Here is a 250727-nt window from a genome sequence, read left to right on the forward strand (position 1 = left end):
TAAAAATCAGAAAGTCACAATGCAGCTGAGAATGTCAAAAAGAGATGATGTTACATTCAATGTTTACCCAAAGTGCACAAGCTAGAATCAATGTGTGTTTCAGTTTTTAAAGTGAAGATTTACATGATTATAAATCCTGTAGGTCTGGAGTTTGGAGACTCAGAAAACCAGAACATTACAGAGGAATTTAAAAGCCTATTTCACTAAACATTTCCGCCATAAATATCCAAAATTGGAGACGTTGACACCCTACACAGTGGTGAGCTTTCAAAAACAAAGCCAGCTGTAAGAGTTAACAGGAAGTGTTAGCTTTGGACATAAAATCTGCTGGAAATACTCTGTTCTTTTCAAAACGATTATGGCGAATTAACGAAGGGCAGCAAATCTGTCATTGGGAGTAAATCCTTTCAAATTTAAACGATTTATCTCAACTTAAAATTCTTGCTGGAAGTTATTCCTGAGTCTTCTTAGTTCTTTGTGATCCTGCCACTGATTTGCTGCACAAATCAAATGTATTTTGGCCTTTTGCACATCACCTGATGGATGGCTGTGAATACTTTGCTTGCAGAATCAGTAGCACCGATCAATATGCAAACAAAAACATGCCTGTCTCAATATTACTCATGCCTACAAGTAGCCACACATCCATTCAATACATTGTCATTATTTTTGTTCTGTTTTAGTCCATTCTGTGACTGATGTGAGAGCAGCCCATATATATTCACATTGTTATTTGTTTTAAATATTGCAAATGTAAAAGTTGTTTTGTTTTTGTTTTTCAAGCTTAAGTTGAATTGCTTCATGTTTTTCCATGCAGACAGAAATTAATTCACCAGCAGACAATAACAGGAATTTGAAATCTATCAAAACATTTGGTAAAATTCCTGGAAGTATTTTAACTTCTTTCAAAAAATAAAATAGTTGTGATTGAAATTTTTTTTAAAGATCTCTGCTCTAAAATGGATTGAAACTAACAACATTGATTTCTGTTTATTTATTTTTTTTAGCATTCTTTATTTAAGAATATTATGAAACCAACATATATGGATATGTATATTTATACATGCACTTACATAGTGCAACAGAAAAGAGAGAAAAAAGGGCTCAGCAAACATTTAAATCCATTTCAGCAATTGACATTTCTTAGAAAGATCCTCATGGGCTCACATGAAAGTGAAGTGCACAAATCCAGTGTCTTCTGTTAAGAGAGAGAGACATACAAAGGGAACTAACACAACTTTTTATAACCCATAGCATCTTTATCTGTGTGGCCATCCAAAGTGGGAAATAGCTGGGGTCCATCCACTCAGAAAAATGTTTATTTTTACATGAAGTTTTGCTGTTATCTTTGATTTCTGTTTTTGTAGAGATCGAGTCATGAAACAAAATGGAGTGAGAGCGCCCTCTGCAGACAAGCTGAAGAACTGCATTTGGCAGATGACAGATCCTCCTGTTATTTGCATAGTGGAGGTCACGCGTGTTTTTTTTCCCCCACTGCTTTATTGCTCCCATGTTGGAGCAGCTAATTAATACAGAAAATCTCTTTGAACTCCACTTCTGACTGTTGGTATAATACCAATTATAAAAGTAACAATAGATCAAAGATGTAACAGATGTGGTGAAACAATCAGTTTATTATTCTGAAGATAAATAATCATTATGTCACCAAGATGCAGAATTATAATGTCATAAAACAGTGAACCCTTACAAAGGTATTTTTGTAATAATAATAATAATAATAAAAGCAGCACAACTCTTTGAAACAAAAGCTATTTACTTGCTATGGAAAGTTTAGATTTTTAAATTGAAGAACTATAGTTTTAGATTCCATACAATTTTTGTCAAAAATGACATCAAAAAGCCCATAGTTTGCAACCTACTGATAAATAGCTTCATAAAAAGCTTCATAATAAGAATATTTTGTTTATGTTTCATCTTTAGGTGAAAACACCAAGGTAAAACTGCAATAGCTGGCATTTTAAAATTAACTTTTAATTTACAACATTGGTCAGTTCTTAAGCATATTGGCCAAAGCTATGAAAATTCACAGTTGAGGGTTAGAGAGCCACGGGCAAATTGATGCAAGCTGGGGGATAAAAATTCAAACAAAAAACAGACAAACTGCCTCATAACACCTTGTGGTTAATGTATTTACTCTATTCGGTTTTTATTTTATGTTTTAAATGAATGTAATAATAAATTGTTGCAAAAGATATGAGGAAGGAGCCCGTTAATGGCTTTTAGCTTGGAACTCCATGTCATACCACTCCGGTACAGAAGGTGGCGGTGAACATCAGTGCTTCCTTTTGCGTTACGAGGTTATGGTTAAAAAGAAGAGCGTTGCAGTTTGGTAATATTTACACTGAGATCAGAGGACAGAAACCGGTGAGTGTCGGGAATTTTAAATATTCACTTTTAACATATTAAAATGTCACAAAGGTTTTAAAGTAAGGAGAACTTGCTACAGTTATTTATAAAGACGACGTATAGACGACATTTAAGCTCATCAGCTTAAATGAGTGCTTAATCGATAAATTGTTTTAGTGTCACTGTTTATTGTCATACGTGTTTCCATTGCACAATGGTCAAATATAAGAGCTAAAGTTTATAGTTTTCATATTATATTTAAAGGTGTACTACGTCTTTATATTTGCATCTTACATTAACATTCAGGTGTGTAGAGCACTAGGTAGCTCAGTTTTATAGTAAGTGCATCAAATTCAGAGGCTACGATCCTCAGCGCAACTGTCTCGGGTTCGATTCCCGGCTCCGGTCTGTCTACTGGCCTGCTTCTCGTTGAACTATTAATGAATAAAGGCCACTTCAACTACAAAAATATTGTAAAAATGCTGCTGACACAGTCACACAGGGCAATAGACGGCATTGTACGTTTCCGTCACGTGTCTTGTGTAACGAGTTTTTCTGTTTCAAAGGTTTTAGGTCAAAGTGTCGTGATGCTGTAGTTCTAGCAGCACCAGGCTCTTCTGTTTCACAATGGGTACTACATGACCATTCGCCTGTTTGTAAACCATAAAAAAAAAACTGAACACAAACAATGATGTATTTCAAGTGTTTTAAGGATTCTGGTGTACAAATAATTTATTTTTTAAGAAAACTGGAATATTTGGTTCTGGGGTGGCTGAACAGAAGGAATCCAACAGTTGAGCCCATGTCCTGGACACGTCTGCATGTGTTTTATTCTGCATGTGTTTTATTCTGCATGTGATTTTATTTTTTGAATAGAGATTATCGAGGCTGTGGCTATCACTCTTGCTTCTGCACCTTTTTCCTTCCACTAAACCTTCCATTATGGTTTGATAAAGTTCTTTTTAAAAAGTTAACTCCTTTAGTAAAGAACTTCAACAGTCTTCCTCATGATTGTCTCAGCCAAAACAGAACATTTCTGCTTATACGTTTTATTGGTTTGATGTAATAATCTAAATATGAGAGACTAAACTTATAGTTTTATAGCTGTATAAGGTTATAGTAATTTATTTTTAAGAAAACTGGAATATTTGGTTCTGGGGTGGCTGAACAGAAGGAATCCAACAGTTGAGCCCATGTCCTGGACACGTCTGCACGTGTTTTATTCTGCATGTGTTTTATTCTGCATGTGATTTTATTTTTTGAATAGAGATTATCGAGGCTGTGGCTATCACTCTTGCTTCTGCACCTTTTTCCTTCCACTAAACCTTCCATTATGGTTTGATAAAGTTCTTTTTAAAAAGTTAACTCCTTTAGTAAAGAACTTCAACATTCTCAGACCTTTCTTTTTGATGTAATAATCTAAATATGAGAGACTAAACTTTGGTTTTATGACAGCTGTAAGACATAATCTTTGTAATTAATAGAAATACATGGAACATTTCTTATAGTGAAATTTATCTTTACACTGTAACAGACTCAATTTATTGAGACTTAATTGTTTGGATGTTTGAATTTAATCAGAAATGTTCTCATCAGATTATCTTTAGATTGAACATAATAAACTTATTAAACTTCTTCTTGTTTCAGGTTGCAGGTAGAGATCAGAGTTTTTCCACCATGGAGGCTGCTGGTGACCTCCTGAATGTCTTCAACATGGAGGCCAGCAGAATGTCAGTGACAGTTGGACTGTTCCTCGTTTTTCTGTGTCTCCTTTACTGGTAAGGAAGTTCTAGTTTAACGTCACAGTAAAAAGAAAGTACATCCTTTCTTAAATTCTCAGACCTTTTCTTTCTATCTTGGATGTTTTGTGTGAACTTAATTTTGATTTGATATTAGTTCAATAAATAATGGCATGCAGTGTTTGTTTATTTTCCCTTTCATGTGAATGCAAGTATAAATAATTGTAATTGAATAGAAATATGATGTTATACTGGAAGTTTTTATTGTACTTCAATTTCTGCTTTGATTAAAAATATCTTCCTCTCATCTTGTGCAGGTATTCAGTCTATCCGTTCTCAGTCCTCGCTCGGTGTGGAATCAAACATCCCAAACCAGTGCCTTTTTTTGGCAACATATTCTATTTCCGTGAGGTAAGATAACCTGCTATAAAAAATATAAACATTTTTTAGGGTGCACAATATTAAGAAAGATGGGTGATAATATTGAGGGATGTTGGGAGAACAACAAAACACAGGATGAATAAAGGAAAAATGTATTTCTGCTTTGGGTTTATTGCAAACCTACACATTGTAAAATGAGTCGCCCATCCAGCCACTTGAAATAAAATCCATATTTCCATCTAAGCAACTAGATTTTATTAAAAAAGTTTCTTCTGGCTGGTATCTCATGTCTTCATATTTCTGATGTTCCAAAATCTCTTCCAGGGTTTCTTCAGACCTCTCACTGAACTTATAAAAGAACATGGCAGAGTGTGTGGGTAAATTATTTATTTATCTACGTATTTATTGGAATTCCCTCACATTACTGCGTTACGGCGGTGTATTAGGGCCGTTGTAGATTAAAAACGGATTACGTTTCTGCATAAAAAAACATTCAGAAAAATGTGCTTGAAAATTTTTAAGATTAGTCTCTAGAAATTTTCTAGAAAAAAAACATGGAAATTTCTTGGTTTCCAAACTGAAAATTTTTGCAGTTTGCAACTCAGAAAATTCCCAAAGGTCAGAAAATTTTGACTTCATTCATTCAAAATGTATATATATATATATATATATATATATATATATATATATATATATATATATATATATATATACTTTTCCAACAAATTTTCATGTTTTTCTAGAAAGTCTCTGAGATTAATCTAAAAATGTCGTAGTTTGTAATAATACTAGTACGCCATTGTAGAGCATGGAATTAAAACGCAACTTAAAGTTTTTCATGTGGGTTGGTTGATCTGGAGCCTCAGTGAGGAGATGTTGTTGTTGTGGTCCAGGTATTATTTGGGCCGCCGACCCGTGGTGGTGGTGGCCGACCCCGACATGCTCAGATCAGTGATGGTCAGGGAATTCAACAACTTCCCTAACAGAATGGTGAGAACTTCGGTCACTGCAGGCGGTGTGACTTCAAAATAAGTGAAATGATTCAATAAACTTATTATAACTCCTGTATTTTTTTATTTTATTTTTCTGTTCAGCAATTTCGATTTGCCACCAAGCCCATGACGGACTGCCTGCTCATGCTGAGGAACGAACGGTGGAAAAGGGTCCGGAGTATTTTGACCCCGTCCTTCAGTGCTGCCAAGATGAAAGAAGTGAGAAAATAATGACTGAATGCTTTCATACTGCAGCCACCAACTTTAGTGCACTTATAATGGGATGTCAAGTAATAAACCTACATGCACAGTGAATATTTTAGTGTGGAATGTAGTTTATTTACCTTTTTTGTAGAGTTGCATATCTGAAAAGTTCGGCTTGTATTTGTATTCAGATTACATTCTATTTCATAGTTTTGCTTAAAATCCCAATAAAATACATTAAAGTTGTGGTTGCAACTTGACAAGATGCGATGAAATTCAGTATATATTTTATACAGAGACTGATTTTTCTTCTCACTCTGCTTTTTTGTCACACTGACATGTTTCAGATCAATAAACTAATTTTAATATCAGGCAATTTTAACCTGAGTAAATTCATTTCTTTTTGTTTCCATAATTTATTTGCACCATAACTTATTTTTTCTAACTTTTAATTTAAGTTTTATTCACATTCTTATGTTTTACTTGCTTTTATTAACAACATTTTAAAAATTTTCTGTTAGATTTGAGGAAATCTGGATTTTCTCAGGTTGATGGTTCATCACATCGTTTCTTTCTCATCAGTTTTTGTAAAGTACTTCCATCCCCTCAAAGTATTTACTGACAGTTTGGTCCAGAACAGCCTCCTTCCAGGATGTGGTTTCTGGTTCCCATCCAGGTTCTGCTCTGACCCGGTTCTGTGTAAATTTATTTAATTTTTTTGCTGCAGATGGTTCCGCTCATCAACACGGCTGCTGATGCTCTGATGAAGAACCTGAAGGTTCATGCTGACTCAGGGAAAGCCTTTGACATCCACAAGTAATCAGAGCAAACAAAACTGAACATTAACAATAATTTTATTTTATATTTTTAATTAATTTGTTCTTTTTCCTGCTGCAGGTGTTTTGGCTGTTTTACTATGGATGTTATCGCCAGCGTGGCGTTTGGCACTCAGGTCGACTCTCAGAACAACCCAGACGATCCGTTTGTCCGCCACGCTCAGCTGTTCTTCTCCTTCTCTTTCTTCAGGCCTCTCATGTTGTTTTTCAGTATGTTTTATAACTTTATCACATTTTAATTTATTTATAGTAGCATCATTTTCATGGCGGATATCTTCCCCTTTTTTACCACAGTTGCTTTTCCCAACATCATGGCTCCCATTGCCAGATTTATCCCAAACAAAAGGCGAGACCAGATGAACGGCTTCTTCATCAGCATCATTCAGAAGATCATCCAGCAGAGAGAAGAGCAGCCTCCCAGTCAGGTGGGCGTTTCATGCTGTGCAACAAACGGAGGCTTGGGAAATATTCATGGAGTTTTCCTGCCTCATCAGCCACATTTAGGATTTGTTTTTGTGGAAGACGAAATAAATTAGTGCAGGTTTCTGTTGGAAATGAGAAGGAAATATTTTCTTTACTTTTAAAAAGCAGAAATACCCCTAAAATATACCTTTGTTACCCCTAAATTCAGCAGAGTTTGGACTCTTAGTGCAGCTAAATTAGTCGCTTGGAGTCACAAAAACATCTGAATTCTGAGAAAAAAATATAGAAAGCAGAGAAAAAAAGTCAGAATTCCAATAATTTTTTTTTTTTGTCAATTCTCTCCCGTATAAAATGCCTTCCACACTTTTCAAAATCTGAAAAACAATACATAGTTTTTCTTTCATAATTTTTTAAAATCCCAGTGATATTTGGGGTTTGAGAATCTGAATGTGAGAAGTTCTGGTGGTGTGATTAACGTTTTTACAGCTTCCTGTTCTCCTGCTTTTCCTGATATCCTGAGGATTATGAGGCCTGTTTTCCTGCAGCGGCGTCGAGATTTCCTCCAGCTGATGCTGGACGCTCGAACCGGCAAAGAGAGCGTCTCTTTGGAGCACTTCGACACAGCGAACCCCTCGGAGGAGCTGGCATCCTGCTCGGATCAGGAAAACGGGTCGGCTCACCAGCAGGAGTCGCCCGCCAGGCGTCCGCTGAGGAAGATGATGACGGAGGACGAGGTGGTTGGCCAGGCCTTCGTCTTCCTCCTGGCGGGATACGAGACCAGCAGCAACACGCTGGGCTTCACCTGCTACCTGCTGGCCATCAACCCCGACTGCCAGCGCAGAGTTCAGGACGAGGTCGACGAATTCTTCACCAGACATGTAAGCCTGTCCTGGTCCGGTTTGGGAATTAGTTTTGTTTTATTTCAAGTTTACTAAGATATTTGCATTAAAAACTAAACCAAATTACTTGGTAATATTTTGTTTTTGCAGTGTAGACTTATCAAGAATTGTCACGACCATCTCAGTCTGTGAAGTAAAACTTCACAAGATGCTCAACATTCCTCATATTTATTCTTTATTGTTTGTGAAGGACTTCTCATAATATTACTATTTCATTCTCTGAATTTTACAACTTTATTCTAGTAATTTAAAACAACATTATAGCCTGGCAATAAGATTAAAGGTCCAAACAAAGGGAAGCTGTAAAACATGACGGCAGCTCTGCCCGTAGTGACATAACTTAAAAGTGATGTGATAATATCGACACAAAAACCTTAATTTTTGTGTGATAATATGGAAACAGCCCAGAACCACTCCTGGTTCTGGTCCGATCAGAACTTCCTCCTTCTGCTCTGGTTTCAATGAATCTGTTTTCTAGGATTCGCCGGATTACTCAAACGTCCAGGAGCTGAAGTACCTGGACATGGTCGTGTGTGAAGCTCTGCGGCTCTACCCGCCTGGCTTCAGGTGATCCGTTCCTGATGCTCCCGGATATTTACAGGCTTTTGGTTGTTTATTTAAAAACAGAACGTTGTTGGGAAAAAAGGCAAAATGATCCAGATTCATAAAATCTAAAAGTCTTTTTTTTCTCTTCAAGGTTTGCTCGAGAAGTCGACCATGACTGTGTGGTGAACGGCCAGATTCTCCCCAAAGGAGCGACTCTGGAGATCCCAGCAGGATTCCTGCACTACGACCCGGATCACTGGACCGAGCCGGACCGGTTCATCCCCGAAAGGTACCTCAGAGTTACTGGTTTTCATAAGCAAAAGTAACCAACATTTTGATGTGTAGGTGACGGCACTGGAAAATTGTAATGCATCAGTTGTTGATTTTTGTTTTTTATGATGTAAAGCACTTTGAGCTGCCTTGTTGCTGAAATGTGCAACACAAATAAAATTTGACTTTTTTATTTATTTTAATTTGATTTATTATCTCAACTCTCATCACTTTAATCTGACTCTTGTCAAGTGAAACCTGTCTAAGGTTTGAACAGGATTAGTTCAAATTCACGTTTCACATTTTTGAAATTCCATTTGGGTCTCGACTGTTTGTAAAAACAGCCAAAACATATTTATTGGTATCTGCAAGAAGAACCGTTTAAAAAGTCTTCAGAATGTTACATTACAAATCCGCAGGCATGGCCCGTTACCTAGCAACCCAAACAAAGTTTCGCCCATTACCTAGCAACACAAGCAAAGTTTCGCCCGTTACCTAGCAACCCAAGCAAAGTTTCGCCCGTTACCTAGCAACCCAAGCAAAGTTTCGCCCGTTACCTAGCAACACAAGCAAAGTTTCGCCCGTTACCTAGCAACACAAGCAATGTTTCGCCCGTTACCTAGCAACACAAGCAATGTTTCACCCGTTACCTAGCAACACAAGCAAAGTTTCGCCCGTTACCTAGCAACACAAGCAGTGCTCCAGCTGGTTTGGTCAGCTGGTTTCTCCTATGTATGTGCTGCACAGTGGCTGCTGGAAAACAACAGTATTTTGTTGTTGACTTTCCATCCAGAAACCAGTCGCTGCATTCTTGTTGGTTGTGCAGGAGGCTCCACCTCTGCTTCTCTAAAATGTTCTATAATTAGTAGAATTAGTGTAACTGGTCTTCCCCGTCTCCAGGTTTACACCGGAAGCGAAGGCGAGTCGTCACCCCTTCGTCTACCTGCCGTTCGGTGCCGGGCCGCGGAACTGTGTGGGGATGAGGCTGGCCCAGCTGGAGATCCGGATGGCTTTGGTCCATTTGTTCCACAGGTTCAACGTCGAGGCCTGCTCCGAGACCAAGGTGGGTGGGAAAACGTTTGACTGAAAATGAAAAACATGTTTTTTTTCAAAAGTTTCCAGTATATTCCTGTGATATTTGCATTGAATTCCCACAAGAAATGACACTAAAAGTGCTAGTAACCTGCTTTCAGATCTGTTCTTCTTGTCATTAGTCGGTCTGTCACTGTAGCTCGTTTTGATGGGCAAAAATTGTCCCACAAGTTATTGAAATAAACAATAATATTGTTGTTTTGAGACCATCTTCAAGTAACAGAATGCTAAACAATAAACTTTAAATTCTAATGAACATTTAACACTGAAACTGGAAGAGATTTTAAATATGCTAAATAAATAAAACAGAAACAATAAATAAAATAAATTATGAAGTTTCTGCAAACAAAACTGTCCCTCAAAAAAGGGCTAGTAGAGACAAATGAAGGTTAATTTTGGTTGGAAGAGAAAAAAAAAACAAATCATGCAAATGGAAATTATTGAGCTTTTAATTTATCATGCAGTTAATTGATTTATTGCTTAGCCGTTGCATACGCCATATTCTGTCCTACAGAAAAACAATCCTAGTTTTTTTTATGTTTCTTTATTTTAAATCCAAAGAATAGAAATAAAATTGTTGTCTTTTTTTCTTTTTAAGTGACTACATTTATCTAAAATTATATGTTGTCACTTGTGTGACATTTAAAGGAGTTTCATTTGACTGACCTGACAGTAAGAATGGTGTCAGATTATTCTGTTTAAAACTACTTTGTGACTGAATGAAATTTAAATAAACATTCTAAATTGATGAAAAAAATTGCCAGTTACTAATTTTCTTGCTCCACGTTTGTGTTTCAGGTTCCTCTTGACCTGAAATCCTCCAGCACTCTGGGACCCAAAGATGGCATTTATGTGAAAATAACTCACAGAAACAGAGGAGAAGCACAAAAAGACTCTCTGTCAGATGATTCGAAGCTCAGCTGTGATCCTTCTGCACGGTAGAAATGTGACAAATAATAACAGACTGACATTTTACCTATTACATTTACAATTGTGTCAGCAGTTTATAAAACTTTAAGTTCAATGGTTACTGAATGTTTGCAAACCTGGGCTCAGATGTAGCTGATGTAAGTAAAATGAACCTGTGTTCAACAACTCGTCACATCTAATCAACCTTCTGATGGATCCACAATTGAAAGATTCTGCTTTAGAATTAATTCTAGTATTAATTCCATAATTATTTTAAATAACATGAAATATTAAAGTGGAGTCCTTTTAAAGGTGCCTTTATAGATGGTTTCAAGGTTTCTTGGTCCTGAAGAGGTAAAAGACAATGAAACCTGCTGAGTTACTGACAACAAATTCACAAAAGAATCAGATCTTAACCTTTAGGAACATTAGCAAATATATGAAACAAAGTTTTTTTCTGTTTTTTTTTTTAGCACTTTATTGTATTTTGTTGCAAAATGTGCATCTGATGCATTTAATTTTTGTTTTTAATAGATACTGTGATTTAAAAATATGTATATTATTATAGATTTACATAGAATTTTTTCTGTTGATCAGAAATTGTGTAGGATAAATAAATATGAACTTTGAAGGTGAAAATAGAAATCATGTTAAGTTGTCAAATTTTGAAAGAATGTTTATACTGTTTCCTTAACTTTGTACATTTACAAAGTTCTGCTTGCTAGCAAACACACTTCCTGCTCTCACTGAAAAACACGTGCAGATCTCAAACATGGCAGATCATAACGATGAGTTACTGATGACATACAAGCTTTTCTTGATGTAAGAAATATTTCAGATCTACTTGTAAATAAATGTTGGAATTGAAACCTTTGGTGACCTCTATGTGAAGTTTATCATCTTAAAAGGAAAACATTTGCACAATAGGAGGGATTTACTTTTGATTCATTAAAATGTTCTTGGTAAACAACAAGATTTACTGGAAAGAAATTACTCCTTGCAGTATTTGCATCACTTTATAAATAAAAAGATGATTTACCTGATGGTGTTTTGTTATTTCTGTGATACCTGTGCTTGTCCTCAATTTATTTTTTACTCTTATTAAAGCAAGACATTAATTCAGAGTTTACTGACAATGCTCATGAGTAAAGAGTAATGAGCTTCTGTAAAAATTGTTTCTATTTGTGAACTTATTTTAGACTTTACCACCAGATGGCGCCAGATTATCACAGAACTGCAGCAGCTGAAAATGTAACAAATTTTGCAATTTGGTTCCCAAATGAACCGAGTCTACCTGGAACACTGAGTTTAACATGAATTTCTTCAGGCAGGCTTTTAATACCTTGACATTGTTTCCTATTTCTACTGCGGATTTTTCGTTTTCTTGTGATTTTTACTGGAGAGGCTTCGATCACCCCGGTTGTTGCTGAGCGCTACATAAATCAATCAACCAATTAATCAAAATGTTTGTGGTCATAAACTTGATGTTCAAGGGGAATGAATACTTTTGAAAAGTCTTGCAAATAAAGATTTAAAGCCCCTTTTTCACCTGCTAGAGGATGTTGGAACCAGAAGGGAAAAAAAAATACATTTTTGCTAAAGAATTTACTTTACGACTCTGAAAGTTCGTTTTTTCCGAGAAAATTTAGCTTAATCTTAAAATTTCAGAGTTTTTTTTTCTTGCAATTTTTCATTTTTCATTGTATTTATTTTGGATGAAATTTACTCCTGCTGTTTCTCAATCGCCCTGCGACAGACTGGCGACCTGTCCAGGGTGAACCCCGCCTCTCGCCCGGGACGCAGCTGGAGATAGACACCAGCAACCCTCCCGACCCCATTAGGGAAGAAGGGTGTAAAGAAGATGGATGGATGGATGGATGTTTATTAGATCTTCCTCTCACATGGCAGCTTGGATCTGCTGCCTGGTTTTCTCCACATGGTGTCACTGTGAGCATTAACATCCCACCGAGTCCGACTCCAAACTGTAAGGCAACTTTTTTACAAGCCGCCCTGTTTCTCTTCTGGTTCCCTCTGCGCTGGGAAGACTCACATTTTGATTCACACTGCCTGTTTTATGAACCAGCTGATAAAAGATACATGTGCTTGACCTCAGTATCGATGTGTTAGTCGGCATCAGAGTGGCTGCAGGCTGACCAGGACCGGTACAGCCTGTGCAGAAAGCTGCACACAAGTTCTGCCAGAAGCATTAAAGGGGAGCATTAGTAATGGGAAGACAAATGTTCCAGAAAGAGACGGTAAAATTCATCTTATGATGCCAATAAAGCTCCTCAAATTGGATTGAGGGGGTGAAAATGAGTGGAGGGGGGTGGAGGAAGACAACGGATGACAGATGGTGGGTAGCAGACAGAGATATAGGAAGAAAGGAGAGGGAGGGAAGGGCAGAGAGATGGAGCTACAGACAGTAATCAAAATGGAAAGAGGGTGATCCAGTGCAGGAAGGGATGAGAGGAAGAGGGGATAAAAGCGAAGGAGGATTGTCTCGGAGGAGCAGAGCTGCTCCTTCTGCAGTGCAGCTCAGGTCAGGGCCTCTCGGCTGCATCAACTCCCCCATGATTGATCGCTGCTTTGTCTCTCTGATTAAGATGCTTTGTCTGCTTTTATTGATATCTCGTGTTTTCCTCTGCAGTCCACTCTCCTCTCTCTCGATTAAAATTCTCACTTCCTTTTTACTTTCTTCAAAGGTCAATATCATCTATTAGATGTAAATTTGCTGACTCTGGTATTATTTTCCTAAAATGAGGAGAAAGCTCAACTTGCTTTGTGTCGGTCTGCATCAGAGAGAGTCGGCTTTTTGGGTTGTGTGGAGAAGATTTGAGCAGTCATCTGCTTACTTGCAGATACTTGGAGACATCTCAAGCTGTGTTTGAGCGAGACACAAATCAGATTTCTCAGCAAGAACCTGAACGGATCAATTCAGATCTTTTCTCCTGCCAAAAATTTTAATTTGTGTCACTTCTATACGCTGAATTACATCTGTTTTCATGCTACATTTTATTATAATTTAGCACCAGGTTTCACAGTATCGCATATTTCATCAAAAGTTGAGTTTGACATTCAAACGTGTTGAATTTGTTGATCTTCTGTAAAATGGCCGACTACAATTTCCCCAAAACGCTGCAAACGTTTGTCGCTCTAAAACCTCTGCTTTTTCGCTGACCTTAAAATTGCACAAATTGAAATTACAAAAATAAATTTGCTTAATGAAAACACATCAAGTTTACTCAAAAACTTTTGTTTTTCACTAAAAATGTTTTGCTCTAGGATGAAGTGGACTTTCTGCTGTATATTGATTAGAGCATGGAAATGTGATCAACAACTGGGTGTTACTGCTGGCGGAGAAGACGAAGGAAGTGGTAGGAGGATAATGGCGTGTTGTTTTTTAATGATTCGTGTGAAAAAACTTATTCACGTGTGAATTTGAACAGAATTTCTTATGTAACAGAAACAATTCCAAAAATGTGTTTCTTTAAGATTAATGTATAATCATCAAAGTTTTGCACACATTTGTAGCTTAAATCGTATCTCGTGTTTACATCTGTTGCTGCCATAATGTTTAATTTTCATGAATAAACTTATTCAAGTGTGATTTTAATTAGATTTCTTGTTTAATGGAATAGCTTGATTGCAAATTCTTTTTTTGACATTCACAGAATATCAAAAAGGTTTTTGTACACATTGAAAATGAAAACAGCTACTGACTATCTATTTCTACTCCTCACAACCCCATCTAAAAATAAAACCAGTGTGTTTGTTTTAACTTCATGTATGTGATGAATGTTTCTGGGTATTTCTGCACCCTGACGTCGTCCTGCAGAGAACTCGTCTGTCAGAGCTGCACGCCGTCTGTACTTCCATGTCACAGTAAACTCTCTATTGATTACTACAGAGGCATAATTCTCCTTGTGAGGTTTGTATGAATACTATACTGACACCATAGGAGATAAAAAAAATAAAAAATCATAAAGTAAAATATGAACCTTGTTAGGATATTATTTACAACTGAAGACAAGGAATTACTTTCTCAGGGGCTATTTTTATGATATTATAGAGGATTTTCTGGTCCTGTTGAAGCAAAATGTGATTTTTTTTCCCTTTGATTGTTGGAGTTATATGTCTGCATGCCCTCAGGTAGCCTGCAACCTTTTCTGTATGCAGGCCGACTGCCAGGTGGCTTCTCTGGGGATAAAGTCCCCAATTTTACGATTAATGCTACAATAGAAATACACTCCTGGTCAAATTTTTAGGACCAGTTGAAAAATAGCAAGAATTTACATTTTGCACCGTTGGATCTTAAGTTTCTAAGAAGAGCTTCAAAATGCACAAAGAAAGAAAAAATCTGAGCAAGCATTTTAATGCAAACAACCATTAAACTGAAACAAGCTGATCGAAAGTTTAAGACCCTAAAATAAAAATAAAAGTTTTTTAAAAATGACTGTAATGCTGCGCCGTTCATGTTAACCGCCTTAAAAATGCATTTTTTATGAATTTCATGTTTGGTGTCAATGTTTGCAGGAAGCTGAAGGAGATGTTGCTCCAGGTGAAACGATGGTTTCATGGAGGGCGTCTGTCCATGTAAACAACCCAAAATGTTCTCAAGTTTAACCAACTTAAATTTAAGACAATTTAAGAACAAAATGGAAGAACTGACACAAATGTACAAAAGAAAATAGTCGATACACATCTACATAGCATCCTAAAGGTTGGCAACAGATGGAAACCAGCAATCCATTTGCACTTTCCTAGGATAGACACACAAAGCGAGGTAGCTGTTCCACGAGAAAAAAACAAACTACTTCAAACACAAGGGATTAAATAGTTCTGCCATGACAACATTTAAGACCTGTGATTAATGTTATTTTATGATGAATTTAAGACAGCCTTAATTTTATATACATGACTTTTGAAGATATTTTAAGGATGTGCAGATCATTTATTTAGATCAAAAGAACGTGCAAAGTGATCAAAGAGAGGGATGTTTCCGTGGAAACAGTCCTGCAGCAGTGAAAAACCCAGACATCACCACACAGATGACATCCTTCAGTAATGAGGGACGCACTGCAACGTCATCACATAGCCAGCTGCTGTTCGATGCCGCTCCATTTTTCCACTGAAGAAAAAAGAGCCCAGATCATGATGACACCGCCTCTACTGTGAGTAGAAAACATTTCAGCTGAGATCTACTTGTCACCCCTGTAACGTTGGAAGAAGGAAGACAATTAAAATTTAACCAGATTAAAATCAATTTAACCTCCGCGTAGACCTGTTGTAATTTGGCTGCGCTGATGGTCATCTTTAAGTGGAGTCAGTTGATACAGAAATAAAGCTGGCGGGTTCATACCAGAACAGGAAAGAGAAACGTTCCAAACGGAATCCGGTGTTGGATGGAAAACACACTTCATGCTGTTCTGTTTAGAAATATAAACTTTTGGGAAAAAGAAACATTACAGTGAAAGATTATTTTTCATCAGTTTTCTTCATTATTTTTATCATAAAATGTTTAATTAGTTATTATATCAAGAGAATCACAGTAACTTATGCATTTTATACTTATTTCAATCAAAATGTTTTATGAACTGTTTTAGAACAGTTTTACAGTCAGACCCAATACATTACGGTAATAAAAATATATTAAACCCACATTTATGTATTGAAAATGTCATTTAGTTGAAATAATGTAAGCAAAAAAGTATCTTAATTAACAGAAATAAATGTTTACAAACATCCTTCTGTGTGAATGAATCTAAATACTGAAAACATAGCAAAGCTTTCTGATAATAATCCAGATTATTGGAAAGCTCTGACATGTTTATATCGAACTGCAAGTTCAGTCTGCTCAAAAATGTACTTTTATTTATGGAGAAAAATAAACAAAATGTAAAAAACAGCAAAAAAAAAAAATCTCTGGCAAATAGTCTGACCGTGAACTTCAGTATAAGTTATTAAAGATGCTACATTACAGTTTTCCTACAAGCTGTAGGGAAACCCTAACCCTAGAAATGCAGATATAAACCAGAACCGAAGCTGATAAAGAAGAGAAGAGTAATTTCAGCCTTTTACGACGCGCTCCATGTTTTTCTGTTCTCCTGAAAGCGGCACAAGGCCAGAGAGACCAACACAACCCTGCAACAGCAAAAAGAAACATTAAAACGAGACACAAGACAACGCTGCACACTCACACCCAAAGGCAATCCAGAGAGATGGAAATATTCACTCATTTTAAAACATTTTAGCAACTGCTGGACTACTGTTCTCATCATCTGACCTGCAGAATAATCGGATATTAGTTTGACAGATCAAATTAAATCATTTCAGTCATTTAACCTGAATTCAGACCTCTGAATTTCTTTTAATTTTTTTATTACTGAAAAATTCCAAACACATAAAAAAGCATATGAAAACAAAACCCTAAAACTTTCTTTTAATCAATCTCCCATCTAATTTACTTTCCTCAACCTTCAGATTTTTCTGACTTTTTCTCCTTCAAATGTTTTTTTTTCTTCGGAAGAGATTAAAGATTTTAGAAATAGGCACCAAGAAAGAGAAATGAATACGTTTTAATGTTCAGAGGAGAAAATTGCTTTGATTTTCAGTGACATTACCTTGAACTCTTGAAAACATTCGGAACAGGAAATCAGAAAGTAATCAGTGAAGGTTTTTGTTGTGCATCACAAAAAGAAGGAAATGACATTTCCTTCTTTTTATTGAGCAAATTTCATCTTTTCAGATCTAAAGTCCTGCTGATCTAAATCTATACTGGATTGAAAGTTAACAGACTATTTAATATTCAACTTTCTGTTGGGATCAGAGGTTTATACAAACATAAAACTTAATTTTAGCAACAAACATATTTTTTGTTATTAATCTGTTATTTAAGTTTTTTCAAACATCAGGTTGGTGTAAAGTGCTTTCAAATGTTTCAGGAACGTCTGAGTCAATATTTAGAAAAGAAATATCAGCATTAGCTGCTACATGGTTAGCATTAAGATGCTATTTCAAGCTAAAATAGCTTCGCTGATATGCTAACTACTTTAAGCACAACTTGAACACAACATTAGTCTTTTCCAGCATCACATCAGAAATGAACCCCCAGTGGGTTGAGAGAACCGTTGCTGTTGCTAATGAAAGTTGCTCATGCACCAGATTCACTAGAAATGCACAAATACTAAAGATGCAGCTGGAAGCCTTGTGTATTTTAAAAAACAAAACAGAAACAATTAAGTGTGTTGACATCTTTAAGTGTAAAAATTAGTGTAATTAATTAATTGAAATTAATGCGTTAAAGGCCTGGCTTTACTGCAAAACACAAAACCTTACCAAGAAGTCCTGGTCTAGTTTCTACTGCACCGGAAACAAGACAAAAGTAACTTTTCAGCAACATGTGAGAGTTTGTTTTGTGTCTATAGTTTCTTTATAACAGCAGATTGTTTAATTTATAACATGTGAAAAATATTGTTGTAAGTGAAATAATCTTCCAGTGGAACTAGTATTTTATCATTAATGTTAAGAAATTATTTAGTTAAAACAAACTCAAACTCTTGTATGTGAGTTTTATTTTATTTCAAATGTACTATGATATTTGCACTAAAACTTGGGCCAATAACATTTGGTAAGATTTTGTGTTTTTTACACATACACACCATTTTAATCCACCGTTGTGCACACAAACCCAACCAGTAAAGCTTTAGCATCTGCTAACTCTGACCTGCAGTAGGACTTGTCATCAACAAAACTGGGTGTTTTCAAGACTGCCCAGAAAAAAACAACAAAGAATCAAATAAAAGCCCCAAATTAATGTAAAGGTTTGATCCAAGGTGAGTGGATGTAAACTTGGTATGGACAGATAAACACAGATTAGATACTCTGTTCAAAGTCCCACTTCTTTAAATGTACGCTGCATCTTAAAGATGAATAAAACTACAAATGAATCTATGAGCAGATCTAAAGTAAAATTCTGAAAACGTATTCAAGGTTGGAGTGAAGGATAGAAGATGGAGAGCAGAAAGAAGGTGAAGGTCGGCCTAATGAATGAAAACAAAGGAATGATGGAGCAGCAGAGGGGAGCTGGTGAGGTGGGATGTTTATAAAAAGGGAAGTTTGTTGATAATTACGAAGAGAATTTGTGAGTAAAAGAGAGACCTTGAGCAGATAAATCAAGGCGGAAAACATCCTCATGAACACACATATTCCGTGTCAAGATGATTTAATGGAATGGTAAACTGCCTGTGAGGCTCATTAAACATGAGGAGCATCGATCCAGCGTTCAGAGCAGCAATCAGATAATCAGCAGGGGGCGAGAGGCTGCGCATGTTGGCTTCCTCAGCTGGAAAAGTGTCGCCAGAGTTCAGTTCATCAGCCGCCGCTGAATCGGCTCGGTGTGTTGGAGTGGAGCGATGATGTAATGTGTGTTTTTCCCGCTGACAGTGGCCTTGGTGGCCCAGCTGTGACCTAACCTTTTCTCTAATTAACTCTAATCAATCGAGCCTGAGGGGGGGCTCTGCTGCTTACACGCCGAATGCTGCAATCAGGGATTTATCTCACCATAAAACAACTTGGTTCGTCAATTTTGGGAAGTTTTCTGCACAGAAATATTACTTCTGTTGGGAAAAAAGGATGTTTATTGTGTATTTTCTAGAAATTTCACTTGTTTTCTTACTACCGCCTTGTGTTGGATTTAAATTTCCAAATTCAGCAAAAATATTTAGGAAGGAAGAAAAATATTTAAACAGCTTTAGTTTCAATATCTGCAGTAAGTTTTTTCAAAAGATTTGGTTGGTTTTGAATTAGTGCCGTCTACCGGACTGTCAGGTGTGAAAACAACCTGACATAACCAGCCAAGAAATAATCTCACTTGCTCCAAAGATATCCCCTGAATTGGGATCTATTATGTGGAGCTGGACGTGTTTACAAGCAGACGGATGTCTGCGATTTTGGTCTTAAATAAGAGGAAAATATGGGATTCACTGCAAAAACACATAATCTTACTTAGTACTTTGGTCTGGTTGAAATAGTCGTCCAGTTTAGTAGGACATTTTTCACTTATTGTAAATTAAGATATCTTATTCTGCTGACAGATTATTTCACTTCCAGAACTTTTCAGAAATATTAAGTCTTTAACCCTCAACCCCGGAATAAACTATGGAGAAACGGCACACAGCTGTTCTGTTGACTTAAAATAAGATCATGTTTTGCTGTAAAGTTATTTGTAAGTTAGTTTAGTTTTATTTCAGGTGAAATTTGGAGTAAGAACTAGACAAAAATACTTGGTAAGATTTTGTGTTTTTGCAGCGTGGATGGATGGATAAGACCTTTCAATGTGACATTAACAATCTTTACTGTAGCGATCACAGAGGGAGCCTCTCGATCTCTGATCAATGCTCTCTCTCTCTTACACACACACGAACACACACACACACACTTACAGCTCATTCTCTCTCTGCTGCATCCAGCTGTAATGTTTTTTTCTATTTCTCCTTCATTTTCACATCATCATGCAGATAATAAGCAGATTAGCACTTTTCTCCTTTCACCTCTGCAGATGGAAACTAAGACATAAACCTCTGTAACTGTATCTCACACACATCTCTACGCATTTAGTCTGATTCCAAGTCCTGCAGCAGATTTTCCTACAAAACGTCACAAAGTCCGCTGCAGTCCAGGTACGATGCCATGTGGGACGCCCTGGTGTGTGCTTCTCACGATCGAATATGCAAAACAAGTAGAAAAGGAGTGCAGGCATGTGTGTAACATTTTACAGAGTGGAATCTAATTGTGCATTTGGAAAAAAATAAATAAGAAAGGTTGAGAGTCTCCTTGGTGTTTGTACAAGTGTGTCTGTGTATGTGTGTTACAAAAAGACGACTGTGATTAATTTCCCCTCTGTAGCTGCGGCTCTAATTCCCGCTTGAAGTGGGAATGGTCCCTGAAAGACTCCCAGTGGAAATCACAGTCAGCAGACAGCAGCTCTAAGGAATGCTGATGAATTATCCATAAACAAGTGGGAGAAGAGGGAGAAGAAGGTGTTATATCAGGAGAAAATGAATGCAGGAATGAGGAGGAGAGGTAAGAGGAAGGGAAATGAGCAACAGAGTGACGGGAAAACTGAGAGCCACCCTGGATAAAATCACACCTGGTGCTCATCTGATCCAGATGTTTTTCCTCACTGTTGGATCACAGTTGGGCTTTTTCTAACATCTAAAAGTGGAAATGTCTGTAACATTCTTACTTTTTAAAAATAATCTACATAAACATTCATGTTTTTATGTATTCATGTAAATATTTTAGTTAAATTGAAATAATTGTGTAAAAGTGTTTTACTTTTCTTTTTAATTCCAACTGTACATCGGTTTTCCAGCATCAGACGACCTGCAGGATTCCTACAGTATTCCAGATCTGGTTGTGATAATGTTGTTAATTTAGTCACATTTGGCTTAGAATGAAGGTAAACATTTAGTCATAAAGCACTTTGTACTGCCATGTTGATGGAAATGTGCTATATAAATAAAATTACCTTTAATAGAAGAAAAAAATAATTAACAAATTTGCTCTAATCTAAACATTTAGCTTGAAGCTAAAGATTTAGTACTAAACTACTAAATCTTTAGCCCCAGACTAAATGTTTATCCACATAAGCTAAATGTTGAGGTTGAAAGTCTAATATTTAGTCTAAGATTTAGCTTGAAGTTACTTATGTTTATGAACTAAATTTGTAGTTAGTTATCTAAATATTTAGGTTATAAACTAAATATTAACTTATTTAGCTTGTGATGATCATGGTGAAACATGAGGGCTGTGTTATTTCTGACTGATTCTGCAGCATGGTTGATATTTCTTTCCTTTAGGACTCATTGAACTTTAGGACATTATGCTGCATGTCAGTAATGTAATTAAAGCTTGTGGCTGGCTGCAGCGTGAGTAACGTTTCACCAAGTAGTTTTTGTCTCTGCGCTGTTTGACCTGGAGTCCTTGCTTTCACTCTGCAGTACTTCATTATGATTAGATTTTAAAGTTATATACAATCTGTCTTCTCTGAATAAATTATGAATCTGTAATTTGGGGTGTATCCCGCTCAGTGTCCTCGCAGCCCCGAGCTTTTAGACATCGTGCAAATTGCACAGAAGGTTATTATCTCAAGATAATTTTGCCTGTAATGAACTCATAAGCTGCTTTTAATGTCTAACGACTAGTGCTTAGCAAGGAGGGTCATGGGGAATGAGCAGAATACAGCAGATGACGTATGATCCTCTTGCATAAGCGCTGCAGAAGTGACAGGAGGAATCTGTACAGTTTGCTGCAGGGAAGTTTTTAAAATTAGCCCAGAAGTTGAAGGAAGTGCTGAGCTTTGGTTGCCAGCACACCTCTGACACTAATGTGTCAGTAACTTTACCTCTGGTATCGTCTTGCTAGGCTTTATCAGCGGCTACAAGCCCAGAGGTCACTGGTTTTCTTTTCTTGGATTAGTTTAGGGAAATCCTGATTTTTGCTGACCATAACAACAATGCTTCATCTGGTGTTAAAAGATGGATCCGGACACAACGGACTGACGTTTGGTATATTTCTGTTCTGGGGATATCTTGAGATCTCCCTCTAGCTCTTGTGTGTGTTGTAGATTTTTCTGTGGAACGTAACTCCAAATTATTCATGGATCATCCTCTAATTTGCTAGCCTGGTAAAAACCGTCCTGTTGTTCTACGCTTAACTTCGTCCATTGCAGCAAAGCGTAGAGCTCTTGGCCTGCTTGGTGGATCCTGTTGAAGTTTTCAACGATTGGATCTGAGCTTATCCAATCACTAACGTTTAGCCATTACATATGTAATGCGCTAGCTCGACGCGATGAAGCTTACCGGAAATTGTGAAAACAACAACCATCCCCCTTGTGCAAAGAGAGAAGAGCTGGGCTGACCGACATTTTTAAGAATAAAATGTCTTAAACGTTCCTCTCACTCCAACTTTAATTGCTCAATATTTGCAGCTAATTTTGCTGCATTTCCATTAACCATAAAAATGTGCAAATTGAAATTACAGAAATAAGTTTCCTTAATGAAAACATACCAATTAGGGGACAAAAGATCAAAAATGATCTTACAAAAATGATGTTACTGCTGGCAAAAACCACAAAAAAGACAACAGGAAGTGGTAGGAGGATGATGTTTGTTTTGTTGTTTTTCAGATAATGTGCAGCTGGCTCCACCAGAGCTCTCACTCTTTTACACAGTTCATTAAACCACCAGGTTGGCAGATTTTTAGAATCTGACGCCATAAAGAAAAACCCGTTTTAGATCACAATTCTGATCAAATATACAGCAGGAACTGGGATTCACAGAGTTTAGAGAACAGTCAACTGCAAATATCTGAAATACACAAATATCTAAAACCACTCCCACAAAAATGCTTAGAAATGTTTATTTTAATAGTTGAAACACAGAAGATACTTTAATATGCATTAACAGAAAGAGTGTAAATCATCTTAGCACTACTGCAGAAGGTGACTTTGATCTTCATCTCTGCCTGTACGGGTACAGCCAATCAGCACCAAGGAAAAGACATGGCTCTCCAGGATTGGCTGCTTCATGTCACGTGGCATTGCACCTTGGTATTACACCAGCATTTTATTTTGAATATTTTAGATAGACTTATGATACAATAATGATATAAAGTTGTCACTTCAGTCGATATAGATAATAAATTATTTGTTTTTTGTTTTAAATATTGCCAAACTAGTGACCTGACCAGAGACGTAACCTTTTCTGTTTTGTTCCTCCAGAGATACTCTACTCACTTTCTCCTCTCATTCCACGCTGATTTTTAGAAATTATTTTTAATTTAAAAAGTTATGAGGCACAGTGGCGAAACTTTAATCTGCTGCTGTCCAAGTTACACAACTGGTTGTTGCTAGGTAACCAAAGAGTAAGATTTTTATAATCTGACACCATTTTTCTCTATTTAAACTTTTGTCATAAACAACTGTGTGTAATTTTCAGAAGGGAGTTTTTTAATGCCTGACTCCCACTGAAGTTTTATCATTATTTAGAAATAACACTGTGTACTCGCCGGCTTCTTCTCTCTTTATCAGGATGAACTCTGATCAGACCACAGAACATTTCCGTTGTTCTATTCAAACTGTGAGCCGTTCCTGAATAAATGAGACTTTAATGCTCTAGTCTAACACCAAGATCTCCGCTTCTGATTAGCTTCTCTCCCCAAGTTCAGGAACTTCTTCAACCTGTTAGATTGATTCTTTACACACATTCAAATAAAAGCATCTGGCTTCTCTCTGTGACCTTCAGAATCCCATTTGACTCGTTTCCAACCTTCTTCCCGTCTCTAAGACACAAATAAGCATATTTTTCATATTTGATGGCATGTTGTTGAATAAAGATCTTTTAATTTGTATGATTTGAAAGCACAATAATCACTCATTAGAGAAAGTTCATGCAGACATATGAATCTGTTAATGTGATGTTCTTCAGATTTAATCTTGTTTTCTTTTCAAAAATTATTTCTCTTTTCCTGAGAGGTAAGCGGCCGATATCTGAGCGATGACCACTAAATGGATCCTCAAAGTGCTTCAGTACTTTCTAATCACTATCATTAAACAATACATTGATCTGTCATCCACTAAAGGAAAAGAGAGAATACTAACTAATCATTCCTGCTGAATGATCGGCGCCTGGCCTGTAATGAAAATATGTTTGTTTACTCATCCGTCTGCCGTTAAACTCTTACACTGCTGCGTATTGTGGATTTGTATGCTCACTGCGCACATTGTACGTTTTTCATGTTTCCCTTTAGCCACTTGAATTTCAGGATTACAGACATTTTTCAAGATGGCTGCCCTTTTTGAGTCTTTTGTTGCCACAGAATGGTGCCCATTTTATGATTTGGAGGAACTTTGTTTTTGGACTTTGGCTATCCAACTCATGCAACTTTAAAATACAATATTTACAAAAATCAAATGCCAAAACTAAAACTGAGGACTCAGCAGTTTTCTGTTGGAAGGAGATGAAGCAGTGAGACAAAGACAGTAGCTGCGTTTCCATTACAAATGTCAATATTCTGCTAATGTTAAAGAAAATAATTCTGCATTTCCAGTGTTTTCATTAAATAAGAAATTAAATTATGAAATACACCAATTTCAATATGGTTAGTTGTCCCCACTATTAGCAACAGCTACCAGTTTGTGTCCAGGATGTGTGTGGTTTGCAATCCATTTTCCTGACCCCATACCAGTACCGGTCATAGATGGAGGGAAGGTTAACACTGTTAGCCTCGCTAACATAGAAAATATGAGGAAACAACTGAGATGGGATTTTTTAATGATTGTTATTATTATTAATTTAACTTTAAAACAAAGAAGGAAATTCATCTGTTAACAAATGTTGAGTGTTTCTGGCTCCTGAACTGCTGAATTGGAGCTTCATGCACCACTTATTGCAGACAAGAACTAATCGATAGACTTTCACAGCTCATCAGGTTTCTGGAAAACTGATATGCAAAGTGTTAATTGATCCTGAATAACTGAACTGACTGGTTCTTGTGACAAAATGTGATTTTTATGAGACAAATTTATCTCAACAATCATCTGCTGCTCTTTGTTTGCATTCCTTCTGTATTTGTTAGTTTCCTGTGTTCACATATTGTTATTTATGTGGAATCAGAGAAAAGGATTTGTGTCTGAAAAGTTTTTTCAGTTTCAAAAACTCTTCTTCAGTTTCAAATCTTTACTTTTACAGCTTCACTGATTGATTTAAAATTGAACTGACTAATTATTTTTTATATTCTTTTTGTTCAAATAATAATATTTTAGGCAGATAAACCTCAGAAGAACAGCAGGCAGCTCCAGATAAACGCTCCTGATGTGTGTGCAGGGTTTACCCATCGGGTAGCACTAAAATTAAACAGATTATGAAACTGAATAAATAAAAATCTGTCTTTATTAAAAAGCAGATGAGACATGGAGTTGCACCCTGGAGGCTTCCCACAGTTTTGTGGCTCATTCTCGTCTCAGCTGGGAAATGTGGAAAAATTAGACTTGACATCTTAATTCATTTAAATGTGCACCTATGCACACAACATGTTGGAATGTAGTCCGTTCAAATTAATTTATCTGTTTTCTCACTTCAGTTGGTGGAAATTTATGTCTAAAAGGTGGAAAAGTTCAACAATTTTCAGATTTTACTTGTAAAAATATCTAAAAACTTTTCCTTCCATTTCAAAAACTCAGTGAAGTTTGTAGCTGCAAAGTTTAAAGGGTGTGAATACTTTTTGAAATGGACTGTATGCCAAAACCAGGGCCAGTCTAAGACTTTTTAGAGCCCTGAGCAGATTTTCCTTTGGGGCCCCCATACCAACATGGCAACACCAGATAGTCAATCATTTCAAAGCTCTTGTGAGGTTTTGGGATTCTGTGTGTTTATTTAGGTTTCTGTGTTCAGTTGAGTCTCCGTGTTTCCCGTCTGACCTTTGATTGATCCCAGCTCTGTCCTGTTTCCTTGATTTCTCCCTCGTGTATTTAATCCCACCTGTGTCTGTGTTTCCTCATCGGTTCCTCGTCTATCGTGGTGTCACACGTCTTTTCCTTCATGCCAGTTGCTACCAGTGTGAGAGTCATTGCTGTTGTGCTGCCTGGATTGTGTTATATGTGACTCATCATTAAATCATTTCTCTCACTTCAACCTGGATCCACAGCGTCTACCGAACTTCACGACAGCTATTCTCTGTGTGTACCACACACTTACTATAATTAGCGTTGTTTGTAATTAGCTTACATCGTACTAATGTTCTGTTTTAACTTTACAGGAATAGAGATCGAAAAATGAATAATATATTAAAGTACTGAGTGGTACTTATGTGTGCTTATTATTATAACTATTTGAAAGTAACATCCGCTGATAAACACTAAATTTACAGTAATCAAGTTTTATATGTTAAATTTCCCCAGCAGTTACAGCTAGGCCTGTCACAATAACCAATAAATTAATTAATCACACGATAAATTAAAGTGAGGTCAATCATTTCCATTTGCATAATTGATCATTTTTTTCTTTTCTCTCTTTCTACCAAAAATTTTAATCTTCATTCTGGTGTTTTGGTCTCAATTAGCCTATTTTTTGAAGAACAGTTTTGTTTACAGAGATATCATAATTCCTTTTATTTGTTGTTTCTGTTGTTTTGTTTATTTCTTTATTTGAAATGTCTCCTAGTTCCTGTGTTAAACTTTTATTAGAATTTAAAGTTTATTGATCTTTAGAGATTTGTTGAGCTCAGCTCCACTCCTAATCCATTAAATAATTAAAACCGGCGACAGTGCAGAACGCCACACCTGATGTTGCCGTGTTTCTACATTTTGCTTTACGTGAGAGCAGATTTCAAGAGTTGCCCAAATGAATAAATGAGGAACTTTGACAGATTTTTCTCTGCAGGATAAATCTTTTCTATAATTGAGGCTGCTGCAGGTTGGCTGCTCCCTGGAAGCTGGTGAAAGGAAGATGACCTTTGAAGCATTCTGCTGAGTCTGTAGCATCACTCCAACATCTTCACACTCAAGCAGGGAGCAGATGCTCCGCTGGAGTGGGTAGGCGTTCATGTTATACTGTCCCGGACCGGTCCCAGTGTGTGTTTACACATGCTTGTTCACTCAGTGTGTAAATTTGAGGAGCAGCAGGGCTCCTCGCCTCCTCTCCATTAAATGCTGCTTATGTTTGCCAAGGCATCCGGTGGTAATGAAATATTCATCCAGAAAAAAGTAAACATCCAAATAACTTGGAGCAGCTCCTGCCTGATGTAAAGATGCCTCAACCTGAAGTTCCTTCATCCCGTCTGCAGAACGCCTCTATAATTGATCAGGATGAAGGTGGGAGTTGAGTTTTATTAGTTATTTGCTGCTTTGCAGTAGTTAGCTTTGCTAACAGTAAAGTGCTAATCATAAACATTAATTCCACTAATGCTACATTCGCCTAAGTTGATACCCACCATGTGTCAAAAGACTCAATTCAACTATTCAAATTTTTGTGTGAATTTGTTTAAAAGTGATCAGCTATGCTTCCTTTAACAGGCTAGAAAGGTCTGTGGCCTATACAAAACATGTTTATTACACAAAATTATTCTTGACAATGAGTTTTTATTCTGCTCAGATATGCCTATTTTGAGCTCCTTTCAAAACAAATGTAAAATTATACAAGTGCATGTTTTTCAAAAGCAGAAGTGAAGCCTCCTGCACAAAAAACAAGAATGCAGCAAATGGTTTCTGGATGGTAAGTCAACTACAAAACACTTCTTTTCCAGTAGCCATTGTGCAGCACATTCTGGGGGAAACCAGCTGTAAAAAATATGCTGGAGCCCCACTACGGTTGCTAGGTAATGGGTGGAACTCTGTTAGGGTTGCTAGGTAACAGGGCAGAACTCTGTTAGGGTTGCTAGGTAACAGGGCAGAACTCTGCTGGGGTTGCTAGGTAGCTGATTTTTTTGGAAGGTTTTTGAAATGGCTCATTTTCCAAATACAAAAAAATATATTCAAGATCTATTAGCTTGAATAATTTGTTTTTAGCTAAATATTTGGCTTGCTAACTAAAAGTTTGAAGCTAAATGTTTAGCTTGAAACTAAATATTTAGTTTGAAACTAAATAATAATTTTTCTAACTAAATGTTTGGTGCTAAATATTTACTTTGAAGCTAAACTAATTGGAGCTAAAGAACCCTCTGTGGTTCTTTTCTCCCCCATATTTTGTTCAGCACTGAATAGTAAAAATTTCCTTTTTATTTTTATAAAACCACCAAAACTTTTTATTCCAAGTTTAGGTGGTTTTGCCCTTTTTCTCGCCTGCCAGTGGTGGAAATGCTACCAAACAACTGGTTGGTGTATTGATAACGTTTATAATGGTCGCCTACGCCTTTTAAATATTCCCCTGAATGTACGTCAGGCATGGAACGATTTTCTTATATTCATTTCCTGATTTATATATATATTATAGATATTATTTGGAGAAAATTTAACCAGAACCTATTTTGAAGGGAGAGCAGCCGGTTTATTCAGTCTGTCGCCTCAGGTTTTCACTGTAACCAACTCGTGCTTGTTTATGCAGCACATGACTGTGAATATATTATTCTTGTGAATTATTATTTTATGATGTTTTTTTTTTATTATTATTTTTCCTGTGCTTCAGTGAATGTAAATAGAGGAAAAATACGCTGTTAGAATTAAAGAAAACTTTTTCAACACGCGTTAAGCCTCCATTTTACAGATTTCAATCTTTTTATTGTTGCTCAAGTTTTTATTTAGGCAATTATTTCTGTTCTAATTTATTATATTTTGTCTGTGCATCACTGGCCATGTGTTGAACAGCTCTCCACTTTAAGGACAAATAAATATGTGTTACCTCTACTGCAAGGACTCCAAAATACTCCAGCTGCAGATCCTCAGGACGTTTTGTTCAGCACGGCTGCGTTGGTTATCAATGTTGCCACAAACAGGAGATTCACTGATGTTTTTCCTTCGCCAATGTTTTTTATTCGACAAAACAGAGTTTAAAATTAGAACGTAACAAGGACACAATCAGTTTATCAGTCAGCACTGGTTTCTTGATTTTCTACAAACGTGGTAAAACTGTCTGCATGATGAAGTAAGGCCCAGAAGAGGAATCTGTAGGAGGAGGAGAATAATGGGATGTACATACAGAAAAGAGCAAAAAGTGAAGCAGTAAAGGGACAGAGAGTTGGAAACAAAGAGACAAATCCAAAGACAGCCAAGGACAATGTTTCCTGTGGGAGTCAAAATGCTGAGTGTGCTGGATCTGAGAGGAGTCATGGCTGGTCTGATGCAGTACAGATAGTTAGCCTACAGCAGTGTTTCTCCATTCCGGTCCTCACGCCCCCCTGCCCTGCATGTATTAGGTGTTTCCCTTCTGCCACACACCTGCATTGAATATGTGGGTGATTAACAGGCTTCTGCAGCACTTGATGGTCATGCAATCATTTGAATCAGCTGCTCTGGAGTAGAGGTGCATCTAAAACATGCAGAGCAGGGGGGCATGGGGAGAAGCTCTGACTACAGTAACCATATTAAAGCAGAGCGCTTGATGCGAGCAACAGAGCTTTGGACATAGAAAGTTCCTATTTCTTAATGAGAGGATATTCCACTTTCTGTTTCCAACATTAAATCTGGGTTTGTAAAATTGCAAATTAACAGCAAACTCATATCTAGGACCTGCCAGAGCAATGCATGGAAGGCACTCAGGCAATCAGCACTTCAGATATTGTCTGTACAATTCACGTCTCCAGCCTGACAATAGCCACTGATTTTGATACTTTCTTCCAGTGTTTTTGGCTCTTCTCTAAAACCACCTTTGTCGCCTTGGAGTGAAGAAACCTACAAGTGTTCTCACTGTACATTTCTGTATCAGTGTTGCCACAAAACGAGTCGAGCCAGTAAATCTGATACCTCAGTCTTTTCCAAAACACTGTGACGGGTCTCTCTCTCTCTCTCTCCATTGGGGAGAAGTATTTCCCTGGATGGTGAACTGCTGTGTGTATAAGACTTTCACAACACGGGACAGATGATGCCTCTATAAATGCACCTTCAGGTCACTCTCAGGTTGAGAATACTTTGAATACTGGCATTCTGTTGGAGAACTTACAGATCTTATTCCCTGTCTTTTTCCTGTGTCATTTTTTCTGTCCTTGCAACATCTGGGTTTTCAGAGCCAACCTTCTGTTCCTCAAAACCCCTCTGTTCCTTTCGCTGTGGTTTCAGCTTTTGCTGTGAGTCCAGCCTAAGAAAAAACGTCCCCAGCCGAGTCAGTTTTATTAGTATTAGTATTGGAAAATTGCTGGAAATTGTTGACTATGCAACTCAAAAACAGCAGCAATCTTTAACAGTTTAGAAACATTTTTTATTGATAAAATATTTAAATTTTAGGTTCACGTTGGTCACAGTATCTCAGGCAGTTCTGATTCTTCTCTTCTGGGGTCCAACATACTGAAAAGATGGCCGCTGTATATATATAAAAAAAGTGTTTTGCAGATCCTTTCACAGGTGCAACACAATATGTGACCAGGTTTTAATTTACTCCTGCACAAGTCAACATAAATAATACATTAGGTATGTTCTCCTCTTTCCCTTATCCACTATATTCCATGTGTGTGCTCAAGGCCATTCTGCATTTTTCCTGAAACAATCAGAAACGTGGAAAGTTTGGTAAAGATTTTTAGCTTTCCCACAGTTTGTGGCACTACTTCAACTATTAGAGATAGTTACAAATTACAACTCATAATAATTTCAAACATTTTCTGACTCCTTAGAGCAGGAGCCTCAAACTCCAGTCCTCCAGTCGCTGTCCTGCAGGTTTTAGATGTGCCACAGGTACAAATCACTGGAATCAAATGGCTTAATTACGTCTTCTTGTGTAGATCAGTTCTCCAGAGCCTTAATGACCTCATTATTCTATTCAGGTGGTGCAGCAAAGGCACTTCTAAAAGTTGCAGGACAACGGCCCTGGAGGACTGGAGTTTCACACCCCTGCCTTAGTGTCTGTTAAGTATTTCAGTTGTTAACTCTTGAGTCCCTGATGTGCCTGGATGCCACTGGGATAAAAGAAATGTATCTAGTTTGATCAAAGCGTGTGGAAAAATGTGTATTATTTTGGTTTAATGAGCTCTAGTGGCCTCTGTGTTGGTCAGAGAGACTCAAAACCTGGTTTAAATGAAAGCCAAGAGTGTCCCCTTTCCGATGGTACCAAACACCATAATACCGACCTTTGACCCATGAGCCTAAACCAGACATATACCAGTCTCAAACAACAGAATTTTTCCAAAGGGGTTGTTTACTTCATGAGTTGATAATTATGACTCAGCTACCATTTTAAAGGAGTTTTGTCAGTTTCTACCTTTTGATATTGATTTAGGACTCAGGAGAGCAAAACTATAGAAGCTGTCATTGTCAAAACAAAATGAAAAGTACAAAATGAGCAAATGAGCTCCAAAAAAGGGAAGCTAAACCCAGAAGTCAATAGTTCAACGTCCCAAAATTACCCATTTATGAAGCAATTATAGTGTTTTTTTTACAGAGGCTAGACTTTAGTTTTCTTTTTCCTCAGATCTTACAAACATCCAAACACAGCGATACGAAACACAGGTGTGTCTACCAAGAAGGAAAACTATACGTTTTTACATATTTCTTGATATAAAATAAATATTAAAATCAATGCTGCTAGCTTGAGCCAAAATGCACAACTTTAATATAAGAGACTTAACAATTATGATTTTGATCCATTTTCAGTAAGATAAGCATTTTGATTTCTAATGAAATTAGGAAATGCACATACAAACACTATCTTAAAACAATAATGGATTTAAAAAAAAAATTTGATCTTACCTCATGAATTTCCTATACTTTGTAAAAGGTATAGAAAAAACTTTTTCTTAAAAATGATGATGGCAGTAATTGAGTTTCCATTACAAATGTCCACAAAAGCTTTTTCTGTAAAAGTTGAAATAAGACAATAACACAGTTGTGGTGTTTCTATAAATAAGAAATGCAAATAAAATCATATGTGAATAAGTTTGTTCACTGATGTATCATTAAAACACAGGCCTCACCAGGATCCTCCAACCACGTCTTGTCATTGTCTTCTTTGTCGTTTCCACCAGTAGTAACATCCAGTTGTTGATCATGTGATGTGAAAAAAAGTGTTTTATGAAAAAAAAAAAAAACACAATTTCAAAACAGCATAGAAAACCGCCATGTTCAAGTGCCAAAACATTTTTATCAAAAATTAAGACATTTTTAAAATTACTGTGTTTTGATTAAGCAAATTTATTTTCAAAATGTCAAATTACACAAACTTATGGTCAACGGAAACACAGCTACTGCAAAGTGGAATATTCCTGCTGATTTTTCACTGGGATTTTGTTTAATTTAACATAAAAACTCAGTGGGCTGCTGGTAGACTTCAACATTGTGTGTAAATATTTCCTGTAATGCATTTTTAGATTGACTTCAGTGAAATATGTCAACCTCACCCTGCTGTGCACTGATTTGGAAGCTGTTCCTGCTCTGGAAACTTTTTTTTATTCTGAATGCAAATAATTTTTAGAATTGTTTTTCCAGGTTGTTAGATCAGAAAACTGATTTAATTAGATTAAAATTGTGAGAGGATTTTTTTTCTACTGATGTAAGTTTATTTTTAGAAGCCTAGATGATCTGAACAAAAGAACATATTTGTTTTTCTCAGTTGCGAAAGTGTTGCAGAGTGAAGCAACAAACAGTTTCATATGTAGTCCAATTGTCCGCAGTCATAACTCAGATTACATCGCCCCCCTGATGGGACAGTGACTGATGCACTAACGCGATGTAGAGTCTCAAATGGAGCGCTGGAAAATAATTCCTCCCTCTCTTCTGGCCAACGATGTTACCGAAAACTGCTGCAAAGCAAAATCAGATCTTTTCCCAAAGAACACATCATCTCATAACAGACTTCATGAGATTTCTCTTACAGCAGAAAATCTCATCGGAGCGAGTTGTATTCCCACAAAACACCTCTGGTTTATGATGATTAAGACCACAGCTCAGTCCACCCAGATCCATACAAACACACTCAGCCGATTCGCAGAGTTTAGCCTCACATATGTGACTTACACACATTTAGCCTGCAGTTACAACATCTTATCTGAGCTCTCAAATTGCCTTTCCTTGGCGAGTCGGCCACTCAGGCCTCTAATTGCTAATTCTGTCAGTTTAATTAAAGTTCAAAAATACAGGAGCCTCTTTAAGCCAACCGAGTATATCTGTGGGTGAGGGGAAAAAAATCAAAACTAAATCTGTGGGCTGCCTCCAGTTTCTTTCTGCTTTAGTCTTGAATTTACCCTCAGTGTTTTGCTGCACCTTAGGCTGCTCAGTGTTTTAAAATCCGGGTCAAAATGTGAAAGTTCTGGGTTTCTGTTCCTCCTGAGCTTCTGCAGGACATGAAAAGAAAAGCTCGCAGCATTTTTCTGTTAAATGAAAACCTGTTCGGCATTTTTAACGAACTTGCCATTGGCAAGGTAGATGACTTCTCTAGATTTATTTCCTTAATCGTAATTTATTTATTTCCACTTTTGCCATAAGTTCTTTTTCTTTTTCTATAAGTCTTTGTATAACTCTTTAAAGTCCTCCTGGCTTTGATTATTTGTCTAGAGAGGAAAGTAAACCTACAACCTAAAGCCCCAAGTGTAAAACCCACTTGCTGAAAGAACGAAGAGTGGATTCAATCTTCAAATAAGCTGAACGCTGTTTGCTTTCCAAATGTGCTCATCTCTCTGTCTTCCTCTAATCTGAAAGTATTTCTGATCCTCAGAATAAGCTTTCAGGGTCCAGATTTCCCTCCTGAAGCAGAAAATTCACCCGGCATGTGAGCTAGTTGAGGTTCTGACCGGAGAACATACGCAGGGCTGCAGTGCAGAGAAACCTTCCAGGATCTAAATAAAAAAAAGAAAAAAGCAGCTGCAGTGAGCTTTGACTTCAGTACAAATAGTTCCCTGCAAAAGTTTACAAGCCCTTCACCTTTTTTCTTTTTGTTTATTTTATTTTATTTTTTACAGTTATTTTACTTTACATCTCCAAACCTAGTTCAAGGTTCTGCAACCTTTACAATCCTAAAAGCAATTTCTGCCCTCAGTTCACCGACAAAGCGCAGCTTAGAGCCACTAAAAACACAGTTTGATTTCTTTTAAAGTTTTTAAAATAAAATAAGAAAACATAAACCCTTTGGGAAAAAAAGATGGATACATTTTCTCACATGGGATAATTATATTTATGAAAAACGAACTAAAAATACACTATTTGTATTGATTAGTCAAACTGGAAATTTTATGCAATTAACTCCATGAAAAACGGCAAAAATCTGATTTTGTCTTCATATCAGTTTAAAAAATATTACAATGGACTTTCTGTAGTTAAAGTTGGAGAAAGCAAAATAGTTTTTTACATATTTGTTAAAACTATCATTAGGTTGTGACAGAATATAACACCGATAATCTGTGAAAAAGTTTTTATCTCCTCTGCCTTTTCCCAGTTCTCCCAGTACAAAATGCAGAACACAGCACTTAGTTAGAAACAACCAATCAGAGCCAGAAGGCGGGTTTTAGCGCTGTCAATCACTCTCATGCTAAATTGATGATGGTGGATAAACGGTTTTTCTGTTATAAGTTGTTTTTCTCCATTAACACATTGAGCAGCATTGATTGGCAGCGCTAAGCCCCGCCTCCTGGCTGTAATTGGTTGTGTTTGGTGCATTTCTTCAGGGAGGAGCAGATTGATCTTTCCACAGATTACCCATGATGCCATCTGGTCAGGACAAGTTGACAGTTTTAGCAAATATGTAATGAACTTTTTTTTTTTTTTTTGGCGAAAGTTACATACCATAGCTAAAACCAAGCACAAATAATTTACAAAAACATAAGAGAAACCTTTAGAAATGGTTGCAACTGCCTGTTTTAGGAGCTTAAACACCAAATGAAATGTAACTAAACCTTTTGTTTAGTTGCATTTCATCAAAATTTAGATGCAGGCAGGAATCCACTGATTCTGTATCTCTGAATGTTTCTGTTGAACTCCAAACACAAAAAAAGTCTTTCATTGAGCAAATCTGACATATTCAAAATAAATGCACCTCCTGAAGTTAAAGAACAATGTTACTTTACGTGCTATTGGTTGGCATTTCCAAAGCAACCAATCCAGAAGTGAATTTACCTTCCTGGCCGCTGATTGGTTGAATCCTGAAGAGCATAAAATTATCTTCTGTTTTATTGCTCAGAAAGCTTCCACTCTGCACTTCGATGCATATCTGTTTATATTTGCATTCAGATTTGTTTAAAACACAGTTTGAAAATAACCAAACACACTTTTCATTACGTTCCTGAATTAAATATTTTATTTTATTGGCCTGACCTTAATTGTTGCTTTTGTTCCCTGTAAGAATAAAATCATAGTAATTAACAGAAATCACTTGATGACAAAAATTTATTTGAACTTTTTACGCCAAATCCTAAATTTGAACGAAAACTGGTGAAAGGTGAGTTTCATCCTGTTGATTTTTTCACTCCACTGTCGCCACATGCATGCTCAGCTTGAGCAATTACTGTTAAATCAATCACACATTGTAGACAGTTGTAAAACTTGAGTAGATTTTCAGCCAGAACTTTTACCATCTGCCCTTCAAAATATAAATTTTTTATTTATTTTTGTAAATTTGAGCAGAAATAGTTTCCTGTTCCCCAGTCAGAAAGTTTGTGCCGCCAGTTGTTTATTTCAAATAACCAACTTTTTATTTAAACTGTGGTTGGACACATATTTCTGTCGTTTGTTTTAAACTTTGGTGAAAAACAGTGATCGTCAATGCAATCAGTGTTTGGAGCTCAGAAAATAAACCTTTAAAGAAACACAAATTTCTCCTAAACTCTTGATAAGCAAGTGAATGCATCATAAATCCTAATAGTATTGCTTGTGATTTTGTTGTTACTTTTTCTGTTTTCACAGTTAGGAACCTGAAGTCTTCCTGGAATCATCACATGAAAACCTATGACTGCATTTTGAAAGTGTGAGGGCATAAAGACAGACACGTGGCTCCACTGTGTGTCTCTAAAACTGTGTTTGCAGAAGTACAGAACATATTTCCAACAGAAACACTCATTAAGCGGCAGAGAATATTCATGAAACGGAACCGAAGTTCAGAAATGCGTTATCAAAAGGACCGTGGAACCATCTCAGCATGCAATTAGAAATATGCAACCCCTGGCAGAGCAGAGGAAGAAGCAGAGGAAAGACTATGGACTTGGGGGAAAAGAATATTACACAAAGTTTTATCTATTTACAGTAGTCACATTTCTTCAGGGTGGCTATTTCCAAAGGAGCAGCAGTAGGAGAGGAGCCAGAAGCAGCAGAGGACGAATGCAGCCTGCCGGATGATCCGCGCGTCCTCGTAGAGACTCCTGGTTGATCTCCTCCTGGCTCAGGGAGCCGTGGGGGGAGATGGAGTCTGCCGGGTGGCTGTTCCGGTTGGAGCACATGTCGTAAAGGTTCCCAGAGAACTGCATCTTCTTGGATTCCTGGCGAAGAGACTCCCAAACGGCCGCCGCTTCCTCCGGACAGCCAGCCATCGCCACGTTAGCGCAGTCATGAAACGCATCCCAAGACCTGCAGACAGGAAGTAGACAAAGGTTAAAGGTGAATTTCATCTGGTATTTATCACTGATATACAAAACATGTCAAAGATTTTAAATCTCAGTTCGGACAGAGCAACTGTCTCTCAGTGAACGACGGCATAGAAAGACAAGCTGTGAATTATTTCTGTCCGATTAATCAAGTTAAACTCTTTTTTTATAATTAGCATTACCTCAGTTGTCTGTCTTTGTTGAATGACAGAACCATGAGTGAAACCTTTTTGGGGGAAGAATATTTTAATGACATTCTCCAGCTTTCAGATCATGCAGCAGGGATTGTGGAAGCAAAGGGGCGTGGCTTACAACATGCCACCAAGAAAAACCTTGGCTGAATTATTATTGCCATTACAGCCTTTGTTCATGCTGTCTAAATAATCACATTTAATTTTCTATGTTTTATGTTATTTAAGAAAAGGATATACTAAATAAATGTTTTGGGAGAATATTAAAGTTACTTTCTCCAGCTTTCAGATCATGCAGCAGGGATTGTTTAATGAAGAGATTTGAAACTAAACCAGAGAATCAGGCTGAGGAACCTGAGAAGAGCTGAATATTTTGGTTCGTATTCTGACTGTTGAAATAAAACAACTGTAAAATTTGTTTCTGTATGAGTGGCAATCTGACAAAATCTGCACTGACTCTTTCTGTTATCTCTGTGTTTATTTATCTTCAAAACACAAACAAAAAATAGAAAGGTGAGACTTTTTACAGGAAACAATGCAGGAGCTAATCAAACCGCTTATGATTTGTTTAGTCGGGGAGAACAAAAGATTATATTTTCTGTTCTGCTGACCTCAAAGCTTCACATCTGCAGCGAGGGATATCTGACTATAATTGGCTGCTAATTCTTCCCCTCGTCATGAAAGTGTTGGATAAACTGTCTCTGAGGAGAGTTAACGTGCAGAGCAGGAAAGCAGAAACAATCTGTCACAGGGAAATAGTTTAGTACTACAAAAGCTTTTTAAGTTGGGCTTTGACTAACAGCAACAACACACATAAGAAATCCACTTAAGAATGATTTACACACATACAAAATGAATGAAATACAGAAAAGAAGGTGAGTTTTGACTAATTCCAGGTTCTTAGCTGGTTCTGAATGGAGAAAAGGAGTTTATTGGGGAGTGTGGACAGTGAAGCACATTCAGCAGATAATTCAAAGTTTAGGCAAAAATCTTTCACATGTGGCCACAAAATACAGATACAGATGTTCCCAGGGGCTTACTTTATATATATATATATATATATATATATATATATATATATATATATATATATATATATAGCCAATTATGTTTTTCAGAGATTTATACACATAAATTCCTGAAAAACAGAGCACTATAATTGTATTTTCTTATTGGGGCCTGCCATGCAACGCAATGGCAGGAACCTGTTGTTATGCACCTATTACCATTAATGCGGCTCAAACCGCTGAATGCACCCCTACAAAAGTGGTATCAAAACGTGCGGCTTGATCATCACGACATTGGAGCTTTTACTTCTGGTGGGATTCTGAGTTAACATGGCGACAAAAAAGCAAAAAACGATTTTTGCACTAAGGACCTCACCAGCTGCTCCATTGTTGTGTATGGGGACAGACTGGATGAGTTATCACAGCTGCCAGTTGATGGCGGACAATTAATTACCATAGCAACAGAATCAGCAGCAGCAACAGCTCAGACAGTCCATCCGGTGTGTGACTCGTAATTGGTTGAGAGAGGAGGAGGAAGGACAGCAGAACTGTGATGGTAGAGTAGGGTGACCATATTTTCATTTGAGAAAACCGGGACAGCTTTGGGGGGTGGGGGACCGGGGGGTGGGTCGGGGAGACACCACAAAAATATTTCCTCACTTTCTAAAAATATCCCGGGACACCCGGGACAGAACGTGAAATACGGACATGTCCCAGGAAATACGGACGTTTGGTCACCCTATGGTAGAGAAGAAGTGAAGAAAACACTCAAAGGAGTTAAAAACTGGACAAAAGTACGAAGGAGGAGGAGATTCAGGAGACTTGGAGGAGCTTTGTCGCCGCGACGGGACCAGAGGAGCTAGACGCAAGTAGTCCTGACGAGTTTTGACCTAAGCTAAGTGAGCTAGCCGCTTCAGCACCACGTGTTGAGCTGCGTTCAACGGAGGACCAGTGAACTGCAACGCTCTCCATGTTTCTCAGTCTGTGAGGGGTGAGGTGGAGCACAAAGCCCAAATCTGATTGGTCAGTTTACTTTTGTTTATTTCACATTTTGGCGTTTTTCTGTAATATAAACATGAATGAGTGGAGTTTGAACCTCCAGTAGTCCTAAGATCCCACCTGAGCTTTTTACAGTGCGCGGTTCTGGCGGGTCGCCGGTTTATTAGCCTTTCTGTGGTTTCACAAACTGAACAGCTGACGGGTCACCGCTGGCTGACACCAGCAGATGTCGAAAAATAATAAAAAGGTCCAACTGATCAGAGGGTAGCACAAAACTGTCACTGCACCTGACCTGCAAGAGCACAACCACCTCCCCACTGCGCAGAAATCAGGACCAACCTAAACCACAAGAGCAGCGGACATTGTATTATTTTTTCAGCCGATGCTAAATAATAGAGATATGAAAGCAGAGCCTATATACCCTTGTGGTTCACGGAAAGAGAAGCGTATTGATCACAGGTTCAGGTGGTGTCAGACGTCCAGAGGACGAGAAGGTGAAGCAACAATGTTTGATTAATTTCTACTCTATTTTGGATAGATTAAATTAAACTAGATTAAATTGTTTCTCCCGCAGTCTTAGCGCGACGCTCAGGAAGAGCAGCAGATGTCAGCCGACAGGTGACCCATCAGCTCTCCAGTTCAGGAAACATCAAAAAAGCTCCTAAACCAACAACCCACCAGAACCGACCCGGTAAAAAGCTCCACCAGGATCCAAACGACGCTCTGAGAACTACAGGAGGTTCAAACTCCTGTCATTCATTTTTATCAGAAAAAGCACCAAGCCAGCAAATAAACAAAAGTAAAGTGACCAATAAGATTTGGGCTCTGGGTGCTCACCCTCACGCTTGTACGTAGCGCATCTTGTGCTGTTGTGACGTTTTGGCACAAAAGATTTTTTTTTCTCCATAATTTTGTTAATAGTAAAGAAGATTAAATAATAAAAACTCCAGAAATTATTCTTTTCATTTTTTACTTAAAGGAAGATCTCGAGGTTCACAGATTCTGTGCAGCCGTACAGCTGCAGGCGCTGCTGCCCTCCGATAAAATCCTGCAGGCGTCTGCGCAGTTCTGAACTTTAATGGAAAGAGTTTTACACAAAAAGCAATTTATTTCAAAAGTTTTTATTATTTCCTTTTTTCAAACTCTAGATATAAACAAATGTTACTACTTCAATGTAAAAAGATTAAATTAAATAGTTTCTTTGGCAGTGCTCCCTAATGACAATGGCTATTTTTAGAACTCGCTCCAACTGACAAGGTCCCCTCGGGCCACCAGGGGCCCGCGGGCCCCGTGTTGGTGACCCTGTTTTACAGTGCAGACACAGAGCCACGCTGGGCAGCGTGTTCAGAGGGAAATGTCACATAATTCTTGGTTCACCAAGAGAAATCCTTCTCACCGCTCACTCAGCGCTCCTCTTCGAGCACAACTACATGTTATACCTGCAGTTCACATGGAGCTGCACAGCAGAGCAACATGGTGGGTTTAATCTGGACTCCTACCTCCATGTAGGAGGTTTAATCTGGACTCCTGCCTCCATGTAGGAGGTTTAATCTGGACTCCTGCCTCCATGTAGGAGGTTTAATCTGGACTCCTGCCTCCATGTAGGAGGTTTAATCTGGACTCCTGCCTCCATGTAGGAGGTTTAATCTGGACTCCTGCCTCCATGTAGGAGGTTTAATCTGGACTCCTGCCTCCATGTAGGAGGTCAGGGGGATTATAATGCGCTGGGGAAACCCTGGATAAATGTATCAACATCAGTGACTCCTGGATTTCTCTAAGGAGCCCAGAGACCCTGCAGAGAAAAACCCTCCAGTATAACAAGGCAGTTCCCAGGAGGGGGATTCTCCAGTACCCCCTCCAAGGACGTAAAAAGGCTGGGTAGACAGTCAGAACCCGACCCAAACCCGTCGGTAGAGGGAGAGGCTCCTCTTGTTCACCCCAACATACAGGCACCAAGACGGGGGGCAACAAGTCAGCCCACTCCTGCCCAGCGCCTCTCACAAGGGGCAACTCCAGGGTGGGAGAACATCCAACCCCTTTCAAGGACCCTTACAAAAAAATCCCATGAAAATCACATGTGAATTCATGTGTTCACACAAAGTTTACATGTGAATGATGTGAATCACATGTGAAAGCACATGAATACGTGTGATTTTGGAACATTCCGTGGTAAAATCACATGTGATTCACACATTTCCACATGTGATTTTCATGGGATTTTTTTGTAAGGGGAGACTGGCTCCAGAACCAGAGCCATGCATTGCAGTGAGTCCGACTCTTTCTAGCCAGAACCCATCGGCTCTTTTCGTGCTCTGTGGGTTAAACCCCGGCCACCAGGGGCTCCCCAACGTGCCACACTCAAAGAGCTTCACACTACAGTCACATTCACACACATTTACACACACATGCAGGTCGGGGGGCAACTTGCCACTAAGTGCCCTGGGGCAGGTCAACATGTGGCTGAGGAAGCTGGAATCGAACTTGCAACCTTCTGGTCACAAGACGACCACTCTACCCGCTGAGCCACAGTCACACTAAAACAGCCACTGCATGATCCTTTTTATAATCTTTTTAAAATACAGGTTTAAACAGTTTAATGAGCTACAATTCAGTGCAATTTAATATAAAAAGTGTGTAGAAAAGGTCAACTAAAGGTCAAACCATTAAAAGCACAAAGTACAGTGAAAATAAACAGAAATCATTATTATTATTAAATTAAAACATTTTAACTCTTAAATCAATACGTTGCTATAAAATTGAGCCCAGTGTTGTTGTGGCTCTAAACCAGTGAAGGGAAAAGGGCAAAACGTAACATTTGGCTAATTCAGTTAATCTGACCAGTTAATCTGACCAGTTTAACAATAAAACTGAACTTTATGGTTTGGAGTTTCTGAAAGTGTTTTGGGTCGATTTGCAGCGACCAACTGACCTGACCGACATGTTTTAGGAGATGTGGGGGGAAACCGGAGCACCCGGAGAAAACCCACGCAAACACGGGGAGAACATGCAAACTCCACACAGATGGTCTCTGTGAAGACGCAGCGCTACCCGCTGCACCACCGTGCTGCCCACGTTTTTTCCAATTGGAAGGGAAAGGATCTATTTTCTAGGGATCTATTTTCTAGGGATCTATTTTCTAGGGATCTATTTTCTAGTTTGTCAACAGGGGGAAAACTTTTTAAATTTGGTCTTGATGGAGCGTCATGGCGCCCCGTTCATGGAGGCTACAACCTCCACACGTTCGATTCCAGTCCTCGGTTCGACTCCTGCATGTCTTTCTCCTCCTCTAAATATCACAATCCAGAACTTTAGGCTTGTTCTGGATGTTCTTCACTGTTCTGGATGTTCTTCACTGTTCTGTTTGTTTTTTGGCTTCTTCCACCGCAGAGCGTTTTGGATCTTTTTCCAGAAGGAAATTTTGGATTTCTTCTTTTTGCGGTCCTCCAGGATTTTGACCAACAAATCCCGGAGGATTTGTTGGTCCCGGAGGTTTTGTTGGTCCAAATTCTCCTGAACAGTTTCTCCAGAGACCTTGGTCTCTTCTGAGGTTTCTGGATCGGTGGAACAACCAGATAAATGTTCTCCTGAGAGTTCCTCCTCAGAAGAAACCTCTGAACTCGACACTTTGACCAGTTCTTCTTGGTTCTGATGGTCTTTCTCCATCTTTTGGGAAGCTGTGAGATGTTTCTGGTGGAAATCTTCTTCCTGAGCTCTCAGACTGTCAGCCAGCAGTAAATCATTTCTTGCTGTTTCCAGGTCATTTTGGACACGTCTGATCTCCTCCTTGTATTGATCTGCCTGATGTTTTAATGCCGTTAATTCGGTTTCGTACCGACAGTTCAGCTCTTGGTACAAACCGTTTACCTCCTCCAGCTCAGCCTGGATGATCCTTTCTTTGTCCTGCAGGAATTTGATTTCTGTTGTCTTGTTTTCCTGGAGGATGGCATATTCAGCTGTCAGATTATCCAGAACCATCTTGTCCTCCACTGTTTTATCCAGGTGAGCTTTTCTTTCCTGCTCGATCTGCTGCTTGTAAGTTTCGACCTCCTGCTGTAAATCCATAAGGTCTTTTTTGTATCTACATTGTAGCTCCTGGTAGAAAACATGAATCTGATCCATTTCATGGACCATCTGCTTCTCCATCGTTTGCTTGATTCTAATTTCTTCTGACATTTTCTGGAGGAGCTCCTCCTTCTCTGCTCTCATGGTGTCCAGAATTACTTTGTCCTCCTCTATTTTCTCCATGTGAGCTTTTCTCTCCTCCTTCATCTGTTGTTGTATGTCCATGATGTCTTGTTCAAATCTACATTTTAGCTCCTGGTTTGAAAGGTGAACCTGATCCAGTTCTTGGAGCATCTGTTTCTCCCTCTTCTGTCGGATGGTGATTTCTTCTGACATGTTTAGGGAGAGCTCCGCCTTCTCTGCTCTCAGATCGTTGATGAGCTGCAGATTTTCCTTCTCTCTTTTAATGTTGGCGTGTTTCTCCTGTCTCAGCTCCTCCTGATATCTTTCAGCGTCTTGCTTTAGTATCGAAACGTCGTTTTCATATCGACAGTTCAGTTCACTGTATGAATATCTGAGCTGAGTCAGTTCTTCTTGCAGAAGTTGCTCGCTGTTTTGCAGGAACTCGATCTTTAGGGACATTTCCAGAAACATTTGGTCTTTTTCGACTCTCAGGTTTTCCAGCAGTTGTTGTTCCTCACGAAGCCTCGCTTCATGAATCTTTTCTCTCTCTGCCTCCTCCCTCAGCAGAGCATCATCAGCTTCATGCTTGGAGCTCAGCTCCTCGAAGGAAGTCTGGAGTTGGTCCAGTTGTTCTTGGAGCGCCGCACTTTTCTTTCTCTCAGCCTGAATTTCAGCTACAAAAGCTTCCCGGCTGAGGAGGTGGGCCACCTTCAACTCCTCAAAGTCTTGCTGTAAGGACTTCTTCGTCATGTACTTCACGTCACTGTGAACCTTGGAAGCAATGACCACAGCGTTAAGGACTGCTGGGTCACTGAACTTCTCTAATCTCTCAAGTTCCCTCTTTGCCTCTTTGGCCTGGTTGATGAAAGTTTCCTTGAGATCTTTCTGTTTCTTTAACTGGAGTTTTGTCTCTTCCAGTTCGGCCTCCAGGTGGGACAGTTTTTGGTCCCTTCCAGCTCTCTCCATTTCCAGGAGGTAGTTGAGTCGCTGGATTTCCCCGTGGAAGACAGTCGGGTGTGCAGGAGGGAACCTGCCTGGGGGGTTTTGCTGGCCTCCCCGTCTCCAGTGGGATCCCATCGATCCACTGTTGAATCTCGGTGAATGATGAGACATTTTCTAATTCAATCACTACAATCGTCGATCTGTAAACTTCTCTAAAGGGCTTTGCGAACGTCTGAACTGGTCAGTGTTACTGCGAGCAATGAAAAATATGCAGAATTGTGTTGCATACATTCTGCAGTTGATGACATCGCAGCCTGTGACGGTGACATCACAGAGTCTTCCATTGCTGGTGGTGTGACATCATTCCTCCACCAAATATCTCACTCTTTATTCTTGTTTACATTCAAAATAGTCCAGGATTCACTCGTTTTTATCCCAGATATCAGGGCATCAAACTCATTTCCATTTTGACCAGATCAAAACCCTGAATGTTCATAAAGGGCCTGTTGCTCCAGATCGTACTGATAAAAAAACAATCCAGTTGTTAAAATATCAATATATAGGTGTTTCAGCATTCAATAATTCTTAAAATAACATAATATTGAACATCTTTTCACACTAATCAGTCCGTCCAGGATTGTTTTTGTGGTTTTCTGCAAACATCACAGATTTTGTGATGCTAATTTAGAAATATTTGTAAGGAATTTTTACAATATTTGATCTAATAAATGATGTTAAATGTGATCTTTTATTAATCACTCTATCGGTCATGCACTGTAACTTGACATCAAGTGAGGCTGAGACAGCGGTCACCAAATGTTTTTGGAGAATTTTGAGAAAAAAATTTGGTAAACTCAGAAAAAATGAGGGGATTTGTTGATTTTTTGGGGTTATTTATTTACAACAACATGAAAAAGTAAAAGATAAAAACTATAACTATTGATTTCTAAATCTTGTTGAAACTTGGGTCGGACTGATTAAACCTTGTTTTTTGTAGACTCGGCTGCAAAGATTTGTTTAGAAAAATTCTTCTGTTTTGATTTTGATAATATTGTATAAACTTTAGGTCAGGGGTCACCGACCTTTTTCAGACTGGGAGCTGCTTCACGGTCCAGAGCAACACGAAGGGCTGCTGGTTTGATACAGAGATAAATATTCTTGGCTCAGACTTTATAACAATCATAAATATGATTACATGCTGCCTGATAATATTAATGTTAGGGACAACTGACAATATTTATCAATAATAATTTACCATGGCAGATATGGTTAATTGTTATAATGTGATCAGAAGTTCTTAGTTCAGAGTTTTAAGTTTGATTCCCTTTTGGAGATTTTCTGTCTGGTTCTAAATTTCCCACAAGTGACTGAGAGTCTGGATTGTTGCAGCTGCAGCATAACAGCTGTGAGATTTTCCTTATAATAAATAAAAAAAGATAAGTTATTGTGTTTTTTTTATCATCCAACCCTCTTTACTATTAACAAAATTGTGGAGAAATGAAAAAGTTCTTTTGTGCCAGAACATCTTGTATGTAGGACATCATTGTGAGTCTGTGGGGGTCAAAGGGCAGCCAAAGCCTAAATCTTATTGGTCAGTTTGATTTTTCTGTAGGTACAAAACTATCACTGCACCTGACCTGCAAGAGCACAACCAGCTCTCCAACGCGCATCATGTGAGCATCACACAAAACCAGCACAAACCTAAACCATTAAAGCAGCGCACACTTTTTTTCTTTTTTCTTTTTTTTTTACACAATTGATGCTAAATAATAAAGACATGGAAGCGAAGCCGACCGGTAGATCCACGGAAAGAGGAGGATGTAGATTCCAGGTTCAGGTGGTGTCAGACGTCCAAAGGAGGAGGTGAAGCAACAATGTTTGATTAATTGGGGAAAGTTTTGACTAGATTAAATTGTTTAATCCACAGTCTTAGTGCGAGGAAGAACAGCAGATGTCAGCCGACAGGTGACCCATCAGCTCTCCAGTTCAGGAAACATCAAAGAAGCTCATAAACCGACGACCCACCAGAACCGCACTGGGTAAAAAGCTCCACCAGGATCCAAACGACGCTCTTAGAACTACGGGAGGTTCAAACTCCTGTCATTCATTTTTAGCTTACAGAAAAAGCGCCAAGCCAGCAAATAAACAAAAGCAAACTGACCAATAAGATTTAAGCTTCGGCTGCTCACCCCCACAGACTCAGATATGTGCTACTACAAGATGTTTTGAGACATAAGATTTTTTTTTTCTCCATAATTTTGTTAATTGTAAAGAGGGTTCGATAATAAAAATTTCAGAAATTTTTCTTTTCTTTTTTTACTTCAAGGTAAATCTTAAGTTAGACAGAGTGTGTGCAGCCGTACAGCTGCAGGAGCTGCTGCTGTCTGCGCAGTTCTGAACTTTAACCATAGAAAAGAGTTTTAGCCATAAAGCAATTTATTTTAAACATCTTAATCATTTCCTTTTTTCAAACTCTAAATATAAACAAATGTTATTACTTCAATGTAAAAAGATTAAATTAAATAATTTCTTTGTCAGTGCTCCCTAATGACAATGGCTATTTTTACAACTCGCTCCGCAAACAATGGACAAGGTCCCCTCGGTGGACCGGGGCCCGCGGGCCCCATGTTGGTGACCCCTGCACTTTTGACTACTATTTAGCGAAGCTTACGCAGTTCGCTAGCATTAGCCTGTTAGCTTAAATAAGCTATTACCTGTTTTTCTGACTTATTAGCCATGTTTAGTATACTGAATGGAGTAAGTGAATTACAGACAACCTGCTGGTGATGCCTCACAGGCTACTGACAGCATTCATGCTAACATTAGCATTTTAGCTCATACACTCATTTTAACACTCTGATTATTATTTTGACGAATTGACTCAAATTCTTATTAATAAATTACCTCTTAATGCAAAAAAGCTTCCTGTTGATTTTTATTCCACAGTAATTCAAGTGGATTAAATTGATGAGTAAATTTCACCTGCAGGACTTTGGTTTATCACCACAGCCCAGAATGAAACTGAAAATGAAATCCGTAGCTGAAGTGACGAGCAGAAACCAAAATCTTTCAGCAGCTCCACTTTGTGCTGGACATCTGTGTGTGATCAAACAGCGCTCAGAAACGCACACAAACATTTACCTGACAGACTTTACCTCACATCTGTTCTCCCTGCAGTCATCCCTTTTTAAGCTCACATACCTGCGCCTCTGCACAAGCGTCTTTACACAATTTAACAGCCTGAGCGCTCCCAATACGGCTGCATGGTGGCTTTCATCCAAGACTTAGACACTCCTGAGGTCCAGCTCCTGCTGCAGCTGGAGGGCAACTGTTTACCCGAGCCGAGTGAGGAGGCATCTGGCTTTAGTCTGTGCAGCCATCAGGGTGCAGACAGTGTTTGCAGGGGGAAACGTGATGGAATCCCATTCAGTAGGGGATATGTTTTCGTGTCTGCGGGTCTGAGATGTTTCCTCAGACGGACACAGGTGGTGCAGAGACAGCAGAAACTCAGTGAGGACACTGACAGACAAGCAGCTGCTTTCACAGTAATAAAACCTCCTGAGAGAACGTCTGTTCCGCCGCGAACGTCCTGCTGCTGCTGCTGCTGACATCCAAAAAATGCTCAAAGTCTCAGCTCACTCTGTCTTCTAATGGAGTTTTTTTTAGATCACCTCTAGCTTTCGCTGCTCAGTGTCACAGCGTAGCATTAAAGTATGTTACACATCCAGATACATGATGCTGTAATGACATGGTAGGGACGCAGAAGAAGAATCAGACAACAGAATGTTCTGCTCTGCAGAGACGATCTGAACCCTGACAGTCGGCTTCATGTGAGACGGATAAACCACAGCGCAGAATCTGACAGTTTTACTTGCTTTAAAATTGAGGTTTACGACAAAACTGACACCGGCGCAGCATTTTTCCTGATGTGGACAAGTTGCTCATTTGAAACTATCAAGGTGCTAAAAAGTTTCTCTTGGCTCTGATGGATAAAAAAAAAATTATACAAATGATAGAGAAACCGCAAACTGGTCAAACATTAATTTGCCTGCCTGAAACATCGACTGACACACTTGTTGCCATGCACTGCTGCTCAGCTGGCTGAAAGAAGGCTAAAACAGTATTAGCTTGGTTAGAATAAAAAATTAATGCAGCATTTTTGCATGCCTCTGATGTCACGGAATTCAGGGAAATTAAGTTGTTTTTCCTGGTCGATTGGGATCAAAGTTGCAACATTTGTTCCGTTTCCAACCAAAACCTTTGAGCAATCAGTTCCCCTCTTCACCTGAGGGGGCGCTGCACCAAGAACCACTAAAGGAAACAACAATAAATCCTCTTAAAAAGACATAAGCATAACTTTATTCTTCATGAAATGAAAACAAAAATAGAGCGGCGACCATTTTTTTTCAGTGGTTGGAGGATTTTTCTTTTGCCTTTGGCTAAAGACCTCGAGCCATTTGTCCTGCTAGCAGCAATGTTGTAGTCAAGACCACCCAACCAGAGACCAAGACAAGACCAAGACTTTTAGGGTCCGAGTCCGAGTCAAGACCAAGACAGCACCCCGCGCTACATGACACAATAAAATGTGAAATATGATCAAAATTGCTAATCACATTGATCTGAAAGATTCACATTCCCATAAAAACACCTAGATATTAAATACTTTGAGCTGAAATAAATGTAACCAATATTAAAAACAGAACAAACTCTTTGTTCTGCTAATCTAAAAAGATAACGCCCTGGGCATTTGCCCATATCATTTATGTCAGAAATCATCACTGTTTACACCATTAAACATAACAACTGAGGAAATGCCCTGAGGTAAACAACGCTCAACTATGAACACTGACCACAGAGAAACAAGCAAGAAGTAACAGAGCACAAGGCGTCACCTTGACTGTTCTCATCCTCTCTCTCCCTCTGCATGAAGCCAGGCAGCTCAACGCTGAAATGTCGGCCATCATGGCCATCATGGCCGACATTTCAGCTGCCATTTTGAACAAAAACAATCAAAGAGCAATGAGCATGCTCTGCGTGCTCTTTCGTTCTAATTATTTGCTAATTAAATAAATATCAATGTACATAATTGAATAAAACAATGATAGCTACTGCAGTTTATGCAGAGCATTACAAGAACTAAGATCGGCTCTCAGTGAGGCTCCGGTTCTGTATTCTTAGTAAAGAGACGTTCAGAAGAGTCGGATCGTTCCTGAATGTCACATCACTATATTGCAGACTCTTGGACACAGTGTTGTCCCATACATGCAGTGATGCACCCTGTGGATGAAATCTGTTCTGAAACTGATGTATATAATATATATTTTAAATGACATGGCGGAGATATTCATTTTTATAAAGACCCAGCTGTATGTGTGCAATGCCTAATTTTCATAAATCGATTTTATTGATATGAAAACACATTTTTGTGTGAATGAAAGGCCAAAATGCATAAAGAATTTGTTTTCCTGGACATCCGGCTGGCTAGGTGTCTGAGGTTGCCATTTATTGTGGCATTTGTGATTATAACAATTATTTTTATTGAAAAATGTTAAGCTAAGTAAATGTACTCATAAAGGTTGAGTTTATCTCAGTTTGTGCACTGAAAGATTTGTATTTTAAGGTTTTTAACAACTGTTTCCCAGGGGAGTCAAGAGGTGGGAGCTGCTGTAATTCTGTTTTTATATATATTCATCACAGAAACCACATAAAGTGGAGTAATTATTCCACTCAAGGTTGATGAATTAAGGAAAACTAAAATAAATAAAAGATAAAACAACCTTTGGGCCCCAGAGCGCAGCGTGAATTGAGAGAGGAGGAGGGATGAAAAGAATGCAGCTATTCTTGGTAAAGAGTTTGCAAAGCTTTCATGTTGAAACCAACACTTGAGCTCCTGTGGCCTTCGTAGAGGTAACAGGGTTGTCATACTTTAAGGTAAAATACTAAATTCTCTAGTTTTTGCAATTCAAATAAAACATCTGTTCTACATTTTCCACTGAAGCACTAAAGGTTTAGGTTTTAAATGTCTCTGCATGCTGGTAGAAGCCCTGTAGATTCATAATCACAGTTTTGTTTTGTTTTGTTTTTTATTGGCGAGTTACTTTAGAATAAAAGCTGTGAAAAATATGTCTAAATAAATCGATGCGATAAGTAGTGATGGATGCTGAACTTTCAAATGTTTTGGCCTCTTTATCTGGCTCCAGTTTAAACTGTTGCATCCCCGAAGAGTTGTGAACCTGAAAGGGACTTTAAACTGCGGCAGGAATTGAAATGGAGAGCAGCGCGGTGAGGAGCAACAAAAGCATGAATGGCTTTATCGAAATCTGCAGAGAATAGCAACATAAAAGCAAGCAGAGGGAGAAGATGGAGAAAAAGAAAACTCAACCTTGTATGGGAGGTTTTCTGATTACACCCAGACTTCTGCCTTTATTTGTGTGGCCGTAGCCAAGGAAACAAAAGTTACATTTCCAGCTTTTCGGCTGTTAATACTTTACAAATACTTTGACTGAAAAGTTATTAGTTTTCTCCATTTGGCATCCTGACATTTTAATAAGAAATTTTTAAGACTTTTTATTATAACTACTACATCAAATTGTTTCAGAACGTTCTTTGATGGACTGCATAGTTCTTATAAGATAATTTGATATTTATCCATCAAAGATTAAAAGAAGTCTTTGCTCCTCAGTAATGATGAGAAGGTCATTTGGACTCCAAGATTGATCATCTGTATTTAAAATGAGCAGATTTTAATGACGGGTGAAGATAGTTACTTGGTTTTATGGAATGGACTCAGGAGCTTTAGGCTGTTTTATATCATTTTTATCCAACAAATTTCACTGCATGTTGCTGGTAAATCTTCCTTGAATGTTTGTTTGTAATGGAGTCCCACAGGGCTGAGTGCTTGGACCACTTCTATTTACATTTTCATGCTAGTGATGCTCAGTTATATGTATCCAAACTGAAACCAGCAACACCAGAAGCATGTTTTGAACATTTAAAGTCCAAATGGTCTTCTTAAAACTCATCTTTTTGCCCAGCAAACATCCCCGAAAATCTAAGTGAGATTTTAAATGTTTTGTTGCCATTTATTAATCTGATTCTCCTTTAATTGCTCATAATTTATGTCATTATTTATCTATTTTATGTCTTTTTGATCTGTTTTTGTATATTTTTTAGGATTTTCTTGTCTGTACAGCATTTTGGTCCTCTGTGGTTTTTTAAAGTACTTTATAAATAAATCTGGATTGGATTTAATGACTTTTTGAATCAAAGCATGAGGAATGCACTTAACTAAATGCAATGTTTTTCATAGTTGCTGCCTGTTTGTTGTGTTTATGATATTGTTTTCATGTTTTTATGATGTAAAGAACTTTGAACTGTCTTGTTGACAGACTGAGAATCTGTAATCAAACTGATTTGGACCAAAAAAGCGAACTCAACTGAACTCTGGTCGGTTCGAATGCATATGTGAACGCCAAGCAGAGCAGAGAGCGCTCCAACAGCAGGAAGAGGACTAAAGCACAAGGCATTCTGGGTATAAACAACCAAAAGAAACGCTTCGCAAATTGACCAGACTTTCTAGGCAAACTGGAATTTGATTAAAGCAGAGAAGATTTGACTTAGAGTAAGTTAGATCTAGTTTACAAAAGCAGAAAGTTGAGAAGCTGAATAGTTGAGGCGGATCCAAACCAACAGAAAACAACAACTGTAGTTATTTTGCATTATCTCTGAAGCCATGCCGTTTATAACAGCAGGATAATAGATCGGGTAAAACCTGGAAGGGTAGCAGAATGCAGAAAACATAAAGTGGTTTCTATTCTTTCCTTTTAAAGTTCCTCCTTAGGATTCAGCGAAAGGTTACTGTTTAATTCTGCCTCATCTTTTCTTCCCTCTCAGTATGTTTAGCCTGAAATATTTCCCTTTCACCTCAGCAGATCAACGGTGAACGATTGCAGCTGCATAATTCCTATTGTGAGCATAAGGAATAAAAGCAGCGCTGCACTCCTGGGACGACTCTGACAATGAAGCAGCCTTGGCCTAGATGCAAATCACAGACTCTTATTCACTGCGCTTTTTGTGCACGAGTACCAAGAAAATGGATGGAGCGTGAGCAACGATTGTGGATCTTTAGAGAGGAGCTACGTTCTCATTAGGTGGCTCTGATAGAAGTGCTAAAGCCATGTTCCTGAGAGGAAAGAAGACAGGATGAGAAACATGGAGGGGTGGAAGAGAATGAGAGAGAAACTAAGACAAGGACACAGTGTGTATGCAGACATGAGAATTTATTGCTTGTGTGTTACACGCCTGCACATTGGGCAACTCACACTGAGGTGGCTGGGCTGCAGGATTAGTTTAATTGGTACCTCAAGGAATAGAGGAGACTTAACAACAGTGGAGTGGTAGCAGGACGCGGCTGCAGGGCCATGGTGACAGAGACACACAGTTACACAAGTTGTTATTGTGAGGAAAGTGTCTTTAACCAGCGCTGTACTCCCAGCTTTAATCAGGTGTCACCATTAAACCGAGCGCTGCTTCTAGAGTGGTGACAGAAAGAGAGTTTTTAAAGCTCACTAATCCACACAGAGATAATTCAGGGATAAAAGCTAACAAGCGCAGCTGCTTTCTGTCCACAACAGCCAGGAGTTTTTTCCGGCTCCAGAGCCTCGTCATGCGTGAAGCATGATGAGACGCGTCACAATAACCGCCTTCAATAATAATAATGTAAAAAATATGAGTGGAATCGAAGTTTTACACGTCAGAGGTCAGACGAACTCTAATGTTTGTAAAGTTAGTCAAAACTTAACAGCAATAATTTTGGTTATTTAGAACATCAGCTTGTTCATATAACTGTAATCTACAAACAAAACATTTTGTTAGCAGGCTAAATATTTTAGAAACTAAACTTTTAACTCCAAACTAAATATTTAATTTGAAGCTACATATTTAATGAGCAAGCTAAGTATCTAGTTTAAAAACTAAATATTTAACTACAAAATAACTATTTAGTTGTCAAGCTAATTTGAGAAGCTAAATATTTTTTCTACACACTAAACATTTATTTACCTCCAAACTGAATAGCAAGTCATTAAATATTTAGTTGACAAACTATAGATTCAGCTCCAAATTAAATATTTTGTTTTCAAAGGAAATTACACAAAACTAATGAATCAGTTGCATCAGTAGGAAGGTTCATAAGACTCAGCTTTTATTTTGATACTAACCACGTGTATGTAAACTTTTAAATTCAAAGAAAGTTATAAAAATAAATCTCTATGAAAGGTTTTCAGTAAATCTTCTGGCATTTTGAAACAGAAATAATTTTGTTGATTCTAACTAACCTGAAACAACAGATGTTTGTTTCTGATTTAACTTTATACAATAAGAACAAAATGAGGTGGATATGTCGTTTATGTAAACTTCTGTTTTCAACTGTATGTGCAGCTATTTCTTTTGAAAGAACTGAATATTTAATGGGATGTCCTAATTTTCTGAAATATGACTGTATTTTCATTTTGGACTGGGAATAAATGTGATCCCTCATGAAGAGCCGAGTGCTGCTGGGGGAAAGGTTCACCAGGATTTCCTTCCTGGATCTATTCCCACTGCAGCCTGGTCTTCTATAGGTAACACAAAAAAAAACAACTATGGATTGAACTAGATAGTTTCAAAGCTCTGCATGATAATTATCGGTTTGCCCAAGCATGTTTCTACTTGAATGCCAACTAAATATTCCCAGGAGTGAGGATCCCAGTTACCTGAAGCAAAACCCGAGAGGAGTTTATAATTCAGCTTCCTGGATAATGAATGTCTCTGCAAAACTTCTAATTTCAGTCGAATCAAAAAGATAAATGGAAGCAACAAAAAAGCAAAAATAATTCCTGTGAAAACAAACCGCCACAGAAAACTCAAATTCATTATGTTTCCCTTAACATAATGAATTGTTAAGGGAAAATCTGAATTAGCATCTGTTTGTCAGAAAAAATGAGAATCCTTCCAGGAGTCAATGACACACAGTGAGCAACAAAAACTCTCTGTGAATTATTATATAACTGTAATCTCTTCATGGAGCGTGCATGAGTCACAATTTCCCTTTTAGTTTTGTTACGGCTCATTCATAATGCAGCGGGAAAGAACGCTGGTCACAATTCCTGTTACGCTTCGCTGAATAAGAAGTCAACCTGTCAGCTTTGCAGCGTATGCGCTTTATCAGAGCGCAACTGCAGCTTCACGCTTCCGGCTGCTGCATCCGCTCAGTTGGGATGATTAGAAACAATAACTAATATTTGGTTTGGGTAAAAAGTTTTCCACTGACAGAAACTTTCAAGTTGTTAATATCTCCATCAGAGCACTTCTTTAGAAGATGGATGACAAAGGTGTGTGTAAATATAGCGGCGAGCCGAGGTGACAGAGAGCAAGGGACGAATGATGGATGGAAAAAGGAGATGAAGAGCTGAAATACAGGGAGAATAAATGGGAGGCAAGAGAAAATGAAAGTATGTTTAACTGACTCCAGCAGACTTCCAGTTTTAACCTCCAGACAGAGAGCAGGAGGTCAGATTAACAGATTATTTCTATAATTTCATTCCTGGAGCAATTTGCTATCATGTTCTTCATCTTTTTTTTATTAAAGGGGAAATATTGTCTATTTTACAGGCATATGGAATCAGCAGATTGAAGTAACAATGTTAACATCATTTATTAAAAAATGCAATGTATCAAATATGCCTTAAAAGAAATGTTACTTTGTAATTTAACGCCTTGAAATTGGGCCTCTGTCCCTTTAAAAGCTCATGTTCTTTCTGAAGCTCCGCCTTCAGGAAGTCATCACAGCATCACTCCTCTGTTAACTCTTTAGCAACGATTTTACCAGCAGTGCTCTATAATGAGCTCAGCAGTTCATTCAGGTGTTTGCTAATTGCTGCTGGCTAGTCTGAAGGAGCAGAGTGGGGGAGGCCTGCAGAAACTGACTGTCTGAGGAGGAGCTGCGCCTTGAAGGCAGGGCTAGGCCCACCCAGGCATTTTGCATAGCTGGATGGTTGCCATGGAGACTAAAGGATTTCTAAACTGCAGGAAAGAATCAAAGTATATTTTATGAGGTAATAACGTTATAACATGTTTGTAACTAGATGGTTTAAAAGGTTTTTCTTTAAAATAAGAAACCTTCAATACAGAAAATGTTTTGATTTTTAGAAATAGTTCAAAACATTTATAACTCTTTTCTTTGAAATAATATAAAAGAAAAATAAAATCGATATTTGAGTTTCTTGGTTTTGAGAATAAAGGAACAATAATCTTGTAAATAATTGCAGCTCCTGCAAAGGTTTTTGAGTGTCTAAAGCTTTAATTAGACCTTGTTTACGCGATGTTTCAATTTATCTCTTGGAGGTGAATTCCTGCCATTTTACTACACAAAACGTTTAAATAGCAACAAAAACAGCACTTGTGCAGAGTCCTTGAAATCTCTCAAGGATTTTTCTGAACCTGAAAACTGAATAAGATCCTTTCTGTTTCACTGACAGAAGGTTTGTGCTTCGGTTAAAACGTTTAACAGCCTTTATGTGTTTGCAGTCGTGTTAATCTGGCATTACGAGGAAAGAAGGATCAAAGCTTTCTGTAGGGGAGGAGATGATTTTGGGCTGTTGCTCCATAAAACTGGACAAATTAAGAAAACAATATGACTCTCAGATTAATTGTGCAAAACACATACTTTGTTCTCATTTATATAGAAACTGAGAAATATTTATTATTAAAACCTTTTGCGTACACAGAATAAAAGCGCAGTAGTTCATTGTCTTAAACTTTGTCTTGATTTTATCATGTCAAAAACCTTAAACGTCTCAGCAGTTCCATTTTGTCAATAATATGCTGCTTTTTTCACAATATGGTAAAGTTGATGCTAAAAATTCTTGTAGCTGTTCAGAAAACTGCAGCATGGATCCAAAGAGGCAACATGTTGACTTGCAGTGTAAGACAGGTTTGAATCAATGTGCTGTGTTGACATCAGATATGAAACGTTTAGGGCCAGTTAGGAGAAAAGGAAGAGGAACCAACAATGACATTTCAGAGCTCTTCTTTTTAATTCAGAAATATTCTAAATTTTTCTAGAAAAAATCTGAAAATAATCTCAATTCATTTTTTTAGAAAATTTTCAACTTTTGAAACTCAGAAATTTCCCAGGTTTTTCTGTAAAGTTTCTGCCATAATCTCAAACTTTTTGAGGGTATTTTTTAGCACATTTTCTACCTTCATAACCCAGAAATGTCCATTTTGTTCTGGCAAATTTCCTACTTTAGCAACTCAGAAATTTTCAAGATTTTCTAGAACATTTCTGAGATTAATCTAAAACGTTTTTTTTTTTATCTACAATGGCCCTGAAATGCTGTTGTAGTTAGCGACTGACTGTGAATTTGTCAAACCTTAAACTTTTCTTTGCAGGCTCATCTCCAACATTCGGTAATGTCTACAAACACAGATTAAGAATAATCTGAGTTTTCTCTGTAATTCATGCTTGTTTCTGAGTGTTGACCTGCAGATGGAGTGGATCTCGTGGGTTTCCTCCTCCTTGCGGGCGTTGTCGGTCAAACTGTCGCCCAGAGCCATCAGACAGCGAGCAAAGCCTTTGTAGATGGACTGACACTTTGTGGTTGAGGCGGCAGCAACTGGACACGGACTCAACACTGGAAGACACAAAGACAAAAAAAACACAAGTCGGGTTATTTTATGCATTAAACCAAACAGAAAATCAATCTGAAGCGAGACAAAGTCTGATGTTTATCGAGGTGAAATGGACTTAATTGATGTTATTCAAAAGCACAATAAAGATATTAAAGGGCACGTATGCAAAATTCACATTTTGCACATTTTTGTACTTCCATTTGGTTCTGCTTTGCTTCTAAAAAACAAAGCACTTAAAAAACAACACCCATACAGTTTTTGGTTATAAATTAATGTTTTTTAGTGTCTGGAAAATGAGCCATTTCAAAAACCTGCAGAATGCAACGTCAAAAATCAGCAGGCACTGCCTGTAATGGTCAGAACTCTTACCGTTACCTAGCAACCAAAGCTGAGCTCCAGCACATTTGGTCGGCTGGTTTTAGTGCTATACGTGCTGTACAATGGCTGCTGGAAAAGGGTTAGAGTTTTGTTGTTGACTAACCATTCAGAAACCACTTCCTGCATTCTTGTTAGTTGCATTTTAGCCAACAAAATTAAATTATTTAAAAAATAATTTAATTATTTATTTAATTGTATCTTTTAATATATTTCTATTATTGTATAGAAAAAGTTTAGGTGGTTAAATAAAAATCTGTATTTTTTATCCAATTAATTGACAGTATAATCCACATTTACAGCCCTAAGAAGACAAATCCAGCAGCAGAGGTTAAGCCAGCCAGATGTAGCAAAGTCAACAAGTTGTGTAATTATTGCTTGTTTGTCCACAACTCCTCTGACGGCGCTGGTTTCCCCACGACAGTACTCATTAATTAATCTCTAAATTTGCTCAGCACTACAGCTTAATGACAATGTTCAGAAGGTAACATTTATTTTCTAATTTTCTAGCTTTCCATGACATTGAGGAACTCCGCCTGAGTTCTGCCTCTTTCATTTTGTGCAGCTATTACCAGAGTCTCTCTGAAGCCCAGAGCTGTTTGTTAAACCGCACACGAGACGGGGAAATTCTCACATAACTCTCAGATGAATATTTGAGATAATAATTCAGATTTTGTTCAAGTGTTTTTTATGCCACGGTGTGATTTGCACATGCCTTCACAGACGGCAGGTAATCAGAGCTGCTTGAGAGTGTAGGCAGTGCCGCTTGATTAACCCGGTCTCATCGTTTAAGAAGCAGCAAATGAATCCAAATCAGATCCCCGAGACGACGCTAAGAGCCGCTAAAGTGTAGTGGAAGCAGCAAACTGAATCATTATTACAGATTTTACCTTTTAAAGCCCAAATCCTCCCAACATGTCGGGCTGAGCTGCTTGGATTAAATCAGAAGAAACTGAAGATAGGAATGCTTAATTTTTAAAAACATTTATTTTTCAGTACATATAGGGAGAATTTTGTAGATTTTAGAATAGGGGTGTTCAAAGTGCGGCTCGGGGGCCATTTGTGGCCCTTGGACTGGTAATTTTGTGGGTCAAGAATGATAGAAATTTGTTTCTTGGACTTATTTTTGCTAATCAGAATTATTACCAACATAATTTTCCTGCACTGGAAAGTATTCGTCTAAAAGCCGTTCATTTAATTTATTAAACATGGCTAAATATAGCAAATATTTTGGAAGAAAGTGACTCAAATCCTTTTCTAAAACTGAAAATATACGAGTTCTACCAAAGAATTTAAAAACCATGTCTTTCTTTTCATACAGCAAACATACAAAATCCTTTTAAACTTTTTATTTTCAAAATAAATAACACCTCGCCCTGCAACAGACTGGCGACCTGCCCAGGGTGACCCCATGACCCCGCCTCTCGCCCAGAACGGAGCTGGAGAGGAACCAGCAACCCTCCCCACCCCATGAGGGACAAGGGTGAACAGAAAATGGATGGATGGATGGATGGATGGATGGATGGACGGACGGACGGACGGACGGACGGACGGACGGACGGACGGATGGATGGAGGGACGGATGGACGGACGGACGGACGGACGGATGGATGGATGGATGATGGATGGACGGACGGACGGACGGACGGACGGACGGACGGATGGATGGATGGATGGATGGACGGACGGACGGACGGACGGACGGACGGACGGACGGACGGACGGACGGACGGATGGATGGATGGATGGATGATGCCTCCTAAACAAAAAAAATCTGGCGACTTTATTTGTGGTTTTAGTAACTGCAACAGCAGCTTTGGACCAACATAAGGAGCCGATTTATTGGTTTTATTGATGATGGCCGAACTGATCGGACAGAGTAATCGACTCAAAACGTTTCTCTTTCTTCTATTTATTCTAAAAACCATCAATGTGTTCAAAACCATTTTTAAAAGACACAACTAAAGCCAATAATAACATTCATTATTCCTTTCGTAGTTTCTGTTGTTTAAATCTTTTTTTATGTCTGAATTTTATAATTTAACTAATTAAAATGGCAGGAGATTTGTTGATTCATCTTTCATTTTATGTAAAGAAAATGTCTTTGGGGTGAATTCATACACCAGCCTAAAACAGAAATCACAGGTTGCACACAGTCCTATTAGGTAGTTAGTGATTTAAGAGTTTTATCCTCCTTTGGTTTGTTTTTCTAATAAAAAGAAAATCAGCTCAGATTCCTTTTCAACCAGATTTGTTGTCCAAACAGAGAAACACATCTGCCATGTGGAAGCTATTTGTAGGAAATAAAATCCTTCTCTGAACAGAAATGAGCTCACATTACCTGCATGTCAAACTGAAAAATATCCAACATTCTTATTTTTATTTTTTTTAATGGTGGAGTACGTGTGCATCGGCGGCGATTACGATCCGGAGAAGAGATGATGCCTCAGATGGAGGACAGACGTGATTGATAAATAAATCATCAGGGCGTCTGACACAACAAAATCAGCTGTCACAGGCTGGGAGTGACACTTTGAAACGGAAACACAAATGTGTGTGACTGACACAAACTTTTTGGGATTATTTCCGTCTGTTCTGCCGCCGCCACCTCCGCCATCTGATGGAGGAGAAAGTGGAAACAAGAGAAGATGCCTTGGAAAAAAAAGAAAAGAAAAGTTTCTGGCGTCTTCTTTCTTTCCGCCATCTGTTGCTGGCTCCTGCCTTTGTTTGAATTCATCTCTTTACTCTTTCATCTCAAAGCTCCAGCCTGTGAGACGCAGCCATACAGGTGACTGCCTGCTTTAATCAATTATAGTGTGTGGATAGCTGCTGCTGCAGGCGGCCTGCGGCTCAGACTCATCGCTTAAACCACCATTTGAGCAGAGATCTAAAAAGTTAACGTACCCTTGTAAATGCCAGATTTCTGAAACGAGGTCTTGATTTTTAGAACTTTTTCCACCTAAACGGTGAAAAATGTCCTGATTGTTCACATGCTTTAGGTATCTTCAATTTAAAATGAAAGGATTAAAATTACAAGATAAGAAAATTTCCACAATCATCTATTATATTCACAGACCTTGTGAATGTTTTATGGTCAGATGGTCCATTAAAACATGGCAGTGGCAGCAGCATGCTGTGGTGTTTCTTTACATCACCTTCAGTTATTAAAGCTAGAAACTAGAGATCAGGCCTGATGCCTGGGTGTGGTGACAGACTCTGACCTGAACCTTCAGAGACAAATAAAGGCAGTTACAAAGCCAGCCTTCTATCGCCTGAAGAACATTTCCATGGAGAAGCAACCTCCAGAAAACTGTAAAACAGCTGAAACACTGACTTTTTTAAATCTAGACCAAAAACCCAGCTGTTTAGAGTTGCTTTAGAACAAAACATTGACCAACATGTTTGATGAGTATTGATAGTTTTGATGATGGCATTCATCAAAATGTAGTGTTTGTTTCTGGTTTTATCAGTTGTTAACTGTTTAGTGTCTTTAATGACTTTGAGTTTTGGTGTTTTTCTGATGTAAAGCATTTTGACCTGCTTTGTTGCTGAAATGTGTTTCACAAATAAACTTGATTGATTTCTGGGATTAAAGGACTGAAAAACGGACAGAAACTCATCCATGAGTTTATCTTCAGTTGCAACTATTACTGCAACAATAATCAATGCAACAGTTGCAACAGTTAGTTAAGAAGTCAATCTGCTGCCATCATGCCCACCTTGTTCTGCTTTGCTCTGCATCCCTAGAACCAGAACCAGAAGCAGAAGCAGCATTCAGTTTTTATGCTCATCTAAACGTCCAGAATACTGCAAAACCGCCAAAAACAAACAAACAAACAAACAGTGTTTCCATTACAGTTTTGCTGAATAAATCTATTTCCACATGGCTGAAAAAACACTTAGTGCAGAAATCTTTTACCAAAGAATGTGAGGGTTTTTGTTTGTTTGTTTGTTTGTTTGTTTTTTATATTGCTATTTTTCCATTTAGCAAATTAATTTTCGTAATTCCAATTTGCGCAATGAAAACGCAGTGAGTAAAGTGGCGACAGGAAAGACTGGGAGAAAACACTGAAGAGTCTCTCCTGCTTTTGGAGTTGGTTGCTCTCGTCTGTGATGTGACGGCCTCAGATGGATCATGTCATGATTAGAGAACACGGCGGCTGGGATTAACGCCTCTAAAATGTGCGACTGTGGCGGCGAGAGCTCGAGTCTGACCGGAACCTCACAGGTGAACAGCTGATGCTAACTGGGTCAGACGCTGCACCGCCGCGGCTCCCCGGGGACCTGCTGGTTAATATTTCATAAAGTCATCTTCTGTCTTTGTGTTTTGCTTCGGGAACACCATTGATCCCAGAGCAGGAGGTTATTTCTTCAACCTCCAATAAATCTTCTTGGAGGTTGAAGATGTATTGGCTTCACTCATGTACATCAAGATTTAACGAAGAGCGGAGGAGAAAATGACCGCTGGAGGAGGGAGAAGCTTCAGCAGGTTTGGGCCAGTGAAGGTTGAAGAAAGGAGAAAATTTTCTCCAAAAACTCAGAAATTATGAGAGAAATATCAGAATTTATTTTGGAAAAAAACAAGAACATTTCTGTAGCAAATCTTTTCAATTTGTTAAAAAATTTATTTTGAGATTAATCTCTTATTTTAAAAAAAAACTTTCAAATTTATGAGCATACAAAACATTTACAGTCAAAAGTGTGCTAGAAAATATCTTACAATTTTAAGATTAAGCTCAGAAATTTCTAGAAAAAAATTGTTTTCTGACATGAAACAGTCAAAAATTTGCAAAATTTTCACTTTTGAAGCTCAGAAATGTGTAAGTTTTTGTCAAGAAAAATTCTTTGTAGCACGTGTTTAAATTTTCAAGGTCAAAGATTTCTTTGTGTTTTTCTAGAGAACTTCTGAGATTAATCTCATAATTTCTGAGTTTTTCTAGCAGACGTAACTCAGAGCTCAGAGTTTATTGTTTTCTCAAACATTTCTGATATTAATATAAACTTTTTTAACTTTTCAAGCTAAAAAAGTCACTTTTCATTCTAAAAAACTTCTGAGATTAATCTCAACATTTCTGATTCAGATGGTAGAGAGTAACTTGAAGTAAAACTGAAAAGAAAAACGAAAAGTTGAGATAAAATGGTTAAAGAACCACAAAAGGAAAGAAAAAATGTTTGACCATGAAGTAAAAATCTGAAGGACAGTTAAGAATTGTGACAGAGCCATATTAGAAAACTAAAATAAAACTCTTTGTGTTCTCAGAATAGCTAGTTGTGTTATTTCTGAAAGAAAATGCCAATTTTTTTATTTTAGTGGGGAAGGTTACATATTTCTACAACTGTGTATTCTCTGTGTTTATATGTATCCAGTTTAAAATAGTTTTTTTGCTTTAATATTCCTATGCAGACATTCACAAGGTGAAAATACTTTTCATTCAGATAACTCAAAGTATTATCATGAAACAAGCAAACTTTTGAAATTCACTACATCCCATAAAAAAGGAAAAATACAACATCAACGTGAAAATGAGAAACGTAGAGAAACAGCAGGTGACGCTGGTGAAACACATTATTCATTCTTCAGTCTCTACAAGCAGGTAAAAATTCAAAATAATAAAACTTCTTCATAACATAAATTTAAAGCACAAATAAATTGATAAACGGACATCAGACAGACATGAATTTCACACATTAATGCTTATTTTTGGATTTGATTTCCACTGATGTCGTTTCTTTGAGGGGATTTTTTGTTTTGATAAAGAAATAAGTGCTGCAATTTATGTGATCGCACAAATATATAGGTATGAAAAGTCTTCTTTTCAATTCTATTTGTTCTACAAACTGAATACAATTATAAATCCATTAATTTTTCCAGTTTGCTGCAGAAACAGGTGTGTTGATACAATGTCAGGGTGGAAAGAACCCAGCAAGGTACAGGGAGTCGTTTCTAACGTAACAGAGTAAAAATATTTAGCTACAAACTCAGAATCTAATTAACAAGCTAAACATTTATTTTCAGACTAAAGAGTTGGCCAAATATTTAGTTAGCTACAAACTAAATATCTAGTTACCCAGCTAAATATTTATCTACAAACTAAATTTATTCAAGACAGAATAAGACTGTGAAAAAATGTATAAATATTTTTTTCTCTTTGTTTGCTGTTCATAATTTCTCTCAGTGGAAAGTATATTTTTTTGTTTTATTCTTATATTTTGTGTGAAATGTTGCTTTGATTCCTCTAATTCCAACCACAAGTGAAGTTTCTTGATTGTTTTGGTATTTATTGTGTAGCAGAAACTTTTATAGACTCAATTTCTTCATGTCTTGATTGAAGTACAAAATGAAAAGGCTGTTAACATCACAATATCAAGTTTTGAAAATGCCAAACGTGGACCCTGAAGACTGATTCATGTGAAAGGGTTTTTAAATACATGTCACTGAATTAAGATCCAGTAAGCCTGTGTAAATCCGTTAAATTGAGGAAATGCAAATCCAATGGAAACCTGGTAATCCCGCAGTGAGTTGATCTGAACTTCGGTTTAAACATCCTCTTCAGGAAAGAGCCGTGTGATTAGCTGCACCAGTCGGTTTTTGTTTTTTTCCAGCCTCGGTTTTCAGAGTGCAACTGGGAAATCTGAGCTGGCAGAAACATCTGTTTAGTTGTTTCTGGACTGGCTCGGATCAGTTTGCAGGAGCTTTTCCATCTCACAGAGGTCGCTGGGGAGTTTAACTTGGAGCGTTTGCTGCTTTAAGATTACGCCCCCGCTGAATATCCTGGAAACGCTGCAGGACTGCAAACTAGCTCTGTCTTTGTGTTTATACTGTAAAACTACTTTCTGATCGAAACGAAGTTGGAAAATTCTACCAAATGTTTCTGTTGGTGTCAGTGAGGAGATAAAACATCAAACTTTAATCATTTTTTAAAATGATTAATTCATCAAAAATCATCTCTCATTCATTTATTCAGCAGAGCTTTCCAACCATACAGGCAGACCTGGGTTTAAAGAGGAGCAGCAAAAGCAAATGAGATGGATTAGCAGAGCTTCCCGATGGTTTAATCTACTGTGAAATATTCTCTCTGCTGTTTGTCTCATGCAAACTGCAGAGACACTGTCATAAACAACACTGTCTTCAGTCAGAGGCATTTTCAGATTCGTTGCAAGACTGACTGCTACTGGAGCTCCTTCCTGCATCACCGTCCAAGACGACTGTGACGATACTTGGATGATGTGAGATAAATTTGATTTCCCTTTGGGATTAAGAGCAACTCTTTCAAAAGGGATTTTCATTCTAACTTTATTGGGAGGCTAAAGAGCAATTAGAAGATTAATTTATAAGTTGAAATGTGTAAATCTATCAAATTAATTTTTTTAGTAATTAGTATTTTCTACACCTTCCTAAGTTTCCTTATTTGATCCACGTCCTGTCTGATGAGTGATAAATTACAGAGATAGACTACTTTGATATCATGCTATATGTTGAGTCTTTGAAGAGCCACTCAGAGTCCAGACACTTTAAAGCTGCTCTAACCATGCATATTAATTAAAAACCAAAACTTCATCCAGACGTTCCTGCAGCTGGAGATGAAGTTCAGCCAAAACATCCTGGGGTCACAGAGCCGTTTTTCATACCTCCTGGAGCCAGAGCTCCTGCGGATGCTGCGACATCTACCTTCCCTTTTAGAGGGATTAAAAGGTGAAAAAAATAAATCATTAAATGAGTGCAAGACATCGGCAAGTCTGCATTTAAATCATCTGAGAGCCCCATTGAGAATTATTAAAGCTTTTTCGAGGCTTTCCCATTAGGCAGGAGCCAGAATCTGCCAAGGTTAGTGCAGCTGGATGTTCACTGGCCTGAATTTGAATTAACGTCATTAACGCTTAAAGAATCTCTTAAGTTTTATAAAATGATTCAGTGAGGAGAAACTCTGTCCTGTTGAACTGAAATAAAATAAAAAGGAAAAACAACATTTCAAAGTTTAGAATGGCTGAAGACAAAGAAAAAAGTTGATGGATAGAGTGACAGAGAGGAACAGACAGACAAGTTAGAAAATGTAAGGGTGGTGCTGCAACATGTCATTATTATTATCATTATTATTATTATTATTATCATTATTATTATTATTATTATCATTATTATTATCATTATTATTATTACCCCTCCAGGGGGTCTTTTGTGGGCTCTAGTGTCCCTTATATGAAAGTAGTCTGACAGGAAAGGGGGGAAGACATGCGGCAAACATCGCCGGGTCCGGGAGTCGAACCCGAGTCGAGAACTCAAGGCCTCCAAACATGGATCACTCTGTCCCCACAGCACGACCAACAGGTCATTATTATTAGGAATATTTCACTAAGATTGTTAACATGACACCAACTCCTCTGCTTGAGACTAAGATTGACCTTTGACCTGGAAGGAGCACATCCTGATGCAAGAAAGGCGAACACTTTATTCATTTTGGGGTCAATTGAACAAAACTGAAAAGCTGTTGTCTATTCTGAGCAATAACGACATGGTTTAGATCACTCTTTATTTGAGAACGTTTTGGTGTATTTAGCTAAGTTTTACTAATTAAAATCTTTAGATGTTGATGCTTACGGACCAGTGGATAGCTGTGGCCGTATTTACCTTGAAATTAAAGGAAAAGAGGAAGTTTGGTTATTAAAATATGAATACTCAGCGATTTACGGAACATTTTAGTTTGTGTGTCATAGTTTTGTCCTAAATGAAAAAAAGTCTCATTTGCATCAACCATCAAAGTGTTTTTCTTTCAGGGGCCGCGCAAAATCAACCCAGGGCCTGAAAATGGTCCCCAGGCCGCAGTTTGGATACCCACTGTGTTACATGAAATTATTTTAAGTTTTGTTTGATTTCCATGACAAATGGAGTCCACAGTTACTTTAAAATATGCTGAAAATGCATTGAAATCCATCCTGATCATTAGCAGTCTTGGATTTTCGAAGACCTTTTAAAATTATTTTCATTTTATTTTATTGCTTTTTTCCTGCGTTTAGAGTCGAGTCCTTCATGACTGCATGATAAACCGCAGCAGAGGAACAAATTCTGAAAAGATGCATCATCCTTCAGTATATTTAGTTTCTGTAGCAGGTTTAGTTTATTCCCCTGCATTTTCCTGTTGTGTTTAGGGGTTAGGGTTAGGTCTGTCATTCCCTTCAGATTATTGTATCTCCCTGGATTATCTCCACAGCTGCAGCCCAGTTTATAATCCCATATCTGCTCCCTGGTTAGTAATCAGCTCTCCAGGGTAATTAACTCTCAGTTCAGTCCAACAGGTTTTCCTGCCTGCTATGTTCCTTAGTTCTTGTCTTACCTTGCATTAGGGTTAGATAGAAAAATGAGGATTAAATTTCTGCCAAAAATTCAGAAAATTGGAGATCAGTCTCAAAATTTGTTTAGGAATTTTTTAGACAAAATTTCTTCCTTTTTTTTCTAGCAAAGTTTTGACCTTTCAACCTCAAAGGTTGGCTACTTGGAAGAAAACTAGTGGATCCCCGCCGCTTTACAGATTCGTTTGTGAATTTATTTTCTAAAATATCCATAAGAAAATGGAGGTTGGGAAGCTGAAATACCTAAAGGCTACAATGCTACTGAATTGTACTGGGTATTTGCAAACCAGCCAATCCAGAAGCTCCATATATTTTGCTTCACACTGATTGGCTGACCTCCAAAGAGCCAAAATAAGGACTGTTATCTCCTACAATTGTACCAGAACTGTTTCCACTGTGTGTATTCATACATCTTTAGATATATTTGGTGTTTGAACTATTAAAATAGGCAGTTATAAAAACGTTTGCGTATTAGCCAATTTAAGATACTCAGAGCCTAAAGTTCTTCTTTTAAAGTTTTCTGTGATGAAAGTTGAGTTGAGAGTAAAAAGTGCCTTTCTGGATGCGTTTGGTAATGAAGGTTGTTAATTCTGACATAAACTACATTGAATAAAAAAAACCACGTGTTTAACACAGACTGACCTCAAGAAACACAAAGAACATTTCCAGACGTTCCCTTTTGGAGGTTTCAGTTAACCTTAAACTCCCTGAAATGACGATGGAGGGAAGGTCATCTGGTTTGAACTCTGTCATTCACGTTTGTGCAGAGAGGAACAGCTTCCAGGCGTAATAACATCTTGTGAGCATTGTGGAAAGAAAATGAGAAGACGCCCAGAGGTCAGTGTTCATACACCTTAAAAATCAAGTTACATCGATCAGACCTGAGAAATCAATAGAAAGAGATACAGTGTAGATTGAAGATGTAAGACATTCGATGATGCTTTCAAAAAGTTCAAAGAGATTCTGACGGCCTTTTATTTGTTGTCTTGGAGAAAGTCATGCAGTTCGACTTTAACTCTTTACAAATGATCCAACATCCTAGAGAAGCCATTTGCACAGAATCTGTTTTCTTGGTGAATAGCAGGAACCACCCAGCTGTATGAAATATAGAATGTGCTGCTGGGAAATGGGAAGGGACTAAAAGCTTCTCAACTTTTAGTCACAACTCACTTTCAAACTCGAGTCTCTCCTCTTTTTTTCTTTTCTTTTTTTGGGGTGTTGACATTTGAAAAGAAATATTAATAATGAAAACAGTTGTCATATTTTATTGCGTTTTTAAGTTGAAGTGTTTGGTGGTGTAGATTTTTTGTAGCAGAGTGCTTCTGCATGTCAATGTATCGTTTGGTGGTTTCAGAAACCTACTGTAACGTTCTGTAAAAGTACTCAGTATTTTCAAATGTAAGCACTTCTGTACTTTAGTTTTTGATCGAGCAACTTTTACTTGTAGTTGAGTAAGATTTGACCATCGATATCTTTACTCAAGTACTGAAGCTGAATACTTTGTCAACCTCTGTTGAACTCTGATGGGGACCAAAAAAATCTAACTCTGGTCCGTCTACTTGGTTTCAGTTTGGTTAAAGTGAAATCTGGTCCAATTCGAATGCATATGTGAACGCCAAGTGACCTCTCCAAAAGCATCAAGTGGACCACATTGCAGGGAATTCTGGGTAAATGTAACCAAATCAAATGCTACTGAGCTAGCGCTAGTGGCAGAAAGGGCTTGTTGTCTTTTACCAAAGACAAAAGAAAAATCCTCTGACTGATAAAATCTGACGCCACTTCATTTTTGGTTACAGTTTATGAATAATGAAGTTGTGTTCAGTGTCTTATGCAGAGAATTTTGTGCCGTTTCCTTCAGTAGTTCTTGGTGCAGAGCCCCACAGTTGAAGGGGGGAACAGGTTTTTTCAAAGGTTTGGCTGGTTTGACTCTGCAGTGAGAAAGAAAACGGCAGCAACTGAAAATAAATCCTAGAAATATGTCAGTGTTTGATTATCTATTAAAGTGTGACATAGATACAGATATGATTGAGGAACCAGAAGTATATCTAGACTTAATAATAATGAAAAAAACTAGCGCAGTTTCTGCTGCTGCCTTCAGTCACACATCATATAGTTGACCAAAGTCTGGAACTGCAGCAACAACTCATGGATAAGTGATCAAATATGTTGGGTACTTTCTTTTCTCAAAGTCCGAGGACCAATGGAGAAACTGCATGTTCACCTGCTGACCGAGAGAAGTTCGGATAACCAAGCTGAGATTGTTAACGTTAGCCTAGCTGCAGCTAGATGAGGCAGAATGTTAGCTAGCATGGATGTTAGTGTTTTGTAAGATCAACCTTCTGTGTATGGCTTTACATTCATGCCACCAACCTGTCTGCTTTAAATGAGCCACACCACCAGCCAATCACAGGCAGGTCTTTTTTCATCCAATCAGATTATTTCTTGCAAATACTGCTTAGATAAACAACAACCAATAACAACCAGTAAATCCAGAAACTGCACCAAATACCAGGTGATACTATACAAAACGGTAGGATTTATATTTAACATAACAAAACTTAAAACAATAAATAGTTGAATTGTGGAATATTTAGGTAAATTTATCATTAATTTATTTTATTTTGAAATCTGACCAGTAGTACATGGCTTGTTTTAAGATCCACGGGATGGCTGAAGTGCAAAAAATTTATATTTATTTTTATCTTTTATTTTTTGCACACAACTAACAGCATACAATTAAACCAGCATTAACATGCAGAATTTCTTATTTCCCAGTACTGAATTCAATGTGTTTATTACCCAACTGACATGTATTATTTACAACATGTTTTTCTTTTTTTAACATTTATTTTATCAAAGACAACAAACAAAGCAACGACTCAGAGGAGGTTGTTGTCTCTGAGCAGAGGAAGTTTCTTCACCGTCTTTGGAGGAAGCGGATCGCCTACGGAGCTCCCAGCTTGTTAAACATGGAAGCTAGCAGGAGATCTGTCACCTTCAAGGATCAGAGTGTGTCACTTTTGTTTTGGGAATTATACTTCCAACACCGAGTAAATAATTAATCTTTATTCTGTTGAAGCGTTCAGAATTACCCACCACTTTTTTAGGTGGCTAGTGCCAAGTTGGACCTTATTTTGCCTTCAGAACAGAGAAAGATCTCATGAACATTGCTAAAAGGTTTTGGTTCATCAGGTGGAATCTGCGTTTCAAATTTCTTTGTGGAATCGCAAAAAACTGGCGGGACTGTTTGGTGTAATTTGGCCCCCACACCACCAGGGGCCACCCAAGAGCAAAAACATAGCATGACAAACTAACATTAAATAATACAAATTAAATAGTAGGAAAACCATTTGTATGTTATTTTTATAGTTGGTAACATAAGTTAATATCTGCCACTGTTAGGGGAAACATAAGATTAAAAAAGTTGTTGACTTGTTTACTGTAAATCTAGTGTTTGTCTGCTGACATTACTTTCTAATAGTTAAATAATTACACACTTAAATACCACTCTGCATCTCAAAGTGTGTTTTTTTTAAGTTTGCTACTCCTGCATGGTTAAAATCAATAGTATTATGCTAACATACAAATGATGCTAACAATAGCGTTAGCATGTCCTATGTTGCCTAGGAACGATGAAGCATCTGATGTTGATCTGGTGGTATGGGCCCCAAAATGGCTTGGACTGACCCTGGTCAGTATATCGATAAAAACTACTTTGATTTTATTGATAAAATATTATTTAAGCTCAAAACCGATATCTTGAGGGCCCATAAAAAGTTACGTTGGTCCAGATTTGGTTCTCAAACCTTGAGTTTGACACCTGTGATGTAAAAAAAGGAGGTAAAAACTCAGAACTCCTCACGTTTCTGCATGCTTTTCTGCATGCTTGTGTTTTGGAGCCTCTGGTTCTCCTTCACCTCTGCCGGTGTTTGTGTGACAGTTTGTCTAGGATCAAGCGTGTTTGTTTGTGAGTGGGTTTGAAAATACATCAAAGTTCTTCGTCTGCCCCCCCGCCTGGTCTTCAAAGTGCAGCGCTGACCCCCCACCGGCTGCACCGTGTTCAGGAGGCAGAGCGCTGCCGCCGTTTTACATGAAACGGACTCGCAGTCGCCCTGCTGTCCTCAGGGAAAACAACATGGATGGCATCCAGAGCATAAACACACACACATTAACACAGTACTGATCTATTCAAGAGTCTAGTTGAGATGGGGCTGGCAAGATCACTGCTGACTGGACTGAAATGCTGCTGATGCCTGCTGCTACTCACAACACACACACACACACACACACACACACACGCATGCCCACACGCAGACACACACACTCCGCTGGGGAAAACATTCACATTGATTATACCTGCAGCTATTTTTCTTCAGGTGTCAGTTCATGCATGAATGATGCACATGGCTTCTCATGAACCCTCCCCCACCTATTTCCTCCACACACACTCTCTCAAACACCCCCACAAACTGCATTATGCAGCGAGTGTTTTCAATGCGACACTACGGCAACTTTCACTATGGAGACTTTGACGCAGGTCTTCATTACAACATACATGCAGAAACTAACGATGGGACTCTGTGGGAAGCCTCATCGCGTGAGACGCAGCCGCCCATTGAGACCGTGGAGCTGTTTATATCTAGACTTATGGATGCACTCTATGTATGTATTTATGTGCATATATATGCTATAAGGTCATGGAAAAGGAAAGCAGCATGAAAACAACTTCCACCCTTTGGGATGGCATTTCTCAAGTTACACCTGTCAGTAACACCAAACCCAAGGCAGAAAAGAATCTTATTTCTAAGAGTCAAATTTTCCGCTTGTTTTTCATTCATTTATAAAAGTCACAGTTAGAAAGCTAAATATTTATTTGTAATCTACATATTTATTTGTAACCAGCTTTCAAACAACTATTAGTAATTTCTATCTACTATTTAATTAGCAAGCTAAACATTTAGCTTTCTGCTAAATATTTAGCTTCCAAACAACTATCAGTAGTTGTCAGTTACTATTAAGCTAGCAATCTAAATATCTAGCTAGGAAGCTAAATATTTAGTTAGCAATCTAAACTTTTGGCTAGCAAATATTTAGTTGGCAAATAACTAAATATTTACTAAATTAGTTGGCAAGATAAATGTTTAGAATCAAACTAAGTATTTGTTAGTGAGCTAAATACCTAGATTGCTAGCTAAATGTGTAGGAAGCTAAATACTTAACTCCAAACTAAACATTTAGGTAGGAAGCTAAATAGTAACTTATAAACTAAATATTTATTTGTAAACTAAACAATTAACTTCAGCTAATATTCAGTTTGAATCTAAAAAATTAAGCTTGTGACCTAGGTATGTAGATTGAAAGAAAATATTTTTCTAGAAAGCTAAATATTTAGCTCTAAACTAAATATTTAGTTACACAGTAAAATATTTACATATCTGTCTTACACATCTAAAACTAGTTTTCAAGCCATCGAAGGGAACCTTATAGTTAATTGGTACCAAATTATCTCCTGATAAATAAAACTACAGCGACTTAATAATTACCTGAACAATAAATATGTCAGTTCTACATCAGCGTGTTTAGTTTTCTTGGGTTCAAAAGTGAACAACAACACCTTATAATTATCCCGGTCCGGTTTAAGCGGCTCCGCGGTGAAACCGGCCAACCGGTTCTACAGTACGTTTCCATTAACACCTCAGTGTGAGCTTTCCCTGTGCCTGTTATCTCTGTGGGGGGGCGGGGGGTCTCAGAATCGAGGGCAAATGAAAGCAAAAGGGGAATAAAGGAAAGAAAGGCGTCAAATCAGCAGGTCGGTCATTAATGAAAGGCTTCAGGTGAGGAGAGTCTAACCTGAGGGAGGCGGCTGAGATGCTCAGAGAGCTTTTGTGTGAAACTTCAGCGCTTGTTAACATGAAAGAAAGAGACGAAGGGGGAGTTTTGGTTTTGGTAAACTTAATTCTTTGCTCGTTTGAAGTTTCATTCTGAAGTGTTGAAGTTTCTCCCACGCAGGACTCTTTCCCTCCTCCTCACATGACAACTGTTTAAATTAAGGCTCATGTTTTATCCACACAGGCTTAAAATGAACGTGTTATTCAGATCAACTCCGCCGGCCTCAGAGGAGGCACGATGACGTCACCGCGCCACAACGCCCGCTGCACCAAACGTTGGAGGTTTTGCTGCTCTGCATTCATCTTGCACTCAAAAAACAGGATTTATTTTTCATCTCTGAGTTACATTTAGTGTTTAGCCTTTTATATCATTATACGAAAACCTTTTATAATGCTCCAGAAGAGTTACAAATCTACCTGCATTCTGTTCGGTGGGCTCTTAGTGCTGAAACTAAAGATTATTTTAGTAATCGACTATTCTGACGATTAATCGGACTTAAAATGGCCGCATTGTGCAGATTTTTCATTTAAACTCTTAAGCCTTTTTATACAAAATTAGAATTACATTAAAAGATGCAAATAAACAAATATGTCATGAAGTGGTGATGGAAGATGGTGAGGAAAATGAAGTGCGAAATAATGATTTTAATAATGAAAAAACACAATCCAAAGTCCAAAATCCTGGCAGCACAGCAGAGCGGAAGGCAAAGGCTTCAGCACTGGTAGCAACAAGGTTTACAAGGTTTACAATGGACAGCTGGACACACACACGACACACACACCACACACACACCACACACACGACACATTTTAAGTCTGTGTGTCCTAGTCGTAGGAACACAGGTGGGGTTAAATACACAGAGGATAATCACCTGGGAATGATCAAGAGCTGACAGGACAACATGGAGGCTCCGAAGACACAGGAACACAAGATAAACACAGCAAAACTCAAATCCTCACAAATTAATTACATTTCTTTCTTAAATAAGAAGCTCATTAGCAGCATAGTGTACACTTGATCAGCTAAAAATACTTCTACGTTTACATAAATAAGGGTTCATGACTGATCTGCAGATTTTTCTTTTTGGATTAATCGATTTCTAATTGAAAAGTAAAACTGCGATTAGTAGAATAATGTTTACAGGATTTGAACCAGATGAAACTAAAGCTGCCACTTGAAGAGTTCAGGATAGAACATATTTACAGAAAGGTTTTTTATACGCATCTTAAATGCTAAATGTTTTTGTTTTTTGACCCGTTTTGGCTTCATTGCTGCTCTGAGTGGGTTGTTCTGTTAGCAAATGACCTTCTTACAGTCTTTATCTTCCAGTTAACAATTATTTATTGTTTATTATTAGCTGGCCTTTACACCCAGCTTCTCTTCCTGGTGTCCATCATTAAAACACACATATACAGTAGAAATCATTCAAATATATCACAGATGACAGATTTAACATACATAACAATAAAAAGGAAAGTCCAGAAATCTTATTCTGGTAAAACTAGCGATACTTCATAATGTCAAAGTATTTTGTCTTATCTCTATACATTTTTTCCCCCAATAATTCCGTTTTTTTACCTTTTCGACGTGTTGGGCTGCATTAATTTTAAAGTTTTGATTATGCTTATTTTGCTAATGATTTGTATTAAGTACTCTAGAAATACAGATTAATATTGATTAATTGAGCTGCTTCTTAACTCATTATTGACAGTTTTTTTGTATTTATTCCCATAAACCAAATGGATCTGTTCACAGGAACCCCGGTTAATCAGATGGAGGAAGCTGAAGCCGCGCTCAGTGTGAATAATCGATGCCGGACTCCAGAGGGTTTGATTTGCCTCAGGCAAGGCCTCAAACCACGACTCCATGTGTGAAGGTAACAAACATGGTGGTCTCAGTACTAATCTGCACAGATTCAGGTTGTAATGCCAACATAATCAATTTATACATACTGGACACCTGATGTCCACAGGAGTTAAGGACCGCAGCCACCAACCGAAGATGGTCTCTAAGATGAAGGTTTGGAATTAAAACATCCCTGAATTTATCATATTTTCCATCCAAGAAGCCAGACATTCCCTAATTGAATCAGTTTTAATCAATAGTTTTCAAAGGTTTCTGAAAGTCTTTGAAAGTTTTATTTTATTTTCTGTTTTTTGAATCCATTCATGGAAACAACATCAGCTGGAGGACAACAGAAGAAGTGTTACGTCCAAAAACACGAGTTAAAAAATGTACAAAGAGAATTTTAAAAGTCCTTTCAGAAAGTTTCTAGACTTATTGATCAAGATCAATTTATAGGATAACAGGAAGATCTGACTGTATGGGAGGAAAATGTTTGGTTTACAGCTTATGCAAATCAAAAATAAATAAACCATTTATGCCATGATTGTTCTGTTTTTAAACAAACATCACAAAACTATGTTTCTGTTCTCTGTTCATGTCAGGTTTCTCATTTCTATCTAAGCCCCCAAATTTTATACAAAAATAAATAAACAATCATCAATACTGTAAAAAAGTAAACAGACCTTAGAGGTTTAGCCACTTTGCTATTTTCTCCTACTACTCTCCATCTGTGCACCACCTCCAAACAGTGAGGGGCAGTTACTGTATCATTTATCATTTATTGGAAATATTTGATTTATCATTGTCTCAATAAATTTCCAATAACAATATCAAATAAAAAACAAAGTTGGTAGTATTATCAGAAATGTTATGTTTACCATTTTCTCCACTGTTTGTTCCACAAGAGCATTAATACCCATCAGTAAATTCATAAATGTGATTAAATGTTGTTACATGGAGAAGTTTAGTGACATAAATCACAAAGCATCCAAAAGAAAATTATTTTGAATGCAGCCACAGCCATACAGTTACCTAAAGAAGAATCAATAAATGTCTATTTTATCATCATTTTGATCATTATTACAATATTATCACAAAATATCTTAATAAAATTTAAAGTTTGGGGTGAAGTGTACACAATGTTTTCTGTGGAACAAAATTAAATTATTTGCTGAAAATCCTGAAATATTTCCAATATTTCAAAAATCAGCTCGGAAAGATGAAATACATCTTTCCAATTGTTATTGGCTGGCGTTTCGAAAGCAGCCAATCCAGGAACACCATTTAATTTTCCTTGATGCTGATTGGCTGAACACCAAAGTGTGGCGATATGTCGCTGTTAGTTTCTTCTGTAATGCTAAGATGGTTTCCACTGAGTGTATTAATTAATATTAGGGTATATTTGATATTAAAATAATCAATTCTAATAGCTTTAGCTTAAATTTCCATGTATTATAAACTAAATTTGACTGAATTCTTGATCATGTTTGTGGATTTAGAATAACAATATTCTTCACTGTCCTACAATTTGGTAGCAAAGTGAGAGGAAATAGACACAAAGGTAAAATATAAATACAAATAAAAACAGAATAAAGAATAAAATACTGTACAGTAAGGGTAAAGTTTTATCTTTTTTTTTTTATGAGTGATTAATAAACCAAACTGAATCAAATTAAACTGAAACAATCTAAAAGTAGTCTAAAAGTCAGTAGTGTTTCTTTAATAGGAGCTACTTGAGTAAACAGAATAAAAATGTAAGATTAGCTCAGCGATCATGTAAAACGGTGGCAGCTTCATCATATCCGGGTAATTAGTGTGAGGGTTTCACACTGGGTTTATTATTGGTGCCATTATCTGAATAAAATATCTCTTGTCTCCTTTCAGGACTTCATCAAACTGAGTCATAAAATGAAGTTCTTTAAACAAATGGCTGTTTATTAGGTGTCAGATAATTCAGAGCGAACCTCAGCAGAGAAAGTCTCTCCTCTCTCTGCCTGGTTATAAATACCATTAACGCTGTGAAGACTCAACCAGGCATCAGCTGGATGCCGGAGACGTCAGCGCTCCTGCAGACAGATCTGCTCTGACCTTAATGCGCTCTGTGCATTAGGTAGCTGGCTGGAGTGAGAGCTTCAATACAAACGAGGTGGAACTTTCCTCCAAAGCAGGGATGAGATTAAACGACTTTATGTGAGGCGTTTTGGTCGGATGAGGCCTGTGATCACTAACTAAACTGACTTTAATAGTGATGAGTTCTGAACGTGTGTGTGTGTGTGTGTGTGTGTGTGTGTGTGTGTGTGTGTGTGTGTGTGTGTGTGTTCTCTGGTTTGAGATAAATTGGTAAAATTGGAGCTTGTAGTTGTAATTTTTTTAATAAAAAGAAGAAGGTGACTCCTTCACCAGCAGCTGGTTTCTCACCTTCCAGTTACCTCTGCATGAACTTGTACTGCAGGTAAAACTCTGTAGGTGACTGGACCGACTGCTGCTGAATGAATATTCATCTATGATCACCCGTTTAAGATCCCAGCAGGAGATTTTTTTTTTTATAGCCTGAGAATCGGTGGGACACCTAAACGGAAACATCTCCCCTTTTTCCAGCAGGAGCAGCTAAATCCTTTTTTTCTGGCAATGAGACGAAATCTGTTCGATCAGAGGAAACATGAACAGCAGAGTCGAGAGGATTTCTGTGCAGCAGAATAAAACAATGGTTCAAATCCTGGCACTGCCTCCCCACACACTTTTCAAGTTTTTACGCTAACAGTTTCTGTTTATAGTCAGCAGAGTGATCAGCTAATAATCTGGGATTTACTTCAAGCTAACATTCTGGATGTTTTCACACAGTTGACTTGGCCTGATTGGGAACCAAAACTGCACCTTTGTCATGTTTTCTGTGTCAAACAAGCAAAACAGTTTCAGAAACTTGTTCCCCTCCTCTCCTGTGGGGGCGCTGCACCAAAAACCACCAAAGGAAACGACACAAAAACCTCAGAAGACACCGACTGCAACTTCCTTCTTTACAAAATGCTATTCTGCAAAAGCACAAAGTCTTACCAAGTATTTCTGCCTAGTTTCTATGGAAATATCTCAGTATACTTTAAATAAGTTTACTAAGGACTCAGGAGTTTGTCTGAGTCAATAATTCTAAATACTTGGCAAGATTTTGTGGTTTTACAGAGTAGGATTTCTCTTTGATGGTTGACAAAAGATCACAAGCCATTTCTCCGACTAGCACTAGCCAGCTGGCATTTGTTGTGGGTGTAATTACCCAGAATGCCCTGTGCTGTGGTCCACTTCCTGTTTTTGGAGCAGTCTTCATTCCGCTTGGCGTTCACATATGCATTCAAACCGCACCAGAGTTCACTTCAACCAAACCAAGACCGAGATTTTTAGGCAGACCAAAGTTCACTTTTTAGTCCGCATCAGAGTTTGATTACGTATTCACACCTCCCCAAATGAACCGGACAAATGAACTGGATTTTCTAGACAAATGAACTGAAGTGGGATTAAAGCAGACCAAACAGAGCTGGTGTGAATGCAGCTTATCAGTTTTACCTCAAACAAAAACACTGGATCTCTTTTGTTTTATTTAGGAAGAAATCTCATCCATATTCCCAAACCTTAGACAGCTTCTGAAACATTTGGACATTTATGGAATTTCACATCTGCTGTTGGCATGACCTGAGATTATCATACAGCAACAGTGTCTTCAGTCAGAAGCCACTTGAGATTCACTGCGAAAATGACTGCTGCTGGAGATTTTTAAAAATCACTATAAACCAGATTTTGCACTTTTAATTTAATGAATTTTGAGGCCCAGCTGTGGTTAAATCTGCCAGTTTTGGCTCCCATCTAAACGGGTCCAATAGGGTTGGTTAAATGTCTGTAATAAATCCATCTACTTTGGAAAACTGAGAAATTTAAAACGAAGCCAATAGTCCTCTAAATCCTTTCCAAACCAGTTTAATTAGTGCAAACACAAACTGCTGATTGAAAAGATCTGCAATAAATGGCAGAAAGCCATACAGGAATAAGATAATTTTTCATTAAATTCAGTTCAAATGGCTTCTGGAGTCTGAATAAAACGATATGAGAAGATTAAAAATGACTTTCAGTGTCTTTGGTGTGTAATAAATGTTGCCATGGTTAGAAACACTGATGGTTACATTTGAAACTGTGTGTCAGCAGTACATCTGTAGCTGTTTCTTTTTTCTCCACGGAAACATTTCCTGAGAAAATCAATTCAGCTCCACAGCAGGAAGACCCGGGAAGTAGGAGGGATTTACCTCATCATTAAAACCAACACTGGCTCGTTACAAAACCGGCCAACAGCGCTCACCAGCCCTCTGTTTTTACATTTAGTTAGGGAGCATTTAAATAAAGTCAGAGCAGCCTTTAAAATCCGACACAGAGATTGGTCCGATTTAGATATAATTTAGTCGGCAGGCAGTCCAGATGTTATCTACTGGTTCAGGTGAGCTAATTAATCCGGTGGCGCTGAAAAGCGCTCATTTACAGAACAAAGGAGAGTTGTGTCGGTAACTTAGTGCTTTTCTTCCTGGAACTGATGCACTTTCACTCAGTTTTTACTGTAGTTCAGAGCTGATTTGTGAAGATTTCAGAGACTGATGAAATGAGATTATTAGTTCTCAAAAATCACATTTTCTGGGTTTTACTACGTGCATATTGGTTTTTACTGCTTCTAAAAACAGCCAAAGTGCTTAAAAAGGAAACATAACCAGCCAGTTTTTGGCAACAAGTAAATGGTTTCAAAAACCTTCCAGAATGTAACAGCACAAATCAGCAGCTGTTACTTAGCAACCCCAGTGGAACTCTGACCCGTTACCTAGCAACCAAAGCAGAGGGCCAACATGTTTGTCCAGCTGGTTTTACTGTGGTATTCACTGTACAATGGCTGCTGGAAAAAACAAGTGTTTTGCTGTTGACTTACCATCCAGAAACCAGTTGCTGCATTCTTGTTGTGCAGGAGGCTCTACTAATGCTTTTCAAGATGCATGGTTCAATAACTGCACTCCTGCAGTTTGCAGCCATTTTCACATGCGAGTATAAACAGCTTATTCTGAAAAGAGCTCCGAAAAGGCAGAAGACTAAATCTCTTTATCCAAGAATGATTTTGTGTTTAAAAAAACAGTTTTTAAAGAGACAGAGACCCAATTTCAAGGTGTTGAATCAGGAAGTAACATTTCTTTTACGTCATATTTGACATATAGCATTTTTATAATATAAATTGGCACCTTGTACCTGAAAAATACATAATACTGCCCCTTTAAACTTCCTCTGAAAACTTGTAGAAAACCTTCCCTGAGGAGCTGAAGCTTTTGGAGACATAAAGTGTGACAATAGACCAGTGGATTCTACGGTGGCCCTGAAGTGCAAACCACATCAACAAAGTGGTAGTTAGTTAAACAACTATACATCTAAAAACACAACATAATCAAATATTCAACATTAATCACAACTACAAATTCAGAAAACACAACGACATTAGGACTCCTTTAGCAATGGAGCAAATATTAAAGAGCGTTGGCCCATATTTCATAAAAGCTGCTGCACAGTGAACAGTACTAAACATATTGTCCAGATTTTCTGTTTCCACTGAACCGGCCACGCCTTCCAGTCAGGCCTGCAGCACTGAACTCACGTTCGCCTCTTTTCTGGAGACACTGGATTCTTCTGGGACGTCCCTGATGTGGAAAGACTGCAGCGTGGCTGTAGGGTTAGCTGTGCTGCGTCTCCAGCAGGTGATACTGTATATGTCTGTGGCATTCGGATCAATAAGTGAGTGCAAACTGCTGGAGCAAGAAATGGGAGTAAAAAAATAGAACAATTTTTGTTTTGTTTTTTCTGTAGAAGCAGAGCTCCATGATCCCCTGTTTTCCACCTTGTTCTGTTTTGTCGTTGCTAATTGATATCCTTGTTTGCAGTTTAATCCCAACATTCGCAACAACCAGCAGATAAAATCCCAGTTTGGTGAAGGATTTACTGGGAAGCAGAGGTTTAATAAGGCTCTGTCTTGGCTTTAAGCTGCTGGTGCATAGCCAATTACACTGACTGGCTGCCAAACTTTTATTGCCAATTGACAAACAAACATCGAGAGCGTGATTAAGGTGGGCCGGAGCCCAGAAGGGCCAACACCGCTGCTAGCAAAGTTGGCCGGGTCGCAGAGGATGTGAGATAAACCAGACTGGTGGATTTGTGCTTCTGCTTCAGCTGCTCTGGAAGAAAACCAAGTAATTAGGAGGCAACCGAAAATGATTAATAGTGTTAAAGATCCATTCAGTTGGAATGATTAAAGGAAATTATAAAGTGATGAGATTAAATCAGCAGAACTGAATGTGGAACATGGAGAACCATCCGTCCACTGCAGACATGAGACGATATCTGTGTTAAATTTACTCCAAAAGTTTACATGAGCTGCAGTTTATGAAAAAGGAGAACGTTAAGATTGCTAGTAGATTTCTGAAACGACGGTGTATTAGTCATTGTAGATAGAAAATCAAAAAGGGAATGGTACATTTCTGTCAAAAAACTCAAAACAATTTTGATGAATCTGAGAAATTTCCTACACAAAAACAAAAACATCTGAGTTGAAAAAGACCCCGACATTTTAAGATTAATCCTAGAATTTTTCTACAAAAAACATGGAAATTATCCGAGTTTCAAACGTCAAAAAATTTTGACTTTTGGAGATTTTCTGTGTTTCAAAAGTAGAAACTCTTTTGAAACACAGCAATTGAGTCAAAAAGACAAACTCTGGTCCACCAACAGAGATCGTTCTCGGTTTGGTTGAAGTGAACTTTTCCAATGCAGACATGAACGGCAAGCGGACCTGAAGAAGGAGACCACAGCGCAGGGCATTGTGGGTAAATACAACCAAAACAAATGCATTAGCGGGAGAAATGACTCGTGGTCTTTTACCAAAGACAAATAACAGCTAAATGCTACTTTATTTTTGTTTACATTTCGTGAAGAAAGTTGAGTCCAGTGTCTTCTTCAAAGGTTTTTTAGTAGTTATTGGTGAAGCGCCTCCCACAGTGAAGCATCAGAAGTATCAACGTTTCAATGAAGTAAAATAAACTTCCATGTTTGGAAAAGAACTCAGACCGTTTTTATTTGTGCAGAATCACCGTGGTGAATTTGGATGACGCCTGGTTTGAACCGTGGCATCACACGTGGAAAATGAAGCCCTCCTGAGACACACACACACACACACACGCCCACACACACACACACACACACACACACACACACACACAGAGGATGATCTAACAGGAGCAGTCCTCTGAGTTGGAGAGACTGAAGCACTTATCCAACAAAACACAGTGAGCGCAGAGATGGTAAGAAATTATAAGAAAGGGCAAAAAACTGGGATGAAAGTTAAAGGAGGCTCTGGGGAAAGAGAGAGAAGGGAGGAAGGAGGAAGAGGAAGAAGGACACCTTGAGGAAGAGTATAATGACTGTGGTGAGCTTTCAGTCCAAAGTTAGTGGACTGTGAGAGGAATGGACAGAAAATTAGACAAAGATGTTCTTGTGCTGGAAGCATCTGTCAGTGTGAGTGGAAACACAAAGAGGGCAGCGATGTGTGGCCGTGATTGTTGCTGCTGATTTCCCTGACGGTGCCGCTCTCCATTGAGCGGGCTGACAGCAGGAGCGCTGCCGGTCCCCTCGCACCGCCGCGGGGTGATTAAAAGACCTCGGATCAAACGCCGTTTGTTGGGGAATATCTGTGTGTACAGAGCAGTGTGGAGGCATTGCAAACACAAACACACCTCAGTGAGAGCCGCGGCCCCCAGGAGGCCCGGCATATCATAATAATCACTTTGGCATAAAAGCTTTTTACATCTATGGAAGTGTTTTATTTAGGAGAGACGCTCCGGTTGGTCCAGGACGCAAACGGATAATAAAACAAATGTTTCTGCCACAAGAGACCCGGAATAGGAGAAAATTCCCACAAAGAAGCACAAAAATGTCAGAGAGGGGGGAAGCATTGATCAGGCTTTCAGCGCCTGATTTCCTATTATTAAATCTGAGCGGCTTTTTTTCTTTAAAAGAAGAACAAGTCAGTCTTCATGGTGCTCCAACAGAGATGAGGTTGATCTGTTCCTATATTTACAACAGCATATTTGGGCCATTGAAGATGCAAAAGGAGTCAATTTTGACAAAAATCTCAGAATTTGTTTTATTAATGTCAGAAATTCTCCAGAAAAAACTTTTCAGTTTCTGAGTTTCAAGAGTGAAACACTTTCGACTTTTGAAACTCAGAAATTTCTGAGTTTTTCTAGAAAATTTTTCAGATCAACCTCAAAATTTGAGTTTTTTTCAAGCAAATTTTCAACTATTTAAACTCAGAAACTTCCAGGGTTTTTTTCTAGAAAATTTCTGAAATTAGCTTCTCTACCGCTGTGATATGTCTATTTTTTGTAGAGATGTTGGTCAAAGATCTTTGTTTTAAACTACTTTTGGCTCCAATATAAATTACGACAGATGGAAACATGCTTGGCAACATTAAATGCACAAGTTTCCACTTATTTTCTGGCCTTCAGCAAAGTATTTCAGCCTGAAACCTCCTTCCAGGGAAACATGACTGTCCTCTGCAAGATGGCTCAAACCATGCAGCATGTAAATGAATCCACTTCTGACCAGCGTCCATAAACCTGGGAACTGTGGGGAAAAAAAACACCATCGGCCATCAGCTGGTGCATTATTCAGCCTAAAAGCTTGTTAAAGAGAGCTCACAATGGAGTTGAATGAAAGATTGATGAGTTTTAAAGCAGTTTAGTTAGTCTGCGTTATGTAAAGCAATAAAGGAGCGGCGGAACGACGGCATGTAAAGGCAGGAAGGGAGAGGAAGAGCAGACAGCGTAGAGGGAATTACACCTGAGACACCAACGAGGAACGAAGACAAGATTCAAGAACGCAAAGGATGCCAAATAAACACAGCAAACATGAAGTGATATTATCAATGAATTAGTTTCTCTTTGTGGTTTCAGTGATTTGAAATCTAGTTTTGTCAGAAATACGGACCAACAGCCAGTGGTTTCATGTCAGCAGCAGGAATGTTGCCTGATACGACGGACGCACCGATTGCAGGTTTCTGGCTGACGGCTGATTTCTGATCTTTAAAAAAACCTCACCTGCCAATTTTGATTTTGGCAAATAATTTTTTTGTCTGCCGCTAAAAACTGCAAGAAAGTCACTGAGTTGGCAACTGTGTGACGACATGACCTGGTGGGCGGGGCCAACAGTCAAACCTCTCTGGACTGTGGCTGATTTTTAGACCTTGGATGAGGTAAATAAGATCGAGGAATAAGATCAGCTTCACATAAAAGTATCGGCTGATTGCAGATCTCTAAATATTGAGGGATTTGGCACCAATAAATCAGCTGGCCGATAAACCGGTGCACCCTAATACATTTAACATAGATGTGTTTCCATTGACTGTATAATTTCACAAATTAGAATTCTTACAATAAATTCAACTTATGAAAACCAATTTCTTTGCTAAGTGCGAGGATGAGGTGGTTTTTCATCTGTATCAAAATTTGTGTGTTTTGCAAAACTGCAATGGAAACCTTTTTCACATCATCCAAGGCATGTGAACGACATCAGGATGTTACTGCTGGCGGAAAAGACAAAGAAGACGACAGGAAGTGGAAAGAGGATGATGGCGCGACGCATTTCTCCATAACTTATTCAGGTGTAATTTGAAATGCTTTTTTATTTAATGTCTTAATAAATTCACTTCATGGAAATGCGCCATTTTTCTTTTTTCATTTTTCTGCCGTAGTAGTTATAGGGAATATATTGTCAAGAAATCTGGTATATGAGTGTGAGATCTGTCCAGGCTCATGCAGAAAAACGGATCATAAAAGGCCTAAGAGACTGCCACAGCCTTGTATGTTGATTAATGATGATTACTTAATGTGTATTCTCTGTATTTTAATATGTTGTAACGATGAACCAAAATCAAATAATCTATGGTTGTTGAAATGCAGTGAATCGATGTTTTATATAAGGAAAACTTTATTGATTAAAGGTGATTATATGTTTAAATGTATTACAGAATCATAAGGGGAAGTAAGGTCAGGGTGTGGGTGCAAGTTTAACAAAATGCGAGCTCAGCAAATCTCAGGCTGGGGGTGTGAGTTTAGAGGATGCAGCTGCCTGCTCAGAATCAGATGACTTCTCGGAAAAGGAGTCGTGTCCAACGTGGCCGGGTTGACGTGACCAGGTCACAAGTGAATTATTTCACAATCTTCAACAGTCACCAGGGCAGAGGTCTGGTTGCGTAATCAAACAGATGCACACAAATCTTAAATCTTAAATCTTAGTCACTAAATATTATCTAGCCGGTTCCAAGTACTCGTTATTTCAGAAAGGGGTCTACCGTTAACAGAAGTGGTTATTGAAGCTTTGACAACAAAAGTTTTGACTCCATAATGAGGTTTTTCGTTTGTATCGAAATTTGTTTATTTCACAAAAATCATAGGAAATCTGGATGATTGTCAGGAAAATACACTGAATTCTCAAATTGTTCCCCTAAAACTCACCTAAACTGGATTTTTCAAAAAGTATAGCAAAACATTTCTCAAGAAAACACAGCTTGGGAAGTTGGCTAGCGTTTGCAAAGCAGCCAATCCAAGAGCTGTATTAATTTTCCCTGCCGCTGATTGGCTGAACCCCAGGAATGGAAATTAGTTAGACCGTTGATGTTAGCTAAGATGGTTTCTGTACGCATTAATGAATATTAAAGCAGATCTTGTGTTTTAACTATTAAATTGGTGATGACTCAATACTTTTGCGCAGTTAAGCAAGCACGTTTTGCAACAAAAATAGATCAAAAGTATTCAAATTTATCCCAAGTATGTTAAATTACAGCAACATATCGATGCGTTTCTGTCTGAATTGATCCTGAAGACGTTTCTGACGCAAACTGAAACATCAGAGATGCGATCGTCCATAAAACAGTTTAAGATTCGTTCTCACTGTAAATCCATGCAGCTTGTCTTCTCTCTAAACCTGTGTGTGACAGAGGAAATGAACCATGGAGTAGCATTAAACCAGCAACACACACACACACACAGCCAGCATGTGAGGAAGACAAAGTGGGAGGTATATTATGGTGGACGGAACCACTGACCCTCCTGTTGAGTTAATGAGCTTTTATTGACTCAAACACCTGAAGTCGCTGCTGTAACTTATCACAGTTAGCACCTCACTCCCCAGACACATAAAACACTCCAGGGCGTAACACACACACACACACACACACACACACACACACACACACACACACACGCACCCACACGCACACACACACACACACACACACACACACACACACACACACATGCGCAAATGATCAGTTTATGTGTGCCGAATGACACACACACTCGTTGTTGGCAGTGCTCAGGGGTATAAAGACACAAGCAGGATTAGATACTGGGGATTACAATAAAATGAGCTGCAACTGTTTTTATTAAACCTACAAAGTGTCCGGAAAAATAAACTGTGGAGTTTTTGGTATAAACTCCACAATAAAACAAAATAAAACATGTTTAATTTCTCTTTCTCTCTTCAAATCCTAAACGTACAAAAACAAATCAACAGATTCAACATTATAGCAGGAGCAGTTTTTATGTTTTTATGCTCTAAAGTGAACAACTAGTGATGGAACTCAATTTAATTTTTTAATCTAGTTAATTGCAGTGTCTGCAATTAATTAATTCAAAACTATGAAGACAAAATAATCAACGATTTTCTAGATTTAATGTTATTTAGGGTTTTCAATCATTAGATTGGCGCAAGTGTTTCAGGAGCTTCACTTTTCTAACATTTCACTTCATCTGGCTCTAATAAATAATTACAATTTTAAATACATTGTGCTGTTTTAAACTCCAAAGAGTTGCAACAGAAAGTGTGAACTGTTTACCTCAAATTGGAAGATTTTCTATTCAAATTTGATGTAAATTCAACCAATTTTTAGTGCAAATTCTCTGCAGCACTTTCCAGAAAAACATCCCAGTTGATTTTACGATTAAATTTAATTTCTTTCAACCAGCATGAAAGTCAACAACCAGTCCTTCCCAGGTGATGTAGTAAAACTAAAACTTCCAAAAAACCTTCAGCAGCATCTATTATAGAAAACACATCTCCAACTCTCTGACCTTATCCGAATCTCAAATGCAAAGGTTCACATTTAAGTCAAAATGGAAAAAAGAAATCCCCTTTTTCTGGTTTGTTTGTTAAAAAGATTCAAAGAGAAATGAAGAAAAACATCTGATTCACAAGGTTTTCTAAGGAGTTTTATCTGTGAACTATAGGAGAAAAGCTTTAAAAGTTTAAGTTATGTAAAGGTCGCAAGCTATTAAATTTTCTGTAGATTTCTGAATGTCTGTGTAGGAAGATTTCCTTGTAAACACCTGAAGCAGACAGTCGTGTCTTCCTCAACCTTCAGCCTTTAGTTTGATTTTCTCATCTGCTTTCTGTTTGCTTCTTCTTCTTCTTCTTCTTCTTCTCTGGTCGGTGCGCGGTTCATCTCCAGTGGACGGTTTCAGGAGGAGTCTGCGGTCGATTCCTGTCCTCTTTTTTCATCTCAGAGCTTCAAAGCTCTGCAGAAACCTGAGCTCTGTCCACTTCACCTCCTCACAACCGCGCTGCGTTCAAGAACATGCTCCGCCACGCGTGGGCTGCTGCACATGTGTTCAGCGGAAAAGAAACGAACGTTTTTCTGAGGCTCCATGCATTTTTAATTAACATTCAGTCATTTAATATAAAACAGCTTAAAAACTCTTTTAAAAAAGCCTATTAGGAAATAATAGGCATATAAGATAGGGATCGCAAAAATGTGAGATTTAAGTGTCATTCACTGTGGAAATAATTTAAGTTTATCTGGTGTTTGGAGATTTAAATGTTTATAAGTTGATGAGAGGGGCAGAAAATCACAAGAGTCCAAGATCTTCTATTTGCTCCTTTCCAAGAAAATAATCAATTGGCCATAATAATTTGTTTTAATTTTTTTTCTTGTTTTTATTTTTGTTAGTTCAAAATAAATTAAATAAATAAATACATTTTTGGTGTGAACTGTAGCAGAACAGACTAAACACTGGAGGAGCTGCTAAAAATATTAATAATAATAATAATTTCTGCCTCCAGTGAATGAAAACACGACATTTAAAGAGTAGCTGAGACCCAAATGAACCTTTCTTGGTAGACAAGAAGTTGAGCCTTACGGCAGCCATCTTTGACATTTTTGTTTGAAATAGTTTAATTCTGCAAAATGTGACTTGAAACCGTCTCATTGCTGCCCCCTTTGGGTTGGACGCTGGCCACTGCAGCTGAATTTTTCTATTGGTTACAATAATACAGCTTGGTAAAACTATTTCACTGCATTCAGATTTAACACCTTCTCACTCAGACACGCCCCCTGGTGGTGAGGCAGGAGTTGGAATAACTCCATCTCCATTTAGCTGGACGCCTGATTACATTTTCACTGATGAACATCATCATTTGCAGCGACACGCCTCCTTGTCTCCGTTTATTTCCTCTCACCTCAAACCAAAGTGGAAAATGGATTTACAGCCTCACAAAGTTTGATGCATTAGCTGCATCTCTTCACTCTTGGCAGCTTTTAGTCAAAGTTTCCAGAGGTGCAGCGTGTTGGCAGGGCCTTTTTTGTCGGCTTCAGATCACCTTAAATTGAATTGTCCAGAGGCTGCTGCCGGTGATCCATGATGCTCTGCCTTTTTGCCTGACAGCCTTGATAAATTCAGGTCCTGATCTCTCTCTGCCTTGCTCTACGAGACGTCGCTCATTTTTCCTTTGTGTTGTCTTCATGCAAACAGCATTTCACTTTCTGTCTGCTTCCATCCAGAAGGACACGGTTCCTGGAAATCTCCTTTTGTCCTTAAAAACAAACTAATTGTTTTTTAAAACAATTTGTGAGTGCACAACTTTGATTGTTTTTGAAAACCCAACTGAACAGACTCAAATCAATGTGTTCACCCCCAATAGTATTGCATTAAACTGTTCTTAGTGATGGTTGCAAGATGGAAAAATTGGCAGTTCTGACCCTAAAGGACTGCCTAGTTCAGCTAACGCTAACCCACAGAACACAGTTCAGATCCAAACAACCTTCAAGCTCCAATGTCACCTTTTCATTTTGTTCCTGTGTGGTTCTCGTTTGAAATAAAGTTATTGGGAAAATGTGAGAAGAGGAAATTAAACTGCTGCGTAAAGGTCATGAGCAAAAGCATAAATATCTAACTACTCAAAGTACTTAACAGTTGACAACTAAAGCTTCAACAAAGATGTCGAACTTTATTAAACTGAAAGCTTAAGAAAAAATTTCCTCACCTCTTGGTGCATTAGTGGAAGTATTAACCCCAACTACCACCAGTGACTAGATGAGACTTCCTCTAAAAAGGTTTACGACTGCCGGCTTTAATAGTCCAAACACCAAACAGACACAACCACAAAAAACAACAGTTGAAATAAACCATAAAATCCCCAAAGCTGAGCGTGAAACCTCAGATAGTAGACAGTTTCTGGTTCCTCGTAGGTGAACTGAAGTCAATAAAATCTTCTCTGCAGTGATGGAAACATGCCAGAGTGAGTCCCGCTGACCTTGAACAGGCGTTGTTTGACTTTTTTCTTAATCTGACTCTGTGTGTACTTTGCCTTGTGGTTCTACTGATCTGGTCAGCAGGTCATCGTGTGATTCACCAGCTGCTGTTTCAGCTCTGCTTTCTTCCTTCCAGTTTGAATTCTTGCTTTAAATGTTTCAGCTTCCTTGAACTTTGAGCGCTGCAGGACATTTTGTTTACGCCTTCATTCGAAGCCTCTGGACTGCATGAGGCTAAAGTACCGGTTCGCTTCAGTTATCATGTTGGGTAGTAAAGTTAGTGAGCAGAAATAGGTCTAATGAGCAGAATGAATGAACAGGAAGTGAGAGAAAATGGCTGATAGACTTCACAGGTTACCAGGGAAACGACAACAGAAACCAACAGAGTGCAAACCAAAACCAGAACTAAGAATTAATCAAGATTCAAGCAAAAGCTGGCAAAGAAATTCACAAACAGGAGAAACATGAACAAAATACAGAAACAATTCAAAACTGAGATTCTTAAAACAAATACAAATAACAAAATATTAGGAAGGTAAAGAATTAATTTAATGAGGCAAACAAAGGGGGGCAAAAAACAAAATGAAGTGAAACAATAAATAAAAGTCTAAGAGATTATGACTGTTTTTAAGAAAAGCAACATTTGTTACATTTTTAGTTGCTGTGGTTCTCTTTCACACTGGACTCTGTTCCTCTCCTTTCCTGTGGGGGCGCTGCACCAAGAACCACTGAAGAAAACAACAAGAAAACTTCTGAAGAAGATACTGAGAGAAACTTCCCTCTTCACAAATGTAAACCAAAATGGATAACAACATTTTAGCGGTTGATGGATTTATCTTTTGTCTGCGAGTCATTTCTCCCACCGCTCCATTATTTGTTTCCTTCCATCAGTGTCTTTATGTCGGTTCTTGTGTCGTTTCCTTCAGTGGTTCTTGGTGCAGCGCCCCCACAGGCGAGGAGGGGAACAGGTTGTGCTCAAAGGGTTTGGTTGGTTCGACAAAGTGCAGTTAGAAAATGAACCGGAGCTGCTCAAAATGTAACAAATGTTAAAATTTTCATCCTAGTCTACCAGACTGTCAGTTGTAGAAACATCTGATGAATGTAGACAGAGGAAGCTAAGAAAAATGTCGCATGTCTCACATTAATGATGTAAAATGGAACATGACCGTTCTGACACCAGATACTCTCAAAAAGATGGGATATGTATCCAATTTCATATAACAAAAGGAAGTGGCAGAAATCTGAATATTTGGGGGGAGAAAAGATCGGAATTGGGCCGTTAAGACTGCAGTGGAAAAGTCGAATGTAAGTTGCATTTGCCTGCTGAGTGAACGTAGCAATAGACACACAGGGCAAACAAGCATGTACAAACATTTCTCTGCAACCTTCTTACATTCTGATGAACCCATATCAGCTGATTCCTGGACAGCAGTCAGCTGCAACGCACAAATATTAGCTTGTGTGCAGTTTTTTGGCTCTCTGTGTGTGTTTCACCACTTATCATTTAAAGGGTGATGGGGGTTTTAGAGGAAGATGAGAGGCACACTTAAAGAAAGACGGGGGAGGAGATGAAAGGAAGGATGAAGATGTGACATAACAGGCTGAAGGATGAAGGCGAAGAGGAAGCAGGTAGGATGCATCAGGCACTTCTTCCTGCAATTATCCAAACATCTAATGAGGCCAGAGCAACAACATGCTAATCTGCAGCTACATGTCAGAAGAAGCTGTTAAAGTTCACAGGAAGGAAATAAAATAATCAAAACGTGATTATTGGTGTATTTTGATTGGATTCTTGCATACAAAACGTCTTTAGCATTGCAAGTAAAATAGAACTATTCAATAAAGACTGTTCAGTCTTTAAAAGGCTGGGGAAGCTGTCTAGACTGACTGAAGGGAACATAAAGGAAAATATATTTTCAATAACTGCATATAGTTCTGCTCATTTTGTTTAACCTTGGAAGGAACAAGCTGCTGCTGAAAACGCATCAACTTCTGTCTGGAGATGAAAAATTGTGACAAATAAAGGACAGAAACTTTTTAAAACATTAATTTCCACTGAAACTGGGTCAGAAACTACATTTGCAATGCAGCTTTTCTGTCCTTTTTATGAAGAACTTGATAGCCAGGAAGATATTTTACTGACCTTCAACAGGGTCATGCTAACCGCTAAGCTAACTCATATAAGCACACTTAAAAACAATACAACTGGACTGAATTGAGTTTTAAAGAATATTTTTACATCATTATGTTATTGCTAACTCTAAAGGCAATATTTTTTATGTTATGTGTGCTAAGTGTCATGCTAACTAAGCTAGTAGCTAATCTCAAGTCTCAAATAATCAAGTTTCATAACAGTTAAATTTAATATTTTATTAAATATTTTAGTCGCTCTTGCATAAGGCAGCTGTTTACATTGTCTCTTTTTGTGTTGCTATGCTAACTGCTAGCTCTGTAGCAGCTAAAATGAGTTGTTCTCTTTAACCAAAACTTTTCATTAGTTCTTTACATAATCTGGTTCATTCAGATTGCTTATGAAATAAAGTGTTAGTTGTATGTTTTAAGTCATTATTATGTTACAGAGTTCAGTTCAGAAGAATTAGAATTAGATTTATTTTCCCAAGATTATGACTGATTTTAATTTCTCACAACATACAGACATAGGTATAATAATGACAAATATGTAAATCACACATGAATAAGTCTGTTCACACAGTAAAAAACATGCTGTACCATCATCTTTCCACCACTTCCTGTTGTCTTCTTTGTGGTTTTCACCAGTAGTAACATCAGACTGATGATGTGAAGAAAAGCTTTTCCATTGCAGTTTTGTTGAATAAATCAATTTCAAAACAACGAAAAAACCACATCATCTTAGCACAAAAACCTTTTTGTAAAACATTTGGATTTTTTTTAGATTGCCGTGTTTCCATTTAGCAAATCTTTAATTATCTAACTATATGGTCAGTATAAACACAATGATGAACTTTTTAATTACCAGAATAAAGTCCTAATAATACAAGAATAAAGTTATAATTCCAAAATAAAATCATAATTTAATGAGAACTTTTACATAAAACTTGATTAAAAAGAGAAATATTGAGAATCTTGTTAAGTTATACTTGGTTTTGGTTTTTCGGAAAAAAGTAAATATTTTAACACCTCAGCATCAAATTATTATCATGGGTTTGAGACAGATCTAGATAATTATTAAACATAAAATAATTTTTTTCTTTTAATTTTATGGATTTCTTCTGGCAAAAATAATAGTAAAAGAAAATAATTTAGGTGCATAATAAGTCTAGATTTAGACTTGAACAGTATTCCTTTTCCTGGATTTACCAGTTCTAGTAAATTCATGATGAAAAAGGACAGAAAGAGGACAGAGATGAGCGAAAAGAAGCAGAAACGAAATGATGAAAGGAGCAGAGATGAGAGAAAGTTTGGATTTTTAGGATGAAAGTGTCTGGAGAAATATAGGAAAAGGAGGAAGGCAGGCGGTTTTTCCAGAGACTTTTAAATTGGTTTTAATGAGGATTATTTTTTTTACTGCTGTGAATTAAATCAAAACATGTCAGAGCTGTAAAATATCTCCATATAGATATACATGTATAACTTTTCTGAAGCCAATAACTGTGTTTAATGTGTTTCTTTCTTTAAATTCAGTAAAACTGCATCAGTTTCAGTCAGCGTTGCTCTAAAAATCAGACATTGTGACTGAGTGTCTCCTGATAAACAGAAAGCAGCAGCAGCAGCAGAGTTTCCTGGTCAGGTGAGTTTTTGGAGATCCTGCAGAGCAGCAGAGGGACAGATGTGATTCATTTATCATTTATTTCCATCAGCGGGAAGTTTTTTCACTTCCATCTTTTTATCTGGTGGGAAACTGATCATGTCTGCAGCAGAATGTCAACCGCTAAATTATAGATGCTAAAACTGTTGAAATCTTATACATTTAATTCTGATAAATAAATAATCAAACATGATGCCATGTTTATGCAAATTGCGTTTTTTAACTTAATGTGTCCAGTAATTGTTGCTCACAGTTAAAGAGGTTCAGGAGGAAAACATTATTCTCTTAAGCAACCAAACTTCCACATTTTTTCTAGAAAATTTCTAAGATTCATTTAAAATTTATTGTTTTTTTCTGGCAAATTTTCAACTTTTAAAACTCAGAAATTTCCAAGTTTGTTTTTTACTAGACAATTTGTAAAATTAATCTCAAAATTTGTTGGGTTTCTTCCAGCAAATTTCCTTGTTGATTTCCAGAAAATTTGTGGGTTTTTAATTTCAACATTCCCAGATGTTTTGGCAGAAATGTACTCGCTTTCCCCCTCCATCTACAACAGCTGTCATCGTAGAAGTCTGATAATCTTTAATTATTTATGTTTCTATAACTGATTACTGAAACCGAAAAACCTAAAACACTCATAGTACTGACAATAGTTGTTAAACAAATTGCTCTGTACCTAAGATGACTTGAAAGAAATTTGACTTTATTTGTAGGCCTTGAAATTGGGTCTCTGTCTCTTTAAAAACTCCTGATCTTTCTGAAACTCCGCCTTCAGGAAGTGGTCACAACATGTTTATTACTAACAAGGTGGAAAACATCTAAATCTTTATGACAATGTGTGAAAAAATATCGGCACCCTGTTAAAAAGTAAAATGTAGTTTGTTACACCAGAGTTCAACAAAAGGAAGATTTAATGAAAACGTTAAATCGATTTCACCACACTTCACTGAAAAACTGTGGAAACATGTATGTAACATGCTCTAGATATGAAAAACATGAATTCATAAATTAGTTTAAAATATGTCGCATAAACGTTGAGATTCAGTCATCACCTTAAATTCTGCAGAACAGACAGACACCAAACTAAACACAGCAAACCGTTTAAATTACAGCTGCAGACTGGAGGAAATACTCACACAGCCCCGACTCTTCATTACAGAGTGAAAGGAAATCAGAGAAATTGGATTCCAACCAACACCAAGATTTAAGCAGCAAAAAAGAAAAAAAAACAAAAAAAACACTAACATAATTTTGTCCCAAAATCTGCAAATGGTGAAAACGGTGTATTTAAACAGGAGCAAATTTCCACCGAAAAACTCAGAAATCTTCAGATTATTCTCAGAAATATTCAAGAAAAAACAAGTAAATTTCTGACTTGGAAAAGTTTAAAAATTGGCTAGAAAAAATAAGGAAGTTTGAGATTAATCTCAGAAATTTGATTTAAAAAAAAAAAAAACAACCTTGAAATTTTCTGAGTTTCAAAAGTAAACAATTTTCTAGAAATTTTGAGATTAAGCTCTGAAATTTTTGAGGAAAAAAAAACGTGGAAATTTCAGAATTTCAAAAGTAAAATAATTTCTTAGTTTCATCTTTTGAAACTCAAAAATTTCCAGTTTTCTAGAAAATTTATAAACTTAATCTAAAATTTTCTGAGTTTTTTCTAGCAAATTTGTAATATTTGAAACTCAGAAATTGTTTTTCCTTGAAAATTTGAGATTTTTTGATGAAGATTAACTTCTGTTTTTTTCAATGGCTACACTGAAACGGCTACAACGGCTCTTGGACACCGTCTTAGAAACCAGTTTATGCATCCAGTTCAGCCACAATGCATTCAGCATAAATCAGTCAAGCAGTCGTAGAATCTTAATCAAGATCCTGGTAGTTTCTGTATGAATGTTTAAAAGAGACGTCTTTTAATTTCAGCGTTTGTAAGAAAAGGAAAACCATTCCGGTGAATCAGACTGAATCCATCTCCTCTGCTTCCCTCAAACACACAAAACAAGCAAATCTGGCGTTTTGTTCAATGTTTTCACAAGATCTGGCAACCTTTCGGTTATTGATGAGGGGATTTGAGAGGCGATCAATAGATGAATCCAAAAGCAGCTGAATCTTTCTGGAAGAGGAGGAACGACGAGCTTCACGACCGTCAGCAACAACAAAAATTTCACAGCAGTTATTTACAGAGTGAACTTCGTTTTGTCACCATTTATCTTTTAGATGTCATCATTTACTGCATGTATTTAGCCAGTTTTCAGCATCGCAAAGAGATGTATGGAAGTCCAAAAGTGCCACTTTGAGTTTTTTTAGGTATCAATAAATTAATCCATTAATAATTCCAGAAATATATTATAATAAGATAAAAACTGGAAGCAAATAAAGTGATGATTTATACAAATATTTAATTATTTATCCTTCAATAAAAAGTATTCTTGAAATCTATATCAGTATTGTTTTCTAATCTAATTGTTATTCTATTCTGTATTTCAAGTCAGTGGGAGGAGACAAAAGTCCTATGTGTTAGCCAATCAGGTGTCAGGGTCTTTTTAACGACATGCATCTGCACAGTGGTGCAGTTGGTAGAGCTGTTGCCTTGCAGCAAGAAGGTCCTGGGTTCGATTCCCTGCCAGGGGTCTTTCTGCATGGAGTTTGCATGTTCTCCCTGTGCATGGTGGGTTCTCTCCGGGTTCTCCGGCTTCCTCCCACAGTCCAAAAACATGACTGTCAGGTTAATTGGTCTAAATTCTCCCTAGGTGTGAATGGTTGTTTGTCCTGTGTGTCTCTGTGCTGCCCTGCGGCAGACTGGCGACATGTCCAGGGTGACCCCGCCTCTCGCCCGGAACGTAGCTGGAGAGGAACCAGCAACCCTCCTGACCCCATTAGGGACAAGGGTGAACAGAAAATGGATGGATGTTGGCAGATGGCATTATTTTATGTCCTTCAAGATCAAAACAATAACAAAATACTTTGTGAATATAATTAACTCCCCATTATGTCATGAAAATGTTTTCCCTATTTGTTTTATACTGATGTAAAGATTACAGTAACTGATTTACTTAATGGATTTTTGGCATTTTCAGTTTTCCATATAGATGAGCAGTATGAGGAACATTATGAACAGAAAAAAAGAGAAATGTTCTAAACTTGGGTTATAGCCTCTTGTAAATAAAATTGAACATTTCTAACTAAAATCAATTTCTAAAATGTGAGCAAAGTGATTAATTTGCCACTTTAGGTGGCAGGTTCATAAAAAACTGAAAGCAATAATAGATTATTATGTATTATTTTTATGTTTTAAATACATATATCAGTATTGTTTTCTAATCTTATCTGTCATCCAATGAGTCCTGTGGGTTATTCAATTAGGAATCAGGGTTTAATTAACAAGCCATATTTGCAGCTGACATTATTTTATGATCTTCAAGAACAGCAGCAAAAATTATGTAGCAAAAATAACTGATAAATGTATTCTATATCTTTTCATTCTGATGTAATAATTGATTCCCTCAACAATTAAATTTTGACATTTTCGGTATTCCGTATCTCTGCGCAGCGTGAGGAACATTGTGAGCAGACAAAAAAAGAACAGTCTAAACTTAGGTTACTTTTTGGTAAATATTAATTATTTATAGCCTCTTCTGAATTAAATGGAACATTTATGACTTAAATAAACTTTTAAAATGCGAGTAAAATTATTAATTTGTCATTTAGGTTTGCAGATTTATGAACGAAGCTTCATCCTCCTCTTCTTCCTCCTCCAGCTGCTGCACCAACAACCATGAAGCATCTGCAGCTTCTTAACGCGGATCGCTGCGCAGCGATGAAGCTCCCAGATCAGATCAGCCCCGCTGCGGAACCGAACCGGAACCGGTTTGGTACTCACTGAGAAGCAGAGCAACAGGCAAGAAGATGAGGCAGGCGGAGTTCAGCAGAGACGCCATGCCGAGCCGAAAGTTCGTCCTCCGGACCCACAAGTTTCAGCTTCGGTCCTGAACTCCAGAGTGAGTCTGTTCTTCGGGAGGAAGAGGAAGATGATGATGAGGAGGAACGTCGGCTGGTTACACTGAGTTCTCCTCCTGCAGCTGCAGCGCTTTCTCCGCTCTGAGAGCCTCCGCTGCTGCTCATCCACTGAAAGGAGGAGGAGGAGGAGGAGGAGGAGGAGGAGGAGGAGGAGGAGGAGGAGGAGGAGGAGGAGGAGGAGGAGGAGGAGGAGGAGGAGGAGGAGGAAGGTCTACAGCAGGGTCCCTGATGAGCTCAGATGCTCTGCATTAACAAACTGACTCACTTTCTCCTGGATTTCTGCCGGTTGTTCTTCGCACTTTCGCTTTGTTCCCCTCCATACCTCTCAGTCAGCGATACAGTGGAGAATTAGTAGATACAAAAAAGGAGTAAATTTGCGCCAAAACCCACAAAATTTCTGGAAGGAAACAAAAAAAAAAAAAAAAAAGAGGAAAAAGTTGAAAATTTGCTAGAAAAAATATTATTTCAGAAATTTTACAGTAAAAAAGGTTGAAAATTTGCAAGTTTGCTACAAAATAAATTAAATTTGGGGATTAATCTTAGAAATTTTTGAGAACAAAAGGAATTTCATGTTTTAAAAGTTGAATTTTGCTACAGAAAACAGTAATTTTGAGATTAATCTCAAATTTTCTAGAAAATAGAACTTTTCTCAGTTTGGAAAGTTGAAATTTGATAGGAAGAAAATATTTCACAAACATTCTGGAAAGAAAATTTAAATTTCTCTGACTAAAAATGTTCAGATTTTCTATATTGCAATTAAATTTTAGAATTGGATACAATTAATCCAAGAGATATTTTTTGTGGAAACTTCTGAGTTTGAAACATCCAAATTTGCAAAACAAAAAGTTTGATATTTAAAAAAAAATATTCAGGAAAGAAACAAGAATTTTCTGTGAGAAACGTTCAAGCTAAAAACTATTTACGATAAATTTTTATCTTCAAAACCAAATATTTAGCATACTATTTAGTTTAATAAATAAATTTACTTAGCTAAATAATTCGTTAAGAGGAAACTAAATATCTAGCTAAAGTTAACTAAATATGTTTAGTTAGCTAAATATTTAAGTAACTAGTTACTTAAATATTTAGCTAACTAAACATTTTGTTAGCAAAAACTACATTTTTTTCTTGCTCTTTAAATATTTAATGAATGAAAGAAAAATTAACTTTCACCTTTTTTCTTTTCTTTTCCAAATTACTGCTGCTCATTTTTACAGTGCAGCTCCAGAATCAGCATCTCAAAGGTTTAAAAACTGCAAAAAAACAAAAAACAGCAAAAAAACCCAAAAAACAAATAAAACTCAAATCTTGCAGGTTTATAAAAAACACAAAAAACCAACATTTTTTTTTCCTCTTTTATTCCAAAACGTTTGAGGGTAAAACAAACTATAAACAGAGCCATCCAAACCGGACGAAACAAACACAACGGAGAGAAAGAGGAAGAAAAACTTCGCAGATCGCTAGTAGTCGAAAACAGAACAGAACCGCCGCTTCCCTCGTTCTCAACCAAAATGTTTGTCAATAGAAGGTCCAGGCTCTCCTCTGCGGTTCGACCTTAGCCGCCATCAGGAACGGATGAAACGCGGTAAGGCACTTTCCAGACGGGTCCAACGGATCCGAAACACCCCAGATGATTTTGTTTTATTTCACAATCCAAATCTACCCTGTGAGTCAAATAGCTCCGATATTTAACAGAAATCTCAGTTTATTCTGCAAAACAAAAAGAAGAAACAGGATTTCTTTTCTGTAGAAAACAAAGGGTCCAAGTGAGTGCTGCCCCCTATACCCTAAGAGGAGTAACTGCACATTCAGGTCACAAACATCCTGATGATTTATCAGTAATAATTCTGTTTAAGGTTTTATTATTATTATTATTAAGCTACTCTGGGATTTAAAGCAAGTATACATGGCTTACAAATACTAACTGCTCTTTATATAAAAAACAAGTGGTGGACGGCGATGGATTCCTGGACTGCTCCTGATTATAAACCAATAACCTTATTAAATCCTGAAAAAGAAAAATGAATCATCTCCATGAACATGAGCGGATTCTGGAGTTGGGGGCGTGAATGTCACCTCCAGCCAATTAGGAAATAACGGAGAGGAAACACAGGATGCCTCCGGGACCCGGCGTGCCTGTGGTCGCCCTGATGGGCTGCAGGAATCGCTGAATTCCCCGTCGCAGAAACAACAAAAAAAGGTCAGCTTTTTGCTCTTAAGGCGACATTTCCAGGCCAGACGTCTCCATGCTCGGCTGAAGGCGACCGGAATGTCAAACCTGTCCTGATTATCTGCGTCCAGCGGAGGGAGGAACTGAAAATCTTCTCTTTTTTTTTGTTTTTCGGGGTTTTTTTAGCGTAAAGATCAGGAGGCGGACGTTCCCTGAAGCTTCAGCACTAAAACATTCGTTTGGAGGCCTAGTGGTTGACGACTCCATGCAGCATCAGGAGCAGGCCGCGCGCCCGCTTGCTGAGCGGGCTGTGCGGGTCCTGCTGCAGGAAGGCCAGCAGTTTGGATCGGACCTGGGCCAGAACCGACGACATGTGGTCCCTGGTCAGCGGTTCACTGTGGTCCAGATTCATCACTGCGTCCTCCAGGTAGCTGGGAGGGGATCAAAGGATAAGAACCAACATTTCAACTTTTAATGTCATAATTTAAACTTTCAAAACCAAAGTTTCAACTTCCAAAAGCATCATTCTGACTTTCAAAACCATAATTTTGAGAATAAAAGTAGTAATTTAAACTTTTAAAGTAAATTTTGAGAATAAAAATAATTTCAACATTCAAAACCATAATCTAGCCTTTTAGTCAAAATGTCAAGAATAAATCCTTATTACAAGTTTGAAGGTCGTCATTCTGACTTCTGAAGTCCAAATTAGAAGAGAATTATGATTATCTTAATTATCTCATAATTGTGACTTTAAAAGTCAAAATTATGAGTTTTGATATTTGTTTCGGCTTTCAGTTGGTGTTTTATATTTTTCTTTCATACTATTTCCGTTTACATAAAATAATGTTTGTTTTATTCCTTGTTGAATGAAACTGGTTCTGAGTCAACCGTCTAACTTGATGTTTATCTCAGTTCATCCTATCTTCTCGTTCTCCGCCGCTCAACATTTAACTCCTTAATTAATCGTTTTGGGTCGGACATCTGGTGGGACGGTGTCGGGTTTCCGCTGCAGACCCATTAAACCGACGTGCTGTGAAACGGGCCTGTAACGCAGCAGCGGCGCAGACTGTGAGCTGTTAATAACTCATCTGCTGCATTTGCACCACACCTTTAAAAACACACAGCAGCGGCTTAAATTGCCGCTCCGCATCGTCCGGCACATAACGACCCCTCTGAGATCACAGATTCTGAGGATATCGATGCTCTCGTGCCGTTTATGAGCTGCTTCCAATCAGGAGGCGCCTTCATCCGCACAGGTTGTGATTTACAGTCACACACTGATCGTCTGATTTCAGTCTCTGCAGCGCAAGAAAAGGCTTCAAAAAATAAGCTAAAATTAAGGATAAAAAGAAGTCGCACTCCGCTGCCTTGAAAAGTGTGGGTGCAGGAAGTTCTTTGTTTTTTCTTTTATAGGACACAATAAAGCAGAGGAGAACAAGGACGGAGCGGAGCAGCAGAGAGCAGCTAAAACCCGGAGCTAGCTCCCTGGACAGCCGCGCAGCAGACGGAGCGGCGTGATGGGGTCAGCACTTTACCGCAGCTCCGCCCACAGGGGGCGCCGCGTAATGGCCCAACTGTGGAAATCAAATGTGAGGAAATAACTTAGTCCGAAGGCTGAGGGGCGTTTTATCGCTGAGTGGGAGAGGAAGGGGCGGAACGAGTTTTTAGAAGTTATAATTAAGATGTTTCTGCAGGTTGAGCTGCTTCAGACTGCAGCAGTTCAGATTAGAGACCAGCAGGAGGATAAGAGGAGAAAATTAAAACATTAATGTGAAGAGAAAATGTTTAAGAATAAAAAGAAAAACATTTTATACCAGGGAGTACTGAGGCCACACCAAAAAAAATTAATGGATGACAACAAAGTCATAATATTTTGAGAATAAACTCAGACAAGAATAAAGTCATAAAATCTCTATAGAATAAAATAAAGTCATAATACCAGAACAAAGTTGTAATAATCAGAGAATAAATTTGTAATAGAGTCACAAAACAATGTCGAGTTATATAGTTATACATCTTTGAAAAGTAGAGGTGGAGCCTCCTGCACAAACAAGAATGCAGAAAATGATTTCTGGATGGTAAGTCAAAACAAAACTATTCTTTTCCAGCAGCCATTGTACACTGCATACAGAGGTAAAACCAGCAGACCAAACATGCTGGCATTCAGTTTGGGTTCCTAAGCCACGTCCAGAACTCTGTTGGGGTTGCTAGGTAGCTAGGTAATGGGTGGTGCCTGCTGATTTGTTACGTTACATTGTGGAGGTTTTTGGAAAGGCTCATTTTCCAGACTCCAAAAAACTATTTATTACCAAAAATCAGCTGGGTGTTTTTTCACTGAGAAGTAGCTTCTATAATGAGCTCAGCAGATCCAACAGGTGTTGGCTAATTGCTGCTAGCTAGTCTGAAGGAGCTGTGCCTCGAAGGTAGAGCCATGTCCAACCGTGTTTTGGAAATTAAAGAATTTGCAAAACATGCATTAAAGAATTAAAGCAACGCTTCAAGGAATCACATTATAAAATGATGCAAAACTGAAAAAAGTAAATTTTATTTAATTTTGCCACTTTAATCTAAACTTGTAAATGTGTAATTTAAACAAAAAACTATTTATTTTACTTTGAAAGTTTCCTTTTTAGTCATCTAGTGACCGGCATAAGGAAAACAGACACCCTTAGACCAAAACCATGCATGAAGAGAAGTAACTTGAGCTGGGATGGGTTGTGTCTCCTCACCTGATCTTGAGCTGGGAGCGCGTGGCGAGGTTGGAGGACAGCTGCTGGATCAGCGACAGCAGCACCGGCTGGCTCAGGGGGCATGGCGTCTGGCCGAACACCTGCTGGGAGTCGATGGTCTCGCACACGTACAGAACCAGGTTCAGGTCCGTCGCAGACAGAGCCTGCAGCACAACACAGGGGCAACGTCATTCAGCTTCCTTACACACATATTCATCCCATCTGACGACACAGATCTGGATGGATGACGGCATCAGGTTTGCAGAACTGGCCGCTGGGAGGATTTACCAGCATTGCCAAGAACCAGGGAAAATATTTACACACATGCGTTTTGGCAAAGAGGAAAGATGTGGGTAAGCTCAACCACTGATGTTATCTCAGCAGCAAAGCCTTGATTATTCCACATGTTACCCAAAGTGGGGAAAATACTTTTTCTTCTCCTTATCAAACTGGGTCCAGTGCAAAAATCAAAAAAAGTCCAGTTTGAGAAAGATGCCATGTACCAGTTGAATTTTGCACCCAAAGATTGTAATTAAGTAAGAAGAAGCCATCCAAGAAATTACTCAAGTAAGAGTAAAAAGTAGGCGTGTCTGTCAGCTGAGTATTTAATTAAAACATGTTTTCCAGTCAGTGGAGATAGAACCTTCAAGGTAACACTTATGCTTTTAAATATTATTTTATCAATTAAATCAAAGCTATTTTATCTGTACTGTATCAATGTAAAAAGATATTCCATATTATTTAACTTTAAGTAGTAAAGACAGTCTTTTAATAGTTAAGGTAGTTTTACCAATATTTTCTTCCACAGCCAGCCCTTTGAGGACATTTGTGATCTTGTGGCACAAAATGAAAGTGAGATCAACACCCTGCTGTATCACATCAAATTATACAAAAAAAGATTAAAATCCTTCTTATAAATCTGTCCTACCAAGAACTCATTAAGTGGCATTTTCCAGCTTCACCTGGTTCAAATTAAACAAAAAAATCTCACATTAAGCTCCTTTTGCTATCTAATTATCAGTTTATACAAAAATTATTCAATTAATCTACAAATGATCAAGTGTTCACTAACAGAATGCTATATTATTGCGCTTTAGATACTTACATGTTAATTTTCTTTAAAAAAGTTTTGAGTTATTTGTTGCCTGGCATCTTTCAATGCATTTCTAATGCATGGAAAAGGATTTATTTTTATTTTTTTATTTAAGAAAATTAATCATCCAGATATTTGATTGTGAATGTAATCATTAGTTGCAGCTCCTGGCTGAAGGCAACACAACCATTTTTAACCCCTATTAGAGATGAATGAGTCGAGAATTTAAACATTTATAGAAAGGATGTTTCCCCGCTGCAGCAGACACGACAGGAAAAATCAGCAACTTTAAAAACAGATGAGCTGTAAACAACTTGAGGAAGAGCTGCAGGAAAAAAACAAACACTAAACAAAACAAAAATAAAAACGCTGAGCTTGTTCACAGTTAAAAGCATTTCTAGAAACAAAGCAACAGAGGGAAGAAGAGACATAAAACTGCAAAAACTGAAAATATTTTTGATCCAGTTTCTAGTGCAAATATCTTAGTACACATAAAATAAGACAAAACTAACTTATAGGTAACTTTTCAGCAACATATATTAACATGCTTTAAGTCAATAATTCCTAAAACTGATGAAAAAGTGCTAGTTTCTTTGTCAGATTATTTTATGTATATCATGGGAAAGATGTCTTGTTAAAAGTTTAATAATCTGCCAATGGGAAAGGTACTTTGTCAATATTAGAAATTGGAATTCATAACTTAAGTGCAGTTGATTCGTTTCATTGTTCCATCAGTGAAAAATTCAGATATGTTTATCTGCTTGGTTAATGTATGATGGGATCTGGATTGTCTGTTTTTATTATTTATTTATTAGTGAAACCGCATAAAAATCAAAGGTATCAAAATAGCCTCTGTCAATATCATTTAAAAACTGATGGATGAAAATAAAATATGACGGAATATTTCAGACGCCGTCAACTGACAGACAACAAAAACGTCTAGTGTGACCTCTGGTTTCTGGGTCGGGTCGGTACCTGCTGGAAGGCCTGGTTGAGCTGGCCCTGCTGGAGCAGCTGCAGGATGTTGGCCTGCTGCGACTGGTAGTCCAGGTGTGCGGTGGGGACGGGCGTCCCGGCGGCGGAGCGCATGGCCTGCATGATGCTGGAGGTGACGACGGCCTGCTGCTCCCTCATCGCCAGGCTCACCTCGCCTTTCACGATGCGCTGCAAGTGGCTCAGGATGGATTCCTGCAGACTGGAGGAGACACAGAGTTACTGCCTGAATGCGGCGCTGTTAGCGCAGTAGCTAGCTTTTCTGCTTATACAGAATTCATGCTCTTACAGTAGTCTGACATTAGATGTAGTTCTGTTATTTTTACTCTGCAGTTTCCACACATTACCTCTAGCATAGATAAATATTGCTGGATGATAAATTGTCCCAGAAATGACTGCTATAAACAGTAACACTGTTGTTTCCAAACCATTTTCAAGTAACGTAAGCGGCATAATAATGTAAGAACACATTCTCAAAGATCAACAAACTTTACATTCTAATGAACATGTAACACTGGAGCTGGAAGACACTAAATATCCAAAACAAAACAACAAATAAAATGAATTAGGAAGTAAACAAAACTGTCCTTAAAAAAAGGTGAGTTAAGACCAAAGCACCAAACTGTAGGCTAATATTATTAGAAAAAGAGAAAAGAAACGATAAATCATGAAAATGGAAATTATTTAGACTGTTAATTTATTATGCGATTAATTGATTTATTATTTATTGTGATATGCCTAACAAATATTGCTGGATGACAAAAAAAAACAACCCCCCCCAATTCTGGTGAAGGACAAAAAAAAAATCAAAATTATTTTATGTTCCATCTTCATTTTCTGTGATGCTTGCACTTCCAGGTGTTCGCTTTAATTTGGTATCAAGACTATTAAAACAAATTAGCAAATTGCTGAGAAAGACTAAATTAGATTTGGTTATGTTGTTTCAAACATACTTCAGGAAACCCTAGGAGTGTTTCTAAAGGCGGCGCGTCTCGGTCAGAGTGCAGGTACATACTTCCCCACCACCGCCTGCATCTGGTGCTGGACCTCGGCTCGTACGGCGGCAGAGACGCTGCTGGCCAGCTGATCTGTGCAGCTCTGGAAGCCGTCGATCGTCTGCTGCAGCTGGCCGATCACGGGGTCCCGCGCCTCCTGCTCCCTCTGCTTCCGGCTCTTCAGGTGGGCCTCCAGCTGCTGGATGTCTGCAGAGAAAACACAACTTAATAAGAGAAAAACACACTCCTCTCCGCTCAGAGCAGGTTGTCATGGTAACGCTGAATGACAGGACTCAAACCGTAGCTTTTTAAGGTTAGCTTAAGCTAATAGATGCTTCACAGATTTGATGAATTAAGATGATTAGAAATATTTTTAGTTGTTCAGGTTTTTAAAATTAATAAACTACACCAGAAAACGTTTTAAAAAGTAAAAGTAAAGAATATTTTATCCTAAATCCTAAAATGAGCGGCGATAAATAAATGCGAAAAATATGTCAAACTTTCCACATTTTATATCTCATTTCATTAACTCTGATAAAACTCTGAAATTCTGCATTTTTACATAAATTTACATTCAGATGGGGATCATTAGTTTTGGTTTATCACTACACAATTTGCATTTTTTACCCCACAAACCATTAATCATTTTTTAATTTTATAAGTTTTCTTTTAATTACCAAGAGACAAAACATGCTTTCTTAAATACAAAAGAATAACAGAAAGGATTTTTCATAGTTTTCTCTTGACCTTTAGATCCATCTACTTAAAAAATAAAAATGTATAGAAATAAAAAAAAAAAATTATATAATAATAGATAATGAAATACAGAAGATCATTTTACTTAAAAAATAAATACATGAATAACAATAAAAAAAATAAATAAAAAATATTCTTTTTTAAAAAAATACATAAATAAGAAAAACCAAAAATAAATAAAGATTATTTGGGTTTAAAACTGGGCCCAGGGTTCTTGAACTGGGTTTAGATGTGAAGCAAAGCATAAAAATGTATAATTTTAGTTTTACTTTTAGAAAGGAAATATTGATCACTTTATTTTTTTTATGTATATTCACCAGTCTTTAATTGTTCATTTCAATAGATGAACTCTCTCTCCACAGCCTGTTTATAGCTTTTGTGTCCTGTTATCCGCCAAATGATCTTCTTTATGTGAAATAACTGCAATCATATGATTCAGTAAGCGTTAGCTGCGTCAGGCCTGAAGTGATGCAGCAGTTCTGATGCTAATGCTGCAGCTTCAGTTAATAGTTAATCACTCCACGGACTACATTTAAATGGGAAGAGGTGTGCGCTCTCCATCTGTGTGGATTAAACTTCAGAGACTGCTCATAACAGACATTTCTCCATCGCAGGATCTCGTGTCACCTTGTCTTCCTCCTTTCTAGCGAGAATTTAAAGCCGCAGGACATCAAAAAAAAAAAAAGATAATAAAACTAACGGAAAGAAAATCCAGTCTTCTCCAACGCGAGACTTTACAGTAAAACGGAAGAAGTGTTTGACTGACGCTTCTCTGCACATTCAGACAGTTTGAGTCTCAAGGCTCCAATCTAGGCGAAGCTATAAAGAAGATCTGCTGTCTGTGTGCTCAGACGAGGTGACCCCTGACACCAACCAGACGGAAAAAACGCAAAGAACTTCAATACAGATCCTGAACTCAACACTGAGGATAGCAAAGGGGTGGAAAAGTATTTTTTATTTATTTATTTTTTGCCAGTACTTTATCGGCCACATTTTACGACTATAAATAACAAAATATAAGCCTGACTGTGAATTTATGGCAAATATTTCAAAGAGAAAAAATGGATGTGTTAAAGAAAATAGAAATATTTTCCCCCATTTTCTCACTCTATACTCATTCAGACCTGGAAAATACTTCAATGACCTTCAATGACCTTCAATGACTGGAGCACCAGCACAGCCAACAAAATCCAGACGTGGTTGACTTTGATTGCCCTATTAAACAGTTTTATAATTTTCACCTTTTGGCCAAAAATAAAGAAAAAATAAATTCTCCTTTTGGTAAAAAAGTTAGGCGAATTGTAATCAAATAGGTCAGGTTTAAAAAAAATAATAAAACAGCCTAAAAAATTACACGCGGTTTGTCTAAGGTCTAGTTAAATAGGGAAGAAGATATATATAGACATATATATATATAGATATATATATCTTTAGATATTTAGCTAGAATACTTGTTAAGTTGTCTTAGTAATAATTTATATAAAAAATATTTAAAATTAGAATTTTTTATGTGGTTTATAAATACTGACTAGAGACTGACAATATAAAGTTGGATAAAAATGTGTTGATATATTTGGTTAAAAATACTGAGTTACTATCTATTATATATTTTTGGAAAATATCTGAGTTTTAAAAGTACAGAAATCTGTTTGTTTAGGCAGTTGGTAATTATATACAGTGTGTTTATTTTGTGATAAATAAAATAGCTGGAGCTGCTTTTGTGCTTTTCGTTTTGAGTTTTTTCACCTAACTGCCTGTTGCTAACGTTCATCACTTCATTAAATGTGAGTCAACTACTCTTAAAGGGGAAGTGTCATGTGTTTCCAGCCATTTTATAGCACAAACAATTAACTATGTTAAATTCAGTTGACACAAAAATGCTGCATATATCAAATATAATTTCAAAGAAACTGAACACCTTGAAATTGGGCCTCTGTCTCTTTAACAACGTATTTACCAGTGTTAGACTGAGCAGTAGCTCCTACAATGATGGTCGTTCCATAAAGTACTTGCTAATTGCTGCTGGCTAGTCTTAAGGAGCAGGGAAAGAGCTGAGGTATGTCCAACCAGATATTTTTCACAGATGAATGGTTGCCATTGAGATTAAAACATCATAACATGATGTAAAGCTAAAAGAAGAAGAAGTTGATTTTACATGACACTACCCCTTTAAGACATTGAGTGAAATTCAGTTGAAAACGTCAATGTAGAGGTGATGCCTTTCAAGTGGAAAGCTGCAGATTGTGAGCAGTTCACGGTGTTAATTTGTGTGGCCTTACAGTCCTGCGTTCCTTGTTTGAAGCTGTCGTTGATCTGCTGGAACATGGACTGGCAGCCTCGTTCAAACACTGGCAGCACTGTGCTCTGGAAGACGTCTTTGTAGGCGGCCTGGATGGGGCCCTGCATGGCCTCCGCCGCGGCCCGGCCCATGGCGTCTGTAGTGTTCTGATCCAAACACGCGACAAGTTAGAACTAAATCAGGGGTGTCCAAACTTTGTGCCACACGGGCCAAAAGTGTTGACTCATAAAATCACCTAAAATCTAGCAAATGAAGTAGCCCAATTTTTTTTTATTTAAAATTTTTCAAATGTTATTTATTGTAGATTTTTATAACAATGTATTAGGGGCATTGTAAGTAAAAAAATAAGATAAAAGGTGGAGTAGATTTCTACCAAAAACTTCAGAAATTTTGTGATTAATCTCAGAAATGTTCTAGAAAAAAACTTTCAGAAGTCAAACATTTTCGACATTTTAAACGCAGAAATTTGCAAGATTTAATGCAGTAAAATTGCGACAGACTGGCAACATGTCCAGGGTGACCCCGCCTCTCGCCCGAAACATTCGCTGGAGAGGAACCAGCAGCCTTCCTGACCCCATTAGGGACAAGCATGTAAGAAAATGGATGGACCAATGTAGTAAAATTTCTGAGATTAATCTAAATGATCCAATTTTTTTCTCTAAATGACCCTAATTCACCAAATTTTGCATGTTTGCTGTATTAAAAGGACGGCATCTACTTTTCAGTTTCCCTTAGGCTCTATTGAATAACTTTATTTTCAGTAATAAGAGAATTTGGGTCTCTTGAAAACACTTGCTCATCCAGCTGCATTTAATAAAAATATAAAGATTTGTGTGGAGCAAATTTGGCTTTTCAGGAAAATTTTCTGGATAAACTTGGTTTTACCTTTTCTTAAAGCTTGGTTATAAAACATAAAGACTTTATAAAAGAATTATGTTGGTAATAATGATACCCTGATTACAAATTAGAACTCTCCATCTGCAAATGCGTAACATTTTTGAATTGCAATTGAGGGCCACAAATGGCCTGCGAGCCACACTTTGGCCACCCCTGAACTAAACAATAATAATGATGAAACTGCAGAATTTGGTCGGCCTACCTTGGATTTGACCACTTTGATGACAATATCCTTAATCGTGACCTCCACGGCGGCCATCTTAGCGGCGATCGAGTTGTTCAGCTGCCCCGTCACCGGCTCCAGAGTCTTAGAAATGGCTGGAAATATCAAATAAAGTGAAAGTAGGGGGAAAGATTAGCAGGAGCGTGTCTATAATTAGACGAGCAAGAAAAGACTTCTACTCTGAGTGAGCGGCGGGGAAACGTTTCTCCAGAGACGGCAGCGTTTTAGTCCGACATCAACACACCTCAGCGCTCTTTGCTATATTTAATTTTACTTCTGCTCAGAATTATCTCAAGCATTAAATAACAGCATCATTTATTGATGCGCAGCCTGCTCTGCACTTTGACTCTGAGAATTTCAAAGGGACAAAACAAAAAAGCAGCTCATCAGTGACCACGTGAATTTATTTTAAACGCTTCCTGGATGCAGTTCATTATCTGCTGCAAGATTAAAGCTGCTATCAGCTAGCTACGATCGGGTTCTGGAGGAAAATCTGGAAGTCGCTCTTCTGGTCAGAAAACACTTCAAAACATTGTACAACCAATTCCTGGTGTAAAATCATGACAAAGAAAAAAATCCCAACAATGACAAGAATAAAGCTACAAAATGTTCAAAACAACCCCTGAGGTTACTGCTTCCTTAAAGTCTTAAAAGGCCAGAAAACCAGAAAATATCTCTCCGATCGCCTGGAAAACAGTGAAATAAAAAACTGCTGCATTTTATCCAGGGCTGGGTTATACAGATTTAAAGTTTATCACAATATTTTGTGCTTTTTGTTGTCTTTAAAAATTCACCGATTTTAGACTCACAATTACAAATACTGCTTCTTATAAAAGCAGAGGCTGCTTCAATTCACCACTTAGGCAAAGCAAACTGCAACTTTGTGACTTAGCTGGAATTTATTGATGCCGTAAAAACAGCAAAAATACCAACTATACTGCTATACTTTAGGGTTTGCAAACATAATCAATTCCAGGTTATTGAGATCAAGTCGTTACTAATCTTCATGTTAATATTTTCAAATAGTTTAAACAAGTTTTTCTTTAAAGAACTCAAGTAGGGCTGGGCCACAAATCAATTTGATCAATTAATCAAATTTTGGGCTTTTTTGGAAAAGCTGGATTATTTTTCCTCCACTGCAGTTCTTTTCATGGCTTATGGTAATGTCAGTGCGCCCAGGGCGGCCATCTTGTTTGACAGGTGCGTTTTCCAGCTTCTGTTTATTCATACTTTAAACGTTAGGGGGACACTGTGATTTTTTCCCTTTAATTACAAGAATAAAGTCATGATATTACAATTATTATAATATTTACATTATGCCGCCATGGGCAGTTGGCATCAGAAAGGAAACCCAAGGACTAGAAAATAAAATGTATTGTATCTAACAATTGTTTCCTGAACAAGTTTGCTACTTAAATACATGTGTAGTGGAATAAGTTTCCCTTAATTGATGTTGCGTACTGGAGACATTATCTGCTTTTTGCTACGAAAAGAACAACAAAAAAAAACCCAAACAAACAAAAAAACTGACAATTGCTTATATTTTAATTGGTTGGGATGCAGCAGTAGGGGCTTGCATAACTGCACACAAATTTACATTTCAAGCTTGCAAAGTTAGGAATAGTGATTAATAATTATACTACTAGATACATTTTTTAATTATTTGACTGTGCTACTATGGATCCCTTGCAGCGTGATGTCAAGAATTCAAGATCCCGCCCCCAACTTCCTGCTGGAGGGCAAAAAGCTACTGGCTGACAATAAATAGCATTGTTTTTAGTGATAAATCCTAAATGTATGCAAGATATAAACAAAGTGCTTTGCTAAAAATGATCAACACTAACATGACTAGATAAGGTCAGGAAAAAGTTTTAATTAGTGAGGGAGAGGGAAGTAGTTCAGTTATGCTACCTCAACTTTGACATCCATAACATGCAGATGTGGTTCAGTTACAAAATAAACTAAAAGGCGACCTAAACACTGACTTAGACCAATCATCAGTAAAGCAGGTGTTTAAATTCGCTAATCAACCACCGTTGCGTTAGCTTAGCTAATGGCAGTGGTAGCTAATCTAATCACAGCGATCACTTATTAATAATAGTGAAATAAACATCGAGCCTGAAAACATAAAACTGTAACGGACTGAAGGTTCTGTTCTTTGTGTGGAAAATGTTTTTGATGTTGGGTCCAGAAACATAAAATGGGTTGCGGTCGATCGCTATGGCACAATGATTAGCTTACTTTGAGGAACTGCTTTCTTTAGCTCCTCTCTCAGGACTTTGTCCATCCTGTTGGTCAGCGTCGTGCTGAGGGCGTGGCTCAGCTGCTGGCTCAGCTGCTCGTGAAGCTGTTGCTGGCGGCTCTGGTTCTCGGCCAGAGCTCGGTCCAGTCTGCGCTCTGAGGCCACCGAGGGTCAAGGCTCAACGACAGACAGACAAACCTCACAGCAAACAAAATGCAGCGCCTCATGCTAGAGGAAGAAACGCGTGGAGGATACGTTCCTGCTCCTGGTGTTTCATCAGAACGTGCTCCACCTGCGCCATGATGGTTCCTGGCATGGTCTCCACCAGAGAGCACAGATCCGTCAGGTCCCTCTGCTGGCTGCGCAGAAGCATCAGGAGCTCATCCTGAGTCTCTGTGTTAAACTGCAGAACATCAAATAGGAGTCTGTAATTATTTTGTTTCATTTTTTTTTTCAAAACTTGACAAAATAAGCAAGTTTTTGGTGGTAAATTTAGAGATATGACCTTAATCTGTTATTTAGGTTATTGAGCCATCAGCTTGGTGCAAAGTGTTATTCTATCCACTCAGCTTGTGGACTGTGGATGCATTGGCGTAAGCGTCTTTGCTACTGCTACCTGTGTAGCATTGAGATGCTATTTATAGGCTTGAATAGCATCTTTGACAGGCTAATTCCTTTTAGCACAACTTGAGCACATTAATGCTTTGTTTCATCATCCAATCAGATCTGTTTTTGAGGAAGAAATTAACCTCTAGTGGGTTGAGAGAAGCTTCTGCAGATGGACCAAAATATAAATTTAACTAAAACTTTTAGTGTTTTAAGGAAAAAAACAACAAAAATTCATATAAGCAACAACAAAATAACCAAATCAGACAACATAACATTTTTCCAAATCAATTTCATACGTTTTAAAAAAACCTAAATTCAACAAAAACTACAGGTGTGTCTCAGTGTCTGGTTAAACATGTTTATTTTTTATTTAGTGGGTAGAAAACCCAGAAATTTTACTCAAGACCAGAGATACTTCATAATAAAATTACTCAAGTAAAAAGAACAACATAGTAAAAATAGTCCTAAAAGTATATTTTTTCAAAGAATTTACTCAAGTAGATGTAATTAATTAAATGTAACAAGTTACTAGCCAACTGTACCTGACTGTGATCCATGTGCCTGGACTGAGAAGAGTCACTGGAAATGAGAGAAAACGTCCCTCAAAATGTGTAAACAACATTTCAGACAGTCATTATCAGTAGTACAACTAAATTAAAAAGTTATTTATTCTGCATTTTCCTAACTGCTGAATCCATTTTCATTACAACTTTAATGGGATTTAAAGAGAAAAAAACAGTTTTAGAGTCAAGAAACAGAGAAATAATCAAGCAGACATTTAGCTTTTTTAGTTTCGAACATACCCGTCATCTTTCTTGAGTTTCCTCTTCAGTTTTGGCGAGGCTCGTGGAGAGCTCTTCCATTCTTTCACCGGCATCCTGTGAGAGGAGCGAGAGCCGCAGTTCCCAGAGGACGAAGCCAGGCTGGCGATCTCGTCATCAGGATCGCTGCACACAGAAATGTCAAAGTTTCAACAGCGACCGCAGCTTCAGAGGAAGTCTCTGAACTTCCTCTGAATGAAGCTGAGTGACTTGGTGTCACCTCTGGTCAGCGCCGACATCCTGACTGTCGTTCTGGGGGAGGTGGAAGGAGCGCCGGTGGTAGGGAGAGCTCAAGCGGCGCTCGCTTGACTCCTCTCTCAAACTGCAAGACAGGTGAAACAATTGACGAACAAAACAAAGTTTGACGTTTTAATCTGTGGGCCTAAAGAGGTGCAATCTAGTCAGTTATTACAGCAAGAAACTACAGATCAGGGTGAAACCTGGGTCTGAACCTCCAGAGTCACATGAAGACAGTTACAAAGTTGGCCTTCTGTCACTTGAAGAACATTTCTAGGATTAGAGGACTAACGTAGCAACAATGTCTAGAGGAACTCATCCATGTGTTTATATTTAGTCACTTCGATTACTGCAGCAGTTCTGTCTAAAAAAAAAAAAAAAAAAAAATCAAGACTCCAGCTGCAGCTGATCCAGAACGCTGCTGCTGGCATTCTGACTAAAACCAGGAAGATAGAGCACATCACCCAGTTCTACAATCCAACAGATGTTAAAACACTGTTGTTAGTTTATAAATCACTGAGCAGCTCATCACTACAATACATTAAAGATCTGCTGTTGTTGCATCAACTTTCCAGATCTCTCAGGTTTTCTGGTTCTGCTCTGCATCCCCAGAAACAAACATGGAGAAGCAGCATTCAGACAAAAAAAACAAACTGCTAGGCTATCTCCAGCGGATTCACAGACTTTGGGAATTAAAGTGATAGAAAGAAAAAAATCTATTTTCTGTCTGATGAGCCGTAATGAATTTAGTTTTTCATAAAAATTTAACAAAGGGAATGAAACAGACTGACCATTCTCCCAGCCCGTTGTCCCTGAGGCTGTTCCTGGTTTCCCTGGTAATGTCTGGAGCTGCTGGCCATGACGTGTGGCTAACGCTGCCATCTGATGACCCTCCGCTGACCCCAGCGTTTTCCTGCGACGTGTTCTCCAGAAGAGACGGTTTGTTACCGAGCCTGGACTCCGAATCGTCTGCCATCGGCGACCCCTCAGCACCTCCGAGTTCAAGGGGCAACAAACTACAAGACAAAAGAAAGCAACAAGATTGGTTCTGGCTTTTTACGATACACATTAATAATAAACAGGTCGATGATTCTTCCTGTCTCGTTTTCAAACACAACAGATTTACAAAATATGTTTGCTGTAATTTTTACGTTTTTAGTCATGTTTGTTTTTCCTGGATTTGTTCTGCTGAAATATTTTAGTTTCAAAAGAGCAAAAGAAAGACCAAGAAAAAGAATGAGGAAAAAGAGCAAAAGAAACAAAAGGAGCAGAAGAAAGAACAAGGGAAAGAATGAGAAAAAAATAGAAAGTGAACAATGAACAAGGGAAAGAAAGTGAATGAAAGAAAAAAACAACAAGCAAAAGAACGAAGATTGAAGGAAAGAAACAGGAGTAGCTAGAGTGAAAGAAAGAGCAAACAAGCTGAAGGAACAAACAAAAGAACCAAACAAGTAAAAGAAAAACAGAAAAAGCAAAATAACAATAAAGGGAGAGCAAAAGAGTGAATGAGTAAACAGGCGAAAGAAAATAGGAAATCAATCAATCAATCAATCAATCAATGAGTGGAGCCTGGCTGCTTGTACCCGTTGTTGGTGGTGGTGCGCGGTGACGTCAGGAGGTGCAGAGCACACGCAGCAGAGGCCATGCTGTCCGTCTGCAGCGCAGGAAGCTGCAGGGCTTCCAGGCCGTGGCCGCGCTGCAGCTGCAGCGTCTGCGTCGCGATCTCCGGCATGTCCTGCGACATCACGGTGGAGGCGGAGGAGATGACGTCTGGGGAGCGGGCCCGGCTCGGCGAGGCCAGCGGCGGCAGGAGAGGAGAATCTGGGACCTGAGGCGAGTCGAGGCCCAGAGGGCCACTGGAGGAGGCCAGAGCCTGGAGGAAAACACAGAAAACAGCTGTTTATCCTCTGTAAGGTCAAAACAAAGCTAATTTCTCATCTCCTAAATAAATTACATTCTATAAAAAATAAATAAATATCCTATTAAGCACCTTTTGCAATCCAAACACTAATCAAATAATAAAAAATAATCCCCAGAGCTTTTCACATGTTGATATTAGAAGTACTTTTAACCTGCAGATGCATTTTTTGGTACAAATGATCAAGCTGCTATTGCAGTTTAGGCAACAAAATATTTATATTTCTACTTAAAAAATGTATGATTTGTTTGTCTTCAGTTTTATATAGTTTAAAATTTTATAGAATAAGCAGAAGTGGTTAATCAAAAAAATTACAAAATCTGGCAAAAAAAAAATTGTTTCCCATTAATCGTCAGAATAATCAATAACTAAAATAATTGTTCGTTGCAGCCCTTTGTGTTTTGCAGCTCAAGATCATTTTACTTTTATATTACTTTGCAAATGCAGATTGATGTATAGCCAAAAGTTTCAATCAAAGAGGTTGAAGACATGGAACGTTTCTGTAACTAACAACAATTTCAGGAATGGATTATTCTAGCATGCTGTTAATTATTCCGTAGTGATTAACAGCATAAATCGGCTAAACAAAGTTACCACATTGACCAGATTCTTAATTTGACAACTAAAGGCTTTTCATACAATATTAAAAATACATTAAAATATCCATTTAAACAATTAATAAAATTCAATTTTAAATGAGAGAATTAATATTTTATTGCCTAATATGCAGTAACAGCAATTTTTTTGTGAAACTGAACTAAGTAAACTTTTGGCTGAAACACATTTACAAAGATGTTTTTTTATCTTAAATGCAAAAATTTTATTAAAACTTTTATAATAGGAATTTTCTCTATTAGGAAGTGAAATCTGAGAAGCAGTCAGGACTCGGAGTTATGTCTTACCTGCAGATTCTCCAGTCCAGGCAGCAGAACTGCAGGTGCAGCCCTCGGACTGCTGGTGGCGACAGAGAGTCCCAAACTGCTGCCGCCATTGTTTTCTCCTCTGATGGGACTCTGACTGACATCGTCCATGGTTCTGTAGAGAAACAAATCACCAGAAATCATATGGAGGAAGTGCTCTCTGTGATAAATATCAATAATATTCACAGAGATGCTCACCTATTTGTTGAGTCAGAGTTGCTGCTGATGGCTGTAACAATAGTCAGACTGCTGGCGCTGCTGCCAGGAGACGCAGGAACCTATAGAGTCCCAAAATGTTTATTATGCTGTCAAAAATATGCAGTTACAAAAAAATTATTAATAACCAGAGCTGGATAGAGAACCCAAAAATTGTACTCAAGAGTATCACTAATTCAGCATATTTTTACTCAAGTAAAAAGTAGCCGTCCAAGAAATTACTAAATTAAAGTAAAAGAGTACTTGGACAAAAGTCTATTCAAGTACTGAGTAACTAATCAAAACATAAATCAATTCATATCTAAAAATTACATCATTAGACACACCAAAACATAAAGCTTTGTATAAATATTAATTTAAAGACAAAATCAAAATAATTTGTATAAATACTATAATTACCAGACAAAAGAATAATTTTTCCAAATGTATTTTTTTCTTCTAAACAGAACTTATAAAACTTTAGCAAAAACTGCAGGTGTGTGTCTACGTTTGGTGAATTTTTGGTTAAAGCATGTTTTCATTCAGAGAATAGAGTATCCAGAATTTTTTTAAGAATAAGAGTAAAAAAAAATAAAAAAATCTAATTTAATAGTAATACTTCATAATTTAATTACTCAAGTAACAAATACAACATAGTGAAAATACTCCTAAAAGTAAATTTTTCAGAAAGTTACTCAAGTACATGTAGCTAGTAGCTCCCCAACTCTGCAAATGAAATCCTAAAAGTCTGGAGTTACAATCAGTACCGAAGTGCTTGGTGTCATGAAGGCGTCGGGAGTCATCAGCTTGGGCATCGGCCCGCCTGATGGTCCAGAGTTAGACAGGAAGTCAGAGGGAACAGGAAGTGAGGGGATCTTCCTAAGGTCGGACTGCGAGCCGCTTCCAGAATCTTTGTCGGAGCTCTGGTCGGTGAGGTGGTCTGGAAACCCAGCTGGAAAAAACGAGCACAAAGCAGAATTAAAGACAGAAAACAATCTGGACTGATATTGTTCTGGTAACTGATATTTACTAATTAAATTTAATTTGTTTAGAGTGGGAATTTAACATCCTAAATTAATTAATTGTAGAGATCTTATCTGCAAAGCTATTCAAGCCTAAAACAGCATCTCAATGCTAAGCATGTAGCAGCTAACGCTAACGTCAGCGCTACAGTCCAGATTTCTAAAGAAGCTCCATGAACCATCAGGAGTTCCTGAAACATTTGAAAGTACTTTGCTCCAATCAGATGGCTGAAGAACCTAAATGACAAGATTAAAAACAATAAATGTCTTTGTTGTTGAGCTTATATGTCTAAATTGTTCAATGATATAGCAGCAAAAAGGCATTCTGAATTGAAAATGTTGATTATTTTGTGATATGTGATTTTCAATTAAAAAGCAATTGATCAATTACAATTATCTCAATTAAAACACTATTATATTATTGAGAGTAGTAATAGGCTGGGGAAGTATATATAATGTATACAATACATGCGATAGTACAAACTATCGCATATATAGTTAACAGAAACATGATATCTGTGAATCCCTAAAAAATGAATAATGATGTAAATGCCGATGCATCACTTATGTCTAATTAAAGCTGCGAAGCACTGACAGGTTTCCAACAGTGAGAAGATTACTGAAAAAACAAAAACAAAAAACACGTAGCTCAATCGATTCTTTAACGTCTGTCCGTCCATCATGTCTTTCTGCTTCGTCTTCTTATATTGACTAGTACTGATGCGTCCATCAATCAGCAAACTTAACCTAATTTAACTGCACAGTTCAACATTCACTTACCAAAACCATCTTGGGAGTCAGAGCGGGGAAGAAAATCTGAAGTATTGAACCCCACGTTGGGTTGAAACCAGATCTGGACGTCCTGCAAACTCCTAAAACACAAATATGGAGACAAACACATTCAGGGAAACGTTGATTTAAACCTTTTCTACTGCAAAAACTACAAAGATTCATCTTCACAACCAAATAAGCACTAAAATAACGGTTTCTGCAGTGACTCTGGTGATTGATTTTACATAAATTACTGTCACTAAACACTGTTCTGGATTGAAAAAGTTAATGGGTTTCAAGCATTTTACTATTGTTGGTAAATGAATAGTCACATTTACCAACTTTAAAAATTGTAGTTTATTCTTTTAACATCGGGTTAGCCGCATCCTGACAAACAGGAGAAGAAAACTTACTTTGTGTGAACACAGTAGAGTTTAATTTGGATCCCAGATTTGGACTCTGCAGGTCCTTGGGTGCCCTCTAGTGGAGAAAGCAGGAAAAGCTGGTTAAATCAGGACCAATGAGTGTTTGTATTTAACATTTTTTTATTTTATTCTACATTTCTGTTCAAAACATTGACCATTAAGTGATGCCTATTTCCACTTGCAGGTGGCCTGATTTTAGTTGTACTACACTGCTGCCTTGTCCTTAACTAATGTGAAGTTAATATTTGTGATCAACTCAGTGCCAAAAATTTAGTTAAAAAATAAAAGTGCTTGTTTTTCCCTCAATCTTTTTTTATTCTGTGTGTAGATTCTTAACAGGGTTTAAAGAGAATTAAATACAGTAAAATTTCTTGCAAATATTTCTAAAGTATGAAATATTAAAACATTTTTGGAGCAATAATAACACAATTTCAGTCACTTTTATTGAAAAGCACATGGCCAAGTTTAATAATTTATTAAAAACAGATCTGGATGCATCAAAGCCTGCTGGATTTACATGTAGCCAACATTTTCTATTGCATGTCTTTTATTCATCTGTAATATCTTCGCACTGGTTTAACATAAAAATAACAAGTCTCCATCTGCATCAACCACCTGTGGGGAAGGGGATAACTTTGTCTTATCTTTAATTGGAATAAGCAATAAATCAATTAATCATGATAAATTCAAATGTGCTCAATAATTTCCATTTGCATAATTTATTGTTTTTCTCTTTCTATCAAAACTGGATGATAAAGTTTTCAGTCTGGTGTTTTAGTCTCAGTAAGCCCTTTTTCTTGAAGGATAATTTATTTAAAGAGACTTTATAATTAATTTTATTTGTTGTTTCTGCTATTTTGTTATTTACTGTGGGTATTTAAAATGTCTTCCAGTTTCAGTGTTAAATGTTCATTAGAAATTAAAGTTAACGATCTTTGAGTGTGTTTTGCATTATTATGCTATTACCATTACATTACTTGAAAATGGTCTAAAAACAACAATATTATTGTTTATCGCAATAACTTTTGTGGGCTGCATAAAATCAATCTATGTGCCGCAAATGGTCGCACTTTGGACATCTCTGTTCTACAGGAAATCTGAACAATATATAGGAGCCAATGTGTTTGTTTCTATTTTGTATGAGAATCTTTCCGACTCAGATTTACTGGAATGAATGCCTCCAGGTGTGGATGTGGAAAGCTCCCACCTGTCGATATGCTCTCGCTCTCCTCCTCCGCCGGCAGAACCTCGGTGTGCCTCAGGCGGCTGTGGCTCACGTCACGCACCCCGAAGCTGAGCACAGGGTGGGTCAGCAGGAACTCCGACACGGCCGTGAAGCTCGCTTTGCCCTTCTCCAGGTCCTGCCGCAGCTCCATCACATAGAGGACCTGAAGGGGACGACATGCATTCACTATCAGGCGACCATCACATCACATCAGTCTGCATCTGACCCAATATGGTAAAAAAAACTCCAGATCGGGTAGTAACTAGCTACATTTACATTTACTCGGTTACATTTACTTGAGAAACTTTTTTGGGGGAAAATTGTTAAAATTTGATCATTTTTTGTTATTTACTTAAATTACTGTCATTTTTGTTCTTTAATGACAATTATAAAGTTAAGTAGAAGTTAACTTTATAATTGTATAATTGCCACTTAACTTCCACTGGAGAGTTAATTTCAGTTTAACTTTTATAATCTGGTTAGTCTGATGATGTAATTTTTCAATATAAAATGATTGATAATTTGATCAGTAGACTTTTTACCAAATACTTTTTACTCTTACTTGAATAATTTCTTGGATGGATACTTTCTACTTTTACTTGAGTAAAAATATGTTAAAGTAGTGCTACTCTGACATGAGTTCAATTTTTGGGTACTCTGCCCAACTCTGGCAACAATATTCTAATATATGACGGCAGATCTGTTCAGTCTAATTCTATGCTTAGTGCTCTGAAAGTTGTCATGCTTATTATTTATTTTACATTATATTTAGAATTCATAATTTCACTTTCTGAACCATTTGAAAAAAGATTTTTTGTAGCTTATGTTTCACCATGGTAGAGAATCTATTGTTTCAGTTTCTTTATTATTTATTTTACATTGGCTGTTTCACTCCTAGCTGCACTGACGATTAATCAATTACTAAATTAGATTATTTCAATCGATTAATCACTATTAACAGTTTCAGCCCTACTTTAAACACTACACCACTCACCTTTCTTTGGACATCAGTGAGGATCAAGTATTCAGCAGCAAGATCTAAACTGGCCTTGAGACTGGGAAGAACATTAGAGTTGAATGGATCTGGAGAAAACCTGGAAGAAGAAGAAGAATGGAAAGCATCTGTACAATAGATGGAATAAAAGAAAAATGTAAAGTTTGCACATTGTATATTTTGCTTTTAGGAGCTGCACTTGGCCTGTCATGAAACAAAATTTGTTGAATGATAAATTGTCCCAGATGTTATTATAAATGATAATATTGTTGTTTGAGATCACTATAAGAATTTAAGAATGAGTCTAAGAGCACATTCTTAAAATCAATAAACTTTAAAATTAAATGAACATTTAATATAGAAACTGGAAGACATTTTATAAATAAAACAAGAGAAGGAACAAATAACATTAATTATGAAGTCTCTGTAAACAAAACTGTCCTTTAAAAAAAGGAGCTAGTTGAGACAAAAGCACCAGACTGAAGACTTTTTATCATCCAGGTTTTTTTGTAGAAAGGGAAAAACAATAAATCAGGCAAATGGAAATTATGGCGCTCGTTTTAATTTATCTTGCCATTAATTGATTTATTGATTATTGTGACAGGCGTAGCTGCAAATAGGAAAAACATCTATTGTTTAAGTTACTTGATGGTCTGCAAGCAGGTCCAGGAAACTGTGCACCACAGCTTCAACTCCTGGTTCTGGTCTGCTCCAGTTATCAGAAACCTCCAGAATGGAACCCTTCAAACAGATAAAAACAGAAAAAAAAACATCAGTGAAACTCCAGACAGAAACTCAGAGGAGCATCAACGTTTCAGTGAACTGACTCTGGATCCTGCCGTTTGTGGTTGTCACAGAAGAGAAGACAGGAGAGCGGACGTCCTTCGTGAGGTCGGAGTTCATGGAGACATCTGGACAACAGAGCGGGAGCAGAAATGTAAACTGGATCAGCAGCTAAATGTTGCTGATGATCAGTGGTGAACTCCCTCGATCCTACCTGGGCTTATCTTGTCCTCCTTCTATGTAGATCTGCCAGAACTTGATGTAACCGTCGTGGCTCGCTGTGGCCAAAACGGTCCCATCCGGGGACAGAGCACCTTCACTGACTCTCTGCAGGAGCACACAGTTTTATATTTTAACAGAAAACAAAAAGCAAAAACCAAAGTCTTTTGCCAAATAAAAATATCTTAAAAGGTGTATTTGTATTTGAAATATTTTATCTTTTATAAATGCTCCGTTTTTGTGTCGTGACTTCCTGGGAAATATAAAATCCAGATACCTGTGTGTGTCCTTTGACAATAATGAGGCCGTCTTTGATTTCTGAGGCATCAACTGGCCAACTGCTGTTATTGGCTCTCAAAACTTCAAGGTCCCAAACCTCAGCCTGGAAAAGGGCAAGTTCACGTAAACAAAGGAAAATGGAGAAATCTGAAGTGAGACGTTTACTTTCTATTAACATCGATGCAAACCTATGGAAGCCCATTTCTGCCATGAAAGAAACACTAAAAGCACAACAGGAAGTCACAATTACGAATGTTAAAGCCATAATTTCAACTATCAAACTCATAATTATGGGATATTAAGTCACAATTATGAGATTCAAAGTTAAAACTATGATTTTACATTTATATTTTATAATTTTCATCTTGTTTTTAAATACTGTAATATTTAAATGAGAATTAACAGAATAGCTGCAGAAATGTCCTGGATATTTTCTGTGAGGTAGGATTTTCTGATTGGGGTTCGGAGCCGGTTACCCCGTCCTCGTGCAGGAGAGCCAGTGTCTGGCTGGTGTCATCCTGGTTCTCCTCGCTGTCTTCCAGGATGTACGGGCACCAGATGAGGCGTCTGTGGGAGTTCAGTGGAGCGTCTTCTGGACGCTGAATATGAACCACTATCTGATCTCTGTTTGGTCCACGTTAAAGAAAACTCGAGGGAAGGAAAACATCTGTCTCTACTGTCACAGAGTGTAAGATCTTAATCTTAAAGATTATTTAGTGCTATATGAGCAAAGTAGATATCTGGCATTTGATACACAGAAGTAATGTAGTTAACTAAACTAAACAAAATAACAAAAACTGAAAATAAGAAAACATTTTTTGTTAATTGAAATAAATAAAAACGCTAATTAATGGGGAAAAACGATAACAAACTGGAACTATTTTGTGAGTTTATAAAACTAACTAAAACATACTGAAATCACAGTTATAACACCCTGTGTTTTTCTGTTTGTGAATTTATTAGTTTTTTGAACTTTTGTGAAATAATTTTTTTTCCCCACACAAGTATCTACACATCCTCTATTGCCAAATTACGGCCTTCCTTAATAAACCTGGAGGCGATAACACTCGTCTGGGAAATGGTGGAAGTTGTGATAAAATGCCAGAGTCAGTTGGTTGTTCAACAATAACTGAATACATTTTTTGAAAATGGCATCTTCAAAAAATACACACTGCAAAACACAAAATCTTCCCAAATACTTTTGGTCAAGTTTCCAGAGCAAATATATTAGTACAAGATAAAACTAAATTACTAAAAGTAACTTTTCAGCTAAATATAGCAGCTTGTTTTAAGTCAGCAATTCCTTAAACTTGTAGAAATAGTACTTGTTTCATTGGCAGTTAATTTCACTTATAGCAAGACATTTTTCCAACGTTATAAGTGAAATACCTGTCAGTTAAAATAGTACTTTTTCAACAATATTAAGGAAATATTTACTTAAAACAAGCTGCTATATCTTACTGAAAAGTAACCAATAAATTTGCCTCATCTTATTCTAATTGTAGTAAGATATTTGCACTAGAAACTAGACCAAAGTTACTATGTAAGATTTTGTTTTTGCAGTGCAGCAGTTTGACCTTTTTGAAATCTGCACCTAAAAATTAACCAAAGTATGAAAAAACTAAAATTACAACCATAACTAATAAAGACTGAACTAAAACTAAACAATATTTACCTAATAAAAACTACCAAACTGAATTAGACAGACAAAAAGTCACAACAAAATAAAAGTAAACTATAATGAAAACCCCAAAACCTAGCGTGTTTCTGCTGCTTCCTGTCAGGATACAGTATTTTGCTTCTTGTGAGCGTGAGATGCCAGACCATCAGGTTTCCCGCCTCATCCACGCAGCCCAACAGAGAAGAGTCAAGGTGGGCGAAAGAGAGATCCGTGACGGCACCGGTGAAGCCCTTCAGCAAGGAGCGCTCGCTGAAGTCCAAACTCAGCACGCGAATCATAGCGTGGTTGTTGGCTCCTGAACAAAAACAGGCAAAAATCAACCAAAGAATCTGAATCCATGGAGGAAAAATAGCTGCTCAACTCTTCATATGAAGTTGGGATGTTGTGAAAAACATAAATAAAAACAGAATATGATGATTTGCAAATCCTTTTCCATGTAGATTAAATTGAATTAACTACAATTATTGTGGTGAAACGGATATTGCAAATATTGACTCACGTGCTTCTAGCTGAAATTGTCAAATGCTCCAAACAAATTGGTTTTTGGAAAGTTTTTGCAGGCATATGAGCAAATATTTGCAAAAAAAAAAAAAAAAAAAAGTTTTTCCATTTGAATATTACATATGTTGTCGTTGCTGTGAATTTAATTGAACATAGGTTGAAAAGGTTTTGCAGATTATCTTACTCAGATTTTATTTATGCTTTATACAAACGTCCAAAGGAGAATCTGCCAACAGCACTCATCTGTTGTTTCTGCTTCCAGTGGTAAATAAAATGTGCCTGACATTTTAACTTTTTATTAAACAAAGGAAATTAGTCAAATATTTCTTCTCTCACCTCTGATGGCGTAGGCAAGGAAGGAGTTGGACACGGCTATCAGTCGGCCATAATAATACTTATGCTCCCAGTCGTACTTGGCGACAGGTTGAATTTTAACCTGAATGAAGAGTTTAAATCAGATAAAAATACAAGAAAAGAGGAATAAATAATCATAACTCCAAAATACTCTTAGGTTTTAATGAGGACAAAATAAGAGTGATCTCTCCTCAATGAAAAAGACTCATGAGAGCAGCAGGATTTAATGCGGTTCTGATCCAAAATCACCTTGTTGCTGCCCCGAGCCTTGCTGTTGATGCCCGAGTCCTGGCTCGCCACAATCTCCACGTTGTTTAAGACGATGGGGACGCAGGTGCTCCCATCATCACCAGTCAAGCAGCTAGAAAACAACAGAGAATATCCATTTAGTTTGATAGGCAGCTTCCATATCTTTACAAAAACGGAGACAAAATGGCTGCAATAGAGATGAAGAGGAGCCACTCACATCCTCTGGCACTCCTGGACGCTGCAGTCCGTGGAAATGGGTCTGGTGGATTCTGATATGCTGCTCCCCAGTAGTCCTGCTCCCAGTAGACCATTCAGCTCTCCATTGAAGGACAGTTTTCTCTGATCTTCGCTTGGTTGCATATCTGAGAAATACGATTAAAAGCTATTTTTACTTCAGGAGGAGCAGGGGAAGCACCAAAGCAACCTTTTTCTAGAAGTTCTGATCCGACCCAATTGGAGATCCCATTGGCAGCTAATTACTCTAAACACTCGATTCCAGCATTAGTTTCTAGCTGGGGAAACTCCTTTAGTACAGAAGAAACATCAATTTTTCAAATATTCTCCTCACTTTCATTCACTATTAAATAACTATTACATTCATTTAGCATAAATTGTGCCTCATACTTGGGCCTGCTGCAATAAACAATAAATCAATGAATCACATGATCAATAAAAATTAGCCCAATAATTTCCAATTGCATGATTTATTGTTTTGTTTTTTTCTCTCTTTTTACAAAATCTGGACTTCAGTCTGGTGCTTTGGTCTCAACTAGCCCTTATTTAAAGAACAATTTTATTTACATGGACTTCATAATCCATTTTATTTGCAGTTTTTGTTGTTTTATTTATATTTTTTGATAATTAAAATGTCTTCCAGTTCCAGTCTTAAATGTTTGATAGAATTTAAAGTTTATTGAGCTTTCAGAAGGTGTTTTTGCAATATTATGCCATTACCATTATATTACTTGAAAATACAAGGATTCAAGTATTTTTTATTGTCATACCACCTTGCTTCTCTGTGTACAAAATTCAGACTCAGGTCCCAGATTAAGAAATTCACTACACAAGAATAAATAAATAATTTATGTGATGTATAGATGTGTGTGAAGCTGAATTAGGTGCAGCTTGAGCTCAGGAGTCTGACAGCTGAAGGGAAGAAAGTGTTCCTCAGCCTCCTGTCTGAGGGGAGCAGCTGGAACAGTGTGTGCAGGATGGATGGAGTCCTTCATGGTGAGTAGCACCCATGTACTGTGGAGGAAAGGCTGCTCTCCACAGTCCTCTGTGCAGCCTATACCAGCCTCTGCAGAGTCGTCCTCTCACCAACAGTGCATTTGCTGTAGCCTACCACATGATGATGATGCAGGTGCAGAGAACGCTCTCCACAACACAGCGATAAAAGCTCCTCAGGACTGAGTTCCCAGGTCTAACTCTCCGCAGCTTCCTGCTTGTGTGTTTATGTCTTATAAAAGCGCAGTTGCAAAAAGTGATTAAAATGATTAGATGAATATTGTCGCTGAAACCTCGTTGTTTGGGCTTTCAAGGTATCAGTCTCGATAAGGGCGCTGAACAAGCACGCGCGTATTTTGCGGTGCGGAGCGGCGAGGAGACGCTGTGGGAACCGTATCTGATGGGGAAACGCGAATCGACGTAACATGTTGGCCAGGTTTTCGTTAGGCAAAGAACGACATACTCCTTCATCTCTGCAGAAACACTCAGCCTCAGATATAACAAATCCACTTTGTTAACCAGTGAGCGGACATTGACCAGAAAGAGTATCGGAATTGGTGGCTTCCTAGCCTTCGCTGGGTCAACGCGCCCGCCCGCTTCCCCCTCTTCTCTTTTCGGGCACAACGTTTCCGTTTGACCGTTGCTCCTCGTTGCTGATGTTTATGTCATAATAACTGCAAAGAAAAATCACCACAATCCTCTATTTTGATTATAAAAAATATGTAATATCTAACGAGCCACATTTTATTTAATCTCCACAGTTCTTATGAGATTTTTAAAGCAGTGTCCTCCACGACGGGCCTTTTTTCTCGTTCAGTCATTTCTTGCTAGCTACGCTAGCTTGAGGAGCAAAGCGACAAGATACGTTTGACTGGCAGCCAATCATAAACGAGAGCATGGCAAATAACATTTTATGTAGCAACCAGTTCATTTTGAGAAGGTCCAAACTGATTGTTAAATGATGATTTCATCAACAAATGTAAAAGCTAGTTTAGAAAAAAATAACAACACTTACAACTGTTTCCACTAACTGTTATTAAATTAGTACAATACTACCATTAACACAAATACCGGATTTTTCTTAAACATTTCAAACGCAAATATTATTCAATCGGCGTTACTAACCTTGTTCCTTTATCGGGTGAAATTAAAACTGAATTGTTTTTTTTATCATTTCTTCTGTTTATTGCGGTTAGCCTGTTCAAGTGGAACTGCTTCCATTACCATAGCTACCTTAACAAGGAAGTTGCCAAAATAAAAGCATATAACCTTAATGGAACTTGACCTTTACTTTTTAATGAACTTATATTTTAAAATAATGTTTGGAAAAAAAGATTAGATTTATTACTATTATTATTTGTGTTTGCATTACCCCCTCCCCCACCCCCCCGACTTTCTGAGGTCCCCAATTTAAAAAAAACCCAGCTGTAATATTCAGATACATCTAATAAATTTAGAATACAATGAAAAGTTAAATATTGGAAACTCATGGTATCACACCTTAATCAGCTAATTAACTTCAAACACCTGCAAAGGTGTTCTGAACCTCTACCACTATGTTCACACTGCATAACTTTTCCAGATAGATTTAGAGGTGAAAAATGTGAATTTAAACTACTACTACTTTTATTACTGCAATAAAAGTAGCTAGCTATATATATATATATACATATATATATATATATATATATATATATATATATATATATATATATATATAGTTTTAAGTCAAAATAGACACCAAGAGCAGGGTTATAATCTTTTACACTCAAAGAACCATAAGAAAATGTGTGTTCTTGTATTTCTGCATTATATTATTAAAGCACATTTTCACATTTCAACAAAGGATCAACTAGTTTAACCAAAGTGCTGAACAGTACTAAAATGGATCAGTCTGAGATAAGAAATAATAGCAAAATCGAATGAAAAACAATAAAAATGTGCAACAAAGTCAAATAAAAACGGAAGCAACAACAAACCAAGTCAGACTGAGATAAGAGCAACTGAAAGGTTTACACAGGCCAGTAGGTAGGTATGCTCCCTTTATATGTTTATTTTTTCTGATATTGTATTTGTAGTTGTCTAATATCTAGATTGCCGTTGCAAAGTGTTTACTTTGGCAAATGGCAGATCCTGTTAAGTCTGCGTTTTTAATACATTTGATTTTAACACTTTAATTTCAACTGAGCTATGAGCAGCTCGCACCAAAAGTTAATTTAATTTATTTTATGTATTCTGCCCCCTTTTCAATTAAGATAGAGGATATCTCAGTAGCTGCTCTAAAATATGGTCAGATTTCTTTGGTTGAAGCAACTTTGTTGTAACAATTACTTTGCTCATAACGATTTATATTGGTTTGATAAATAAAAATGTGCCTAAATTCATAACCAATAAGTATTTTAATCTTGTGTGATTTTTTTAGATGAATTTCTATTTGTTCATTTATCGGCCATAATTCCAATATTAATATCGGATATTGGTCCAAATTTCCACATTCTATTAATCTCCATGCATTCCTTTATTACATAACTGAGAATCTCTAAAAAATTAGTGGGCAGGAGTTGAGAATCTCCATTATTATACACTTTCATTTACTGTACTTTTCCAGCCAATCAAGAAACTGTGAATGTCACCAATTATTCAAGAATTCGAGTTTACCACAAATAAGTTTTCAACATATTTCAGATGGGTTTAAATGAGTCTAAACAAAAAATAGCTCGAACAAAATAATAATAATGGGGGGGAAAAACTCGAATATTTAAGTGTTTTGGCAGCAGGGACAGATTTCGACCAGAAAACAGACTGAGACACAAGCTAGCTGCTAACAGGCCGAAGCAGAAACAATTCTCGGCAGACTTAAAATGTACAAAATAATAAATTAACTGCTATTAAAAACATTCCCTCCACTGAGGTATTATGTCAGCAGCTGTAAAAACGCCCGCTAGGTAAACTGTGCCCCGGTAAACAGTGAGGTCTAACCCCGGGTTAGCCTGTGCGGCCTAGCCGTGCAGCGTCCCCCACTTACCGGCGCTGCTGCCCGCACGGTCGAGCTTCAGGATGTCCCGGAGGTGCTGGGTCGCTCCCTCGATGTCTATGTTAGAATTGGACGCCATGGGTAAGGGGAACTGGGGGGGATTTGGGAAAACACTGAGTGAAAAATATTGTTTTAATTCGATGCGATGCTGTCACAGTTCACCCAGAGCAACCGTCCAAACTTCCGTTCTGTCCGTGCCTTCCGTTCCGACTGCTCACACAGTCTCCTCTCAATGGTTCCTACCTGAAAGTCATCTGAGCAAACTCACTAGGAGGATAGCGCCATCTATCGTACAGTCATGTTTAAAACACCTTGTCATTATTTTTAGCAGAGTTGTAATATTACTAAAAACAAATTCTGTCATTTTAAGAGAATTGGTCAGAATTCTGGTGATTCTATTTCCATATTTAAACAGATGATGCTTTCTTGTTAGCAAGGCAAAGTTAAAATTACTTTACTTTCCACAAGTATTTGTGGTCTACTTTAGAAAACTACATATTTTAGACCTAGACGGTAGAATAATTAGAAATTAAAATCTGTAACCTCTCATATTTTAATGTTTTTTGCACAACAGCTAGAATCGGCTACAGATGAAGTGCCTAACAATTTTACTTATTTCTATTTTTGTAGAGGAAAGAAAACATGGAATCAGGTTTTCAAGGGACATTCTGGTAAACAATTTATATTTCATTTGTGACTTCAGTTTCAAGACTGGTTTACGCACATTTGTATCTCTTCTTTTCTGTTAAAATAACATAAATTATTCCCAAGAGTTGTAAAGTTAATCTGCTACGTGCTCTGGGTTTGAGTTGTGCAGAAGTTTTGCTTCCTATAGACTCTTAGTTGTTTTACATTTCTATACAAGTGTCAACGTCTGGTTTTAACAATTTTAACTGATTTTTAATATAATCTTATGGTGATTAAATGGGCCAGACTTTTAAAAATTAATAAAAGGACAAATTTTGTGTAAACTTTAAACTTTTTTTTTAATGCCTGTATTGCTTTGTGCATTTTCCCCATATCGGGAAAATTGGGATTAATATTTTGGGATTTTAATTTATATAAACAACAATAAAATACTTTCAAATTAATAAATTATAGTACTTTTGGGGGAACCTGAAGCTACTGTTTAGGGACATATTTAATCTAACATGCAATAATTCATACCTGCTTATGAATAGCACAACTTTTTAATGTACTTCAACTTGCCTTAGCAGAATCTTTCTGTAGTAGATAAGGCACTAAAACTGACTCCGGGTCCCACATACTTGTAAATCCACCCCTGGTTTTTAAATATAAAGCTTGTTTTCCTACCAGAATCAGTAAGTAAATCTTTATTTGGTAATTAATCTCTTAAAGGTTCATTAAAAAGGTGTACATTTCTGGTGGTTCTTAGCTTAGGTTGACAGTTCAAAGCCAATCAGGGGAAAATCAGGTGATTTATTGGTGCATTTTACTGATAACTATGTAAATAAAAGTAATTTTTGAATTCATATGCTTTGAATCATTTTGTTTTTATATTTTTTACTTGAAGTAATCATAATCATGTAACATTTCAGTGCCCACATTGCTATGACAGCTGAAGCAAAACCTCTGGAGATTGGAAGTCTTTATTGGCCACATCTGGCCCAAAGAAAGTCCCTGAAGCCAAACAAATAAACAAGCAAAAGAAGAAAAAAACTTCAGTACATCGGCTCTTCAAGTAATTTCTCTGGTGAGGAAACCTGTTCAGAAAATGACATGGAGAGACCACACAGTTAAGAAAAAATGTCCAGGTTTTATTGTGTATCGTGGCTGTAGTCCTTGTCGACTGCCAGATGTTAAGTGAAAGAGAAGAAGAAAGAAAGAAAGAAAACAAGATGAACGCTCGTCCTCCAACATCCTTTGGTCTGCAACAGCTAAACCCGGCAGCATGAATCATGCTTAGAGGGGCAGAAACTAAACTTGACTCACTAAGAAGAGCTAAGGTGAAAGCATGAATGGGGCGTCTCAAATCAAACCTGAACACGGATCTACAGAACCGAGTTGACAGCAGAGCAGAACGGGTTAGAGTCAAAGCAGAGCATGAGTTAATGGCATCGATTGAATGTTTGTCCTTCTGGTGGCTTGAGTGTAGATACTGAAGATCTCCCAGCGTCATGCAGATCGGCGGAGCAACAGACATGGGCGTCTGATTGGTCGGCCGGCTTTCAGCGAAGAGGCGTTTCGCGGTTCTGCTGGGCTGGAGGAGTGGAAACCCACCTGGACGCGGGTCGGTGATTGACATCTAGGGTCCGGCGTTTTTGCTCATTTGTCAAGCTGGCCTGAATGAGACGGAGGGAAGGAGGAGCACTTCCTCCGTCTCAGGCGGCCGCCCCTGCCCGCCGGCGCGGAGAGGCGGCCTAGCCAAAGTTGTGGATGGCCAGCCTGAACATGTCATTGGTGCACACCCAAGCGTCGTTAATGTTCTTCAGGATGAAACTCTGATGGAAACCTATGATGGAATCTTCATCCGCCTGCAGAGAGACACCAACATTGAGTCACATCAACGACAAACACAGCTAAGTCTGTCGCAATAAATCGATTAATCACATGCTAAATTAAAACAAGCTCACTAAGACAACCTGACGTGACCCAGATCAGATTTTTTTTGCCTTTATGTGACCTGTACCTGATCTTTTAAAACGTGACCTGATTCTGTATGGCCTGGTCGCTTCCATCTGACCTGAATGTCTCTATACTGCATCCTGACACTCAGAGGAAGGAAAAACAACCGTGGTGGACTATAATGAGGATTAAGGTGTTACTGTGCTGGGTCCGGTCGGACAACAACTTCAAAATCGCAAGATACACTCCACCATTAGCGTCTACGTTTAGTTCTGCAAACACTGAGCACTTCTTTTTTATGGCAGTTGGCAAAACAATGAGAAATACAGACGACAGGTACAGTTACCTTTAGCTGTCCTATGACCATACTCAAGATGCAGTTGTCTGGAGTTGGCTGGTGGTCCTGCGCTGTTATACTATGCGCTATTTTTGTGAAGGGGAGACTCTGGGAAACACAAAAAAACAGAAATATAAACAGCTGGATTAAATTCAAGCATGAAAACAACAATAACCTGCAATAAAATGACACAAGGGGTAGAGAATTCCTCAAATAATCTGAGAAAATAGAAGATTAATACACTAATTAGTGAATTAGTTTTTGCCCAAATATTGCAGAATTACATGAAAGTGTCAATATTTGCACAGAAATATAAAGAATACCACAGTTTAGGACTGATTGTAAAAAAAAAGGGTAATTTTCAGTTAGTTATAAGCTGCAGTATGTAACTTTTATAAAAAGAATATTTAGTTGCTTTTTTTTTTACATGTTGACAGTTTAATATGAGGCAGAAAAAATGTGAAAAGATCAATCTCCTCCCCATCCTCCCTGAGCTACTATTGCCATCTGAAGAAATGCAATGCGCCCAACCAAAAACAACCAATCAGAGCCAGGAGGAAAGGCTTAGCGCTGTCAATCAACCACATGTAATTGCTGCCAAGTGTTCCAGTGGCAGGAAAACAACTTAATGTTACAGAAAAACTGTTTAACCACCATCATACAGGGCAAAGCTAGCTAGCTTTAGCATCCATGGCAGCCTCTGAATGAGTGGAGCGTACAGAAGCATGATTGACAGCGCTCCTGGCTCTGATTGATTGTATCTAGTTAGCACTGGAAGAACGGAAAGGAGCTTTATTTCTTTTCAAAGATTATCTGCTTCATACCATACTGTCATGATATAGTGACTGTTTCAACAAAAAAGTAAAGAAATACTTTAAGAAAAATGACATACTGCAACTCCATTTCACCTGCATAGAACTACTTTTTGTCCAGTCAGAGCAAAATCCTACACAATTAACTCCAGGCTTGCCCACATGAAATATTCTAACTCATTGAGGCCCTAAAATGAAGTGATTGTGCTTTTCAAAAATGCTTTGGATCCTTTAATGTTATAAAAAAGGAGGCTTTTCTTATTGACTTGCAGCATGAAATAAAAGAGTCAAAGTTTTCCTCCATTTATTTAACCACAAGTTACCATGAAAACTCACAGTGAGCTTCTCAACAATTGCTATTTTTCCCTGGTAGGGCTGTCCTTCCCATGTAAGGCATGACGTATCGATCTGAGAGCAAAGAGGAGACGAACGTTAGCTGGAAAAATCATCTGTCTTCATGAAAAACAGTCAATCCACAGTCTGAGATAAATCAAGTACAAAAAGGTTACAGCTCTATTCAAAGTGTTTTTACAAATCCTAAAGGTTAACCTCACTGTAGTTGAAATTAAATATTGTTTTGGTTTTTATTCATATTATTATTTGGTATTTTCTGCCAATATTGCAATCATCTTACTATTTCTACCAAACTTAATTTTATTTTCTATTTCTTTACCTGTGATGTTGTGATTTTTGTCAAGCACTTTAATCAGCTGAGTTTGTTGTAAATATTCTACATATATAAATATTTGCATGACTTTGACTTGAAAAGAAACCTCAGTAAATCCAAAATGTACTTTTCAAATGATTAAGACAAAAAAGGCTTCCAAACCAATAACTGTCTGGATGCTAACTGGTTTAGATCGGTAGCTGTATCTTGTTTGACCACATAATTTGCAATTTGACATTTCAAAAATAACTTTGCTCAATGGAAACATGCAAAATTTGAGAAAATTCACATTTTTTGATAAAACGTTTTTGTGTTGTTTTGATAAGGTGGTATTATTTGGCAGTAGACCCCTGAGTTAAGGAAACAAATCCCAGCCAATCAAACAAATAAGTCCAGCTACATTTTCCTATAGTCAGGTTGGTCAGTTTGGACAGCTGCTTCACATTAATCATGGTGAATAAACTACATTTAAACAATTTAAGTTCAATATTAAAGATAATCTGAAAATGATGGATGACAAGCAGAACCCAAGTTTGACTCACATATATTGATCCGAGCTGCGATCTGTCCGAGTCAAACATCTGGTAGTAGTGCTGCACGAAGCTGGAGCCTATCTGCTCCCACAGAGGCTGCTCCGCCATCTTGAATCACCCTGCAACACACACTGGGTGGGGGGGCAGAGTAGACTTTGGGTCACACACACTGGTCAACCCGGATAAAAGCAACAAACATCTGAACATCTCAGTGAGCCCAAGCCAGCAGCTGTTTCTGTGACAAACGCCGCCAGCTTTTAGGAAATAATCACGTTAGGCCTGTCACAATAACATATTTTGCTGAGCGATTGTCTAAAATATTATTGCGATAAACGATAATATTGTTTGAAGACCTTTTTACACTGATTTAATAGAAATTATGTAATAATGCATGTGATTTCTTCCCAAAGATAGATACACTTTATTTGCAAAAGAACACTTAACACTGGAACTGATAAACAAAATAAACAACCAAAAACAACAATAAAATATATTCTGTCTCGATTTAAAAAAAAAGTACTTTAATTAAAAACTATACAACATAAAGCCAAAGTGGAAATAAATACTGCATTCAACCAATAGAGTACAGATTATTAAGTCTGTATACTATATTGCCCTTCAGTAATCATTAAATTTAAATAGAGAAGATGGGCACATCTGAACTGATGCAATAGTTCACACTACATGATTTTTTTCCACGATTTTCCCCTAATGACAATCTTTGAACGTTGGACTTTCTAAGATTGTGCTTGCAATTTTGTAATGATCCTCCTGTAATGTGTGGTGTGTTACGGTAGATCATCTGCCCCTCCAAATCAGGGGTTTTGTTAAGCAGCCTGTTGAATGTGACAGGTAGCCAATCAGAAAGCTGGAATCTCCTCCTGCTTTCTGAGGGGAAATTATGAGGGGAATCCCAAACAGCTGACACGGAGCAACCCAAAGTCCAGCGGACATTGAAGATGATATGTGGAAACAACATTAATGTTTATTCAACATTTCGTGCAAAGAATATAGAAATGACGAGGATATGAGGAAGGAAGGGTCAGTGGAGAGAACCGTAGTTGAGCTTTTTTTTTTTTTCATTCAGTGTCATCAACAGAAAGAGAAAAAGGCCGGAAGAGATGATAATGCCGATAATTAAAATGACTTCGATAGTTTTAATTTGTCGTAATTTAACATTTATGGCGACAGGCCTAGCTACAAGTCCAGCTAACTAATTTTAAAACCAGGCATTAATCAATGCTTCACAACAATCTACCCGCAGTGCATGTGGCTCTAGTGTCAGCGTAACGTCCTGAATGAATGAAAATCATTAGAACCTATTTATGTCACGTTAACGAAGAACAGCTGAAAAGTTATCGGGTTCATCAACGTAGCAGCAATTTCGCGCCAACTCCTCCTCTTGTCATTTCTATATTCTTTGCACGAAATGTTGAATAAACATTAATGTTGTTTCCACATATCATCTCCAATGTCCGCTGGACTTCGGGTTGCTCCATGTCAGCTGTTTGGGATTCCCCTCTGTAATTTCCCCTCAGAAAGCAGGAGGAGAATCCGGCTTTCTGATTGGCTACCTGTCACATTCAACAGACTGTGTTAACCCTCCCAGTGGGGAAAACCCCTGATTTAGATCGGAGCGCCACAACGATCTACCGTAACACACCACACACTACAGGATGATCGGTTACGAAATCGCAAGCGACAATCTTAAAAGAATCAACGTTCTAAGATTGTTGTAAGGGGAAAATGTACGTGTGAACTGACGTGTAATGTGAAATTTATTATTAAATTTAATATAAGTTCAGGTTTCTGTATAACTTTTCTTCAGGTTAACTTAGCTCTGATTTCTTCTTTTTCTCGACTTTTGTTCTTATTAGACAATTATTCCCTCTGGTTTTGGAATTTAATTTACGGTACTTTTTTTTTTTTTACTTTCAGACAGTTATGATGTGCAATCATGGCCACAAGCTATTGTTTTTACAACTGGGAGCAACCTGAACTCTGAACCCAAATCCTAAAGAAATAAACTATCGAAGAATACTCAAATCAGGACTGGTAAAATAAATGGAACACAATATTAGAAAATCCCAAAGGACAATTTTCTTCCATCTGCAGAGCTACGGCTTCAGAAAACATTCATCATCCAGCAGGATGACGAGCCGAAGCATCCAGCTAAAACATCACAGAGAGTTTGAAGACAACAAGGTGGAGGTTCTGTAGTGGCCTAGTCAAAGCTCAGATCTGTTCACTGCTCTGGACTGTAGTGTTCAGATGTGCATCCTGACTGAGGATATTTTTGAAATCACTTATTTTATGTTACAGATTTGTAAATAATCGTCATTACTTTGTAAAAATCAGTTTCATCGACGATAAAGAAGTGTTTTGTTGGTCAAAAATTTAAATTTTATTAATAATGATTGATTTATGAAAGCAACAAAAGGGTAAAATACCCAAGGGGGTGAATACTTTTTATGTGCATTGTTTTATTTATTTGAAATGCTTAAAAACGGTAATAAGACACTTAAATAGTACTGGTGACGTCCGGTTTCCTGAAGGTCACAAAAACATGACAAATTTATTACAATTTTTAGAAATACTTTCATCACCATATTATTCAGCACAACAATAACGATACTACAATGGTTAATGTTGTTCTAAAAATGAAATATTGCAAATAATATTTGGATTACTGTGGTAAACGAGATAATTTAACTCTAAAAATACAATTAACTCAGACTGAGCTTAAGGAAGTTTATTGTTGAATAGAAATTGTTCATTGTGGTGATGAATTGTAATTTTTGTTTCTTTCATTACAGGAGATAAGATGATCCTTTAAAATATTGCTCATTTCCAAAAGCAGTACCTTAACAGAATGCCCAGCTCACCAAAACACAGACCTTGATGTTCAGATATATAGATAAACTTTATATTCTCACTCTACATCTGTCACATTTTAGCTGAGCGAGCCGTTTTCCATTACCGGCATTCCTGCAGCTTGGAAGAAATGACCAGATAATCTGATCGGGAAGTCCAGCTCTGACCTGGGATGAACCCATCAGCCAGGTGCAGGTGAGGGAACAGCAGAGAATGAATTCAATAAATCAGGATAAAAATGCAACTTTTAAATTAAAATCTAGTCACTGAAATGTTGGATGGAACATTTTAGTGCTTTTTTACTGTCATGGTAACTACGACCACATCCACTCATTGACTTAAGACTCTAGACTTGGTGCACACAATTCTACTTTTAATTGCTGTATTAAAACTTGTGTGTTTTCAAATGAAGACTGACCTAAATTCTGTTTTTGTTCCTGAGAACAAACTAAATAATTTTTCAGTTTTCTTCAATCGAGCCCAGAATAACACAACTGGATACATTTTATTTAACAATCTAATCTTTATTGATGAGAAGGTTAAAAAAAAAAAAAATAACATTTTTGTGATTTTAGTTTTTTAAAAATGATATTTTTTGATGTCAGTACTTTTTACATTTTGGCCCATGAGACAAATAGTTTGGACACCCCCTATTCGTTAAGTCTTGGTTTTCCAATCTGAAAGAGTGAGTTGATCAGATAAAGATAAACCACCAAAACACCAGCAGAGACATGAACAAGCTTGTCAGCAATGACACAAAATGGTTGATTACTGTTGTGCCACAAACAATTTGTCTATAATTTAGCATATCTATTGAAATGTACATAAAAATTTATCTTTCTTCCCAATAGATAATCATTGTACAGTTTGGAAACATATTGAAAAATGTCCGTTTCAATTCCATTTTTTCTCTCTAGCACGTTGATCAACTGTGGCTTTTCTAACGATCTTTATAAATAAAGGTTGATTGGAAAATTACTTTTTTCTTTTCTTTTGTACAGAAAACAAAGACACATACAGCAATATTACACGCAAAACCTGAATACAAGGCTTTAATGAGTAATTCTTAAAAATGAAAATACATATTTGTAAAATCAAAACCCTAAACTGACAGCACAGGTCACGTGTTCTCAGGGTTGTTGCTGGAACAATCTAAGCGCGCTAAAACATTAGCACAGGATCCACACACAGCGGGACAGAAACGCAACAAATCCGCACAGTTTTGCCGTATAAAAGAGCAGAAGGTGAAACAATGCGGCGGTACCGATCAATAGTAAAAACTCCTCTTGTTTAGTCAGTTGACGTTAGCCAAGTAGCCGCTGCTAGCTTGAGAGGAAACTTGTCTGTTGATCCAGACTTTCCCACCCACCAGCTCATGTTAGCCTCCCGGGGAATAGTTTTTCCAAGTTGTTGGCTGACAGACTCATTGGGGTTGGTCTTCTCACTACATGCTAAAAATACCCAAACCCTTCTAAAGTCCGGATACCTCTTGCGGGCCCGCGTTTATAACCCCCCGGACCAGCTACCCGACATAGGCGTGCCCGACGTTAGCCCCCTAAAACCAGAGGTTATTAGCCGGTTTGACTGGTCTTAGTATCCTTAATTAATTCAAACGCCTAAATAAACTCATGTCTCTTTGTTTTCACGTAGGTTTATGCCCAGTGCATAAAACAAATTACATAAACTTACCTCACTGTAACGCCGAGGCCGGCTGCACGATGGCACAGTGCAATGTCTCCAACGCTGCGAAGGCACGCAACCGAGGACGTAGCCACCGCGGTGCAATGTGGTCGTTGTAGTCTGTCTTCTTCGCTCCCTTTGGCGCTCCTATGTCAGCTGACACCCAATTTGTTATATTACCGCCATCTACTGATTTATCACAAATCTGACAGGTTTCCCTTCTTTTTGTTCTGCTTTTTGTGGTTTGACCTCTTATTTTACTTGCATCCAAAAATATTTGCAGTTGTAAATTTGATACCCATTTTACTTACTGCTCCTTTGTGACTTATGTGCAATAGATTCAATAAATATATGTTGTACCATTTCAAAATTGCAATAATCACAAAGTCCTGTTTCATGATAAGCAGCTACTTCCAGTGATTTATTAAGATCTGTATGACCTATTCTGATATGTGTACTATTGATTCTAGTTTCTATGGGAGATTTCTAATGATCTCTTATCTTTTTTTTTTTTTTTTTTAAAAAAGGAAATATATTTTCTCTACAATTAGCTATAGTTGACTGTAATCCTCTTTTCATTTTTATATTTCCTTCAAATTATAACCATATTTTCAAATTCTTCAAAATTCAAATGATTAAAGTGGCCACTAAGATGCTTCCTAAAGATAAACCCCACTCAAAACCATCTGTGTATTTTATTCATTCATTTTGGATAGTTTTATCATTAAATCAAAATGTTTTTTGGGTAATCTGAAGTAAAAAAAAAAAAAAGATTATTAAAGATTATCTGAATCTTCTGCTTCACGTTGGAGTCATCGCTGCTGTTGTTAGCTTGGATCTGACCGATGGTCACATGTTCATTTGGTTCTTCATGTGGCTCTGCTGTCTTCACCGCCTCCCTAAACACACAGCAATGATAATTAGTCATAGATTCAGACACAAAGAGCTTCTTACACCCCTCCCTGTTCAAACCAGTGGTGGACATTTGGTTGAATCATCAACAGTTTGGAGGAACAGAAATAGATTCATTTTGATGAAACATCATCAAAATGAATCAGTTCGTCTTTGTGGTCTGACTGCACACACTGCCCTATGTCCATAAAAAAGAAAACTGCTTTTAAAACAGGTAATTCATCAGTTTATGGACAAATGTTGGGATGAACTACGATTACTATTACTGCCACAGGACAGCAAATAACACCAGTGTTGAAAATCCAAGCAGAAAGGGTACAAATGTACCTGAAAAGCAGCTGAAAAATGACTTAGTTTGCTTCTTTTGTGGAGCGCCAGCAGGACGTCGTACTCAGTTCTGAAGAGTCTCCAGTTTGAAAAATAAAACAAACAAAAAAAAGCATTAATGTTAATGTCAAGATTTTGAGAAATTGGTTGTTTCCATCTGTGTTTGTAAATGATAATTTACTTTATTCAAAGATATCCAAACCAGTCCGGCTCTATGCATCTACTACAGTTTTCTGGCCGACGACCGATCTTTAAACAGCCTGCTTTGTTGGATCCAATTTTGTCCATCACCAGTTGTTTTTGTTTGAAAAGTCACTAAACTAGCAACAAAATTGCTAAATTGGCAACAGACTGATTTTCAGACCTCATCAGTAAATAAGATCGTTCTGTCATTTAAGTATTGCTCGATCGCCAATCTCCCAAAATTAAGGAAGTTGAGGACCATTTTTTTGGTGACACCTTAGAAAATACAATTGCTCCACTTGTAATTGTGCTTTATCAACCTTTTGAGCTTCAGTTTCATCAACAACAAAGAGGCTTGATTACTGCTGGACCAGTCAAATTAAGAAATCACTCCTGGATCAGTTCTTCTGTTTCTTTTTTGAATTTTTGCTCTGTTTGTTCAAATCTAATGTTTTTTGTAATAAGAAACACCATCAAAATACAATCTGACTCAATGTGTTTTAACATTTTTAAACAAGCACAATAATGTATTTTAATCTTGAGGAATGAACAAGATGAAGACATGAAATTGACACTATTACTAGTCCAAAATGTTTGCATATTCCTTTTATGATGACAAGAAGAAAAGGCTTGTACATTCTGAAAGCACTGACAACACAACTGAAGATGTGGTAAACCTGCAACCAGAGCACAATAAGACGTGTGAGTTCAAGACATTTCCTCTGGTATTTTTATTGTGAACTGAAACTCCTCACCTCTGGTTTCAGCTCCTGAATGTGTAAGCTCATTAACAACCAACTTCTTTTCTTTATCTTTCTTCTCAAGGAAAAATATGTTCCAATCTCCTGGACAGAGCCTTTTTGTAAAGTATGGTTTTGTGTTGGTAAAATTAAATGAATGAAAAGAAGGAAACAACAGGTTGTTGTTTCGGAATAAACAAATAATATTTGTTGTTACGACTTTGGTAAAAGAGGAAGTTCCTCTTTTACCAAAGTCGTAACAACAACTTAAGAGCATTATACATATTTTAAAAAGCTTGCTAGCTTCATATGTTTTGTGTTTGCTCTGTTAATCAGGTTGTGCCCAAAGACTGAACGTTGTAGAACGGTTTCCATGGTGACGATAAAAGACCCCCCACATAGCTGTCCGTGCAATGCCTGACAACTTTGTTTATTTAAATTGCGCAGCTAAAAGGTATTGTTTCCTAACCTATAAAATTCTCAGCAAAATAATCTGAATATCAGGTATTTACTGCAAAGACAAGTTTTTAGGATGATAATAAATCTTTACTTGATTTATTCTGTATTAAATTTGGCAAAGAATACATAATTTTAACCATACTCATTATAATAATCATTATTACAATTATTATAGTCATTGCTAGTGTATCTATTGTTATTTACGTAAAAAATATTAATTTATTGCTATACGTTATTTTTTAAATATTTTTTTCTTTAATGTTTTAGATTCTAAACATTTTATATTGTGTAGTTATATATATAATTTTCTTATTTATCCATTTTAATCCTTTATTATTATCAGAGGTACGGAGTAACTAATTAACTTTACTCAGTTACGTTTACTTTAATAACTTTCTGGAAAAAAAAATACTTTTAGTAGTAGTTTACTACACTACACTACACTACTTTGTACTTGTGCTTGAGCAGTACAATATTGCTATATTACTCTCACTTGAGCAAAATTACTGGACTTTACCCACTGTTAGTAACTACACTGATTGATAAACAAGCATATTTTAACCAAAAATGTACCAGATGCAGACACAAACCTACAATTTATGTTAAAAGTGAGACTACATGATTGAATGCAAGTTTAATATTTTATAGTTTTTATCTACTGAGCCTGCTGACATATGTGTAATGTTTGATTTTTTTTAAATAAACACATATAAATTACATAACTATGAAATAACAAATGTAGATGCAAAAACTAATTGTGTTTTCTGTACCTTTTTGACATTCTCATAACTTTGCACCTTTTGTCTGTCTGATGACGTTATTTTTAAAAATACATGTTCTGAGTAGTTCTACCAAATATTCTTTTTCTCTTGCTTGAGTAATTTCTTGAATGGATATGACTTACTTTTTCTTGAGTAAAAACATATTGAAGTAGTAGTACTCTTACGTGAATGCAATTTCTGCCTACTTCTTCTCCTTATTGTATGTAGTAGTAGCAATATAAATAAAATTATTTGTATTTTCATGTTACTTTAAAAAACTGCAGATCTAAGTGGACAATAATAAGCCCAACAGTATTTATTATTATTATTATTATTATTATTATTATTATTATTATTATTATTATTATTATTATTATTATTATTATTATTATTATTATTATTATTCAAATTAAAATTGCATTTCCTAGCATGCTTAGTGAAAGGTCCTGAATCACAGCCACACTAGCGGAACTTTGTAGTCCTTTCAAGACGTCGCAACAATAAAATAAACCTCGAACTGAACTACATTACCCATAGTGCGTAGCTTCAGCACATTCAGTACATTCTGCTTATCCGGGGATGTCGCACCGCTGCTATTTTCTCCCTACAGTCCCTCTCACTATCAGCCCACAGCTCAAGCGGACTGACACGGGTCTCTGGCTGGAAACAGACCGAGAATAGGACGCCAACCGGAGGCCAAGAAGAAAAAAAACATGGCCGAACTCGGCGCGGGGAGCCTGCCGTTGGGAGAACCAGCTTTTAGCTACCAGCAGGAACAGGAGCTGAACGAGCGGCTGAAGCGGCTCTACCCGGCTGTGAACGAGGAAGAGACCCCTTTACCCCGATCATGGAGCCCCAAGGATAAATACAGCTACATCGGGCTGTCACAGAACAACCTGCGGGTCCACTACAAAGGTTAGAGGGCTGCCTCATCCCGGATGGGTCTGACAGTTACAGCGGAGAGAGGTCTCAGCTGTAATCGGTCACTGTGTTGTTGCGGAGGGGGCTCAGAAACACACACACACACTCACTGTATGCGATTATGGTGACTCTATATATGTGTGTGTAGTCCTGGTAAATCTAGCCTGAGCTGCCTCTTCTGTCCTTGCTTTGTTAGTCAAACGAGCACAGGAATTCCCAAACGGGTGACAGCGAACTCGCTAACCCTGACAGTTGGTTTTATGAGCAACCAGATGAAATTAACCCTCAGTACCACGTCATTCTTTGTTTATTTACCGTTCCCACTGCTGGAAACTGGCTGGCCATCTCACTGTGAGGAGTCACTCTCACAGAAGCATAACAAATGCTAGCACAAAGCAGCCTGTTAGTGCAGTGGTGTAGCAGCCCTATGGCTAACACAGCCCCTGCCTGTTCTTTCTGGCTGTTATTCCTCTGAAAACAGAGCAGCTACAGGATGGAAACAAGCCAAACTTGTTGTCAGGCTCTAACAATGCGGCTCAGAGCTGCTTGGGTTTTAAACAAACAAAGCCGTTAAATAAACATTAAAGATAATGGCATTGTTGCGTTTTCTCGCGTGATTTCGTTCTGTAAGTGTTTTCCAGAAGTCTTGGCCTGGAATAAAGCTTTGCTGCTCCATGAAAACAGCCTCCAACTGTGGCAGAGAGGAGGCCTCTGCGCAGCACACCAGGCCAAGTGTACCGATCATGTCATAAATCTGGTGAATGGACAGCAGTCTGGCATTTTTAACAATAACACAGACTAAACGGTCCAGAAAACCCGTCACAGGTCTCCACAAGCTGTCATCTATATCCTAAATTAAAACAAAATGACGTCTGTATTCTGTCCCCTTTGAATGAAAAGGGGTGTACTTTTTTGTCAACATGGTTACAGTACTTTGAAAAAGTTCCCCCATTACAGCTTTTTGCATGGATGGAGCTAAATTGATGCCGTTTAGTTTGGGGAAAAAAATAAATAAATAAATTATTTATAGTTTCAGATTTTTCAGTGTTCAGACTTCTTGGCATGTTTGCTGTGCGCAAAAGTTTGTTGATATGCTACTAATGTTGAAAAAACACAATTTTGCAATTCTGGTGTTTCCGTTAAATGAGAAACACAATTAAAATCACATGTGATTATGTTTGTTCACGTGATAACTCATTAAAAAACATACTGCACCATCATCTTCATACCACTTCCTGTCACACTTTTTCATCTTTTCCACCAGTAGTAAGATCCAGTTGATGATCACATGATTCGTGTGACAAGACAGTGTTTCCATTGCAGTTTTGTGAAATATGTATATTTTGATACAACCAAATCTTTCCATTCTGGTAGGATTTGATGCATCCTACCAGAATGTATCAAAATTGTTTGTTCAAAATTGGCGTGGTTCCATTAAGCAAATTTATTTTTGTTATTCCAGTTTGTGCAATTTTACAGTTAGTGGAAATGCACCTATTGGGAACTGGAGATGTCTTGAAAAGATTCTCAATATTTGATCAGGAATATTTTACTTTAATTCCACAACACCCTGTGGTCTGAGGGCCCAATCTATACGAACGGCATTTAAAAATGATTTCCTTTTCAAGGTTGAAATCTTTTTTTTCTATTTAGAAATTAGTTCTCAGTGTCAAATCTTCCTGTTTTCCAGTTCCAATTTTTTTGTTACAAAAAACTATTTTGAACTTTTCCTAGTTATTTTAAAAAAGTATACTTTTAGAAATATCTCAAAATATTTAAAAAATATATTTTTAAATATTTTACACATATTTCTCAAGTTCAAATCTTTCTACATGTAATTTTTTCCAATTGTCTTTTTATTGTTTTGGTTTAAAATATATTTTTCAGTTTCAAGTATTGCTTTTCTTTTTTCTCAGTTTCAACATTTCTTTAGTTTCCATATTTTTGTCACAGTAACACTTTCCAGATTATCAAGCAAATGTTGATATTCCCCACTGTTCTATGTTTTCTCCATTAGTGGCGTCTGGGTCTAAAACCTTAGAAATTGAATTAAATTCCTTTCCAGACTGATAGACGTCAGTTATTTTGTTTCTCGTTGCTTTTAGAATTCATTTTTGATGGTTTTGCTGGTTTTAACCTGCTTTATGTTGTTAGAAAAAGTCTATCAGAGATTCTGTTTAATTCTGAGAGCCATCAGTAATCGAGCTTTGGTGTTGGCAATGAACTATCACCCAAAAATGTGATTTATCACAGTTAAATCATGGCTGACAATATCTATGTCCACAACTTGGAAAGGTATTTAAATGAAACCTACCACCAGCCAATCACAGAGACATTGTTTTCGTCCAATCAGGTTGAAAAAGATCCAGTCACAACCAACAAATCAAAATACAGCAGCAAGTGGCAAAAATTCTAAAAACAAAATAGTTAGATTTAAGAAAAACACAGTAGATCATAACATAATTGAATTTTGTTGCATAAGAATATATAACTACATGTACAAATTGGTTTTTGCATTTCCTGAGCTAATATGTCAGTTTGAAAAATATTTAATAGTTTCTAGTGGATTTTTTGAGGTAGAGAGTCAAAATAACTCAAAAGCTCTTGTTTGGTTGGGGACAAAAGTTGCAACATTTGTTACAGTTTAAACTGCTGGGGATTTCTTTCACACTGCATTGTGTAAAACAAACCAAACCCTTTTAAGACCCTGTTCCCCTCCTCGCCTGTGGGGGCGCTGCACCAAGAACCACTGAAGGAAAAGACACAAAAACACTGAGCACAACTTCTTTCTTCAGCAAATGCAAGCGTGAGACTTTAGCGGTGTAGTTTGTCTCTTTTGTCTTTGGTAAAAGACCAAAAGCCATTTGTCCTGTTAGCGCTAGGCTAGGGTGTTTTTTTTTGGTTGTATTTACGCAGAATGCCCTGTGCTGTAGTCCACTTCCTGCTTTTGGAACGGTCCCTAGTCCGCATGGCGTTCAGATATGTATTCCAACCGCACCAGAGTTCACCTCAACCCACCTGAGACCGAGGTTTGTAGACCGACCAGAGTTTGCTGTTTTGGTTCGGTCACACATTCACACCCCCCAACGAAGCAGACTTTCTACATAAACTAACTTTAGTTTGGTTAAATTCAGTCATTTATATATCCCATTACCCAAATCAGGCAATTCATTTTGAGGCATCAGTTTGTTTTGTCTGCGAGTGTATTTTAGAAAAATAATAATTTTAGTCCTTCTTATTGTAAAATATAGACTGACTATAAGATTTTGTAGCTTAGTGAGAACAAATATTCATATAATTTTTTTGTATCAATAAAAAGTAATCCTGACATACATCTTCAGTCAGTTCTGTTGATCCTGGTTGCTCTTTGCAGAGGTAAAGAGAATATATATCTAACCTGCTTCCAAAAGCTTTTCTGAGAAATATCAGCTGTTGAAATGAAGAATTTCCCCGGCAGATGGCCGGATAGAGCCCTCTGATCAATTAATGAATAATTAATGGGCCCACTGCTGATTAACTGACTAGATTGTGGTCCATCACTGTGTATTTTTATAGGATATAATGTGTCCTGAAGTATGTGCACGTCAAAGGGATCTGTGGTTAAAGATAAATCATGCCACTTCATGTTGGCCATTGTATGTAGGCCATTGAGTCTTTTTGTCTGCGAGGAGTGTAGAGATTAGGTGACACTGCACATTTGTTAATGGATGACACATAAATGAGTCTTTTTCTGGACTGTGCAGGATATTTTTTCTCCGCCTGGTTCCTCCAGCTCCTGCTCTGTTACCTCACCCTGGTGGTTTGGATGCTATTTTGACCGGTGTGCCAATTTTCTCCCTTCAAGGCCACTCAAATTCTCTACCTAGACTCACTGTGCACAAGCATTCATGTTCAGTGGAAAGTCAAGAAGGATGTAATGATGTCTTAAAAACCAGTAAATATAACAAAAACAGACCTTTACTGTATGTTGGTGCTTAGCCGCTCAGTGATTTGTAAACTAACAGAAGAATTTCAAAGTTTATTCTCTGAGCAGCAGCATTCAGGATCAGCTGTAGCTGTCTGATGTTTTAGGAAGACCTGTCAAGACACTGTTGCAGTAATCAGTGCAACAGTCTTTTAATCCTGGAAATGTTCTCCAGGTGATAGAAGGCCTACTTTGTAACTGTCTTTATATGTCTCTGAATGTTCAGACCCAAATTTCAGGCCGCTGTGTCGCGACAGGACTACTTGATGTCGTATTCTGTTTTTGTTTTTGTGTCATGGGACTTTTCTGTCAGTTTGAGTCATAGTCAAGGTAGTTGAGGCTAGCGCTAATTAGCCTCTAATTTACTGTTGCGAGCTAGCTAGCTAGCTAGCTTTCTTGTGTGTGCCATCAATAAATGCAAATCTATTTAAACTGGCTTGCTTCTCTTGCCAATCCAACATGGTGCATTCTGGGTAAAAAAGAAAACTTTTTAAACATGGCACTATGGACTTTAAGGCCAAATGCAGTGTGAGAAACACAAAGCTTGTTTGTAATACTACAGGATCTCTATACATTTTTTCTGTCTGAAATTTCATTTAAAGTGGCATTGAAACGATCTGAACATTTATAAAACTTGCAGATACATTGTCCCAAACATGGGATCCAACCAACCGATAAAGGTGTTGCAACGGCCCAGTCAAAGTCCGGAACTCAGCACTGGAACTTAAGAGAGCTGATTGATGATTGATAACTTCAGAGAGAAAATGTTTCTTCAAACGGATAAATAAATAATTACACAGGCATTGTGGTTCATCTCTTTCGGTTAAGATATTATTCTGATTTCATGATACATGCAAAAATGACACAGCCAAAAACCACAAACGCCTCATAAAATCTTGCCTTCTTATGTTTCATTCTGTTGACCTTCTATATCAGGGATGAAATGAGAGTTGGCAGATTGCTGCAGGTTGCAGCAGTCAGTAGGGGTTGGAAAAAGCTTGTGGCAGCAGTTGTGTTGCAATCTGCTGCTGCGTATTTACAGCATTGATCATCATCACCCTAATGCAGCTTTTTTTTTACTTGGCCTAGTAACTTAGTGGGTCCCCAGAGCTCAAGACCCATTAAACAAGATAAAGATGAGATGAACATAGTGGGAAGTTATCCTGGAGCGTCTGAACATCCCTGGTAATGACTCTGATGATCTATGGTTTGGTTCACATGATAATGGGTTCAAGCAAGAACACATGAGTGAAATTTAGCCTCTGCTAACCCAGTTTTTCTTTCTGGACTGCAACTATTTAACTCCTCACATCCATCCATTACATGAAGTCTAGATCCGCTGGCTGATTCACACAATGTCCCCAAAAGGAAAGCAGTTCAACCTTTTCAACAATCTGGGAATCTGTGAAAAGTTGTTAGTATGTTATTCTCAACTTAAGAGATAAAATAAACAAGTAAAATGACAGTTTTTCTATTTTCCATTTAGTTGCATTATAATTCTGCATATTAATTGTCTTCTTGGAGAGAAATGAAAAATTTACCTTGTTGAGGGCGATATACTATGCTGTAACATGTTATGTCATTGACGGATGGAAGGTAAGATCATGGTTGAATTAGTGTGTTAGCATTAGCTTCTGCTAAGCACTGTGTCGGTATCACACTTTAGCGTTATCAGATCTAATGTTTGATTAGTTTGTTAGGCTTAGTGCAACTAGCTTTTTAGTTAACAGCTCCCACCACTGCATTATGGTCTCCATGGTAAAAAGTTTGGACACCCCTCCTCTATGGGAATCACCTGGTTGGACCTAAAATCATATTTTCTTTCTATCAAACTGGGATATATTTTGGTGTTGTTCATGGAGTTAGCTAAAACAAATAGGATCAGCTTAAAACTTGTGTGAATTTTATGTTCCCGTCCATATCAGGGTAACATTTTCTGTCGCTTTGTAAACGTCTCCTCTGACGCCTTCATGAGGACGTTGTTCGCTCCTCTGCTGCTCAGGCAGAGGGCAACACTCCATCATGTTGTACTTTTCCTTATTGAGCTGATAGATTTTGCTCTTTCACCCAGCTGGTAGCCAAAAATAGAACCTCAGGCGTGAATACAGATATTCTAGTAAGCATGATGTTGTTTCAGAGTTTAACCTCTTGAACTCTGACCTTTGGTGAAAGAGCGGACGTTTCTGATGCACCTAGTGTTGTTTGTTGTAGTTGTTTCTCCAACATAATGGGCTCCGGTAGCAGAGAGGGAGCTCGTTATTTCACAGTTTGACTTCTCATCACGTTTTCCAGCATCTGAATTTAAAAAAACGGATTTTGTTTTATCTGAGCTGCTGTGACAAGATGTGTCAGCTTCCTATAAATAGACCAGATGGATATTGGTGCAAATATAGGATTGGACAATCATCGGCTAACACACAACGCGACATGCCTGGGCATGCTGCTCACATGCACAGGCATGTTCTAATAACACACTTTAGTTTAAGAGGTCATGGAACAGGCAGTCTGGTCTGAAAAGATTTCACACATTTACAGTTTAATGATTTTTGATTATATGCATATTAAATTGACACATTGATGCTTTTTTACAATATTTAAAATATCTTTTACAGTGTAAATTATTTCCTTTTACCCATTGACACAAAACTTGTAGTTATTCCTTGTTTGTATATTTGTTCCTTCCATTGAGCCAGACTTTATTCTAATAATTTGTTTGTCTTGATTAATTGTTGTGGAAGTCCTGAAAAATGATTTAAAAAAACATCATTCCTGACTGTCGGCTTTAGATCAGGTGTAAATGGAAGCAAGACTTATTTTTCCTCTGCTTATTGATTTTATTGTGAATAATCATATTTTTTTTGCCTTCAAAAAAGTGTTTCTGCGTATCACTAATAATTGTTTTTGTGTTTTGCAGGCCATGGAAAGAACCATAAGGATGCAGCGTCAGTGCGAGCCACTCACCCGATCCCTGCCGCCTGCGGGATTTACTACTTCGAAGTGAAGATTGTCAGTAAAGGTCGAGACGGGTAAACAAACTTCTGTTCTGAGTTACCACTGGATAGTTCCTGTTGTGGAGGATTTTTTTTACAGACCAAACAAAGATGGTCGTCTTCACTTTATCTTATATATTGATGAGTATATTAATCAATGTTACAGCTGGTTCTAATCAAAGGCAGGGCGAGGGAGGAGCTTGGTCATGTGACAGTGAGAGAAGCAATTACATCATTGTGGTGATTTATTCATGGTTATCAAAACGTTATTAAAATATCGGTATCAGTAAATATCGGTAAACTGCCATAAAAGCTAAATTAAGATTGGACATTGATATCGACCTGAATTTTTAGATCGGTGCATCTTTAGTTTTTACACTTCAACTCTGCTTTTTTCATCCACTGCTGATTCTGTGATGGCTGATGTTTGTTCACAAATATGTCCTCCAATAATTTTTTTTTATGAATGAATATTAGGGCCACACTAAGAAAATAATTAAATTAAGAAAATAAGGTTATAATATTATGAGAAAAAGTAATAATATTGCAAGAATGAAGTCATAATGTTACGAGAATACAGGCATGAAATAGTAAGTCAAAATAATATGAGAATTAAATTATAACACTTGAATAAACTCATAATACCAGAGTAAAGTTGAAATAATATGAGAATAAAGTCGTAATGGCATGAAAAACAGGCACAATATGATGAGAATAAACTCATGTTACAAGAAACAAGTCATAACAATGTGAGAAAGAAGTTGTCATAAGAGAAATATGTTCATAGTCATACCAAGAGAAAACGTCGCAATAAAATGATAAAAAAAAGTTGAAATACGAGAAAAAATTTTACAGCTTTATTCTCGTAATTTAAAAAAAAAAGATCTATCCACCGTATTTCTTTTCCAGCTTTAAAATAGCAGCAACAACAAAAAAAGCCAGTCCCTGCAGTTTGGTGGGTTCATTGTCTCTGCTTGTTGTTTTATCAGAAATTTAACCTTTACATCATCTACAGTGGAAGCAAAAATAGGACAACCCAAAAGTTGGCAGATTTAGCCGTAATCTCTTTCTCATCAAATCCGACGGGACAAATCTGTCACTGGAGAGTCCATGTTAACTAAAAATCCAAAGCTTCTTCCCAACAGAACCAGAATCATCATAATGTGGAGGCTGACCCAGTTATATACGGAGAATAACACACATCTGGGTCAGCTGGGCAGGAGACCGGTCTACGCTGCAGACACATAATGAAATATTTAATATTTGTGGGTTTTAGGTCTGTTGCTCTTTCCAAAAAGGAAAAACTGTTGCCTTTTTGTAAAAGTAATCCTTATCTCTCTGAACTGTTCAAATAGTGATGAAGACATCGGTACAGAATGTATCAGTATATTTGTTTTTAAACCACGTTTATTCCCTATGTTTGTGTAATCAGACATTTTCTCCCCTTGAATTCCTGTTTTCAGTTTTTAAAGTTAAAGACCGATGGGATGCAATTAAATTTTTACTTGAGTTTAATGCTGCTTATGTAATTAATCAACATTTTAATCAACAAAATAAGCATTTTGTAACATTTAAAAGACATTTATGCTGCTAAATTATTGAATAAATTGGCATATGAGTTGAATGACATACATATTTGTTTATTCTGTCATTCAGGTTCTTCAATCATCGTCATTGTTGTGTTTTTTGCGCAGCACCTATATTGACCCCCTACAACAGAATATTAGGACCAGGCTAAAAGCTGACCCTAATTTATTATTAAAAATAAATAAATTATGAGATTAAAGTCATAGTATTACATGAATAAAGTCATCCTCCACCCTCCTTTGGCTCTGCAGATTCATTGACTCAGTTGCAGAAAAACTTTCTTCTTCATGCAGATATTTATCTCAGGAAGTGATGACCTCGGAGTGCCAGATGCAACGCAGTCTGTGACTGGTTTCACTGGGCAAAGAGCTTCCCCCAGATCCTGCTGTGAGAACGCCAACAGCTCGCTTTTAGAGGCGTCTCCCCTGCGAGCGCCGTCACTTTTCATGTTCACTGTCTCCCATGCAGGCAGCAAATACGAGCAGTCCAAAGATGTCACTGTTCAACGTTCCTGCTGAATCTTTTCTGAAATGTTTCCCCGTTAAAATGCGGCAGGAACAAGCTGCTCTGGGTCTGTACGCTGATGAATTAGTAAAATCCCTCTTCCTGTTTTCAGGTACATGGGCATCGGCCTGTCTGCACAGGGAGTCAACATGAACAGACTGCCTGGTGAGTAACTCCTGAATTATGATCGTTAGGCCTGTCACAATAAGCAATAAATCTATTAATTGCATGGAAAATTAAAACAAACTCAAAAATTGTCATTCGCATGATTTATTGTTTTTTCTTTCTCTTTTTCTACCAAAACTGGATGATAAAAGTCTTCAGTTCTTATTTTGAAGGATATTTTTTTTCCCATAGACTTTATTACTAGTTTTATTTGTTGTTTCTGTTGTTTTGTTTATTTGTTTTGGATATTTAAAATGTCTTCCAGTTCCAGTGGGAAATGTTTGTTAGAATATAAAGTTTATTGATCTTTGAGAATGTCTTCTTGCATTATTATTGCACTTTATTACTTGAAAATGGTCTCAAAAAGACAATATTATTGTTTATCACTATAACATCTGGGACTATTTATTGTCCAGCAAAATTTATTATCATAACAGGCCTAGTTAGAACAAATGTATTGATGAAAGATAAACCCGGAGGTTATGTTCCACAAACTTGCTGCATGATTTCATAATCTCATTGTCTCAGTATATTACGGGCTCTCTGGGTCTGAGCCAGGATTTCAGCCACTTGGCAAGAAAAACATCCTCTGCTTTTGTTCCTTTCTGCTCCCTCACATTACGCCACAATTACAAACAGAGTTTGTCCCTGAAATCTTTTAATTACTTATTGGGCTGTGACTTCATCATCTCAGATTACAATTGACCATTGTAGCTCGGACTTGTGGCGAACTCTGGGAAGGTTTTGAGCTAACATAAAACTATTTTCTCCAGAGACGTAGCAAAGCCTATAAAATGTATAAAAAAGAACAAAAAAAACACTTGGAAGATCAAATTCTGGATGACTCTAAAAATTAGACATCAGCGGTGGATAAAGTGGTTTAACAGCAACGGAGAGAACATGTCGAGGCAAGTCACCATCGGCAGAAGTCACATGAATGATGTGGACTCCAGTTCATGGTGTGACTTCATACCGGTCGGATTATACACAAACCTTTCCTCTAACTGCTTGGAAAATTTTACTTTTGGTAGAAATTACTTTAAAGCACAAATGTGAGCAACCGGCCAGTAAAATAAATTAGTTTAGTGAAATCAGTAAAGTCAGAAAGGAACTAAATTAAATAAATACATTATTAAATTGTTAATTAAATGCACCATGAAATAAATGTTTAATTAAATGTTTAAATAATTTATTTAAGCAGGATTTTTAAAGCTTGAGGATCAGTGTAAGCCCCGTCCTTTGACTTTGTGAGTTTGAGAGATACAAGTATGGAAGACCAAAAGAGACAACACTTGATATATTTTTATAAAATCATTAATTAATTAAAGGTACCATGAAATAAATAAATGCTTAAATAATTTATTTAGACATGATTTTCAAAGAATTGAGGCTAAACTAGTGGAGTTCAACGGATCAATGTTAGCCCCGCCCCTCGACTGTGATTGGTGGATTTGACAGATCAAATTATTTCCTGGTGACGCTGTAGTTATGGAGGTCAAAAGGGATCAAATTAACCAAATACATAATTAAATCATTAATTGAACGTACCATAAGATAAATAAGCATTTAATTAGTTCAATAATTTATTTAAGCATGATTTTCAGAGAATTGAAACTAACTGGAGTTCAGCGGATCACGTTTTGGCCCCAGCCCTCAACTTTTGTTTTATTTTGATATATACAATTATTTCACAGTGATGAAATATGTATATAGGCCCAAAAGGGACAAAATTAATCAAATAATTAAATATAATTAAAGATAATTCAATTTACTACAAAATAATGATTATGAGAAATGTGTTTCATTTATCACAAAAAACTAGATTTACGTAGTTTCACATCATAAACAACCACGTGACACATCTGAGGGGAAAAACGTCCACCAAATAAATCTGGTCGCTTTGATCTACGACTGCCGTTTGTTTCCCACTGCTGACCTCTGTGTGTGATCCTGCTGTGGAGGCCTGCCCATTTCATTAGCATGTTGGAGCAGTGAGCCTGGCTTTAGAGGCAATATCCCTGTCAGCAGATTAATCTAATACCTCACACACACACACAGAGACAGACAGTGGTGTATTCACATGAGGACACACATGGGGAGACGAAGGACAATATGTACCCAAGCTTAAAGGAAAACACCGCTGCACAATAGGGATGTGAACACAAACAGATTAAAACTTCACTGCATTTTCACAGGTTAATATTTGCACATATTCAAGTATGCGGCTAAAATCTGTCCTGGCCACTGACCTACTTTCCCTAACCCTGCTTCGCTCTTTGTCAACAACGTGCCCACAGCAGCTGAGGTGGAGCGCCGATGGCTCTGAGCTTGAGTTTGCTCTGGAGGATGGAGAATTCCTGCAAAACTCAATTTGGAGCCAAACTTTACGCAGAGGGCAGCCTGATGTGTTGGCAGACCGAACAGTTTCCTCGTGCTGCCAGAAATCAGACCCGCTTGTCCCGACAATAACGAACCAGTCTGAGTGTTTCATCAGACTAATCTTGATAAAAATAACTTTCTGCTTTAACTAAAAAAAGTTTAATTTCAGATGGAGATGTGTGTTGGTATTATTTATTCATTCAGCCATCAGTTATTCTTGGTACTTTAAAAATGCAGCATTTTTCATAATTGTGGGGATATTTTACTGTCTTTCAGTTCTGATTTGTGGCTCAACAATTCAATTCAAAATTGATTTTTGATTCAAAACAAACAGAGTAAGAAAGAAAGACTTTTTTTAAAAAGAAGGTTTTGTTGGTTGTAGTGGCCTTTATTTGAAAGTAGTTTGACAGGAAACAGGGTAATCAGAGAGGAGGAAGACATGAAGTAAATGTCGCCAGGCTGGGAATCGAACCTGCAACCACTGCCACGAGGACTGCGCCACCACAGCACCCCGAAAGAAAGGCTTTTAACACTTATTTTTCAAGCATGCGTTGATCATTCATTAAGTTATAGATTAATCGCAAAAAATCGCAAAGAAAACTCTGTAGATTATTCATTAAACTTCTTAAGCCTTTTTTGTACAATAGGAATACATTAAACTAGAAAATTCCTGAAGAAATTTAACTGGGGCCTGCCAAAGTGTGCCCGTCGGTTTGGACCCAGCGTTCTGATGCTAAGAATTAGCATCGATGCTAAAGAAAGCTGCAATGTAATCAATAGCATGTGGAGAATCACAAGAATGTTAAGTAAGCTGGACATGCAACATTCAGTATGATAAAGCAAGTGTATTAGCTAAAATGAACAAATATGCTAATGTAAGCATAAATACTTTCAGTACCATGTGGGGTATCATTAGAATGTTTACTGTCATTTACTTACTCCATTAAGTATACTAAACATGGCTAATAAGTCTGAAAAATAGAAAATAGCTTATTTAAGCTAAAAGGTTATCGTTAATGAACTGCCTTGCTGCGCAAGGCAGTTCCCTAACCTCGGATAAACAGATAATGCAGAATGATATCACTGCACCGCCTCTGGCGGTGCACTGTCCAGAGGGGCATTTTGAGGCTTTTATTTTGAAATTTGCAGTAAGCTTCATATTAAATGCCCACACTAATCCAATGTGTAAGAGTGCTTTGGATAAACCAGTCACATAAAGCCAAAAAGAGCAATTACATGATGTAAAAATTGCCAAAGCTTTTATTTTGAAATTTTTATTTAGCTTCATTTGAAAGGGTCAAAGTCATCCCATGTGTAACAGTCATTGGATTAAATCAGTCATATAACGCTCAAAAAAGCAATGACCTGATGTAAAAATTTTCAAGGGCTTTTATTTTGAAATTTTCAGTAAGCTTCATATTAAATGCCCACACTAATCCAATGTGTAAGAGTGCTTTGGATAAACCAATCACATAAAGCCAAAAAGAGCAATTACATGATGTAAAAATTCCCAAGGCTTTTATTTTGAAATTTTTGTTAAGCTTCATTTGAAAGGGTCAAAGTCATCCCTTTTTTAACAGTCATTGGATTAAATCAGTCATATAACGCTCAAAAAAGCAATGACCTGATGTAAAAATTTTCAAGGGCTTTTATTTTGAAATTTTCAGTAAGCTTCATTTCAAAGGGCCAAACTCATCCCATGTGTAACAGTGACAGGGTTAAATTAGTTATATACAGCCCATAGCAGCAAGTTTTTGTAAAGGCCAGCTCAGTCCTCCTCTGTTTTAACTGAACTAGTAGTTCGAACTACAGTGATGCGTATTTGTAGTCCTCAGCTGCTCTCCCTGCTCTGGGTTCCGTTGCCATGGTAAATAATCCTCTCTGCCAGCTGTGAGTGAGACATCCAGGGGGAGACAATTCTCTGTTTGAGCCAGCCAGTTTGACTAAAAAAAGCATTGCAAAAAACTGTTTCCCGTTCGGGAACCGTAATACATATTCGAAAACCGTTTGAAGAATATGAGAGGGCTATTTGTCGTCTCACATAGTCCCGCCATTCATATCTCTACCTCACTCACAGTATTAACAGCGATGAGATAAAAAAGTGTGTGCCAAGGTCTGAAATTTTCAGAAATACATGGAAGTGAATCAGTGAGATCAGTCTGCTACCCTGGCGCATGACTTTGCTCTGAAGCACCTGGAGAGAAAACTGTAAGCGCTAGATAATTTGTGAAAACATTTGACCGGAGCAGGCACGCGTATCAATGTCATGACCAAGTTTCATACCAATCATGCAATATTTGTGAGCGTGAGGGCGAGTTAAAAAATGATTTGGGGTCAAAATGTCGCTCTGACTCTCACTCTAGCGGAGCGGCCTTCACACTCTGATTTTTCCAAAATCAAAAACTTTGGGTCGCTTAGAAAGAAGTTGTGGACAAACCATAATACATATTGACGTGCTGTCTTCACTTTAAAAGAGATCAGACGTATCTACAAAATGAAGTTTGAATGGCGTTTCTACATGAAGTTATGACGACACAGAAAATCCTCAAAAATAGGGTATTTTTAAGATTTAGAGGTTGCTTCGTCCCCTTGACGACGAGATTTCACCTGGTGAGCTCGTTAGTGATTTTGGGGTCGTTTTTTGCTTTTTACGTCGCCATGGTAACTCCAAATCCCACCAGAAGTAATAGCACACCTCCCGGGATCGAGCACATACGCTTTGATACCACTTTTGTGGGTGGGCTCGCGGCATGAAACCGCATTCCGGGTGACGGAAGAATAATAAATAACTAGAAAATTCCTGAAGAAATTTAACTGGGGCCTGCCAAAGTGTGCCCGTCGGTTTGGACCCAGCGTTCTGATGCTAAGAATTAGCATCAATGCTAAAGAAAGCTGCAATGTAATCAATAGCATGTGGAGAATCACAAGAATGTTAAGTAAGCTGGACATGCAACATTCAGTATGATAAAGTAAGTGTATTAGCTAAAATGAGCAAATATGCTAATGTAAGCATAAATACTTTCAGTAGCATGTGGGGTATCATTAGAATGTTTACTGTCATTTACTTACTCCATAAAGTATACTAAACATGGCTAATAAGTCTGAAAAATAGAAAATAGCTTATTTAAGCTAAAAGGCTAATGCTAATGAACTGCCTTGCTGTGCAAGGCAGTTCCCTAACCTCGGATAAACAGATAATGCAGAATGATATCATTGCACCGCCTCTGGCGGTGCACTGTCCAGAGGGGCATTTTGAGGCTTTTATTTTGAAATTTGCAGTAAGCTTCATATTAAATGCCCACACTAATCCAATGTGTAAGAGTGCTTTGGATAAACCAGTCACATAAAGCCAAAAAAAATTACATGATGTAAAAATTCCCAAGGCTTTTATTTTGAAATTTTTGTTAAGCTTCATTTGAAAGGGTCAAAGTCATCCCATGTGTAACAGTCATTGGATTAAATCAGTCATATAACGCTCAAAAAAGCAATTACCTGATGTAAAAATTTTCAAGGGCTTTTATTTTGAAATTTTCAGTAAGCTTCATTTCAAAGGGCCAAACTCATCCCATGTGTAACAGTGACAGGGTTAAATTAGTTATATACAGCCCATAGCAGCAAGTTTTTCTAAAGGCCAGCTCAGTCCTCCTCTGTTTTAACTGAACTAGTAGTTCGAACTACAGTGATGCGTATTTGTAGTCCTCAGCAGCTCTCCCTGCTCTGGGTTCCGTTGCCATGGTAAATAATCCTCTCTGCCAGCTGTGAGTGAGACATCCAGGGGGAGACAATTCTCTGTTTGAGCCAGCCAGTTTGACTAAAAAAAGCATTGCAAAAACAGTTTCCGTTCGGGAACCGTAATACATATTCGAAAACCGTTTGAAGCATATGAGAGGGCTATTTGTCGTCTCACATAGTCCCGCCATTCATATCTCTACCTCACTCACAGTATTAACAGCGATGAGATAAAAAAAGTGTGTGCCAAGGTCTGTAATTTTTCAGAAATACATGGAAGTGAATCAGTGAGATCTGTCTGCTACCCTGGCGCATGACTTTGCTCTGAAGCACCTGGAGAGAAAACTGTAAGCGCTAGATAATTTTTGAAAACATTTGACCGGAGCAGGCACGCGTATCAATGTCATGACCAAGTTTGATACCAATCATGCAATATTTGTGAGCGTGAGGGCGAGTTAAAAAATGATTTGGGGTCAAAATGTCGCTCTGACTCTCACTCTAGAGGAGCAGCCTTCACACTCTGATTTTTCCAAAAATCAAAAACTTTGGGTCGCTTAGAAAGAAGTTGTGGACAAACCATAATACATATTGACGTGCTGTCTTCACTTTAAAAGAGATCACGGACGTATCTACAAAATGAAGTTTGAATGGCGTTTCTACATAAAGTTATGATTTACACAGAAAATCCTCAAAAATAGGGTATTTTCAGGATTTACTGGTTGCCTCGTCCCCTTGACGACGAGACTTGCACCTGGTGAGCTCGTTAGTGATTTTGGGGTCGTTTTTTGCTTTTTACGTCGCCATGGTAACTCCAAATCCCACCAAAAGTAATAGCTCCAATGCCGGGTTCGAGCCGCACGTTTTGATACCACTTTTATGGGTGGGCTCGCAGCGGTACGAGCCGCATTAACGGTAACGGAAGAATAATAAATAATATACTAGAAAATTCCTGAAGAAATTTAACTGGGGCCTGCCAAAGTGTGCCCGTCGGTTTGGACCCAGCGTTCTGATGCTAAGAATTAGCATCAATGCTAAAGAAAGCTGCAATGTAATCAATAGCATGTGGAGAATCACAAGAATGTTAAGTAAGCTGGACATGCAACATTCAGTATGATAAAGTAAGTGTATTAGCTAAAATGAGCAAATATGCTAATGTAAGCATAAATACTTTCAGTAGCATGTGGGGTATCATTAGAATGTTTACTGTCATTTACTTACTCCATTAAGTATACTAAACATGGCTAATAAGTCTGAAAAATAGAAAATAGCTTATTTAAGCTAAAAGGCTAATGCTAATGAACTGCCTTGCTGTGCAAGGCAGTTCCCTAACCTCGGATAAACAGATAATGCAGAATGATATCATTGCACCGCCTCTGGCGGTGCACTGTCCAGAGGGGCATTTTGAGGCTTTTATTTTGAAATTTGCAGTAAGCTTCATATTAAATGCCCACACTAATCCAATGTGTAAGAGTGCTTTGGATAAACCAGTCACATAAAGCCAAAAAGAGCAATTACATGATGTAAAAATTCCCAAGGCTTTTATTTTGAAATTTTTGTTAAGCTTCATTTGAAAGGGTCAAAGTCATCCCATGTGTAACAGTCATTGGATTAAATCAGTCATATAACGCTCAAAAAAGCAATTACCTGATGTAAAAATTTTCAAGGGCTTTTATTTTGAAATTTTCAGTAAGCTTCATTTCAAAGGGCCAAACTCATCCCATGTGTAACAGTGACAGGGTTAAATTAGTTATATACAGCCCATAGCAGCAAGTTTTCTAAAGGCCAGCTCAGTCCTCCTCTGTTTTAACTGAACTAGTAGTTCGAACTACAGTGATGCGATGTTGTAGTCCTCAGCAGCTCTCCCTGCTCTGGGTTCCGTTGCCATGGTAAATAATCCTCTCTGCCAGCTGTGAGTGAGACATCCAGGGGGAGACAATTCTCTGTTTGAGCCAGCCAGTTTGACTAAAAAAAGCATTGCAAAAAACAGTTTCACGTTCGGGAACCGTAATACATATTCGAAAACCGTTTGAAGCATATGAGAGGGCTATTTTGTCTCACATAGTCCCCATTCATATCTCTACCTCACTCACAGTATTAACAGCGATGAGATAAAAAAAGTGTGTGCCAAGGTCTGTAATTTTTCAGAAATACATGGAAGTGAATCAGTGAGATCTGTCTGCTACCCTGGCGCATGACTTTGCTCTGAAGCACCTGGAGAGAAAACTGTAAGCGCTAGATAATTTTTGAAAACATTTGACCGGAGCAGGCACGCGTATCAATGTCATGACCAAGTTTGATACCAATCATGCAATATTTGTGAGCGTGAGGGCGAGTTAAAAAATGATTTGGGGTCAAAATGTCGCTCTGACTCTCACTCTAGAGGAGCAGCCTTCACACTCTGATTTTTCCAAAAATCAAAAACTTTGGGTCGCTTAGAAAGAAGTTGTGGACAAACCATAATACATATTGACGTGCTGTCTTCACTTTAAAAGAGATCACGGACGTATCTACAAAATGAAGTTTGAATGGCGTTTCTACATAAAGTTATGACGACACAGAAAATCCTCAAAAATAGGGTATTTTCAGGATTTACTGGTTGCCTCGTCCCCCTTAATGACGAGACTTGCACCTGGTGAGCTCGTTAGTGATTTTGGGTCGTTTTGCTTTTTACGTCGCCATGGTAACTCCAAATCCCACCAAAAGTAATAGCTCCAATGCCGGGTTCGAGCCGCACGTTTTGATACCACTTTTATGGGTGGGCTCGCAGCGGTACGAGCCGCATTAACGGTAACGGAAGAATAATAAATAATACGTACTAGAAAATTCCTGAAGAAATTTAACTGGGGCCTGCCAAAGTGTGCCCGTCGGTTTGGACCCAGCGTTCTGATGCTAAGAATTAGCATCGATGCTAAAGAAAGCTGCAATGTAATCAATAGCATGTGGAGAATCACAAGAATGTTAAGTAAGCTGGACATGCAACATTCAGTATGATAAAGCAAGTGTATTAGCTAAAATGAACAAATATGCTAATGTAAGCATAAATACTTTCAGTACCATGTGGGGTATCATTAGAATGTTTACTGTCATTTACTTACTCCATTAAGTATACTAAACATGGCTAATAAGTCTGAAAAATAGAAAATAGCTTATTTAAGCTAAAAGGCTAATGCTAATGAACTGCCTTGCTGCGCAAGGCAGTTCCCTAACCTCGGATAAACAGATAATGCAGAATGATATCACTGCACCGCCTCTGGCGGTGCACTGTCCAGAGGGGCATTTTGAGGCTTTTATTTTGAAATTTGCAGTAAGCTTCATATTAAATGCCCACACTAATCCAATGTGTAAGAGTGCTTTGGATAAACCAGTCACATAAAGCCAAAATGAGCAATTACATGATGTAAAAATTGCCAAAGCTTTTATTTTGAAATTTTTATTTAGCTTCATTTGAAAGGGTCAAAGTCATCCCATGTGTAACAGTCATTGGATTAAATCAGTCATATAACGCTCAAAAAAGCAATGACCTGATGTAAAAATTTTCAAGGGCTTTTATTTTGAAATTTTCAGTAAGCTTCATATTAAATGCCCACACTAATCCAATGTGTAAGAGTGCTTTGGATAAACCAATCACATAAAGCCAAAAAGAGCAATTACATGATGTAAAAATTCCCAAGGCTTTTATTTTGAAATTTTTGTTAAGCTTCATTTGAAAGGGTCAAAGTCATCCCATGTGTAACAGTCATTGGATTAAATCAGTCATATACCGCTCAAAAAGCAATTACCTGATGTAAAAATTTTCAAGGGCTTTTATTTTGAAATTTTCAGTAAGCTTAATTTCAAAGGGCCAAACTCATCCCATGTGTAACAGTGACAGGGTTAAATTAGTTATATACAGCCCATAGCAGCAAGTTGTTCTAAAGGCCAGCTCAGTCCTCCTCTGTTTTAACTGAACTACTAGTTAGAACTACAGTGATGCGTATTTGTAGTCCTTAGCAGCTCTCCATGCTCTGGGTTCCGTTGCCATGGTAAATAATCCTCTCTGCCAGCTGTGAGTGAGACATCCAGGGGAGACAATTCTCTGTTTGAGCCAGCCAGTTTGACTAAAAAAGCATTGCAAAAACTGTTTCCCGTTCGGGAACCGTAATACATATTCGAAAACCGCTTGAAGCATATGAGAGGGCTATTTGTCGCCTCACATAGTCCCGCCATTCATATCTCTACCTCACTCACAGTATTAACAGCGATGAGATAAAAAAGTGTGTGCCAAGGTCTGAAATTTTTCAGAAATACATGGAAGTGAATCAGTGAGATCTGTCTGCTACCCTGGCGCATGACTTTGCTCTGAAGCACCTGGAGAGAAAACTGTAAGCGCTAGATAATTTTGAAAACATTTGACCGAGCAGGCAGCGTATCAATGTCATGACCAAGTTTGATACCAATCATGCAATATTTGTGAGCGTGAGGGCGAGTTAAAAAATGATTTGGGGTCAAAATGTCGCTCTGACTCTCACTCTAGCGGAGCGGCCTTCACACTCTGATTTTTCCAAAAATCAAAAACTTTGGGTCGCTTAGAAAGAAGTTGTGGACAAACCATAATACATATTGACGTGCTGTCTTCACTTTAAAAGAGATCACGGACGTATCTACAAAATGAAGTTTGAATGGCGTTTCTACATAAAGTTATGACGACACAGAAAATCCTCAAAAATAGGGTATTTTCAGGATTTACTGGTTGCCTCATCCCCTTGACGACGAGAGATGCACCTGGTGAGCTCGTTAGTGATTTTGGGGTCGTTTTTTGCTTTTTACGTCGCCATGGTAACTCCAAATCCCACCAAAAGTAATAGCACACCACACGGGATCGAGCCGCACGTTTTGATACCACTTTTGTGGGTGGGCTCGCAGCGGTACGAGCCGCATTCACGGTGACGGAAGAATAAGTTAAGAATAATAAAGAGACATTCTATTGGGTGTAGAACAATAGGTGCCTGCCATGCAATGCATGGAGGCAGTGACTGACTTGCTTCGCAAGTCAGCCACTGCTCTCCTTATGCATTGCTATGGGCAGGCCCCAACTAGAAAATTCCTGAAGAAATTTAACTGGGGCCTGCCAAAGTGTGCCCGTCGGTTTGGACCCAGCGTTCTGATGCTAACAATTTGCATCAATGCTAAAGAAAGCTGCAATGTAATCAATAGCATGTGGAGAATCACAAGAATGTTAAGTAAGCTGGACATGCAACATTCAGTATGATAAAGCAAGTGCATTAGCTAAAATGAGCAAATATGCTAATATAAGCATAAATACTTTCAGTAGCATGTGGGGTATCATTAGAATGTTTACTGTCATTTACTTACTCCATTAAGTATACTAAACATGGCTAATAAGTCTGAAAAATAGAAAATAGCTTATTTAAGCTAAAAGGCTAATGCTAATGAACTGCCTTGCTGCGCAAGGCAGTTCCCTAACCTCGGATAAACAGATAATGCAGAATGATATCACTGCACCGCCTCGGTGCACTATCAGAGGGGCATTTTGAGGCTTTTATTTTGAAATTTGCAGTAAGCTTCATATTAAATGCCCACACTAATCCAATGTAAGAGTGCTTTGGATAAACCAGTCACATAAAGCCAAAAAGAGCAATTACATGATGTAAAAATTCCCAAGGCTTTTATTTTGAAATTTTGTTAAGCTTCATTTGAAAGGGTCAAAGTCATCCCATGTGTAACAGTCATTGGATTAAATCAGTCATATAACGCTCAAAAAGCAATGACCTGATGTAAAAATTTTCAAGGGCTTTTATTTTGAAATTTTCAGTAAGCTTCATTTCAAAGGGCTAGACTCATCCCATGTGTAACAGTGACAGGGTTAAATTAGTTATATACAGCCCATAGCAGCAAGTTTTTCTAAAGGCCATCTCAGTCCTCCTCTGTTTTAACTGAACTAGTAGTTCGAACTACAGTGATGCGTGTTTGAAGTCCTCAGCAGCTCTCCCTGCTCTGGGTTCCGTTGCCATGGTAAATAATCCTCTCTGCCAGCTGTGAGTGAGACATCCAGGGGAGACAATTCTCTGTTTGAGCCAGCCAGTTTGACTAAAAAGCATGGCAAAAACTGTTTCCCGTTAAAGAACCGTAATACATATTCGAAAACCGTTTGAAGCATATGAGAGGGCTATTTGTCGTCTCACATAGTCCCCGCCATTCATATCTCTACCTCACTCACAGTATTAACAGCGATGAGATAAAAAAAGTGTGTGCCAAGGTCTGAAATTTTTCAGAAATACATGGAAGTGAATCAGTGAGATCTGTCTGCTACCCTGGCGCATGACTTTGCTCTGAAGCACCTGGAGAGAAAACTGTAAGCGCTAGATAATTTTTGAAAACATTTGACCGGAGCAGGCATGCGTATCAATGTCATGACCAAGTTTGATACCAATCATGCAATATTTGTGAGCGTGAGGGCGAGTTAAAAAATGATTTGGGGTCAAAATGTCGCTCTGACTCTCACTCTAGAGGAGCAGCCTTCACACTCTGATTTTTCCAAAAATCAAAAACTTTGGGTCGCTTAGAAAGAAGTTGTGGACAAACCATAATTCATATTGATGTGCTGTCTTCACTTTAAAAGAGATCACGGACGTATCTACAAAATGAAGTTTGAATGGCGTTTCTACATGAAGTTATGACGACACAGAAAATCCTCAAAAATAGGGTATTTTTAAGATTTAGAGGTTGCCTCGTCCCCTTGACGACGAGATTTCACCTGGTGAGCTCGTTAGTGATTTTGGGGTCGTTTTTTGCTTTTTACATCGCCATGGTAACTCCAAATCCCACCAAAAGTAATAGCACACCTCCCGGGATCGAGCCGCACGTTTTGATACCACTTTTGTGGGTGGGCTCGCAGCGGTACGAGCCGCATTCCGGGTGACGGAAGAATAATAAATAATAATACTTAAAGAGACATTCTATTGGGTGTAGAACAATAGGTGCCTGCCATGCAATGCATGGAGGCAGTGACTGACTTGCTTCGCAAGTCAGCCACTGCTCTCCTTATGCATTGCTATGGGCAGGCCCCAACTAGAAAATTCCTGAAGAAATTTAACTGGGGCCTGCCAAAGTGTGCCCGTCGGTTTGGACCCAGCGTTCTGATGCTAACAATTTGCATCAATGCTAAAGAAAGCTGCAATGTAATCAATAGCATGTGGAGAATCACAAGAATGTTAAGTAAGCTGGACATGCAACATTCAGTATGATAAAGCAAGTGCATTAGCTAAAATGAGCAAATATGCTAATATAAGCATAAATACTTTCAGTAGCATGTGGGGTATCATTAGAATGTTTACTGTCATTTACTTACTCCATTAAGTATACTAAACATGGCTAATAAGTCTGAAAAATAGAAAATAGCTTATTTAAGCTAAAAGGCTAATGCTAATGAACTGCCTTGCTGCAAGGCAGTTCCTAACCTCGGATAAACAGATAATGCAGAATGATATCACTGCACGCCTCGGCGTGCACTGTCAGAAGGGGCATTTTGAGGCTTTTATTTTGAAATTTGCAGTAAGCTTCATATTAAATGCCCACACTAATCCAATGTGTAAGAGTGCTTTGGATAAACCAGTCACATAAAGCCAAAAAGAGCAATTACATGATGTAAAAATTCCCAAGGCTTTTATTTTGAAATTTTGTTAAGCTTCATTTGAAAGGGTCAAAGTCATCCCATGTGTAACAGTCATTGGATTAAATCAGTCATATAACGCTCAAAAAAGCAATGACCTGATGTAAAAATTTTCAAGGGCTTTTATTTTGAAATTTTCAGTAAGCTTCATTTCAAAGGGCTAGACTCATCCCATGTGTAACAGTGACAGGGTTAAATTAGTTATATACAGCCCATAGCAGCAAGTTTTTCTAAAGGCCATCTCAGTCCTCCTCTGTTTTAACTGAACTAGTAGTTAGAACTAAAGTGATGCGTGTTGAAGTCCTCAGCAGCTCTCCCTGCTCTGGGTTCCGTTGCCATGGTAAATAATCCTCTCTGCCAGCTGTGAGTGAGACATCCAGGGGGAGACAATTCTCTGTTTGAGCCAGCCAGTTTGACTAAAAAAAGCATGGCAAAAAACTGTTTCCGTTAGAACCGTAATACATATTCGAAAACCGTTTGAAGCATATGAGAGGGCTATTTGTCGTCTCACATAGTCCCGCCATTCATATCTCTACCTCACTCACAGTATTAACAGCGATGAGATAAAAAAAGTGTGTGCCAAGGTCTGAAATTTATCAGAAATACATGGAAGTGAATCAGTGAGATCTGTCTGCTACCCTGGCGCATGACTTTGCTCTGAAGCACCTGGAGAGAAAACTGTAAGCGCTAGATAATTTTTGAAAACATTTGACCGGAGCAGGCACGCGTATCAATGTCATGACCAAGTTTGATACCAATCATGCAATATTTGTGGCGTGAGGCGAGTTAAAAAATGATTTGGGGTCAAAATTTCACTCTGACTCTCACTCTAGCGGGCGGCCTTCACCTCTGATTTTTCCAAAAATCAAAAACTTTGGAGTCGCTTAGAAAGAAGTTGTGGACAAACCATAATACATATTGACGTGCTGTCTTCACTTTAAAAGAGATCACGGACGTATCTACAAAATGAAGTTTGAATGGCGTTTCTACATAAGGTTATGTGACACAGAAAATCCTCAAAAATGGGGTATTTTCAGGATTTACTGGTTGCCTCGCCCCTTGACGCATTTAGACTTGCACCTGGTGAGCTCGTTAGTGATTTTGGGGTCGTTTTTTTCTTTTTAAGTCGCCATTGTAACTCCAAATACCACCAAAAGTAATATCTCCCGTCCCGGGAACGAGCCGCACGGTTTGATACCACATTTGTGGGTGGGCTCAAGAGCTGCACGAGCCGCATTAACGGTAACGGAAGAATAATAAATAATACGATTAAAGAAACATTCTATTGGGTGTAGAACAATAGGTGTTTGCCATGTATCGTATGGAGTAGTGACTGACTTGTTTCGCAAGTCAGTCACTGCTCTCCTTATGCATTGCTAAGGGCAGGCCCCAACTAGAAAATTCCTGAAGAAATTTAACTGGGGCCTGCCAAAGTGTGCCCGTCGGTTTGGACCCAGCGCCAGGATGCTAAGAATTAGCATCGATGCTAAAGAAAGCTGCAATGTAATCAATAGCATGTGGAGAATCACAAGAATGTTAAGTAAGCTGGACATGCAACATTCAGTATGATAAAGTAAGTGTATTAGCTAAAATGAGCAAATATGCTAATGTAAGCATAAATACTTTCAGTAGCATGTGGGGTATCATTAGAATGTTTACTGTCATTTACTTACTCCATTAAGTATACTAAACATGGCTAATAAGTCTGAAAAATAGAAAATAGCTTATTTAAGCTAAAAGGCTAATGCTAATGAACTGCCTTGCTGCGCAAGGCAGTTCCCTAACCTCGGATAAACAGATAATGCAGAATGATATCATTATTCCTGTCCAGAGGGGCATATTGAGGCTTTTATTTTGAAATTTGCAGTAAGCTTCATATTAAATGCCCACACTAATCCAATGTGTAAGAGTGCTTTGGATAAACCAGTCACATAAAGCCAAAAAGAGCAATTACATGATGTAAAAATTGCCAAAGCTTTTATTTTGAAATTTTTGTTAAGCTTCATTTGAAAGGGTCAAAGTCATCCCATGTGTAACAGTCATTGGATTAAATCAGTCATATAACGCTCAAAAAAGCAATGACCTGATGTAAAAATTTTCAAGGGCTTTTATTTTGAAATTTTCAGTAAGCTTCATTTCAAAGGGCCAAACTCATCCCATGTGTAACAGTGACAGGGTTAAATTAGTTATATACAGCCCATAGCAGCAAGTTGTTCTAAAGGCCAGCTCAGTCCTCCTCTGTTTTAACTGAACTACTAGTTAGAACTACAGTGATGCGTATTTGTAGTTCTCAGCAGCTCTCCCTGCTCTGGGTTCCGTTGCCATGGTAAATAATCCTCTCTGCCAGCTGTGAGTGAGACATCCAGGGGGAGACAATTCTCTGTTTGAGCCAGCCAGTTTGACTAAAAAAAGCATTGCAAAAAACTGTTTCCCGTTCGGGAACCGTAATACATATTGGAAAACCGTTTGAAGCATATGAGAGGGCTATTTGTCGTCTCACATAGTCCCGCTTATTCATATCTCTACCTCACTCACAGTATTAACAGCGATGAGATAAAAAAAGTGTGTGCCAAGGTCTGAAATTTTTCAGAAATACATGGAAGTGAATCAGTGAGATCTGTCTGCTACCCTGGCGCATGACTTTGCTCTGAAGCACCTGGAGAGAAAACTGTAAGCGCTTAGATAATTTTTGAAAACATTTGACCGGAGCAGGCACGCCAGATCAATGTCATGACCAAGTTTGATACCAATCATGCAATATTTGTGAGCGTGAGGGCGAAGTTAAAAAATGATTTGGGGTCAAAATGTCGCTCTGACTCTCACTCTAGCGGAGCGGTTTCCTTCACACTCTGATTTTTCCAAAATCAAAAACTTTGGGTCGCTTAGAAAGAAGTTGTGGACAAACCATAATACATATTGACGTGTTTCTTCACTTTAAAAGAGATCACGGACGTATCTACAAAATGAAGTTTGAATGGCTTTCTACATGAAGTTATGACGACACAGAAAATCCTCAAAATAGGGTATTTTTAAGATTTAGAGGTTGCTTTGCCCCTTGACGCATTTAGATTTCACCTGGTGAGCTCAAGTAGTGATTTTGGGGTCGTTTTTGCTTTTTACGCCGCCATGGTAACTTCCAAAGCCCACCAAAAGTAATAGCACACCTCCCGGATCGAGCCAAGACGCTTTGATACCACTTTGTGGGTGGGCTCAAGAGCGGCACGAGCCGCATTCCGGTGACGGAAGAATAATAAATAATAATACTTAAAGAGACATTCTATTGGGTGTAGAACAATAGGTGTGCCATGTAATGCATGGAGGTAGTGACTGACTTGCTTCGCAAGTCAGTCACTGCTCTCCTTATGCATATATGGGCAGGCCCCAACTAGAAAATTCCTGAAGAAATTTAACTGGGGCCTGCCAAAGTGTGCCCGTCGGTTTGGACCCAGCGTTCTGATGCTAAGAATTAGCATCGATGCTAAAGAAAGCTGCAATGTAATCAATAGCATGGGGAGAATCACAAGAATGTTAAGTAAGCTGGACATGCAACATTCAGTATGATAAAGCAAGTGTATTAGCTAAATGAACAAATATGCTAATGTAAGCATAAATACTTTCAGTACCATGTGGGTATCATTAGAATGTTTACTGTCATTTACTTACTCCATTAAGTATACTAAACATGGCTAATAAGTCTGAAAAATAGAAAATAGCTTATTTAAGCTAAAAGGTTAATCGTTAATGAACTGCTTGTTGCGCATAAGGCAGTTCTCAACCTCGGATAAACAGATAATGCAGAATGATATCACTGCACCGCCTCTGGCGGTGCACTGTCCAGAGGGGCATTTTGAGGCTTTTATTTTGAAATTTGCAGTAAGCTTCATATTAAATGCCCACACTAATCCAATGTGTAAGAGTGCTTTGGATAAACCAGTCACATAAAGCCAAAAAGAGCAATTACATGATGTAAAAATTGCCAAAGCTTTTATTTTGAACTTTTTATTTAGCTTCATGTGAAAGGGTCAAAGTCATCCCATGTAATAGTCATTGGATTAAATCAGTCATATAACGCTCAAAAAAGCAATGACCTGATGTAAAAATTTTCAAGGGCTTTTATTTTGAAATTTTCAGTAAGCTTCATATTAAATGCCCACACTAATCCAATGTGTAAGAGTGCTTTGGATAAACCAATCACATAAAGCCAAAAGAGCAATTACATGATGTAAAAATTCCCAAGGCTTTTATTTTGAAATTTTTGTTAAGCTTCATTTGAAAGGGTCAAAGTCATCCCTTTTTTAACAGTCATTGGATTAAATCAGTCATATAACGCTCAAAAAAGCAATGACCTGATGTAAAATTTTCAAGGGCTTTTATTTTGAAATTTTCAGTAAGCTTCATTTCAAAGGGCCAAGACTCATCCCATGTGTAACAGTGACAGGGTTAAATTAGTTATATACAGCCCATAGCAGCAAGTTTTTCTAAAGGCCAGCTCAGTCCTCCTCTGTTTTAACTGAACTACTAGTTAGAACTACAGTGATGCGATTTGTAGTCCTCAGCTGCTCCCTGCTCTGGGTTCCGCTGCCATGGTAAATAATCCTCTCTGCCAGCTGTGAGTGAGACATCCAGGGGAGACAATTCTGTTTGAGCCAGCCAGTTTGACTAAAAAAGCATTGCAAAAAACTGTTTCCTGCTCGGGAACCGTAATACATATTCGAAAACCGCTTGAAGCATATGAGAGGGCTATTTGTCGTCTCACATAGTCCCGCCATTCATATCTCTACCTCACTCACAGTATTAACAGCGATGAGATAAAAAAAGTGTGTGCCAAGGTCTGAAATTTTTCAGAAATACATGGAAGTGAATCAGTGAGATCTGTCTGCTACCCTGGCGCATGACTTTGCTCTGAAGCACCTGGAGAGAAAACTGTAAGCGCTAGATAATTTTTGAAAACATTTGACCGGAGCAGGCACGCGTATCAATGTCATGACCAAGTTTGATACCAATCATGCAATATTTGTGAGCGTGAGGGCGAGTTAAAAAATGATTTGGGGTCAAAATGTCGCTCTGACTCTCACTCTAGCGGAGCGACCTTCACACTCTGATTTTTCCAAAAATCAAAAACTTTGGGTCGCTTAGAAAGAAGTTGTGGACAAACCATAATACATATTGACGTGCTGTCTTCACTTTAAAAGAGATCACGGACGGATCTACCAAAGGAAGTCTGAATGGCGTTTCTACATGAAGTTATGACGACACAGAAAATCCTAAAAAATAGGGTATTTTTAAGATTTAGAGGTTGCTTCGCCCCTTGACGCATTTAGATTTCACCTGGTGAGCTCGTTAGTGATTTTGGGGTCGTTTTTGCTTTTACGCCGCCATGGTAACTCCAAATCCCACCAAAAGTAATAGCACACCTCCCGGATCGAGCCGCACGCTTTGATACCACTTTGTGGGTGGGCTCGCAGCGGCACGAGCCGCATTCGGTGACGGAAGAATAATAAATAATAATACTTAAAGAGACATTCTATTGGGTGTAGAATAATAGGTTGCATGTAATATAGTAGTGACTGACTTGCTTCGCAAGTCAGTCACTGCTCTCCTTATGCATTGCTATGGGCAGGCCCCAAATATGGAAATAAATAACTTGATTTCTTAAAAAAAAACATTTTATTGCGTCTCATTTTCAAATTAAAGCAAGGAGAGTGAAAGAGACCAAAAAATCATAACACTTTATTTTTCATTGAACATACATTACTACTAGGGAAAATAACGATTATTTTAGAAATTCATTAATTGATTATTCTTAGGATTAATTTGAACAAGGTGAATATAAAAATGCCAAACATATTGACAGAAAAGGGTTATTATTTTACCTTAAAAGCAAAACTTAGAAGTTTTGCTTTTAAGAGTTCTGGCTTAATTTCCATCAAGTGACTTTTATTTCCCTCTTCAGTTAATTAATCAATTACTAAATCAGTTGACGATTATTTCAATAATTGATTCACCACGATTAATCTGATTAATCATGCTGAGCATTAATTAAGACATCAAAATTTTACACGCTAATAAACAAAGTTTTAAACTACCTGTACACAAACTACAGAACACATAAAAACACAGCAGAGAGAAAAACTGTCAGGTTATTCATCACTGATAAAAGAGAAAATCAGCTTTTCCTCTATTTTTAATCATCAAAGTGAACACTGTGTCAACGTCTCCCCCGGCAACATCATTTATCTACTTTTTCTGCTTATCTGAAGAAAAGATTTTGCTTTCCTATCAAAAAATTTAACAATTTCCACTTTGCAGATTCTTTTTTTTGTCTAGGCTGCATCAAATATAAAAGCCACTTCAGTCCACAGTTTTAAAAAACATCAAACAAAATAAACAATGATGAAAGTCGCTTACATTCAAGAAACAAATGAAAAGTTGTTTCTATTTTCTGACAAAAAAGACATAATTCAGTTGCATTTTTAAAATCTTAGACACAAAACTGTTAACACTCACTCTTCCCAAACAGCATCTATCCTTCCACTAAACCTTCCCTTATTCAGCCCTTGAACGGATATTTTATACAATATTTACCATTTGACATAAAAATTATCATTTTAAGTAAAGAATGAGAAAAAGAGGCCCAAAAGAACAGAAAAAGAGTGGAAAAGAACCAGAGCAAAAAATGGATACGATAGTATTAAAAAGAAGAGAAATAAAAAAAGATCAAAGGACAGAAACAAAAAGCAGAAAAAAGATAGAAAAGAGTGAAAAGAGCAAGAATGGAAAGAAAGAAAAAATGTGGAAAAAGCACCAGCAAAAGATCAACGAAGGAGAGCAAATAATAACAAAAGAGTGAAAAAACAATGAAAATGACTTTCACTCTTTCTGTTTTCAAATTATTTCAATTAATTTGAACAACAGATAATATTTACAAAAACAGGAGTGGAAAAAAAGCATCTAACCAGTGGTGAGCTGAGAGCTTTCTTCTGGTTCAGGTTCTTGGTACTGGTTGTGGTTCTGGTTCTTGGTTCTGGTTCTGGTTCTGGTTCTGGTTCTGGTTCTCGGTACTGGTTCTGGTTCTGGTTCTGGTTCTGGTTCTGGTTCTCGGTACTGGTTCTGGTTCTGGTTCATGTTATTCCTGTCAGCAGTGACTCACCAGTTTTTTTCCCGCCCCCACCTACTGGCCATCCAGTGAACTGCAGACTGATGGAGAGAGTTTGTGTGAAATTTCAGCACCAATTTGATAAAAATCTGAGTTGATGAGTAACCGCCTCCTCCCTCTTCTTCATTCTTTTTCCTCCTCACTCCTCTTCCTCCTGCTGTTGGGCTCCAAAGTGTAAAATCTGATCCTCGTCTTCCTCCTCTTTTTCAGGATGGGACAAGCACTCGTATGGTTACCACGGCGACGATGGCCATTCGTTCTGCTCCTCCGGGACGGGCCAGCCGTACGGGCCGACGTTCACCACAGGCGACGTGATTGGCTGCTGCGTCAACCTCATCAACAACACCTGCTTCTACACCAAGAACGGCATCAGCCTCGGTTTGTTGCTCGCTTTGCGGCGGCGCGGCGCCTTGTCCGAGTTTCTCACCGACTCCTCCGCTTTGTTCCCACAGGTGTTGCCTTCACAGACCTTCCTGTGAGTATCACAGCCAATCAGCTCCCCCCGGGCTCTTCTTCTCTGGTTTGATGTTGCAAGAGTTTAATGTGAAGAATCCATGAATGCAAGATTCCTAAAAGCTGGAAAAATACGGAAAAGATTTCCAGATCTGGATTTCACTCCTTCAGTTCCTTTCTTTGTTTCACTCTCTCTCTTTTTTTCTCCTCTTTCTTTTGCTTTTTCATTTGCAGTTTTGCTCTCATTCTTGTACTTTTACTTGGCTTTTTACTTTTGCTCTTTAATTTTTCATTCACTTTTTCCTTTTTTGTTCTTTTGCTTCGTTTTTGTTTTCTTTCTGTCCTTATTTTGAATTTTTTTCACCCCTGTTCTCTTTTCTTCTTCTGCTCTTTCTCTTTGACTTTTTCCTCTTTCTTTTGCTTACTTTCTTTTCTCTTTTGTTACTAAAAACTTAGGCTTTTTCTTTCACTTTTTCTTTTGCTCTTTCATTCTTATGTTCTTTTACTTTCTTTCTTTCACTCTTATATTATTTTGCTTTTTATTATTTTTGAACCCCTTTTTTGTTTTTCTTTTTTCTGTTTATCTGTTTCTTTTTCACTAGTTGGTTGTCTCTTTTTTATTCATTCTTCTTTCTTTTGCTCTTTTTTTGCTCTCTTTAAATCTTTCTGTGTCTTATTGTCCTTTCTTTTTTCTTTCTTTCTTTCTTTCTTTCTTTCTTTCTTTCTTTCTCTCTCTCTCTCTCTCTCTCCCTTCCTCCCTCACTCCCTCCCTCAACAGCAAAGCTAAATCTGATGGTGGAGGTGCAGAAACCTCCCATATGCTACATGCTAGCGCAGATGCTGTCCTTGTTGCAGTAGCATTGTGGTTGATAGAGAAAGGTTGCAGTGAAATGAGGATTTATTCAGCGTTTAGGGATTATATCAGTCATCTTTGAGATTCAGTGAATATTTGCTGCTAGAAAAGATCTGTTGTGTTTCCTGAAACAACAAAGCTATTCAAATAGGAAAAATCTCAGCATCCTGATGTAGTTTGGTGTTATATTTATCTGATAAAGTCTGATTGTTGTCTGAATCTCTCCCAGCCCAACTTGTACCCCACCGTGGGGCTCCAGACGCCTGGAGAGATTGTCGATGCCAACTTTGGCCAGCAGCCATTCGTCTTCGACATCGAGGACTACATGAGCGAGTGGCGGGCGAAGATCCACGGGATGATCACCAGCTTCCCGATCGGCGAGCGGCTGGGGGAGTGGCAGGCCGTCCTGCAGAAGTAAGAAAATCACCTAAAATTAGTTTAATCTTGTTTTTTTAGATGTGTTGCAATGCGATGTTCCTGCTGAAGGGCAAAAAACTGCTAGCCAACGATGACTAGCATTGGTTGTTTAGCGTTTTTGTGTTAGCAGACAATGGTACTCTGTTTTGTAAACCAAAGCGTATTTTCCTCTGCTGTGTTCAGCATGGTGTCCAGCTACCTGGTGCATCATGGGTATTGTGCGACTGCAACAGCGTTTGCCAGAGCCACAGAGACCACGATACAGGAGGACCAGACGTCTATAAAGAACAGGCAGAGTGAGTGAATCGTCCAGCGTGAGCCTCCATCTCGGTTCCTGTGTGAACATCAGCTCTGTTCTGCAGGAATACAGAAGCTGGTTCTGGCGGGTCGGGTCGGCGAAGCCATCGACGCCACCCAGCAGCTTTACCCAGGTCTGCTGGAACATAACCCCAACCTGCTCTTCATGTTGAAGTAAGTCCGCTCCCAGCTGCAGCTACAGCAGGAAAATAAAATCTCAGATTTCTGATTTTAATCGCTTTTTTTTTCACTTTCTTTTGAAAATAATAAAAAATACAAATGACAGAAAATCTTTTCCAAAAGTTCCTTTTATTCCAATTATTCCCCGTATAAGATCAGAGCTTTATTCTCATAATACTTTGACTTTATTGTCATATGACTGTATTCCTTTTATACTATGACTTGTAATAAAATGATGATACTAGTAGTCTTCCTATTATTCCAACGTAGCGTTGACCTGAATTCAAAGTCCAGATAAAAGAAGCAGTAAAACAACATGGCTGCCCTGAGTGTGTTGACATCACTGAACTATAGAAACCCAAGGAATGCATTAAATCTTCATAAACCAAAAATTTGATTAATCAATCAAATCTATTTATAAAATCCCAGTACAACCAGTAACCCCAGTTCACGCTGCCCTGCAGGTGTCGGCAGTTTGTGGAAATGGTGAACGGGACGGACAGCGAGGTTCGCTGCCTGACGGTTCGCTCCCCAAAATCCCAGGACAGTTACCCCGGCTCCCCCAACCTCAGCCCGCGGCACGCCGCCAGCGGCACGCACGTCCACAGTGGAGGTACGAAAACACACACACACACACACACACACACACACACACACACACACTCACACACACACACTCACAGGGCTCTGAGAGAACCAGGTGTGTGTTTCTGCATCCCAACAGGAGCAGAAAGCCCCACCTGCAGTAACGGCGTTGCCCCGCCCAACAAGGTGAAGGTTCACGGTGGCAGCAGCATCAAATACCCGAGCGCCTCCTCCTCCGCCTCCTCCTCCAGTTCTTCCTCCCCGTCCTCCATAAATTACTCCGAGTCCAACTCCTCTGACTCCACCAAGAGCCAGCCGCACAGCGCCAACAGCAACCAGGAAACCAGGTAGGAAGACGTTTAAAACGCCTGTGTACATTAAATGTCCGATTTTTGATTCTTGTTCATATTTTAAAAATTTTTGTTTGTTTGTTTGTGCCGCTGATTTTGAGGATATTTGAAAATATTTCCGGAGGTCATAAAAGGTCTTCAAATCAGACGAAATTGGTTCTAATCAACTTAGCTGCATTCATGCAGCAACATTTTTTGTTTGTGCTGCTTTTCCTTTGAAGATATTAATGAAAGTTTAAAGGTCAAAATGTCCATCAGCACCAACCCCACATTATTCAACTCAGACAAAATCAACTCGAATATTTGTGCTGCGTTTTTTCCACTGTCAGATTATTTCTCTTATAACTATTTTCTCCCATGTTCTAAGTGAAATAATCTACCAGTGGAACTAGAACTTTTTCATCAATATTAAGGAATTATTGACTCAAAACAAGCTCCTGGTTCTTGCTGTAAAGTTACTTCTAAGTTAGTTTTGTCTTATTTCAAGTTTACCAAGAGATTTGCACTAGAAACTAGAGGAAAATTACTTGGTCAGACTTTGTGTTTTTGCAGTGCATGTTTCTTGCTGTTTGTTGTTTCATATTTTTATCATGGAAAACACTTTGAATCGCTGAAGTGTTTTACACAAATAAACTAAAAAATATTATTTAATAGATGTTCATTCAAAATTGAACGTTGCTTTGTGAATCTAATCGTTATTTGTTACCTGACTGAGTCTTAGAGCCTCTAAATGGTTTACTGGAATCAATCTTCCAGTTAGTTCCTGTCGTCTTTAACAAAATTGTCGTTTTAACCCTGGATTTGTTTGCGTTTGTGCCAGCGACAGCGAGATGGAGATCGAGGCGGAGCATTACACCAACGGTGTGGTGGATGGCTCGTCGGCGCGGATCATGAACGGCACGTACCGGCATGAAGAGATCCTGCAGCCCGACGACAACAGCATCTGCAACGGGGTCACAGGTCAAAAAAACACACCTCCTCGTGGCATCCTGGGTGTTTTCTGCATGTAGTGTTCAACGCTGGAACAGTTTAAACAATTATCAACTAATTTAGTAATCAATTAATCATTGACTGGAGTAGACAAACAAAAAAATCAGTAGCTAAGCTCTGAATGCTGATGTTATGTGTTGAATCATTCAAATGTAAACACCCAAGTTAAAATGATAAAAATTTGTCATCATTGTTTTTTTTGGTTTTGTTTTCACTGTAATATTTACAAAGTCTAACAATCTTACTTTTTGTGGTTTTATCCATGTAGTGTCACTGCACTCTTTGATAGATTCAAATATTAAAATGAAAAACAAAAACAGTTAATCAAAATCAAGATCTATAGTAGAAATAATAAAGTAAAAGGAACAAATAAAAATACAAAAAACTAATGAAAAATCTGCAGAATGTGCCAATTATTTCTTTTGTTTTAAATCTGATTGATTGATTATTCATCAGAGTAGCTGATAAATTAATGGATTACTGAAACCATTGCATGTCGCCTGCAGACGAGGGCCGCAGGAGCAGCAAGCAGCTGTGTGGGGGGAACCAGGCGGCCACAGAGAGGATGATCCAGTTTGGACGGGAGCTGCAGGCGCTCAGCGAACAGCTGTGCCACGACTTCGGCACCAACACCACGCACAAGAAGATGTTACAGGTAAGCCACCTGCAGAAACTCACCTTTACCTTTTTTACTGACAAAAAATAATATCACAACACATATCCCACATTTTCTGCTTTTTCTTGTGTGTTTGTTTACCTAAATCGTCCAAAAGTGATTTAGGCCAATATTTTAGGAAAGTGACAACATGTAGCTTCAAATTAGACTTTTTTTTTTTAACTTCACAAATAGTCAGTAGGATAAAAAATTACATGTAAATATTTACAAAATAACAGAATAAGTTTTGTGTGTCACAGAAAAGGTAAAATGAATAAATAAATATAAATCAGTTACCAAGTGTAAATAAAAATACTTAAATACACAAATGAAACAAACTGCTGGAGTTAAGTAGAACATGTCTTCTTAGAGATGGATGGTACTGCCAAAGAATAATATCACAATATGTATTTTTAAATACCCCAATAATGATACTCAATTATTTTACTTTTCCAAATATTTTATTTGGCCAAACAAATATGTAACTTCAAAACAAAAGATGTTTTAGCTTGTCCCATCCTTTTAGCTTTTCTTTACCTTTTCCTTTCACTAGAATATATCAAAAACATATGTAAACAAAATCACATTATAGGTTTATTTAACAGGTCTGCATTTAAATGTAGACCTGTTAACATTTAAATGCTAACAGGTACATTTACATTTATTTATCTGTGGATAAATAAATGTAAATGTATTTAAATATATTTGTAGCTAAATACATTTAAACGCACAAAAACAATTTGAAATCAGTTACCATGTGTAAATAAAAATACTTAAATATTTAAGTATTAGTTTTACAACTACATTAGTTTTACAAGATGTTGAAAAGTGTTTCCCCTTCATGTTTTTTTGAGAACTCAAAGACGTGATTTTGAAGGTTTTTTTGAACAAGTTGAATAAAGAATAAACTGCTCAGTCATACAGGAATGATGTTGTTCTGGAGTTGAAGTGAACCTTTAGTCTCATCGTGGTGTTATGACTTGTTTTCACCACTAGGGGTCTCAGCTGACCCTGAAACAAAACGATAAAAACACTTAAAACATGAAAACACCAAATTTTATAAATTTATATTACATCCTACAACATAAACTAAAAACTGCTTTTTAAATATTTTTATGGTGAAAAAAATAATTTAATAAAATTCTGTAAACAAATTGTATAAAAGATGTGAATGGTGTAGGAAAATATATTTTTCTCTTTATTTCTTAAAGAGCTGTTTCTGTTGTTATAAAGTGATATAGTACTATGAAAACTTCTAATAATAAATAAAGTTAATCTAATAAAATTTTTCTTTAGTCTTTTTGATTAAATAAAACTTCTGATAAACAAAAAAATGACTGTTTCCTCCTAGAAGTTTAGAAATGCAACTAAAAGAAAAAAATTTGTTGGACTTTAAAATCTTTCACGATGAGAGCTGATTGGCTGCTGGTCTAATTGAAGGAGCCAATCAGGAGACAAGAGGCAAACATGTTGGTTTAATGAGGAAATGGAACTGAATAAATCTGCTTGATGCCACCTGCAGACGAATTCAGCCGCTGTGATCGATCGTCCTCTCTTTCTGTGTGTGTGTGTGTGTGTGTGTGTGTGTGTGTAGGATGCTTTCAGCCTGCTGGCGTACTCGGACCCCTGGAACTGCCCGGTGGGCCAGCAGTTGGACCCCACGCAGAGAGAGTCTCTCTGCTCCGCTCTCAACAGCGCCATTCTGGGTAAATAATCAATTTAAATTCACAGCAGTTTGATTTTTATCAGCAGTTATGATGCAGCTGAATGTTTATTTTTATTTCTTTTTTCTTTAAATCAAATTTTTCTGAGTTCACTTGTATTTATTTTACAATTTCTCAACATTTTAAATACAATGTGTAAAAATAACTTTTGTCCTGTGTAATGTGTAAAAAATGTTAATAAAAAAAAAAGAAAAACCTATTGTAAATTATTTTTCTTAAATTGTATTAAATTAGATTAATTGAAAATAAAATGAGCCAATACTTTAATTATTAGTAATGTTGGTGCTTGTTTAGCTTTTTTATTGGAAATATTATGAATTTATTGTTATTTTTATTTTAATTATGAATAAAAATTACTCTAATGATGGTAGTAGTTTTAATACTATTATTATTATTGTTGTTGTTACTGAATAATATTAAGTAATAGTAATAAGTATTTTATTTAGTCATATAGTAATTAAATATGAAATACTATTAATGTTATTAATATAATAATAACATCAAAATATTTATTGGAAAAGTAATACATGTATCAAATAAGCAGATAGAAGCAGATGAAGAATAAATGAAATCTACTGTTAATTAACTTATTTTCAGCTCAGAAAGTGTTTCAATAAACAAAACTTCCCGTCCAGAATCCCAGAACCTCCCCAAGCAGCCGCCGCTGATGCTGGCGCTGGGCCAGGCCACCGAGTGCGTCCAGCTCATGGCCCGGGTCCGGTCCGGTTCCTGCTCCTTCGCCAGGATAGACAACTTTTTGCACTAGCCCCGCCCACCCCGACCCGGTCAGGTGAGCAGAACCTCTGGAGACAAACCAAGATAAAAACATGAAAATCCAGCCTGGATTCGCTCCAGACCTCACCTGTACTTTACCTGGATCTGTCCGTCGTCAGGTAACTGCTGAGCAGCACTGAGATGTCCAGCTGGTCGTTGCCATGGCGACGAAGAGGCGAGCATGCGTCTGATTGGATCAGAGAAGAGAAGGGAAGGAGGCTTCCTATTTAATTTAGTATTATCAGATTTAATAAATGTGTGACACTATTTAAATATTATTATTATTATTCAGTTTATTTAGCTGTTTTTTCTTTTGTTTTTTTTTGTTTTTTTAGTATTTTTGTCAGTTTGTTGTGCTCATCCTGGAAAAACTAGTCATATTCTCCCCCTTTTTTATTTTGTTATTATTATTGTTATTTTCTTTTGCTGTAATGGTTGGACTTCAATTTCTGTCGTCGGTTTTGTTGTTTCTGTTCTCCCGGATCTTTCTGAACCAGAACCAGAACCAGAACCCATAAGAACCAGAACTAATTCAACCCAAACTGGACGAGCTTTAAATGCTGAGCAACGTAAAAATGAGCTTTTCATGATTTATTTCAAATGGATTTTACTGCAAACAGCGATAATGTTTAGAAACATGAATTTAACAAAGTTAAAAAATTTTATTAATATTGGATTGAAATTATTCATACAGGCTTTAATTAATGAATAAATCAACTAATTTCTGCTTTTTTAGCAACTCAAACATCAAAAATAATTTTTTTTTCCTGCCGTTGGGATTTATGTTTAAGCCTCTTTTTTGATGAAAATTCTTCTTTTAATCATAATCATCATTTCCAGACCCCACAGCATGATACTTCCCCCTCTATTTGTCTCATTTTATCACACTAAGAAGTGGTAAAAGGTAAATTATTTTATTTTAATTTATGGAATATACTAATACTAACTCAGCCCAACAGAGGAAGAAATAGTTTTTTCTTTCCATAAAGTTTTTTATATATATATAATTGAAAGAGTCAGTGAAAGTCTGGCTACTTTCTAATCTTCTTTTGGACGTTTAAAGTTTTAAATCTTGTTTTTAAAAATCACTGCAGTTGCTTTGTTGCATTATCATCTCGGAAAATGTTAAATCATCAAAAACAAGAAATAAATTCATCATAAATTACTAAATGACCCTTTTTAAGCAAATTAAAACTCAATCAGGTTTTTTTGCCATTATGATTTTTTTAGAGCCTTTTTTTGATAAAAAAAATAAATATTCTTTTAATTATAATTCAAACATGATGCTTCCTCCTCCTTGCTTCTTTGTAATCCAGTTACTGCAGTAAAATCGCTCAGTTTTTGTCTCGTTTGAACTAAAAATAATTTTCTCCCTGGAGTTCTCATACCGGCAGCGTTTTTACAGTTAAAATGTAAATTATTTAGTTAAATGAAACAGCGTAGCAAAGGAAAAAATGGCGTTTTTATATCTAAAAATTATTTTTTCTTTTCAAAAAATGATAACATTCAAAGATTCAAGGAAAGCCTGACACGTTTCTAAGTCTTCTTCAAAGAAAATCACAGCAGTTGCTTTATTGTGTTATTATTTTGAGAAATAAATCCGTTATTTTTCAACTTCTGACGTTTAATAAAATACAGAGGAAACCAAGTCTGTCAAACTTTCCCATTCGCCTCATTAGTGGGAGAAATTATTTCCCTTAAGTTAGAAATAAGAAAGCATTAAACCCCAGCTGTTGTTTCTGATTAAAGTTAATGGAATATTCCTGAAAACTTTCCCAGAGAAACAGGAAAAGAACATCAGCCGTGTTCAGAAAACATAATTGAAGGTCCTCTGCGGCGGCGATCGCTAACCGGGAGCAGAGAGGTGTCGCAGCCTTAATTTCACTGTAACAAGCGCCACGCCGGCCAATCAGAGAGGTGGTTGCAGGTGGCGGCACAGATCCCCGCTGCACCTGCGACACCTGCCCTCAGGGCCGAGTCCTACTCTATTATCAGCATAAAGAAAATCAGTATCAAAGGCCGGCTAACGAGCACAGTGTGCACACGTCGGAAAGTCGAGTTTCATTACCACAGGCTTCACTTTCCCCCCTCCACACTCTGACCCGCTGTGTGCTCCTGCAGTCGCAGCTAGAGCTTCAAATAAAGAGGTGAAATCATGTGACAAACAGGGAAGCCTGTAATTTTAAGGTGCACTTTGTGATGATTAAACCGAAGCCTTTCTTTCACCAGCCTTTTGTTCCAGAGTTCGGCTCGATTTCTGTGCAATAAGATGAAAGTTTTCCTCCTCTGCCCGTTCGCTAACAAGATTGTCCTCCACTTCCTGTTTCAGAGTCAACAAAGCAGAGAGATAATCCAGATTATGTTGGTTTGTGACTTTAAATTCACCTCCAGTTCGAGCTTTTTTGGATCTCCTGAAGTGGGGTTCGGTGGAGTAGCTATTGGCAGTCAGTACCTTACTTAAGCAATCTGAATTTGATAAAGTAACAATGTTGATGCAAACGGAGACCCTTGTTGTACCTCATTTTAGCTTTTTATACAGCAGGTTTATTAAATTAGCAGGTGATAATCCTCTATATTTAATTAATTATTTTGTTTACATCTGTAATATCCAAATATTTTTGCTCAGGGCCACAAAATTAATTAAATTAAAGATGCAAAAATTTATTTATTGTGAATTTTAATCCATCTTGAATAAATCAAAGCAGAGAGATAATCCAGATTAACCTGAGCATTCTTCCTTTAAGCTAATTTTGAGCTTAAATTAATCTCAAATTTGAGCTTAGTTGGCTCTTTGGAAGTGGGGTTGAGCAGAGTAGCTTTGAGTAGTCAGTACCTTACTTAAAGCGATCTGAGACTTTGCAAAATAACATGTTAATGCAGCTGTTTTGTATATTATTTTAGCTTTTTTATGTGATATTAGTGAATTGTTGGTTCTACATTAGTGGTGTTCAACTTTTGGCCCCAAACTCTTTCTGGCAATTCACAAAATTTATTAAATGAAAGATCCAAAAATGTGTTTGTGTTGATTTTTAGTCTTGATATAATTAACAATCCAAAGCATAAAAAGGGCTTCAGACTTTCTTTTAGTTGCATTACTAAAAGAAAAACAGACAATTATCCATCCATCGTTTTGTATTTTGTCGGCCATATTTTCACCATTCCTGACTTGTGTTCATGGACCAAATAAAATCATTTCAAGTGTCACTAATGGCCCATGGGACACACTTTGGACACCCGTGGTTTACATTGTCTCAGACCTTTTGGTATCTTATTATTGCTTTGGAAAGTGAAGAAAATTCCCAACCCAACACTTCCTGTCACAGGGGCCAAAACACTGACGAAAAACTATATTTGAAAAACGTATTGTGCTAATTTTCAACAGATTTGTGCTGCAAGTAGAAAATCAGTTGAAAATCAATTAGGAATTATTTTCAGTTATTTCAAACTCCATGTCTATAATAGCTTCATAAGGAATACCAAACAACAAAAGGTCAAAATGTCTCCAGTAAAAAGTACAAAATAGGTCTTTTAAATGCAATATTTGGTGTGTGTGAAATATGCATCAACAGGCTTTTTTCTCTGGATTAAAACTAAACTCTTTCTAAAGCATTGCTGTGCAGTTATTTTGATATTTATATTAATTTTGGCCTTTAAAAAGGAGGATATTAGTGGGTGATAAATTTACATCAGTCTGAAGCCAAAGACTGTTAGCGAAAAATCCATTTAATCCATCGAAATTTTTTACAATTTTTGTAATTTACTGTAGTAATTAAATTTACTGCAGATTAGAGAACCTCACTTCAAAGATCCAAAGTAATCCGTTATGTTAGACTTCCTTAAATGTTCAAGTAGGTAATAAAACACAAAAATGTGATTTCAGCCTCTCATCTGTTCCTGTTTTTATTTAAAAGCAAAGCATGAAGTTCACTTCACCTTCCTCAGTTTGACCTCTGACCTCTGTCCTCCCCTCCATGCTCAAACCGACCTGACCATGCAGACGAGCGATGCACAAATGACTTCTACCTTCATTTTATTTTGTTTTTATTTCTTGGGGGGAGACTTTTGAGTTTTACCTAAATATATCAAAAATGTAAAAAAAAACAAACAAAAAAAAAACAAACGAAAAAGGAAAAAAACATTGTGAAATGAGTTATTATTTACTTAGCATGACTTTGAAAACTTTAAAACAATAAAAAAAGGAAAAATGATAATTGTAAAAAAAAAGTATTGAAAACATGTTTAAAGATAAATATTGTATTCTGTTTAATTTTGACAGAATTATTTTTATTAAAATACATCCATATGCATATGAATCGTGTCCTGTTTTTATTTGCTCCATAAAAATTCACTAACTGGATTAAATTTTTTTAATATATATTTGATTGATAACCAGAATCAATTAGAATGTCTGTGTGATTAAATAAAAATATTTTTTTTTGTGAGGAAAAAACGTTGTGACTAATTGAATTACAGGTTGGGTTTTCTTGCTCAGTGAGGTTGCCTTGCTGCAGATAAAAATATATTTTTTCCCCCACAATTTTAGCAGGAGAGGAAATAATATTGAAAGTTGCTGATTGACTGAAATGACATCTTGCTGACAGCAGGGGGCAGAAAAGAGCTACAAATCACACAAAACCAGCTGCGTTTATCTTCTGTTTCCTTTCTGATCACTTCCTGCTGGAGTCGCTAAGTTTTATCTCCATACATCCATTTTCTAACAGCCACTTTATTGTGTTAAAACCACCACTTTATTCTTACATTACTTTATTCTTTTGTCTGCTGAAGTTGATGTTTTTAAATTTCCAGGAATCCGGTGTAACGAACTGTGGCGAAAGAAACCAAATTTCATTAATTCCTCTGCTCGCTTTTTATTTATTTCTTTATTTTATTTTTTTTACATTTCTCTTAAGAAACCATATTAAAATGTGATTTCTGCGCATCAAAGATGGACGCCGGAGGGTTAAAACCAAGCAGTAAACATCTCGCAGTCCCAGGTCAGGGGTTGTAAACATCACAACACCCACACTTCACCGCCCCGACGATGCATATTCATAGTTACATGCGAGTCATTAGGGATGTGTTTTATTAGTCTATCCCTCCATCCATCCCTCCATCCATCCCTTTTTGCCTAAACAGTAATTACTGGAAGCCCAATGGAAGGATGCGGCCCCCGCCTGCTCTCAGCCAGATTGTAATGGCTTCATAAGCGCCGCTGATTGAATTGATTGCCGCAGTCGGAGTCTGGCTGAGACGTACAATGGGGCGGAATATGCGCATTAATCAGCTCGGCCTGCATGGCTCTCGTTTTTATTTCCAGGTATACAGGTGAGAAATGTACACAGCGCCAATCGTAAACAAGTCACGCCGCCGGCAAACACGATCTAACTTTTCCCCCGCCACGCAGGTCTGCGGCATCCAACGTCGAGCAGCAATCAAGCGTGTCTGGAGGAAACTTCCTGCTAGCTGTTTCACATTCACCAACAAGAGCAAAACTTATTTTTATCAGGAATTTTAGTTAAATACAAACAAAACGACCTGGAAATCAATAATTTGTGGTGGTGTAGTACAAAAACATTAATTAAACCCTGAAAACGTTCATTATTTTAAGACATTTTTTTTTAAACAGTGGCGTATACAGAATATTTAAGGGTCATGTGCTCAAGTGGAAAAAAGGGCACCCAGTGCGGCACATCAAACCGCAGGTAGCCTTAGCGTGAGATTTTTTTCCTCGTTTATATCTTCAGCCAAACACAATAAATACAATGTCAGAAAAAGATCAGAATGACATTTTGGTTTAGTGGACAAAAAAAAAAAAAAAAAAAAAAAAAAAGAAAAGAAAAAATTCAGAAGGATGTTTTGTCCCAAAAGAAAGAAAAAAAAAATAAAGGACTTTTTTGTCCATAGAGGAAAAAAAAGAAAATGTTTTGGAAGGACACTTTTTTTAATCCAGAGGGGAAAAAAAGCATTTCCTAAAGTTTTACTAAGTTCTGGTCAAAGCTTTTAAACAGGAAGTTATCTGAATAGCCAAACTATCCTATCAATGCAATTTCTTAAAGCAAAATTCTTGTAATATCTTTTATCTTTATTTCATTGGAGTATTTATTTATTCCTGCGTTCATTCTGGATGGGTGTTTCACATATAGACAAAAACAGGAGAAATTTTTCCAGCAATAATCTAAAAACATTATTTAAACAAAAACTAGGAATTTGAGGTCCATTACATGTAACCCCCCCCCCCCCCCAAAAAAAAAAAAAAAAACATCTTTAATTATTATGAAAATGTCATACCTTTAGATACTTACATCAGAAATCCAACAAAAGAGAATAAATAAGTACAGATAAATAATTGAGATTATGAAGGTTCTTTATTGAAAATGTTTGACAGTTTATGACAGTCACATGTTGATTTACAGAGATTTTATTCATATGTGGGAGATTTTAAACCAGGTTTGTGGTTCCCAATATTCCCAACGGAATGATAAAAATGTCAGATCAGATGGGAAACATGGTGACTATCTGATCAACAAGCTTTTTTCTTATCTTTTTTTGAAATATTTATATATATTTGGCAATTTTACAAACAGAAACACACAGAAATACAAACTTTCCCGTAAGCTGCCAGTAGGGGGCGATATTTCAACACTAATTTTACGAAATAACATTTATTTCTCCAAAAGTCTCAAAGATTTTTCCAACAATATTAGTTTTTTTAAATTCTTAGACACCAACAATAACATTAGGTAAAATTTGGCTATGTTTGTTTTTGTTTATGGTTTCATTCAGAAACAACAGATACGCAGTTTCTATTACATGTTTTTGACATTTTGTTTACCTGTAAAGCATTTTTGAGGCGTTAAACTAAATTTCCATATTTTTACCTGTGAACTTGTTTTAAACCTTTACTTGTTTGTGTCTTCAGACATTTTGTAGTTTATGCTATCGCATGTTAACACTCTTGTCTAAGCAGGATAAACTTGCCATTAGCTTATTAATTATTAGTAAAATAGATATTTTTCAATCGGGTTGTGAACATTTATTTGGTTTTACTTTTTTTGGTCCCATTTAGAATCTAAATTTATTTCTCTGAGATAACTGGTTTGTGTGCTTAACCTGACAGCAATCGGCAGTTAATTTACAAGAATTACAGCTCAGATTTTCCAAAGGTTAAACCTTCAAAAGCAGAAAATATGATTAATTGATCAAATTGATTTATGGCCTAAGTTTAAATTCAAGAGAAAGAAAAAGAAAAAAAATGGTTTTAAACTCTGATCTGTTCCTGTGTGCCTTTTGTGATGTCATCAGTGACACGTGCATGTGAAGGCTTGTTTTGGTAATTATCAGTTTTTATATTGACTAAATAATTTTTTACGAATTAGCGAAACTAATACAAACTGACCACGATATGCAGTTAAAGGTGATAAACTACATCAAAAGTGAGTCTGAAGACTTTTTCTGATTTTCAAGTTCTCCCCTAACACAGTGGCTCCCAGGGTGAAGAGCCTCATGAAAACCAGCCTAACGTTGGTTGGATGTCAGAGGAAAACATTCAGATTATTCGTTAAACTTTCCACGCTGCGTTTTGAAGCTGCAGCGCTTTCATCCGTCAGTTTCTGAAGCGATCATCATCTTTGTGGAGGAGTGGGAGGAGAAGCGCTTTCAGACTCCTACTGATGGAAGAAAGCGTCATTAAGATGTTCTCAGCCACCAGTAAACACACGTTACTTATAAGAACAGGGGGATTGAAGGCAGACATAACAAATGCTGGGGGCTGATTATAATTGTATAGCTGCAGTTAGGAGGAAGAAAAGAGTCATAAACTGAATGGGAAAAATGGACGTTTGGTGGGAAACACTGAGGTAGACTGTGACTTGTTGTCCAAAAATGTTAATTTACAACAACAAAATCACTAGTCTTCCACAATGTGTCACACTACTCAGTTTTCACCTGTGGAAAAAAAAAACTGGATCTGAAAATTAAACAATAAGAGCAAACATGAGAGCGAGTGGAAGCTATTAGTGCTTCTAATGACATAAACACGTAAACAAACGCACTCGGCACCTTATGATGACTAAATGTGTTTGCACTTTATTTCATTGCATTCATTACATGAATCACAGTTTCTTCATTCAGTCATCACACTGTAAACATCCAGACACATTAAGGTACTTGGGATTTGCATTTGTTGATGCAAACGCCGGCATACTGTACAGTGGGAGAGATGAATTAATTTAGGAGAGTGTGATAATAATAATGCGCCGATTACTGCAACGCACGTGCGATCACACGCATAAACGCAGGTCCGGTCTGAGCCGTGGCGCTTTAATAAAAACAAGCAGAGGAAAAAAGGACAGCGGTTTAATCTGCTGGTATTGGTTCTCCAAAGCTGTGCCAATAAAACCGGATCTCTGCAGGATAAAGAGGGAAAAAGAAAAGGTGAGGTCAAGAAAAGGAGGGAAGGAAATGAAAACAAATATGGAAGAGCAAAAAATGGTGTTGAAACAAGAACTGGAAGGAAGTAATGTGGGAACGTATATAAATTTAGATTTAAGGAAGGAATAATCTACCAGTAGAATATTCATTTTTTTCTTCAATATTAAGAAATTATTGGCACAAAACAAGAGAAAAAAAGCACTCAAAATCTAACCAAATATTTTTGTATAGTTTCCAGTTCAAATATCTTATCACACTTCAAATAAGACATAACTAACTTACAAATAACTTTTAAGCATCATAGCAGCTTGTTTTAAGTCAGTCATTCCTTATAATGAATATAAACATTATGAAGGCAAATTATCTCACTTATAAAAAACATTTCAAGGATTCAAAGATTTTATTTACCATTTAATTTCTGCAGCGAAAATTTGTAGACACTCAAAAAAATTCAAATAACTGATAATAAAATCATGTGACTGAAATAAATTGTCACAAGTGATGAGTAAACACGTATAAATATAAATAGATATATGTACAGAATAGAAGTAGAATGTGAAGAAAAGGAGCTTTTACAGAGTCAATGATTCCTAAATATGGATGGAAAAATACTTGTTCCACCAGCAGATTATTTCACTTATAACACGGAGAAACAAGTGAAAAAATTATTTCTCAGTGGGACAAGTACTTTTTTTTAATCAATATTTATGAATTAATTATGTACATTTACATTTACGTACACTGAGATATTTGCCCTGTAAACCAGATAAGATTTTACAGTGTAGGAAATGACAGAAAAACGTGAATTAATGAATATTTAAATGAATGAGCAAAGGCAGCATAAATAAATAACGATAAAAAACAGAAAACAACAAAATCAACAAAGTGAAGGAAAACAGAGCAGAAGAAAAAAGGAAATTAAAGTAAAAACAACAAGTGGATATAAAAGCAGGCAGTTTGTGCAGGTTGTGTGGTGAATGTGAAATCTCCTGTAGATGAATGATAATAGCCTGTTTAGCTGCAGCTCGCCTACAGCGTTCCCTGCCCCAACCTATTTCCTGCTAATATCGCCTCCGCTGCCTCGCTGACCTCCCTTCCTTTTCCCCTTTAACGTTGAAAATCAATTGTTTCTTCCAAACAAAAATAGAGAATAAAATAAAAAAATAAACATCTCTGCTGCTTCCTTCGCTACATTTTTATTTCACGTCTCACAAATTTCTTTTCTTTTGATTGAGATGTCTTAGTGGCAGCCATCTTGCTCGGTTTGATGGTTTTAATGCGACTAGAGCAGCAGTAAACACACAGTTACTGCGTTTTTCTGATTCACAAACACACACACACCCCACACACAATCGCCCTGCTTGCTGATTTTAACAAAGGTCTGTGACACCGTGACATTTGGAAGTAGATGAAATGACCGGCGGGGTCGGGGAGTGCAGCACTCCGTGCTCTACTGCGCAGGGGATAAGAGCTCTTAACACACACACACACACACACACACACACACACACAGACAGACAGACACACACACACAGACAGACACACACACACACACACACACACAGACAGACAGACAGACACACACACACACACACACACAAACACACGGCTTTTTAGCAACCTCCAGCCTTGCATCAGTACCTCCCCGTTCATATCTGCTCTCCCGAATCTTTCAGTTCAGTCCCAAACCCATTAAAGGAGCCGAAGCAAAAGAGGCTCCTCAAGTTCTTCATATATAATTTAAAATTCTACTTCAGGAGGACAAAAACTTCATGTTTTACAGAAACATTCGTTCTGCTGTCACTGGTTTATTCAGACAAACGTCCAAAAGCAGTTTTACAGTTCTGAGTTTTTCACTATGGTTTAGTTTTATTTCATTGTGACTTTTTGTTTTTAGTTCGTTTAAATATGTTTGTTTGAAACAAATATTGTTGAGTTTTAGTTTTGTTTTTGCTTGTAGTTTTAGGGTTTTTTCACCCAATACTTTGGTTAATTCATAGTTCTCATGTGATGTTACACTTCTGTGAACTTTGTAACTGACGGCCATTTTGGCAGGTAGTTGCTGTGGAGTTGCTATGGCAACAATAAGCAAGCCAGAAGCTTAGAACTCGCTCTCACCTCGTTCCTATCTCACTGATAAATAATGTAAGTACATTACAACTGTTACTGAATTACAACTTTTAAGTACTCTACACACCTCTGTGTAATACTAACATAAATATCAGTGATATTTACTATAGTTCTTACTGGCAAGCTATCACAATTAGCTTAGCTAAAGTAGCTTTAATCTGCTAAGGCAGACATGTAGCCGACATGTTTGTTACCACATCTACTCACTGTGTCAGTCACCAGAACCGTGTTATTCACAGAGTTTGTACGTCCTTTAGAAAGTCGTTTAAATATTGATTGTTTGCATCTATACAAAGCTTTTCTATGTTCTTAATGTTCACTAGCTAGTATCAAAGTCAGGTCGGCCACATCGTCTGACATGTTTCCATGATTCCGACAGCAGTCATTTTGTTGATATATATTTCTATTGGTAAAGAGTGTCAGTATACTTTCTTTTTGTTTGTCTCAAAGCCATGGTTCTGCTATGCTTTGTGCTGTGCTGGCCTACCAAGATGGCGCGGATCAGTTCCAGTTCAGACTTGTGGGAGCAATGTTTAGTAATTACATTCCCAATCAAACTTTAGTTTTTCTGGTGATAAGTCCTTTTAAATCTTGAGGTTTTACTGGGATTTTTGTTTTATAATATTATTACATACTGATAAATTAGTGACTAATTATTGGTGAGCTCATGCTCGGCAGACTCTAGAGATTTTAAAATAAATGAAATAAGATAAGTGTAATACAATGCCTTTTATTAAACGTCTAACTAAGTTAGCTTTAATTAGCTTTTAGAGTTTGTTGGCTTGTTTTATTAATTCAAAAAGGTAAAATATTGTGATTACTTCCACACCGATTGGCTAATGATCACTCAACAGAAGGCAACATTTTCAAAAATGTATTCAGTTATTGTTGAACAACCAACTGACTGGCGTTTTCTTACAACTTTTTCTGTCGCCATTTTGCAAACTAACACAAGTCGCCAGAAGGAGTATGGCGATGAAGTGCAGTGATTTGACGACAGCTTACGTAAACTGCTTGTTTCAGCTCAAATGGTTAATAAATAGATCCACAAACACGAAAATAAAAGATGCTACATCTATGATTTCAGTATGTTTTAGTTAGTTTTATAATTGCACAATATAGTTCCAGTTAGTTAAGGTTTCCCCCATTAATTACTGTTATGTATTTAAGTTAAATTTATTATATATTTTTTTATTTTGTTAATTATAGTTAAATATAATAACCTTGGTTTACAGTATATACATTTCAATTTACCATAAGTTTGTACAAATTGGAATTACAAAAATAAATTTGCATGATAGACTACTGTCGGAAATGATGAAGAAGACGACAGGAAGTGGTAGGATGATGATGCAACATGAGTATTAATGACTCATCGGGTGAACAAACTTATTCACGTGGGATTTTAATTGTGTTTCTTATTTAATTTAAATACCACAGTTACAAAATTGTGTTTTTTCTACCTTCCATGTCAAATATTCTTATTAAATACTGTAATCCTTTCTGGAGATATATAATCATAACATTGCCAAAGCTGTAGCTCAATTTAACTTTTTTATTGATGAAAAAAATATTTTTTATTATATTATCTTCTCACTATTCATTGATTTTACTCTTGACTACTTTGAAAAAGAGGTTTTAATCTCAATGGGTAAAAATAAGATTAAAGAGAAGAAAACAAAAATAACTTTTCTTTCAACAGGATCCAATCGTAGCTCAGTCCAAAACGCACTAAGTAGCCGAAGCAAAAGATGTTCAATGTATAATTTAAAATTCTACTTCATATTTCACAAACATTAAGCTGAATATTTGTATTTCTTTCCACCCCCTGACATCTATGATTGATGTCTAAAATCAAAGAGGAGGAAAAAATGGATTTCTCTGGTTTCTGTGATAAAAACGAGCCTAAAAGCCTTCGATGACTGAGAAATTACAGCTCTCACAGGAAAACCGTGGTAAAACCCTCAACTTTTCTTCTGTAATTGGTTTTCACATCCTGATTGCTAACTATCTAAAGCTTTTTGCCTATTATGAGGTTTCCCTTTTTTGCTCTTGCTGGTCTTCATTTATACTCCACTCCAGGAAAAATAAAAAATAAAGAAAGACAGACACGGAGTGTTGTGCGTCTTATCCTTCGGTGTCATCAAGCTCCAGCGTTGCCAAGAAACTATCGTAATCACTGGACTTGAAAACTGTTTTTGTGAGGTTCGTTAAATCAACAGCGGAAAACGTCACAAACAAGACGATCTGAGCTCCAGTTTGAATTTTTGTCAGAAGCATACTCTGCCTTTTTAGCCTTTTAAAGTCTTGTTTGTACAGGGATTAAAAAAATTATTTGAATGAGAAAAAGACAGCTGCGTGACATTTTGCAAAACGGTTTATTTTATTTGCTAATATTAAATTAAGAGATGTGGGTTGCTTTTAGCAGAAAGTTTAAAAATGTTGGTAAAAATTAAAAGTGACCGGTCACATAACTGATAACACCTAACATGTTTACTGGTCTCTAGATGTGATTAAAAAGTGACTAAATTGGCTGCAGCATTGCTAACATTTTGCGTAAGCAGAATTTGAGATTATTTGTAGTCTAGAAGAAGATAGTTCACAAGATATTTTCATCATATAGACGGAAATAAAGACAAAAATAAATTACACAAATATCACGATTTGATCTGTCTTAGGCCTTTTACATCACTTTTTAATACATTTTTGTTTTTAAGCTACATTTCAGTAAGTTTTTGCTACAGACTCACCAAGAAGAAAAATATATATTTTTAGAGTAAACAAAGAACCTTTTTCAAGTTCAGAAATTACCAAGAAACTATTGTTTATTATTGTGTTTTTTTTCTCGGCAATAACTTTATTATTGTCCAAAAATAGTGAGTGGAGATGTAGCAGTGTAACCACTCCAAAACAGTCAACATTTGTGTAGAAATGTTCAAATAAGTCGCGTGCCTACATTTGATAGCGCAATCTATTGGAATCACGTGGCGTTGGTTTCCGTCTTCGTCACAACCGTCATGTTGCATTTTATGCCAGTGACCGGGAATGACGTCACGGTTGCCCGGATGTACTGACATACAGACGGAATGGCAACATCTGAAAAGCCTTTGAGGACAGAAGGTGAGGATGTCCAGGGAGTTTGATTTTAATATTCTTTGATAAAGTGTGGAGAAATGTAAACGATGGTTGAAATGCAGAGGACTGAAAATGAGTGAACAGAAGGCAGCGTTGGGTGAAAGGTAAGTTTATTTCTGGCTACGGAAATAAATTATTTCTGTGGTAGCTAGCACTCGCTAGCACTAAGCTATCTGAGCCTACCTTGCCAATTTTCTGCTCGGCAATCGGTGTAGACAAAAAAATATTGATTCATCTACGCTTTGCAGTTAGTTTTTCCAATTAAATGTCAATCGAAAATGCCTGTAAATCAATTGGATCTCCTGTCACGTCATGATGAGCAACACTGTGAGCAGCTTGCGCTGCAGCTACATGAGCTCAGAGTTACACCGTTCTTCATCTTGAGTTTATTTGCGGTTGACAAACAACAATTAGTGGGCATTAAGTTGTACAAATGTACTGCTCAAATGGCTGTTCAGCTGTTCTAAATTTAGTAGTTTGATGTTTTGCTATCAGTGCCGTACTGCCGCTCCGTTTGCTGAACAACTATCGATCCATAGGTGGTGAATAATGTCTATTATTACTTCCGTAAACAATGCGCTGCTGTGTGATGTCACGGTCTTCTTCTACGCATGAGGGCTGCTTTGGGGTCGTAAAGCTTTTTCACATAAGTCTGACTGCGGTAGCATTTAATCGTATTTCAACAACAACAACAAAATAGTAGTTGAGTATGAAGACCTGCTGTGTGAACATAAACTCTAGTTTACGAGCTGTACCTGAACGGAACGTGCTGCCAAAATCCAGAGATTCCTCTTGAACTGTGTCTCATAATAAGTATTTAGGCTCACTAGATGCTACACACAGCTGGATTTGTACATTAGCTGATTTTCCTCCATTATTTGTGTCTAAAGGTGAGCAGCTAAAATCAGTGCTGGTGTACAAACCTTATCTGTGTTTAAAACGTAAAGTTTGTTTTGTCCATCTTTATAGATAGCTCTCCTCTGTTTTGGTTTCAGTTTTTAAATTAGTTTGATGGTATCTTTGTCCACTTAGTTCTATACATAAGCATTTTGTTTGTACCCATATTTTCAACAATATTGTATCTGAACCGAAAGGGCAGGCCCAAAAATGATTGTTTATACCATTACTGCCTGAGTAAATGTTTGTTTACATTGGCTATGTTTCAGTTGACCATAAAATTGCACAAATTGTAATTCTATTGTCACTGTTATTCCATAATTTACAAATAAGTCACTTCAGTCAGATTTTAGTTTGTTCACAGCCACATTTTTTATGTTTTTATAATCTTGCAAAAAAAGAACATCTTCACTGTTTTGTGTTTGTAATTTGTCACCATTATTCTGAAATTTACAAATAAGGCAGCCTCAGATGCTACCAGTCAACCTCTTCTTTCTGATAGATGTATTATGTAACTTGTTTATTTTTGACCTTTTCCTCCATCTAAACAATTTACCTTCTCTGCCTGACTTCACCGCTGCCTCATCTCTTTGGTTTAAGATAAAAATCTGGATTGTTCTGGGTTGAACTCATGCGGCCACCACTTTGCACCGCGCCGTGTCGAGTTTTTCTGCCTCTCCTCTCCTCTGAATGCTCTCGTCAGCGGCTGCTGTCAACAGCCAACAATGTTCAGAATGACAGCTGCTGGTGCTGGCTCTGAAACCGCCGGCAAGTTTAAGTTACAAGGAGCCCATTGACTGTCGACGGGGGCGCCGGCTGCCTGGGCTGGCACGCCACAAAGCCGCAGCAACAATGCGTTTGCATTGTCCAGGTCACAGAGCTGAGCAGGAGAGTGACAGCGCAGGGCGAGCTATGAGTTCATTAGACCCGGCGCTGCTCTCCTTTCCTTTCCTTTCCTTCTCAGCACTCATTAACATCCAGCATGAGCCACTGAGTTACATGTATTAGCCGAGAACATTAGCGATGGCCGCATTAAGACATGTGGTCCAGTTAAACCTACCAATACGGTCGCACACATGCAGAATGACACATTAGGAATTAGCTCCACGTTCAGCATGCATCTAATTTTCACATTTTAAAAAAAGTATATTAGAAAATAATGGGCTCCCAGTGGCTCAAAGGCCTCACTGGCTGTCGAAATATCGAAAAATAAAACACGATTTCATAACTGGATCTGGTTCTGGTCAGAATGTTATAAAGGACAGTTAAAAACGTCTTGAATGCATATGAGAGGTCTGCCACAATAAATAACGAATCAATTAATTGCATGATCAATTAAACAATCTCAATAATATCCATTTGCATGGTTTTTCTTTTTTCCAAAATTAGTGCTTTTGATGCAATGGTCTCAACTAGCCCTTTTTTGACACACAATTTTATTTACGGAGAGTCATAATTCATTTTATTTGTTGTTTCTGTTTTATTTATTTTGGATAAACGTCTTCCAGTCCCAGTGTTAAACATCTCTTGATCTTTGAGATCTTGCATTATTATGTCATTGCCATTATACTACTTGAAAATAACCTAAAAACAATTTTATCGTTTATCAGAATAACGTCTGGAACAATTTATTGTCCAGCAAAATATGTTATCGTGACACGCCTCTCAGTCGATGACATTTGGGACAAAAGATTACACATATGTCAGGACTGTCAACATTAACGTGATTAAACAAAAAAATTTATTAGGTTAATATTACTTAATGCAGATTAATCAAACGTATTTTGATCTAAAAGCTTCTAGTTCACAGCAGCACAACAAATTACAACAATATATATATATATATATATATATATATATATATATATATATATATATATATATATATATATATATATATATATATATATATATATATATATATATATATATATATATATATCTTATCTGTCAGATATCCCCTGAACAAGTTTGCTGCTTTATGTATGCATATGTTGAAGTAATTTTTCACAGGAGTGCTTTCTGCTTTTAAAAACAAGAAACAAACTGGAACAGAAAACTGCATTTTAATTGGTTGGTTTGTGGCAGAAGGAGGGGCTTGCACAATAGTGTGCATATTTATTTTTCAAGCTTACAAAGTTAGGCTTTGTGATAAAGCGCAACTAACAAAATCTGATTAAATTTTGTAATCGATTGACAGCACTTATATAGATACACGTTTTAGGCCTAATAACTCAATGAATCGCATGATAAGTTAAAACAAGCTCAATAATTTCTATTTTTCCCTTTTCTACCAAAAACTTGATGACAAAAGTCTTCAGGCTGGTGCTTCAGTCTCAACTAGCCTTTTTCTGAAGGACAATTTTGTTTACATAGATTTCATAATGAATTTTATTTGTTGTTTTCTTTATTTTATATTTTTCTAATTTCTTCCAGTTCCAGTTCCAGGGTTCCAGGGTTTTTGATATTTGAGAGTGTTTTCCTGCATTATTACACCATTGCTTTTAGGCTATATTACTTTAAAATGGTGTCAAAAGAACAATATTATCGTTTATCACAATACTTTCTGGGATAATTTATCGTCCAGCCAATTGTGTTTTTGTGACAGGCCTACACATATACTGTGTAACTATATCTGCTATCAATGTGAAATATGTTATGAGATTTGGGCTTTTTTTTGGGAGCTGCGCTGGTTTTACGTTGCTTTACGTTGTTTTTGGGCAGGAAAATGTCAGATCTGGCAACCCTGGAGGACTCGGGACACACTGCAGGAGAAAAGCCTGGGACTATTATTCTCCCAGCTCTGGTCCAACAATTATGGATGGCTTGGTGAATAGTTCGATGTCATTAGAGAAGGCGAAATTATGCTCTCCACTTGGGAAGGAAGGCCCTTTCACAAAATAACTGGGAGAAGACAGTAGGGTTCACAATGAAGCTGTGAGTGTTCAAGGACGGCAGGCTTTCATTTCTCTTTTGGTAATGCTCTATATTAGACTAATGTTCAATTAGGTTGTCAAGGCCTGTTGAAGAAATTTAATTCTTATACAGCAGAGTGGGTGGAAGCAAAAAAAAAAAAGAAAGAACCTTTTATCATACTCCATATCCAACATGAATAATTTCCCTTAACATTTATGTTGAGCTAATTTAATCATTAGCTATTTGCTCACGATGATTAATTCAAATAGGTTCAGATTTAATGTTAATGATGTACATAAAGAGAGCTTCTCCAGAGCCCAAACAGTTTATTTTAATTCATCGTGCCACTTCATATGGACTAATCCGCTAACGAGGCGTCAATGCAGTTCGGCGATTTTAAACGAAGTTGTGCTGAGTGGAGATGCAGCAGACAAACGCACAGATTAAATCCTCAAATCCACAGAGTGAAAAAAAATAAATATATATTTTGCACTTAAAATAATAAAGAAAACTTGTTTGTCTGTAAATTTGTTCTACTCAGAACCGAAGTGGGCAGTTTTGGCTTCATCCTGTTCAAATCTATAATGATTAATAAAATTAATCATTGCATTAATCATAACTTTGTAAAATAAATAAATTGTTCAACACTATTTATTCATCCTTTGCTATAAATGATCAAGTGCACTAAATGAACTTTGTTATTGCATTTTAGGCAATAAAATGCTTATTTTCTTGTTTGTCAAAGGAATTGAATTAGCTAGCATTTTAATGTATTACTAATATTGTATAATACTATACAATATTAGTAATACATTAAATGAAAAATTTGCAAAATGTGGCAGGGTTTTATAAATCTGTTTAATGTATTATATTGAGAACAAACGGATTAATCGTCAGAATAATCGCTAGTTGCAGCTCTAATGTGGACGACATTTACATGGATGCTATCTGTCAAATAGAACCACTAGATACAGTAAAAGTCTACACAGTTAAAATACCAGGTTTTGTAATTAAAAAGGTGTTATCTTAATAGGTGCCTTTTATTTTCAGTTGAATTAGGCTGAATATGTGTGATATTAGCGTTGAATTTAGGTTTAAAATGCTTAAAAACAGACTTTTATACAGCTAGGCCGTTTTCTGGAGCCATGTGGCCTCCAGAACATTTTGTCTGACTCCTAAAGCTCATTATTTGGGAACGGTGAGGGCTGGACTCATAAACCTAAATGCCACAGGGCAGGTGTGGCAGAAATGGGCTCCATTTGACCGAGAGAGGGGTCATCCTCTACGAGGGGCTGCAGCAGTTAAACCACACGGCCGGGTCTGATTGGATAATGTGTCAGTAAAAAGCTCCGTTTAATGTTTTTGTTGCCTTTACTGCCCCATTGGGAACCTCTTCGGGGTTAAGGTCTTTTTAAATCTGTAAATATTGTTCGTTTAAAGATTTTCACTTTAGTTTTATTGTTGACTTAATTGCAGGAAACTTGAAAATTCATTTTATGGTCTTCAATTGTCTCTGTATTTTTATTATTACACTGAAATGCTTAAGTAGATGTTTTCCTCCCACCAGCTGAGGCTCTGCAATCCGAGATAATCGTATTCACAAACACAGACTTTTATTTTCCACGAATATACAAAAATAATTTTAAAAATATTATGTACAGGTACAGCTTATTCGAGTACAACTGTATATTTATTTATCATTTTTAAATTGTGTACTCTTATTTGGTAGCTATTGTTTTATTTAATTTTTTTCTAATCTCTTAACTTTTGTTTCATTAGTGTGGTACTACCAGGGCCGGATTTAAAGGGTGTAGGGCCCTGGGCTGGAGTCAGTTTGGGTGCCTTATCCATTAGCAGGTATAAAAGGTTGCATGTCAGGTTAATGCAGCATTTCTCCATCTTGTTCCCCCAAAAAACTATAATAACCTAACATAGTTTAAATTGTATTGTTTATATTCATAAATTAAAATATTACTACATCTCACCTGCTTTGGGTATTTCAGATCTAAAATATAATGTTTCCTAAACATGCATTAATTTAACTTATGTACTAATAATAAAGTAGCTGATCTAGCGTACAAGAAATTTATAGGGTCTTCTACTATTTTTCTGCCCTCAAATTTTATTTTTCATGTCTCTACCTATTATGAAAGAATTAGCTAACTTTTAATATTTTCCCTTTACTTTGGGCTCAGGCTGGGAATTGATCATATTGTTTATCATCTCATTATAAGAATTTTGATTTATTGTCACAAATTCCATTTAGTGACGTTTAAAACTTGTCAAAATGTCTGTTTTGTTTGGTTAGTTTGACTATTTTCTCCATTGTTTGGTCACTCAAGCACTAATAAATATCAATAAATTCCAAAATATGATTAAATGCAATGATATAAATCACACTTTTTATGCGACTGTTGTCCTAAAGAAGCATTGTTCAATTAGGAATAATTTTCAGGAGAAGTATTTGTGTTTTTGTGGAGCTATAATTGCCGTGTCATGCACTCATCTATACAATTACAGAAAAAAAGAAGTAATAAATAGTTATCGTAATTTTTCTAGTTATCACATGAATACCACAAAATACTGCAATAAAACCTGAAGTCCATATTGGCCACACCCAGTTTAGGAACATTTTATTTTAAATTTTTGTTTGCATATTTTTATTCTCCTTCGTCCAGCTGTCTTTTTTTTTTTTTGGTTTGCTGTGAAATATTTGCTGTATAACGTTTGTTTTAAATCTGGAAATAAACCCCATTCTGACCCTTTACTCATCCGTATTTTGCTTTTGTTCTCCGTTTTCTCTGCTCCCCTCGCTTCATCCTCTCACCTCACCCAGAGTTCCTGTCCTCCCACCTCCAGCTCATATTGATTTTTTGTTAGAAAAAGTGGAGCCACGGATAACGGCCACTGAGCGGAAGTGAGCAGAGCCGGACGCGGCCACTTCCTGCACAGCATGGCGGTCACTTCATCACCTGGGTCACTACTCCTGCACCGCCAACACCTCTCTTGTCTTTTTAGGCCTTTTCCTCTCGTTCTTTTTTGTTTTTTTTTGTTTTTTATTCGTTCCTGGAGACGTTTCTAAATGCCAGACAGGAAAAGCGACAGGCCATCGAGGGGTTGCAGGAGGCTGATCATTAGCAGTACCCTGTGGTTGACTTCAATTAGCCTGCAGACACACCGCTCCGCAGCAGAGCGTGTAGTCAGGTGGGATTCACCGCTCACATGAGTGAAATTTAAGGTTTGCAGAAAGATACAGACCAGAAATTAAAGCTAAGGTGTGATTGATCTGTAAGTAAAATCGAGGTCCGTATCGCTGATACTGATACCAATGCATTTATTTAAGTTTGCTAAATCATTGAACATCTGATCTTTAGGTGTCAAAAAATTCACTTTTTCTAAGGAAAAACTACAAACTTACATAACAAGTATCTGTAACGGTATTGTTTTCGGATTGGTACCGAAATATGCTGTATTGCACAATTCCATGAGAAACTGAAATCTAAAAATAAAACAAAATTTCATGTGGGAATCTGAAACTAAAGTATCACAGCTGTAAAGTAGAATTGAACAAACTAAATCAAAGAACGACAGGAAAACCACGACAGGTCAGAAGTTTGGTGACATATCAAACTTAAATTGAAAGTCTTGCTGTTGGTGATATGGAGCCTGTATTTACTTGGTACTGGGTCAACAACAAAATATGCAGTATTGCACAGCTGTATACGAGAATTTACAGTACAAAATAAAACAAAATCTCTTAAAGTATCGATCCTACTGCACTGGTATTATGGATTGATTAACGAACCATGTTAATATCTTAGTTAAGTATTTTGCTATGATTATGTTCTAGGTTTGAATTGACTAATTCTTAGGAAAAAACACAAATAAACCTAAAAAGGTCACAAGTTTGGTGACATTAAATAGTATCGGTATTGGTATCAGCGGTGAAAACCCCCTTTTTTGGTATCGGGAAACTTAAACTGAAGTCTCAATCTGACCACATTGGTATTGATTCGATACCGATACTGATTTTGTATCAATATTAATAATATTTTGGATTAATTTGCCCACCTCCAGTTGCAGGATTTGGATAAAAATCTTAACTCAAAACATTCAGCAACAGTTATTAAGAGCCTTTTCAGTTGCTCTCTTTAATCTGCACTCCAGCGAAGCTGCAAATAGCCCCTATTTGACACAACAGACTCTCTTTACAAACAGTATTTTGATTGCTGTTAGAGAACGAATGGCAGAAATGTCACAAAGCGACACAGACAGTTGAGGAGGAGGAGGGAAAAATAAAATGGCATGATGGAGCAATGCAGACAAGACAGAGACAGAAAAGTATCAAAAAAAAGGAGTACGACTGAGCGGGGCGAGCCAATCTGCTGCAAGGCTGAACAGACAACTGTGGGATTATCAACGAGGCAGGCAGCAGATGATTGTTGATAATGTGTGTGTGTGTGGGGGGGGGGGGCAATTATGTATACCTCCCCCTCCTCCTTCTACCCCCTACGGTGGCCCTGATGGGACACAGCCTTTCATTTGCTCATTGCAGTAATTGGTGTATGTGAGTGGGAGGTACATGTGCTCAGCTCCCCCTCTGCGTCTGTCAGAGAATTAGAAAATGGAATTCACCGAAGAGTGGCGTTGGTCCACCGTCCTCGTCCAAGATGACACATTTTCATTATTCGCCCTGCGACAGAACAGATTTCTCCGTCCTCTGGCCACCTGCATACATACATTATGATTTGCAATTCTGAAAATGATTTTCATTGGAAATTAATTTTGCTTAAGTAGATTTAAACAAACGAGGGGCAAATTAATAGATTCTACTATTATCGTTTTTCTTTGCACATGTCACTATTTAAAAATTAAAACAGCTAATGGAAATTGGTTTACAATTACCTTGACCTGAATAATAAATTTTCTCTCAATGCAGAAGTTGTAATTACATTTTTAAAGTATTTAGCAACTCCAGTATATTTACCTTTTACAACATAATGGGTATTCAATTTTTATATGAAACCATGTAAGCATATATTTTGCTCTGAAAAAAAAAAGAATCATTTGCCAAATCAGATTCTAGCCAACTTAAAAATAGAACCAGGTTAGATTTAAAATTAAGTGTAGCCATTGTATAAAATTCTGAAAGAAGTAATTATCATCCTTTATTGGCTTGCTATAGGACAATTTCATATAAAAAAACCATAAGAGTACTTTTAGATAACATATTTGACCTTTTCTAGAACCAAACTAAATAAACCAGTCAACTGTAGACAACGTTGGAGATGCAAACATTTAAAATACTGACATTTATTCACTGTGATACAGGCATTTAACTGATTTCTGTGTCTGTCCCAATCAAGTAAACAATAAAATAAAAATAAGTAACTAACACTGCCACTATGAAACACTGTAATGACTTCATAAACGTAAGATCACAGATTCCTGCTACAGGGCAAAAAACCCCGCTCACCAACAATGACCACCATTGGTTTTAGCTGGCAAGTTGTCAACATAAAACACTAAATCTTACATGTATGTGTGATTAAATAAAAGAAAAAGGCACATGGAGTTTTTCAACTAATTGTCAACACTAGGCAATTAAATAAAATCCAAGGATATCACATTTCACAGGTTAGCAAAAAGTTTTAATTGAAAAAAAAAAAAAAAAGTAGGGACGGGAAAGAAAGCAGGACTGTTATGCTAGCTTGGCTATGAGAACCTTAACATGTAGATGTGCTGCAGAAATGTGTGTTGTAGTTCAACACAACAACTCTGACAGATCGTCAGTAGTTCAGCTACTCAGGCACCACTGTGTTCAAATGATCGCAAAATAAACGTCGAGCCTGAAAACAAAATACTGTAGCGGACTGAATGTTTGCATAGCGGAGCTGTTGTTAAGCCAGTTACTATAGCAACGGGTCTGCGTGTAGCGGAGTAGCCAAGACAGAGAGCAAGACAAAAACAAAAGGAGTGGTTTTGAGTTGTTCTTCAATAGGTTTTCTGTTGTTTTTCTATTTGTTGCATTAATTAATAAAACCTACATCTCCAGATTTCATTTTGTTAACAGGTCTGTTCAACCACAGCAGCAGCTACAGATGGCAAGTAAAAGAATCTGCCCTTTGCCCTCCACGTTCTTACTATTTCCGGCTGTAAACCATAACATGCAACGTGTCTATAAATACATATTATATATGCACATATGTAAATAATACAAATACTAATGGTTAATATCTGTTATTGGCCAAAGTAGCAATACTAGAATCGGATGTCAAGATTTTTCAGTTCTATTTTATATTGGATGACATTTTGAGTTTAGAAATAGTAATTATCAAAAAATGTGTGGTAGTTTAATTGCTTTATGATAGTTGATTAGTGATACTGTTGAAACTTGAAAGTGACAAAAATACAATCATATCACGTTAAGTTTGTTTCAGATAGTAGTAAGTTAATAGTAAACTAATTAATTTTTGACAGTAGTGCAGCTACTTAATTTCAAATAACAGCAATAACCTGTCATTTCAAAATCATGTCAATTATCAAACAAAACAAGAAAAATATAAAGAAGTAATTTTTTCAGGCTGAAGCAATATTCAAGTTTAAATGCATTTATTAAAATCCTGGACATGATAAATAATATTTAATCCTTTGGCAGGCTGCAAAAGAAGGACTGAAAAACTGTGATCTCCGGTCATGGCGCGGTAATTGCTAAGGGGAAGAACAGAGAAAAACAGCCAGACCACTGACCTCTCACCGAGGGAGCATCCTGCACATGGCAGCCTTAGCTGAGGGCTCGCCGCAGGGGAACAAACGGCCAGAGACAAGGAAGCAGTGGGCAGGAAGAGCAGCGCGATGAGGCGGAGAGGTGAGGGGCGCGATCAAGAGTCGAGGTTATTGGGTTACGGAAAGGACTGGGAGTGGAAAAAACACAGAGGAGGGAGGCAGGGAGCAGGTAGGAGGAAGAGGAGGAGAGGTGAGGGATCTGGTGTGAGGAAGAGGAGAGAAAGGAGTGAGAGCGAGAGGAACGAAAGGTGTTATGCTGGGATTAAAGCTGAAATGAGCATATGGAGAGAGTGGAAAACATATAGGGGGAAAAGCAGCGAGGGTAAAAATCTTTATTGAAAAATTGCATTTAACTTTATGCCTCTGGCGCCAACTGAATATCTTAATTAAATGAAGCAAAATCAGATCAACTGCAGGTGTAAATCCACCTCAGGCTAGTTTGGTTTCCTGTCAGCTTGCAGTAATTGTTTACACCGAAATAAACTCACAAGCAGGTGGAGGGCAGCTCAGACTGCAACTGGCTTGTCAATATGGATTTGTGTGGATACTTGTAAAGCGGACAGCTCACTGAGCAAGGCCAAGTGCTTCCTGTCAATATTAATTATCTCGTAAATATCATCAGAGGAAGCCACGTGGAAAGCAAGCCAGGGGAGAACCAAACAGGAAGATGAGAATGCTGAGGAGATATCTTTTAATGTCAGACGTAGCTTTACTCATAACGTATGAGCTGTGTATTAATACCAAAGGAGAGGTAATTTTTGGGGAGGCTTATGTTTGTCCTTTCGGGTTTATTAAATAGTGGGGGAGGTTGCGCCAACAGCATGGTGCCTTCTGAGGACGCCTAGTTAAAGTGGAAACTGGAGGACGGAGGGATGAGGTAGGACTAGGCAGCAAATTGATTTTATCAATTAATTAAATTGTTGTTTTTTGGAGATTTAGACTCAGTTCATTTGGGGACCCAAATTGCAACATTTGTTAACATTTTCAGCTGGTTCACTTTCACACTGAACTGTCAGACAATCCAAAACAATTGAAAAACCTGTTCCTCTCCTCGCCTGTGGGGGCGCTGCACCAAGAACCACTGAAGGAAACAACATAAAAACCTCTGAAGAAGACACTGAGCACAACTTCCTTCTTCATGAAATGTAAACAAAGACTTTACTGATTGCAGGATTTCTCTTTTTTGTCTTTGGCTAAAGACCATGAGCCTTTTCTCCACTAGCACTAAACTTGGATGTTTGTTTTGGTTGTATTTACCCAGAATTCCCTGCGCTATAGTCCATTTCCTGCTTCTGGAGCAGTCTGCGGTCTGCTTGGTGCTCACATATGCACCAGAGTACAATTCAATCAAACTGAGATGTAGTTCTGTAGGCAGATTCGAGTTCATATTTTGGTCCAATTGTGCATTTACACCAACTCATACAAACCAGATTTTCTAGGTAAATGGACTGAAGTTGGATTAGCAGACTGAACAAGGTTGGTTTGAATTCAACCTTAATCTTTGAAAATCTGGATTTTTAATTTGTTTTTTCACCAATGCACTCTATAGGTTTCTATAGCGCCAAGAACAGCCATGTTGTTTTACTGGACTTTGAATACGACAGAGTATTAGGACGAAGTTACAGTATTTTTAATTACGAGGATGAAGCCACAATATTACCAGCATAAAGTCATAGTATTAGGAGAATAAAGTCATACGACAATTGAGTCGACATAACATGAGAATAATGTCAGAATATTAGCAGGATGAAGTCGTAACTTTATGCTAAGTCCTACACAAAAACAAAAAAAAAATTAAAATGAGGAATGTTGAGGAGCTTGTTTTACTTTGGTATTGGTTTTATAGCTAAGAAAATAAGAAAAAAAAAATTTTTTAACGCATCAGAATCAAATCAGTAGAAAGACTTTGAAACAACTGAGCAGACGACTTGCTGAGCTGCTCATGTCAGACTTTGTAGCTTTATCCAAGATTTTTCTCATGAAAGCAACTTCCTTGTATTTTTAGGATGTTATTGTGCCATTACTAGCACTATTTTCTTGTGACTAATATTCTTATAGCTGGCCCTACCACTCCATTGTTCAACTCACAGAGGGGATGGATGAATTAGAAGCCACTTTTTAAAAAGGTTTTCTGCTGTTTCTAACTTCATTTTTAAGAAAACAAAACGAGAAACAAAATTGTTTAAAATCAGAAAGGTTGTTATGAACAGGAGGGAGGAAGGGAAAAGTGGTGCACTTGGCAGGATCTGCAAGTCGAGGAACCGTCGCTGGATTCAACGCGGTTCCTCTGACCAAGCCTCCAGCGCTTTCCTCTCAATCCTGTTCCTGTCATTTCCTTCTGCTGCTTTGTACCATTCTTTCCCATTTCTTTCTGTTGAACATGTCTTACTGTAACCTTGAATTTAAAAACGGAAACTGCACACATACATTTTCCACATTTTCCAATTTTGATCCACACACAGAATTTGAAATGATTTCTGTGCAGAGGGATATAAATATGGAATGAAAGAATCTTAACTAAATGTAATTGTACACTGCCCTGTGGGTTTGTATTTGTGTTTATGCAATTGGGTATTCAGATTAGAAACAATAATGAAAACGTAAACTAGAAGATATTTGACTTGTGTTTGAGTACATTACATGATTGAAATCAGTTATTTTTTGTGCTGAAACAGAAGAATAGAAGTTTGGCTGGTATCCTGTGTAGCATAAGAAAAAACTAAATCACAGGCAAAAATTTTATTAGCTAACACACCAGTCACAAAATGACACATTCATTTTGAGTATTTCAGATTATAAAACAGGCAATACAATATTTTTAACCGAGACATTTGATGCAGCTTTTCCTATTTTCTATGCTTGTCCTGAAAATACTTTAGTTTGTTTTTGGTATTTTGTTTTAAATAAATGCAATGCAAAAGTTAAAACAATATAAAACCTTGAACTACACATTTGACATTAAGTTGGCGTATTTTCAAAGTTATGACATCTTTTTTTTATGTTCCTGGAAGGTATGGGTTTGACTTTTCTTGCACTCAGCTTCACAAAACAGGATTTAAGGATTTATGATGCGTTCACACCAGCCTGGTTTAATCTGCTTCAAGTTAGTTAGTTTGCTTAGAAAGTCCTGTTTGTTTGGGAAGGTGTGAAAATGTATCAAACTCTGATGCAGACAAAAAAGGAGAACTCTGGTCCGCCTACACAATCCTACATTTTGATTCGGTTGAAGTGAACTCTGGTGCGGTTTGAATGAATATGTGAATGCCAAGCAGACCGAAAGTAGGAAGCAGACTACAGCGCAGGGAATTCTGGGTAAATACAACCAAAACAGACGTGTGTATCTAGTGCTAGTGGGAATAATAAGGTAGTCTTTTACCAACGAAAGAGAAATACAGTGATCCCTCGCCACTTCGCGGTTCACTTATCGCGGTTTCGCTATTTCGCGGATTTTCATAATGCTTTTTTTTTTTTTTTTTTTTTTTTGGTGCATTGTGCTCTGCATTCTGATTCGCTAAAAACTCACTCCCGCTTCTTGTATCAAAACATGCTATGAATTGTGCTATCATTTTGTCGCTCGTGCAGTTATGTTCCTGCATATAAAACAGCTTGGCAAATTTACATTAAGTTGGCCAAATTATCTTGTAATTTCGAAGAAGAGAACACTGCAGAGCGCAGTCAGGATGGAGCAGTCTGAAGAGCAGTGAAACGGCCTACACGTGAGTCACTGTATTTGTATACAGTACATGTAATAGTTGCTAATTGTAAAAAAAAAAAGTTTTCTATTTCGCGGATTTCACTTATCGCGGGTCGTTTTCGGAACGTAACCCCCGCGATAAACGAGGGATTACTGTACTACAACCGCTAAAATCTGATGCCACTCCTTTTTTGTCTAGATTTTGTACAGAAGGAAGTTGCGCTTAGTGTCGTCATGTTTTTCCTTCAGTGGTTCTTGGTGCGGCGCCACCGCAGATAAGGAGGGAGGGGGCAGGATTTTCAAACGGTTTGGTTTGTTTCGCACAATGCAGTGTGAGAGAGAACTACAAAATCTGCAAATTTAACAAATGTTGCAGTTTTGGTCACAGTGATGAGACCAAAATTGTTAAAAATCACAAACTATCTGGCTGGAGGTACAAATGATCACAGATGTGAACAAACTTCAAAGTTTGCTTCACATGCTATTTTTTAAATGTTACTATATGGCTCTTTTAAAAACCCTTTCACTTTTAATGAAAGCTGTACTGCCTTTGTGAATTTTTAGAATAAAATAGAGAACAATGTCTTAACATTTTAACTTCAATGCTGGACATATTTGACCTTTAACCCAGATGATAACTTGATGATACACAGAGTGATATGATATTAAGAAAAAAAAAATCCTCTCGGAAGAATCCAAACTGTTTCGAACAAAGACTCTGCACACACACACGCACACACACACACACACACCAGTTCAGACTGGGACATCAAGACAATGTTTTTGCGCTCCTGCTGGTTTCCACCGGTGGCGACAAGCACCTGTGCGTTTTGCGCAACAAAGGTTCCTAGCAACAGTTGTTGAGCAGAGATGCACACCTGTTTGATCTGCCTGGACCCTCTGTGATAAGTGGCCTCGGTTACCATGGCGACCAGGATATGGGATGGATCCATGTGGCGCTATTGAATGGCCTTGGATTATAAACACACGTATACAGGCAGACACAGAAACTCATGAAGACACACACGCATCATGCTTGAAGGAGTTTGTCACACACACACACACACACGTACACACACACACACTCACTTTAGAGACAGCAAACAAAAAAAGGAGGAAAATCACACAAGCCAGCCGAAGTGGTACGTCTAATGAAGCAGTCGGGGCACGCCAGGTTTCACACCTGCATGCAGACTCGTAACAGACTTCACACTTGAGGAAACTTGCAAAGGAAGGTCTCACATTCGGAAAGAAATAGACACACGTAGGCTGACTTCTAGCACTTCACAATGCAATGCGTGGAGAATAAAAAAAAAACACGACAAGGCGGCAGATGGCCGACATGCTAACAGTTACTCACAGCGTGCAGGTGGACCAGGAAACGCTTTCCCCTCTCTCTCTAGCGCGTCGACCTTGTAGAGAAAAGTGAATCGTTAAACCGCAGAAGTCATTCACACAAAAATAGACGAACGAGAAAATACATAATCGTGGGAGCTGTTAAATTTTCTATAGCCTGAAAGGCGGGATAGAAATGCGAGCATTGAAACGCAATCAATCACGATCAACGACGCGTGCTGCTCTGTGAGTTTTCTCTTTTAAACTCTTTTAAAATTGAATGGTAACCAATTAAAACACCCAGTACTGTAAAGTGACGTTCTTCTCTCAAAGTTCTGCGTTTGTGCTTCAGGTGCGCCGCACAGGTTTCAAGCATTGAAATGGAAATGATGTCTCTGTTGATTGTGTTGGGTTAATTTCATACATAGAGATGCAGCATACAGGCTTCCCTGCACAAATTAAAACATAAATAAATGGCTTTTGTAGTCTCCTGATGAATGAAGTTAATTATATTTTCGCTAGGTTGGTTATTCTGGGAAACTATTACATTTAGCAATGTGTGTTATTAGTTTACTCTCTTATAATAAATTAGTCGGGTAATTCTGGCTTTAAAATATTATTTAGGAATCCTCAATGTGTTAAACCAAGCTTATAATGTTTTTTTGACTTTCATTATAGTTCAATTTTATTTGGTTTTTACTTTTTTGTCTAATTCAACTTGTTCTAGAATTTAAAAATAGTTTTCCTGTTTTGTCATACTGTGGCTAATTTTCAGGTGCAGAATTCAAAAAGGTCAAAGTATTGCATTGTATTGTGATTGTGTAATGAATGGGCCGTTTTCAAAAAATATGTTCAGTTATTGTTGAATTATTGTTTTCTCCAAACTTTTACTGTAGCCATTTTGCAAACCAGCATAAATTTTCTGACAGCTGATGTAAACTGCTTGCACTGGGGAGAGTTATTTTGCATAAGTTCGAAAGGGGAATAGATTCATAAACACAAAAACAAGATATTATAACAGTAATATAGTTCTAGTTCATCATAATTTCCCCCCATTAGTTACGTTTTAATTTATTGCAGTTATATTTTGTTTTTCCATTAGTTTTAGTTAACTGTAATAACCCTGATTTACTGCTGGGACAGTAAATCAATTACAGTGATTATTTCGCTGTTCAGAGGCCAACATCTAAACATTAAAAACATGAAAATTAATTTTTAGTCTGGGTTTTTTTAATTGTCTTGAGAAGTATGGACTTTGGTGTCTGCATTTCTCCAAGTTTGGAAAACATTTGTTGTTTCAAGTTAAAAAATTTGACCAATTTTTACAGAATAAAGCGAAGGACTCGTTTTAAAATGAAAAACTATTTATCCCAAAGTAAAATTAAAAGTTATTGTTACTCATATCACCCAAGTATCTTGAGAGTTGTTGTGGATAGTGACGCTTCGGCCTGTTAGTTTTAGTTAAATATAAAGTCAACCCTTTATTTGTGTTAATCCATGTTTTTCTTAATGTTGACAGTCTTTTGTGAGGGCTATAGAAATAAATCCTTTCTTATCGCTGTGCAGAGGAGGCAGCCTGACAATACAGATGTTACACTTTGTCTGCGAACACACAGCCGCGTCTTATCATGACTCACAACCTGCATGTAATGAGGAGCTGCGCAGCATTTGCATCGCATTTTTCTCAGCGCCGGACTAAAACGGAAAGTAACAGCACCAGCAGTTGACAAATAAAGGGATCATGTGGAAAACCAGGCCAGGGGAAGGGGGTCAGCAGAGAGCCGTGCGGGTCGATCCGTACGAGCAGAAATCGGTCACGCACAGTTTGAGCTCATCAGGCAGTCGCTCAAACGAGATAAAGTGCAAACAGACTTCAGCTCGTTAATCTATTTAGTTTCTCCAGTCTCATTTTTGCACCATTCGCCGTTGTCCCTGCTGTTTCTTTTCCACTCGTCACAAGTGGGACGTCGGACCATCTGTCAGTCTTGGATTTAATTAGTGTGTTCATTGAAAGCTATATACCTGAAACTGTTTTGACGCGTAGGATTTAAATAAAACTGTTCCAAAGTGTGGATTTGAGTTGTGCATCACGATAGTGAGAAACCAACTTACTGCACATATCTGTTTAATTTTCTGATTGAATTCCAGATGTTGTAGTTAATGAACAGCAGAAAAGAAGATGCAGAAGTAATTGGCCTTTCTTCAAGAAAAGGTCATTACACCAAGTGTCACAAACTAATCTGAAAAACACTTTTAATGGGAGCCAGATGAATATAAATTTTGAAGTTTTGAAGTCTTTATTTTAATGATGTAACTTTAAAATAGTGCCAGAGTTTCCTAATTTTCAGGTGTAATTAACTGAGTTTTGAATATGTTGGTGCTGAATTTTTCCAGCAATTCTGTGCCATATTTATGTGAGGAGCAAAAATAAATTTGCTGAATAAAAAATTGCTGTTTATTCTCTTGGTTTGCTAAAATTGTACATCAGAGATTGAAGTTGGTTGGTGTAATTTAACTTGACTTTATGAACAGTTTTAAGAAATATTCTGACAATGTTGGACTGGAAAATTAGATAAATTATCAATATATTTAAGCTACTGTAGAACTACTAACACAATACTCCACAATCGCTTTAATCACACACTTCAAACTATATTTCAGAGTTTCAATTTTTTGTTTTTCAGCAAAGAAAAAGAAAAATGTTTCTCATAAGTATTCTGGTTTGGTCAGAATCACAATCAATGGATATCAGGTGCAATAAATTACTACAAATAAATAAAGCAAACACATGAGAATTGCCTAGTTTCAGGGATATTTACAGCATCTTATACTGGAGGATCTATGAATATGATCCCCTATCATATTCAAACTTTTTATGTTTTCCTCCCAACAAACTTTCTAATGTCCAATTACAATAAAAACTACTAAACAGATGGACACCAACATTAATTACATTAATATAGCTTAAAAAAAACACCAGTCATCACAGAGACCGACAAAAAACAAGATTAAAATATATAGTTACAAACTTTTTGTGTCAAATTAAGATTATGTGACTTAAATATGCAGTCAGACGTTTTCTATCCACAAGCTAGCATTTTAATTCTCACAGTAGCCTACGGGCTAATGTGCTAACAGCAAATAGCAGGTGATTTATTTTTCCTTTTCTGAGGAATATTTGGAAGAACAAATCAATATGAGATATAATGTTAAACAAAATCAAGTTTTAAAAATACTTAAGAGATTTTAACATCTGTCTATGCAAACTTATATTGTGAATGTTTGCTTATCAAGCTAGCGGCGCGTTGTTGGCTAACAGAAGTCTGTCTGTCTACTTCCTTTTCCGCCATGTTCAAAATGATTTATTTATAGTTGTATGGTAGAGCTAGTTGTTTAATCGTAGAGTCCAACCACTTTATTTTTGGCTTCTTAAATTAAATACATAGATCAAATGTAGTTTTCAAAGTCATCAAACTTTTAGTACAGAATCTTTACACCATATTTGTGATGAGTGTACTTTATAAAGTAGAAATCACTCTTGTATTTAAATGTTTCACATTTGTTGGGTTTGTCTGCAGACGGTATATTTCTCTCAGTCTTTTGGTTTGTTTTTGGTTAAGACAAGAAAAGCCTTCCTTTTCAATCGGTACATCTCTTTCTCTATGCAGATATTTTAAACATCCAAAATAAATAAAACAAAAACATCAAATAAAATTAATTAGTAAGTTTCTGTAAACAAAAATGTCCAAAACACCAAACTCAAGACCAGTTTTGGTAGAAAGAAATGGAAAACAGGAAAACAATAAATCATGTGATAAAATCATTGAATTTGTTGTAACTTATTATGTGATTAATTGATTTATTGCATTTATTTTTGTTGTAACTCCATGTTTATTTCCCAGGAACAGTTACAAATATATATGTGACGACATCACAATCTGTTACCTTCAGGCTTTACGCCTGACTAATTATCAGTGTGATTTCTATTCAGTATCTATCTGTCCCTGGAAATTTACATTCTGATTTGTCTTATTGTTGTTTTTTTTTAATTTAGAAATGATTTAATGAAGTTAGAAATAAAAAAATAAAACCATGTTACCAGACTTCAGAGCAAAAAAGAAAAATCCTCCTAAAGGCAAAATTCTTAACGTTTTTATTTAGATTGTGTTTTTGAAAAAATCAGATCGGCTTGTTTCCTCGCTTTTTCCATCAAGCCTGATCGTTTCTTTTTGTCTGTATCCTCTGCTTTCTTTCGTCTGTTCCTGTCTGCTTCCCTCGAGCAAATGAAAAGGCCACATCAAACAATGGATTTAGCTTCTCCCTCAGCAGACGAGGGGAGGGAAGCTGCAGGTAAACGAAGAGGCACGAAGTACGAACGTGAGCCTCAACCAGGTGCAAAAGATACGGACAGTTCACTGGGTCATTTTGGTTTTTTATGGTTTTATACATCAAAAACTAAGTATAATTTGTTATCTTTTAAGGCCACATGTTATTTTTTAAAGTGTAATAAATTAAGTGATACCTAAATGTTTGCTGCTATTTTTTATTTTTTTGAGTTAGTAGTTGTGTGATTTTGATTAGGGATTTACTACAAAGAAGAAAAATCCTGTCAACATATAAATATTTGTTTCACAAAATATTGATGCAGGAATCCTAAACACTTATTACACCTTTGTATTAATTATTTTCTAACTCAAACTTTAAAGTCATGTTCCATAAATTAGAAGTATTTTTTGAAAACAACCTTTAAGCAGGTATTTAACATACATTTGTTTTATTAAGTGCACATTTCTTTTATAAAATATAGTTTTGTTATTCTAATTTGACTGAGCAGAAATTATTGTAATTAACAGAAATAAAGACTTTCAGACATCCACCTGTGCATAGTTAATCTGTATAACGTGATTTACTTTATAATAAAGTTCCTGAAATAAATTTACTTTTCAATAATATCCAAATTTATTGAAAAAGAAGTGAAATATTGTAAAAAGATGCTCAAGTCTTTTATGTGTCAGATTAAAACTACTTTTTGAATTTATCAGGTATGAAACATATTTTTTTCAGTAAACTCACATTTCTGTTTTTAAAAGTGGTTTTGTCAATAATCTGATGGAATAATTTTAAATGTCATGTTCTCATTAACTATAAGCTTAATTAACAGAAATAAAGGCTTTCAAACATCTATCTGTGTGCAATTAATCAATGGATTTTAAATTTTATTGATATTTTTGGGTCTATTGTGATAATGATAAATGTGACTATAAGAACTATTTAGACTTTTTTTATGTACTTTGGCTTTGACTGCAATTCAGATTTTTATCAATAACTCCACACAGTAACTGCATTTAATAATATTTTATATAAAATAATATATAAAGAAACATCAACTTAGAATGTTTTTTATAAGTATGTCATATTTTATATTAATCACATCAAATAGTTTTCTATTTCCACAATTATTTGGTCTTTTTCTTGTCAGAAACGTTTCCATTAGTTGCTAGTTTGGTGAATTTGACTGGCAGCCAATCAGAAAATGACATTTAGTTCAATTTAACTTTTATTTTATCGAAAAAAAGATCTTGTTTTTTTTCTCATCTTCCCTTCAACTGAGACCCGACTTTGATAAAACTTTACAAATAAACTTGACTGATTGATTGACTGATTGATTAAAAACTGTAAAAAAAAAAAGCTGTTATGGCGATACATTTTGCTGGACTATAAATTATCCCAGAAGTTATCGCGATACACGATAATATTGTTGTTTTGACACCATTTTCAAAGTAATGTAATGGTGATGGCTTAAAAATGCGAGAACACATTCTCAAAGATCAATAAACTTTAACTTGACATTTAACACTGGAACTGGAAAATATCTAAATATCCAAAATAAATAAACTAAACAACAAATAAAATGAATGATGAAGTTTCTGTAAGCCAAACTGTCCTTCAGTAAAGGTTAGTAAAGACCAGAGCAACAAACTGAAGAGTTTCGTCATCCAGTTTTTGGTAGAAAAACGATAAATCATGAAAATGGAAATTATTGACTTTGTTTTAATTTATTGTGTGATTAAATGATTCATTAGTTTTTGTGACAGCCCTAACTGTAAAGTGTCGTTTTTTTTTTGTTTTTTTTTACATAATTGCTGCACTTTATTTAAAAAATGATTTTTGTATCCTCTGTTTTGCAGCTGAAATTTCCACGCTTGAAATCAGTGAAATGGAAGTAAATGCGTGTCAATCCCATCACAGTTCGCCCTACAGCTCCTTCCTTTCTTTCCGGGTAGAATCGAAGAGAAAAACTTTCTGGTGCCGAGGCAGGAGAATGGGAGCACCTTGTTTTCACAAGGAGGCTTTTTGAAGTCGGGCTGAAAGAGATCTGAAGCTGCAATAAGTCGACTCGCGACGGCGGTGGAACTGATGCAATGTCAGTCACTTGAAGCTGGAGAAGCAACAGGAGGCAGGAGGAGGAGGAGGTTATCGGCGAACAGAAGGAGGAAGGAGTGGAGGAGCAGAAGGTGCAGGGCGGAGAGAGTCACAAACACGCTTGGCTGCTGATTGTGATTGCTGTTCAAACAAGGCTGACAGCTGCCACAAACATCTCCCTGCTTAATATGACACACATTTACTCTCACCTGCACCGATAGCCTCCCGCTTTATGGCGCCCTGTTATCTTTCTTTCTGCTCCTCGGCCTGATAAGGCCGCTGTGATTGCCCTCCGCTCGCTCTGCAGCATGACAGCTCAATCACTCATCAAATCAAGATGTCTCCTCATCGCTCGTGATGAAATACCACCCAGATCATCCTCTGTCATTCCTCTGTTTAGCCTCAAATAGATGTAGCTTCTGGAGTCACTTCAAAAAGGTGGGTTTACGTTGCATTTTCCTTTAATTTAAATGTAAACATATAAAAGAAAGTTCTTCCACTGGTTTGGTTGAATGTTGAGTTGGGGTTTTTTCTAGGTTTTGATAGTTTGCAGGGCCGGATTTAGAAAAATATGGAGCTAGTTTTGGTGCCCGGATCCCCCAAAAAACAAAGAAATATATTATTCTGTAATAAAGCTCATGAAATAAATTGAAACATTTGCCAGCATTACTTGTCATTATTTTATACATATATGTACTCTTCTTTCTAAAAAGTGAACAGAAATTAGCAGGGCTGGATTTAGAAGAACCAGGGGCAGGAGCCAGTTTTGGTGCTCTATCCCCCCGCCAAAGAAATGTATAAAAAATTATGTTAAAGTTCCTGAAATAAAACACTTATTCAGGACACATTACTGGGGGTTTTGTTCACTAAACTCCATATATTAACTTCATTTAACCACGTTTTCAAATTGTACTTATTGGTATTCTTATTTAACAAACAAAGAAATTTGTAAAAATAGTTATCCTGAATCCAGGATTGATTCATGACAACAATAGATCAATATTCTTAGAGAAAATCCATCACGATAAATAATAAACGATACAATGTCAATCTCAAAAATAAGTGCTGCAGTGTAAGACTGAATCGATTCACTGGATTAATCGTGATGAATCGATTACTGAAATAATCATCAACTAAAGAAAGTTTATTTCAGCTTTGTGTGAATTTCACTGGATGAAATCTGTCACAAAGAACCCAGCAGATAATAAATGTCAACACACTCTGGTAAAAACACCAGATATTTGTAATAAAGATAAGCAATCATCTAACAGGTTGAAGTAGGAATTTTTTTATCCAATTACCGGTAATTAATAATTGATTGCTAAAAGAATTGTTAGTTGCAGCCCTGCTATAATATCATACTTTTTAAAACAAAAACAACACCACAGCCAAAATCAACCCTTAAGTTTGTAAAACATGCACAGTACAAAATAAATTTAAAAAATTGCCGCCCTCTGAGAACTGGTAGCCCTGGGCAATTGCCCCTCTAAGCTCTTTTTAAAGATCGATCAAAGTAGTAAATGCTGCAGAAAAGGTAATTTTGAAATAAAATGAAGTAATTGGGAGATTATCTTAAGGTTTCCCAAAGTAGTACTTTGATTGTTTCCTGTTGATTTTTTATTTTTTCAGTAAATAAAGAAACCTCACTTGCATTCTGTTCAGATCTGCTGATTATTCATGTGGATCAGGAAACTAAAATGAATAAATTAGAACGGATTTCCTCTTGCATTACTTTTCCGTTAAAGAAAAAACATGCAACAGCAAAGTATAACCTTTCCCAGCAAATCTGAACGCCTTCGATTCAAATAAAGAACATTATTCCATCCAAGGAGCCCGTTGTTCTGCTCTAATCTCCGCTATTTATTCTGTTTCATGTTTATTAAAATCAAACTGTTGCCTCCAGTTTGTGGACAGTCTGGTGAAGCTGATAATCACTCAGGGTTAGGGGAAGCAGAGGGTTAGTTATGCATGCAGAGGGCGTTCACTCACTACTATATAATTCAGAATGCTTCGCTTTTTCCTCCCCATCCTCCACAGAGAGCAACAATCGCGACATCAAATGCACCCACTCTTTCATGCGCATTCCTGCTGTTTTCCCCTCTATTTCTGTCTGTCTGTCATCCTCCCTTTTCTCTTTCCACACACACGCCCGCACACACACACACTCTCTCTCCTCTACAGCAGCAGTTGCACATTATGGAGTGGTAACCAGGCAGCATCTAATTGCAATAATTGGAAGAATGTACCGAGTTTGAACACCTGTTAGCGCTGAATTTCTCTCATGGCTGCAGCTCGTACGCGCCGTGTCACACCATTTGGTGCGCGTGCATGTGGGTGCATGCATTGAGGAAGAGTAGGAGGGGAGGAAGGGTATGTAAATATGACACGCTGGCTGCGCTCCAGCCCCGCGTTTCGCCGCTTCCAGAAGGAGACAAGCGAACAGAAATGAATAAAAAGCGTGATGAGTCTTCGCGCCTTTCATGCTGTCACCATTGTTGAACGCTCCCGCTACCGGAAGTCTCTGCCGCGGGGACAGATGCGCGGAGCTGTCCGCCCGCGCCGGTGCTGAAATCTCCCCAAACGCAACACAGCACCAGGGATAAAAATAAATAACAACTAATCTACTAAAAGTGAAATTTCAGGTTTTTTAAAATACACTAATACTTCATTTTCACCTCTCCTGATACCGATACACTTCTTCCTCTAATTCTTCTGTTTTTAATAGCTCCTCTCTTCAGCAGCGGGAGGGCTCCAGTCAACATGAAGCTGTTGTCATTTTAATCCCTAACGACGCGTTAATTTCCTGTCTAATTTCTGATTCACTTTCCTTTTTAAAAAAATAGATGTTCGGAGTTTGATTTGTGAGTGTTTGCTTCTTTAAAATGGAGCTTTGGATCAACCTACCTGTTGATATGAACGGTCCGGTCCGCGCCGCGTCCTCACCGACATCTAAATCGAAAGAAAAAAAAACTGTTAACAACATCGTAATAGGACCAGATTTGTCACGCTGTTGTATCTCCAAACACTCCCCTCCGTGGGTCTCCGTCCGAGCTCACCTGGCTCCGGTCGGTCCGGAGCTCCGTTCCGGGTTGGAGCGCATGGAGAGACGCGGCGCGTCCTGAGCGCAGAGATCAAGCCTCCGGTGCGCTGCTGGCTGCACCTTTTAAAAGCCTCCTCTGGACCAATAGGAGGTCTGTCAGCGTGATGGGACCTGACGTCACCCTTCCCTCACCTAACAACCCACCAACCCGCTCCCTCCTCCGCTTTCCTTCAACAATATAAGAAAAAAGAACCACATTGCCTCCTCGGAATTAGAACAAAAAAGCGCTTTTCCCTTCCATTTCTCATAAATCTCGGTTTTCTAACCCTAAGCAGGTCAGGATTTGGAGGTGACTCCAGGTGAAAATAACAAAAACAGACTCTGAGTTATCAGCACCAGATGGGTAAAACAGACACAGGTGGACTACAGAGTATTCAGTAGCAGTGCGATCAGTTATCCTCACTTTGGTTCAATAGTTTAACTTTTATCACGTTTTCTATGGTGATAATTAAAAGCTTTGAACTCAAATTTACCGATCGGTGTTCCAGTTTTATGAATCAAAAGCAACTCTAAACCGTCTAGATTTAAAGGAACTCAATGTTTCCGCTCTTTTGCAGTTTTCTAGAAGTTTGCTCCAGATTTGTGGTGCATAGAAGCTGAATTCTGCTCTCCATGTTTGGTTCTGGTTCTGATGCAGAGCAAAACCAGAACCAGAAGACCTGAGAGGTCTGGAAGGTTGATACAACAGCAGATTAACCCTTTAGGCAGAACTGTGAAAGCACTGTAAAAAGCTCAAATCTTACCAGGCGTTTTTGGTTCAGTTTCTGGTGGACTCAGATCTGACCCTTCAGAGACGCATAAAGACAGTTACAAAGTCGGCCTTCTGTCACCTGAAGAACATTTGTAGGATCGAAGGACTACTAATGTCTTGGCTTTAGAGACGTTCATCCATGTGTTTCACATTGATTACGCTGCAAAAACAAAAAATCTTACCAAGTATTTCTGGTGTAGTTTCTTTGTTCACTTGAAATACGACATGTAACTTCTCAGCAAGATATATTAGCTTACTATAATTCAATCTTTATCTTTAATATTCATAAAAAGTACTGCTTTTATTGGCAGATTATTTCACTTAATGACTTGTTATGTGGGAAACAATCAGCCAGTGGAATTGGTATTTTTTAATTAATATTATAGTAATCAATAATTGACTTAACCAAGTTCTCATATCTTGCTGAATAGTTACTTGTAAGCTAGTTTTACCTTATTCTAGTGTACTAAGATATTTGCTTTACTTGTTCAAATTTTGTGTTTTTGCAGTGTAATGAATGAGACTAAAAACAAACATTAGTTTAGTCTTTTAATCCTGGAAATGTGTGCTGACTCTATACTGTTAACTTTTACCTACAAAGATAAAAACTTCAGTTTTGTTTCTGGATGATGTCTTTAGACGTTGCTTCAAATGTAATATTGGTAATTTGGGTCAAACAGTTGGATTTAAGTTCCATCTGACCTCCAGGAGAATTTTAATGTTTTGTGGTTTTAAACGTTTGTTTCAGAGTAATGGCTTCTTCCTTTCAGAGCGGCGCTTCAGCCCAGGTTGGACCTGAACTCACTGTGAATGATGAGGATCTCCTGCATGTTTCAGCCAACATCAGATTCTGTTCTGGGGTTGATATTCTAATTATTGATTATTTGAGACACACTATACCGTTTTTAATAAGCGTATAGCATTTTTTAAATCATATTGTAAAGCTACCCTGTATTATAAAGTCTTTTATTTTAATATGTTTGTTTTTTTTACACCAGGAGAACCAAGATGCATTCCTCTGAATTTCAAAATAATTTCCGTCCGAAATGAATCTCTCAAATCTGGGAATAGAATTTGGCTTTAATTGTAAATATATAATTTATGCTACTTTTACTGACTAACTATGATAAACTGCTGGATTTAAACACTGTTTTCTGTGTGATCTGAACCCTGTTGACTCCAGCTCTTCACATTGAAGCAGCGCTATGTCTAAAAGAAAATCTGAACAAAACAAAAAGAAAGAAAGAACTGATGTTACGTTTGGTTTGAACTCGAATTCGCTCGGCAGATGACAGCTACACATAATCTGTCACTGTGTGGCTCCTCTGACAGAAGCGCTCAAAAGGAGATGCATTTTCAAACACAAATGAGCAATTTGTTAGGCCATTGTGTGCATCATTGTACTTTCTAATTTCCCAGACTCAGAGGCCCATTGTGGGGAAACTCCATTGTGTTGTCAAGTGCGTTTTCTTTTTCATTTTTTTTCTCAGTTGTTGTTGTTTTCTGGCCTTTTTTTTCCCATGTGTGCAGCTTTTCGCTCATAAAGACACTCACAGATGTTTGTGCAGTGTTTTCTTTGGCCTCCTGTCCATGTACAAACCCGGGTCAAGTTTGGTCCCATTAATGGGAGAGCGCAGGAGTGTGACAAAGGACAGCAAACAGCAGCGATGCTTCGCTACCCGTGAGCCGAACTGGCCGTGTTTACAGCTGGTTCTGACACGTCCAGCAGGAAAAGAGCAGGTTCTTTTAGAGAAATGAAAAGAGAAACAAAACATCTAATGATAAAACCTTAGTTGCTACACTTTATGGGAATATATTATTTAAAATCCACAAATTATATCAACCTAATGTATTTGTATAGCATATTTCAGCAACACATTTAATGAAAACATAAAGAAAACATAAACACATAATATTGTCAACAATTGTGAAAACCAATAACAGAAAATCATCAATAAGCATCAACTATGTTGGTTAATGTTCAATTTACTATGGTTCAAACGCAACACCAAACAGGTGAGATCCCAGGCCAGATTTCATAAACTCAGTGTTTCAGCTGCTTCATAGCTGAAACACTGAGTTTTGCAGTTTTCTGGAAGTTTGTTCCAGATTTGTGTTGCATAGAAGCTGAATGCTGCTTCTCCATGTTTGGTTCTGGTTCTGGTTGATGCAGACAAGAACCAGAAGACCTGAGAGTTCTGGAAGGATGATACAACAGCAGCAGATCTTTAAGCCGTTCAGTAATTTACAAACTAACAACAGTAGTTTAGAGTCTATTCTCTCAGTGGAAGGACTTTAGAACCGGGTGATGTGCTCTAAAACTAAAACTTCCTGGTTTTAGTCAGAACTCCAGCAGCAGGATTCTGGTTCAGTTTGGCTGGAGGATTAATTTTTCAGACAGACCTGTGAAGACACTGTTGCAGTAATAAATGTGACTAAGATAATGAAAATGTTCTTCAGGTGACCGAAGGCTGACTTTGTAACTGTCTTTATGTGGCTCTGAATGTTCAGCTCAGAATCCATCACTACTCCCAGATTAAAAAAAAAAAAACGCTTTTTGGATTCAAATATCTGATTGGCTCATTTTCATCTCACTTTCATGTTTCTTTGAAAAAAGAAGAAAAATAAAACCCAGATGAACCCTGCTGCGCCGTGCGTTAATAACTTATATAAACAATGATGCTGCAAAAATATTTCTATTCCCAGATTTTCTTCATATTCAGCAGCAGCAGCAGCTCTGTGTTCTCTGTGTAAAGAGTTAAATAGAAGTGTAATCCCACACGCTATTGAAATTACTCTTATTTATCTAACCTAGATAAACACATTGTGATGTGTTGTTAAAATGATTTTCCCTTTTGCAGCTTCATTATTTGGCATCAGATTTATCCTCAACAATTCAGTCTGGAGGAAATTCAGAAAATTACCAGAGACCTGCAATCCGGAATTTCATCTGCATCTGTTTATTTTTAACAAATAAATATCTCCTCCAAAAGTTGCACTCTGGAAGGAAAATGTTTGCAAAGTGTGCCTATATTTATGGCAACATTTTTAGTTTTAGTTTCACAATGCATTGTGTCAAACAAACCAAATCCTGTGAAATACCTGTTCCCCTCCTCGCCTGTGGGGGTGCTGCACCAAGAACTACTGAAGGAAACGACACACAAACGTCTGAAGAAATCACTGAGCGCAACTTCCTTCACCTCAGAATGAAAACAGAACTGGAGTCAGATTTTAGCGGTTGAAGGATTTTTTATTTTTATTTTTTATTTTTTGATAGAAGACCAAGAGCCATTTCTCCGGTTAGCGCTGGTTAGCTAGTGTTAGTTTTTGTTGTATTTACCCATAATGCCCTGCGCTGTAGTCGACTTCCTGCTTCTGGAGCGGCCTCTCAGGTGCGGTTCGATCATTTGCATACAGGGCGACCCGAACTCACCAGGCAAACAAACTGAAGTTGGATTAAACAGAATTACAGTTTTAGCTTCAGCTGGTTCAAATGCTGTAAACAAAAAATATTGATGATAAAAGTATTGTTTTTATCTGCAGATTATTGATTTAATACAAATTATTGAGCATTCACTAAAGGAATGCTGCATTATTGGTAGTAAAATGTTTATTGAAATATTTGTTTATTTGTATTTTTCACTAATGTATTTTTCATATTGTTTTGAAAAAGGCTTAAATGAAAAATCTGCAAAATGTGGCAATTTTTTTATCTGATTAATCAATTGATCATGAGAATAATCAATTACTAAAATGAGCAGTTAGCTGCAGCTCTAATTAATACCACATAATCTACAATAAAAATGTGCATCAACTAATAATTTACGTATTAAACTGATGTTAAAACACAAACTTTAGTGCCAGGAAGAACTGAAACATTATGTGACGTTTGTGGGATAAAATAACAGGAAAGGTTGTGAAATATTCAGCTTGATGTAAGTTTTTATTTAATTTTATTGGCCTGTTATTTCCAGTTTCTACAGCCTGCAGTGAGTCGCGGCCGATAAAAATACAATCAGAGCCGTTATTCAGAGGCAGAAACAGCTGGCCGTTCCTCTCATGAACGAGAAGAAATTTGCATTTGCAGCATGTTTACGGAGCTGCAGGTCAGATTATCTCTGAAGCTCCTGCATCTGGTTCTGCTGTAATAGCTTTATGGAAAAATTAAATATATATTCACGAACTGGAACCTGATCTTATACGTTTTTATTCACCTGGGTGACTGTTTTTGTTGTTGTGAGGTTTATAAATAGGTTTAAAGGGTCACAAAGATGAATTAGAAAGACGGTAGAATTTTTGGGAAATCCATCATGAATAAAACAATTTATGTTGTTTAAATTCTGATTTTGGTTTGAAAGTAATTATTTTTGTTAATTCATTTTGGTTATATTGATGTAAAAATTAAAATGCTTTTTACATTTAAATTACATTTTATGTTAGAAAAACACAAAGTAGATGTGGATAAAAAAGATTCAAGGTTTTCAGTAATTTTTTTACAAGGAAAACTGAAAAGTGCGGCATGCATTTACATTCTGCCCACTTTGGAAAATAATTTGTTGAGCCCATTTATGGGTTTATTTATGGGTTTGACTGATTTTTGTGGCAGATTCATCTGTGTAAAACAGCTCGACTTTGACTAGGCCGTCCTAATCTATGATTCCAACTAATCTTAACCATCTGTTATATTTCTAGATGTATGTTTAGGGTAGTTAAACATGGAACATGGCCGAGTTGCTGGAAGGCAAACCTCCACCCCAGTTTCAACAGGTTTTAACAGGTTTTCCATCCCCAGAGCATGATGCTGCCACTGCCGTGTTTCACAGAATGAGTTTTGTTAGTTTGTTTTGCTTCTGAGAGATGAAAGTTTATCTTACCAATGGTAAGGGAGAGTTCACAATCTCACTGCAGCGGCGATTATTTCAGCAATAGGATGGATTATTTCAGGGCTTTTAAACATCTTCAGCACAGATTTACCTTTTCAGAAATCAGTAATTTCACAAAATCTTTTGACCTAATTATTTTATCTTCTCTTTTTTCAGGGATCAGTATCTGTTAACATGACATGACAAGTTATTCTTACTTTTTACTCTCTTCAGACTCTAAAGTACAAATTGTCAGCAACTGGATCAGAAACTTTTTTCTTGTCACATTTTATTTGTCTCACACCAAACTGTCACAACATGTTGACAGTTTCAACAAATATGTAAAAATTATATTTTTTATAAAAGTTACATACTGCAGCTTTCTCAAGGAAAAAATATTTGTTTTGGATTTATGATTTCATTCCTACAGAAAAATTGTATTTATTATTTATTTATTTGTTTAATTAAAATAGTTTCTGGTTAGTTTATTGCCCAATGAGTAAAAAAAGAAAATCACATTTTTGTTGATTTTTGTTTTCAAGAGAACAGTATTATGTGTTTTCCAAGGATTTTATAGCACAATCAAGAAACTATGTTAGCTTCTGTTGTTACAAAAATGCTATTTATATAAAATACAACTTAAAACAAAATTTACTTTCTGATTTAACGCTTTGAAATTGGTGCTCTGTCTCTCTAAAAGCTCCTGCTCTTTCTGAAGCTCCATCTTCAGAAAGTCATCTCAACATGACTTCTCTACCAGCGTTTCACTGAGTCGTAGCTCCTATAGTAAGGTCAGCAGTTCCACCAGGAGTTTGCTAATTGCTACTAGCTAGTCTGAAGGAGCTGAGTAGGGGAGGAGCTACACCTTGAAGGCGGGGCTAGATCCACCCCGGAGTTTAACACAGCTGAATGGAGATAAAGGATTTCTCAAACATGCACGGAAATACTCCAGAAAATAACATTATAATATAATGTCAAGCTTAAAACAGTAAAATTTACATAATACTACACCTTTAAAAATTATATTCTTGACTAAGTGTTTGAACACTCCTCTCCTCTAAACCCAAACTCACGGCAGGTTGGGTCTCAAATCCCCTTGTTTGACCACGGAGCCTGATCGTAACCCTAACCCCGGTTAGCCCACGGAGCCTGCAGCCGTCTCATTTCCTGCATGTGCCCCATGCACAAATCCCTGCAGACGGTTCCTGCTGTCAGTAGTCAGCGGTCAGATGAGCGTCCGGTAACGTGAGCGAGGAAAGGCAGAGTCAGCTCGGCAGATGGCCCTATCAGTGCTGGGTAAACCAGCGGCCGGTGCGGCTGTGTTTGGCTTAACGGCCTATAAGTAATTCATTGTGTTCACTGAGAAGGAGCATCTGTCGACCCCCAGCGTCCCCTGGAGACGTACATGCACACACACCCAGTTATGCATAGATAAACATACTTACATGAGTGTTTAGTCACATGCACAGAGCGCAGGTAAACTCACACGGAGAGGCTTTCAACCTCATTTGCAGCGGCCGGTGCAGGTGGCTGCAGAATAGGGACAAGTCTTTGTTCCATGTGACCCGCTGTGATCAGATAACCTCCGCTGATCTCAGTTAATACTTACTAAAACTCGTTTACCTGCAAACGTGGATGCAGTTCTGGTTAGAAAAAAAAAAATCCTCTCTGCAGCTGCAGCTGAACGCCTGAAATATCCCCTTCCATCAGTTTCTGATCTCTGTTTTATTGAATAAACTGTTGGACGATCACACCTCGCTTTCATCAGCGCTGTAAACAATTTAACTCCTCAACCCAAGCGCTGTTATCATAATGACATGCAAACGCTACTCTTTTTGACAAAAACATCAGCTTGGATTGCGTTTCTTTATTCACAAGCATGGCTGATAACAGCCGCAGGCATACTGAGTCATTATAAAGGCGACGAGGATGATTTGCAAATTAAATCTGGTTTGTGGAGCTTCATACTCGTTCAGATTCTTGTGAGTAAATAATTTGTATTTATATAAGATTTTGTGAAACTGGGAGAAGTTGGTGAAACCAAAAAGCTTCCTGAGGTGTTTGAGTCCTTTAATTTCCACCAAAAGAGGAAAAAACTTTTTCACTGCGCTAATCAAAATCAAATAATGTGTTTTTATGCCATCAGTAGCAATCAGTCTTCCTTTGATTTGGGGTGGAGTGCTTTAGATTAGTGGCTTTACGCCTATAGCACACTTCCGCTAATATGCTAATGCTGTAATAGCAGAGCAAATATTTTGGGTTAGCGCTTTAGTGTTTTTGCTAACTTCTATTTAATTTACTTGGCTGTTTCATGATCTTTCAGTTGAATAAAGTTTGACACCTTTGTTGAAGTTCTGGTTAAGAAGTCAAGTAGTTAGACGTTACTTTCATTCTCTTATTTTTGAAGACTTTACTCAACAGTTCCATTTCTTCTCTTCATTTATTTTACAACATACAACTGAATGAATGAGGTATGCAGACGAATCCAACACTGATGAACAAACAGCCAATGGGGTCAAACAAATACATGCAAAAATTCACATATGAGTTTTAGTTAGTAAGATATTACTTACTATAAAAGGACTGTTGAGGAAATATAACTACTATGAGTGTTTAATATAGTTAATCTCACAGCCATGTGCATTTAGGTAGATTGAACATTCTTATCTGGACAAAAACTAAACAGATGTAAGCTAGGAGACAGCCAGGAGGCAAGAGATAAACATTCTCTTGGAGGAGTTTAACCAAAACACTATTCTCTTGAAAGGCTTTAAATTAGGTGGGCCATAAACCATATCTCCCCGGCTCAGAGGTCGAAGGTCGGGGGTTTCTCAGAGAAGAGGGCTGCATCTGGAGATGGTTACAGCCTGGTACTAACGTCTAATTTTAATACATCTTTAAATACTAATCGCATGTTTTTGATTAAAGTTTATTATCCAAGTTAGAAGTATTAATCTAGTAGATGATTAATGTATTTGAAAATGTATTATCAGTGACAATTTCAGAATCAAAGGAAAATTGTTTGAATTAGAAAAGGAATTCTACCTCATTTTGTTCTGTGAGAGGACAAAGATTTAAGTTTTTGGAGATGCTGAAATCAGAAAAGCAGAAAACTATGTTTGATTAAAATAACTTATAATTTTAACAAGTAGTAAACGACTTATGATTTCTGCCTTAACTTAGGGGAAGGTCTAAGTTTTTCCAAGGTAGCTTTTGGTTGGTCAAAACAGGGAACGCCCTATTTGCATATATTAACAAAAAGAAACGCCTTCATTAGAAAAGTGAATGCTCAAGAATACGAAGTCAGATGGCTGCTTGATTCTGTTTTTTGCATCCGCCTTCTCCAAAGACGCGTCTTTGTCCTTCTTTCTGTCTTTGTTCTCTTCTTTTAATTCTCTGACTCAGGTAAAGAATGTACTTCTCTGTAATCTGCAGTTTCCTTGTTAATTCATATGGTGTTTTCCCATTGGATTAAACTCTGTAACACTGTGACGTCAGCACGCCTCGTTGTTTTCTTCCGGCCGTGAAGTCATCCGCTCAGGGACCCGGGAAGGAAGAAAAGAGAGCCAAGCTTTTTCCAAAATTAAGCTAATTTAGAGTTTTTCTTCCAACAGGACCTATTTTCCAAACCAATGTTATAAATTTTTTAATGAATAATAATTGTCATCACTTAGTATTAGGAAACGAATTAGTAGAAAATTGTGTATTGAGTCACTGAATAGTTATTATTTAAATTATACACTATTTTTATAATTAAACGCAATACAAATAGAGAAAAGAAACAAAAATACCCTCCTGGAAATATTTTCTTAGCATGTGCGCAAATGAGCTAACAGTATTGATTGTGACTGTGGAGAGACACAGTCAACATTGTTGAATTTAGCACTCTAGCATTAGCTCTTGCTAAATGCCACATTAGAGTAGCATTTTTGCGCTAGTTTCCGTTAAATGCCATGTTGGAGTGGAATGTTAGTGTTAATGTTAGTGGAGCTGATGTTTATGATTAGCGCTGGTCACTGCTCTGTTCCGGACAAATCAAGTTGGAAATTATATTTTGAACTAACAGGACTCTAAGGTAAGGTAGGTACATGCTCAAACAAGCTAACGGTACGAATTGTGCTTCCAAGACAAATCATGCAGTGGCACAGTCAGCATGACTTAGCCTTAGCTTCTGCTAAATGCCATGCTAGAACACCACTTTAGCCTTAGTGGAACTATGGTTGATGATTAGTGCTTTGTGGTTAGCATGGCTAACTTTTTAGTTTGCAGTTGCCAAGATCAGAAAAAGGGTAACATGACCATGGAAATAATAGATGAGAGAAGTGAAAGAAAATGAACTTCTCTGGTAAACATCCTAATGTTCTCAATGAGCACCTTCAGCTGAGAAACATCCAACGTGTTCAACACAAGAGAAGTTTCTGTCGTCTGTTCCTCAATCACAGACCTCAGTAATAAAACACAAAATTCAGGTTGGTAGAATTTTAAACAGCAGCTGCTGCCATATAATGCATGACGCGAGGGGGACAGATGGAGGGCGGGATATTATATACTGTAACATGTGCAACACCGCTCGCTTTTCAAAGTTAACGATACAACATGTCAGAGTTACTTTTTTACAAATACCAGTTCCAAATACAGCCAGCGGCTGATGGACGTGTTCTTAAAGCGCGGTTGTTTCCTTCGGCGAGCACTCTGCCAAGGGAATAATAACAGAAAAGTGGCCATCACTCTGCTTTTGAGCTCACACTGTCAAATGGCAGAAATTACAGGGCTGCTTTGGCTCTGGCTGCTGAGACTCGGCTGTAATGTGCAGAGCCGCTCAGTCCCCCACCAAGACCGTTCGCCCCTCACTGAATTGGGAAAGTGAGAGGGTAGCAAGGCAAGTTCAGGTGACCTCTTTTAAAAAGCCCTTCCTTTAAGCATGGTCTCTTTTACTTTTGGGAAAAATGGCAAAATAATTGTCATGATTTTTTTATTTATTTATTTCATGCGCCTCACCTGAGTGGAGCGGAAAGTTTGACCCCGCAGAGAGAAGTGGACCCGAAGTGTGATGGCGGCCTAATGTCTGCTGTTTGTATTCGTTCTGCACACAAACACAGGAAAACGGCCGTAAATGCCACAGCCTCTGTTTTTATTCCCATTATGGTAAAACATGGAAACGCACGAAGGGGGTCAGCGGCGCACCGGCATGCAGAGGCAACGAGGACGAGTGTCCTTTTAACAAAAATATTTGGTTAATTGTGAAATTTCTAGCTCTCTTCATAAATATAGTTCACATTCTTTATAGAAACACTACAAAAACACAAATTTAGCATTTAGTATTTTTAGTCAGGTTTCTGGTGAAAATGTCTCACTTGAAATAGGACAAAACTAACTTCTTTAATAAAATATAGGAGCTAGTTTTCAGTTGATAATTACTTAATGTTGATGAAAAAGTACCAGTTCACTTGTGGAATAATAATCTGCCAGTGGAACTAGTACTTTTTCATCAATATGAAGAAATTATTTACTTAAACTCCAATATCTAGTTGACTATTTTCTTGTAAGTCAGTTTTGCTTAGTTTACATGCACTAAGATCTCTGAACAAAACTAGACCAAAAATTCTTGGTAGTGTTTTGCAGAGTACAGTTCTGTGAAAAAGCATTAAAGATTTCTTCTGTTTTCAGCTTATTGCTACACTTAGATATTTTCTATCATTAAATTAATTTAAAGTCTCCAAAAAGCTATTTAATTGGAAAAAATGCATTGTTATTGATTTTATGACAGTGACCTATGGGCTTCTTCACACCAGTCCTGTTTAGTCCGCTTTAATCAAACTTCAGTCCGTTTGTCTAGAAAGTCCAGTTTGTTTTATGAGGTGTGAATGTGTAATCAAACTCCAGTCCATCTACAAACCTCGGTTTCTGTTCGTGTGAAGTGAACTCTGGTGCGGTTTGAATGTAAATGTGAACGCCAAGCAGACCAGAGACTGATCCAAAAGCAGGAAGAGGGCATTCTGGGTAATTACAACCAAAACAAATGTGCTTGCCTCACGCTAACGGGAGAAATGGCTCGTAATTTTCTACCAAAGACAAAAAGAAATCCTCCAACCGCTTAAATCGGACACTACTCCTTTTTCAGTCACATTCTGTGAAGGAGGAAGTTGAGCTCAGTGTCTTCTGAGGCTTTTAGTAATTTCCTTAGATAGTTCTTGGTGCAGCTCTGTTCACCGTAATACAAAAATTAAATATACTGATATTAAAATTAAAAACAGATTGTAAAAACAGATAGAAGCTTTAATTTCCCTTCAGTGAACATATAGGAACAAACTCAGCTGCTTTCCCCCGTCGTCTAACGTCATGCCTCTCCAGAATATAATTGATATTGAAAATGTTTAACATTTAGCAGGAAGCCTCCATTAAAACCAATCACACAGACGAAGAAAAACATGTGTACATTCACAGCTTCCTGAGACCGAGAAGTTATTTTCAGCTAACCTAAATAACAGACGGCTGGAGGAACACAGGCGGTTAATTGAGAGAGAGAAAAGTTGAAATTAATGATGCTTTGCTGAAAATGTTCACTTTTTTTTCTTTCTTTCATTTTTTTAATAAATCAGCAGCAGAATTGGGAAGATGCAGTTCCTGTTCTCCAAAATGATTTCAAAATGTGTTGGATTTACTGGAAAATAGAGAAAATTTCAGGTTTGCAGTTTTTCACTCGCATCGCAGAAAACTGATTTATTCTCATTAATGTGTTTTCATATTACCTAGACCTTTATAAACACCCCCACACAGTCAGCCAGGACACAAAGAGCACACTATGAGACATTATACATCAGCGCGCGTGATTGTGTCTAAATTAGATTTGCGTTTGTTTCAATGTGTGAATTTCTTCAGACTTTGACAGAAAGTCAACTTCATCTTATCGGTTGATGTGTGTTTTATTCCAGGAATAGATTGTGTTTCAGGATATTACAAGACAATAAAGGGAAATTTCAAATTGTAATAATTTATATTTTCTGTTTGTTTTGGTTTTCAAATTCACTACTTTAAATTAGATTGAAAAAAGGCTACAAAGCCCTGTAAAGCTTTTATGTAGTGAGTTTTGATGATAACCTCTAAATACTGTAAAATGTAATTTTAAAAATTGTATAGTTATTATTATTGTGTCTATATACTTTCAAAATTAAGTTCTAATTAAATCAAAAGCTAATAAGCAAATTTTTGGATTCAAGCATCATTAGTTTATATTTTGATTGAATTCCTTAGTGAATTCAAACACAATGTAAACATTTTTTAGTTGTGTATTTGTTGAAACTGCACGTTTTTGTACTTCCATCTGAGTCTCTACTGTTTCTACAAACAGTTGAAGTGGCTAAAAAACGTTTTCCAGCAATAAGTTAATGTTTTGTTTTTTTTTTGGTGTATGAAAACAAGCCATTTCAAAACCCTCCTGAATGAGTACTGTCCTGTTACCCAGCAACCCCAGCTGAGCCCAGCTCGTTACCTAGCAACCCCAGCTGAGCCCAGCCCGTTACCTAGCAACCGCAGCTGAGCCCAGCCCGTTACCTAGCAACCGCAGCTGAGCCCAGCCCGTTACCTAGCAACCCCAGCTGAGCCCAGCCCGTTACCTAGCAACCGCAGCTGAGCCCTGCCCGTTACCTAGCAACCGCAGCTGAGCCCAGCTCGTTACCTAGAACCCCAGCTGAGCCCGGCCCGTTACCTAGCAACCCCAGCTGACCCCAGCCCGTTACCTGGCAACCCAAACGGAGGTCAAGCTCCAGTGCATCTACAGTTGCAAAATTGTGTATTTGTTTGCAGATATTTTCACATGTATGTAAGATCAGTTGTAAAGGTTGATTTGGGGGCGTGGCCAGCAGCAGCTTATTTTCATAAAAGTGACAAGACGCCCTAAAACAGTTGTGATTTACTGCAAAAAATGTAAAGAACGTGTTTATTTTCAGGTAACCTTTAAACACCAAATGGTTTGGTGAATTAGAGGATATGATCGCTCAGCAGGTCTTGATGCTCAATTCCTATTTTTTGCTGAAATCAGATTTTTTTTCCCCTGTGGTTGTTCTTACTACTAATTACATTAAATCAGACTTCTCTGTAAATGGTTTGCATTGATGTCACACATTATTACTGCCGTACATTTTATGGCAGTTATAATGGCTGCTGGATTGACGAGGTTGGGATGTGATGCGTTCATGGACATGGACTGATTCCATAATTTTGTATTATTATAATTTTCATTGTTTACATCCAGTTTTACCTCATCTGGCTTCTTCTGGAGGAAAAGTCGGATAAAATGCAACATGACCGTTAGATGAAAGTGCAACAAATAATTTTTTTTGTGGGTGAGACGATTAAAATTGGGCCGTTTAGTTGCATGTAAAGTTGATGTAACCTAAAAAATATTGCAGGACAGTCTCCGGACAGAAGAACATTGTACAAATCAGACTACACCCTTTCAACCAAAGTGGCTTGTGACTTTTGGAGGTTGCATTTATTTGAGGAAATTACTATAATAAAAAATTCCAGTTGCCCTGCTCCAGTCCTGTCCTCTAATTCACTGACCTGCAGAGAAGGACAGGAAATAAAAGCGTATTTTAGAGGTTTCTGGACCTCTTCCGGCTCTGGTCCGTGCACGGCTAAAACACAAAAAGCTGCGTCTTCGTGTCCCTCTCTGCCCCCCGTTGTTCCGTCTTCCGCCGAGAGGCTGCCGGACCATAATGCATTTGTGATCACAGTAATTTCTCTGTAAAAAGCAGAAATCTTCCACTATCACAAAAAGACATGAAAAGTTCAGGTGCATACGGATTGGAAAGTTACAGTCTAAAAATGTCCTATTGTGCTCTGAAATTACGCTGGATGGAAAAGTTAAAAGCTTTTGTTAAATGCCAAACAGAACTGTCTGCGATGAAAAGATGGGGGAAGAGAGGAAGAGGTAAAACAATGTGTCTCGATTTGCTTCCCAAGCTTAGAATAACCTTTTCTAAGTGCCTTTTTTCTATATAGGAGCTTCACGCTATATTCTTAAAGCAAATGCTCTTTTACAACAAAAATTTTTTATAATGATGATAATCACTGCAATTCAGGAGCTTGTTCTATGTTCAACTCCATTATTCTCTTTTCCAAAGCCCTCTGGCCTTTCTCCTTTAAACTTTTAAAACATGGCCTTCCCGCATTTCTTCCCTCTGAGCCGCTGAAAGGAACTTAAAAGTTTTCCAGCGTCTCCATTTTGCAGGAAAGGGTGCTTGGACCTGAGAGCGTGCAGTCAAGAGCAAAATGTGTTTCACCTACAAAAGAGGTGAGAACAGGGGCAGGAAGAATGGACAGCGTACATTTTGGGTTGTGAAAAGCCCTCAAGGAAGAAAATAATATTTAAAAAAAGTGCCTGTGTTTTTTTGAAAAAAGAGTTCAGAAACACTCAGATGTAACTCTGTTCTTCACAGGCTGATGCTAAAAGCTAAGGCGAGCGTCCGGCATGCCGAGCGGCTTATTAGAGGGACAATAACCGCAGAACAACCGCAGGACAGGGCATGGTCCTCCCTGCGCAACACACACACACACACACCTGCACATGTGCATGCAGACCACCTGCGCTGCTAACGCATGTGCACACCTGAATGCAAGCATGGAGACTCGCTCGTCCACGTGTTGAGGGGAAGGTTTAATCAGCCGCAGATGAAAAGGAAAATGCCATTAGATTTTTAAAGTGGATAATTTCACATTCTTCTCTTCATTCATTTTTCTTTTCAAGCTCGCCTTTTATGCCCGATACATGTGCTTTTATGGAAAATTGCAACATTTAATCGAGACTCTTCGGTCAGAGATAATTGCGCTAAGAACCATTAGCGCCTGTCCAAGACCGATGAACTTTTTTCTGTTTTTTATCTCCTTTCTTTTTGCGGAGATGTTCCCTGCCTGTGAGAACATGCTCCACAGAAAGAGGAGAATCGTAATTTAATTATCTGCCATTATGGGGAGCAAAACGCATGTCGCCTCCGGGTCGCATATGCTGCATGCTGTTATAAACAAATCAGTTAAATAAATTACGCTAAACAAACCAGCCTGTCATATACACTCCAGGTACTGCAGCCGAACGTCTGGTGTTTGTTTCTGATTTTTACTTTTTTTCTCTCATTTTTTCTTTTTCTGCAAATTTTACTCAAAGCAATTATAATCATATTGAAAGTTTTCTGGGGCACTCGTGCTCCTCACCTGCTAACCTCCACGCCCCCCACCTGATCAGTAAATTGGCATCTCAGTGAGATCAGCAGGTGTAAATTTGCCCTACATTTTCTTTCTCTTTTCTTGGCCACAATGAGGTTTTTCCTGAAACTTGAATCTCATCTATGTTCACTGTGATCCACAGAGATTCATAATTCACTCTTGTTTTTACATTAAATATATGTAAAATATTGGGAATTTCAACACAAAATTCAGTTTGGATTAATTTACAAGGAAAGTAAAACGTCAAATGAAGTTGGGAGCATGGAGCGTTTAATATCAGAACACATAACAGTCAGATGCTTAACGCATGTTTTCCACCTGATAGATTTGGTTTAGATGGGAACCAAAATTTCAACATTTGTTATATTTTCAGCAGCTGCGGTTCTCTTTCTCACTGCACGGACTCAAAAGAAACCAAACCCTTTGAGCAAACTGTTCCTGTCCGTGCCTGTGGGGGCGCTGCACCAGGATCTACTGAAGGAAACAACATGACAACCTCTGAAGAAGCCGCTGAGCGCAATCTCTTGCTTCACAAAGTGTACATAAAAATGGAGCGGCATTGGATTTTAGTGGTCCATGAGTCATTTGTCCTGCTAACACTAACTACATATGTTTGTTTGGTTGTATTTACCCAGAATGCCGTGCTCTTTCCTCCACTTCCACTTTTTGGAGCGTTTTGGAGTGTTTAGTTTGAAGCTATATACTTCAAACTAAGCTGAATCTTAGCAATTTTCAGTAAATACATAGTTGGAAGCTAAATTTTCAATTTTTAACTATATATGTTGCTTCCTAAGTAAATATTTAGTTTGAATGTAAGTATTTAGCTTGGACCTAAATATTTAGTTAACTAAATAATAACATGATTTTCACTATCACAGCAATAATTTTGTCAAAGTACCGGTTTTCTAGCTCCGTTAGCATTTCCAGCAGCAATAGCTTGTCTTTGATGTTTCTCCCAGCGTCTGTAGCGCTGTGTCCGGTTCAGCAATAGCTGTTCTGAGTTCGGTCGGATCGGTGATGTCAGTACCGCAGGCAGTACAAATGTTCTGGAGAAATGTCCCAGGTCCAGATTAGGTTCTTCGGATTTTGTGTTCCACTCCGGCTCTTGCACTGCGCTCTCCTTTCTTTCATGTGGGAAATTAACCAGATTCGCCTCAATTTTTATTTTTATAATAGTGGCAAAATTACATCAGTCAACCTAAACAACTACTTTAAAGTTTGTCTTCCTGTGTTTACTCTGTAGATTCCAGAACAGAATGGACCATTATGTGTCATCAACCCATCGGTGAAAAAATGGCGACCTCCATGGCTGAAAAATATAGCAAAATATGTACATTTTTGAAGTAATTATGAGTTTTGGCACACCGCAAATAGTTGTTTTTAGATTACAGGAAAGTTGCAACATGTTTAGGCCAATGTGTTCAACCAATCCTGGATCCTTTCAACAAAAAAATAGTTGTAAATATTTAAAAAAAAATTCTCTTTGCCTTTTTTTCCACCCTCTAAAGTTTATATTATTTTATTGTAATTCCTTACGATAGGAGTGCTTTAAAATCAACCTCTTTGTTTGTGCCCACAATTTTGGCTAATAAACCTGACTTTTGATGAGAAACTGCAATACCACTTTCTGTCTGTAGCCTAGGTGGTGGCGCTGTGATCCGCAGTCTTCTTCTTCGTTACCTGTCGGCTTCCTTAACAACAAGCAGAGCCGAAGCTCCAGATCCTCTCGGACTCTTTGGAGAAATATGGTTCATTAGCGTTACATTTGCACCTAGATTTGGATTTTATGAGATAAATTACCCTTGATGTCTCAGTTTAAACGGAGAGAGATGCCGAAGATCTTGAAATTTACTCATTAACGGTAAGCTTTTGTCGAAGTTAAGCCTCATTTTCTGCTAAATTTTATGAACTTGGAGGAACAGACAGCAAGTCAGTTCACTCAGGTAGACATTAGTTTGTAAATTAATTTGTATTTATTGCCAAATTAGAGAAGTATTATGTTCATGCTGAGAGTTTAGGGGTAATATTTAGCTTTAATGACTAATGAATTACAAAGAGGAGCTGCAGCTCTAAACATTTAGCCAGCTTTGTTTCTTTTAGCTCATGAAAGATGTTTCCATTTTCTTTTTTACATCTCTTTTAGCCTGAAAGGCCTTTAATAAAGTAGTTTTAATTGCACCATTTGGTCTAAAACATATATTTATATTCGGAGTTTCATTCATTTAACCAAATACGTTCTGCTGTTGATGGAAGAGTCACATATTTGTTTTATTCATTGCTATTAGCTTCAGTCTCTCTGTGTGTTTTGACTGCTTTTGTTTTATATTTCACTTGTTTGTTTGTTTGGGTTTTTTTGTTGTTCTGTTTCAGATATTTTAAGATAACATAAAAAATCTTTGCTTTCTGACATTAAATCAGACAAGGGTTTGGTTTTATTTTCTAATACCAAAATAATGACAGAAAGAATTATTTCATTGTTTTTTTTTTATCTTAATTTACATTTTCTCATTATTTATGAGAAACGCCTTTGGAAGTGTAAATCACCATAGTTTACTGACATTTTAGTTTCAAAAAGCACTGATTAATATCTGTCAGTCCCGATTTTGCAAAATATTCTTGATCAGGTAAAAGTGACAATGTTCCCCGTCCATAATGGCAGATCTGTTCAGTCTAATTCTATACTTTGAGCTCTGAGCAACATCATGCTTTATTATTTATTTTAGATTATATTTAGAATCCCTAATTGCACTTTCTGAACCATTTGAAAGAAGGTTTGTTGCAGTTTATGTTCCACCAAGGTATTCAATCTAATTTTTTTTTGTTAGTTTCTTTTTTATTAATTTTACATTAGCTGTTATTCTCCTAATTGCCCTGACTGAATAAATTAAAGTTGTCTTACATCTTTAACCAAGATTGTGACGCTTTTGGTGTATTTAATGTGTTGTAATAGTGCAGCGTTATCAAATAAATTTGTAATTCAGTGCAGTTATGTCTGGGTTTAAAAAAAAAAGAAAGAAACATATTCAGAACTGTTTTTCTGTATGGGATCAGTATTGGCCAATGCTAAACCTCAGATACTGGTAACAGACATGAAAAAAGTGGATCAGTTCATACCTAATTTTGTCTCATTACTTACAGAACTGGTGTGACTGGGTCAGATTTGTTGGCCTCCTTCGTAGCACCATCACCGATTCTTATTCTTCCTCTTCTGTCCTTCCACAGCAGACGGGACAATGCTAACTCATTTTTCTTACCTCATCGCCCATCTAACGTAGCGACGTTTGAAACAGTCCTGTGATTGCCGCCATGGAAGAGGACGTCCTGACCCTGAAGCCCAGGCGGATCCAGAACCAGAACGTCGTCTACCGCCTGGAGAAGCGAAGGGTCTGCTCCGGTCGACCCGGGGCCCACTGGTACCGGGTTCGCTGCTTTCACCAGAACCTGTTCCCGAACTTCACCGTGGTGAACGTGGAGAAGCCGCCCTGCTTCCTCAGGAAGTTCTCACCGGATGGACGCTACTTCATCGCCTTCTCCTCGGACCAGACGTCGCTGGAAGTAAGAGGAGAATCCTGAATCGTTTCAACCATTTTAGCTTTATTTTGTTGTGATATTTTGTGTAGTTCAGTTCATTTTAACTAGTTTTTAGAGGCTATTTGTTAGCTTTTATTAGTTAAATATTGCATTGTGATCATGCATGTACCAGTTGCATAATAAATAGGCCTGTCATTATAACAAATTTTGCTGGATGATAAGTTGTCCCAGAAATTATTTTAATAAACTCAAATATTGCCAATCTGAGATCATTTCACTTCTAAAAGACATTTAAAGGATTCAAGGATTTTAAACTCCTGCAACATAAACTTGTTGGCACTCAAAAAAGCTATAAATAAAATCAAGTTAATAAAATAAATGCCAAAATTATTGAGTATACAGTTATAAATATAATAAATATGTATATTTACAGTTCTATTTTTCCCCACGTTATAAGTAGATTTATCTTCCAGTGGAACTAGTAATTTTTTAAAAACAATATTAAGGATTATTAACTTAAAACAAACTCCTATATCTTGCTGAAATGTTACTTCTAAGTTAGTTTTGTCTTATTTCAAGTGTATTAAGATATTTGCCCTAGAAACTAGACCAAAAATACCTAGTAAAATTTTATGTTTTTGGAGCATATAAAGACAAAACCAAAGGCTGTTATATCTTTAATTTCAGTATTTTTAGTTAGTTTTAGCTGTGAGCTGAATTTGGTTGCTATTCTCTTTCAGATTTATGAATACCAAGGCTGCCAGGCAGCTCAGGACCTGCTGAGAGGCCAGGAAGGAGAGACTCTGTCCACCGCCAACGACCAGTGCTCCCTCAACATCCGCAGCCGCCTCTTCCAGCGCTTCTTCTCGCTGCTCCATGTCACCAACGTGGCTTCGAATGGAGAGCACCTGAACCGCGAGTGCAGCCTCTTCACTGATGACTGCAGATACGTCATCGTCGGCTCCGCCGTCTACGTCCCTGACGATCCGCCGCCGTACTTCTTCGAGGTAATGAGCTTCAGTTTGAGCGAAAAGCAGCCGAGTTGGAAGGTTTTATTTATAGCTGACGTTCCACCAGGTGTATCGCAACAACGAGTCAGTGACTCCCAACCCTCGGTCTCCGCTGGAGGATTACTCCCTGCACATCATTGACCTGCACACCGGCAGGCTGTGCGACACCAGGTCCTTCAAGTGTGATAAGATCATCCTGTCTCACAACCAGGGCCTCTACCTCTACAGGAACATCCTGGCCGTGCTGTCGGTCCAGCAGCAGACCATCCACGTCTTTCAGGTGAGCAGGTCGTCCCCTAAGGGGTTAAATCCTTCACTAGGGAATCTGCAACATGTTCAGATGATTTAGGCAGCAGGGCAACTAAACTGGGCTAATTATTCTGGTTTGTTTAGGTGGAAAATGTGTCATTTAGAATAGGCGATGTGAACTGAAACAAACAAAAAAATCTAAAAAGTGCATTTAAATTCCCAGATGATCTGCAAAGTATTTCAGATATTTTGGAAAGTGGTGCAGCTTTGTCTGGACTAATTTTTCTGATTTATTTAGCTGAGAAATGGGTTGTTTAAAAAACGTTGTGAACTGAAGCCAAAAAATCTGAAAAGTGCGGCCTGCATTTAAGTTCCTTGATGATTTACAAAGTTTTTCAGATCGTTTAGGCATCAGTGCAGCTTATCTGGACTTATCTTTCTGGTTGGTTATCTGAGAAATCATTCATTGAAAATTAAACATTGTGATGCGAAACAACGGAAATCTGAAAAGTGCAGCATGCATTTAATTTCACCCCATTTATTAATATTACCCTGAATTAAACCCAGTTCAGCTTTGTTTCCTGATGTCATTTCAGTAGTAAACGTCTTTGTGTTTAATGTTCTCTGAGTATTAATCCAGATATTCTCTGAAGGCCTGAGGTTCTTTAGAGAACAACCAGAATCATGGAGACCAAGGGAAATATTTACTTATGTACTCCAGACTCCCCCTAGTGGTCTGGGGTAAAAACACATAAAGTATGATGCACCTTTTCTTTAATTAGTCCAAGTTTCTTCTGGACATCCTGTCTTTACTGAGCGTTTAGTCCTACATGATTTGATGGTCGATTCCCCCTAGTGGCCTGGAGGACTTTGAGTTTTTGGAGCATTTTATATTTGCTGTTTTTCTGTATTTCCCCTTTTGCTTGCATTTTCTGCCTTTACAGCTTTTTTCTTTGGCTGCGTTTCTGTGGTGCGTTTGTTTTTTATGTGTGTGTTGGAGTTTGCAGCATGCTGGTCACCATTAAAGAGTAAAACATCCAACAGCAACGCTACAAAAGAACAGCTGAAAAAGAAAAGATCCAGATACTGAAAACTGATGCAGTGACCCAGTCAAAGTCCAGACCTCAACTAACTGAAATGGTGTTGCATTACGAGTGATGGATGGAAGAATGTCGTCCAGTTTTATTAAAAACCTGTTTTTGTTTTGTTTTTTTTAAACAAAACATTTAATGTTTTTGTAGATATTTAAACACACGTTCACCTGCTGCCTTCTGTCTCTTCTTCTGTCCTCAGGTGACGCCTGACGGGACGTTTCTGGACGTGAGGACAATCGGGCGCTTCTGTTACGAGGACGACCTGCTGACGCTGTCGGCGGTTTACGCGGAAGCTCAGGCGGAGAGCCAGACTGGCTTCCCGCGCCTCTACACAGACAAAACCATCAACTCCCTGAAGCACAGGCTGCTGGTGTACCTGTGGCGGCGAGCCGAGCAGGACGGCAGCGCCACCGCCAAGAGGAGGTGACGACGCCCATTCACAAAGCTCCCATTCGCAGTTACATTTTTTAGTTGAATATGTCTGAGGGTTGTTAGGTTCTGACCTGAGTCGTTCTGTCAGGTTTTTCCAGTTCTTCGATCAGCTCAGGCGGCTCCGGATGTGGAAGATGCAGCTGCTGGACGAGCATCACCTCTTCATCAAATACACCAGCGAAGACGTGGTGACGCTCAGAGTCACCGACCCGTCGCAGGTATGCATTCCTCCCCCACCGCTCTTTGTCCCGCTGCCCCGGTTTCCTCGGATGAGGAGAATGTTCCCCTGTCGGGTTTCCAAGGAAACGATTGTCCAACGGATTCTGCTCAGTCCTGAGCTTCACTTGTCGCAGGAACAGAAGGATTTAATTAATCCTCAGTTCATTTAAATGGAGTCTGAGCAGATAAAGATGGTTTATTTAGCATATAGAATTTTCCAAACACACACGGTGACTTGAAAACTAGTTACACTACAGTGTCCTAGTCAAATCTTCTAAAAAATACAAATGGAGAAATTTAATCAAACCTTCTCACTTTGTTTTCAACTGTTTTTGTTTTTTTGGATTGATTGGTTGAGTACATGACTGGATGGATGGATGGATTTCTCTAACAGAAAGTCTTTCTTCTTATCTTTTTCTCTGAGCCCTTTGCACTGTGTTAACCTTTGACCCCTGACCTCTCTACCAGCCGTCGTTCTTTGTGGTGTACAACATGGTGTCCACGGAGGTTCTGGCCGTGTTCGAGAACACGTCGGACCAGCTGCTGGAGCTGTTTGAGAACTTCTGTGACCTGTTCAGGAACGCCACGCTGCACAGCCAGGCCGTCCAGTTCCCCTGCTCCGCCTCCTCCAACAACTACGCCCGCCAGGTCCAGAGAAGGTACAGCTCCGCCGCCGTTCTGCCGCCGTGGTCCGAACGGACAGGATGTCTCACAGACAGACGTTAGGACGAAGTAGAGATGCCCGGGGGAGTCAAGAGCAGAAACAGGAAGGAGATCCGGGCCGTTAACCTGGTCAACTAACCGGGGATCTGATTGAATTTCACCCATTCTGGTCACAAAACCCTTTATGGGAGGAAAAGCTTTGGTTGAGCTTAAAGGGATTTATTATGATTAGAAAGTCACATTTTACACGTCGAATTTACATAATAGTGCCTCTTTAAGAAACCAAAAACACCCAGTTGTTTTGTTTTTCTGCAATAAGTTGATGTCTTTTGATGTATGCAAAACGAGCCGTTTCAAAAGCTTACAGAATGTAACATCACAAATCAGCAGGGACTGCCCCGTTACCTAGCAACCACAGCAAAGCCCAGCACGTCACCTAGCAACCACAGCAAAGCCCAGCACGTCACCTAGCAACCACAGCAAAGCCCAGCACGTCACCTAGCAACCACAGCAAAGCCCAGCACGTCACCTAGCAACCACAGCAAAGCCCAGCACGTCACCTAGCAACCACAGCAAAGTCCAGCACGTCACCTAGCAACCCAAATGGAGCGCCAGTACATTTGGTTAGTTGGTTTGGTCGCTGTACAATGGCTGCTGGAAAACACAAGAGTTTTGTTGTTGACTTATCATCCAGATACCACTTGCTGCATTCTTGTTGGTTGTGCAGGAGGCTCCACTTCTGCTTTTCAAAGATGTATGGTTGTATTGTTCTGCATCTGTTTGCAGTGATTGTCATGTGCGAGTGTAAACATTGGGTTGGGGGGGGGGCATGGCCAGCAGCAGCTTATTTGGATTTAAAGAGTCCCTGAAGCAGCTGAAAACAGGCAGGACTGATCAGACGGAAATCTCATTGTTTAAAAATGATTTTTAATGAACGTGATTTGAACAGGATGCTTTGAACTGTCCTAATCTGTTTGAGGAAGCGTAATGGGTCACCTTTAGAGTGAAAAACAAAGCAGAACAAAGTGGAACTGAAGTATTTTTCCCTGTTTTTCCTCCCCAGATTCAAAGACACCATAGTGAACGCCAAATATGGCGGCCACACAGAGGCGGTGCGGCGGCTGCTCGGTCAGCTGCCCATCAGCGCCCAGTCGTACAGCAGCAGCCCTTACCTCGACCTGTCGCTCTTCAGCTACGACGACAAGTGGGTGTCGGTGATGGAGAGGCCCAAGACCTGCGGAGACCACCCCATCAGGTAGCCACTCCAATCAGGGCGCGCACACCTCCGGATGGCGCAGCCCTGCAGTCAGGCTAATGGGCTTTACATAGAGATGACTTCAACTGGAACAGCTTCTAGGGTTTTATTTGGCATTTAAAATCATCATGGAGGTTTGCTGTCACCTTTTGCTTCTTGTCGTTTTCTCAGCTGAAGTGCAAAGATGCAGCTTCGCTCCTTTCAGATTAACACTCCTTCCTTCTGCTGTTGGTTTCCACGTCTTTCATTCATCAACCGACTCTATTGTTTATGGATATACAAGTAAAAAGCATAAATATAAATAAATAATAGACTGAAATGCATTTTTAATAAAAAATAAATCTACAAAAATTATAATAAAACAATTCATACACACACACACACATATATAAATTACAAACGAATGAAACAATAGATTAAAAAAATTAATAAAGAAAGAATTAAATAGAAACATAAAACAATTAAAAATTTATCAGATTAAAAAGGAAAAAAAATTTAAATACTGTAAAAATAATGACGTTTAAAAAACTCAAATACTGTGTGTGTGTGTGTGTGTGTGTGTATGAAATCTATTAAATAAAAATATTTTAACAAATTTAATAATATATAAATACTGGTTTGTTTGTTTTTTGTTCATTTAAGGAAAATAAATGATTATTAATAAATACATGAAGACATGGTTAGATGCAGCAGTTTAACGGAGCCGCTCTGCCTCTGCAGGTTTTACGCCCGCGACGCCGGCCTGCTGAAGTTTAAGATCCAGGCGGGCCTTCTGGGTCGACCCGTTAACCACGCCGTGCGGCGCCTGGTGGCCTTCACCTTCCATCCCTTCGAACCATTCGCCATCTCCGTTCAGCGAACCAACGCGGAGTACGTGGTCAACTTCCACATGAGACACGTCTCTGCGTGACGGCGGAGCGTCGTCCTCCGCTCCTCACTCAGGGATCCTGGACATTTATATTTGCAAACGTCCAGACTCGAGTTTTCACTGGATTTTACAGTCTAGATATAAAAACTCTGAGATGTTCTCACAGCTGGACTTCAATATGAAACCAAAAAAGAAAAACAAGCGAATAGACGGATGATTAATGAAACTTTTACAGTTGGATAAGGAACATGAATTTTTTTTTCTGACTTTAAAATACTTTCACACTTTTAGAAAGTAAGATTAGGATCTTTTTTTCCTTCTCTGTTTCCTCTTTTTCTTTCTCATTTCCTGGTTCTTTTAATTTTTTTTATTGTTTTACTTTTTAATGTTTAACTCTACATATCCTACAGCGAATAAAATTCATTTGATTTTTAAGTTTTATCACCAAGGAGGTTTGACTTGTTCTCTCTAAAGAATCCTAAGAAATGTTCACTTGTATTGGAGAACTGGAAGATGAATCAGTTTAGTTTTAGTTTTTTCTCGTCTAGCTTACGTTGTAAAAGACACACACACAAAGTTACACTGTAAATAATTAACAGCAATATGTTTTGTTATTTAGTCTGTATAATGAGAAAAAAGTTTCATTTTTCTGTCATGTTTAAACGTCGCAGTTTCAAAGCTGAATATTTTGTTTGCTAAAAATAACTATTTAAAACCAAATATTTGGATCTATACTAAATATTTAGTTTGAAGCTAATGTTTAGCATGCTAACTAAATATTTATTTGGAGCTTGGCAGTTTGTTAGCGTAATATTTTTCTAGCGAATTAAATGTTTAGTTTGTAAGCTAAATATCTTGCTTGCTAAAAAAATACTTAGCTTCAAAGCTAAATGTTTAGCTTGCTAACTATTTAGCAACAAAATATTTAGTGTGCTAATGAAAATGTAAGCTGCAAACAAAATATTTAGCTTGATAAATAAGTATTTAGTTTGAGTCTGTACTGTTTGTGAACAGATTTATAACATGGTAAAAATGAAACTTTTTCACTTGTGACAGACTAAATACCTAAAATTATTGCGGTTAATTTTCAATCAAGTTTATTTGTTTAGCACATTTCGACCAGTAACAGACGTTACATTTTGTCAAGTACCATAGAGAAACAAAACATCTAACAATAAAGCCTTACGTACAAACTTAATTGCTGAACTTTATAGAAAAGTATTATTATCTAGATGTAAAGGAAGTCAGTGTTTCTGCTGTTTTTCAGTTTTCTGGAAGTTTGTTCCAGATTAGTGATGCATAGAAGCTGAATGCTGCTTCTCCATGTTTGGTTCTGGTTCTGGAGATGCAGAGCAGAACCAGAACCAGAAGACCTGAGAGGTTCTGGAAGGTTGACCCAACAACAGCAGATCTTTAATGTATTTTGTTGATTTATAAACTAACAGAAATATTTTCTAACGTGCATCTTTCCAAGCTGCGTTCATACACTCGGAGAGCTGGAAACCGATTTCGGGTGTCACCGGCTGTGACCCTGACGCTGATCCCTGCCGTCTGTTCTGCAGCGTATGGGATCAGAACACTTCTGTTCTTTACTACATCCATCTGTTCTCCACCTGCTCAAATGTATCATTAATCACACGCCGGCACAGACAGAAATCTGCAAATATGCAAATGGTCGCAGCAGCAGCAGAGACCCTGGAGCTGCGCAGACATGTATAACAAACACACGAGGGCCCGAGAGGTGCAGCCGTCCGGCCAGCTGCAGAGGTGGAAAGCAGGTGCGGAGGGGATTAAGTGTTCTGCTGCCTCTGGTTACACAGAACAGCCTATTCACGTTTGTGTGTCCGACTGACTGAAGCGAAGCCTTTACTGCAGAGTAAATGCAGATGAAGGACTAAAAGAGGCCATGTTATGTCATTACAGTGTGTTTGTGTGACAACAAGCTGTGATAATCAACTAATTATGGGAAACTCGCATGGCGGGAGGACACGAAGCAAACAGGTCACATATAAGAGATGCAGGAGCGCCAGAAACTGGAATCTTCTCAGAGAAAATCATTTGTTTTCAGATTCAAAAATACTTTATTGATCCCAAAGGGAAAGTAAATGTTGTAACTCATTAATTCAAATTCTTCAGAGTTATTGTAGATGCTGATGGCTGTTGGCAGGATAAATCTCTTGTAGCAGTCTGTGTTACAGTGAGTTTGAAGATGCCTCTGACTGAAGACACTCTGTTTTCCCAACACAGTCCCATGAAATGGATGATCAGGGTCATCTATAATTTTATTCATTTTATGCATCGTCATTTGTTAAGACTTCAGAGGTTCTTTACAGAAAAATCTCCATCATTTACACTGTAAAAAAGGAAGTACATTTTACAGTAAAATGTGGTTGGCAAAATTCCACTGTAAATTTACAGGTAAAACATTTTTTTCTTTCATTGTTAGATGGCATTATCATTGTTGATTTTGCAATTCAAATTGCTGCTGGAGTCAATATTTTACTGTGAAAAGGTTTTAACTTAAGGAAAATAATATTTTTTCTAAAATCAACATAAAAACAACCTAGAAAATAAATACAGAAGTGTAAAATATACAAATGATTGTTTTCACCAGTTAATCAACAGCTTTAAATTCTTAATAGTCAATTTTACTGTATAGCAAATGGATTAGCCTGCTAAATATACCTTTAGTTTGTACCTATAGTTCGTAAGCAAATCATTAAGCTAACTAAATAGTTTAATTTGTAAGCTAATTTTTAGCCTACTAGATAAATATTTAGGCTTAAATTGAATGTTTAGCTAGTTAGCAAAACAGTTAGCTAGCTAAGAAAAATATTTAGCTAGCAAATAAAATATTTAGCTTCACATCTAAATGTTTACTCTCTAAACTAGATATTTAGATTGGAACTAAATAGTTTGTAAAACCAGGAAGATAGAGCACATAACAACAGTTTTAAAGTCTCTCCACTGGCTCCCTGTCGCTCAAAGAATAGACTTTAAAATACTGTTGTTAGTTTATAAATCACTGAATGGTTTAGCACCACAACACATTAAAGATCTGCTGCTGTTGTATCAACCTTCCAGAACCTCTCAGGTTCTGGTTCTGGTTCTGCTCTGCATCCCCAGAACCAGAACCAAACGAGGAGAAGCAGCATTTAGCATCTATGCACCAAAAATCTGGAACAAACTTCCAGAAAACTGTAAAACAGCTGAAACACTGACTTTCTTTAAATCTCAACTAAAAACCCACTTGTTTAGAGTTTTATTTGAAACGTAATCAATTATAAATTTATTGACGGAATCTGACTTGATGTTTTTATTGTTGATTCTATGTTGCATTGTGTTTTTGTGTTTGATTTGATGTAAAGCACTTTGAAATGCCTTGCTGCTGAAATGTGCTATATACAAATAAAGTTTGATTGATTGATTGATTAATCAAATTATTTACCTAAATGTTTCGTTGATTGACTAAATGTTTATTCTACAGCTAAATATTTTGAATTAATTTTAATACTTAGGTTGCTAACTGCATGTTTAGCTAGCAAATAAAATATTTAGCTTACTTGCTAGCTAAATGCTTCTTAGTGTCAAACTAGCATTCAAGATGTTGTGGGTTGACAAACTAAATATTTAGTTTGAAGATAAATAGTTTATATGGATATTATTTGGCTAACTGTTTCGTTTATAATCTAGATGTTTACCCTGCTAGCTAAATATTTAACTGTTTAATTCATAAAGTGAATGTTTAGCCTGTAAAAAACTTTTCAACTTTTGTAGCTCAGAAATTTCCTTGTTTTTTCTGAGGTTAAAAATGATTAATTTTGGCAGAAATTTACTTCTCCTTTATTCTATGTACAATGAATCTAATTCACCATCGTAATTTAGTTTTTTTTTTTCTTCCACTTCACATTATTTTCTGTTGTTCTACCGTCTCTACAAACACATGTATAGCTTTCCGTCATCTCACCGGAACCCTGCAGGGTTAAAGGTCAAGCCTAACTCTCTTGAACAGGACAGCAAACAAACCGCCCCACATAAAAATAATAAATAACAAAGCAAAAGACGCTCCTGTATCCGTCTCATTCCTGAGAACCAGGTAAAACTCTGAGCCTTCTCCCTGACCTTCGCTGCCATGGCAACATAACAGCTCTCTGCTTTCTAATTGCTGTTGTCTTGGCAACAGCGCAAGCAAAAGAAAAAAAGAAAGAAAGAAAAAGCGTCCAGAGTGTTTCCTGTTGCAGCGTCCCTCGCAGAAACGTCTCGTACGACACACACATTTCTCCAAGCTGTCGCAGCAGAACTGACCCTGAACCCAGCAGAACTGACCCTGAACCCAGCAGAACTGACCCTGAACCCAGCAGAACTGACCCTGAACCCAGCAGAACTGACCCTGAACCCCAGGCTGGGCTGGAATAACTCCGATATATCGCCTTTTTTCTTGAGTTTCTGCCCTTGCGATGATGATATTTCACTTGCTTATGCTCAAAGGGGAAGAGTTCAAGGCGTGTTGACTGCGAGAGGTTAAAAATAAAAATAAAAAATAAACTGAAGAGATTCTAAAATAATTAGTATTTCCTGGAGCAACACCCAAAGCTAAAGTCTAAATCTAATTCCTCTCCTTTACAGCCTGAGAAGACCTTAGAGAGATGCTGACTGGATCATAAAATAAATGGTTTATAAATATCAACTCTTTTCATCCAGATGATGTTCCAGCAGGGAGAGGTTGCAGGGTTCAGCTTATTGAAAGAAAAAGATTTTCACCCTTAAAACAACTCAGTTTTTCTGTATTTCTGCACAAAATAATCAGATGAATTGAAGTCAGTGGAGTCAGATCAACTCAGCTGAAAATACTGATCTGCTCAACTGATTGATTATTATTATTTATGTTAGCATCTGGTTGGAAACTATGTGCATTTTCAGCTTTAAAAGAATTTGATTTCATGCAACAACAAATAAACTAGAGAAAATAAAATGCAATTATTTTTTACAGCATTTTCCACAAATATCAACATACCATAAAGAAAAGAATGTATCCATCTATTTTATTGCCATTTTTCTTTATCTTATACTCTCAAAGCTGAAATAAAATAATGGTTCTTTAAATATTTAAACACATTTTCTTTAATAGACACTTATCAACAATAATGAACTTTTTTTTTTTTTCAAAAGATCAGGAAACAATTCAAGTTTCCAAAATAAGATTTATTTCGCTGCGCTGAGGGGAAATGATCTACTCGATTATAAAGGTCATTGGTCTAGTCAAAGTCCAGACCCAAATTTGAGAATTTCTGTTGCAATAATTAAAGCAGGATGTATAACAATCTGGATTCATGGAGGCCTTTTAGTTCGCTTCATATGAAATCCTAAAAAAATACCTTGAAGCTCTTGATTATAACGTGACACGCGGCAAAAACACAAAATATTGTAGTACACTTGAAATAAAACAAAACTAACTTTTAGGAGCAACAAGCTGTGCTAACGTGCTAATGCTAGCTCGTACAGGGACAGGAAAAAGGTTTTAGCTATTTTTATTTCTCTAATATGTAGCCTATATGTAAACACATTTAATTTTTTTACAACAGTTTAAATGCTAATGTAATATGTTAATTCAAATAATCTTTAATGTCTAATGCCGATCAGTTTGCCATATCCATCATCCACAAGTAGACGATGAACCCGGATAGTGAGTAGAGACACATTTCTTTTGTTTCACCTCCTTGTTTATTTGGCTGAATAGTGAAGTTTGTGTACCAAGGGGACAAACATCGTCACGTATCTCAACCATTATTTCACGGTAAAGGAAAAGAAAAGTGAAACGCTGCATGAAACTATCAAACTGAGAGAGACGCAGCTAGCTAACCTCGTGTGATTTTCTCCAGGTGATGCAAAGTATTTTCTGTTACATCAACTCTGCTGGTTTCACTCTGCTCGTTCATAAACAAAAGACATCTCTCCACTTTATATTTTTAGGTCAACCCTGCTGTGAGACCCTTCCCTGCGGACTTCCACCTGAAACCCCCCGACCGGTGCTCAGTCAGGTGTTCGTGCGGAAACATTAGTGTTGTTGCAGGTTAAAAATAATCACAGGACGCCTGTTTCCGTCAATCAAATATTAGCTGTCAATACCTGGACCTCCCTTCTGCTCTTTAGGAGGTGGTGTGATTTCACAGGGGGTCTCAGTAAGCTGTATAGACGTGTGAAATGAAATGTTGACACTGGTTTATATGTTACAGCGAGGGGGAAAAAGAAAAGAGAAACAATACCAGTGTAGTTAATATCCAGGTGAAGGTAAACACAGTTCTAGGCCTAACTTCCTGGAACATTTCACAATGTGCCACAACCAGAGACATGGTGCTCTTCAGTCCGTATCTGGCTGGGTTGTCATAGGAACCCAACCAGAAATACAACCCAGCCATTTTCTAACTGACTGGGTTGGTTGTCTTTGTGTAGCAATGTCTCTCAAAAATAACTACTACTAAATTAATTACCAGTCGTGAATCTCCTAAAAACCTGATGTCAACTTACGATTAAAGACGTTACATTTTGTTTTTAAATAGGGCAGCAGAAGTTTCCCACAGAAAAGTTGACTTATGATTATATGGTTGTTATTTATATAATTTGTTTTCTCCTTTCTCATTTAAAGCTTTTTTGCGTTTTGTTCAGTTTGCTTTAAAAGTTGCCTACAATTAGAGCTTAATTGATCAAAATCCTGATTTATCCATCCCAACTCTCTTCCACCAAATGATTTTTACATGTAAGTAATAAAATGTTTGTTGTTTATTTAGTGTATTGGCTGAATGAAGATGCCCCTCCGTGACCCCAGAGCCGTTTCGGCTTCAGCAGTCAAAGTGCTCCCCCTACTGGTCAGACAGTGACGCTGCAACCTTCCTGTTTAGGTTGTCA

At 37.6% G+C, this 250727-nt stretch overlaps 6 protein-coding genes across 10 annotated transcripts; 3 read left to right on the top strand and 3 right to left on the bottom strand.

Moving 5' to 3' along the window:
* Window positions 1-2334: 2334 nt before the first annotated feature.
* On the top strand, window positions 2335-11700 carry tbxas1 (thromboxane A synthase 1 (platelet)). The gene is made up of 14 exons (XM_044125027.1): window positions 2335-2385; window positions 4015-4145; window positions 4424-4517; window positions 4812-4864; window positions 5381-5477; window positions 5582-5698; window positions 6411-6499; window positions 6581-6729; window positions 6814-6944; window positions 7488-7820; window positions 8320-8408; window positions 8539-8676; window positions 9558-9720; window positions 10548-11700. Exons 2-14 carry the CDS (start codon window positions 4045-4047, stop codon window positions 10689-10691), a joined length of 1698 nt encoding a protein of 565 aa, XP_043980962.1. The 5' UTR covers window positions 2335-2385; window positions 4015-4044; the 3' UTR covers window positions 10692-11700.
* Window positions 11701-35027: 23327 nt separating this feature from the next.
* nrn1la (neuritin 1-like a) lies at window positions 35028-96844 on the bottom strand. Its single transcript, XM_044124697.1, has 3 exons — window positions 96613-96844; window positions 56705-56855; window positions 35028-36840 (listed from the first exon to the last, which is right to left on the bottom strand). Exons 1-3 carry the CDS (start codon window positions 96668-96670, stop codon window positions 36543-36545), a joined length of 507 nt encoding a protein of 168 aa, XP_043980632.1. The 5' UTR covers window positions 96671-96844; the 3' UTR covers window positions 35028-36542.
* Window positions 96845-98594: 1750 nt separating this feature from the next.
* On the bottom strand, window positions 98595-128837 carry edc4 (enhancer of mRNA decapping 4). 3 transcript variants are annotated; one of them, XM_044126093.1, is made up of 30 exons: window positions 128602-128837; window positions 124567-124711; window positions 124350-124461; window positions 124083-124182; window positions 123354-123540; window positions 122041-122188; window positions 121563-121667; window positions 121281-121393; window positions 121111-121194; window positions 120929-121024; window positions 120284-120383; window positions 119272-119452; window positions 118053-118119; window positions 117649-117740; window positions 116614-116798; window positions 115850-115929; window positions 115634-115766; window positions 114397-114686; window positions 113605-113829; window positions 112797-112898; window positions 112559-112702; window positions 112298-112334; window positions 111402-111549; window positions 111146-111301; window positions 108884-108999; window positions 107765-107930; window positions 104750-104936; window positions 103717-103936; window positions 101649-101812; window positions 98595-99350 (listed from the first exon to the last, which is right to left on the bottom strand). In XM_044126093.1, the coding sequence occupies exons 1-30, from the start codon at window positions 128687-128689 to the stop codon at window positions 99167-99169; spliced, it is 4155 nt and encodes a 1384-aa protein (XP_043982028.1). In that variant the 5' UTR covers window positions 128690-128837; the 3' UTR covers window positions 98595-99166. The 3 variants fall into 3 exon arrangements, with proteins under 3 accessions (XP_043982028.1, XP_043982029.1, XP_043982030.1); XM_044126094.1 differs by lacking the exon at window positions 128602-128837 and adding an exon at window positions 126702-126789; XM_044126095.1 differs by lacking the exon at window positions 128602-128837 and adding an exon at window positions 125695-125790.
* A 1530-nt stretch (window positions 128838-130367) lies between these two features.
* On the bottom strand, window positions 130368-138263 carry nutf2 (nuclear transport factor 2). Its single transcript, XM_044126096.1, has 5 exons — window positions 138109-138263; window positions 133555-133676; window positions 132682-132753; window positions 131543-131641; window positions 130368-131105 (listed from the first exon to the last, which is right to left on the bottom strand). Exons 2-5 carry the CDS (start codon window positions 133651-133653, stop codon window positions 130992-130994), a joined length of 384 nt encoding a protein of 127 aa, XP_043982031.1. The 5' UTR covers window positions 133654-133676; window positions 138109-138263; the 3' UTR covers window positions 130368-130991.
* A 3735-nt stretch (window positions 138264-141998) lies between these two features.
* On the top strand, window positions 141999-180101 carry ranbp10 (RAN binding protein 10). The gene is made up of 15 exons (XM_044124694.1): window positions 141999-142396; window positions 149281-149392; window positions 151560-151612; window positions 172756-172923; window positions 172998-173020; window positions 174081-174265; window positions 174452-174564; window positions 174631-174739; window positions 175210-175358; window positions 175470-175677; window positions 176501-176640; window positions 177177-177325; window positions 178920-179031; window positions 179685-179839; window positions 179943-180101. The coding sequence occupies exons 1-14, from the start codon at window positions 142195-142197 to the stop codon at window positions 179813-179815; spliced, it is 1854 nt and encodes a 617-aa protein (XP_043980629.1). The 5' UTR covers window positions 141999-142194; the 3' UTR covers window positions 179816-179839; window positions 179943-180101.
* A 56044-nt stretch (window positions 180102-236145) lies between these two features.
* Window positions 236146-244259, top strand: det1 (DET1 partner of COP1 E3 ubiquitin ligase). 3 transcript variants are annotated; one of them, XM_044124988.1, is made up of 9 exons: window positions 236146-236364; window positions 237779-238058; window positions 238775-239041; window positions 239112-239324; window positions 240587-240810; window positions 240908-241037; window positions 241507-241697; window positions 242765-242956; window positions 243677-244259. In XM_044124988.1, the coding sequence occupies exons 2-9, from the start codon at window positions 237810-237812 to the stop codon at window positions 243864-243866; spliced, it is 1656 nt and encodes a 551-aa protein (XP_043980923.1). In that variant the 5' UTR covers window positions 236146-236364; window positions 237779-237809; the 3' UTR covers window positions 243867-244259. The 3 variants fall into 3 exon arrangements, with proteins under 3 accessions (XP_043980923.1, XP_043980921.1, XP_043980922.1); XM_044124986.1 differs by having other exon boundaries at window positions 236160-236364; window positions 237726-238058; XM_044124987.1 differs by having other exon boundaries at window positions 236160-236364; window positions 237729-238058.
* The last annotated feature ends 6468 nt before the right edge of the window (window positions 244260-250727 follow it).

Source organism: Gambusia affinis, linkage group LG08 (assembly GCF_019740435.1).
Source record: "Gambusia affinis linkage group LG08, SWU_Gaff_1.0, whole genome shotgun sequence".
NCBI lineage: Eukaryota > Metazoa > Chordata > Actinopteri > Cyprinodontiformes > Poeciliidae > Gambusia > Gambusia affinis.

Excerpts from the sequence above, each read along its gene's own strand:
- tbxas1 (XM_044125027.1), top strand. The coding sequence starts at position 4,045 with ATGGAGGCTGCTGGTGACCTCCTGAATGTCTTCAACATGGAGGCCAGC. Across the intron at positions 6,945-7,487 it reads AAGAGCAGCCTCCCAGTCAG|CGGCGTCGAGATTTCCTCCA; the intron begins GTGGGCGTTTCA and ends GTTTTCCTGCAG. Across the intron at positions 8,677-9,557 it reads GACCGGTTCATCCCCGAAAG|GTTTACACCGGAAGCGAAGG; the intron begins GTACCTCAGAGT and ends CCCCGTCTCCAG.
- nrn1la (XM_044124697.1), bottom strand. The coding sequence starts at position 96,670 with ATGGCGTCTCTGCTGAACTCCGCCTGCCTCATCTTCTTGCCTGTTGCT. Across the intron at positions 56,856-96,612 it reads GCCTGTTGCTCTGCTTCTCA|TGTTGAGTCCGTGTCCAGTT; the intron begins GTGAGTACCAAA and ends TGTGTCTTCCAG. Across the intron at positions 36,841-56,704 it reads GAGATCCACTCCATCTGCAG|GTCTTGGGATGCGTTTCATG; the intron begins GTCAACACTCAG and ends TCCTGTCTGCAG.
- edc4 (XM_044126093.1), bottom strand. The coding sequence starts at position 128,689 with ATGGCGTCCAATTCTAACATAGACATCGAGGGAGCGACCCAGCACCTC. Across the intron at positions 123,541-124,082 it reads CCTTGCCTACGCCATCAGAG|GAGCCAACAACCACGCTATG; the intron begins GTGAGAGAAGAA and ends GTTTTTGTTCAG. Across the intron at positions 109,000-111,145 it reads AAAGAAAGCAGTTCCTCAAA|CCATTTCTAAGACTCTGGAG; the intron begins GTAAGCTAATCA and ends TGATATTTCCAG.
- nutf2 (XM_044126096.1), bottom strand. The coding sequence starts at position 133,653 with ATGGCGGAGCAGCCTCTGTGGGAGCAGATAGGCTCCAGCTTCGTGCAG. Across the intron at positions 132,754-133,554 it reads CGCAGCTCGGATCAATATAT|ATCGATACGTCATGCCTTAC; the intron begins GTGAGTCAAACT and ends CTTTGCTCTCAG. Across the intron at positions 131,642-132,681 it reads CAATTGTTGAGAAGCTCACT|AGTCTCCCCTTCACAAAAAT; the intron begins GTGAGTTTTCAT and ends TGTGTTTCCCAG.
- ranbp10 (XM_044124694.1), top strand. The coding sequence starts at position 142,195 with ATGGCCGAACTCGGCGCGGGGAGCCTGCCGTTGGGAGAACCAGCTTTT. Across the intron at positions 151,613-172,755 it reads CAACATGAACAGACTGCCTG|GATGGGACAAGCACTCGTAT; the intron begins GTGAGTAACTCC and ends CCTCTTTTTCAG. Across the intron at positions 174,740-175,209 it reads AACCTGCTCTTCATGTTGAA|GTGTCGGCAGTTTGTGGAAA; the intron begins GTAAGTCCGCTC and ends GCTGCCCTGCAG.
- det1 (XM_044124988.1), top strand. The coding sequence starts at position 237,810 with ATGGAAGAGGACGTCCTGACCCTGAAGCCCAGGCGGATCCAGAACCAG. Across the intron at positions 239,042-239,111 it reads CGCCGCCGTACTTCTTCGAG|GTGTATCGCAACAACGAGTC; the intron begins GTAATGAGCTTC and ends ACGTTCCACCAG. Across the intron at positions 240,811-240,907 it reads AGCGCCACCGCCAAGAGGAG|GTTTTTCCAGTTCTTCGATC; the intron begins GTGACGACGCCC and ends TCGTTCTGTCAG.